Source organism: Bos javanicus, chromosome 14 (genome assembly GCF_032452875.1).
Source record: "Bos javanicus breed banteng chromosome 14, ARS-OSU_banteng_1.0, whole genome shotgun sequence".
NCBI classification, from domain to species: Eukaryota; Metazoa; Chordata; class Mammalia; order Artiodactyla; family Bovidae; genus Bos; species Bos javanicus.
In genome coordinates, this window is record NC_083881.1 from 41921785 (window position 1) to 42210142 (window position 288358).

At 37.2% G+C, this 288358-nt stretch overlaps 3 protein-coding genes and 2 long non-coding RNA genes across 8 annotated transcripts; 3 read left to right on the plus strand and 2 right to left on the minus strand.

Moving 5' to 3' along the window:
• Nucleotides 1-48954: 48954 nt before the first annotated feature.
• Nucleotides 48955-62512, plus strand: PKIA (cAMP-dependent protein kinase inhibitor alpha). Its single transcript, XM_061439054.1, has 3 exons — nt 48955-49061; nt 57129-57306; nt 61065-62512. Exons 1-3 carry the CDS (start codon nt 48960-48962, stop codon nt 61142-61144), a joined length of 360 nt encoding a protein of 119 aa, XP_061295038.1. The 5' UTR covers nt 48955-48959; the 3' UTR covers nt 61145-62512.
• On the minus strand, nt 57305-113248 carry LOC133260561 (uncharacterized). Its single transcript, XR_009740861.1, has 4 exons — nt 113163-113248; nt 108455-108590; nt 77757-77904; nt 57305-57987 (listed from the first exon to the last, which is right to left on the minus strand). It is a non-coding gene; the product is annotated as an uncharacterized LOC133260561 (long non-coding RNA).
• Nucleotides 113249-113255: 7 nt separating this feature from the next.
• ZC2HC1A (zinc finger C2HC-type containing 1A) lies at nt 113256-178899 on the plus strand. 3 transcript variants are annotated; one of them, XM_061439049.1, is made up of 10 exons: nt 113256-113432; nt 128901-128974; nt 131041-131157; nt 137969-138110; nt 140389-140537; nt 145864-145963; nt 146582-146681; nt 161450-161557; nt 170295-170352; nt 176081-178899. In XM_061439049.1, the coding sequence occupies exons 1-10, from the start codon at nt 113417-113419 to the stop codon at nt 176243-176245; spliced, it is 1029 nt and encodes a 342-aa protein (XP_061295033.1). In that variant the 5' UTR covers nt 113256-113416; the 3' UTR covers nt 176246-178899. The 3 variants fall into 3 exon arrangements, with proteins under 3 accessions (XP_061295033.1, XP_061295035.1, XP_061295034.1); XM_061439051.1 differs by lacking the exons at nt 170295-170352; nt 176081-178899 and adding exons at nt 157768-157884; nt 165086-167700; XM_061439050.1 differs by lacking the exons at nt 170295-170352; nt 176081-178899 and adding an exon at nt 165086-167700.
• Nucleotides 178900-179815: 916 nt separating this feature from the next.
• IL7 (interleukin 7) lies at nt 179816-240005 on the minus strand. Of its 2 annotated transcripts, XM_061439052.1 has the most exons (6): nt 239699-240005; nt 233297-233430; nt 188814-188894; nt 187647-187778; nt 184078-184131; nt 179816-180705 (listed from the first exon to the last, which is right to left on the minus strand). In XM_061439052.1, the coding sequence occupies exons 1-6, from the start codon at nt 239706-239708 to the stop codon at nt 180586-180588; spliced, it is 531 nt and encodes a 176-aa protein (XP_061295036.1). In that variant the 5' UTR covers nt 239709-240005; the 3' UTR covers nt 179816-180585. The 2 variants fall into 2 exon arrangements, with proteins under 2 accessions (XP_061295036.1, XP_061295037.1); XM_061439053.1 differs by lacking the exon at nt 188814-188894.
• LOC133260560 (uncharacterized) lies at nt 238432-240412 on the plus strand. The gene is made up of 2 exons (XR_009740860.1): nt 238432-239291; nt 239999-240412. It is a non-coding gene; the product is annotated as an uncharacterized LOC133260560 (long non-coding RNA).
• The last annotated feature ends 47946 nt before the right edge of the window (nt 240413-288358 follow it).

Sequence of the window (288358 nt, forward strand, 5' to 3'; positions counted from 1 at the left end):
AACAAATCCAGCACATATGGGTTCTCTTGGTGTAATACGTAAACACCTAAGAAGCTCGGTCAAAGAAGCAGCTCGACATCCTGGCAGAAACCTCTACTCTGACCCTAGTCTCATCTCTGGCTTGGACAATTCACTTAACTACCATAGACCTCATGTTCCTCATGTATAAAAGGAGACCTCCAGATTATTTCCACAGTAAAACTCCTAAAGCTCATGGCCATCAACTCTAAGTAGCATCATTCATTTTACTCATGGTGAAATTGGTGGTTTTACTGAATCGGCTATTGGACTACTGTCTTTATGTAAGTATTAGAAGTAGCAGGCTTGTTCACCAATACATTCAAGTTTCAGAAGATTTTCAGTACTGGCTTTCTTTTGTTGTTTTTCTCTTCATGCCTGATTACATGTTGCTGAACTGCTTTTTAGTTTCTGGAAGCTAAAAGCAGGCAGGTGCAGATATCACATGAGCAGCCCTTTGTATCACCAGCCATTCTGTTTTTAAAACAACTGGCTTTTTTGCACAGCTTTCAGAAGAGGGTTAGATGAGCAGATCTGTTTTCCTTTTCTTGAGAAGTTTTGTAACAGCACCAAAAGGTCATCCTTAAAATGTCAGACAAGATCAACAACAAAATCTTGGAAAACAGCCAGCCCACCAAGGAAACAAACCCAAAGTACTATTTACAGATGCTAACTATAAATAAGCAGTAGAACCCTAGAGTGGAAGGAGAGTAGGGGAGAAAAATACTTTGTAGGCACAGCAAAGAAATACTTTCAAGAGATGCCTCATGGCATTGAACCCTTGGGAACCAGTAGCAGCAAACAGACCTGGCCCCTAGCAATTTGTAAAGGGCTCATTCATCAGGAAGTTGGAAGCAAGAAGTCTAAGATCATGAGTCAGAGAAGCAGAATCATGAGCCACAACCCACACTGGGTGCTGTATGCTTTTGTTAAAATAAAGAAAAGTTAATGTAAATATTTTAATTGCAAGGAAGGGAAAAGGTGGCTTTTTAATCCCACTAGTTGATGTCAGGCCAGGTTTTTGATTATGCAACGAAGGATGTAGCCCTATAGCCCTGACAGACAAGTAGTAGAGAAGAGCTGTTTTCTTCCCACAAAAATACCGCTTCTACTAACAATTCCAAAAGGGAGAGAAAGCCTTTAGCAGAGAACACATTAAAGGAGAGTCGCAGATACTTAAAACCAGAAACTTAATATTGATGAAAGAAGCAAGTAGGTTTAGGAAGAGGAAAGCTACAGAAAATGATTAAAGTTTTACACTTTTAGTTCATGTTTTTAAAATTATGAACAGAAATGGAGAATTCTCTGCCATTTGTATTTTATCCATGATTCATTAGAAGTTTACTAGGATGAAAAGTAACTTGCTGGCAAATGTGGAAACTAACACTGAAGCCATAGTATAAGCCAGAGAAGTATTTGTAGCAAAGGATTTCACAGCTTTGACCTGGTTGACACCAGAATCATATTATAGTTATACTTAGTATTAGATTTTTAAATATTAAATGTATATTCAGGAGAAATAGTCAATAAGTTGTACATAATATATTACAGTAGTAAATGTTAGGTTCTTTTCAATGAATACTGTATAGTCTTTTTGCAGTCTTTTTAAAGAGACTCACTTTAAATAAACATTGTTTCAAATTTGGGGAACAAGAAGTTTAAAATAAGATGAACCAGATTTCTACAGTCCATTTTCAGATGCTCAAAGTGAGCAGGCTACTAAATGGAGAATGGCGGAGGCCATGTGCTAATCTGTGCATTCCTTGCACTGTTTTAATTTTATATCAATACATCTATAATAGGCAGGGGTACAAATCACTCATTTTTACGCTTTTCAGGCAAACTTATACACAGGAATAACAGTCACCTTCAGAACTTTCTTTTCCACCTAATTAGAATAGACCTTAAGCAAAACTGACGTTTGCTTGTTTCATCATGCTCCACTTTCCACGTTTCCCCTGTGAGTCTATTTGTTGCTCCGTCCTCTTTGTTTCCTAATACCCTCTGTGGAACTCTTATGCCCTCAGGTTCTCATTCCTCCTCCACAGCATCAAAATTTGCTTTTGAATCATTCAGGTTGAGATAAAAGTGACTAAGGTCTAAAAGCACCACCAGTATTTGAATTTCAATGGGAAAGAAAGATTGAGGGTAAAAGGATGAGATTCAGAAATAAAGAGATGAGAGTTGACTGCAGACCATCAGTTAGTAGATGGGAAGACATTTTTAGGCATCAGAACTTTTCTGCCTCTCCAGTCATAATACTAATTCTGCAAGCTATACAGTTGGAGAGCTGCAATCATAGGAAAGTCTCAATATACCAGAAAAGAGAAACAAAACTGTTTCTTAGTTCATAAATAGGCTATAAGTTACTGAAGAGAACATTAAAATTGCCGTTTCCTGAGCCCCGAAACCAGCCAGCAGGGCAAAGGAGTTGAACAATGTGGCATTCGTATTGGTTAATGGCAGAGAAAATTCAGTGTGGAATGCTGAAGCAGATATAGGGATGTTATTTGCATATGCATCCATTGTGTATGTATATGGAAGCCACTTCTGTCATCTAGGAAAAGCCATTTAAACCTTCCAAAGTTATTAATTCATTGAGGAGAAACAATTAGCTTCAACATCATTTTATTGCTAAATTGGGTCATATTTGAAGTATGAATCAATAACAATGATTTCCTTGAAAGGTCTCTTAAGGCTATTGATTTTTTTATGGCACTGGTATGAAATGGGGTTGCTCTGAAAGAACATAACAGGTAATACTATCTTTCAACAATTTTGGCAGTAGTAATTGAGCAAAAACTACAATATGATAAAAAGCACAGTTAGTTTTCTTTGTCTTGTATACAAAGTTAAAAGGTAGAAAAACCCTACATTTAATTATTTTATATTTAGTAGTTATGTAAATTAAAACAAACTGATCATATTACCCATTATGGTTATTCAGTTACCCCAAAAAAAATTTACTTTGAAAATGATTCCTAAATATGGATACATTTTGTATTCAGAATCATGGGGAAAAAGAAGCCTCCGTTTAACTTATGTGGGTGAATCCCATAGTTATTGATCATTAATGAGGGAAAGCCAACTAATTTTCTAACATTTCATCATTTTCCACTTTTTAACAAAAGAGGGATTTTATTGCTTAGTGCAAGGAACTATAGCCATTATTTAATAATAATTAAACATAGTATGGCAGAAAGTGAAGAGGAACTAAAAGGCCTCTTGATGAAAGTGAAAGAGGAGAGTGAAAAAATTGGCTTAAAGCTCAACATTCAGAAAACAAAGATCATGGCATCTGGTCCCATCACTTCATGGGAAATAGATGGGGAAACAGTGGAAACAGTGTCAGACTTTATTTTGGGGGGACTCCAAAATCACTGCAGATCGTGATTGCAGCCATGAAATTAAAAGATGCTTACTCCTTGGAAGGAAAGTTGTGACCAACCTAGATAGCATATTCAAAAGCAGAGACATTACTTTGCCAACAAAGGTCTGTCTAGTCAAGGCTATGGTTTTTCCAGTAGTCACGTATGGATGTGAGAGTTGGACTGTGAAGAAAGCTGAGCGCCGAAGAATTAATGCTTTTGAACTGTGGTGTTGGAGAAGACTCTTGAGAGTCCCTTGGACTGCAAGGAGATCCAACCAGTCCATTCTAGAGGAGATCAGCCCTGGGTATTCTTTGGAAGGAATGATGTTAAAGCTGAAACTCCAGTACTTTGGCCACCTCATGCGAAGAGTTGACTCATTGGAAAAGACTCTGATGCTGGGAGGGATTGGGGGCAGGAGGAGAAGGGGACGACAGAGAATGAGATGGCTGGATGGCATCACTGACTCAATGGACGTGAGTTTGAGTGAACTCCCGGAGATGGTGATGGACAGGGAGGCCTGGTGTGCTGCGATTCATGTGGTCGCAAAGAGTCGGACACGACTGAGCGACTGAACTGAACTGAACTGAACTGAAACATAGTATAATCTATAAAAATATCAAATCACTAAGTTGTACCCCTGAATCTTTTGTAAATCGTCTATACTTCAGTAGAAAAGAGGGATTTTGTTTTTCTTATCAGATGTTCTTTTCTTTGTTAGAAGTGAGGAAAACAGCACTGATCTAAAGAAGTCAGTTTCCTGATTTGCCTGATGATTGTGAATATGAATAGGAGTGTTCTCTATAGAACAGTAGCTCTAAACCAAAGAGAAGTCTGGCTCTGACATATCTTACAAAGAAAAGTGTGACAAGATATAGCAATCCTTTTAAATATTTTTGAAGTTTAAACAATTAGTATACTCTGCATGAATTTTATCTTTCAACTAAATCATTCTACTCTCGAATTTATGATGTGTGATCTAGGTGAATTTATACTACTGAATTTATAAAGAAAGTATAGTAGAATTCACATATCTCCATATCTCATGTTGATGGCATTTTTAAATTAAATTTATTTTTAATGCAGGATAATTGCTTTACAATGTTGTGTTGGTTTCTGCTGTACAACAACGCTAATCAGGCATCTATCACCTCCCTCTTGAGCCTCCCTCCCACCCACCTACCCCTTTAGGTTGTCACATGGCACCAGCACCAGACTGGGCTGCCTGTGTTATGTAACAGCTTCCCACTAGCCATTTTACACATGGTAGTATATATGTCAGTGCTACTTTTTCAGTTCTTCTCACCCTCTCCTTCCCCTTCTGTGTCCACAAGACCATCATCGACATCTGTGTCTCTATTCCTGGCCTGTAAATGGCTCATCGTACCATTTATCTAGATTCCATATATATGCATTAATATATGATATTTGATTTTGCCTTCTGACTTACTTTGCTCTGTATAACAGGCTCTAGGTTAAATTCTAATACTAAACTATTATTGTTTCATAAACTAGGAGAAAATTGTTCTGATAATAAGCAGGAGAGGCTGGCAGGGATGATAGATTTTCCACTCTTTCTATTTTTTGTGAGCCTAATTACTCTCGTTGACCAATTAATGGCAACAAAGTGGCAAAATTTTCCTGACTACTAATTAATTAGCTCTAATTTCACTAGTTTTGTTACTGCTAAGGCTTCTACTATTTCTGTATGTGAGTATCTTCTTACCCTACTCATCCTATTTTCCTCTTCAAACTTCCTCACATGTAGAGAACCCAGTTCATTGACTTGAGTCAGATGATACTTATAATCAAAGAAAAAACAAAGAAGAACTAATATAATGCCAACTAGTGTAACTATTAATTAGAAATTATGTTTTGAGGGTTTTAAACAAAAGAGGGGTAGAAATGATAATAGTTTAATTTTAGGAAAACTGTAGTATACAAATAGAACACAAAGAGACACCACAGATAATTTTCCAGGAATTTAATGTATTTGATATACATCTAATATGTGCCTATGGATGGTGAGCAACTAGTAGTAAAAGAGAATCACATAGTTACATTTCAGGTTACCTAAAAGATGTAATAATGGCACTGTTTACCTCAATAATTTCTTAGGCATTCTTTGTTGATTCTGCTGGAGGTTACACGAGATTATCTGAGTAAAAGCTTTACAATGACTTCAGCCTTGTGGGACAGGAACACAGTAAGAACTGAAGGCAGGAAAGGAAATGCATAAGTAAGAAGGAAAAAGAAATGAAAGAGCTCAAAGATGTATTACTTGGCTGTCAGGTGCTAGGAGAGTTCATTTTGCTTTCTTTTAATCTTCATAATGCTCTTATCAGAATGATATTAACATACCCATTTTTTATACCAGTGACCTTTAACCATAGATTGCACTTGATTGTCTGCCAGGTTTTCAAGTCTGTGATGGGGACAGTAAAGTCCGAAATTTCAATCCCAGTCAAATCAAGACCTAGTAGAGACACCATCATGGAATCACATAGCTTAGACTCACATCTGACCCCATTAAAGTGTTTGTTCTTCTACAGGATGATAGCCTATGTTTCAAGAGGAATGATCATTCTTGCCCCTGTAACAATTTCTCTGAGTTGTTTGTGCCAACTAAAGACTTTGATTGATTTTCATATTAGCAAAGCCCTGGAATTACATGAATATGACTAGTTATCTACCTATCTAGTTATTTTTAGAGAAGGGATGCAGAGCTATTATCAGATTCTCAGAACTTGAACTATCTGATCAGTTCAGTTCAGTTCAGTTCAGTCGCTCAGTCGTGTCCAACTCTTTGCGACCCCATGAATCGCAGCATGCCAGGCCTCCCTCCCTGTCCATCACCAACTCCCGGAGTTCACCCAGACTCACGTCCATCGAGTCAGTGATGCCATCCATCCATCTCATCCTCTGTCGTCCCCTTCTCCTCCTGCCCCCAATCCCTCCCAGCATCAGAGTCTTTTCCAATGAGTCAACTCTTCGCGTGAGGTGGCCAAAGTACTGGAGTTTCAGCTTTAGCAACATTCCTTCCAAAGAAATCCCAGGGCTGATCTTCAGAATGGACTGGTTGGATCTCCTTGCAGACCAAGGGACTCTCAAGAGTCTTCTCCAACACCACAGTTCAAAAGCATCAATTCTTCAGCGCTCAGCCTTCTTCACAGTCCAACTCTCACATCCATACGTGACTACTGGAAAAACCATAGCCTTGAGTAGACGAACCTTTGTTGGCAAAGTAATGTCTCTGCTTTTGAATATACTATCTAGGTTCGTCATAACTTTCCTTCCAAGGAGTGAGCGTCTTTTAATTTCATGGCTGCAGTCACCATCTGCAGTGAACTATCTAATAGTTGACATTAAATGAGGTAACTAATTCCCTTTCTGGATTCAAGCATTATAATTATTTTTAATCCTTACTGTGGTCCCTGAAATAGCTATAATCACTAATTATTAGTAAGGGAACTGAGAAGTAGAGAAGTCTAACCAAGGGAGAGGGCTGGAATTCAAATCCAGGTCAGTTTCAGTCTTGAACATGATGAATTTTATACCCTACACTGCATTCTATACTCTCACTGTAGATAATCAGTAAATGTTCATTTATTTCCTTTACCCCAGTTGGGGACAAAGAACACAGGTATGTAAAAATAATGTAGAAGCAGTTCCTAAACCAGTACAGATTAGTTTTAATGTAAATGATATAACAATAATGCTACTCAGCAGTTACTGAATAATTTATATTGTGCTGAGCTGAGCATGGAAAAAGGAAGAGAGTTTCAGAAAAACATCTATTTCTGCTTTATTGACTATGCCAAAGCCTTTGACTGTGTGGATCACAATAAACTGTGGAGAATTCTGAAAGAGATGGGAATACCAGACCACCTGACCTGCCTCTGGAGAAATGTGTATGCAGGTCAGGAAGCAATACTTAGAACTGGAGATGGAACAACAGACTGGTTCCAAATAGGAAAAGGAGTACGTCAAGGCTGTATATTGTCACCCTCCTTGTTTAACTTATATACAGAGTACATCATGAGAAACGCTGGGATGGAAGAAGCACAAGCTGGAATCAAGATTGCTGGGAGAAATATCAGTAACCTCAGATATGCAGATGACACCACCCTTATGGCAGAAAGTGAAGAGGAACTCAAAAGCCTCTTGATGAAAGTGGAGAGTGAAAAAGTTGGCTTAAAGCTCAACATTCAGAAAACTAAAATCATGGCATCTGGTCCCATCACTTCATGGCAAATAGATGGGGAAACAGTGGAAACAGTGTCAGACTTTATTTTGGGGGGACTCCAAAATCACTGCAGATCGTGATTGCAGCCATGAAATTAAAAGACGCTTACTCCTTGGAAGGAAAGTTATGACCAACCTAGATAGCATATTCAAAAGCAGAGACATTACTTTGCCAACAAAGGTTCGTCTAGTCAAGGCTATGGTTTTTCCAGTGGTCATGTATGGATGTGAGAGTTGGACTGTGAAGAAAGCTGAGCACCAAAGAATTGATGCTTTTGAACTGCGGTGTTGGAGAAGACTCTTGAGAGTCCCTTGGACTGCAAGGAGATCCAACCAGTCCATTCTGAAGGAGATTAGCCCTGGGATTTCTTTGGAAGGAATGACACTAAAGCTGAAACTCCAATACTTTGGCCACCTCATGCAAAAAGTTGACTCATTGGAAAAGACTCTGATGCTGGGAGGGATTGGGGGCAGGAGGAGAAGGGGACGACAGAGGGTGAGATGGCTGGATGGTATCACTGACTCGATGGACATGAGTCTGGGTGAACTCCGGGAGTTGGTGATGGACAGGGAGGCCTGGCATGATGCAATTCATGGGGTCACAAAGAGTCAGACACGACTGAGCGACTGAACTGAACTGAGCTGAGCTGAGCATTAAGTACTTTACAAGCATTCTTTAATCTAAAGGGCTTCCCTGGTAGCTCAGTTGGTAAAGAATCCACCTGCAATGCAGGAGACCCTGGTTAGATGCCTGGGTCAGGAAGATCCCCTGGAGAAGGGACAGGCTAATCATTCCAGTATTCTTGGGCTTTCTTGGTGACTCAGATGGTAAAGAATCTGCCTGAGATGCGGGAGGCCTAGGTTTGCGCCCTATAGATAGTATAAATGTGCCCAGGTGATTAAGATAGCATGTTCATGTACAGACAATGAAACTGAGAAAGAGTTTTCTGGGCTGATAGTTAAATTTTGGCCAAGACATTAAGGAGAGAAGGGATGAGCTTTAGTGGGGAGACTGGAAAGTTATTCATTGTAGGGAGAACGCACTTGATGGAAGCCTTGTACTGCTTGCTTAAGAACTGTGACCTGATTACTTGAAAACTGAGGTTCTGGTGAAAACTGAAGGCATATTTTTTGTAGTGTGAAAAAAATTAATAACCAGTATCTGCTCATTTGTTCATGTTTGAACATGACTGTTTCGTAAATGTGTTGAAATGACTTAAGCTCTCTTTCAGGTCTGGACTAAATGTTTATATCACAGCATCAGGGCCCATGGGGCAGCATTTGCAAGTCCAAACTTAACTCCCTCTTTCTTAGTGTGGGAGGTGAGTATCTGTGGACTTGCAAAGCAAACAACAGCAACAACAAACTTGTAGTATTTTCTTTTATCTATAATTATTAATAATCTTGTGAAGAAACCCAATTTGATATATTTATGCCAAAGTATAAGTGAAATCTTTTTTCCCAGTTTTCTTGGGATTTAATTGATTTATAATATTGTATTTGTCCAAGAAATAGAATGTGATGATTTGGTATATGTATATATTGTGAAATGATTACCACAATAAATTTAGTTAAGCTCAATTCACATAATTATAAATTCTATTTTTGTAACAAGAACTTCTAAGATCCTTAGCAACTTTCAAACATACAATATGGTGTTGTTAATATGGTTATTGTGACCAAGCTGCACATTATATCCCCATTGCTCATTTATAAGTGGAAGTTTTTATCTTGTGATCATCTTTACTCATTTTCCCTATCTCCAGCTTCCCGCTCTAGCAGCCATCAATCCATTCTTTCTATCATAAGTTCAGTTTTTTAGATTTTACATATAAATGAGATCATAAAGTATTTATCTTTGTCTGATTTATTTCATTTAGCATAATGCCCCAAGTCCACCCATGTAGCTACAAATAGCCATATTTCCTTCTTTCTAATGGCTGAATAATAGTAGGTTGTTTTACACCCCATTTTATTTATCCATTCATCTATCAAAAAACAGTAAGATTGTTTCCATATCTTGACTGTCATAAATCCTACAATGAACACGGAGGTACAGATATCTTTTGGGGGTAGTAATTTCATTTCCTCTGGATATATAGCTAGAAGGAAAATTGCTGGATCATATGTTAGTTGTATTTTAATTTTTTTGGAAGAAACTCCACACTATTTTCTATAGTGGCTGCACCAATTTACATTCTCACCAACAGTGCATAAGTCTTTCTCTTTTCTCAGCATGCTCACCCAACACTTGTTATCACTTGTGTTTTTGATACTAGCCATTCTAACAGCTGTGGGGTGGCATTTAGTTAATTTAATTAGTTCTTCCTATAGAATTTTATTCATTTCTATATATATTATCACATAAAGATTTTTGGTCATATCATAGTATCAACATGATAACCTAGATCAGCTAATTCTGTGTTCTCCATTTAAATAACAGTAAATCACACAAATATTTCTGAAAGAATATTATAATTAATCTCCAAAGATAGTTTATAATTCTGTATGCTCTGCTTTCATACACATGTGGCATTCTTTTGACTTTCACTATTTATTTATTATATTTGCAAGCCTTTTGTTAAAATAGCTGGTACACAAATCATTTCCTGATTGCCATATGATTCTATTTGTATTTTTGAGTTATTAACCTTTGCAATACAACAGTGGCTGGAAATTAGAAGGCAAAATAGTGCTTCCTTTTGGCACTTTTTGGAAAGAATATTTATAAATCTGAATTACTGATGAAAGAAAACTGATTTATTTTGCATTCTAAATTTATATGGCACTTTCTTTTAAGCTAATGTAAATTAGACTAATTATAAGCTATCTTTTTTCCCACCAGAGCAAATAAAAATAGAATTTGTAGAAAAGTTTTTTCCTCTCCACATATTGAATCATTTTTCTCCTCTTCTTTGAAAGTTAATTCTGATGAAGATGTATTTATATCTCATTGAAATCTTTGGCAAAACCTTGGCATCCCTTTGAGTAATGACGTATCACACTATGCATGTGTGCTTAGTCATGTCCAGCTCTTTGTGAACCCATGGGTGTAGCCCACCAGGCTCCTCTGTCCATGGGATTCTCCAGGAAAGACTACTAGAGTGAATTGCCATTTCCTCTTCCAGGGAATCTTCCTGACCCAGGAATTGAACTCTCATCTCATCTCCTGTATCTCCTATATTGACAGGCCATTGAAATACCTTTAAACAAATGAACAGTAATAGCTTAAATGACAAATATTACTAATATTGATACAATTTACTAAGGAGAATATATTAGAATATATTAAAATGCAGATAGTGAAAGAACAAATTTAATTTTCAACTAAATATCGCATTGATATTTAGACCATTGGTTAAAACATGAGAACAGGTTTCTTCCACTTCAGGGAAGCAAAATACTTGTAGATCACTTAACATTTATGAAGCATGTTCTCAGTCTGTAGGTATATGTTTCCTTTATATATGTCATTTAATTTAACTACATCCCTCTGTAATTGATAGCGTTATCCTGTTTGCAGATGGGAAACAGGTTCAGAAAGATTGAGAATGATAACTAATCCTAGTAAGTAGCAAAACCTAAACTGATCTAATTCCAGGGCAAAGCTCTTTCTGACACATCAGCGTGGGTCTTTATCTCTTTGAAAACTGATGAACATTAAGAGCTTTCTTCCAGAAATATGCGTGGAGAAACAACATGAGCAATGATAAAACAGTAATCTCACTAAACCATTAGTGTCTGTTTGGTCTTGCTTTCACTGATAGATCTTTTTGCAAAATTGCTTTCCTCTGAGATGGTGGACTTTAAATATTTTCTCTGGAGGCTTTTCTAAATTATAACTATCGGAAAATGTTTTGCTTGAAGGCTAAAGAAAAATGAGAGCTTACTTAACTACACCTCATAATTCCTGTCAGGGTAGGTATTATGAACTCTACATCTGCCAAGATTCAAACTTAAATAAGGTGCCTCCACAAACTGTTCATTTCTCTATGATTTCTTCTTGATATTTTGAAGTAGAAATAATCTGATAACTATTAACAAAGGAGAGAAACACTTTTTCTTGATCCTCAACATCATGTTGCTGTAGGCTAATTCTTACTCTCTTCCATTGCCCCTTAATACAGAGAATGTGTTTTGGGGCCTCTCCCTCAGTCTGCTCCACTCCGAGTGCATCTTACATAAACCTTCTCAATCAGCCAGTTTTTGCAAAATGGTCTTAGGGTTGGTTGATCCCTTGTATGTGTAATTCTGAACTTGTCTACAACTTAAAGTCAATAGAGCATAATGGTTAAGAGAATTGGCACTGATTTGCAAAAAAGTCGCACACGACTTAGCGGCTGAACAACAATAACAACAACCAGACCAGAGTCCAAATACTGCCTATGCCCCTAATTGGCTGTGTAAATGTGGAGAAGTCATAAAAGATGAGAGTCCTCATGCAGAAAATGGTATAATAAATGCATCTGCCCCATATGGTTAATGTGAACATTAATGGAATGTGAGAGAGTGCATGTTAAGCATTAGCACAGGGCCTGGCTCTTGTTAGTCGTACCTGCTCTTATTGTCAGTTATTCACTTTATATTCCCGGTTTCAACCCAGTGCCTAATATATAATAGTTGTTCAACACATATTTACTAGATAAAACTAGTTCTGATACTTAAGCAATGGGCCAACAGCAGAGTAGACCCCCCTACTTATCACTTTGTCCTCAGAAAGAGAGAATAGAGACAAACCAGTCATCATAATCTCCTTTCTCACTCTAAATTTCCCATCCAGCCCCAGTAATGAAATAATATTCCTGAACCCTAACAAATTAGAGAATTTTTCAAATCACACTATTTGAAAATGGTCGGGCTTCCCTGATCTAATAATGGACTTCTCAGGTGGTGCTAGTGGTAAAGAATCCAACTGCCAATGCCCGCCAGAGATGCAGGTTCAATTCCTGGGTTGGGAAGATTCCCTGGAGTAGGAAATGGCAACCCACTTTATGTCCCAGGACCTCAAGGTCACCAGGTGTATATTAATGCAGTCTAGTTAAGATAAATGATTATAGTTCATAAACTGCTTATGAACTCATTTGTGCCTTTTAAAATTTACCACCTGCAAACTGCTTTGTTCACCTCTGAGTCTTCCAAGGGTTACAACAGACACTGGCACGTGGAAGGTATTTAGGAAATGTTTGTTGAATAAATGAGTAAATATGTGAATGAATAGGAACTGTGAAACACTAACACAAGAATATTTTTCTTTCCAAAAAATAATGAAAAAATTTCATTCAATAAGAATCATTCTTAGTACTGATAGATGACTTAGTAGTTCCTATTCAATACAAAATGTTCCACTCCATTTTTTCTGATATTTTACAAGTTATTAATTAATGGTTTTCCTGGTAGCTCAGATGGTAAAGCATGTGCCTGCAATGCAGGAGACCCAAGTCTGGCCCTGAACTAGATTTTCCTTTTACATTCCTTCTCTGTTCAGTGCAGTGCCTGAGTAGCTAAGAGAGGAGCCTGGTTTCTCAATAGCCAGCACCTTCATTTTGGAGGGTTTGTGGGTTAGGTCTTAGTCTCTATATTACCATATCCATGAGACTTATTGGCATTCTCTTTAAAATCAATTTAAGTCGTGTCCAACTCTTTGCGATCAGTTTGCCCGAGTATATGTATATCTGGTTGTCTGCTCTCTCTCTTCCTACACACACACACACACACACACACACACATAAGCACACAAAGAGAGAGATTTTCCTTGACTTAGGATGGGGTTATGTCCTGATAGACCGATTGTTAAGTTGAAAATATTGTAAGTTGAAAATGCATTTAATACACCTGACCTACTGAACATAATTAATTATCAGGGCTTCCCTGATATGTCAGTTGGTAAAGAATCTGCCTAAAATGCAGGATACCCTGGTTTGATTCCTGGATCAGGAAGATCTCCTGGAGAAGGGATAGGCTACCCACTCCAGTGTTCTTGGGCTTCCCTTGTAGCTTAGCTGGTAAAGAATCCACCTGTGATGTGGGAGACATGGGCTAGATCCCTGGTTTGGTAAGATCCCCTGGAGAAGGGAAAGGCTACCCACTCCAGTATTCTGGCCTAGAGAATTCCATGGACTGTATAGTCCATAGGACAGTGGCTTTCACATTCACTTTTCTTTCACTTTCAAAGGCAATACAAAGATCAATGCTAATGAATTAATGGGTTTGGCAGTGAACTATTTACTGACCTCTATTTTCTTAATGAGATATGAATCAACTCACCAGCTGAGTCTGAGGGAAGCAGAGAGGATGGAGGAAAATTTGAGGAGAGTGGGTAAAGCTTCTAAGAAAATGGTCCTTAAGAGGAATTAGGAAGAACTTACTGGTAAGTCTGAGCAGTATTTCCAGTCTTGAAAACCCATTTGAAGGTGGTTTGGTTGTTAATTTATTGAAATACCAATTTGCCCTGCCAAAAGATACTTTTCACATGCCTGGCTATGTTATAAAGAAGTAGAAAAGAATGAGAGATAACAATCGACAGAAAATTCAATTAGTGTTTTTAAAAACTTTTTCTGCTTACCCCACTCCCCTTCTGGGGAGCCTTCACAGACACAGCTGCCCTCCCAGTCACACGTACCCCAACAAGGCAGCACTCCATTATCAAAAAATTCAAAGAAATGGTGCATAGATTTCCACGTTGTTAATTTAGCAAACTCATATATTATACATAATATCTTCAGTTGGCAAAAATTTTTGCAGTATAATTTAGTTTGATCTTTTAACAAGTAATTTGTCAATGTCTAGCAAGATAAAAATGTTAATAGTGTATTACACATTCATTCTAATTCTGGACCCTTATGCCAATAAATAATTTACATCCATAAAACTATTATATAAATAAAAGTGCTCATTATCACATCATTTTTAATAACAAAAATTGAAAACACCTTTAATTGTTAATAGGAAAATAATTTAGTAAATTATACCCACTTATTAGAAAATTACACGGTTGTTATAATTACAAGACTATGAAGCAAAAGAGAATAATGCTTAATGAGGAAAGAATGAAGAAAGCTGACTTAAAATTTTGTCTCCCTTGTGACAGTAATTATATAAACATAATATTTATTAAAAATTAAAACAAGATAAGGTTTTGAAAGCTCTGTAACAGTAATAAGGATTTTATGTTTGTTTCAAAATGTTTTTAACATGGCTATTCTTTATAAATTTTTTTTATAGGCATAATAGGTTTTTTCTACTCCCTTTCTTAAGAATTTCTGATTATTACTTCATTTTTCCATTTCATAGTTTGAAATAAAATCTGTGATTTTATCATCAGAGAAGATTAGACTTAATTTGACATTTCATAATTCCAAGTTATTTGGTATAAAAAGACCACATGCACTTGTAAGTTCTTTAAAAATATAATTTCAAGACATTTTTTGTGCTTAATCTTGCCTAGGCTGGAGATTAAGCAAACTACCTAAAACTGCTGGGCACTTTTTTTTTTTTTTCATTTTTCTCCTTGTTATTCATTTATCTTGCCCTTCACAGAAATGATAACAAATGAGTCTGCAGGCACATCTGCCAGTTTCTTAAATCCCTATTATCTGCATTACAAAATCATACTAGTAAGAATGCTTCCATTATTTTCAGAGCTCTTTAGTTTTTATGCTTCAGCATTCTGTAGGATGTATCTTATATAAGTGCAAAACTTGGATTCAACTTCTGGAAGCTTTCGATTTCTTAGTTCAAAAGTAAGAGATCCTTAATTCAGCCCTCTGATTCACAATTGTTTGTACAGTAAGAAGCTCCTAAATCATGCTTTGATGAATACCTGGCAGTTTTCTTGCCATTTTCCAAAAGTTCTTTATTAAACATTCTCTCTCTCTCTCTTTCTCACACACACACACACACACATTTTGATTAAAAACACAGATTTTGTCATTATAAAGTTTAAGATTCTATTTCCAGTTCTATAGTATCTGGGCCACTTCTCTTTAGGCAAGTAACCTAATGTCTGAATCTTGTTATTTTCATCTCTGAAATGGAGATTACAATTACATCAGACAGTCCTCAAAACATCCGTAGTGATTTCAGAGCTTCTTTTTCAGAGTCAGGTACAAAGCAGGCACTCAGTAAATAACTAGTGCTTTTATTAATTTATTATTATTTCTGTGTTTAATTTTAACTGAGTCAGTGAGTTCCTATAATAAAATGCAATTTCCAGTAAATCAAGTAACACCTGTTATCAGCAAAAATTTTAACTGAGTTCATTATTTTCTATGTAACTCAGATTAGTGTTCTGCCTTTTTTCTGTGCCATATGTAGGTGTTCAACAGATTAAGTTAATAAATGTATGAATGCATGAATGTGTAGATGAATGATTAAATGCTTATTTTTGACGAGGTAGAAAAAATATAACACAGTGGAACAAATAAAATAGCCTATGGAGAAAAATGGCAAACTCACATACGTGCCCAGGGCCAGTCTAGGAAAAATTGCTTTTTTTTTTTTTTTAAGGAAAAAAATGTGTCAAATAACTTATTTAGCACTAATAAAAATAATGTCATATCAACCATACTAAAATAGAACATTGAGCTACAGTTCCATTAAGTGACATTGTGCCAGCACTCATTCAATAAGTTGTGCCCGACTCTGCGGCCCACACTCCTCTGTTCGTGGGATATTCCTGGCAAGAATACTGGAGTCGGTTGCCATTTCCTCCTCTAAGGATTTTCCCGGGAATCGAACCTGGGTTTCCTGTGTCTCCCACCTTGGCAGCTGGATTCTTTTATGGATCCTTTTATCACTGAGCCACTTGGGAAGCCCCTGAGTGACATTATATAGTCTAAATTTATGGAGAACTTTTGAGATGGCTGATAAAATGATGGTTGAGTAACTTTGAGCAGAAAAGATAGAGAGAAATGGCTTTTTCTACATTCTACTGTGCCTTTAAGTAAAATGCTTCATAATCTTGCTGCATAGCTATATGTCATTTGGCTTTAGGCACCTATTGTGATTTGCCCTGTGAAGATAAGGTTTTGCCATGGAGAGGATTTGTAGAAGTAACACACTTTGCAGTACCATTGGCAACCACAAGTACCAAAACTCCAGTTTAGGTGAAACTACTGTCAAATGATAATGTCATTTCCTTGTGAGTGTTTTGGGAAAAGATGGGCAGGAAATGTATAAAAGTCAATCATTTATTGACAAATAACATTTCATCATTTTGAAAACATAAAATACATTACAGTTGGTAGAGCATCGTGCGTTAATATTTCACTGTACTTTAGGCATTGCCTACAATCAATTGCCTACCTATAAAATGTAATAATTTCTGCCCTTTGAAACACTATCATTTACTAAAGTCCATACATTAGTCAAATTCCTTAGTTTCCCTTCTTCTTCAAATTCCCTTCTTCTGTTTCAGGATTTCATTCAAGACATCACACTACATTTAGTTGTCACGTTTGTCGTGTTTCCTTAGGCTCCTCTTGGGATTGATGGTTTCTCAGACTCCGTGGTTTGGATGACGTGAACAATTTTGAGTTAGTCAGAATTTTGTAGGATGCCCATTATTGGGATTTGTTTGACGCATTTTTCATGATAAGATTAGAATTATGTGTTGTGGGGAGGAAGACCACAGCGTAGAAGTGTCGGATCACAAGTGTGCATATTATCAGTGTGCATTATGAATGCTGAGGTTGATCTTGATCACCTGGCTAAGGTAGTGCTTTCCAGAGTTCTTCATTGTAGAGTTACTCTTTCCCCCCTCTTCTCTTGTACTTTTCGGAAGGAAGTTAGTGTCCTCAGCCCACAGCTAAGGAATAGGAAGTTATGCTTAAGATGGAGTATCTACACAAACTATTTGGAATTCTTTTTCACAGAGTTTTGTCTATTCTCATTTATTTATTTATGAATCAAATTATTTACATCAGAAGAACTCATGGGTTTTTATTTTATATTTTGGGTAATCCTCTAACTCTACTTTATTTGTTGCTCAAATTGCTTTAGTCCTGAACCTTATCAATTCTTTCAGTTGGCTTTTGTGCCACTTTGATGTATCCCCATTTGGATGGTTTGTTTGTTTTTACACTTCCATACCCTATATGATGGTCTGAGCTCATCTTGTATATTTACTGCCCCAGTCCTAAAATCAGCTATTTCTTCAAGGATAACTAGATCTTCTTATTGGAGAATGGTATTAGACACGAGGATCTGGGTTTGGAGTATGCTAATTGTAACGCAAATGTCGTTGCTTCCAGGTCTTCACAGCTGACAGAGCAAAGAGATAATATGTGTGTATATTAACCATATATATATATATACACATATCTATAACTATCTCTCTACGTAACTGTGTATTAAGCTAATATAAATATTAAACTAAATATGAATGTATATCGAGGTTTCCAACTCTAATCTGTTATCACATAGATCATTTTAGCCCCATTTCTTGCTTATCTTTAAATTGTGACTCCAGCAAAACACTTGACTTTTAGAAGTGAGAAAATCAAATTGTAGCAACTTTGGGAAGCCACGTTATCTAGCAGAATAATTCTTAAAGGGCAAGGTGTGCGTCATCAAATTTTAATTTACAGGAGCCTCCAATCCGTAACCACCAACAGAACAGACAAAAAGCTTCAAAAAAAAAAAAAAAGAGAACCTGTTCTCCCAAGCCTAAGTATGAAGAAAGGGGTTGCTAAAAACAGAAAACTGTTTGGGCAATACACACACCCTTCAGTGGAGGGTACCTGGTGGTTCAGGTTAAGAATCTGCCTGTAATGCGGGACACCTGGGTTTGATCCCTGAGTAGGGAAGATCCCCAGGAAAAGGAAATGGCAACCCACTCCAGCCATTCCTCACCTGGGAAATCCCATGGACAAAGGAGCCTGGCGGGCTCTAGTCCATGGGGTCACAAAGCAGACGTGACTGAGCAACTAACACTTTGACTTTTTGCCAGGGTCCAGCCCCGGTGGATCCAGGGAATTCGAAGGGGAGACGGCATCGGCAATCAGGAAACAAGTGCTTAATTAAACGTTAATTAAGGATATAAAGAGTGGTTAAATAAGGATAGCTCAGTGAGGAAATTCAGTGGAGAAAAGAGGCTGAATAATTCAGCCAGAAGATGAGAGAGAACGACATGGGGAGACCAAGTTTCGGTGAACAAGGCCCACACTTTATTTTCCAAAGTAATTTTTATACCTTAAGTTATGCATAGAGGATAATGGGGGAAGGGGTAGAGTCATGCAGTAAGTCAGGCTTTCTTCCTGCAAACTTATCATATGCAAAAGTTTAGGTGATTTGCATTATCTTCTGGCCCGGAGGCCTGTTAACATTTTAAGACCCTTTCTTCAGAAAACTTATTTTTCTCTAAAGGTGATTAGTCAGGCGCCACCCTCCAAAAGCATTAAAGTTGCATTCCTACAGAGCAAAGGTGTGGTGGGCTGTAACAAGACAAAGAATTAACTCAAGGGTCCAAGGTTACAAACATTAAAGGTACTACTTACACCAATTATATTAATACACTGCAAGGGACACAGCAGGTAAGGGATATGGAGACTTAGCAGCAAACAATGGCCCAACAAGTGAAAAACCCTTCACCAATACAGTTTCTAATCAATCTTTTAACTGCTCAAAGGAATTTGTATTTAGACAGTTTAGAACATCTCCTGCCTCTCACAGTTGGGAGGCTCTGAGCAATCACATGTGGCCAGAAAAACCTATTCAGGCAGGCTAGAGGACTTCCAAAGGAGTTTTGTAGGTTGAAACACTATCACACCCAGGAACTTTATTAACTGGAGCTGTAAGTTAACTCTTTCTTCAGAGAGAGGTAGTGGGGGACAGCCCCCCGTAAAGTCAGAGGTGTAGGTGAGAGCACAAAGCAGAAAGTAGGCAGACTCTGGTTTTGGGGGTAGATGCTCGAGAATTTCCAGGGGGACTCCTGAGGCTCGATCCTGCCTTTGCATATGCCAAGCCTCCTTCCTCATGACCTTTGCCACGGGGGGAGCTCCTGCTCCCGACAACTTTTCACACTATTCAAGCCAAATGCCAATGGAAATATTGCACCCATTCCCTACTTCCTGTGATTTTGGTTGGGCCAAGTGAGGCTATCATCTTCCATGCCACCCCACTCCTGCCCTCCAGAAAAGGTAGCACTTTGATTCCCCACCAGGTTTGCAACCCACTCTAGTATTATTGCTGGGAAAAAATCCCATGGACAGAGGACCTAGTCAGACACAGCTGAGTGACAAAGCATGCACACACGCATCGATAGAGTGTATATCAATCCCAATCACCCTCCCTCTTCCTCTTGGTATCCATAAATTTTTCTCTATGTCTGTGTCTGTATTTCTGCTTTGCAAATGGATCATCTATACCATTTTTCTAGATTTCATATATATACATTAACATATGATATTTGTTTTTCTTTTTCTGACTTACTTTACTCTGTATGACAGTCTCTAGGTCCATGCACATCTCTGCAAATGACCCAATTTTATTCTTTTTTATGGCTGAGTAATAGTCCATTGGGGGTTCCCAGGTGGAGCTAGTGGCAAAGAACTTCCCTGCCAATGCAGGAGACATAAGAGACATGGATTTTGATCCCTGGGCTGGAAGATCACCTGGAGGAGAGCATGGCAACCCACTCTAGTATTCTTGCCTAGAGAATCCCATGGAGAGAGGAACCTGGAGAGCTACCATCCATAAGGTTGCAAGAAGCTGGACATGATTGAAGCAACTTAGCATCAGTTCAGTTCAGTTGCTCAGCTGTGTCTGACTCTTTGCGACCCCATAGAGTGAAGCACGCCAGACTTCCCTGTCCATCACCAACTCCCGGAGATTGCTCAAACTCATGTCCTCAAGTCGGTGATGCCATCTAACCATCTCATCCTCTGTCTTCCCCTTCTCCACCCGCCCTCAATCTTTCCCAGCATCCAAGCCTTTTCCAGTGAGTCAGTTCTTCGCATCAGGTGGCCAGAGTATTGGAGTTTCAGCTTCAGCATCAGTCCTTCCGATGGATATTCAGGACTGATTTCCTTTAAGATTGACTGGTTTGATCTCCTTGCAGTTCAAGGGAATCTCAAGAGTCTTCTCCACCACCACAGTTAAAAACCATCAGTTCTTTGACACTCAGCTTTCTTTATAGTCCAACTCTCACATCCTTACATGACTACTAGAAAATAGTGTGTGCAACTTAGCATGCACACACACTATTCCATTGTGTGTATGTGTGTGTGTTTGTACACACATCTTCTTTATCCATTCCTCTTTTGATGGATATTTAGCTTGCTTCCATGTCCTGGTTACTGTAAATAGTGCTGTAATGAACACTGGTATATGTGTCTTTTAGAATTGTGGTTTTCTCAGGGTTTATTCCCAGTTTTCTGGATCATATGGTAGTTTTATTTTTAATTTTTTAAGGAACCTCCATACTGTTCTCCATAGTGGTTGTATCAATTTACATTCCTACCAACAGTGTCTAAGTGTACTCATCTTTCTATAGCCAGGATTATTATCACCCTTCTCTAGCAATCCAGCCACAGTAGTTCCAGAATGATCTTTCTAAAACTAAACTAAGCAAATTTATCTTATGAAAATACCTGATTTTGTTGTGGAACTTTTCTGTCTTCTCTTCTAAGTTTTCAATTAAAATCTTTCAATGGATTCCGATATCCTTGGAGTAAAAATCTCACATCCTAACTCTTTTTGTCCATTGGGCTGCTGTAAGAATACACTACGGGTTGGGTGGCTCATAAACAACAGACATTTATTTCTAGCAGTTCTGGAGACTGAAAGTGCAAGAACAGGGTGCCGGTATGGTCAGATGAGGCTTCCCTGGTGGCTCAGTGGTAAAAAAATTGCCTGCAATGCAGGAACAGTAGGAGACGTGGCTTAGATCTCTGGGTCGGGAAGATCCCCTGGAGGAAGGTATGGCAACCCACTCTAGTATACTTGCCTGGAGAATCCCATGGACAGAGGAGCCTAGTGGGCTGCAGTCCATAGGGTCACAAAGAGTTGGACACGACTGAAATGACTTCGCACTCATGCATTGCATGTCAGATGAGGGCCTTCTGAGTCAGACTTCTTCTACTTTCGCATGGCAGAAGAGGCTAGGGAGCTCTATGGGGTCTTTTTGTTTGCAGGAGCACTAATACCACTCCTGAGGGCTGTGCCCTCATGATCTAATCTTTCTCAAAGACCACACCTACAATGGGAAATTAAGATTTCAACATATGAATTTGGAGGGGCACACAGAGATTCAACCGTAGCACTTACTATACATACATGGACCAGTCATGACTTGCTTCTGACACCCTCTCCATTGTCTTCGTTTCTTATACTCCAATGAGCATTTCTTAAATTGATTATAAATGGATCTCCTTTCTGCTGTGATTTGTAACCATTCATTTTCTTGCAACCGTGAATTTATCTTCTCTTTTCCTTAAAAATGCACCCCTCCTTCCTGTTACATATCCATTTCCACTGACTTCTACAAGAAGCCCTGCTGATGTCTCCCATATACTGTCCACAGCAAGAATTAAGATCTTACTGTGTCTTCCTATAGCATTCTGTAATAATTTTTACTGTAATTATGAATTTTATTTGGATGTCACATTACATTTAATTCTAGATGGCAAGATAATGATTTTAGTAACAATAACACTAGTGTTAGCTTAACCCATGATATACTCTAGCTGTTCAATAAGTGTTTGTTGAATGAGTGAATGAATGAATGAATGCATGAATCGTCAGCTTGAAATCTTAATCATTTTACCTTTTAAAAATCTGTTCAAAGACATAGTTTTTCAAAAAAATAAGGACTTAGGATCCTAAACTTCATTTGATAGAGGAAATTTTTACTGACACATTATCTTTAAATACCTCCAGGTAAAACAATTAACCCAGGAATTTAAGGTTATCCATTTAGACTTGCAAGCCAGTTACTAATACGTCCTGCCCCCACTGTATCAGATGGTATCAGTGCTCGACTCATAACTCCCCAGCCTCATCATTCCAGTATATACTGATAGAATCATCTAACATCTGCAATTAGCCACTCTAGGACAGGTCAGAAGTGTACAGGAGTTAATATATCTGGGTGTAGCTCTCAACCAAAGACAGAGGGGGACTGGAAGATAAGTACTTCAAGTTTCTCATTCAGTCTTGGAATAACTCTGAGACATGTTCTATAGAGTTTTAGAGAACTCCCCTGGAGGACTGACAGCAGTTTCCTGCAGGAGAAATCTGTTCAGTAATGTACCTCTATTGATTTATTTCCATGTCTCTGCTCTCAAATCCCACTCCACTCCTGAGTTTTCTGGAAGAACCTCCCAGATGAATAGTTTGCATTCAAATTCTTGCCTCAGGTTCTGCTTCTAGGGGAATTCAAATTATAGCATCCTACCAATCCAGTGCTCCTTAAGAGCCATCACTGCCACAAGTATGAAGGCATGGCTCATTTTGTGTCACCCTGCCTGCATCCTAATACTTTTAAACAGATTGGAAAGAGCATGACCTTGAAGAGAAAAATAGCTTATATGAGAATGGCCAATGGATAAGGGAAAGGAGAGAGAGAGCCATTTGTTTTCCATTGATGATAGTATGAAATTTACACGCAGATGGTCTAACAGGTGTGACTATAATTTGAGGAGACTGTCCCCTTGGTTACTAAGGAAACTGCTATTATTATTGTGGAAACACAATCTCACTTTATTGCTTCACTTGTAGCCTTTTTCTTAACTCTAGTATAGCAGCCAACAGATTCATCCTTTTCCCACGACTTCATCACAAAGAGACACACATGTGCACATACACACAAACACACACACACACACTTTTGTGTATGCCAGTACTAGAGAAGACAAGCTCATGGTGCGTGTATGCAATGGATACTGTAAATTACAGGTCTCCATGAAATACTCTTCTGCAGGTTTCATGAATAATTAAGTTTAGTAAAATTAATAATTTCCTTAAGATCTTGATGAAAACTGAAGAAAGAAAATTCTGAAGAAAACAACTTGGAAACCTGCCTTTTTGCCCTCACTTTGTGCCTTAATGAACAAAGGATAACAGGGACTCTTTTGGAAGTCTTTGCTTGGGTTGAAGACTGTACTCTTACCATGTTAAGTTTATGAGTGTGTAAACTTCTTCATCTCCTGCACTGGCAGGTTCTTTACCACTAGTGCTACCTGGGAAGCCCATGCAAACTTAGGAAGCATGAAGTTTCCAAAAGCTATTATACAGTTTAGAAGATGTATGCTTGGATGTTTACTTAAAACTAAAAAATGAGGTCTATATGTACAAATAATTTCTCTTTTTGTATCCATTTCAGTTTTCTGAGTTTCTGGAAAGGCCTGGTATCTCCAAAGGAACAGTTTCTGATAGAAGTTTGGAGGTCTGATTCAAGAAAAAATAATCAAGGACAGCCAATGAATTGAGGACAAGAAGGTTTCCAATCAGGTAGGAACACTTAATCTCATACAATCACCTTAAATAAAGTGTGTTGTTAGCTGGATATGATACAACTGCTTGGAAAAGATGGATTTATAACCTACCCTACAAGGAAACTATCCCCAGTTCCCTTGGAGGTTGTAGTGTTTATCAGAGAGTACCTTGGGGGAAAATGAGTACAATAACAGTATTATGCTTTTTTCCATTTTTAGCTCATTGTTGCCATGTACCCTTGGTGATCATGGTGCCTGTGATTTAGTCCCATGAGCTTAGGTACGTGGAACAGCAGTTAACCCTTTTTAGTATTTTCTCCCAAGACAAATCGTTTTTATGGGTTTTTTTTTCCATGATCTAGTTGCTTATCACAATTAAGCATCAAGTCTCCTGAATGAGGTATAGTTCCAGTCATTCTAAGGAAATTAGCTTGATTCATATTGGGACACATCTTGGTCTTGGCACAAAGTGAGTTCACATAAGGAGTTACAAGGAGAAGAAGGGGACATGGGAAAGAGGAGTTCATTGTTCCCTGGGCACACCAGAACTCCTCTGACAATTGTGTTTTCATTAGCAATGTCAACTTAAAACATATTCACAACCTAAAGGTTGAGAGTTATGTTTTATTTGGTGGGAATTTTTAAGACTTCAAGATCAGGAGGCAGCATCCCAAGTAACCCTGAGAGAACTGCTCCTAGGAGGTGAGACAGGGAGCCAGGTTTTATAGAAGTTTTGTAACAAAGGGCAGGTAGACCGACCAAACATCAGAAGATCATTGTTAGTTAAAGAAAAATCAGATCTTTCAAGTTAAGTAGTTTAGCACTTTTCTATGTATGGGAGGATGCAAGAGTCTGGGCTCAGTGAAATCATTGCTTTGATATGCACCTCAGCTATATGGAACCAGTATCCTGTGTTTTCATACCTTGAGCTGCCTCAGGGATGACCATAGAGAGTGGCTGCAGTCTGATCTCTGCTAGATGGTAGATAGTCTTTCTTTCCTGAGTTCCCTCAGGGCTCACCAGTTTACCATCAGTGATGCCTGCAATCACTGATGACTGTCACATCTTTTGTTTACTGATATGCAAGACATTTTCCATTTTTCAGAGTTTGTGATAAAATCTTACAGTAAAAGGAATAATGAAGATGTCCCATTATATGGCAGGACAAAAGATAGTAGTGACATAAAAATCAGGGCCTATCTGTCTCATCTACAGTTAAAGACTCAGTGTTTAGCTGAGTATATTTGACTCCTTATCAATATTCAATAAGAAAACCATGTTGAATGACTTAAGGATGAATTAATGAACGAAAAAAAGTTAATATAGTAGAAACTGTTTTATCCTTGTATTTTCTTGTGTGTTGACTTTTGTATTTCAGGACCTAGCACTCTTACTGACACATAGAACAATTTATTGAAAGAATGAAACCTCACAATTCTAAGAATAATTTTAAGACCAATACAGACCTCATATTTGTCACGGTCTATGATAGAAGTATCCAGAGATGAAAGCCTGGATCTCAGCTACTGATAGAGTTAACAGAATCTATCAGGTTTTAATAATTTACAGTTCATCCTATTACATTTAGGCATTTAGCTACATGAGCCATACAATTAAATGTTGACTGGAAAAAAATGCACAACCTAAAAGTTGAGAATTCTGTTTTATTCAGCAGACATACTGAAGACTTAAGTCAGGACACAGCTTCTCAGATAGCTCTGAGGGACTGTTCTGAAGAGGTAAGGGAGGAGCCAGGATATTCAGGACATTTTGCAAGAAAAACAGGTAGTCGGAACATCAAAAGATCACTGTTAATTAAAGAAACTAGACATCTCAAGTTAATGAATTTAGCACCTCTCAATATCTGGTAAGGTGCAAGAATCTGGGCTCATTGGAATCATTCCATTGATATGGACTTGAAATATCTAGGGCCAGTATTCTGTTTTCTCCATCTTGAGTGCCCCCAGGGTACAGCTTTGAGGGTGGCTGTAGTGGCTGGCAGCTTGATGACTATAACATCCTTTGTTACTGATATGACAGGTGACATCTTTGTCCACATAAATGACTTGAATATGGATAGCACATCCCTGGATGTGCAAAACATGATTCTTGGAGCATTTTTACAAAGTTAAGGGCAATTTCAGAATCACTAGCAGCTAAAATTGCTATTTATACGTCTCCACAGGTAGGTAGTAAACTGCTGTTGCTAGCTTCTTTTTTCCCAAGGGATAACAAAAAGCCATGTAATTCAAGAAAGAAATGTAAAATTTAGCACAATGCCATTTCCACAAAACCAAACACACAGATATACAGATATACATACACACATATACAAACTCTCTCAGATATGAAGTAATAATCTAAAATAGGACCCTGGAACTCATTGCAAAATAGCAGATGTACTAATATTTGATGATTTGATTTATGTTTGATATTTATATAGATATATATTAACAACATTCAGAGTTGCTATATGGAAAAATAACTTTGTACCAATATTGTCTTTGTCTGTGTTATCGATAATGTATGAGATTGCCTCTCTGCTCCATCCTTTTCCTGTAATATCTTATGGGCAAGAGATGTAGTTATCAGTTGTTTTTAAAATTTCTAGATAGCCAGAAGACTAATATCACTTAAATAAAGAAGGCAAATTATCCCAAAGTAGGTGGCTTTGTTATGGAACATAAAGTCCTCGTAGTAAAGGGGAAGAATTTCATAGCTAAAAGGCTTCAGTTGCAGAAGATTTGTGAGTAAATATGTATGTTGTTTCAAAGTGGACTCTCTTCTATAATTAATGTCTGGGACTTATCTTTGGTATCTAATGGATTTTGATTTTAAAGTATTATTAGGTAATGTACCAAAGAATGTATTAAATTGGACGTAAATTATGAGAAACTATAAAATAAACTCCTTCAAACACACCACCAAAATTAAGAACTAGAATCAAAATTGTTGAACCTTCTCTCTGTTCTCTACCCCGGTTTCACCTTCCTTTCATCAAAGAAACCACTCTCATCTTGGCTTTCTATTCAGCATTCATTTAATCTTTATGTTTTTGATTCATTTAATCTTTATGATTTTGCTTGTTATTGAGATTTATAAAAATAGATATCATACTTTAGTCTTCTGTGCTTGCTTTTTTACTCAACATCATGTTTCTAAGGTTCATACATTTTGTTTTAACTCATGTTCATTCATTTTACTGGAGAAGGGAATGGCAACCCACTCCAGTATTCTTGCCTGGAGAATCACATGGCCAGAGGATAAAATTCCATATTGTATAAATATAAGAAAATGTATTTATTAGTCTATTAGTGATATTGGGACCTATTATGAACAGTACTTCCATGAACATTTATTTTAATGTTTCCTAGTACACATGTGCAAGAGTTTATTTAATATAAGTAAAAGAGCACACCACTAAGAGTAGAATTGCTGAAAATTCAAATATTCAACTTTAAAATATTATGCCAAGTGTTTTCCAAAGCTATAGAGTCTGTTTTTAGTCTTTCTGTTCTATAGCCTCACCAGTAAGAATGGACAATCTAGTCAGTATAAATTCTCTTCTGGTTTTTGTATTACTTTGCTCGGTTTCCCCTAAAAAAAATATACCACAGACTTAATGGCTTAAAAAAAAGAGTTTTATCTTCTCCCGGTTCTGGAGGCTAGAATTCAGGATCAAGGTGGTGGCAGTTTGGGGTCCTTCTGAGGTCTCTCTCCTTGAGTTGCAGATGGCCCCTGCCTTCTGGCTGTGTCTTCACGTGTCCTTTTCCCTGTGTGTGTGCATCTTTGGTCTCTCTTCCTCTTCTTATGACACTGGTCATAATTAGGTTGAGAATCCTTCATTTGTTTAAATAGTTGCCTGTGTTTCCTATTCTGTGAAATTCCAGAAAATATCTTTTCTCCATTATTCTGTTGTTTATCTTTTTCTTACTTATTTCTTATTGTTCTTTGTGCTTAGTCACTCAGTTGTGTCCGACTCCGAGACCCTATGGACTGTAGCCTGCCAGGCTTCTCTGTCCATGGGGATTCTCCAGGCAAGAATCCTGGAGTAGGTTGCCATGCCCTCCTCCAGGGGTTCTTCTCAACCCAAGGATTGAACCCGGGTCTCCCGCATTGCGGGCAGATTCCTTACCAGCTGAGCCACCAGGGAAGCCCTGGTGTTGTTCTTTAAATACAAGCAAATAATCCTTTGTCGGCTATATCTGACACAAATAAGTTATCTCTTGCCTTCTTACTTTTTTAATGTTATCTGGTGATAAATAGCAGCTCTCAATTTTAATGAAATCAAATTTATCTTTTAGCCTAGTGGCCTTTTTTGTCTTACTTTTATAGTAGATTTTCTTCTGAAAGTTCTGGTATATCTGTGTTCTATATTCAAGCCATTAATGTATTTAGAATTGACTTGTATATATACTTCCCAATTTCTTTGTTTTCTTATGAATAATTAAGTTTTCCAGGATCACTTTGGAATGATTTTTTTTAGGTGTGTCTGAGCTATTCTTGGACATTTGACCATTCATATGAATTTCAGAATTAGCTGGTATGCAAAACCTCTGTTAAATATTTTTATTGTAAATATATTGAATGTTTAAATGAAGTTGGGGAAATTTTACATCATTATGATGGTCTCTTTATTCATAAATAAAATGTATTTCTCCATTTATTTATGTTTCAATGTCTTGCACATCTTTATTTGGATTTATTCCTAGGCAACTTTTTTTTTCTATTTTAAATAATTTTTAAGCTCTTCCTTTTTGCTGGATTAGAGAATCCAATAGGTTTTTGTTTCTTGAGCTTACATCTATCCATCTTGCTAATACCGCTCTTAGTATGAGAGAGAAGTCTCTTAGCAAAAAGGAATAAATGTAAAATTGAATAAAAATATTATAGGTCAGCTCTGGTCAATAATAGAACTATCTGTGATAATGGAAATGTTCTTATGCTGTGCTTGTGCTTAGTCACTCAGTCATGTCTGAGTCTTTGCGATCCCATGGACTGTAGCCCACCCTCCTCCGTCCATGGGATTCTCTAGGCAAGAATACTAGAGTGGGTTGCCAGGCCCTGCTCCAGAGGATCTTCCCAACCCAGGGATTGAACCCATGTCTCCTGCACTGCAGGTTCTTAGTGCTATCAAATCTATAACTATTAGTCACATATGTTTAAAAAATTTTTTTAACACAAATTAAATAAAATTCAATAAAATTAAAAATTCAGTTCTTCAGTCACACTTGCCCACATTTCAGGTATTTACTAGCCACTTGTTAATAAGGGATGCTATACTGGACATTTGGCTCTAGACTATTAGACTGTGGAGCCATGCAGTCCTGGGATTTTATCTTTGTCAGTGCATAATGAGATCTTTTCACATGCCTATTATTCTGTTATTAAAAAGAGGTTACTTAACAGTCATCTCTAACTTTTTGAAATAATCCAACATACAGCTTTCACCACCCATGAATTTCTTGAACCATATTTATGTTTCTAAACTACTTCTTAAATCAAGTGTTCATTTGATTCATGACCTTATAAATGCAATTTTGATCATTTTTCCCTGAAATCTCATATTTGTATAACCTTGTGGAAATGCATTTCCTATCTTTTTGCCCTCTTGTAAGCTCTTCCTGTATTTTAATCCTCACAAGCTTATATCCCCTAATGTTAAATACTTAATAGCAGTAGCTTGTAAAAAAATTTAAGAGATCATTGGTAAGCTCTTTTTTTCAATCATCCATACATTTAAACAGTGTGTTGCAATAAGAAATAATACTTAGTAATAAAAAGACACAAGTCATAGTTTTACCCATAAAAATGAACTTTATATGCATTCAAGTAAGGTTTATATAAGGTATATAAGATTTATTCTCATTCTAAAATTGTTATGATTATTTGGGCTTCCCTGGTAGCTCAGCTGGTAAAGAATCTGCCTGCAATGCAGGAAAACCCCGTTCGATTCCTGGGTTGAGAAGATCCTCTGGAGAAGGGATAGGCTACCGATTCCAATATTCTTAGGCTTCCCTGTGGCTCAGATGGTAAAGAATCCACCTGCAATGTGAGAGGCCTGGGTTGGATCCCTGGGTTGGGAAGATCCCCTGGAGAAGGGAAGAGCTACCCACTCCAGTATTCTGGCCTGGAGAATTCCATGGACAGAGGAGCCTGGCAGGCTACAGTCCTAATTTTCCCCGAACTTTAAATACTTACTATAAATAGTTTGTAAAAAAAAAAAAATGAGATCACTGGTAAGCTCTTTTATTTTCAATCATCTAGACATTTAAATAATGTGTTGCAGTAAGAAATAATCCTTGGTAATCAAAAGACTCAAGTCATAATTTCACCCATAAAAATGAACTCTGTATGTATTCAAGTACGGTTTATATAAGGTACATAGGATTTATTCTGATTCTAAAATTGTTATGATTATTTAGAAAATCATGTTTGAAATATGATAAGATTCAAAGCCAATAAAGGTTTTAAATCTATTTAAAGAATCTATAAAGAATTCAAGTATTTTACCTTTTTCCCTTATTTGACATTAACCTGTACTCCTTCATCTTTCACTTACAGCATGCTGTAGCTGCAGTTAACACAAAGACAAAATATAATGTCTAAATATTCTGTACATTTTTTTAATGAATACTTTTGTTTAAAATTGTTATAACCTAAATTCTTGATTCCCCTTTCACAACTTTTTCTATCCTCCATGCTACTGCAATCAATCACATGATTGATTATTCCTTTTTTTTTGTTTGCTAATTCTTTTTTAAAAATATCATGTTTCAAACTATCATCAGTTCAGGAAACATTGGAAAATGAGCCTCAGAATTCCCAGCATTAATGTTTTGTTTCATTGGCTATCAGGACATCATTCTTTCCTAGATTTCTCCCCTCCTCATTTGCCATTCGCAGTCTCCTTTGTGATGCCTCCTACCCCTCACAAAATTCAAAGACACTTGCTCCTTGGAAGAAAAGCTATGATAAACCTAGATAGCATCTTAAAAAGCAGAGTCATACATCACTTTGCCAACAAAGGTTGGTATGGTCGAAGCTAAGGTTTTTCTGGTAGTCGTGTGCGGATGTGAGAGTTGGTCCATAAGTAAGGCTGAACCCAAGTAATTGATGCTTTTGCACTGTGGTGCTGGAAAGACTCAAAGATCCCTTGGACAGCAAGGAGACCAAACCAGCCAGTCCTAAAAGAAATCAAACCAGTCAATCGTAAAGAAAATCAACGCTGAATATTCACTGGAAGGACTGATGCTAAAGTTGAAGCTCCAATACTTTGACCACCTGATGCAAAGAGCTGACTCATTGGAAAAAACCCTGATGCTGGGAAAGATTGAGGGCAAAAGGAGAAAGGGGTGACAGAGGATGAGATTGTTAGATAATCACCAACTCAACAGATGTGAGTTTGAGCATATTCGAGGAGATAGTGGAGGACTGGGAAGCCTGGCAAGCTGCAGTTCATGGGGTCATAAAGAGTTGGACATGACTTAGTGACTGAACATCCTACCCCTCAATGTCTGTTAGAATGCCCTAATGATCATTCCCAGCCCTTATCACTCTCCACCTACTGTCACTATTTGTAAGTTTTACTCTAGTTCCATTACATTAATGAGAAGATGTCTGTGAATCCCAAATTCATACTTCTAGGCCTAACCATTCACCATGCCTCCAGACTCCTAATTCCAGTTTCCCACTAAGTATCTACAATCTATGCACAGTAGACATTTCAAATTTAGCAAATAAAGCAAAATATTTTGGTTTGATCCACCCATTGCACTCTAGTTTCTCCTCATAACTCATCCAGTTGTTCAGGCCAAAAATATTAAATCCATCCTTAAACTCTCATTTCCCCGCAATTCCTACATCCAGTCTATTAGAAATACTTGTCAGCTCTAACTTGAAAATACATTCTGAATCTATCTACCTCTCACCTTACTGTTGCCATCTTCACTTTACTCGAAGCCATCACTACTAGCCTCATCTAATCCAATAGGCAGCCTCTTCAACAATCTCGCTGCTTCCCGCTTCCCCCAATCCTTATAGTCTTTAACCAGTACAATAGCCAGAATAATCTTAAAAAAGCATAAATCATATCACATTATTTCTCAAAACCGGTTACCATCACTCTTAGAATAGAAACTTTACTATTTTTACCTATTTATATGCTTTATTCAGTATTTCTCCTGCCCTCCCCAGCAAACTCATCTACTGCTACCATTGTCTCACATAACCACACCCAGAATTTCTTTCTGCAATGGCCTTCCCAGTATCAGGGCAAATGTGAATTGATAAAGCTAAAACAAAAAAGAACTGCACATAAGTCTCATTTGCTATTTAACCAACCTGTAAACTGCTACATGTGTGAACAGTCTCCAAAGCAAAGTATCTTCTACCAAACAACTCTACAAAATGACATGTAAACGCCATCTAAGATCTCTGTTGGAAGGATTCTTACCGATTTGCAAAATCTTCCAGATTTTAGGGAATAGCAAGTGCAAAAGCCCTGATACTGGGAAGGCCATTGCAGAAAGAAATTCTGGGTGTGGTTATGTGAGACAATGGTAGCAGTAGATGAGTTTGCTGGGGAGGGCAGGAGAAATACTGAATAAAGCATATAAATAGGTAAAAATAGTAAAGTTTCTATTCTAAGAGTGATGGTAACCGGTTTTGAGAAATAATGTGATATGATTTATGCTTTTTTAAGATTATTCTGGCTATTGTACTGGTTAAAGACTATAAGGATTGGGGGAAGCGGGAAGCAGGGAGATTGTTGAAGAGGCTGCCTATTGGATTAGATGAGGCTAGTAGTGATGGCTTCGAGTAAAGTGAAGATGGCAACAGTAAGGTGAGAGGTAGATAGATTCAGAATGTATTTTTAAGTTAGAGCTGACAAGTATTTCTAATAGACTGGATGTAGGAATTGTGGGAAAATGAGAGTTTAAGGATGGAAACACCTGGAGTAACAGGCAAATTTGGCCTTGGAATACGGAATGAAGCAGGGCAAAGACTAATAGAGTTTTTGACAAGAAAATGCACTAGTCATAACAAACACCCTCTTCCAACAACACAAGAGAAGACTCTATACATGGACATCACCAGATGGTCGACACCGAAATCAGATTGATTATATTCTTTGCAGCCAAAGATGAAGAAGCTCTATACAGTCAGCAAAAACAAGACCAGGAGCTGACCATGGCTCAGACCATGAACTCCTTATTGCCAAATTCAGACTTAAATTGAAGAAAGTAGGGAAAACCACTAGACCATTCAGGTATGACCTAAATCAAATCCCTTATGATTATACAGTGGAAGTGAGAAATAGATTTAAGGGCCTAGATCTGATAGATAGAGTGCCTGATGAACTATGGAATGAGGTTCGTGACATTGTACAGGAGACAGGGATCAAGACCATCCACATGGAAAAGAAATACAAAAAAGCAAAATGGCTGTCTGGGGAGGCCTTACAAATAGCTGTGAAAAGAAGAGAAGCGAAAAGCAAAGGAGAAAGGGAAAGATATAAACATCTGAATGCAGAGTTCCAAAGAATAGCAAGGAGAGATAAGAAAGCCTTCCTCAGCGATCAGTGCAAAGAAATAGAGGAAAACAACAGAATGGGAAAGACTAGGGATCTCTTCAAGAAAATCAGAGATACCAAAGGAATATTTCATGCAAAGATGGGCTCAATAAAGGACAGAAATGGTATGGACCTAACAGAAGCAGAAGATATTAAGAAGAGGTGGCAAGAAATACATAGAAGAACTGTACAAAAAAGATCTTCACGACCCAAATAATCACGATGGTGTGATCACTGACCTAGAGCCAGACATCCTGGAATGTGAAGTCAAGTGGGCCTTAGAAAGCATCACTATGAATAAAGCTAGTGGAGGTGATGGAATTCCAGTTGAGCTATTTCAAATCCTGAAAGATGATGCTGTGAAAGTGCTGCACTCAATATGCCAGCAAATCTGGAAAACTCAGCAGTGGCTGCAGGACTGGAAAAGTTCTGTTTTCATTCCAATCCCAAAGAAAGGCAATGCCAAAGAATGCTCAAACTACAGCACAATTGCACTCATCTCACACACTAGTAAAGTAATGCTCAAAATTCTCCAAGCCAGGCTTCAGCAATATGTGAACCGTGAACTTCCTGATGTTCAAGCTGGTTTTAGAAAAGGCAGAGGAACCAGAGATGAAATTGCCAACATCTGCTGGATCATGGAAAAAGCAAGAGAGTTCCAGAAAACTATCTATTTCTGCTTTATTGACTATGCCAAAGCCTTTGACTGTGTGGATCACAATAAACTGTGGAAGATTCTTCAAGAGATGGGAATACCAGACCACCTGACCTGCCTCTTGAGAAATTTATATGCAGGTCAGGAAGCAACAGTTAGAACTGGACATGGAACAACAGACTGGTTCCAAATAGGAAAAGGAGTACGTCAAGGCTGTATATTGTCACCTTGCTTATTTAACTTCTATGCAGAGTACATCATGAGAAACGCTGGACTGGAAGAAACACAAGCTGGAATCAAGATTGCCAGGAGAAATATCAATAACCTCAGATATGCAGATGACACCACCCTTATGGCAGAAAGTGAAGAGGACCTCAAAAGCCTCTTGATGAAAGTCAAAGTGGAGAGTGAAAAGTTGGCTTAAAGCTCAACATTCAGAAAACGAAGATCATGGCATCCAGTCCCATCACTTCATGGGAAATAGATGGGGAAACAGTGTCAGACTTTATTTTTCTGGGCTCCAAAATCACTGCAGATGGTGACTGCAGCCATGAAATTAAAAGACACTTACTCCTTGGAAGGAAATTTATGACCAACTTAGATAGCATGTTCAAAAGCAGAGACATTACTTTGCCAACAAAGGTCCATCTAGTCAAGGCTATGGTTTTTCCAGTGGTCATGTATGGATGTGAGAGTTGGACTGTGAAGAAGGCTGAGCGCTGAAGAATTGATGCTTTTGAACTGTGGTGTTGGAGAAGACTGTTGAGAGTCCCTTGGACTGCAAGGACATCCAACCAGTCCATTCTGAAGGAGATCAGCCCTGGGATTTCTTTGGAAGGAATGATGCTAAAGCTGAAACTCCAGTACTTTGGCCACCTCATGCGAAGAGTTGACTCATTGGAAAAGACTCTGATGCTGGGAGGGATTGGGGGCAGGAGAAGAAGGGGACGACAGAGGATGAGATGGCTGGATGGCATCACTGTCTCGATGGACGTGAGTCTGAGTGAACTCTGGGAGTTGGTGATGGACAGGGAGGCCTGGCGTACTGCAATTCATGGGGTCGCAAAGAGTCGGACATGACTGAGCGACTGATCTGATCTCTGATGTGTTTTAAACCGTGAACTTTGAGTGACTAGACATAGTTTCAGTATCAATATTTAATTCATGAGAATTAGCTAAAGTCTTCTAAATACCCATTACCCACTACAGAACTTCTGAACAGATATCATGACAGGGTCCATGGATCTGAATTTTAGCGAGTACCTCAGTTTATTCTGTTGCAGATGGTATTCAGTCCTTTAAGAGACACCAAGCTGGGGGCACAGCAGTAAAGAATAACCTGCCAATGCTGGAGATGCAGGTTTTATTCCTGGGTGTGAATATCCCCTTGCGGAGGAAATAGCAACCCACTCCAATATTCTTGCCTGGGAAATCCCAAAGACAGAGAAGTCTGGCAGGCTCCAGTTCATGGGGTTGCAAAGAGTTGGACACGACTTAGTGACTGTACAACAGGCTGGTGTATTTGCTGATATGAGGAGATCAGATTCAGTACTAATTATCATGCAACTCACCAATGAGATGCAACTGAGCTTCAAGTGACAAAAGAGAAAGAGGATCAAATTATGTTTGATGAGGAACAGTATATTTAGATAATTGCAAAGTAGTTTACCACAAAATTATTAATATTAAAGGAGAAAAAATAACTACAATGGAGAAGACTGACTTACTTACTCAGTAAGGAGAAGTAAGGAGAAGATACTCCTTACTCAAGTGAGTAAAATAATATTCCAGTAAGGTTACAAGTTAAAATTTGCCAAAATGATTTGTAGGATGCAGTAAGAAGAACAAGAGCTTCACCACTGTGTCATTCCTGCTAATTACACATATCCTGAATCTAATGAGACAAATACAAACTAAATCCTACAAAATAACTGATTTATAGTCATTAAAATTTTCTAGTTAATGAAATTTAGTGGAAGCCTGAGAAAATTTTTTAGATTAATGCTAAAGAGACGGTCAACTAAATGCAATATATGATTCTGGGCTGGTCATTTTATTATGAATGGCTTGACTGGGACAATTGATAAAATGGAAAGGGGACTCAATATTAGATAGCCATGTAGTAATGAGTCAGTGTTAATTTCCTGATTTTTATGATTATATTTGAATATATTGAGTATATATTTGTAGGAAATACTAGAGGATTGGGGGAGACATTGCATTGTGTTGACAGCTATTCTCAAATGGTTTGGAAAATAAATTGTTTTTATTGTCATTTTAACTTCTATAATTTTTGAGACTGCTAAAAAAAGTACAAAATAAGAGGAAAAGATCCCTAAGTTAGGTAATCCTCTTTTTCTTGGAGAATCGCAAAGTTAAAAACTCATTTATACCATTGTAAAAAATTGTGGTCAACTTTTCAGTCTATTTGTGTTGATTTATGTTATTAACAGCATAACATCTTATTTTCTATTCAAGATTTTTTTATTTTTCCCTAATTATGCATTTTGTTTTTCACTCTACCAATGTCTATGAATTTGGTAAAGTTTTCAGTATCAAAATAAAATAAAGATTCATAGAAATGAAAATAAGTTCTTAGAGAAATTTATGAATGTCTACCTGCCTTTAGAAATGGAGTAAATTGGCATGAAATTTATAAGGGAAAGAAACTATACAGAGCACTCCCTTGCAGAAACTCAATATGGTTGCATATGTTTATCTGTTAAGAGGTCTATGATGAAACAGTAGCTATATGTTCAAATTTAAATGCAACTTTTTAAATCACATTTCTTATCAGTCCATGTAACTGGACAATTCAGGAAGTAAATTAAAACAGTTCTTGCCTTCAATACTTCCTAAGGTCAACACTTAGAATAATGAAAAACTTATCTTTCACTCTAAGAAACCTGGGCAGTTATTAGTTAAAGCAGAGGTGTTGTCCTACTGGCCTACACCTGGTTATAAATAGCAGTATGACTTGAGATCACCCTGGACACAGAGTGGACTCTCTAAATATAGCTTTTCCTTTCCACAAAGGCGTTTTACAAGAATGCTACCTTTGTGAAGGATACAGACACTAAAGTCAGTGACTTTTAGTCATAAAAAAGATTTGAAATATTTTCTTAGCCTGGGAACTCACATTTTAGAGGCATAGAAACTGAAGTCCAGTGAAATTAAATATTTCGCCCGGCATCAAACAGCAGACAAGAAATAATGACAGCACTCAAGCCTCTATCTTCTGAATCCGTTGAATGCAGCATATAATAGTTTGCAATAACTGCTTATTTTCATTGCCCTCAACACCACATTCCTTCTGTGCCTTATCCCTCTTGCTTCTTTAAGAGGGATGATAATATTATCAGCAAGCTTTAGTTACAATTTTTTTTTAATTTTGCTGTTTTGTAATTCATTTTTGAAAAATTGTATTTCTGTGTTAAAAATGTGTGAGGACAGTTTCCTTCATTCTTGAAACACCTCTCCCTGCATTTACCATCTTTTATTGTCAAAATATTGTGTAGCAGTAAGTACAAAAACACATATAGTAAAGGAGATAAGTATGAGGCAACAAAGTGTGTGCGGAGAGGATGGGAGGCAGGCAGAGGTTACAGCTGACATATCTTAAAGGGAGATGGGAAGAGGGGGAAGAGAAGAAAGATTTATTTGTTTGAAAAAAATATAATGGCAAGTTGGACAGGGTCTAAACTTAATACAGTATATTTTCCTTAATTTAAATCCCAGGTTAACTTCCATTGTTTGCATTGCCACAGACAAGAAAACAAAGCAAAGAGATTTTTGTGTACCATAATTTCATAAAGATTTCTATAAGACTGTAAAAATAAATTTAAAAAACAGAAGTCTTATCTTTCACTTATTTTACCTGCTTCCTTGCACTTTAATAAGTTGGTAAATGACGTTTAAGTTCAATAGCTATAATTAATTTTGTCTCACAGATTTTAAATGTACTGGTGATTGTGTGAGTGTGTGTGTGTGAGTGCGTGCGTACCTTTACAGACAGTAAAATAAAGTTCTTGATCAAATAATTATTATCATCTAGACTAAAATCAGATATGATAGAGGGGCCAGCCATTGGTAAGTTTAAAAGTCACCCTGGGTGATTAATACATGTAGCAGGACTGCAGGCCTCTCTTTAGATGAAGCACTTAAATGCAAGTATAACTAACCATGGCTCTAATTTCATATCTGAAATCTGCTTTATTTAGAGTTCTTTGGCTTGTTCTGTTTCTGTAGTCTTTGTTGTGCTATAAAAATATCAGAATTGTGAATTAATGAACTGATACGTAAAAGTGAAATACTGGAAGATAAGATAAACATAAAGGCCTCTAATTGTCATGCAAATAAGTTTGGTTGACACAAAACTGGAAATTAGATAAAAAACATTACATGCATGCTAAGTCACTTCAGTCATGTCCAACTCTTTGCAATCCTATGCACTGTAGCCTACCAGGGTGCCTGGGATTTCCCAGGCAAGAATACTGGAATGGATTGCCATGCCCTCCTTCAGGGCATCTTTCCAACCCAGAAATTGAACCCACATCTCCTGCGGCTCCCACATTGAAGGCAGAATCTTTAACCCTGAGCCACCAGGGAAGCCAAGAAAAAGACATTAATAAATCATAATGCTGAAATTAAAATCTTCTACTTACATCAGTACAAAAGAAATCCTAATTTGTACCACAAAGTAATGAATTCAGTACTTTTCATTTCTTAAATATGTGCCTAGTACCCTCCCTGCACTGTGCATATAAAACTTCAGAAATTTGGAGGACAAACAAGAAAAACAGAAGCTCTCTACCGTTAAGTTATTTATACTGTAGTCAATTAAAGTTCTCTACTTTGAGATTTTTTAATTCCTCAGTTTACTGTAATATCTTCATCGGTTTTCTTTGTTAAAACCAATCTTTATCACTTTAAATAGTTTCTTCAATGTACCTGTTAATGAAATACAGTCATAATAGTAACTTCCAATGCTAATAATATAGTTGATAGGAGAAATGCTCAAAATTGACTGGAAAGTGATTTCGATAATCTACAAAATGTCATGAGGTTTCCCAGGTAACGACTTCTCTCCTATGCAAAAATGCACTTATTATTTATTGTCTAAGCTTATAAAAACTGTCTTACTTTATTCATATACAAGTTTGACAACATTCTTTAATTCATATTTTAAGGTATTTTGCTCAGTTATCTTTCTGGAAACTGTTGATTTATATATATTATATAAATATTAATATGTATTTTTCAATGGCTAGATAAAAAATGGATTTTTTAACTGCTTAAATTTGTTTAATTTATATTGTCCTTCAGCATTTCCTTTTCTCACTGAAGCCTATCCTGCTGATCTCAAAATACCTGAAAAATCTGAAAATCCCATTTAAAGTAAATGTATGGAAAATTTTCAAGATAACATATATGATGGTAGATAAGAAGAGTATTAAACATTGTGCTGAAGATCATTCCGTTAATAAAGAGATTAATCAATAACCCTAACATTCAGACATACAATAAAAAGGAAAAACATTAATTATAATACTGAGCAATGACACTTTCAGTAAAGGGAGCTATTGAATATTGTATAGGCAACTAGTATCTGCAAAGCAGATAAATTGGCAGTGATTATGCATATATTCAAAATATGTTGAAACACAGTCATAAAAACAGTTTTCTTTTTGGCAGAAAAGAGGCATATTGAAGTATTCAAGCACTACTTCAACTGGATTAGACAGACACTATGCAGAACGTACATGATTGTAAAAGAGCAGATATTAGCATTTGTGTGAATATGTGTGCTTTTAATTAATGCATTTTCATTCATTCAGAAAGGAAGAGAATGATAAACTTATTTTAAATGTGGCATTGCGATAAGCTGAAGTTCCGTTCTTAGACTTTTACTGCTGTTCCTCTGTGTGTGTTCAATCGCTCAGTCTTGTCTGACTCTTTGCAACCCTATGGGTTGTAATCCACCAGGTCCTCAGTCTGTGGAATTTTCCAAGCAAGAATACTGGAGCAGGTTGCCATTTCCTACTCCAAGGGATCTTCACAACCCAAGGATCAAACCCCTGTCTCTTGAGCCTCCTGCATTGGCAGGCAACTTCAGTATTCACCAAAGAATACTATACTGTCATTTATCAAATAAGAAATTTGGAAGCAATCCTAGGATTCTCATTATAGAGTTCCCTGCCTTCATGCTCCCCACTCAATAAGAATCCCTGACTTTCCTATATGGGAACGCTCTCTCCAATGCATACCTGCTCTGTCACTCTCAAGGGCCAGCATCTCTGCCTCAGCATCCTAGTGAAGTCACTTCTATTTCAGTGTGTGCAGGGCCATTTTTAAACCTTTCTCAGTCCTAGGTAATTGCACTTTTAGAAGCTTCACCCTAAATGTTATCAAGTGATTTAAAATATGCTGGAGAAAAACATGGTCCCAAAGGATAAATGCACCTCAGTATTCATTGCCACACTGCTTACAATAGCCAAGGCATGGAATCAACCTAAATGCCCATCAACAGAGGAATGGATAAGAAGATAGCACACACATGCACACACACACTGCTGCTGCTGCTAAGTCGCTTCAGTCATGTCCGACTCTGTGCGACCCCATAGACGGCAGCCCACCAGGGCCCCCCGTCCCTGGGATTCTCCAGGCAAGAAGACTGGAGTGGGTTGCCGTTTCCTTCTCCAATGCACGAAAGTCAAAAGTGAAAGTGAAGTCGCTTAGTCGTGTCCGACCCTCAGCGACCCCATGGACTGCAGCCTTCCAGGCTCCTCCATCCATGGAATTTTCCAGGCAAGAGTACTGGAGTGGGGTGCCATTGCCATAATGTAATATTAGCCATTAAAAAGAATATAATGAAATAATGCCATTAGCAGCAACATGGATAGATCTAGAGCCTATCATACTGAGTGAAGTAAGACAGAGAAGGAGCAATATGATATCCTGGAATCTAAAAAGAGATGATACAAATGAACTTTAAAAACATTAAGAGACTCAAAGACTTAAGAGAATGAACTTATGGTTGCTGGGGGTGGGGTACTGTATGGGGAAGGATAGTTAGGGAGTCTCAGATGGACATGTACACACTGCTGTATTTTAAATGGATAACCAGCAAGGACATACTATATAGCACATGGAACTCTGCTTAGGGTTATGAAGCGACCTGGGTGGGAGAGGAGTTTGAGGGAGAGTGGATACTTGTGTATGTATGGCTGAGTTCTTTCATTGTTCACCTGAAACTATCACAACGTTATCAATCTGCTATACTCCAACACAAACGAAAAATCATCCTTATTTCTATTAAAGGTGACCAAATCCCATATTCAGTATAATTATGGATAACTATATGAAAGTTAAGTAACATTACCATTGATGAGTTGTAGTAATATTAGTTGGAAATATCAATTAAACAAGTTTTTATCACAGTTTTGTAGATTTTTATTCATATTTCAGAGCCATTTTTCAGGTGTCAATTTTCTAAGTCCTTCTCAAACTCCTGTTCCCTAGTGAATGTGCTTTTACTGTCACAGCGCTGAATAGCCACAACAGCAAGATGTCTGAAGATAAAGACCATCACATGGATAAGTAGACCAGATATGTGGAAGTGGGAATGCAAAATGTTTGCAGAAAAAATATAGAAATCAAGAAATCATAATATTAAAAAGTCGGGTTCTGTAGGGATGTCAATAAAATATCACCCTACATAGTTAGTCTCAACACCGTATGTGAACTGCTTACATATTTAAAATAAATGCTGATGGCAAGCCATCAATAAAAAATTAAGTACAGTATGTTCCAAAATGAATGTTGGAAAATGTCAGTTGGTTTTGTAACTGGTTAAGTCACCTATCAGTTTCATAACAGTGTTTCTAAACCTTTATTATTCTATCTTTAAAACTGAGATAATGAGCATTCCTATTTGATATACTTGTTGATAAATTTATGCAATTTGCATAAATGTCTTGTGACCTTTCTGGCAAATACTTGATATTTTTGTTATTATTGATAAATAATTAGTAAACAATAACTGTTTTGTTATGGTCATAGTTACAACTTGGAACAGAACAGACAATATTACTGAGAGTGATTTGATCAGATGGAAAAGTTAATAATGAGTTATTTTGAGAAGAAATATGTTGATGTTCAAACATCCTTTCCAAAGCTAAATATTTATTTAATGGAGAAAAATAGTCTTAGTTTAATGAGAAGGTACAGATTTTAAAAGTATATTTCCTCTTTGGACTCATAAAGAGCCAGAAAAGGAGATAAAACAAAGGCTTTAGAGAGTATTATATAATAAAGAACAGCACCAGCACCAGGCTGTTGATGCTTTTGTGGTTTTGATGTGAATAACTCCAGGGCCCTGTTCTGACATCAGTACTACCACTCACTGTCTAAGATATGGACAAGTCGACTAACCTCTCTCCACTTTAGTTTCTTCATCTGTAATGTACAAGTAATATTACTTGTCACTTGCCAACTGGCAGTACTTCTTCAGCTAATTGACTGTCTCAGCAGGGATGTCTCAAAGATCAGCTAATAAATGAATTATAAACCCACTGAAATATTAAATGATGTCAAAAACCTTAACAAAAGGACAGAACAAATCATTCCATGTATTAATTTACTTAGTCACATATATTTTATATAAAATAATGTAAAAAGAAGTAGCCTTCCATAAAGTGAAATAGAATAGATTAGTTGGAATTCTGGAGTGCTTTTTGCCACTCTTATTTTTAAGAATCTTGTCATAATTAAGGATACACAGAAGAAGACGTGTATTAGAGGAAATAATAGTTCATCTCTTTATATTGATGAAAAGTACTGTGAGACAAGAAAATGAAATAAATACGAATAAAGAAACGTGCTTTCTGAGCTGCTTTTACCACTGACAATGGTATAACCTTGACAAATTTACTTTAACAATTAAGATCTAGAGTAAGATAATAAAAATAAATCTACAATATACTTTTGGCAGATGTAAGAACAATATACAAAATCTTGTGCCAAGCATTCTGAGGGACTCAAAGGACTCAGAGGTCAAAGAATATATAAGAAGAAGAGCACCATGAAGATAATTAATGCTTCCATGTGTGTGTGGTTACTTCAGTCCATAGGCAAATAAATATTATAATAAAAAGTATTCATTATATAATACCTGGAGATGGGGAGGTGGTGTGGCTGATAAACTAGGCTTGAAAGATGAAGAGGATTTTGTCATTGGGAGAGAAGGTCACTCCAGGTTGAGAAGATAGCTTGAGAAGACCAGTAAGAGAACACCAGAGATATTGCAAGTGTTTACTGCGATCTAACTTTGTATGCTTGGGAGAGAGAGTATAGGAGAACAAAGCAAGTAAATTAGGCTGGCTTCAAATTTCAGAAGGCCATGCAAAAAACCTAAAACTATATTTTGTGGGTTCCTAGGAACCACTAACGGAGAAAGCAATGGCACTCCACTCCAGTACTCTTGCCTGGAAAATCCCATGGATGTAGGAGCCTGGTAGGCTGCAGTCCATGGGGTCGCTAAGAGTTGGACAAGACTGAGAGACTTCGCTTTCACTTTTCACTTTCATGCGCTGGAGAAGGAAACGGCAACCCACTCCAGTGTTCTTGCCTGGAGAATCCCAGGGACAGGGGAGCCTGGTGGGCTGCCGTCTATGGGGTCGCACAGAGTCGGACACAACTGAAGTGACTTAGCATAGCATACCATAGGAACCGCTGAAGATTTTTGAGTTTTATGTTTTAGAAAGTTAATTCCAGTGATAGTGTAAAGGGTAAGTTGGAGAAGAATAAGTTTAGATAACTAAGTAGTTAGTCTGTAATTGCAGTAGTTGAGAGAGAAGATAAAGGGAGTGACCAGAGAAAGAATGGAAATGAAGAATATGTAAGAAACACTGAATAGATAGAATTAAGGAGGTTTGGGAATTGATTGAATGGGAAGAACTAGTGAGATGGAAGTTCAGTTCAATTCAGTCGCTCAGTCATGTCCAACTCTTTGTGACACTATGGACTGTAACACACCAGGCTCCTCTGTCTGTGGAATTTTCTAAGCCAGAATACTGGAGTGGGTTGACATTCTCTTCTTCAGGGAATCTTCCCAAACCCAGGGACTGAACCTGGGTTTCCTGCATTGCAAGCAGATTCTTTACAGTCTGAGCCAAAATGATAAACATAATAAATAGCTTTGGGAGTCGAGGTAGAGATGTAGCAAAGCAATTCCACTTGAACTTAATGAATTTGAGTTTTTAAGGACATCCATGGGTCAATATCCAATAGGCAGTAAAAATTCCCAAGCTACGCTTCAAAAAATTATCTTGCCCCCAAATTATAGATTTCATAGCCATCTATACACAGTTGAAAATTAAGACAATTGGGACAAATGGAATTACCAAACAGAATATAAAGAACAAAAAAGAGAAGAACTTCCCTGGTAGCTCAGACAGTAAAGCGTCTGCCTACAATGCGGGAGACCCAGGTTCTATCCCTGGGTCGGGAAGATCCCTTGGAGAAGGAAAAGGGCAACCCACTCCAATACTCTTGCCTGGAAAATCCCATGGACTGAGGAGCCTGGTAGGCTATAGTCCATGGGGTCACAAAGAGTCGGAAACGACTGAGCGACTTCGCTTTCACTTAATAGATAAGGGAGGGAAAGAGCAAGAAGAAATATAAGGAGACTATGAGGGAATCAAGAGTGCAATCACAATCAGAGCCAAGGGAGAAAGAGGTTTCAAGGAGAGAGGAATAACAATGTAAAATGTTATATGTAATTTAATATAGATGATTATTATGAAAAGCCCATTGAATTTTGTGATTAATCTGTAATTTTGTGATTAGTTCTGGTAAATTGATAGATATGTAAGTTAAACTTCAGAGGAATTAAAATAAAGCAATGTAAAGAAGAGATTCTCAACCCCCAGGCCACAAACTAGTAGCAGTCTGTGACCTGTTTGGAACCAGGCTGCACAGCCCCTCCCCAAGGCTCGTGTTACCAAAGTGACGGTAACCAAAACGAGATTATGGAGTAGACTGGACACAAGCAATATGCTTTAGGTATCACTGTCTCCTGTCACCCCCAGATGGGACAGTCTACCTGTAGAAAAACAAGCTCAGGGCTACCACTGATTCTGCATTATGATGAGTTTTATAATTCTTTCATTATATATTACAATGTAATAATAATAGAAATAAAGTGCATAGTAATTGTTATGTGCTTGAATCATCCGAAACCATCTCTCCCCCTAACCCCCAAACTGGTCTGTGGAAAAATTGTCTTCCACAAAAGCAAAAAGGTGCCAAACATGTTGGGTACTGCTAATGTAAAGGATGCAGGAAGATTAGTTTGCGAATAAATGCAAGTAAAAGGTGAGTGTTGTAAGAACATACAGAGTTAAAAGATGAAATATATTTTATAACAGGTAAAATGTAAGTGATTTTATAGGCATTGGAGAAGGAGAGAAAAGGCAGGAGGGCACGGGAGGATTGAAGGAACAATAATAGGGGCACTAGTCGAGTATTCATGTTGGCAAAAGGACTCAGATAAAGAGATGGTAGTTGTGATGATATAGAAAGAGAAACTGAAGGAATTTATGTAGGATGACCTTGACATTCTCCATAAAGTCAATAGGCAAGGTTTTCTATGGAGAGTAAGAAGATGAAATAAGACTTAAGAAGTGCAAAACAATAAATTGTTGTTTTTAAGGATGGTAAACAGGTCAGCTAGAAAGGAGCAAAGAAATTCATGAGTAGCTTTGAGGTCACTTGTTGCCTAATTAGATACTGTAAATGTTTCCTCAAGCAAGGTAGCCTGTGTTTCTGGCTTTGTAACACTTTTAGGCTCGGATTTCTCATTACAAAGTTTTTTTGTTAGGTACTGTGGAAAGAAAACAAAAAGGATTTGAATCTGGCTGAAGGAAGAGAGAAGTAATAATACAATGAACTAGGTCATGAATTTACAAAAACAATATGAAGATATGCCCATGTCATTTAAGGAAATATAATCTTAAATGAAGGCATAAGGATCACAATTATCACATGACTGGGAGATCAGAGATGATGAATAGAGGAAAAACAGAATAATCATTAGTATCAAATGTTGGAAATTCTTGAACTTGAGAATTTGTATTATACACTGAAGATCAGGGACAATATAAAGAACTCCCCCCGACAAACGTAGATGGGTTATTATTTCTAGTAGTATTAATCAAAAAGTTACTGTGAAAAACCATCAAAGACTAGCTGTTTTTTCCTCATGTTAGGCAAAATTCATTCTGCCAATACTTTCTCATTAAAAAAAAGTCAGTGCCTTGGATTTAGAATAAAAGAGGGTTTGACTTGGCAGCATTAATATGTGTCGGCATTATTGTGTGTTATAACTTAGTATACAAGATTACTTTTTTAAAGTGTACTTTTGATAGGACACTATCCAAACTCTAATAACAATAAGGGTCCCATTATAGTAAATGGTATTCCAGAGCATGCAGTATCATAATCTAGTGCAGGAATTATAATTGTGCTTTAGCAGAGGAGGCTTTTGTGGAAATTTTCAAATTGTTGCTATTAATAGAGTGCTGTTCTTGATTTCTTTACTGTCACTCACTCCAAAGTGTCACCAGGAAATAAACCAGTTCAAGAAAAAGGGGGAATTAAAGTAGCCTTAAGTTCTGGCACCCTGTTCTAAGCTCCTGAGACTTATTTTGAAACCCTCTGATATGTGAAACTGGGCGGTTGTTTTTAGAAAAAGTTACTAGATTCTTCGTAAGCATGAATTAGATAAATAAGTAATACCTTATACAGGAAAAGAAAAAATGATAGTGCTTAGCATGGAAATAGCTGATATTTCCAAAATGTTTTAGGAATCAAAAAACTTGCTTAGTGAAGTTCTTTACTAAAGGGTTCCCTTCTCTGTAGTGTTGGTTGGACAGCTTTCTGTGACTGTGTAGATCAGCAGTACTCAAAATTTGGTCCCCCAACTCCTGCATGTCCCACAAACCCTTTAGGTCATTCCCTGAAATATTTCCAGTGGATTCACAAGTTCAAAATAATTTTCATACTAATACTGATGCTATTTGCCTTTTTCACTTAACTAACTGATGTTCGTTTGCAGTAATGGTGCAGAACCAAAGTGGGGAAAACTGCTGACACCTTAGCATGAATCAAGTCAGCAGCAGCAAACTCTGCTAGTAAGCCTGGTATTCTTCACCACCACACACTCAAGAGTTAGTATTTTTAAAATGCAAGATTTACCTAAGAATGTACATGATCAAACAGTAAAGATATATTAATGTATTAAAAATATATACAATCGCCACCCTTGAGTAGAGGTCTTCTTAATATTCCATGGATGAACTGGTACATCACTAAAGCAGGTACCAACCACATGGCTGTCTTACGTATTTGTATGACTGCTTGGGTCAAGAGCTGAATTTGCAACTTTTCTCATGAATCACCATTTTTACTTGAAAGACCTGACAAGCAAACTGTGGATTTTCAAACTTAGGTATTTGGCAGAGACTTTCTTGAAAATGAACAGAGTGAACTTGTCACTTCAAAAGAGGCAAAATCCCACTGTATCTGTTGCCAATGATAAAGGCTGAGCTTTCAAACAAAAATTACAATTTTAGAAAATGTGTTAGCTGCTCCTGTGAACTTGTCAGTTTCCCAATTCTTAAAAACTTTTCTGCTGAGATAGATGGCATTACTAACAAATGAAATATTGTATAATGATCTATGGTACCATTTGGAAATTTTGCGTAACCCAGTGAACCAATATTTTTCCAAATGATATTTTTTAAAACATATGTGGTCAAAAGATCCATTTAAAGTGCAAAGTAGACAATAGATTTTAATAAAGCAGTATGGGAAGCATATTGATATGGTTTTTAGATTCCCCATTTCAAAATTTAAATATCGACAATTATCTGAAAAAGCTATTAAAGTTCTCCTCACTTTTCCAACTAAGAAATCTGTGTGATGCCAGATTTTCTTCATATACTTCAACTAAAACAACATATTGAGACAGATTGAATGCAGAACCAGATATGAGAAACCAGATGTCTTTTATTAAGCCAGACATTTGTGAAACTAAGCCAGAGAATTTCAAAATGTAAAATAATGCCATTCTTCTCACTTTTTTTCTGGCTTTGGAAAATATATTTTATTTCACTAAAAATATATTATTTGTGGAAACATGTAATGGGCTTGTTATTTATATTTTAAGTCAATTAATAAATATTTAAAATTTTCAGTCTTAATTTCTCATATACTAAATATTGACAGATGTAACCATATATACAAAATCTCATTGGCAGTCTCAATAATTTTTGAGAATATAATGGATATCTGAGACCAAAATGTTTCAGAAACACTAATGTATAGACCAAGCCCTAAGCACATAGTAAACTACTCAAGGACTTTTAACAATTTTAACACTATTTTATAAAGTAACAATTGGGAAGTCATGGAATTGCATTTATAAATGATAAATAGGAAGTATTTTCCTTCTGTTTTAAAAGCAATCATACCATTTATATTAGAAGACTTCAGTGCCTGTGATGACATTCTCTCCATTCTTTCTTCCAAGTCTGTGAGTCTCATTTCATGTGTCCCCATTTACAGGAGTAAAATTAGCATGTTATCCAGTCACCATTTGGCTCATGACTCAATGTCACTATAAAAATCATTTAAGCAGCTTCATAGACCCAACTTCTCTTAGGATACATCTGTGTGGACGCTTTAATTTGTTTAATATAGGAGACGTAAGTACAATCTATTTAAATCTATAAATTCCAGTAGGGTGAAATCTTCTGGTTTATTCTCTCAATTTGTGTAAATGATATTTAAAAGGATAAAGGGCACGAATAAGGGAAAGTCCAACGTGAATAATCTCACTTTAGAAATCCATTAGACAAAATAAAATTTAGAATACCAATATACTGTTTGCTTTGTTAAAAAAGGAGAGTGAGACTTTTTTAAGAAAACAAGATTATTTTTTAGTCATGAGTTTTGATTGAATTTTTAGATATCAATATTTAGAGACATGCTTTAAAATTTAATCTAATTTTAAACAGTACAATACTTAAATAATAAAATGTCTTTTCCTTTCTCTAATCAGACTTTGGATATTAGTATAAATATCTCTTGTGTATAACTAGAAAAAAGCATATTATATTTTATAGATATTAAATAAAAGAATATTATCTTTTCTAGACATGACAAAAATACTACAATTTTGTCATGTCTAGAAAATTCTAATTATAGCAACATAAACAGGAAGGTCTAATGAAGAATCAAGGCCCACCTTTGGTAAATTTTCCAAATTTTTTTCCAAGTTTATTTTATATAAGGCCAGAATATGTGCTCATTGCTACTCTGTTAAACTTCTACCAGCAGCAGACACTTATTAGATATTTTTTGTTGTCATTTTTGGGTGAATATCTGTCAGACAAAACATTTGGCAACAGTTTCCCCAGAATGTCTAAGCAAGCAAGAAGTCATTATACAGTGATTATAATGCTGTAAAAGTTATTTCCAGTCTCTGGTAGTCATTTCAATAAATTTAAGAGCTGTGTCTAAATGTTTAGTTGGATGTGGAAAGATAGCTGCTATGCATGTAAAAATTACTGTTTTGAGCACCTAATGGAAACTCACTAAGGAAGTGTAATCATGGAGAGAGGAAAAAAAAGATCTAGTTTCTAGCATCTATATAGCTTATTTCAAAATGTAATTACATTCTTCCTTCATGTATTTACATACGCATTATTTGTCAGCTGTTGTTTTTTTAGTGAAAAATAAGTTTATTGTCTAGAGTAAGAAAATGTAAGAAGAGTGGTATACTACTTTACAATAATAACTATTATATTAATGATTATAATGGGTGCCATAACTGAATGCCCAAGTACTTAGTTTCTGAGGTTTATAATTGGATGCACATCAGTCTAGCAAATATATTTCATAAATGCTTAAGGAGAAGAAAAGTTTACAGAAGTACTCTCTTAAAATTCTCATTATTGTCTTTACTCAATCCAATTGAGAACTACGCATACACATTTCAAATGTGAACACAATATACATGTATCAATACATCTCTCATAACCCTGTTTCTTCTTCCATGAGCTCGTTTTTTTTAGGAGTACCATAATGAAAATTCAAATTAAGTCATTGGCTCCCCTCTTACAAGTAGAATTACCACCATCCCTAGGAATTAACATCCCCAGATATATATATCATAGCATAGTACACCTTTTAATTCATATCTTCTCATGGAAAATGTCACCACTTTTTTGTGTCTCGCTCTGATATTTCAAATCTTGTTAAATCTGTTACCAGAAATGTGAATTAGAAGTAAACTCCTACATACATGAGTATTACTATGACAGTCTATATTTAAATCCCATGGATGGAGGAGCCTGGTAGGGTGCATCATGGGGTCGCTAAGAGTCGGACACGACTGAGCGACTTCAATTTCACTTTCACTTTCATGCTTTGGAGAAGTAAATGGCAACCCACTCCAGTATTCTTGCCTGGAGAATCCCAGGGACGGGGGAGCCTGGTGGGCTGCCCTCTATGGGGTCGCACAGAGTCGGACACGACTGAAGCGACTTAGCAGCAGCAGCATATTTGAAAAAATGATAATGACAAAAAACAAGGAACTTTATTGCAGAATACAATACTTTTTATGCAAAACTCACAGACCTAGGTTTAAGCCATAGTTCTGTGCTCCATTTAGCAGTCACTTAACATCCCTGAAACTTACTTTGATCAATTAAAAAAAAGATTTTTTGCCTGTTTCATAGCACTGTTATTAGATGAGAAATAATAGCGGTTGTGCTATTTTTAAAGCCTGTGTTTTAAAAAGTCATAAGGAGACTCAGAATGAAAGACAATAACAATGGATGTGAGATTAACTTATTCCTGTAACTCTTTTTATCAGATATATTTTCTGGATATAAGAAGATCAATGACTGATTCTTAATTTCCACAGCATGTGTCCTTATTTCAAAACATGACCATAGAAAGATATCTGTAAAGATATCCAATTATACATCTTTAAAGTAACATAGAAACTAAGTACTATGTTTGTTAATGGTGGTTAAGTAAGTAATGAAAATATTGTTATATTTAATGGTACTGAATTACTTCAAGGTCAAAAACTATCCAAATTCGTAGCTTACCCATAGACAAGCAACCTTGTAGAACAGAAAGAGTGGACTGGGAATTTGCAGACCTTCATTCCAAACAATTAATTATGTGAAAATTGGCAGATAACTTGAACTCTCTGGTCTTCAGATTTTTCATCTATAAAACTTTCCAGAGTTTTAGAATTTGGTAATTTAGTGTAGGGCTTCCCCGGTAGCTCAGACAATAAAGAATCTGCCTGCAGTGCAGAAGACCTAGGTTCCATCAGGAGTAGGGATGTGCTATGTGGCTACTGACGAAAGGTTATCAATATATTTCTTCTTCATTATTCGTTCTTTTCAACATACTTTTATTCAGCACTTATAATGTGCTAACGGCTCTACTAGGAATACTTTGCAGTTAAAATATTAACAAAATGCAGTTCCTGTCTTGTCAGAACTTGTGATATGTTTAGAAGGTGAATTAACCATAATGCTAGTTAGAATTTTAGTGCTCTTCAGTTCAGTTCAGTTGTTCAGTTGTGTCCGACTCTTTGCGGCCCCATGAATCGCAGCACGCCAGGCCTCCCTGTCCATCACCAACTCCCGGAGTTCACTCAGACTCACGTCCATTGAGTCGGTGATGCCATCCAGTCATCTCATCCTCTGTTGTCCCCTTCTCCTCCTGCCCCCAATCCTTCCCAGCATCAGAGTTTTTTCCAATGAGTCAACTCTTTGCATGAGGTGGCCAAAGTACTGGAGTTTCAGCTTTAGCATCATTCCTTCCAAAGAAATCCCAGGGCTGATCTCCTTCAGAATGGACTGGTTGGATCTCCTTGCAGTCCAAGGGACTCTCAAGAGTCTTCTCCAACACCACAGTTCAAAAGCATCAATTCTTCGGCGCTCAGCTTTCTTCACAGTCCAACTCTCACATCCATACATGACCACTGGAAAAACCATAGCCTTAACTAGACGGACCTTTGTTGGCAAAGTAACATCTCTACTTTTCAGTATGCTATCTAGGTTGGTCATAACTTTCCTTCCAAGGAGTAAGCGTCTTTTAATTTCATGGCTCTTAAACAGGCACAAATCAGGGCCCATGGGAATACTAACTGATGAGATAGGGGAAAGAAAACAAAGAGAAGATGGGATTTGGCTGAATTTTGATGGCTAAATCCATTTCAATAGGCAAGTTTGGGGATTTCCCTGGTGGTCCAGTGGTTAAGATTATGCTCCCAATGCAGGGGGCATGGGTTCAATTCCTGGTCAGGATGATTAAGACCATGCATGCTGCCCTCTCCCCCACCCCAAAAAACAAGCAGACTAACAGACTTGAACAAATGCACCATCAGAGAAGATCTGGGAAGATAAATGCATTATTCTGTAACATACAAAATGTGAGAGTGAGTGGTTAAAGTTAATGCACCAGAAGTGGGTTCTTCCCAGGTTATGGGAAAATTCAGCACTAATCCTGGTGAGAGTTTTTCTTATGTTTTACAGAGAATAATTATTAGTGACATCAAATAAAAACCAACATGACTTGGCAAATGATTAGACATGGATATTAAGTAAAGAAATAACTAAAAAATTGGGGTAGCAAAAAGTCAGACATGACTGAGCAACTAAGCACAGCATAGCACATGGTCAACATGGTATATTAATGAAGCAGATTTCCTCTATTTGTGTGTTTTATTATTGTCTAACTTTTTTTTATTGAATTTGAAATGTTTGCAAAACCAAGTGGAAGTCCCTATTCAGCAGCCAGTTCCTCTTGTGTGTGAGGAGCTTGGGAGAACATTCTATATAGAAGATGCATACTTTTGTATTATCCATAGTGAGAAATTAGAAGCATTGAAATTAGATGAGTTATTCAAGTCAGTTAGTAAACAAGGTCAATGACTGACTCTAAATCTCCACAAAATGTGCCCTTATTTCTAAAGATGACCCTAGAAAGGGAAATCTATAAAGAATACAAAAGTCAAATGGGATGGAACCAGGACAGTATGAAAGCTAAGTAAGTGACAGCTGTTGTTTTTTTTTCTTTTTTAATCAGCACTTTTCCATCATGTGCCAAACACTGTGTTAGGCTCTTGAGATACATAATCCAAGTAAATTTTCATGATCATCTTGGGAACTAAGTATATTATCATATCTATAAATAAAGAACTGAGTACAGAGGGATTAGACATGACATAACAAGTAAATGGAAACCCTAGATTCAAATACAGATACATCTGATTCCTATTTTGCCCCTATACCTTTTAATTTGTGCTAGGGGATAGTTTTGAGGAGAATGTAACTAGCAGTATCATGTCACAGAGAGTTCAAATAGGATGGACCCTCACAAGAACCTTGAAGCAGTTATTTAATGTTAATACAGATCATTTAGTGATCTGTAAGAAAGTAATCTCTGTAAAAAAAAAAAAATAATAATCCTATACAAAGGCCAGTGGAATAGAAAAATTCTAAAGGTTGGGTCAAGAAAAATGAGAAAATAAAAGTAGCCGAACCCTTCTGATAAGTTTGATGAAGGAAAAAGAAGGTAGTGCAGAGATGTATGAAGGTTGAGGAAAGGGTATTGAGTTGAATGGTTGGTTCAGTTTTTTAAGTAAGGTAACACTTGAACATGCTTATAAACTCAAAGAAGAAATCCAGAGAAAAAAGACACAAATTACTGAGGGTGGGGGGGTGGGTAGGGGATGGATTCAGCAAGGTCCTATTTGAGGTAATAAGAAATAGAATCAATTTGTCATTGTTGTTCAGTCGCTAAGTCGTGTCTGCCTCTGTGACTCCATGGACCGTAGCACTCCAGGTTCCTCTGTCCTCCACTGTCTCCTGGAGTTTACTCAAATTCATGAGCCTCGAGTCAGTGATGCCATCCAGCCATGTCATGCTCTGTTGCCCTCCTCTCCTGCCTTCAATCTTTCCCAGCATCAGGGTCTTTTCCAATGAGTCAGTTTTTCACATCAGGTGGCCAAAGTATTGGAGCTTTAGCTTCAGAATCAATCCTTCCAATGACTATTCAGGTTTGATTTCCTTTAGGATTGACTTGTTTTGTCTCCTTGAAGTTCAAGGGACTCCCGAGAGTCTTCTCCAGCATCACCATTAGAAAGTATCCATTCTTTAGTGCTCAACTTGTTTATGTTCCAACTTTCACATCTGTACATGACTACCAGAAAAACCATAGCTTTGACTATACAGATCTTTGTCAGCAAAGTGACATCTCTCCTTTTTGATATGCTATCTAGGTTTGTCATAGCTTTCCTTCCAAGGAACAAACATCTTTTACTTTCATAGAATCAGTAGCATGCCTTAAAAAAGAAAGCAGCTAGTTTATCTAGAAAAAAAAATAGTGATTTGCAGAGAAATATATTTGAGATAGGAAAAAAATTAAGAGAACTTGTAACAGATATCCTAATCTTTTCCAAGAAGAAAGATTCAGAGTCATCTCTTAAGGCAGGTAGTATCTGGTTGTGTGGAGTAGAAAGGGTTTGAAATGCTTCCCACAGAGAGCAGCATAGTGAAGAGTCAACCACAGTGAAACAAAAGAATTTCTGCACAACTCATATACAAATAATTGAGTAAAAAATGTTTAGTTGAGCCAATTGGCACAATTTTGTGGCTTTTTCTGTTAACAGTCATCAAGTAATGAGATCAAGGAAAGTGCACCGTGCTGTTTTCCAGGTGATGTTTAGGAACGTCAGGGTGACAGTAGAGCAAAGGCACTTCTTGATGCTAATAAGACACTGCATGAAGTGGTGGGCAGTTGATCCACAATGGGCTAAGAGGAAACTAAAAGGAAAGAAGGTTAAAGAAATTAAAGATATGATCAGTGTGAAGAATAGATTCATTGAGAGTAAGGGGAAAAGAAAAAAAAAAAAAAACGTGGTAATGGTCACAGAAGGGAATTCCAAATTCAAGATTCTAAAAATGATAGAGTTTTGAATGATCATTTTTTTTAAACTCTCACTTCAAGTGTCACTAATGATTATGTCATCCAGCTGTCCTGCTTTACTTATTAGAAAATGGAAGGCCAGGAGGTCAAGTGATTTTTTTTTTTTGACTCTCACTCCATGACCCAATGGCAAAGCCAGGACTAAACCTAGGATCTTCTGAGAAGCATTTGGAGATTTTATTAAATCTCCATTAAATCACATTGGCATAAAGAAGAATGGTAAATATAGTCAAGTGATTGGAAACCAATGTTTTCCATAATATAGTCACAGTAAAACGTGCAGTATTCATATATTGCCTATTTCAAAGCTTGTATTATGCTCTTCCCTTTTTCATCTTTCAGCTTGCTCTTACAGGAGAGATTTCCCCAGATTAAATTAATAGCTCTCTAGTTACACACCGGAAGAAGAACTAAGTCTTAAGGAAGGTGCTTGACTACCATCCCGAACTGCACTGTAAATGGCATCTATTTATTTCAAAGTGACATTTATTTATTTCAGCATGCCCATGATGAGTTCCACAATTTTAGCTTCTTCTGCATTTCATATATTTTGAAAAATTTCCTTTCTCTTGATTATTGGTTATGCATTTTTAAACTGTGGTCAAATGTACTTTGAATCTCTAGGAGTAGGAGAGAAATCGTGTTATTTTAAATTTCTGTTTAAACAAAATCAATCCAACAGAAATTCATTATTCATATCTTAATATTCATCTGCCATTGACCTTCAGGAAAAGATATGGGTTTTTAACATAGAAAATGAACTTAAAGACTTAACATTGGTGATCTTTTGTAATTACATGTATCTCATATTCTACTTTGAAAATATTCCTTCATTAAATATTTAAGTATGTGTGTTACCGTGTCTGTTTGGGAAAACTCACTTTCATTGACTCTTTTTTAAATTTGAAGGTTTTGTTTCAAAGATTTGATCAAGAAAGATTATTCTTCTTCTCAAGGAACGGCTTACCAAGGGGGCAACGAGGGAGCTATCCTCCTGTACTGAGTGGGAGAAATATTTGATCATTGGTGTAGTTTAGCATTGCTGGTGCCTGGTGATAATAAAAAGCAAACTGGATTTTGGCCAGTCTTGTTATTGCTCTTAGATTCTCTGCAAGCAACACCCTTGCTTACTACTTACCTCTAGGATGGAACCCTTCCACTTCACTCCCACCACCTTAGTATGCTACTGATCTCAAGTTCTCCTCTCTGGGGCTGAAGACTGACTAAAATGATGTTAGAGAAGGAGAATTTTATGATCTAAACCAGGTGTCCACAAACTGTGTGCTCAGTTGCTCAGTGTATCCAACTGTTTGTGACCCCATGGACTGTAGCACACCAGGCTCCACTTTCCATGGGATTTTCCAGGCAAGAATACTGGAGTGGGTTGCCGTTTCCTACTCCAGCGGCACAAACTATGGCATGCAGGCCAAATCTAGCCGTAGGCCTATTTTTATAAATACAGTTTGTTTATTACTTTTATTTAATGTATTCTTTCTGACTGCTTTTGCATTACAACCACAGAGTTGAGTAGTTGGATAAAGACTATGTACTCTCCACACCTAGAATAGTTACTATCAGGCTCTTCACAGAAACCGTTCCCTGACTATCAGTAATCAAAGTATTACTTGCTTTGTAGACATGTAAGCAAGACAGTTATTTCATACTCATATTATAGGCTAGTAAATTAAGAAGTGTTTTTAGTGTTTACCATTGTCCACCATTACATTTACCTATCAATTTTTCTCTTTTTTTAGCCCCTGCTATGTGGATATTTGTTAGCAATGACTGATGTGGAAACTACATATGCAGATTTTATTGCTTCAGGAAGAACGGGTAGAAGAAATGCAATACATGATATCCTGGTTTCCTCTGCAAGTGGCAACAGCAATGAATTAGCCTTGAAATTAGCAGGTCTTGATATCAACAAGACAGGTGAGTTGTTTGACGTCTGTGAAAATGGAGTGATTTGCTGCATTTCACTAAGCAGGATTAAGGCATGAAAAAAAAACACCTTTGGAAGTAACCTAATAGAGTCATAAACAGTTTTATATATAAGGTAAGGTAAGAGGCAGGTACTAATCTCTTTATCACGCCCACTCTGCTATACAGTTTCTTACACAGATGCAGAGGCCTTAATCTGATTTTACTAATGCAATCAATGAAACACATGAGTTTTTTTAAAAATCCTCATCTCTATAAAAGCTCTTAAATATCTTATGAAGAACATTTAACAAAGCTGGAGCTAGGACAATACTGGCCACCTCTAACATTTAACAACATAGATGTTTAACAAGATTCACAGGTGAGTCTGACAGACCTCAATTTCAAGAACCATTTCAAAATAAAAGGGTCTCCAGGACCATTTTTGTTGAGAATGGAAGTAAAATAGTTGGTTACATAAACAAGTTTTAGGTAAGAAGTTCTTTTGGTTTTCCTTGAATTATAGACTGAGTTTGAAAAGCTGTCATATTATTGGGCCCCAAAGTCCTATCCACCAAATCTAACTTTACCAATGAAAAAGTAAAACAAGTTTGACATGTCAAAATACTTCTGAATCCCCTGATAGTTCTTCCATCCATAGCTTTTGCAAGTATCAACGCTGAATGTATTTCTCTGAAAAAAAAAAAAATTGTGCAAAAAATCTTTTAAAGTAAAATGCAGTTCATGATTAAGGAACCACTGATCAATTTCTGACTCGTGATAACAACTTGATATTGTTGTTGTAACTTCTATGCTATTAGAATTTTTATGCAAAGCCTTCCAGTTATAGTATTGGAAAACTGAGTCAGAATATACACATATGAATGAAATAGCTCGGCAACATTATCTTAAAATGCTTAGGGACAGAACTTTATTCAGTGATTACAGGTCAGCAAGTTATACCTTGGTCTTTTCAAATTCAGGTTGAAAATAAAACCGTAACAATCACTTCTATGGAGCACACAGACTGAAGTATATTTTAGTTTTCATTGTTTCTCTATCTTTACTACTGGGAGTTAATTTTTAAAATTAACTGCTAACTCTGAGAAAGCCTGTAGGGAATCATTCCAATTTGGTGGCATAAAGAAGTAGATATATTTTTTCCATCAATCTTTGAGAATTTGTTAATCTTTTTCATTAAATTTGTATTCTATATAAATATTCTATTTTGAATAATCTACATTAATTTAGCCATTCTTAACATGAGGATATTTTTATTCATAGTGTAATTTATTTTTGTTGTTGTTTTCACTGAAATTAAGACCCATTAGCCACAAGACCTTTCTTATACCAGAGATTATAGTCTCAATATACATTATGTTAAAATTTAAATAAGTCGAAATTTTATATACATAAATACATTTGTATTTGATGTTAATATACTATAATTGAATATTAATAATTTAAAATAACTCAGAAATCTTTATGCTTCCAGATGTTAAAATATTTCTACATGTTAATTGCAATTCAGTGGGCTCTGAAAGAATTTTGTTTCTCTTAAAAATCACAAAGTCCAGATTAAGGCAAAGTATAAATAGCACTGACTTTGTTATTCTAAATACAAAGACCTAAAAATAATAACTATGACCAAAAGTCTAAAATATTTTAAAAATGACAGTTGTACGGTGACAAATTAAATAACACTAGCTGAGAATAGTATGGGACTTCCTCTGTAGTTCCTGAATATTTCGGCTTCTTTTTAAGTTTGTGTTCAACAATATTATTGTCTCATGTTTATCTTGATTTGTTAACAAGCATCTATTTAGCCACAGCTCTGTGTCTGCAGCATTATGCTGAGCCCTGAGAAGTGTCCCTGGATACCCAGAAAGTCCCAAGCCCCATGGAGTCAAGATCCTCATCTTGTATTTATGCAGTCACTTTCATCTTTAATATTCTACTGTCTTGCATCCTCCCTAATATGACTTCTTTCTTTTGGTTGCCAAGAGCTTCTCCTGTTTATCAAGTTCTTATTTCATATGCTAATCTACACATCTCAGGTTCGGCTATCTGCATACCTTGGGGGCTTCCTCATTGCTCTAATAATGAATATAGTACATGAACATTCTATATAATGTGTCATATTTTTGAAACTCCTTTAGAACAGAATATGATTTTTATGTGGAAAAACTGCTTTAAATTTCCCTAAAGTATGGTGTGGGCTTCCCTGGTGCCTCAGACAGTAGAGAGAAGCCGCCTGCAATTCAGAAGACTGGGTTCCATCCCTGGGTCAGAAGATCCCTTGGAGAAGGGAATGGCTACCCACTCCAGTATTCCTGTCCAGAGAATGCCATGAATAGAGGAGCATGGCGGGCTAATGAGGTTTCAAAGAGTCGTACACGACTGAGCGACTAGGCACAGCACAAAGTATGGTGTATGGTGAGGTGTCTTATATGTACTTGTTAAGCATAAAGGAGAAATTGCCCTCAATGTTTCCAGCTAAATAATGGACAGCCTACTTACCTCTATGAATTTGAGTTAGGCTAATAAATTCTTAGTAAAAATTTGCAAGACCTCCAAATATTTTGTCTGCTAAGCCATGGTTACTTAGTAAACACGTGTAAATATTTAAATCTTTGAATCAAGAATTGCCTGCAGCTTGCACCCATTAAGGTAACCCAATATGAGGAGAAAGCATTTTTTCATTTTGGTGTTTAGATTGTTGCTAAGGGTGCAATTATGAAGGTGGTTTTATTGGATTTGTACATAAGTTCCATCAGGGCAGGCCAGAGGCCATCATAACTATGCAACTAGGGGGTAACCACCTGACATGATGTCCTTCCACTGTTGTTTTTAATTTAAATTAATTAAACCTCTGAGAAGTCAGCTAGGTTATCATCATGTGTTCAAAATAATATAAAACACAATTTAAAAATATTTCTTAAAATAAGACAGTCAAGCATCAAAAGGTAAGCTTGTTCCCCACTTCTTATTTCTGCCTAAAGACACATTTGATTTCTGTAACCAGCGAAATTACAAGTGCCATGCCATGACCTAGCCATGAGATTTCCCAGCTATTTATCAAAAGCATAGAGCATCACTAATCACTTTAAAAACTCAGTTATTTTTTGCCTTTTTGAGTCACACTCTTCCAGAACCAGAATTAGTCTGCCCTTGAAACATTTAGGGGTTCTGAGGTGGCGCTAGTGGTAAAGAACTTGCCTGCTAATCCAGGAGACGTAAGAGAAATGGGTTCAATCCCTGGGTTGGGAAGATCCCCTGGAGGAGGGTATGGCAACCCACTCCGGTATTCTTGCCTGGAGAATCCATGGACAGAGGAGGATTGTGGGCTACAGTCCATGGGATCGCAGTTGGACATGACTGAAGCGGCTTAGCACTGGCACTGAAAACATTTAAGCTGTTTTCTTTCTTTTTAATATTTATTTATTTATTTGTATATTTTGGCTGTGCCAGGTCTTAATTGAGGCATGTGGGATCTTTAGTTGCCACATGCCCAGGGATTGGACCAGGAATTGAACCCGAGCCCCCTGCATTGGGAGCATGGAGTCTTAGCCACTGAGCCACCAGTGGCTAAGTCCTATGGGAAGTCATAAGCTGTTTTCTTAATGGGGCGTTGATTACTAAGAAAATGTACTTTGTATGAGGATTTCAGAATAGAGGATTTCTAAAATTTCCAAAAAGGTATGTTGAGAGTCAGTAAATAAAAGCAGTCATTTTTATTTTGCCTTTATCCTTGTTTATGTCTCTAACAGAAGGGGAAGAAGATGCACAGCGAAATTCAACAGAACAAAGTGGGGAAGCCCAGGGAGAAGCAGCAAAATCTGAAAGTTAACACTCCACTTTGACCTTCTTCAACACCTGACGATGTCTCCAATCTCCAGGCCTGGCTGGAATGCATTTATGTCCAAGAGTGAAAAGGGGAAGAAGAAAATGGCTGTACTGCTTTGCAGGAACCTGCTTGTTCTGTTAAAAGTGGGGGCAGAGGCTGTGGCTGCAGACAGACTTTTCTCTACCTCTGGCATTAGCAATGGTTGAAATCATGTGGCTTGTGTTTGGATGTCATTTTTGTATGGATCCTTTCACCTGACCATATGATGAAATGCTTGTAGAGAGTAGCAGTGATCTAGATGATGATTCTTCCTGTAGCATCTGGCCCCTCACAATGTCAGAGGATTTAATTGTGTCTAATAGCAAAGGGTTGGTTGAACCCCAGAGTTTAAATATCTCTGGCCTGAGTATTCACCCAGTAAAAGAACCATCCAGAAAGTACTGTTTTTAGCATTATGTATCTGTGTGTTCCTGCTTTGTTATTTACACTGTTTTGTATTGTACAATATAGATGCTCAGCACTGCCCCCCTTCTCCGATTGCTTATGAAAAACAAAAATGATGCACATTACTGTGAATTTTTATACCACTCATTTTTTAAAGGGCTGCCTAAAAATTCTGCTCCATAGCGTGGTGGTGTACACAAGATAGGACACACTTTTTTTTAAAACAATCTGTCCCCTCAATTCACTGCTGATGAATTAAGTCTAACAGATTCATCAGGACTCCTTTGCTTATTATACAGACATTTGAAAATATCCATTAATGTGAATATTACCTGAATTCAGTCTGTTTGGTGTCTGCACAGACCAGAGTTCAGTCTGCAAATTTTGTCTTATTCCCAAATGGAGAACTTTTTCTGACTAATATTTTTATTTCAAATTGTGAGAATTTTTGAGAACTGGGGATATGGGAACGAGAATAGAAAAAATACTAAGCACTGGAAATAAGTTTCTTCTCTGGAATCAAATTTCTTACAGTGCTGTATGATACTACTAACATTTGGAGGACAGCTTATCTCCATGGAGCTGAAAAACATGGAGAAAATGACCTTGCAATCCTGTGGACACCAATCACAAAAGTAAAGCCCTTGTGTTGTATTTTTCATGTCTTTTTTCAGCCCTATCAGATCCAAATGTTATTATGCACTTTTTAATGTTTGTAAACTTTTACTAATAATTAGTGTGAATTGCATTCTGATACAATAATCATCATCATTAGAAGCTGACAAAATCCTTATTAATACTGTTGATGGCCTCTGCTGTGTTTTGACATCATGTTTCTTAAATGGAAAGTTTCTATGAGCTGTGTAATCCCTCTGGTCAGTATTATGCAATCATTTCTCAGTGGTAATAAATAAGGCACCAGTGATATGCCAATGGCTCATGAATTACTGGACACATAGCAGGCAAAAGGAAGACCTTTACAATAAAGACCCACTTAACTGTCCTCAAGGTCTTAGATACCATTCCATATGAAATAGTTTAAGCAGCTTTTCAATGGGTAATCTACCTGGATACACCAGGAACTCAGCCCTCCTTTGTAGTTACATGAAGGATGCAAGGTAAGTTTGCCCTCATCTCTCTACAGTACTTTCTGAATGAGTGGGATAGGGACATGGATATCACTTGGTCCTCAAGCATATAGTAAAAAAAAATTAACAGTGTAAGTCTTTGAGAAAATAGGAAAGATTAAATTTTAGAGTACTTCCTTCTGCTTAACCCAATAGGATCCAAAATATCCAGTTAATATTCAAGCACATCCACCTATTTTACACTCACAAGTGGGAAAAGAAGCTCCTGAAGCTATTGTAGACAATTTCTGGTAGTCCGTTTAACACATTCAACCCATACAATCACTTTTACAGTATCCTTATTTATTATACTCATAGATTTTTTGTGAATGTAGGTAAAGTTCTCTCCATCCTTAAAATTGTGGAATTCCAAAATTGATTTCATGTGATTTTGTAAAGTTTAGGACTAGTGCTGAGTATATGTGGAGGATTTCTATTCCTGTGTGATATATTATTATTAATGCATGTGGTATCATGCTTGTCTTTGAATATCTATAGTTGCTAAATTGTGAAGTCATATGGAGCTTTTGAATTATTTTTGACCTCTTACTGCTACTTTGTATGCTATATTCAAACCCAGAAAAAAACCCCTATATTCCCAAGCCAGAAAATTACCAAAAGATTCACATCCTAAAACGTTGCTCAGCAAAAGTTCATATGATCTTCCAAGTTTTACCATAATATCTTTTACTTGAAAGTCAATAATATACATGGAATTGATACTTTAAGGAAAGAATAGGGAAAGAAGGAAAGAGTAGAAAACTAAGACATTGATCTGATAATACACATTGAATGCCTGTTAACCAACTGATTTTATGCTATTCACTTCACAGCACATATTCTCCCATTTAATCCTCAAACAATTCAGTTAAAGAGGTACTATTATTCCATTTCACAAATCAGGAAATTAAGATTGAATAAGGTATAAGTTTTACAAGCTTAAAAAGCTAATAAATGATGAAATAAAAATTGAACCTGTGTTTAACTCCTGAGAGTTTTCAACTACACATGCCATAAATCTGAAGCCAGTCACAGAGCATATTTATCTGGAAGGGAACTTTTAGGGGTGGACCAGATCCATCTTCATATTTTAGAAGAGGAAATAGTCCTGAAAAGGCATTTGTTTTTCTCAAGGTTACCTAGATGAGCAATAACATAGATGTGAATAGCAATTGTATTTTTAAAAAATAATAATAAATTTAATTAAAACATTTTTTGAGTTATTCTTCCCAAAAGACATTTTTTCTGAAATAAAGTCTGCTAACTTAGCATGGTGTAGATTTTTTATGTTCCATGCTACTCATTTTGTTTAACTAGAAATGTGAAAATTTCCGGTTTTCAACTGATGTGCAACAGGTGTAAACTTTTCAAATTTACCCTTTGTCAGTTTTAAGCATCCTGTGCTGACATATTGATATCATAAATTCATAGAAATGTTTTTCAGCAGATAAGAGGCAGGAAACCTCCAATTTTTAGGTAGCACCCCTAGAGCTGTGCACAGTAAATGCTCTACACCTGTGTCTTACTCAGACACAGTGGAAATGCACTGGTTTAGAACATAAATGATATTGTTCTCTCTGGAGAAGCAATAAGAGGTAAAGAAATGTAACTGCAGGCAGTGGTTTCTGACTGAAGTCACTAGTAATAGGGTGGAAATGTCTAATCATCAAGTGAAAACAGGAAAGGAACTATGTTTATGATGTCTTAATAGGCCCTAAACTGTTCTTTAATTATGAGTGGCAGTCTCTGAAGTCATTTGTGAGCTTGTATGACTTTTGTATTTAGCGATGTTGCATGCTCACATACTTGATATTAAAAATAATACATTTTTCTGAAATGTACGCAGTCTATTAAGAGTATTTATTGAACACACATTATGTACACGATGCTCCGGAAAGTGCTGCGGGTGACAGAGGAGAAGGCCAAAGCTCAGTCATCCTATGGCGGACGTACCCAGCATTCCAGCCCCACTTTTCCTGGCCTCTACGCCAATAACGTTCACCTGCATCCCGTGCTGGTAGCCCACTTCCTGGACTTCATCACCTATCAGAGACATCCCACCTCTCCAAATATTGAACTCCAACAGCACTGCTGTCTTCTTACTTGCTCACCTGCAGGACAGTGGTTTTCAATCAAAATAAACACAGATGTTTTTCAGAATCTTCTTTAAGTTTTTACAGGGCTCCCTCCTCTCTGCACACACGCAGATACATTTATGCACAAATACCTTCTTCTCCTTGGAAACATTCCCTGTGAGAGTTTCATATCTTTTTCCTTCCCTCCCACCCCCACCTCCACACTTTAAGAACCACTTATCTAGAAGAAGTTCAAGGTTTTCTGATGAACCCACCCTGTTCACTGAAAAACTAAAATGAATCAACAAGAAGGAAGAAAGAATGCTCACAGACACATAGGGTTTTACTATATTATGGATAACAGGATAGAAGAGCAAAAAGTATAACTCTTATCTTAGTGTTGCTTTCTTTTCAAAGTATTTTTCCCACATACAGAGACCAGGGCAGGGCTTAGGAGAAAACAAGCACCAAATAGCACTCAGCCTGAATTCAGGCAAAGATATAAGCCAAAGGCAGTAAAGGGTGTGTATCTTTAAGTTCTTCTTACTCAGGTCACCAGGATAAAATAACTACATAGGAATTTGGGACAAAATACTAGCAAACAATGCAACCGGTTTGCGTTAGTCTCTCGTGTCTCTTGTAAATGTTTTGCATCTGTCTAGTCCAGTACTTTTGCCTGGAAAATTCCATGGATGGAGGAGCCTGGTAGGCTGTAGTCCATGGGGTCGCTAAGAGTCAGATATGACTGAGCGACTTCGCTTTCACTTTTCACTTTAATGCATTGGAGAAGGAAATGGCAACCCACTCCAGTGTTCTTGCCTGGAGAATCCCAGGGACGGGGTAGTCTGGTGGCTGCCATCTATGGGGTCACACACAGTCGGACACGACTGAAGCGACTTAGCATAGCATAGCATAGTCCAGGATATCGGAGAAGGCAATGGCACCCCACTCCAGTACTCTTGCCTGTAAAATCCCATGGACAGAGGAGCCTGGTGGGCTGCCGTCTATGGGGTCGCACAGAGTTGGACACGACTGAAGCAACTTAGCAGCAGCAGCAGTCCAGGATATGGGGGTTTGGGGTCCTGGCCATCTCTCATTGTAAAGTTGTAATTAACAAGGATCTGACTATCACTCATTATCTTTCTAATTTGTACCACATCTACTTTCTGATCATATCAAGATAGATATTTTGTCAGCAACTCTTAGCCTGGAATCCCTGGCAATCTTTCTCTTCAATGTTTTCAATTTCCCTTGCTTTCTTGTCTTAGTCTCTCTCTCCTGTCCAATCCACCACAACCAAACCATCTCCCTTCTCTCTGCTTGTCTTCTAGATGACTGAAAAGTTTATAACAATGTTTGTTCATTGTTTGCAACCTCAGTTTAGACAGAGTGCTGCACAGCTCTTTATTCCTGTCCCTGGGAACAGAGGAAGTTTACCATTTGCTAAGATTATTCCTTCATCTGAAGTTTTAAAACCATTTTCTTTCTTTCGACCTTAACAGGAGGTCTGTTAGTTATCCTTTTCACCGACTTTACCCTTTTCCACAAATGTGCTCAGGTTCTCAAGTTCTCTTTCCTTCACTGCTTGCTTCCTAAAATAACAATCTACATTCCCTGTTTTCATGCTTCTCCTCATTTCTTATTCTCCTGCAGTTTGACTTCCAGCTCATTTTTTTTTTTTTCATTACTAATGACATCTGACCTCTCGGTAATGGTCAAAGAAGCCCTGGACAGTGAAAATTAAAAAGTGATGTTGTTACAGATGTCTCAAGCTTCACCTAAAATGAAAATTAATGATTTTATAATTTTGATTGATATTAGCATGGCACAGTATAGCTATATAATACAAGTCTTCTTGAGGATAAAATCTACATATCCCAAGAAAAAGTCTGTTTTGTCCACCAGGTTCATATCTTCGTATGTACGTGTCTTTTCTCTCTGACAATATTCTCTCCATGTTTCTCAGCTACATCCTCTGATCCTACGGTGTCCATTTCTTCATAGGGGTGATTGTTACTTGTAGGCACTAACCCGGGGCTCATGCATCCAGAGATGGGCACTGTGATGTTTTGGAGTTCTCTGTTTCATTATACCCTGGGATGACTGTCAGTGATATTACCAGTTCCTCCAACAGCAGTCACATACATGCAAAAACACTTAACATCTTTGTACCCAGTCCCATCCTAGTCCTCTGAATTAGACCTCCTGAACAAATATATCAATCCAAATGGTTAAATATAATGGATAGTTCATGTACATTTTATTAGCCAACCCTATGGAATTTAATCTTATTCACCATTGTGTGTGTGTGTTTTTTTTTTAAGATGTCTCATTTGCCTTCCTTTTTCCCCCCAGGAGTATTTAGTTTGTTATCTTTTGTCCTTTTCTCTTTGGCAACTCCACACTCTCCTTGATGAGTTCTTTTATTTTCTATGTCCCCACTACCTCCCTAGAATTCCATCTTTATTCCTCTTACCTAACCCCACTGGATGGACATGAGTTTAGGTGAACTCTGGGAATTGGTGATGGACAGGGAGGCCTGGCGTGCTGCAATTCATGGGGTCGCAGAGTCGGACACGACTGAGCGACTGAACTGAACTGAACTGAACTGAACCCCACTCTACACTCCTCTTCCACTCCAACATCATTAGTTACCATATTAGCCATGATGATTCCCATGTCCTCATCACTGGCCCAGAGGTCACTCCTAATTACCTGACTTATTGGATAGCTTAACATGGGTTTTCCAAAAGCATCTTAAAATTCAACATTACAACACTAACTCCAGGATATGACACCATTCCCTTACCTGACTTCCTGTGTTACAGATCCCATATAATAGTGCTACTGGTTTCCCATCAACCTTACATCAAAATTCTCAAAACATCTCTTAACTCTTCTTCCTCTAATTTTTTTTTCAGTCCATCCAATTTTAACTACCTCTTGAAACTGCCCACTTCCTTTTGTCTACACTTTAATGCTTTCAATCATTTCCTATCAAGTATGTCTGAGCAATGGCCTGCCTTGTCTGACACTCTTTCTAACCATCTTACAACCAGAAGTATCTTTCTAATAAAAAAGTCACACGGTTTCCCTCCTCTAATTTGACAAATCTTTCAATTTAGCCACCCAACACTTTTTTTGGTATAAGTACCATATTTTATCTTTATATAACTCCTTGGTCTATATTAGCTGTTTTTCCTATCCCTAAGATGTTCTTCATGCTTGTTAGCAAATTCTCATTGATCTTTCAGACTAGCCTAACTTCACCCTTTTTTAAGAGACTTTTGGACTTGCTTCCCCATTCCCAAGCCCTAGGAAACTTACTATTCTATGTATTTTGCTCCCCTAACACTTGGTCTGGAAACATATCTCACTAAACCACAGCTATTTGTTTTCATACGTATCTCTCAAACTAGAATATGAACTCCTTGAGGGCAGCAGCCCTCTTTTATTAATGTTTGTATCTTCATTGTCTATTAGATACTCAACAAATAATTAGAATAAATGTCTGCCCTCCTGAAGCTCACACTATAGTTGAGACACATTTCCACACAGATCTATGAGAGAAAAATTCAGTTCAGAGATAAAGTTAATGTTTGAAAATAGTAAAAGTTGCATAAAATTGCACTGCAGAAAATAAATATTTGATTTCTATCACCTAATCAGTGCAATAAACTTTTAAGATTTCATTCCCAAATTATGCTGCACACACACATACACACGGAGATTTGATATAACTTAGATAGATGAGCTGTTTAATATAGTACAATGTACAAATAAATGAGCAAGTCAAAGTGTGTCATTTAGCTAAGCAATTATCTTGGTAAAGGTATTTATTGGCATTCTGTAGTATGAATTTCCTTCAGTTTGTGGAATTGAGATTACCCAGAAAAGGAGGTTGTATCTTAGTCTCCAGACCTAGGCAACACATTAGCCAGAGAGGAAGATCTCTGGGCAGATGTTCGTGGGCTTTGAACAAGAGTGCATTGGAATTTCTAAGAATATGCTTTACAGAAGTGTACTCTAATATAGACTAATAGCCTAACAAAATAGGAGTTCTGATAAGAATATGATGAATTTTAATGGCAGAACTCCATAGAAAAAAGTGGGAAATAATATAAGAAACATGTTTGTGTATACTCAAGAAAAAAGCACATTGATACATACATATATTTATATATACGCATATGGGTACATGCTCAGTCACTCAATTGTGTATGACTCTTTGCAATTCCAGGGACTGTAGCCCACCAGGCTCCTCTGTCCATGGGATTTCCCAGCAAGAATACTCGAGTGTGTTGCCATTTCCTACTTCAAGGGATCTTCCCCACCCAGGGATGGAACCCACATATCTTGTACTGGCAGGTGGCTTCATTACAACTGAGCCACCTGGGAAGCCCATATATACACATATATATAACCTTAAGTTATTTTCCCCAAATATTGTATCATTTGAAAAAAAACAGAAAAGTAGTAGTAATCAAATTAACACTGGAAACCTAACAGGACTAAAGAAGTATCCTGTACTTTTTTGACTGTGAAACAAATAAAAATGGCCAAGGTAATGGTGTAGGTAATTTTTAACAGAACACATGTTTGCACTTTGGCTGCCATGATTCATTTTACACATTTCACTTGAGTAGGATGGTGTGACTATTATGACTGTCCCATTAAATTTCTAAGTTTTCTTTTACTCTGCATGCTCTTTGAAATCCATAAAACAATATATAACTGTGAATTTTAAGAGCATAAAAGCTATGTAAAAATAGCTATAGCTAGGGAGTGACAACTTAAACAGAACCTGCCTTCCCAGATGGCCCTAAATAAAATTCAGTAAGTCGTCAAATTTATTTAGGAAATATTTATTGAGCTTTTAGTAAGTTTAAGTCTCTGCATTTGATGCTGTAAGGAGTGAAAATTTTTAAAGACTTTTAAGAAATTTTTAAAATCTTTAATCAGTGAAACTGAATATACAATGGTGACCATGTTTTTTTCTATCAGCATTCCCAGACTTCCCCATCATGACTCCATTCCTCATTGGAAGAATTTTCCTTCTGTTTCCACTGTCTAATGAGAAGCTGCTTTTTGCTCAGCTGACTCTCAGGCCTTTGTAACAAAAGTGGGAGAATAGATCTAGACACAGGTTAAAGTGATGATAAGAGGAAAAAGAAAATTTATGAAGAATCCATACCATAATTGTTCTTTATTGAGTTAATGATTGAAGCAGACCAAAGAAAAGAACAAACAACTAAGTTATCCAGCTAACATGTTTAAGTCAATTTGTATAATAAAAAGCTATGAAATAGAGAATTAGAAAAAGCTGTGAAACTAGGTTTCTAGAAGTTTGGGGGGTTTGACAAGAGGCTTCAGTGAAGAGAAAAAGAGAGTTGTATCAGTGTAATGTGGACAAAAGACAGAAAAAAAGCAATTTTATAGGCTATTAGCTATAATAGCAATTAATTAGCTATCCTTTACTATTTTCAAAGAGATAAATGTAAATATTGGGAATACCTTTCAATCATTTCTGTGTTTCAGATGAGACTTCTTTTGAATGTGGCTCCACACAAAGAGAGGGCCACATGATACCCTACGTTTTATTGACATGTACTCATTTAATTGTAATGGTAAGACAAGTACATATATATTTGTAATAAATATCTAAGTATAATGAGCAAATAGTAGATGAACATGGAACATCCCATATAGATTCTTAGGGAGAAATGTCACTCAACAGGAAAGATCAAGTGAAGCACTGGAATGATTTTTTAAAATATATTTATGTATTGAAGAAAGAGAGATTAGACATTTTACATAGGAAACAAAATGACAGAAACAGAGGTCCACAGGTAAAAAAATATGCCATCATATGTATTTTTAAAAACTATCCAAATTAGCTAGAGCATACTCTGAGGAGACATATTTAGACAGATGCAGGAGTAGAAATCTGAGACCCCCAGAAAGGAAACCGGGGAAACCCAGGAGCTGATGAAAGTCACAGAGAACTCAGACCAGCTCCAAGAAATCGCTCATAGGGAAGAGTGTGGGCATCAGCACGTGTCCCCGGCACAAAGACCCCAAGATACAGCTGGGATCCATGCCAAAGTGCCTACCATAGAAACAGAAGAATTCTGAAAGTTAGAGTTAAGTTTTTACAGGCAGGCTTAGAGTTTCAAGATAAAAACAGACACAAGGACTTACATCAAGGTTAAGAATCCAACAGCTGAAAGAAACAGACGTCAGAGGAAAAATGAGAAGCAGGAGAGATGCGTGCAACCAGGCATAGACAGGATCCCGCCCAGGAAAGCAGCTGCCACTGTCCTTTATCCATGTTTCTGCTCGTGCCCTGAAGTACCCTTCAGTTTTATAGACTCCATACCTCTCAGCTGACAACATGTGGTGCAAGTACAAGGGAGAAATGTCTTTTAGCATCATGTATGGGGGAAGAAGACTCGATCTTCTCTCAGGGCAATAGTAACTATCATGTTCTGAACATGCACTGCATGTTTGATTACATGAACCCCATTTCTCATGACCTCTTTGAAGTGAGTAATCTCTCTCCTACGAATGACCAGCGTAAGGCTCAGAGAAGTCAGGTGGCTTGTCCAAGATCACGTAGCATTTGTGTTGTAAAGCCAAGACTGAAATCTATGTCCATCTTCTCTGACATTTCCCATGCTTTTCCAACTCTACAAGTGCTGTCTAGTAGAAAAATAATGCAAGCCAAAATGCAATTTTTTTACATTTTCTAGTAGCCAAATTAAAATGAAAAGAAAGCAGTAAAATGACCCAATATATCAATATTTTTAAAATGTCCATTAATATCTAGTCAATATAAAAATCAGTGATACATTCTTTTTTTGCTTTGTTTTGGTGCCAATTCTTCAAAATCCAGTGTCTGCTTTACACACATATCTCAAATCAGGCTAGCTACATTTCAAGTGGTCTGACTTCCATATTATCACATCACAAATCATATACTCTATTTTCCTTTTCAAGGATTAAAAAGAGAAAGGGTTCACTTTGGGGACACAGGGGTATATAGCTATATGTATATATAGGGGTATGCTAAGTTGCTTCAGTCGTGTCTGACTCTTTGACACCCTGTGGACTTTAGCCAGCCAGGTTCCTCTGTCTATGGGATTCTCCAGGCAAGAATACTGGAGTGGATTGCCATTTCCTTCTCCAATATAGGTATATATACATATAAAGGGCTTCCCTGATGGCTCAGCTGGTAAAGAATCTACCTGCAACGTGGGAGACCGTGATTCAATCCCTGGGTTGGAAAGATCCCCTGGAGAAGGGAACGGCTACCCACTCCAGTGTTCTGGCCTGGAGACCTCCATGGACAGAGGAGCCTGGCAGGCTCCAGTTCACGGGGTTGCAAGAGTTAGATATGACTTGGCGACTAAACCAACAGCATATATATATGAAGATGATGCACCTATTTTCTCACCTGAGCTTCACCTTTCACCACCCTAATCATCAACAGATCAAATGGAAATTCTGTGAAGCCTGTAACACTAATTTCAATTTCCTCCTGAACAGGTTTTAATAGAAGTCCCAGGCTTACAGGGCTTCCCTCATAGCTAAGTTGGTAAAGAATCTGCCTGCAATGCAGGAGATGTGGGTTTGATCCAGGGAAGATCCCCTGGAGAAGGAATTGGCAACCCACTCTAGTATTCTTGCCTGGAGAATCCCATGGACAGAGGAGTCTGGAGGGCTACAGTCTATGGGGTCACATGATTTAATGACTAAACCACCACCACCCAGGCTTACACCCTTTTCCTCAGTACTTAATTCCCCAGACTTTTGCTCCAGCCCTTCTCATTACCAAACACAGTCTCTGGCCCAATAAATTCAATTCCTTGGAAACTGCATTTGTTTTTCCTAGTCATTGCTCTTCTTGCAGATTCAAGAGATTTAAAATACATTTCTAAGAAAATCCAAAATTTGTGTCCTCCACAGGTGTTCCTTCATTGGCTTAATCAAGGAAAACACATTAATTAAGACATTTCCTAACTCCAGCCAACCTGAGCAAAGAAAGCAAACTGCATCCCTGAGGCCCATGCTACAGTGAATTCTGAGTAAACAACTTCTCAGTGTGTTAAACACCCAACAGTATTCTGCCTGCCACTTGTTGGAATCACAATTGCTTCACAGTGTTGGGTTTTTTTTCTCCCTGTTCTCAGAACAGTGCCTTGTTGTACTTCCAGCCCATACAAGAATATTTTGAATGAGTCTGACTTTGCAAAGACAGCACTTGCAGCTGAAAATAGGAAAACATGACCATCTGTTCCCCGCTTCATATTCAATCTGACAATATCCTAATACAACTGTCTTCCTCTTTGACTCCATCCTACTCGGCAACCTGCCTCATTCCACCAGTTTCTCACTTAAGCTTCTTCACTTACATTGTGTCTCTCCACATTCCTCTCCTCCCACTCACCTATCACTACTTTCCTCTGTTTTATCACTTCATGATTCTTATAATCCTCAAGAATACCAAGTTAATTGCTTGCCATTTTCCATTCTTCCAACTCCAGATACTTCTTTCCCTCAATCCCTCTGTCTAGCACTTTCTGCACTCCTCAGCTACTACCTAACTTTTTATGGGAGAAACAAAAAAAAAAAAAAAGGAAAAGAGCTCCAAACCTAAGCTTCTAGGATCAACCTGAAGTTTGCCGGAAGTATGGAAATAAGCCCTACGTTTTGGGGAGGGACAGGGGCTTTCCAAGTGGCTCTAGTGGTAATAGAACCTGCCTGCTAATGTAGGAGGCATAAGATACGCGGGTTCGATCCCGGGGTGGGGAAGATCCCCTGGAGGAGGGTGTGGCAACCCACTCCAGCATTCTTGCCTGGAGAATCCCATGGACAGAGGAGCCTGGCAGTCCACAGTGTCTCAAAGAGTCAGACAGGACTGAAGGGACTTAGCACACACGCACCAACGCAAGCCCTGGGGAGGAACAGGGGCATAATGGAAAGTGGAGAGGAAGAACGCATAAATGACACCGGTGGCAAGAGTAATTTTCACCTCTGTGCATAGTCACTCAGTTGTGTCTGACTCTTTGTGACCCCATGGACTTCTTTGTACATGGGGATTCTCCAGGCAAGAATACTGGATGGAGTGGGTTCCCATGCCCTCCTCCGGGGGATCTACCCAATCCAGGGATCGAAACTGGTCTCCTGCATTACAGGCAGATTCTTCACTGTCTAAGCCACCTGGAAAGCCCCAATTTTTACCTCTATCACTACAGATTTCCAATGACTCATTTACCAACTATGGGAGAGATGATAGTAGAGGATACCAACTTCCATCACCACCAGAAATCAGAAATTTCACAAGTTGCCCAACTATCAGAGAGATACCTTGATTTTTTTCATCTATCCATTCAGTTGGACTCCAAATGACTGATAATTCTAGGAAACAGTTGGCAAATATACTTAGGAGAGATTGATTTTCATATCATGTACCCAGAACTTAGGCTTCTTCTTATTGACAAAATGTATAATTTTGCCCAATTTAATTATCTACTCTGAGTACCAGTTTTTTGTCAGCAAAAGGAAGTGATATAGCATCTCTTAAGGATGTCGAATAATAATAGATAATGGGAAAGTTGAAAGATTAGTTAATACACTTAAAGTTCTGAAAACAATGCCTTCAATTCAATATAAATATTAGCTATTAACATTGTTGTGTTGTTTTATGAAATATGTATTTATAGTCTAAGATAACTCAGAGAGAATAGTCTAACAGCTTACACTTCTTTACAGGCAGTCCTACTCAATGGCACAGAGGTTTTACTTATTTACTATTTGAACAAGTATGAATAAGTTCCTTCTACACATCAGATTCTTTCAGGATGCTAACTATACAATGGTTCAACCATAGGGATAATCTCCAACCATATGAAGCTTGAAGTGAAGTGAAGTTGCTCAGTCGTGTCCGACTCTTTGTGACCCCATGGACTGCAGCCCGCCAGGCTCCTCCGTCCATGGGATTTTCCAGGCAAGAGTACTGGAGTGGGTTGCCATTTCCTAGCAAATGAAATACTTAGAATATGTACTCTAATGCAGGAAAGTCAAATGTTGAGAAGCAAAATTTGAATTGGGAGGAAAGAGAAAAAGAGGGAGGAAAATCACTTCAGGACTGCCTTAGGGTCAGTTTAAGTTCAGCTCTAACTTTTTCTTATAACTGATACATTTGAAGTTTCACAGTGTCATAGATAGGGGACATTCATACTCATAATGCAATAAAGCACAAAGCCCTCAGGGAATGGCCTTGGGAGGACAGGGGGAATCACTGGACAGGCTCAGTCATTTGATGATGTTAATTTCTTACTGGCACCTCTGAAAGATGTTTTATTCTTTGCCTTCTAATTTAAGTACAGACAAAATTCCTTTCTCTTTGTTTCCCTTAGTAAAGCTGAGGCCAGGCAAAGAGTCTGATAAACACCAAGGAAATCAAAAAGAGGAAAAACAGAGAGAGTATAGATTAATTGGCTTATTAAAGGAAGGTTTCTTCTTTTCAGTCTGGTTAACTGCAATCCTAGATCTCCAGGTCTACCCATTACTCACGAGACCCTCTGAAGCAGAGGTGACCAACCTCCGGCACTGGTCTGTGACCTGTTATGAACCTGACTACGAAGCAGAAGGCAAGTGACGGGCAAGTGAGGGAAGCGTCCTTGCTGTCTATAGTTGCTCCCCAACACTCTCCCATCACCCCCAGATGGGACCATCTAGTTGCAGGAAAGCAAGCTTAGGGCTCCTACTGATTCTGCATTATGTGAGTTGTATAATTATTTCATTATATTTTACAATATAATAATGATAGGAATAAAATGATCAATAAACATAACGCACTTGAGTCACCCTAAAACCATTCCCCTCACCCCGGTCTGTGGAAAAATCATCTTCTGTGAGACCAGTCCTGGTGCCAAAAAGATTGGGGACCACCGACCTAAAGATAGATGAGACACTACCCCAAAAATTCTCCCTTGGAGACTCTTCTTCCTCTAGTCAGATATGTCATGAAAGCTATCTTTAATACATACCTATTTCCAGCATACAGTATTTTCTGCATGATTAATACTCAACGTTTTATTCATACATACCAAAGAAGTATTTTTCATTGATTTAAAAACAAAATAGGCCTGAAGCCCTCAAAATCACAGCTAGCATATATAGGGATTATGAAGCTATTTACTAAACCAGAAGAGCTGACTATTAAAATGTTATCACTGTTAATAATTTTTAAATAAAACGAATTCTCCTCTTTATCCTAAGTAAACTCTATATAATAGACATTTTGATTAGTCAAATATTTTCCATAATTGTCCTTGAATAAATATTTTTGTTAAATAAAGCATGTTCCTCAGATAGGAAAATCAAGTTATTTAACAATAATTAAATCATCACTCATAAATCTCAAGTGTAAAATAAAACAACTATATTTTTATTTCTGTCTATATCATATTTCTGTAAATATCGATAAATGATAAGTAATAGATTTCTGCCTCCTGGTGGCCATTTGCGGTTCTAAAAGAAAAAATAGCCTGTGTTTCTTAAAACACAACAAAGAGATTTTGTTTTAGAATTTTGTTTAAAAGGCTACTCATTCTGGAAAGCAATGGTAGGTCAGCTTGGTACCAAGAAGGGAAAAAGTCAGCAGTGGCAGCCAAGGACATGAGTGCCTTCCCAGGGCACCGTGAAACACAGTTCCCCCTTTTCACTCCATTGGCTTGTAGGTTATAAACATATGCACATAAACTCAAGTCCTCAGGAAACCAGTTTTGATCAAACAGAAATGTTTACCAGGTAATTCTAATACATTTATCACAAATATCTTCCCTTAAGCCTCACAGCCCTGTTACAGTATGGTTTGCCTTTAGCCAAATGGAATAATCTTTATGGAGTATTCTTTATATGTATTTTCCTGCAGTAAGGTCTCTTTTGTCAATCAGATATGGCCACAGAAAGGTATGCTTCTTTGTTTGGTTAAGTTGCTTCACTTGGCAATAAAATAAAACCTTTGGGAAATATCAAACATGCCTTGACAGGAACATAGCATTGCTTACTAAAATTATATGTAAGAAATGCAGGAGGTTGGTCAAAATAAAAATTTACTGAGGTGATTTAAAACCAGGATTTATCAAAAGCTGAGTCAAATTTTGAAGTGTTTCCTCAGTAGAAATAATAGTGAAATATGTTGCATGTCATGTCACTAACATTTAACTAATAAATAATTAACTTAAATATTTATAAGCTTATGATACAAAATGTTTTTTGACTAGAAGGAACATGTTTCAATTGACAATCTTTGCAGCTAAAATTAATCTGTAAAATTCTGTAACTTTGAAATTGTTATATAAATTAACTCAAGACTAATTAGACTCCTTGGAGAAGGCAATGGTATCCCATTCCAGTAGTCTTGCCTAGAAAATCCCATGGATGGAGGAGCCTGGTGGGCTGCAGCCCATGGGGTCGCTAAGAGTTGGCATGACTGAGCGACTTCACTTTCACTTTTCTCTTTCATGCATTGGAGAAGGAAATGGCAACCCACTCCAGTGTTCTTGCCTGGAGAATCCCAGGGATGGGGGAGCCTGGTGGGCTGCCGTCTATGGGGTTGCACAGAGTCGGACACGACTGAAGCGACTTAGCAGCAGTAGCAGCAATTAGACTCCTAAATCATGTTTTGGTTTTTTTTTTTTTTTTTGCAATATGAGGGTTTAGTTGGTAAAGAAAATATTTATAATTTATTCTACATATCTCACAGTATTCCTTTGATTAGTGCTGGTCTGCAAAAGGGAAAGAATCGAATGCATATCATTTTAAGCATAAGTAATAAACATAATAAGTTAACTGAATCCAAATTACTAAACTTACTTGTATGTAAAATATTTTGTTAAACACTAGTGAAATTTGTTTGTCTTTTAAACTACTGTTTTAAAAGACTGGACTGTAACCTACCATGCTTCTCCATCCATGGGATTTTCCAGGCAAGACTACTGGAGTGGGTTGCCATTTCATCCTCCAAGGGATCTTCCTGACCCAGGGATCGAACCTGGGTCTCCCGCATTGTAGGCAGACGCTTTACCATCTGAGCCACCAGGGAAGTCTGTATGTAAAATATTTTGTTAAACACTAGTGAAATTTGTTTGTCTTTTAAACTATTGTTTTGAAATATAAAAGGATTGCATTTCCATTGAAGAACGTCCTCTTATACAGTTAAAGAAACAATGAATTCATGAGAAGAAATAATACACTTGACATATAAGGACAACTTTCATTTATCATGACAGCTCTTTAGTATACTTTAATATACATTTTAATTTTAGAGTCTGGGAGTATAGATGAGGGAGTTGGTGATGGACAGGGAGGCTTGGCGTGCTGCAGTCCATGGGGTTGCAAAGAGTTGGACATGACTGAGTGACTGAACTGAACTCACATTTTAATTTTAAAAATGTTAATAGAAATATTTAAACATATATCAAGTAAGAAGTAGTATGATGAACTCCTATCTAGTCATTATCCAGCTTCAACATTATCAGTTCTTGGGGAATCTAGTCTCATCTACATTCCCAGACTCTAAAACACAATGGGATTACTTTGAGGAAGATTCAGACATCATATTGTCTTCATTTTAAATACTTCATTTTAATACTTTCATTTTAATGAATTTTAAATACTTCACTTAATACTTCATTTTAAATACTTCAGTTTGCATTTCTAACAAAAATTGTTTTATATATTATTACTGCAGCATTATTACAACTAAAGAAAAAGAATAATGTCTTATTATCAAATTGTCACTACTCCACTTTTTTTTTTTTTTTAAACGGTTGGGAGATATTTATTTTCTTTAAACAAGGTCATAAATAACAAAGAAACAAAGAAGTTCCCAAACTTCAGACCCTGAAGCAGGACAGGGATAGGAAGTTGTGGGGTCAAAAGGTGGAGGGGGCTTCGCATCACCTAAGACAGTCACAGAGAAGATGGGCTGCAGGAGACTGCCCCTTCCTTGGAAATGGCGTGCCTGGGCAGCAGGGAGGCTGGAGTGCTGTGATGAGGCAGCTGGAAGAGGGCAAATGTTGAGGATGCTGGACTGGACTGTTTCTATGAAGGATGACATGGAAACCACAAACGACTAAGATAAGCTGTGGGTCTAGAAAAGGCAAGCGGGCACTCTGCATACCTCCAGGGACCAACTATGAAAATGGTTAAATCTGCTTCTTAAAAAGAACTCCACGGGCCTTAGCCTGTGGCTTTGTATGTGGGCTGTAGTCAACCTGGGTTGCTTTATGGCAGGTGAGGGCTCAAGAGGCCCCTGGAGCAGCCTGGCCTCAGCCCAGGGCAGGTGCCCAGACATGTGGGAGTGGGACGTGGGCCCTCCCCAGATGGGAGGCCATGTGCTTGGACTGGCTGAGCCTGATTTTCAGGCTAGTTTCTTGTGATGCTATCCACCACCCCTCCCTCTACCTAAGGATGAGATCCTGACCTCTCTGGGTCTTCCAAGCCTAGAAGAATAAGAAGGGGATAAAAAGGTATCTGACTGGTGTTTTATTTAAAAGGGAAAAATAAAGACCATCTTGCACATGGTCTAGCCCATGAGGCAGGGCAGGACCATGGCAAGAACAATCTCAAGCAATGGAGGTCCCTGTACCTGGGGAAACATGGGGAGTCATAAAATGACTCTATTGTTAGTTTGAATCTGCATTCATAAAAGGTCCATATATTATAATTTTGAGAAGTCTCTTAAAGTTCCTTTTTAATTATTTAGAATAGCTTTAAATTTGTAGATTGAGCTGACAGTACAGAGAGTCCCTGTCCAAAACCGGCACAGTTTCAAACCCTATTACTAACATCTTACACTATTTCGATTGTTGTTGTTCAGTCACTCAGTCATGTCTGACTGTTTGAGACCCCATGGATTGCAGCATGCCAGGCTTCCCTGTCCTTCACCATCTCGCAGAGCTTGTTCAAACTCATGTCCATTGAGTCAGTGATGCCATCCAACAATCTCATCTTTTGTCGGATCTTACACTATTATGATACATTTGTTCAAATTAACAAATATTGATACATTATTAAGGACTAAAGTTTATATATTTATTCAGATTTCCTGGTTTTTACCTAATGTCATTTCTCTATTCTGGGATTTTATTCAGGATATCACATTATGTATACATATTGTCAGATCTCCTGAAGCACTTCTAGCTTTTGGCAGTTTTTTTAGACTTATCCTTCTTTTAAATGATTTAATTTCAATGAGTACTGGTCAGGTATTTTGAAAATATCCCTTAGTTGAAATTTGTCTCTGATGTTTTTCTCGGGGTTAGACTCAGGTTCTGGGTTTTGAGAGAGAAGATCATAAAGGTGAAGTGCCATTTTCATCACATGGTATCAACATATGCCACATATTTGATGTCATGTTGATGTCGACTTTGATTTCCAGGCAGAAGTTCTTTCTGTCAGGTTTCTTCTTTGAAAAGTTATTCTTATTCTTTCCCATCTCTATGCTGTACCCTTTAGAAAGAAGATGTGTGATATTTAGAAAGAAGATGTGTGATCATCATGTACAAGCCCACGCGAAGGAGTGGAGAGTGATATATCCACTCCTTTAAGGGCTGGAGTGTCTATAATTCACTTGGGATTCTGCATGGAGATTTGTCTCTTTTCCCTCATGCATTTATTTATTCCATATTCATGGGTCATATATATTTATCTTATATTTTGGGTTATATTCTAAATAATTTGATATGTAATTCATGCATGTATGGGTGCTCAGATGTGTCCAATGCTCTGCGACTATGGACTGTATAACATATAGATTGTAGTCTGCCAGGTTCCTCTGTCCATGGGTTTATCCAGGCAAGAATACTGAAGTGAGTTGCCATTTCCTCCTCCTGGGGGTCTTCCTGACCCAGGGATCAAACCAGGGTCTCCTGCATTGGCATGCGGATTCTTTACCTTTGAGCCACCTGGGAAGCCCTGTATATAATAAATAATGCAAAACAAAACTGTTTTGTTTATTACTCAAATAGTTTCCAGCTTTGGTCACCGTGGATTCTCTCTATTGTCTCCTGTGCTTCTTTGACTTATTTTCTCAATGTGGAGTTTTTTTGAGGGCTTTCTTCCTTTCTGGAATTTCAAGATGATTTAGGAATAGTTTGTGTATTTCCTGCCCCGTCTCAAAAATCTGTCATTTCTCCAAGAATCCCTGGCTGTTTTATGGGAGAAGAGGATTAGAAACTAAGATCTGGGTGCTAAATGTGCACATTGCCACTGTAGTCTCCTAAATTTGTAACGATTTTTTAAATTTGCATACATTAAACTTCAATCTTCGGGCTGTAAAGTTCTGTTTTTACAAATGTATAATGCTATATATTCAGTATTGCAATATTGTATACAGTAGTTTTGCCACTCTAAAAATCACCTGTGCTTCACCTATTCAAGTCCCCAGCCCCTGAACTCCAAACAGCCATTGAAGTTTTTACTATATCTATAATTTTGCCTTTTCCAGAATGACATATAACTGAAATTGTATATTATAGTTCAAAGCCTTTTCAGACTGGCTGCATTCATTTAGCAATACGCATTTAAGCACTCTGCAGTTATCCATGTCTTTTCATGACTTAATAGCTCATTTCTTTTTATAGCTGAGTAATATGGCATTGTAGCCAGAGTTTGTTCATCCACTCACTTATTAGAGGTCATCTTGGTGGCTTCCAGCTTAGGCAATCATGAGTGAAACTCTTGTAAATATTTTTATGAAGGTCTTTGTGTGGACAAAAATTTTCACCTTAAGTTGGTAGACAACTAAAAGTATAATCACTAGATTATATAAACACTATATTTAGCTTTGTAAGAAAGCTGTCTTTCAAAGTGGTTGTTAACATTTTGTCTTCCCACCAGAAATGAATGAGAGTTCCTGGTGTTCTGGGTCCTCATCAGCATTTGGTAATTTAAGTTTTTTGAAATGCTGTCATTCTAATAGGTGTGTAGTACTTTCTCAGCTTCCTTATAAGTTGCAATTCCCTAATGACAAACAATTTTGAGTACCTTTTATATGCTAATTTAACATCTGTATGTCTTCTTTGGTGAGGTATCTACTCAGATTTATTGCCTACTTTCTAGTTGGGTTGTTTGTTTTCTATTTTTTGTTTTCAAGACTCCTTTCTGTATTTGGGACAGAAGTCCTTTGTAAGATAGGTGTTTTGCAAATATTTTCCCCAATATGTGGCTTCTTTTCCTTTTTTAAACAGTGTCTTTCATAGAGCAGAAATTTTTATTTTTAATAAAGTCTAAATTATGTACAACAGTATTTATAATTCTTCTCTCCCTTATACTATTGTTGTCATTCATTTCTTTTATTAATATGCTAAATTTATTCATATCCAAAATTGTTGCTATTATCACTTGAAGTTATCATTAAAAATAAGAAAAATAAAATAATTCTTAATAAGAATATAAGTAAAAGATAATATAAATACATTTACTTGTTAAATAAATAAAAATAAGTAAAAGGAAATAAATCTTATTAAGAATAAGAAAAGCTTTTGTTTTACCATCATTTATTCCTTCTCTTTCTCATGTTCTTCCTTTATGTAGATCCAAGTTTTTGTCCTTTATCATTTTCCTTCCCTCTGAATTCCTTTAGCTACTGTTTTTCTGAGAAAGTCTTTATTTGTCATTGATTTTTTGAAGGATAATTTCATTAGATACATAATTCTATGTTATTATTTATTTTTCTAATACTTTAAATATTTTTCAGGGGTGTTTGTTCTGAAAAACTAAAAATCCCATTTCAAGCTCTAAAGAATATTGGTGTTTCAATTTCACAAGACATAAATAATAATGAATTACAATTTAACATTTGATAAAGGCCTCCTTGAAAATAAGCCATAGAGGAAAGGCTGTTTCATGGCTTGCCTGAAATAATCCCTCATTGTGACCTAAAAAGCTTGGACTGGGTATGAAATTAAATACTCAATATGCAACAGACTCAAACCAAGTTACTCAATTTCCCATTAAAAAAAAAAATACCTTCTCAGAGTTATGATTAGTCTTTAAATTCTCAGCACTGAGAGAACAATATAAGAAATCACCCACAAGAAAAAATATTTCTCAGCTTTTACCCAAAATCACAGATGAATACATTGGGCAATGTTCCTTGTACACAGGCCCTCTGAATAAGTTCCTCTGAAAGTTAATATGAGGTCAGAAAGAATGCATTTTCTCAACATATTAAATACAGTATTTCCTTCCTGGAAAGCCAGCCTGAGACATAAGTGAAACATACAAAATCTAAATAAAACAAAACAAAAACAACAAACTAGAGATTCAGATAAAACCAAATAGAATGGTGAAACTGAGAGGGCTGCTCTGACCACCAATACCCATGACTCCAACATTCAAATGACTTCTTTCCCTAACAGGATTCTCAAGTGCACAATTTCACTTAGTATCATCGACTTTAACCCTAACCTACTGAATACAAACTGTTTGACACTTCCTGTGTGTTGTGAACAAAGAATGTCACCGGCCATTTCAATAAACTGTGGATGATCAAGCCATCAACCCAGTTGCCCCTTGTGGCACACCCTGGGGGGAATTGAGAATGGAGAAAAACAGGCTGCCTGCCACCAAGCCATCAGCCTCTGAAGCCACCCCCAGAGGTGCACCCTGAGGGGATTCAGGATGGAGAAAAACAGGAACCTGGCCCGAGAAAGTTAAGGTGCGTATCAGAAGATTAATTTCAATAAACTCAGACTCTTGCATCTCACCATCTCACACAGAAAAGCACTAAATTCATTAACTTGATGCATATGGTTTTCTTTAATTAGTGGTAATCTGTTCTTTAATGTTTTAATTGGTGGAAAATTGCTTTACAATGTTGTGTTGGTTTTCTGCTGTACAACAATAAAAATCAGTCACAGTTATATATATAGCCCCTCCTTCTGCAGCCTCCCTCCTCCCACCCATCCCACTCCTCTGGGTCGTCACAGAGCACCAGGTTGGACTCCCTGTGTTATACAGCAATCCCACTAGCTATCTATTTTACACATGATAGTGTACATATGTCAACGCTACTTTCTCAGTTCATTCTACCCTCTCCTTCCCTCGCTGTGTCCACAAGTTTGTTCTCTACTAGGTTCACCAGTGCCGTTTTTCTAGATTCCATGTGTATATGCATTAATATAGGATACTTGTTTTTCTCTTTTGACATGCTTCACTCTGTGTAAGAGGCTCCAGGTTCATCCAACTCACTACAACTGACTCAAACCCCTTCCTTTTTACGGCTGAGTAATATTCTATTGTATATGCGTGCCATGTCTTCTGTATCCATTCATGTGTTAATAGACATCTAGGTTGCTTCTGTGTCCTATTGTAAATATTGCAGCAATGAACACTGGGGTACATGCGTCTTTTAGAATTTTGGTTTTCCCATAGTGGGATTCCTGGGTCATATGGTGTGTGTGTGTGTGCGTGTGTGCTAAATTGCTTCTGTCATGTCCAACTCCTTGGGACCCCATGGACTGTAACCTGCCAGGTTCCTCTGTTTGTGAGATTCTCCAAGCAAGAACACTGGAGAGGGTTGCAATTTCTTTCTCCAGGGGATCTTTCCAACCCAGAGATGGAACTGGCATCTCTTCCGTCTCCTGCTTTGGCAGGTAGGTTCTTTACCCCCAGCACCACCTGGGCCATATGGTAGATTTAGTCCTATTTTCTTATGGAATCTTCATACTGTTTTCTTTTTTTTTTTTTAATTTATTTTAGTTGGAGGCTACTTACTTTACAGTACTGTAGTGGTTTTTGCCATACATTGATATGAATCAGCCATGGGTTTACATGTGTTCCTTATCATGGACCCCCCTCCCACCCATACTGTTTTCTATAATGGCTCTATCCATTTACATTCCCACCAACAGTGCAGGAGGGTTCTTTTATCTCCACACACTCTCCAGCATTTATTGTTTGCAGATTTTTTTGATGATGGCCATTCTGAAGGGTGTGAGGTGATAAGCCTCATTGTAGTTTTGATTTGAACATGTTTATTTGGCCATCTGTCTGTCTTCTTTGGAGAAATATTTGTTCAGGTCTCCTCCCATTTTTTTTGACTGGATTTTGTTTTTCTGATATTGAGCTGTATGAGCTGCTTATATATTTTGGAGATTAATCCTTTGTTAGTTGCTTCCTTTGCAATTATTTTCTCCCATTCAGAGGATTGTCTTTTCATCTTGTTTATAGTTTCCTTTGCTGTGCAAAAGCTTTTAAGTTCTATTATGTCCCATTTGTTTACTTTGCTTTTATTTCCATTAATCTGGGGGGCGGTCAGAGAGAATCTTGCTGTGATTTATGTCAGAGTGTACTAATTAGCAATCATCTGTTTTCTTTTTTTCAAAAACTCTTATATATCCTGGCTCCTCACTTACCTCTTCAGAACAGTCCTTCCAAGCTATCTGAGAGGCTTAAGTGCTCAGTAAGTCCACTGAACAAAACATTAATTCTCAACTTTTAGGTTGTGCCTTTTCTTCAGTCAACAGTGCTCAATACATTTTTATTCTTAACTGCCAATTATACTTCCATTTTTCACTGCATTTTTCACTGTGCCCATGACAGCCAATATAAAGAGAATTAAAAGTACTTGAAAGACCCAAATCCACATAGACTTTGAAAGGTTCAAATTTGTGGAGTACTAGTGAAATACATGCAGAATTTTAATCTAAGATTCATAAATCTTCTACATTCTAGAATTTTAATACAGGATTCCATTTCCTAATTATTCTGTCTACCACTTCTGTCAGGTTTGAGAAATATAATAGCTAACCATGCTTTTTTCTCTTTATCTACCACACTGTACTTATGTCACCATAAAAGCAACAGAACCAGAAAATCTCACATTTCTGAATGTTATTATATGCCGTCTGTTAAAATGAAAATGGACGCTCCTGTACTATTGAATAGCTTCTTTTCAAGTGCCAGGGTAAACTCTGACTGATTCCAATGAAATGATCTGCATTTTCAAGCACTGCACATGTCAGCATTCCAGTGAAGAACTAGGACAGACAGGAGTTGTTTCCATTCACACAAAAAATCCACACACTCGATCCGACTAGTCTTGTGTACTTAACAAAACCCCAAGTGGTGCTATCCTGCTTAGAACCAAAATACTTCCTGCTATTCTTAACAGAATTTAAATTTGTCTCCTGGCTGTCTTGCAATTGTCTTTGTGAAGCAAGACACCAAATGGCCCATTTAGTCCCACTTTGCCTATTAGAATAGGCTATTTGCTTTGGGGATAGAAAGCAACTTAAAGAATAACAGAATTATTATTCTTTCCTAATTTTGGTTGAGAATGACCACATTTATTTCATAAAAAATAACAAAAAGCTTATGATTGAGAATAATATAGGGTTTAGTTATAAAGTTTCAGTTACATGTCCATGGAGAACAATCTCCCTAGGAAATAAACTCTTATCTACAGTTGCCTCAAAAGATTTACTGATTCTGAGGATATGGGATAAAATAATATTGAAGGTTTGAGGCAATTATTTTGATTTCAATTATGGTTGAAGGTACCCTGTCACACTGCTCGGAAACTATCATGGATTAAATATTTAGCAAGTTATGTAGACTATAGATTTTAGTAGACTATAAAAAGATCCATACAGCAAGTATTGCTAGACAATTATGGGGAGAGTTCTCCTTCTTAGTCTCCACAAGTATGCAGATAAAATTAGGCTAAAATGAAATATCAAGGACAACTTTAAAAAAATAAGAGTGTTACAAGTGGATAATTTTAAAAGTAAGGAAGCAGGAGAGGCCAATATGCGTTAAAATGTCTCTGTACTTGGTCCTCATAGCCGCCTTGAATATTGAATCTAAGAGGAGAACAAATGAACAGAGATTAATTCTTTCTCCCAAAGTTATCAACTGTGAATGGCCCCCTGCACATTCAAATGCTCCACAGAAAGGAATTAAACAGCTACTTCTACCCTTGGTATAATGGTTGCTAAAGCATCAGGTTTATATTTAGCAGCATCTGTTGCTATCGTTTCTTCAACTCAATGCCCTACTGTGTCTCCACAACAGACTCAGGCCCTATTTGATGGAATCCAGGAAGGACAGTTAAACATGCCATATTAGTGCAATAGTTTTGGCAACAGGAAACCAATATGATATCCATTGATGATCTATTCCTTATTTGTGAACAATTCATATTTTTGTAGTAGATATATCTTTCTTTGATGGCTTAAAGCAAATTAGGAAAAAACATCCCCACTGAAACTCTTCTCTCTTCCCTCATCTTCCCACTGTTAGCATATTTTTTGCTTAGCATAAACATCTTCCCACTGTTAGCATAAACAAAGTTTGTTTATTACTTTGTGTATTTGTGTATACATCCATCTTCCAAATTGTAAGTTCCTTTGAAGGCAGCAACCATAAAATCTGATTTTGTATTCTTTCTGCTGGAAAGAAAAATCTCTTAACATACTGTGTGCTCTCTCTCTCTCTATATATATATATTTTAAATGTACACACATATAGATATATATCTGTCCTGTGCATGCATGCTCAGTTGCTCAGTTGTGTCTGGCTCTTTGCAACCTCATGGACTGTAGCCCACCAGGCTCCTCTGTCTATGGAATTTTTCAGGCAAGAACAGTGGAGTCGGTTGCCATTTCTTTCTCCAGGGGGTCTTCCCAACCCAGGGATCCAACCTGTGTCTCCTAAGTCTCCTGCATTGGTAGGCTGGTTCTGTATCACTGCACCACCTAGGAAGCCCCATGTGTATGATGGTGGTTGTTGTTCAGTCACTCAATCGTGTCTGACTCTTTGCCACCCTATGGACTGAAGCACGCCAGGCTTCCCTGTCCATCACCAACTCCCAGAGCTTGCTCAAACTCATGTCCATCGAGTTGGTGATGCCATCCAACCATCTCATCCTCTGTTGTCCCCTTCTCCTCCTGCCTTCAATCTTTCTTAGCTTCAAGAACTTTTCCAATGAGTCAGGTCTTCGCATCAGGTGACCAAAGTATTGGAGTTTCATCATCAGTCCTTCCAATGAATATTCAGGACTGATTTCCTTTAGGATTGACTGGTTTGATCTCCTTCAGTCCAAGGAACTCTCAAGGGTCTTCTCTACCACCACAGTTCAAAAGCATCAATGCAGTATCCAACCCACATTTCCTGCATTGCCAAACTGACTCTTTACCACTGAGCCACCAAGGAAGCCTATATATACATATATATATATACATATATATATATATATAAATATAATTTCTTTTTGTGTAGTTCCCATATTAGTGAAAACAGTGACAGATTTTATTTTCTTGGGCTTCAAAACCATTGTGGACGGTGACCACAGCCACAAAGTTAAAAAATAAAAAGCTATGAAACATCTATAAAGCATATTAAAAAGAAGAGATATCATTTTGATGACAAAAATCCATTTGGCCAAAGCTATGGTTTTTCTAGTAGTCATGTATGGATATGAGAGCTGGACTATAAAGAAGGCTGAGTGCCAAAGAACTGATGCTTTTGAACTGTGGTGCTGGAGAAGACTCTTAAGAATCCCTTGGACTGCAAGGAGATCAAACCAGTCAATACTAAAGGAAATCAACACTGAATATTCATTGGAAAGACTGATGCTGAAGCTGAAACTCCAGTCCTTTGACCACCTGAGGCAAAGAGCCAATTCATTGGAAAACACCCTGATGCTGGGAAAGATTGAAAGCAAAAGGAGAAGGGAACAACAGAGGATGACATGACTAGATAGCATCACTGACTTAATGGACATGAATTTGAGCAAACTCTGGGAGATAGTTAAGGACAGCAGAGCCTGACATGCTGCAGTCCCGGGGTCTCAAGGAGTCAGATAGGACTTAGCCACTAACAACAATATGCTAGTGCATTTTCTGCTAGCTAAACTCTGATGCAAAACCACTAGAGGGAGATCAAACATCATTTCCTTTTCTTTGCTTGTTCTGGTTGCTAACATTATTTATATAACAAGAGTCGGACACAACTGAGCGACTCAACTGAACTGAACTGAACGTCGTATAAATGTTTCACCATGAATTAATTTATTGGTGTTCCTGAAGATTTTCCTTCCAAGCTACTAGAAATGTTTGAACAAAGCTGAATCCAATAAAATTAGTCACAAGAAGTTTAAATACTTTCAAAACCCTATTTTGTTTAGTCTTAAAGCATTTGATTAAACAGTTGCAATCATCTTAAAATCTGCATCGGGTCAAATGTGAACCATGAATTGTTTATTCCACCAGAAGTGGATTTTTCATTCACTCTAGGTTTATGCATTACATAAATTAACCACAAGTTTGGAAATAAAAATGTTAACATGAAAACAATGAGGCTTAGGAACATTTTCTAGCATTTCAAAATTTATGTGCTAACATGAAGATTTTTGTTGTTATTGTTTAGTCGCTAAGTCATGTTCAAGTCCTCTGCAACCCCATGGACTGTGGCCCACCAGGCTCCTCTGTTCATGGAATTTCCCAGGCAAGAATATTGGAGTGGGTTGGCATTTCCTTCTCCAGGGGCTCTTCCTGAGCCAGGATTCGAACCCACATCTCCAGCTTGGTAGGTGTACTCATTACCACTGAGCCACCTAGAAAGCCCTATGTTAAGTATAATAAACTATAATAAACCGTCTGCTTTAAGAAAATCAACTGGTCAGTGCACAAATGAATTTTTGTTTTATTCTAATTTTGACTGAATTTCATCTTGAGAAACTTTAATTATATATTAACATTCACATATTGAGGTCTTTTCACATGACTCAGTGGTAAAGAATTAGCCTGCCAATGCAGGAGACATGGACTCAATCCCTATGTTGGGAAGATTCTCTGGAGAAGGAAATGGCAAACCATTCCAATATTCTTGCCTGGAAAACCCCATAGACAGGGGAGGCTGGCAGGCTACATCCATGGGGTTGCAAAGCGTCAGACATGACTTAGTGACTGAACACACATGCAATCACATATAGATAAATTATGCTTTTATTTACAAAGAAGCAGTTGTAGTAGTTTTGAATCTCAAAGGTCTAAAGTTATTAAAAAGAAATTTGGGAAAATACAGATTAAATTATCTATTGACATTTCTGAAACAATAGGCAACTATGCAATAAAAAAGCCTTTTATTTACAGAAATAGAATGAATATTTAAATCAAGGACAACAGAAAGAGAAGTGTTTAAAAAATACAGAAGTACTTATCAGTCACTTCTCCCAGTCTTTGAATCATGGAAACAGGCTGTTATAAATAAGCAAGCCAATGCTATCCTCTAATTTTCCAGACAGAGTATGCTTCTGGAGTCAAACCACTGGGCTTTGAAATCAAGCTCTGCCATTTGCTAATTGTGTGACCTGGAAAAACTAGTTAACTTCTTTAAACCACAGTTGGGAGAATAAAGAGTTTCTCTCTCATGGGATTGCTCAGTGGATTAGCTGAGACATGCTGTATGACACATTAAGCACCATCCTTGGCACAGAGCTCTGACTCAATAAATGTAGAATTACTATTATGTGAGAAGCTCTGCATCTTGATGAACAAGTTGGACAAAATGCATCATTTTTTCAGTGTTCCTACTGTTGTCTCACAGACTGATTAATTCCTGTTATAGATCATCCCTCCTCTCCTATATATCATATAGATCAGGGGTCCCCACTTCCAGGATCTAATGCCTGATAACCTGAGATGGAGTCGATGTAATAGTAATAGAAATAAAGTGCACAGTAAAGGTAACACGTTTGAAAAATCACAAAACCATCCTCCACTCCCTGGTCCATGGAAGAACTGTTTCCCACAAAACAGGTCCCTGGTGCCAAAAAGGTTGGGGACCGCTGATATAGATAATTTATTCCTCCCTTAGCTTTCAAATTCTCCCATTCAGGTTCTTCAAAATACACCGTTTCAAGGACTTTGGACAACTGAACTCAACAAAATTTTGGGGATCATAAAATAGAATTGTAATGATTATAAACCTACACTTAAGTTCTGGCTCTATGCTGCAGTCAATGGTAGATTAAAATAAAATACAAAACTATGGTCTCTATCCTGGAAGATGAGAATGAATTAGAGTAGCTGATGGGGGGAGACAGGACAGGAGGAGAGGGGACAAGCGGGGAGGAAATTAAATTTCTGGTTTTTTAAGCCAACTAGTTTGTAATATACTTACAGCAGCCATAGGAAATTGATATGGAAGGACTTCCTTTCAAATCACCATAGTTACCAAGAAAGAATATATAGATAATTACAGCTGGAAAACCGAATGATTTAGGTAAGAAGTGTGTGTACCCTCTGTAGCAGAGAAGAACAAATCTGACCCCGTATTGGATGGAATCCTTTTGCTCCAATCTCTGTGCTCTATTGCCTGTCCTTAGTCATGCTGGTCTACACCTTTGTAAAAGAATGTTGCCTATAGCCTGAAACATACAGCCTTATCTCAAGGCTCTGCCTCCTAGTTTGACCTTTGAAGTATAACACTTCATTCTTACAGAGATAAGAAGCTGCAGAAGAGAGAATAACATTTTTCTCTGTTAACAGGAATGTCGTCATGACCAGGCCTATGCAGACAGCTGCTCTTGCAAAGTATGACCACATCTCCTCCAGGGTTTGACCAGCACCAAAAAGTTGCAGCAACTAGTCACAGCCTCTACCCTTTCAGTATAAAAGATATCTAACCCTGAGAAGGTGGTTCTTCTGGATCCTAATCCACCATCTCCTCTGCTGGATTTTGGAATAAAGTCACTCATCCTTTTTCCAACAACTTGGCTCAATTTACTGGCCTGTTTCGTGGTGAGCAATACAAGCTTGGACTCAGTGACATGAGGGATGATAATCTTTGCAACTGAAAGATGATCTAATTGAAGCGTCAGTGACAGTTGAGTTTTCCAAGGTGCTCCTAGATTTTCTTTGGTTATATTTTTATGTTTGCTGTTGGTGACACACAACAGGTGAAATTGTGATTTAACTTTCACAGTTTAAGGTATTGATTTCCTCAACTGTTTTTTTTTTTCCCCTCTCTCTCAGTTCTATCACATTTCTTTTTTTTTTTTAATTTTATTTTTAAACTTTACAAATAGTATTAGTTTTGCCAAATATCAAAATGAATCCGCCACAGGTATACATGTGTTCCCCATCCTGAACCCTCCTCCCTCCTCCCTCCCCATACCATCCCTCTGGGTTGTCCCAGTGCACCAGCCCCAAGCATCCAGTATCGTGCATCAAACCTGGACTAGCAACTCGTTTCATACATGATATTATACATGTTTCAGTGCCATTCTCCCAAATCTTCCCACCCTCTCCCTCTGCAACAGAGTCCATAAGACTGTTCTATACATCAGTGTCTCTTTTATATTTGTCCTGTCCCCTCCTCTCACAAGTGTAGAAATGGTGGTAAATGTGTTTCCTAATGAACCTATGACGTTATGCTTTTCAGTCCTGTGTGCTGAAAATACAGACAACTACTCCTAAATTCTCATTAACTTCAAGAAAAAATAGAAATTGATGTTTACATGAATCTAATAATTATAAATTAGTATGGGCCAGGCATTCTGTTAGATATGTTCATGTATTATGTGATTTACTCTTCACCACACTTGGGAGAGATGGGAATGGCTGCCCACTCCAGTATTCTTGCCTGGAGAATTCCACAGACAGAGGAACCTGGCGGGTTACAGTCCATGGATTGCAAAGAATCAGACAAGACTGAGTAACTTTCACTTTTCACTTCCTTGAACCCAACCTTAGGAATTTGGCTCAGCCTGAAGATATTACTAATAATACTTGAGTTTAGCATTATACTGCCCAGTGTAGCAAGAAATCAAACTGTGGCTAGGTAAGCCTTTGACAAGATGTTTTTGGATGGACCCAGAGTTATTCCTTTCATAAATGGCTACAGAATACTACTAGGATCACAAAATGTGATGTCTTTGGATGGTGTGGGTCCTATACTTAACATAAAATTCTTGTTTTTTGAAAGAAGAAACTGAGGGCAGAGTTTGTTCAATGATTTACTCAAGAATTACATAGTTAATTAGTAATTCAACTTGGATTAGATTTACTGGAATTCAAAAGGAACAAGATCACTGATGTTGAACATCTTGGCAAACACTTCTTAAAAGTCAAGTCTGAATTACTCCAGAAGAATCTTGCTTTTATAAAGAAATTTTTACTAAAAATTTTTATAAAATATTTGAGTTGTAATAGAAGAGCCTAAGTAACAAGAGACCCCAAATGTAACCACTAGAAACAAAAATGTTATCAAGTTATTATCAAGAAGTTATTCACATAATTTTGTTCCTTCAAATATTTAAAAATGAATTCTTATTCCAACATTTTGTCAAATGGTCAACAACTAGGTCTGTTACACTGCTAGAAGAAGCAACAAGTTCATCTTGGACCTAACCTCTGCCTGCTTCCTAGTTATTAATTGTTACTCTCTAATTAATGAAGTAAATAAAGAAATTGCAACTGTCACAATTTTTAAAAATATACATGCAGTCAAACATTTTTCTTTTTTGTTTAGTGTACAGTTCTTTGGTTTTTAACACACATAAAGATTCATGGAAAAAGCAAGAGAGTTCCAGAAAAACATCTATTTCTGCTTTATTGACTATGCCAAAGCCTTTGACTGTGTGGATCACAATAAACTGTGGAAAATTCTGAAAGAGATGGGAATACCAGACCACCTGACCTGCCTCTTGAGAAACTTATATTCAGGTCAGGAAGCAACAGTTAGAACTGGACATGGAACAACAGACTGGTTCCAAGTAGGAAAAGGAGTACATCAAGGCTGTATATTTTCACTCTGCTTATTTAACTTCTATGCAGAGTACATCATGAGAAACGCTGAGCTGGAAGAAGCACAAGCTGGAATCAAGATTTCCAGGAGAAATATCAATAATCTCAGATATGCAGATGACATCACCCTTATGGAAGAAAGTGAAGAGGAACTAAAAAGCCTCTTGATGAAAGTGAAAGAGGAGAGTGAAAAAGTTGGCTTAAAGTTCAATATTCAGAAAGCTAAGATCATGGCATCTGGTTCCATCACTTCATGGGAAATAGATGGGGAAACTGTGGAAACAGCATCAGACTTTATTTTTGGGGCTCCAAAATCACTGCAGATGGTGATTGCAGCCAATTAAAAGGCACTTACTCCTTGGAAGGAAATTATGACCAACCTAGATAGCATATTGAAAAGCAGAGACATTACTTTCCCAACAAAGGTCCATCTAGTCAAGGCAATGGTTTTTCCAGTGGTCACGTATGGATGTGAGAGTTGGACTGTGAAGAAAGCTGAGCACCGAAGAATTGATGCTTTTGAACTGTGGTGTTGGAGAAGACTCTTGAGAGTCCCTTGGATTGCAAGGAGATCCAACCAGTCCATCCTAAAGGAGATCAGTCCTGGGTGTTCATTGGAAGGACTGATGCTGAAGCTGAAACTCCAATACTTTGGCCACCTCATGTGAAGAGCTGACTCATTTGAAAAGACCCTGATGCCTGGAGGGATTGGGGGGAGGAGGAGAAGGGGATGACAGAGGATGAGATGGCTGGATGGCATCACTGACTCAATGGATGTGAGTTTGAGTGAACTCTGGGAGTTGGTGATGGACAGGGAGGCCTGGCGTGCTGTCATTCATGGGGTTGCAAAGAATCGGACACGACTGAGCGACTGAACTGAACTGAAAGATTCATGTAACCACCATACAGAACATCTCCATCACCACAAAATACTCCCTTTTGCCACTCCTTTATAGTTATACACTCTTCCCCCACTCACTCTTACTGCAGAGCAACCACTAATATGTTTTCTGTTTCTGTAGAATTAGCTCCTCTATGTAATATAAATGAACTAAATAGAATAAAACCTTTTGAAACTGACTTCTTTCACTCAGCATAATGCCTTTGAGTGCGTTCATGTTATTGAGTTGTTAATGTTGAGCTATTCATGTTGTAACAATTGTTGTTCTTTTATATTGCTGAATAATATTCCATTTTATTGTTGTATGAGCAGTTTGCTTATATATTCTGTCAAAAACTTCTTTCTAGCATTTGGAAATTATGAACAAAACTGCTAGAAAATTCATGTGTAGGATTTTATATGAACAAAGTTTTTTATTTATCTAGAACAAATACTTAGGAGTGGGGTTGCTAGGGTCAAATGGTTAAATTCATATTCGATATTACAAGTTACTGCCTAACCTTTTTCAGAGTTACTAGAGCACTTTACATTTAGATCAACAAAATAGGAGACTTTCCACTTGCTCTGTTTCCATTCCCGTCCTTAGTATTGTCTTTCTGTTAGTTTACGTTTTAGCCATTCCAAGGAATATGTAAGATTGTGTTGGAGAAGGCGATGGCACCCCACTCCAGTACTTTTGCCTGGAAAATCCCATGGACAGAGGAGCCTGGTAGGCTGCAGTCCATGGAGTCGCTAGAGTCGGATATGATGGAGCAACTTCACTTTCATTTTTCACTTTCATGCATTGGAGAGGGCAATGGCAACCCACTCCAGTTGTTCTTGCCTGGAGAATCCCATGGACGGGGAAGCCTGGTGGGCTTCCATCTGTGGGGTTGCACAGAGTCAGACACGACTGAAGCGACTTAGCAGCAGCAGCAGCAGCAAGATTGTGTAGTGGTATTTCATCATGGCTTGATTTTGCTTTTGCCCCATGGGCTATTCAGAAATATATTATTTAATTTCCAGGTATTGGGGGATTTTCCATATAACTTTAAAAAGTTAATTTCTACTTTAATCTCTTTAAGGCAAAGATATGCTTTGATTTCTTTAATTCTTTCAAGATTTTTAATGTTATCATCTATTATAGTAAATACTCCATTTATCCTGAAAAGAATTATTATATCTGCTATTCTTGACAGAGAAGGCAATGGCACCCCACTCCAGTACTCTTGCCTGGAAAATCCCATGGACAGAGGAGCCTGGAAGGCTACAGTCCATGGGGTCACTGAGGGTCAGACACAACTGAGCGACTTCCCTTTCACTTTTCACATTCATGCATCGGAGAAGGAAATGGCAACCCACTCCGGTGTTCCTGCCTGGAGAATCCCAGGGACTGGGGAGCCTGGTGGGCTGCCATCTATGGGGTCACACTGAGTCGGACACGACTGAAGTGACTTAGCAGCAGCAGCAGCAGCTATTCTTGAATGGAGTATCTACAAATGTCAATTAGTTCCAGCTGATTGCTCGTTAGCATTCTTGATGACTGTTTTGTCTATCTGGTCTGTGAAATTAACAGAAGTTGAAATCTCCAACCCTAATTTTTAATATATCTATTTTCCTTTCAGTTTATTAATATTTGTTTCATGCATTTTGAAGTGCTTCTATTAGTTACATAATCTAATTATCATGTGTTCTTGATGAACTGACCCTTTAAATAATTATGTAATGACACTCAATTTCTTGTACTTTTCCTTGCTGTGAAGTCTACTTTGCTTGTTGTCAATATAATACTCAAGTTTTTTGTGATTAGTGTTTGCTGGTTTACCTTTTCCCATCCTTTTACTTTTAAACTAACAATCATTCTATTTAAAGTGGATTTCCTGTAAGATTTTCAGTGGTTTCATTATGATTTATTTTGCTTCTCTCTTCTAAAATGTCCATTTGACTCTTTTTTATAGCTTCTATTTCTCTCCTGTGATTTTCTATTGTTTCTTTTTCAATAGTACTTTCCCTTATTTCTTGGGACATGGTTAGCTGCTTTAAAGTCTTCAATTATTTTCAGCATCTAGTTCCTTTCAGAGTTGGTGTCTGTTGAGTGACATTTTCCTTATAATTTCTCAAAATGTCCTGTGTTTTTTATGTTGAGTAATTTTGAACTTTAATCTCTCCATTCTACCATCCATTTCTGGTGGCTAAACTGGTGGCAGGTGGATAGAGAGGAAAAAACACAAAAGCAATAAAGATTCTCTTCACACTCTTTCAACCACAGTCCCTCTAGTCAGAGATCAGAATTCTCCTCCTTGAGAGGTATAAGTGCTTTCCAGGCCCCTGCTACTGCCCTGCCCCCACGGGCTGTAGTTTTAGGACTGGGGCTCACCTGAAGGCAAGATTAAGACAGAAAAAGTGTCCCTACCCTCTCTATCCTATTTCATGATAGTTTCTCCTTCTCACCTCTCAAACCAGAAAAATAATACTTCTCTTTGCTATTTTTTTGGACCATGCTGGTATGCTCTGCTGATATTTGGGCTCCTTCAGCTTCAGGTCAGAAAGTGAAAAAACAAAAATGAAACCAGGAAACCCACCACCAAGTTGTTCATACTTCAAGCATACTCCAAGTAGTACCTTTCTTTTTTACTCTTCCTGGCAGCCATAAAGTTTTCTTAGTCGTCAGATAGATGTTCCATGCCTTCAGTCCAGAGCTTTTGGTTGCATTCAGTGGCAAAGTCAGGGTGGACTATCCTTACTCTATCTTAATCAGTATTAGAGGCTCTTCAAAATGTATTAAATCAGAATAAAGCTACATGGTAAGAGAGATGACCATGTATGATACATTAAATTTTATGAATGAATATGAATTTTTTTGTTTTAAGACATTCCATTTAAGTTAACAACTTATTACTTAAAACATTAGTGAAGATTATGAACTGTGTTGGCTAACAACTGAAGTATCTATAAACAAATCTATGAGATAATACAGAACAAAGTGTGCCTTGATTCAAGTTCATAATTTCAGCCAACACTTATTAACACTAGGATTAATAAGATACTAGGAAGTGGTGGCTTAGACAGTAAAGCGTCTGTCTACAACACAAGAGACTGGGGTTCGATCCCTGGGTCGGGAAGATCCCCTGGAGAAGGAAATGGCAACCCACTCTACTATCCTTCCCTGGAAAATCCCAGGAACGGAGGAGCCTGGTAGGCTACAGTCCATGGGCTCACAAAGAGTCGGACACGACTGAGCGACTTCGTGACTTCACTTTCACTTTACTGTGTACTAAGTGCTTTACCTAAACTTCCACATTCAATCTGCATGATAATTCATGAGTTAGCTACTATTATCCATATCTTGTAAGTGTGAAATGAGTGGCTTAGAGGAACTTGATGTATTTTTCAAGGAAACAAAGGTACAAATCCAGGTTTGTGGTGCAGGAGTAGATAGGCAAACTTTTTCTTCAAGAGCGAGGTAGTAAATATTTTAGGCTGGTCAGGCCATGTAATCTCTATTGTAAATACTCAACTCTGACACGTTGAGTGTCAGCCAGAAAATATTATCCATAAAGGGTCACTGACTTTATTACCTTCTGAGCTTTCAAATAATGCTCTTTAATATCAGTACAAAGTTCCATTGAAAGTTGATATCTAGTGAGCAGCCAAATAAAATTTCTGCCTTAAGAAACTGAGAAATAGTAAAGACAATGTAAAGAAGAGAAAAAAGTGAATTCAACCTGTCTTTCCATAGAGAAAACATTTAACCTAATTCTCTTATAAGTTTTCCTAAGTCCTATTATTTCAGTAATATTCATATCTAATCCTATCAATTTATACATTTTAAGTGTCCTGCAACTCATAAAATATATTAAACTTTGCCATATTACTGTGTCTTCTCCTGTGTTTATCCTTTTACTTAGAAAACAATGTATTATATTTCATTCAATTTTATATTGCATATTCCTATAAGTTAATGTAAAATGTCTAGGTAGGTGATGACACTGCTGTTTAAGAGTGAACAATTACACTGAAAGGTAAAATGTCTTATAGATCATTTGGATATTTTGAAGGTTATACCCAGATGTACATCTAAACTATAAAGAGTAGATACTTATCCTTTTGTTTTTAAAATTTGAAGAAATTAATTATTTTATTTAAAATAGAAATTTCCAATGATAAAAATGCTATTAATTTACAATATGGCTCAGATATCTGTTTTAATTTCACTTGTTTAGTCACTCAGTTTAGTCCCTCAATCGTGTCTGACTCTTGCAACCCCATGGATTACAGCACACCAGGCTTTTCTGTCCATCAGGAACTCCTAGAGCTTGCTCAACTCATGTCCATCATATCAGTAATGCCATCGAACCATCTCATCCTCTGTCGTCCCCTTCTTGCCCTGCCTTCAATCTTTCCCAGCATCAGGGACTTTTCCAATGAGTCGGTTCTTTGCGTCAGGTGGCCAAAGTACTGGAGTTTCAGCATCAGTCCTTCCAATGAACACCCAAGACTGATCTCCTTTAGGATGGACTGGTTGGATCTCCTTGCAGTCCAAGGGACTTTCAAGAGTCTTCTCCAACACCACAGTTCAAAAGCATCAATTCTTCTGTACTTAGCTTTCCTTATAGTCCAACTCTCACATCCATACATGACTACTGGAAAAACCATAGCTTTGACTAGACAGACCTTTGTTGGCAAAGTAATGTCTCTGCTTTTTAATATGATGTCTATGTTGATCATAGCTTTTCTGCCAAGGAACGAGTGTCTTTTAATTTCATGGCTGCAATCACCATCTTCAGTGATTTTGGAGCCCCTATCCCCAAATAAAGCTTGTCACTGTTTCCATTGTTTCCCCATCTATTTGCCATGAAGTGATGGGACCAGATGCCATGATCTTAGTTTTCTGAATGTTGAGTTTTAAGCCAGCTTTTTCACTCTCCTCTTTCACTTTCATCAAGAGACTCTTCAGTTCCTCTTCACTTTCTGCCAAACGGGTGGTGTCATCTGTATATCTGAGGTTATTGTTATTTATCCCAGAAATCTTGATTCCAGCTTGTTTAGTAAGTTTGCTAAAAACTGTTATTTAAAAACCAAACTTTAATAGCTACTGTATATCTAAATTGGAGAGACTTGGAGAAGACTCTTCAACTATACCTTTAATATTTTAGTTTCTAAATTTTCTAACAAAACCTTGTGATTTCAGTATTATTTTCTTTTTTAGTGCTTATGAAAATTAAAAAGAATTTATTATAGTATACTTGATTTATAATGTTGTAAAGAAGTTCAGGTATACAGTAAAGTAATTCAGTTATTCATATATATAAATGTTTATTTTTTAAACATTCTCTTCTATTATAGGTTATTATTACAAGATGTTGAGTATATCTCCCTGTGCTACACAGTAGGTCCATTTTGGTTATCTAGTTTATATATAGTAATGTGTGTATTTTAATGCCAAACTCAAATTATTATACTAAGAAAGCCAGAGAAAGACAAATTTGTGGAATCTAAAAAAAAAAAAAAAGGATACAAATGAACTTATTTACAAAAGAGAAACAGACTCATAGATGTAGAAAATGAACGAGATTACCAAGTGGGGGAAGAGGGATAAATTAGAGATAAATTCAGTGCATTATTCTTAAGACTATGTATATGTGCTCAGTCATGTCTGAATCTGTGACTGTAGCCCGACAGACTCCTTTGTCCATGGAATTTTCCAAGCAAGAATACTGGAGTGGGTGGCCATTTCCTACTCCAGGCAATCTTCCCGACCCAGGGATTGAACCCACATCCTCTGCATTGGCAAGCAGATTCTTTACCACTGTGCGAAATCTACCATATTATACGTGCAGATGTTTGGAATGGGAATGGAATACAGCGATTTAAAGGAAAGAGTCTGACTTCCACAAAGTACCAAGGATAAAGTTAATTTCAGCAGAACTAGGTCCATAAAGTCAATATGACCAAGAAAATATACATTCTATAAACTGGCAATAGTCTTGGCCTTCCCACAAAAAAAGAAAAAAAAATTCAATTTAAGTAAACTTCCAAAGGAAAGAATGACCTTGAATAAATCAATTCTTTTCTAAAGCTGTGTAGTAAACACTGTGATGCTGCTGCAGTTTTTAGCCAGATTTCACAGAATTCCTGAGCAAAGTGCTCATTATTCAGTGAGGGCACAAGAAGTAATTTTGAAATTTCTTCCTGTTTTGATCTCTAAGGAAATGCTATAAAGTATTTGCTGTGAAGATGTTAAATCATGTGTAAAGGAAACAAATTTTAAAAATTATAAAAAAATTAAATTCCTCTTTTCATTTTTGCATTTCTAAGATTCATCTGTAAGTATTTAAACTTCATTTTAAATTTTGAAATATATTTTACTTTACTTTAAATGTCTTAGCTACATTGTTACTACTAGGGTATTTTTGGAAGTCTGCATTTTAATGTGCGTTAAGGTTGAATCTTATGTTTTAAAAAGGTGATGAAATTTACCCACCAATCTTGTGATAATTAACTCAGTAAGACCTCATTATCTTTATTCTATAAACTCCCAAATACACATGGTTTGACTTGTTAGTTAATAAGTACCAACACTTTTACGATTTCATATCTTGCCACAGAAACATCTGCAAAAAATTCAATGACTTTAACAATTCCTTTCTAAACAGCAATACAAACTGAAGTTTACTTTGACAAATACATCTTGTATATTATAGAAAATGTCATATTTAGTTTTATTTTTCATTTTGTAAAACTTCTCATCATTATAAATTAACAAATGTATATTTTTGTTTCCAATTAACATCTTTGCCAATTTCCCTTTTCTTTCATTAGAATTTTTATTCTTCTAATCCTCCAAACTAGTTATCTTTATTTTCTGATTTGAGTTTTGTTCTCATGTCCTACCATAAAGTGCTTTTATAATTCAATTTTAGGAGAAAGTTTCCTGAAGGATCAAAATATATCTTAGTATCTGATAAAGAGATCATGTGATTCAGTTTATTTCTTCCCAGTTGGCATTAACCTTTACTATTAGAAAGTCATGGAGTTTACAGTGCCATACATACTGTATGTCACATTTTATTTTTTAATATTAAATAGCACGTTGGAAAATATGCTGCTAGAGACTGAATTGTGTCTCTCTCTCTCATCCCCAAATTCATGTATTGAGCCTGAACCCCACAGTGTAACTATATTTTGGATGTAGGAGGCAATTATGGTTAAATGAAGTCCTAAGTGTGGGGCCCTACCCCAATATTATTGGTGGCCTTCTAAGAAGAGGAATAGAGAGATCTTTTTCTTTCTGCTGTGTTCTTACACAGCAAGAAGCTGGCATTTGTCAGCCATGAAAAGTGTCTTCACCTGAATTCTCCAGCTATCCCAATCTCAAACTCCAGCCTCCAAAACTGTGAGAAGATTATGGTATTTGGTTGCAGCAGCCTGAGATGACTGACATAATACTTATACTATAGAGTCCCACAAAGCTTTATTATAGCTCTACAATGGAGTTATTGGACATTAGCCCAGGTAATAATAAAGTGACACTTTGTTTTATATTTTGCTACTATTTTTCATGTATAATCTACTTAAGGTAGCCCAGTGGTGGCTGGAATAATGGACAAGGGAAGATTCATAAACTTGTGTCCTATAAAGTGATAATATCAAATGTCATAAAACCACATCCTTGAATCTACCAACACTGTTACCAGCAATATGTGGAACCATTATCATATTACGCTTAGGTCATTTCAGTGTCCTTCCAAGAGATCACCTTGCTCACTGTCTTTACCAGATATAGTCATCTTAAATTACACTTTAAAAAATATTTAATCCTGTTCAAAAATCATCAAGGCTGAAGATTCTTCACTGTCTATGAAGTAAATTTTAATCTGAGACCCTAGCACTCATGATCCTCTGTAATCTGGGCTCAATTTAAGTTTCCTACATATAATATTAATAAATGCTCAGTAAATACTTGTCTAATAAATTTTCCATCCTCAACAGGTTCTCACTCTCCCCTGAACTTGTATTGTCATTCCTGCTTTTATGACCTTGGCTCATCCTGTAATCAACTGCCTACCCAAAATACCTGTCATAATCCTACCCATCTTAAAAGAACAAATACAAAATACATTTACTACGATCCATTTTCCAATTCCAAACCATAGGAATATTCTCTTCCTATAACTCCTCTGCCTTTTTGACCTAAATTTTTAATTCTAGCATAGTACATATTCTGTATGTAAGCATATAACCCTAGCATTAAAAAAATATATTATTGCCTCATCTAGATTGTAAACTTCTGTAGGACTTTAATTCTTAGTACCTCAGTTCAGTTCAGTTCAGTCGCTCAGATGTGTCTGACGCTTAGTGACCCCATGGACTGCAGCACACTAGGCCTCCCCTTCCATCACCAACTCCTGGAGTTTACTCAAATTCATATTGAGTCGGTGATGCCATCCAACCATCTCATCCTCTGTTGTCCCCTTCTCCTCCTGCCCTCAATCTTTCCCAGCATCAGGGTCTTTTCCAATGAGTCAGCTCTTTGCATCAGGTGGCCAAAGTATTGCAGTTTCAGCATCAGTCCTTCCAATGAATATTCAGGAGTGATTTCCTTTAGGATGGACTGGTTGGATCTCCTTTCGGTCCAAGGGACTTTCAAGAGTCTTCTCCAACACCACAGTTCAAAAGCATCAATTCTTCAGCACTCAGCTTTCTTTGTAGTCCAACTCTCACATCCATACATGACTACTGGAAAAACCATAGCTTTGACTAGACAGAACTTTGTTGGCAAAGTAATGTCTCTGCTTTTTAATATGCTGTCTAGGTTGGTCATAACTTTTCTTCCAAGCAAGCAAGCATTTTTTAATTTCATGGCTATAGTCACCATCTGCAGTGATTTTGGAGCCTAAGAAAATAAAAGTCTGTCACTGTTTCCACTGTTTCCCCATCTATTTGCCATGAAGTGATGGGACCAGATGCCATTATTTTAGTTTTCTGAATGTTGAGTTTTAAGCCAGCTTTTTCACTCTCCTCTTTCACTTTCATCAAGAGACTCTTTAGTTCTTCTTCACTTTCTGCCAAACGGGTGGTGTCATCTGTATATCTGAGGTTATTGTTATTTCTCCCAGAAATCTTGATTTCAGCTTGTGCTTCCTCCAGCCCAGCGTTTCTCATGATGTATTCTGCATATAAGTTAAATAAGCAGGGTGACAATATACATACTCCTTTCCCTATTTGGAACCAGTCTGTTGTTTCATGTCCAGTTCTAACTGTTGCTTCCTGACATGCATATAGATTTCTCAAGAGGCAGATCAGGTGGTCTGGTATTCCCATCTCTTGAACAATTTTCCAGAGTTTGTTGTGATCCACACAGTCAAAGGCTTTTGCATAGTCAATAAAGCAGAAATAGATGTTTCTCTGGAACTCTCTTACCTTTTTGATGATCCAACGGATGTTGACAATTTGATCTCTGGTTTCTCTGCCTTTTCTAAATCCAGCTTGAGCATCTAGAAGTTCACAGTTCACGTACTGTTGAAGCCTGGAGAATTTTAAGCATCGCTTTACTAGCATGTGAGATGAGAAGAATTGTGCAGCAGTTTGAGTGTTCTTTGGCATTGCCTTTCTTTGGGATTGGAATAAAAACTGATCTTTTCCAGTCCTGTGGCCATTGCTAAGTTTTCCAAATTTGCTGGCATATTGAGTGCAGCACTTTCACCGCATCATCTTAGTACCTAGAATTCTTCATTAATCTTTCCCTGGAAACTCAGCCTGAAATAAGCTGTCTACTTTGACTAGTTCTTATTTTCTATAGACTTCATTTATCCCTAGATTATATCCAATATGTTATTTGCTATTTGCCATATATTATTATTATTACTATAGCCTTCATAGGTTCTTGCTCAGTGAAATAGAATTTAAGTTCCTTGAAGTCACAGGCTTTTATTCTTACAGTGTCTAGAACTGCAGTATGTAAAAATTTGTATATAAAGAGACACAAAGGGCAAAGGACCAGAAGTCAGAAGACCTGGGTTCTAGTCCATGGTTTAGTTAACTAACCATCCATGTTGGGCAGTCTTTTAATAAACCTTTCTGGGTTATTTTTAGAGTAAGATTGTTGTGGGAGATTGTTAAGATATTTTATAGATTTATTTTCTGATATTTGGGCCACAGTTTGCCTCTTTCTATGATGTCCAAATTGAGACACAAAGAGAAGCATCTACCTCTGAAAAGAGGATAGGAACAAAGGAGAACTCTGACATTTGGAAGCTGTCAGTGGGATATCTGAATTGAGTCACGGTTATATAAAGGTTTGAATTCTTTCAGAGCGTATTTTTGGTTTTACTTTGCTGCTTTCCAGGTGTTGATTACTCAACTACCTGGGCAAGCCTAGTATATTAATTAGGGTTCTCCAGAGAACAGAGCCAATAGGATTATATCTATATCTATAGAAAGGGAGAAAGAGATAGAGACTGATTGATTTTAAGTAACTGGCTCCTGTGATTGCACAAGCTTGGCAAGTTTAAAATTTTTAGGTCCTTTATTGCACAAGCTTGGCAAGTTTAAAATTTTTAGGTCCTTTTAGGCTGGAGACCCAGGGTAGAATTACAGGTTGGATCCAACGGCACTCTGCTGCCAGATTCCTTCTAAGGGAAGGTAAACTTTCAACTGATGGGATTGAAGCCCACCCTCATTATGGAGCTGTTGTTGCTAAGTCCTGTCCAACTCTTTGCAACCCCATGAACTGCAGCAGTCCAGGCTACCCTGTCCTTCTTTGTTTCCCAGAGTCTGCTCAAATTCATGTTCTTTGAGTCAGAGGGCAATTATGGAGGGCAATTTGCTTTACTAAAAAATCACCAATTTAAATGTTAATTTCATCCAGAAAACACCTTCGTAGTACATCTAGAATAATACTTGACCTCGCCAAATTGACACATTAAACTAACCATCACACATGGATCCTGTCATTGAAGAAAATAAAGAATAATTCAGATGACTTCCACTTATTTCATTCCATGGACAGTTTATCAGTCCTCTCTTTCGTGATCTGAGAGAGAACATAAATCTAGTGCTTTCCCTTTTGTCATTCTCATCAGACTTAGTGTTCTTACTTAGAAAAAGCAGTTATGCTACAGTCATGTATCTCAAGTTAGAGAATCTATTTACATATTCTAATCCTGCCACTTCCCTGGTGGCTCAGTAGTAAAGAATCTGCTTGCAATGCAGGAGATGCAGGTTCAATCCATGGGTCAGGGAGATCCCTTGGAGAAGGAAATGGCAACCTACTCCAGTATTCTTGCCTGGAAAATCCTATGGATAGAGGAGCCTGGTAAGCTGCAGTCCATGGGGTCTCAAACAGTCGGACATGACAACGACTAAACAGCAAGAATCACCATGACCTGCCACTTGCTCACTATAAATTTTAAAAGGTCACTTACTCTAGTTGACTCTCCATTTCTTTGAAATGAAAATCAAAAGGATAAGGCAGGTTATGAGGATCACATGAAACTATATGGGAAATGGTTTTCATATGGTCTTCATATTAACTATAACCATTGTGTATTAAATAAATACTCTCTGCCCACCTTGAGTCAAAGGTTAACTTGTGTTACCCCAGAGTCAGTTAGTCACTGGCTGTGGGCTGCCTCCCTAATGGTGAGACCATAGCCTCTCAGGGGAAGAAAGTACCCATGGGTTATCAGCCAACATAATTAACAAGTGGGGCTGGGTATACCTTCCGGTATAAAGGGAATCTAAGAACAGGGCAACAATAACCTTTAGTACAAAGGGCCAGTGGTGTTCATGAAAAGAACAGAAGCACTGCAAAGGTGTTCAGGGCTTTCTGACTCCTCAAGTCAGACTTACTAACATCTATATAGTCTTTTACATAATTCAAATGCTCTGAAAACTGCTTCTCCTTAATCTATAAAAATTAAATTCCTATGAATACTAATATCTTGTTATATGGAATTTCTCTTTCTTATATAAGTTTTATTATGTTTTGAAAACAGAACCAGAAGAGATTCTTATTTCTGTTTTGTTGATTATCTGTCGGCTGCTAAGAAACATAAATGTGAATCAGATCAGATCAGTTGCTCAGTCGTGTCCGACTCTTTGCGACCCCATGAATCGCAGCACGCCAGGCCTCCCTGTCCATCACCAACTCCCGGAGCTCACTGAGACTCACGTCCATCGAGTCAGTGATGCCATCCAGCCATCTCATCCTCTGTCGGAATAGGCTTAAGCAATTCTGTTTCTTGGAAACAGCAAGCAAACAATTGTTGGATTTATACGATAAAATTAGGTCAACAATATACTCAACTTATACTTTTGAAATGCATTCTAAGGAAAAAGTAAGTAAACAGAATAATGTACTTTCATTGTAAAACTGTAAAAAGCAACTTTTCTAGAAAGATAGGTCTGCACAAGTGGGCATTTGTATAAATAGTTAAAGGCAGATAATTCTAATAACAAGTGTATCCACTTGTTAATGAAAATTAGAGCTTTAGTTTTTTACTTTTACCTGTTAATTCTTAAGGCAAAACCAAGTGATCAATTATATTAATAATTAGCATGTTTTTATAGGGTGAATTCGTAAATAGTTGTTTCTATTAAAAGGCAGCTGCGGAAACTAGAGGATCTAATAATTGTTTTAAGAAACAGAGCCATAAAGCTTTTAAAATCGTAAAGGAGTGCCAAGGTATTCATTTAGGTGATTTAAAAATTTTCCTTCTTTGTTCTTAGTATAAATATTCTGACATCATCATCATCATTATATAACATTTATTTGTAATACTTTACAACACTTAAAGGAAACTGCTTTAAAAGTTGTGAGAAGCTGCTATGATTAATAATAAAGCAAGGGGGAAAGGACTCAATATTTTTATTTTTCTTCTGTTTTTCTTCCTTTAGGTGGGAAAAGGAGCATCTAAAAATACTTTGCTTTCCTGGCAACAAAGGGCAAAACTGGATAAAGCTGAAATTCACAAAGTCTCAAAATGTTCTGGGTATTGGTTCCTATTTGAATTTTTAGAGTTACCTCATAACTTAAAAGACACTAGAAAAAAATGTTGTTGTCGTCTCTACTCTGAATTTAAATTGTCTCCATTTTCTTAGGATTAGGTTTGGCTACACTCAGAAAATCATGTAAACAAATACCTTCATAATCTAGAGGTGAAGAGAACTTGCATAAAACCTCAAGTGCACATTTCATAAAGCAAATATATTGATGGACTTGACAAAATTAAAGTTAAGGATTTCTATTCAAATGACAGGCATCATAGACAAAGATATCCAATATTTGACAACCTAGAAAAATATTTTTGAACTAATCAAAATTAGCAAGAGCTTAAAATCTAAAATATACTAAGAAACTTACAAATCCGTAACAAAAAGATGAGAATCACAACATAAAATAGGGATGCATGTGTGCATGCTCAGTGAATAAGTCATGTCCAACTCTTTGTGAGCTCATGCACTGTAACCTACCAGGCTCCTCTGTCCATGGGCTTTCCCAGGCAAGAATACTGGACTGGGTTGCCATTTCCCATTCCAGAGGATCTTCCTGACCAGGACTTGAACCCTTGTCTCCTGCATTGACGTGTGGATTCCTTACCACTGAGCCACCAGGGAAACCTCATAAAACAGTGATTAAATTAGACAATTCCTTGAAAATCAAATATGAATTACAAATATATGAATACAAATTATTCATATATTTATATAATTGTATAATATTCATATATTTGTAAGACAAATATTTGTGTTACAAATATATGAATACAATTACAAATATATGAATTACAAGTATATGAAGAGATTCCCAATTCTTGATTCTCAGTAGACTGGCAAAAATTAGACCTAAGCCAGTATTAAATAGACACAGGAAGATGGGTACTCTTTAAACAGTGCTGGTGGCAGGATACACTGGGTACAGACATTGCAAAGAACAATCTGGGCATACTTACTGGAAATGAAGGTGATCCAGCAATCCACTATTCCAGGGATGCATCCCAGAGGAACTTGATCCCAGGTTCATAAGGGGACAGTCACAAAGATGTTCATTGTAACTGCAAGTTAGAGGAAGCTGGGTGCCTATCACTGCTGGAAGGAATAAATAAAATGTGGTATATGTATTTGGTAAAATACATTTCAGCACTTGGAAGCAATAAACTAGTGTTTTATATAGTAGCATAGGCGAATCTCTAAATGAATGTTTATTTAGAACCAATTACTTTTATAAGTTGGACCTCAACTTAATAGTCCATTGAATATATTGTCCTCTATTGCTCTGTATTATGTCTTGCTCAGGCTTCCTCTACTAGATGTTATCTTCCTGGAAACCAAAGAGACTTCTTCGGAGCTCCCTGTTGTGCCTAGAACAGTGTTACACATGTAGGAGTATCTCAATATGAATTTGAATTAATAGATTTTAATTTCAGATTTGGAATGATGGTGGCCGGAGATGGAGAGATGTGATCATAATTGAAGGTTTAAAAAAATTCATTCTTTTGCAGCTAGGAATTAGTTTTGAAAGTGGAGGAGAGCAGAGAATCCTGAAAGAAATGGAGTTCTTTATAGAACTAGAGGAGAAAGAAGTAGAATAATCACTTTCACACTGTGAATGGAGTAACCCTCCAATCAATGAAGGCAATAAAGTCTGCCTTAGGATCTTCTTTTCTCCTTTTCTTAATGTTTTCTTATTCAGTACTGTAACTATGTCCCTGAACACATAAAACTTTTTGTTTTACTTCAGTCTAAAAATAAAACTAAATAAACTAATAAGAGCTAACTCAGAATATGGTTCTTTAATCTAGTCATTTCTCCCCAGATTTAAGAAAAAATATGTCCCTTTTGTTTTTGATGAAAATTATCATTTTCGTTATGGTTGCTAAATGTATAAATAAATTTTTATTTATTAAATTGTGGTGGGTCAGTGGGTATATAAATTGAGATTCAGAATCTCATTCAGCTGTATTCTGAAAAGGATTTGAATGAGTGCCAAAGGATATCTCTGAAAGGGGAATTGATCTTTGTGTAAGATCCAACAGGAAGTTGGAGCTTTGAAACAAGAAGATATATGTAGCTTGCTCAGCTCTTTGGAAGGTGCAGATGAGATGTGGATGGACTCCGGGGAATGGTGGTTGAAGGGAAAGTAATGTGAAGTGGAAAGAATCAGGGATATGATGTAATCAGACAAGGGTGCAGTATCTATTTCAGCTACTTAGTAGTTTTGTAATCTGGATAGAGTCAGTAAACATCTCTGAACCTTTGTTTTCTTTTTTTTATGATAGGGATATGGGAAGACCTTTAATTCACACTCCTCTATGAATGTTATCATTAGCTTAAAAGATCACTGGCAAGATAAAAAAAATTATGAATGATAAAAGATTTGGAACATAGAGGAGAGACTGAGCTTTGTTCATTTTAATGACTGGCTCGAAATGAAAAGGGCCTGAAGCACAGTAGGTACTCAACAAATATTTGTTAAATGAATATGTCACAGAAAAATGGAGTAGATCAAGAAAAAGAAAAGCCAGAAGAGTGCATTAAGACCAAAGAGAATTTTGGGCCAGGCACGTAGGAGGCAGAGGAAGGAAAGGCAGATAAGAAATTGTCTTCTTCACCCAGGGGTCAAAACCAGGGAAAGCTGAAGAAGCCAGGGTAGATAAGAGTGTTGAGAGAACATTACTCCTAAAGATTGGCAGGCACATTTTAGAGAGTTAAGATTCACAGTAGCTATACCTACACAAATACACCTTGAATAACCAATCTGAATTATCTGAATTTACATTTAAGTAATTAGAAAGCAAGATGAGGAGGAGGTGAGGAGTCATGAAATCATCCATTACAGGTGGAATCAGACAGACTAGAATTTAAATCCAAGTTAATGTAGCTCAGCTGGTAAAGAATCTGCCTGCAATGCAGGAGAATCTGGTTCTATTTCTGGGTCGGGAGGATCTGGTGGAGAAGGTAATGGCTACCCATTCCAGTATTTTGGTCTGGAGAATTCCATGGGGTCATAAAGAGTCAGACACGACGGAGCAACTTTCACTTTCACCATTCACTAAGAGCATAAATATTAGCAAAAATTTCATCTCTGAGACTTCTAGAAATTCAAGAATTCTAAAAGATGAAAATTATATCTACTTTGTAGAGTTGTTTTGAAGATTAGATAAGTGTCTATATGAAAAGGACCTAAAACATGCCTCATATAATTTTTCAAAATCATTACTATTACCATTATTATTGTTTTTACTGTAGCAGATGTTGTTACTGTATTGTTGTTACTGTAGCAGTTATACCCAATAGGGTGTGTATCAGCCAATTCCATTTGTGACTTGACTTCAGTTCAAGAACTTGTGATTTGTAAAGTAAGTAAGTTTTTTCTCTATTTTGGGGCTTTTTCCAATGGTGGTTTTTCCTTTTTAGTGCTCGTTTAAAGCACTCCCATCCCCCACCCCTCCCGATTCTAACTTTAGTCTTAGCAGCACCAAAGGACCTTTCCCCACTCACTCCCCGGTGACTAAATGGCAGGCAAGGCTGTGAGCTGGCCAATTAGGCCTAGGATCTCAAATCTCAGAGGAATCAAAGAACCAGAGCAGAACTAGGGGGAGGGGAGGAGTTGAGACAGGCATGTCTCAAGAGTCCATATCAGAGATAGACTGCACCACATTCACACATACTAAAATCACCTTCCCCAAAAGAGATGGTGTAGTCCTCAGGTGCTTGTTCGTGTCTGCGTGCTAAGTTGCTTCAGTTGTGTCCAACTCTTTGCCACCTGTATTGCTGATCCTGTTCCTGCACTGGTTGTCTCTCTGTTCACACTGTTTGCACTGTTTGCTGAACCCAGGGTAGGCAAGGGGCCAGCTGAGGCTGGAAGGAGACTCGAGGAGCCATGGAACTGCAGACAGGTTTATTCTCGCCTGTCTGGCACGGTAGCCATATCACAGTCTCTCTCCTGGCTGACTCAGCAGCCATAGCAACAGCCACAACATAACCATAATGAAGCCATAACAGAGTCATAACATAACCTCATGTAACATAACCATGACGTTTCTCCAATGTAGCCCCAGTGCAGCAGCAACCAGGGCTTTCATGTTGAAGCTTGCACAGGCCCACCACACAAAGTAGCCCAAAATGAGTACCTCCTGAAGCAAACGTGCAGTGCTATATGTGATTTCGGCTGTTACATAATCATGCAAAACCATTGTTTATAGAACATGGGTGAGAAGGCCCTGAGAACATGGGGCGAGAGAGCCTAACTGGCACCATCCTGTTAATTTCCCACACCACCCTATGGACTGTAGCCTGCCAGGCTCCTCTGTCCATGGGATTCTCCAGGCATGAATACTGGAGTGGGTTGCTGTGCCCTGCTCCAAGAGATCTTCCAGACCCAGGGATCGAATCAGAGTCTCTTATGTCTCCTGCTTGGCAGTTGGGTTCTTTACCACTAGCACCACCTGGGAAGCCCCATGTACTCAGATTACTCCATTATAAGGCATTCTTGGATGGAGAATAGAACTTTTGCTTCATAAAGGCTTCTGGTTTGTAAGTTACATACTTTTATAAGCAGACAAACTTTAGATATGATGTCAACATTTTGCAACTGAACGGAGTAATAGGAGAAGGAGAAGGCAATGGCACCCCACTCCAGTACTCTTGCCTGGAAAATCCCATGGACGGAGAAGCCTGGTAGCCTCCAGTCCATGGGGTCGCTAAGAGTCAGACACGACTGAGCGACTTCACTTTCATGCATTGGAGAAGGAAATGGCAACCTACTCCAGTGTTCTTGCCTGGAGAATCCCAGGGACGGAGGAGCCTGGTGGGCTGCCGTCTATGGGGCCGCACAGAGTCAGATACGACTGAAGCGACTCAGCAGCAGCATGTAAGATTTGTTACGGAAATTACATTAATACTGACAAATTGCCAAGACGTATACTAGAGTTAGCCAATGAGATGGCTTATTACCGCTAAATCAAATTTTCAAAGACATTTAGTTCTGGGGAAATGTGTTAGATTGTTAAGCAGAGGTTTTAGCTAGTTTTGCAGTTACCTTCATCCCAAGAGGTTTTGACAGAAACAGGCTTCCATCTGTCATATATAGATTAGTTTCGCCCCTAAACTCCCTGATCAAACCTAGTTTTATGTACCTCCTCAGTTGGGGCGCCGACCGACTACTTTAGTTCCAAGTCTGGGGCCCGGGAAGGCCAAAAGTAGCCGAAGAGGAAGGCAGCTCTGGGTTTCACTTTAATTTTCCGCCCAAGCTTTTCTGCTGAGGAAATTGTTTCTGAGGGCCGAGAGAAATCTCAGTTCTACAATTCCAGATAGAAAGTACGATTTCTGTAGAAAAACGGTCCGAAGACTCACATATCCGTGTGTGCAGAGAAAAGTTTAGGAAATACACTCCGGTGAAATGTGACTACACAGCGGGGAATGGAGAGGGTGCTGCTCAAGAGTGTGTAAGACGCGGGGTTTGTTTGCGTGTTTGCTTCAAGTCCTCAGAGAGGGATAGATGGCAATTCAGAATTGCACTTGATTGAGGGACTGCTGATGGGAACCCTGAGGTGCTGAGATATTCTAAACAAAAGGCTAAGACGTGAGAAAAACAAGGCGAGAGTCGAACAAAGGCCGCCGTACGGCGGCAAGATACAACCGAAAGCGGTGCAGACTCACCGGAGAAGCGCTACTGAAGCGCGGACGTGGGCTGCCTCCGCGCAACGGCGGCAGGAGGCGGGCCACCTCGAGGCCCCGCCCCTTCGTGAGGCCCCGCCCCTTCGTATCTCCCCGCCCCTCCCGCGCCGGACCAATGGGAGCTCGGAATATTAGCAGGTGGGAGGCGCGGCCGGGTTGCTACAGCCGGAGCTGGGCGGCGGCGGCGGTGGCGGGTGCAGCTCAAGGAGTCTGGTGGATCTCGAAGCGTTGGCGCAATGGAGGGACTGGAAGGTGAGGAGAAGAAAGGATGTGGGCGGGGCGCCTGGGGGTCGGGTGGCGGGGGAAGGGTCTACCCTGGACCTCCGTACCGGGGAGGCAAGGGCAGATTCCATAGCGGTGGACCCCGCCGCTCCTTCGGAGGCTGGGATGATTGGGCTCTCTGCAGCCCCAGACACTGTCGAGCTGATGATCCTTAGGCTGCCCCTCCTCAAACGGTTTATACCTGATGCGCTCCCCCGCCCTACCCCACGAGCCTGATCTGCCTCTGGTAAACGCCTGCAAATCCCTTCCTACCATTTTCTGGTCTGCCTCACTACCTGAGTGTCCTATTGGTAATAACAGCCTCTGACCAAATTTTATTTTCCTTGCAAAGTGGACTCTCCATTCATGTCTGCCGCCTCCCTACCGCCAGCCTTTGCTGGAGCCCCGGGGTGTGTCTCCAGCCTTGAACTGCTGATACTTTCCTTGGCCACTTTCCTTGGTTTCCCTAGGTAACCGTTTTTCCATTTCTGCAGCATCTTTTATGGGAAGGGTGCCGAGAGCATCTCCCGAGGAAGTGTCACTGGCCAGTTTTAGAGCCAGGACAATAGGTTAACAGAAGGGTTTAAGGGTTTATTCAAGAGAACTCTGTAAGGAAAAGCCAACATTGATTCTTTATCTTTGGGTTTATCTTTGTGCTGTAGCAGGACGCCAGATTTTGCTTTGTTCCCAATTCTTTTCACTTGTCTGTTCTCTTTACCTGTGTTATCCTGGTGTAATACAGCATTCGCTTAAAGACAACAAAGAAAAAAAAGAAAACAGCATTAGCAACAGCGGTTTCAAGATTCCTTTTCAAATTGTGCTTAATCCTTCTGAAGAAGAATAACCCTAACACAACGGAGGGATACTGTTGCAATGATTTTGCTTTTTTTCCTCCTCTTAATTTACATAGATTCAGGTGGAATTAATAAACAGAGGCATTGAGCTCTGTGTATTGTTGTATGCTGGAGAGTAAATTATTTTAAGTTGTGTTATGAAAAGAAAAGTAATAACTGATAACTTTCTGCAGTGACCTAGTCTCACCAAAAAGCAAATACAGTAATGAATATGATATTATTTCATGCTCTTGCTCCTAGGTGATGCTCTCATACTAACCACCTTGAGGATCATAGATAATCGAGACCTGTGATGATTTTCTATTTGTGTGCAGCTGCAGTGTACTATAACAAATGAAGTTCTTGTTCTTTGCTAATTTATTTTAGGCAGATCACTCAAAAGTTTCCATGAAGTAGGAATTGTAATGATATTCCTTACTCAGGTGTTTTTGTTTAGAGAACTCCTGGAGACAGCTTATTTTTTTTTTTAATGAATTTTCAAACATATGGTATTTTAGCATAGGATCATGGGTCCTGCATTTCTCATGAAGTTATTTTAATACACATACAGTGCTTTAGAATGGTTTTTCTGAAGCTTTATTTTTCTATTATTTTATTTAGCATTTGTAATTGAGGCAAAGATCTTCATCTGACTTTTCATTTGTTTATGCTAAGCATCTAAAACAATGTCTGACACAAAGTAGGTGTTCATTAAATATTTGTTAGATAAATGACTTTGTCCATGAGAGGCCCTGGGGATGCAGGAAAAAATAAAAAGTCAAAGCGCTCTTCTCACTGAGCCTACATTTTAGTGATTCTTATGTTTTAGCAGTGCTGATATTACTTTTGAAATCTTACCACGAATGCTTTTAAAATACAATGAAAACCTATTATGATACTCAATTACATGGGTGAAGAAAAACATGAATTCTGCTGTAATATGTTATGTTATCATGGGTGTTTGTTTTAGGAGTCCAGCTTGTGATGTTTCATGTTAAACAGTACTTCTTTACTCATTTAATTTTTTTTAACAAAATTAAGTTGCTGTCATTAACAATGTTGTGTGTTAATTATAATGAATTAGGTTACAATGTATGAAATTATTCTTTTTCTAGGGCAAAACAGTTGAATATTGGTAATTTCAAATGGTAATAAAAATTTTTATTTTAATAAAATAAAAGCTCTCAGAGACTTTTCTTGAAGTTAGTGCCTTTCTTTTTCTCCTCCTCCTTTTAAAAATTTAGCCCTTGTTGAGTCATACTTTATAAAGAAGAACTTTGAGTCTTAATGAGGAATTCATTAATTCATTCCTCTGTGACTTTGTTTAATAAACAGTGATACATTGGTACAGTGAAAGATAGAGTTTTTCCCTATTGGAAATTAAAATCTAGCATATCAAAGGTGTCTAATGAACCTCATATTGCAGTATTCAGTAGAAAATCTTTGAGAATTTGCTTAATACATACCATGTGTGCTTGTGTGGTTAGTTACTCAGACATGTCTGACTCTTTGCGACCCCATGGACCGTAACCTGCCAGGCTCTGTCTAAGAAGTTCTTCAGGCAAGAGTACTGGAGTGGATTGCCATTGCCTTCTCCAGGGGATCTTCCCCACCCAGGGATCAAACCCCAGTCTCCTGCATTGCAGAAGGATTCTTTACCATAGTAATTGAGCAAATACACTATTGCTTGGCATTAAATTAAAAGGAATTAAACCCATGTTTTTAATTGAAGCCAGTTAGAAGACTAAACTTGATTGTAAAATCAGAAAACATATGGACTCCTGAAAAATTTTATTGAAGATTATCATATTCTTGGGGCTTCCCTGGTAACTCAGCTAGTAAAGAATCTGCCTGCAATGCAGAAGACCCCAGTCCGATCCCTGAGTTGGGAAGATCCCCTGGAGAAGGTATAGGCTACCCACTCCAGTATTCTTGGTCTTCCCGGGTGGTTCAGATGGTAGAGAATCCAGGTGCAGTGAAGGAGACCTGGGTTTGATCCCTGGGTTGGGAAGATCCCATGGGGAAGGGAACAGCTACTCACTCCAGTATTATGCTTGGAGAATTACATAGACAGAGGAGCCTGGCAGGCTACAGTCCATGGGGTCTCAAGAGTCTGACACAACTTAGCGACTAAACCACCACCATGCACTATAGGTATGTCTAAAGGAAATAAAAGTAGTTCTAGACCTGGAAAAGTTCAATCTCTTTTAAGCTTTTCATCTGTAAAATGGAGAGAGGACAAACCCTAAGCAGGTTTTATCCGTATGTATTGTCATTCCTTTCATAATATGTTGATAAGTCATTATTAACAATTGTGACAGATCTTCCTGCCTAGTCCTCTTTTGGACTGCTAAAATTAGTAGGCCTTAGGGTATTGCCCTCTAAAACTTGATTAAAGTTTGATTGCTCTTTTCTAATGTAGCTCTTGATGTAGTTGAAGAAAGCCACGCTGTCCCTTTAGGGGTTTTTGTTCGTTTTCCCCTAATCTAAGCACTGGTTTAACTGATAATTAATTCATCATCTTTACTAATTTATCTCGATTCATTTTTTTTTGGGGGGTACTGACTTTGATGCCGTATTATTTTAATAGCCAATGTATTGGACAGATGTGTGCTTGGATCCTTACTTTGTTTCTTTTTAGCTTTGGAGCTAATACACTCCAATCTACCTGAACTATATTAAGTATTAAATGATGTAACATATATTAAGCATTTGGCAAACTGCCTAGTACATAGGAGACCCCCTTTAGTGTTTGTTTATTGGATGGATAAAAATCCCAGGAAGTGTGCTAGAACCTTAAGAGTAGTTCAGTGTAGGTAAAACATAGCAGACTTGGAAGGGGTTGTGGGCAATCTCACTAGATAATTGTGGCAGCAGAATAGACTGGAGAAGGGAGAGGCTGGAAATGTGTATATGTGATAAAGATTTGAACTAAGGCAAAAGCAGCAGAAATTAAAAAGGGGAGATAGGTAGAGAAATTTCGGTGATGGAGAGATGAAATAGAACTGCTGGATGTGGGAGGGAAGAGGAATCAAGGATAAAGCAGTTTTGTAGCTTGGACTAAAACGTAATACTATCTTTAACCAAGAGAAGGACAAGTTTGGAAGATGAGGTAATGATTTTGGCTTTAGAAATGTTGTATTTGTATAGTACTCGGGGCATATCTGGTGGAAAAGTTTTATAGCTGCCTGTAAATATCTATCTGGAGTTTTTAGTAGTCATTAGCTTATTAGTGACAGAAAATAGGTATGTTTGCTCAGCGAAGCTATATTTAACAAGATGAAGAAAAAAACTTGGGGGGAACTGATGCTTTAAGGTTGAGCAGGAAAGGAAACTAGAGTAGGGGGCAGTCTTTAAAAAGGCTTAAAAATTGTCAAGAAAGGGAAGAGGGGAGAATGAATATTTACTGAGTATGCTGGAAAAAGCCTGTAGCACTTGGTATTCTTAGAGACCTAGGTACTAACCAGTTGCAACCCTGCTGGCTTATGAAATCCGAAACACTTGGACTTAGGAGAAAGAAATATCACTGATGCTAAGAGAGAAAGGGCTTTAAAGGTAGAAGGGATTGGTCAGCAGAGTCTCATGATATAGGAAGGTCAAGTAAGGTGAGGATTCAAGAGGCATTTCAGTTTGACAATTAACAGATTAATGGTAATCAGTTGCTTCTGTCTCTTAAGGTCTTTGTCTCCTTATTGAAGAAACTACCTGATCGTATCTGCTTCCCAGACACACACATAATATTATGACTGTCTTCTCTCTCTTTACTCTGTTCTGTTTTTCTGTCGTTGCACTGTGCTTTTCACTAAAAAACATTTTATAAACAGTGTTAGTAGCTCAGTCGTATCTGACTCTTTTCGACCTCATGGACTGTAGCCTGCCAGGCTCCTCTGTTCTTGGGATTCTCCAGGCAAGAATACTGGAGTGGGTAGCCATTCCCTTCTCCAGGGGATCTTCCTGACCCAAGAATGGAACCTGTGTCTCCCACATTGCAGGTGATTCTTTACCATCTGAACCAAGCCCGTATAAACAGGTAAATATATAAAATGTCAGGTAGTGAAAAAAAGTGATTCCCCCCCCCCCCCAAAGAGTAGAAGCTTGGTAAGATCAGGGTCTTTGATTCATCTTGTTTGCCTAATTTCATCCCTCTTTTCATCCTGTTTTCATATTTCATCCTGTTTTCATCCATTTCATACTGAATTTCATTTGGTTTGCCTAATTGCTAGAACAGTTCCTGTCTCATGGTAGGTGCTCAATAAGTACTTGTTGAATCAACATATGTGTCTATTTTAATACAGTGTTTAGTCCTGATAAAGCTTGCCTGTATTTCAGATTGGGAGTGAATGAAAGGTAGAGAGGAGTTAGTAAATGTAAGCCAGTGTTTCAAAAAATATGCTACTCAGGATATTGGTCCTAAATAACTTCTAGGCACAGAAAGGATTTCTGTTGGGGAAATAACGCATACTAAATCTCTTCTCTCTCAAGACTAAGTTCTACTCTAAGAAAACCTATTTGTTTAGCATTTTCCAAACATTTAACCATAAGCAAAGGATTTGAGGGTGATTGGTAGAAGTAGTGGAAATGACTAGTCAAGTGCAGAATGGATAGGAATGGAAGTACCGCTAGGAATGGCTTATCAAGAAAATGCAAGTCACTCTGAGATCAAGAAAGTGACCAAGAAGTAGATTGTAGAAGCCTGTCGTTAGAGCTCTTGTGTATTTTAAGAGTCCAGAGGTGGAGCTTTCTAAGTTGTTTTAGCAGTGGTTGTTTTTCCTGGAGAGCAGGTCACTAAAGTGAAGGAAGGGTGAAGACTGTGTGCTGAGTAGGTTAAGGGTGACTGTGAAATATTGAAATCTAGGATGAGCTGAAAGACGAATAGCTTACGAGATATTAGAGATCATTGACCTGGAAGTAATTCAATTTTAAAAAAGGGTTGTAGGGGGAAAGTAGGAAAACAGCTGCCATGTGCTTCAAAAGAGAGGTTTATTGAGATCTTTTTTTTCTAACATTTATATTGGAGTATTGCTGATTAACAGTGTTATGATAGTTTCAAGTGGATAGCAAACAGCCTCAACCATACAGCTTTTGCCACTCAGGAGAGAGTAGTAGAGTTTGCCTCATGCCCTGGAGAGTAGTATTTTTTATTTTATTGCTTGTGAAGCATTTTTATGTATAACATCTCAGTTGATCCTCTTGAATTTTAAGGTAGATTGAGCAGATACTATCTTCATTTAACAGATATTAAACTTGAGGCTACCTATGTGACTACTCATACATTTTCTTATAGTTCATTTAGTGAAAACTTTTCCAACAAGGAGAGAGACATGTTCTTTGCTCAAGGTCCTCGCAGATTCTCAATTCTGTGTATAGACAAGTGGAAGTCACTTCCTCGACATCTTGCAGTTGGTCAGTCGGTTTAATCATTCTTATTTATGACCAACTTTCTTTTTTAAATATAACATCAGTAAGGGAGGTGTCTTATTATCCATATACTTTTAAGGTAGATTTTATTAAATATGCTTTATTTATTATGGTGTATTAGAGTTAGAAGGGGTGCTCCTAGGTCATTTAATCTAATATCCTTATTTTATATAAGAGGAATTGTGAACCTTAGAGAGGTTTACTATCTTGCCCAGCAAGTCATAGTTCTAAGTGACAGAGCTGAGACTTGACTTAGATAATATGAGACAGAGTCCAGTGCTTTTTCTGTTGTAAAGAATATTAGAACATTGCCATTAGGACAAATTGTGGCTTCGTGTTCTTGCTCCAGTGTTCTTGCCTGGAGAATCCCAGGGACAGGGGAGCTTGGTGGGCTGCCATCTATGGGGTCACACAGAGTCAGACACGACTGAAGTGACTTAGCAGTAGCAGCAGCAGCAGTGGCTTCACGACTAAAGCCTAAGCTGCTTATCATGACCTGTTGTAGACATTCTTTCCAGGGGATGTTGATGCCAACACATGTGACATACTTTGTGGATTATAGGGCTATGCTGTATAAGAGAAAACTAAATTTATATATCTATTTATTTTGAATAACGTAATGACTTTTAATTTTTTCTTGTTTTTGGAAATAATTTAAAATGTTTTCTCTGTAATGGTATTTCCTCTTTTTTATGCCTTTGGTGATAATAATTTTCTTTGAACGTGTTTGATGACTTGTAGGAATTAATCCCAGGAGTTGATTTTATGGTAGTATTCTTGTTGCTGTTATATTAAGTTTTAAGCTTTTGTATTAAAAAAAGAAAAAATGGAAGAGGATTTGGTTCTTAGATACAGAACCAGAGAAGTAAAGCGTGTAGACTGTTGGCTTTATCAAGCAGTGATTGTATGTCTCTACCCTTGTGTCACTATTGCTTGGTACATGCTTGGCAAGTAGTAGGGACTCAAGTAGGCACTCACATTATTTCCACGTGTTAACTGATTTTTCTTAACAGTTAATTTTCAAAAGATTTTGTTTTGTTATCTATTTAACAAGGAAATACTAAAATATACTTTGAAGCAAGTAACATGTGGTACTATTCAGCATTTTATATTGATACCTTTTTAAATCACTGTTTGGAATTTGAAGGAAGACATGAAAACTATAAATAGGCAAGTAGTATGTGGTATCACTTTGACAGTCATTATGAAGACATTCTGATCTTCATGTATCTAATGGATTCAGCTGCCAGCAACTGCCTCAGCTTTCTGGATAATTAATGGAATTAAGTGATCCAGATAAATGAAGTTGCTTTGATATCCCTAAATAACCTAGTCTTTGGTATTGGAAAGGACAGATCAGGCAAAGCTTAGCTATGCTTTTGTACTGTTCACAGCTTAACTGCCACCATCCAGGCATTGACTTCCACCTGAAATGACAAATAGTTACTCTCTGCCACTGAAATAGGGCAGAGGGACACCTGGAGTATGCAAGAACAAAGCATTCTTCTGTTACTGTTTGATTGTGTTCCCACCAATGTCTGTTTTGATTCTCCTGATAAGTTTTCTGTGGACTCAATAAATGCCTTGCAACAACATATATATGAAGTCAATAACTGTAATTTTATCATGAGTTTGTCACTTCTAAAAGATAGTAGTTTTCTGATAAAAGTTTTAACCATCAGTAAAATCAGTTCAGTCTCTCAGTCATGCCTGACTCTTTGCAACCCCATGGACTGCAGCACACCAGGCTTCCCTGTCCATCACCAGCTCTTGGAGTTTGCTCAGACTCATGTCGTCCATCGACTTGGTGATGCCATCCAACTGTCTTATCCCCTGCCGTCCCCTTCTTCTCCCGCCTTCAAGTCTTTCCCAGCATCAGGGTTTTTTACCAGTGAGTCAGTTATTTGCATCAGGTGGCTAGAGTATTGGCGTTTCAGCTTCAGCATCAGTCCTTCCAATGAATATTCAGGACTGATTTCCTTTATGATTGACTGGTTTGATTTCCTTGCTGTCCAAGGGAATCTCCAAGAGTCTTCTCCAACACTACAGTTCAAAAGCATCAGTTCTTCAGCGCTCAGCTTTCTTTATGGTCCAACTTTCACATCCATACCTGACTACTGGAAAAACCATAGCTTTGACTAGATGGATCTTTGTTGGCAAAGTAATGTCTCTGCTTTTTAATATGCTGTCTAGGTTGGCCATAGCTTTTCTTCCAAGGAGCAAGCATCTTTTAATTTCATGGCTATAGTCACCATCTGCAGTGTTTTGGAGCCCCCCAAAATAAAGTCTATCAGTGTTTCCATTGTTTGCCCATCTGTTTGCCATGAAATGATGGAACCAGATGCCATGATCTTAGTTTTTTGAATGTTGAGTTTTAACCCAGCTTTTTCACTCTCCTCTTTCACTTTCATCAAGAGGCTCTTTAGTTCCTCTTTGCTTTCTGCCATAAGGGTGGTGTCATCTGTGTATTTGAGGTTATTGATATTTCTCCTGGCAATCTTGATTCCAGCTTGTGCTTCATCCAGCCCGGTGTTTCGCATGATGTAAATACGAAACATATAAGTTTAGCGTAGACTGTAGACTGCATGTAAGTTAAATAAGCATGGTGACAATATACAGCCTTGATGTATTCCTTTCCCAATGTATTCAGCAGAAAATATGATAAGGATACTATGTCATCTTAATGAAAATTACAGGTATAGAAGTAAATTTAGGTGTGGTATTTGGCTAGAAAATAAAATGACAAATTGACTTAGTTTTGTAGATTCCAAAGAATGCAGTGAGTGTGTATGTGTGTCTATGATGAAATTTGTAGTGTGAAAGTTCATGAAAGATGCATTAGGGTAACTTGATTTTGTGAAAATTGCAGAAACTTCTTTATTTAATGAATTGTGTCAGATTCATTAATGTCAGATTATCTCAATCTGCTGGTCCAGTGAATCTTAATATTATGTGTATGAAAAAATCAACAATTCACATAATGCATAGTAACTAGGTGATCTTTTCCTTAAAGCATAATACTTCTGTGGTTGGTAGGGACAACATTCTTTTTATTCGAGACTCCCTAATCATTAGGAAGCCACCTCACTAATCTTCACTATTATTTCTTCCTATTTTTTTTTTTTTTAGTTTAAAACCATTATATTGTGGAAAACTAGACATAACATAAAATTTACAGTTTTAACCGTTTTTAAGTGTACAACTGAGTTGTATTAAGTACATTCACATTGCTGTGCAGCCATCATCACTATCCATCCCCAGAATGGCTTCATCATCCAAATTGTAGCATCTGTTTTCATCTTATTTTCCTTCCAGTTTTGTTTATGTAATTGACATAGAGCACTTGTATAAGGGATACAGGATAATGATTTGACTTACATACATCATAAAATGATTACCACAGTAAATTTAGTGAACATCTCTCGTCTTACATAGATACAAAATAAAAGGAAAAGAACAAGTTTTTTTTTTCTTCTGGTGAGAAACTCCCAGGATCCAATCTCTTAAATTTGGTATACAATATAGAACTGTTAATTATCTTTATCATATTATCCATTACATCCCTAGTACTTACTTATGACTGGAGATTTATACTTTCTGATGACCTTCATCCAGCTTCCCATCTTCCTTCGTCCTCAGTTCTGGTAACCATGCATCTGATCTCTTTTTCTATGAGTTTCTTTGGGAAGTATAAAGTACTGGGAAGTATAAAGACTATAAAACTATTTCTGTTCCTGGTGCAAGAGTATAGTGATTTGATGCTTCTCTACATTTCAAAATGATCACCATGGTAAGTTTAGTTACCGTCTGTCATCATGCAAGATATTACAGTATTACCGACCGTATCTCCCATGCTGTACATTTCATACCTGTGACTGATTTATTTTGTAACTTAGAGTTTGTATGCTTTAATTTCTCTCACCTATTTCCCGCCCCACCTCACCACCCCCCACCCCCGAAACCATCTATTTGTTTTTTGTGTCTATGACTATGTTTGTTTTGTAAGTTTGTTCATTTGTTTTGTTTTTTAGATTCCGCATCTAAGTGAAAGTATACAGAATTTGTCTTTGTCTTATTTTACTTAGCATAGTACCCTCTAGGCTCATCCATTTTGTCACAGGTGACAAGATTTCAGTATGAACACTGATTCAGTCTTGGGATATTATATTTGTCCATATATTCTAAGTTGTCCATTTTATTGGCATTTAACTGTTCATGGTAATCTCTCTCTCTCTTTTTTTTTTTTTCATTAGGAGAGAATTTTATTTTAAAAGTGTCATCTTAAACTGCAAGGATGTCCGTTAAACATCACAATTAAACATGCCAAAGAAGAAGCCATGTTGTCAAAATGCCCACTTAACCCACCCAAACATCTCAAACCCACCCTTTGCTGACCTTCTATAACCCCATTTTTTTAAGTTTTTTTTTCTTTTTTTAAACAAGAGAAAGTAGACAGATACATGTTGGTAAATGCTAACTGTCCATATTCACATAGAGACACAGTGTAATCTCTGAGCCCAATATACAGAGAAAGGAGGAAAAAAGCTAGAATTCTATGCACTACTACACAGGGGCCTAGCACCCTCCAGCTTCCAGCAGAGCTAAGGGAGCAGAAGGTTTTTCTTTTTTTCCCACAGAGCATGGTGGTATTGATTCCATAGTTTTTGTTGAGACAGTGTTAGGTATAACGTCTCCACTTCCATTTCTATTTTTTTTTTAATTTGAGCCCTCTTTTTTTCTTGATGAGACTTGCTGAAGTTTTATCAATTTTTTTTTATCTTTTAAAAGAACCAGCTTGTATTTTAATTGATTTTTTAAATCATTTTTAGTCTCTTATTTAGTTCTATTTTCTTTATGATTTCTTTTCAGCTAATTTTTGAGTTTTGTTTTTCTTTCTCTAGTTCCTTTAGGTGTAAGATTATGTTGTTTATTTGAAATTTTTCCTATTTCCTGAGATAAGTTTGTATTGCTATAAACTTCCCTCTTAGAACTGCTTTTGCTGCAAGTATAAATTTTGGATCATTGTGTTTTTTGTTTTCATTTGTCTCCAGATATTTTTTTACTTTGGGATTTTTTCAGTGACCCATTAGTTGTTTAGTTATATATATTTGTGGTGTTTTGGGACAGTTTTTTCCATTGTAGTTGATTCCTGGTCTCAGCATGAAGTTTCTTGATATGATTTCAGTCTTCTTAAATTCATGGAGACTTGGTTTGTGGTCTACCACAAAACAACCACTTGTTACGTGGTTTGTGAATGTTTATGCGCACTTGAAAAGTATATTCTGATGCTTTTGGATATAATATTCTATATATGTTAAGACCATTTGGTTTAAGGCCAGTGTTTCCTTATGAATTTTCTCTGAATGATACGTTCATTGATGTAGGTTAGTTTTTGTTAAAGTCCCCTAGTGTTATTTGTGTTATTGTCCATTTCTTTTTTGCTTGTTTGTTTGTTAATATTTACTTTATGCATTTAGGTGTATCTGTTGAGTGCATATATATTTACAATTGTTATAGCTTCTTGGATTGATCTCTTTGTTAGATAATGTCCTACTTGGTCTTTTGTTACAGACAGTAGTTTAAAGTATGTTTTGTCTGATATAAGTCTACTGCTTAGGTTTTTTTAATAAATTTCTGTATGTGTGGAATACCTTTGTCCATCCCTTCACTTTCAGTCTATGTTTTCCTTTAGATCTTGATTGAGTCTCTTAAGCAGCATATATAATGTCTTGTTTTTGTTTCCATTGAGCTACTCTGTGTCTTTTGATTATAGCACTCTATGTCTATGTACATTTAAAGTAATTGTTGATAGGTATGTATTCATTGACATTTTTGAAATTGTTTTCAGGTTTATTTTGTAGTTTTGTTTGTTAGTCTTGTTTTCTTCTTTGGATCTCTTTCCTTGTGATTTGATAACTTGAGTATTATGTTTAGATTCCTGTCAGTTTTTTGTGTTTTTGTCTGTTATAGATTTTTCAGTTTGTGGTTTCAATAGCAATCTGTCTATGGCTATTTTAAGTTGATGTGATGTCCTCTTTAGTTTGAATGTATTTTAACAATCCTGTGTTTTTATTCCCCTTCTATGTTAAATGTTTTTGACATCATATTCTAGATAATTTGATTTTTATATTTCTCAACTACTTATTCTGTCTATGGAAGAGATTACTAATTCTGTCTTTTAATCTTTCTACTTGCTTTATTAGTGGTTGGTCTGCCACCTTTACAGTGTATTTGCTTTTACCAGTGAGATTTTTCCTTCCCTAACTTTAATATTTTTAGGTGAGGCTTTTTGTTTTTTGGTTAGAGAAGTCCATTTTCATTTCTTGTGGAGCTAGTTTCATGGTACTGAACCTTTTAACTTTTGCTTGTCTGGAAAACTTTTTATCTTTCTTCAAACCTGAATGATAGCTTTGCTTAATAGAGTATTTTTGGTTGTAGATTTTTTTTCCTTTCATCATTTTAAATGTGTCATGTACATTCCCTTCTATTTTGCAGGATTTCCACTGAAAAGTCAACTTATGATCTTATGTACATTCCCATGTATGTAACTATTTACTTTTCCCTTGCTGCTCTTAGTACTCTGTCTTTAATTTTAGCCATTATAATTACACTGTTTTCTGGTGTGGTCCATTTGGGTAGATTCTGTTTGGGGCTACTCTCTGTGCCTCCTGAACGTGGATGACTGTTTCCCTTCCCAGGTTAGGAAAGTTTTCAGCCATCTTGTCTTCTGATATGTTCTCTGCACCTCACTTCTTTTTGAACTCCCATAATGCAAATGTTAGTGTGCCTGATGTTGTCTCAAAAGTATCTTAAACTGTTCTCATTTTTTAAATTCTTTCTGTTCAGCTTGAGAGATTTCTACTACTGTCTCTCATCTTGCTGTTCCAGTCCTCTATATCATCTTAATCTACTGTTGATTCCTTCCAGTATGTTTTTATGTCACTTAATTGCAATCTTCAGCTCTGTTTCATTCTTCTTTGTATTTTCTAACTCTTTTTGAAACTTCTCGCTGTGTTTTGCCATTCTTCTCCCAAGTTCTTTGAGCATTTTTGTGATTGTTATGTTAAACTCTTTACTGGATGAGTTCCTTAGCTCTACTTCCCTTAGTTCTTCTGGTGTTTTATCTTCCTCCTTTGTTTGAAACATATTCCTCTGTCTCCTCATTTTGCCTAACTTGCTGTTTTTATTTCTATTTATTTGGTATGTTGGTTACATTTCTTGATCTTGTTGGAGTGGTCTTTTGTAGGAAAGGTTCTGTGCCTCCCAGCAGCTCACTATTCTAGTCACCAGAGCCTTATGTTTCAGAAGTGCCCCTTATGTGGCCTCATAGGCCCTTCTGATACGGTGGGCTGATTGCTCTGAGTGGTCTAGTTGGCAGTGATGGTCCCTGGTCCAATTGACTGGTAGGCTTGGCCTTTGTGGATGCAGACTGCGCCGGTGGTAGGCCCAGGTTATGAGGTGGCTGTACCCTGGGCTTACAAGGCTAGTGCTGGTCCACTGGTGGGCAGAGCTGGGTAGATCCTGATGTGGCTGGCTGGAGGGTTTTCACAGATGCTGTCAGCCCACAGATCTGCAGCTTTGGGGCCAAGGGAGTCCAGTGGCTGATGCCTGCCCATTGGTGGGTCAGGCCAGGTCCTGAAGTTAGTGCCAGCCCTCTGGTGGGTGGAGCTGGGTCTTGGGTTCTCTGGTGATAGGTCTGGGTCCGTGGTAGGCTGGGGGAATCAAGGCGCCTGGTGGTCTCTGTCAGCCTTCTGTTGGGTGAAGCTGTGTCCCTGCAGTTAGCTGCTTGGCCTGTGGGTCCCTGGGACTGTAACAGACTGTAACAGGTGGGCAGGGCTGGGTCCTGGCACTAATAAGCTAGAGGTAGGACTCCATAAGGGAGAAGGCAATGGCACCTCGGACATGACTGAAGTGACTTAGCAGCAGCAGCAGCAGGACTCCATAATGTTTCTTGCTGGCATTAGCATTCCTCCTGTTAGAGGGAGCTCTAAAATATGGTTGCCACTGAGTCCTGATTGCCTGCTTCTCTCTGGGAGGCTCTCCAAGATGCACGTGTGTGCCTGCCCAAGACAGTTTAAAATGACTGCTTCTGCCCTGTGTTTTGGAGCATGCAAATTTTGTGTGAGTCCTTTAACAATGGAGTCTCTGTTTCCTACAGCCCTCAGATCCCTTGAAAGTTAGCCCCCAACCTTCAAAGCTAAACATTATTGGCTCTCATGTTCCCATTGCAGGACTCTCTGGATTGAGGAGTCCAGTGTGGGGCTTGGACCCCTTGCTCCCTGGGGAGAACCTCTGCAGTTGTGATTATTCTTGTGTTGGTGGGTAGCCTACCTGAGGGTGTGGGTCTGGACTGCACCGTGTTCCCCACCTCTCCTGCTCGTCTCATTAGAGTTCCTTCTTTTATCTTTAGTTGTGGAAGATTGTTTCTGCTAGTCTTCGGGTTCTCATGATAGCCGCTCTGTAAATAGTTGAAATTTTGTTGTGCTCACAGAAGGAGGTAAACTCAGGATTTTCCTAGTCATCTTCTCTAGCCCACTGTAGCCACCAATGTTATTTTTTAATGCTTTGAAGATAAATATACATTAATCTTCAGATAAATTTTGTTTTTAAACTTTAGTAATTTACAATAGAGACAGCCTGTAATTAATTAAGAGACTATGACAAATTGATTTGGTTAAAGTAGAACAAAACCAGTTTCAGCAGTTTCGGTTTGTTTATTTTTAAATTACAGATTCTGTGTTCAGCATTTGCCTTTTGACCACTGATAACTTTAAGTCTTGTGCATTTTAATTGGTAAAGTTGCTTATTTCAAAGTAACAAAAGACATTTTCACAAGAACTGATCACTTATATTGGAGAAGGAATTGGCAACCCACTCCAGTATTCTTGCCTAGAGAATCCTGTGGACAGAGGAGGAGCCTGGTGGGCTGCTGTCCATAGGGTCTCACAGAGTCGGACACAACTGAAGCGACTTTGCATGCATGCATTGGGGAAGGAAATGGCAGCCCACTCCAGTATTCTTGCCTGGAGAATCCCAGGGACAGAGGAGCCTGGTGGGCTGCCGTCTCTGGGGTCGCACAAAGTTGGACACAACTGTTTTTCGGAAGCAGCAGCAGACCACTTGTATATGAAATTAAGTAAAGACTAAAATTTAGACGTTTAACAGTAAGAGCCATTGAATATTTTGACTACATTCTTTTCTGTTCTAGAAAATGGAAGTGTCCAAGTTGGAGAATTGTTACCTTGCAAGATTTGTGGAAGAACATTCTTTCCAGTGGCATTGGTGAGTACCTTTTTCCTTTGGTGTTTGATAGAGCTTTAGTGGTTTAATACTTCAGAACAGTGGCAAGATATATAAAGAGATACTGGCTAATGTTCTTTGCTCAAGAGTACCAGTTCCATCTATTCGTTCTTGCAGAGTACTCTCTTTGCTTCAGAGATTGATTGGTCTTTAAAACTCCTCTGTTAGGGTATTAAAGTATTCCTTCCCTTGTGTGGCTGTTGATGAAACCAAAACAAAATACTCTTAGAAATACTCTTTAAAATAATGTATTTAAAGAAGCAGAAGGATATGATGTTTTGGATTTGCTTTAAACCTCAGGACAAAAAGCCGGGGCTTGAGATAGATGAAATAAGATTGTTTAAATGTTGGTAATTATTGAGGCAGGGGATCAGTAAATGGAGCTAATTATACTATTTTATCAGTTCTTATGTATTTTTGAAATATCCCAAAGAAAAAGTATTTTAATTAAAACTGTTCCTAAAACACATTATGCATTCTTTAGAATGCAAATACATTTGTATGCAAATACAAATAGAAGCACATCTTATGTTAATATAAAATATCTAGCTAAATAGAGAATAAGAAAAAATCAATATATCATATATTCTGTTTTAACTTCAAATATAAATAGGTATTTATGAATATTTTCATTTAGAATGAAGATTTTTCTCTGAGTATGGCTCTGCTGTTTAGAGTTCTGTCACATTTTATTTTACATCCTTACTATTTCCAGTTTTTCTTTAAAGCAGTGAGAAGGAATTACTGATCCAAAATGGCCACCTGACTACAGACTTCTCTTAACAGCTCTTTAATCCTTTCTTCTCCATACTTACTTAAGTAACTTTTTGTTGTCATTGATTCACTGTTTTTCAAACCATTTTCAAAACTTTAAGCTGAGTTTTCACGGGGGTAGGGGGTGGTATATCTTTTTTGGCCCTCATTTATTTAATATTTAAATAATCACTGTCAGTTTGTATATCAGTTTTTGGAGTAGGTGCTACATTCTTTTGATATATACTGCTCAATATGAGGACAGCCATTTCTAGAAAGTTGCCTGTTAACCATGTTTTTTCCCCAATATATAAGAAATTTTGTTCTAATAGTTATAATTATTGCGTTTGTCAGAATGAAATCCGAAAACAAGTGTGTTTTACAACTATGTAAAACAATTGAGTATTGATTTTGTATTGAAAATATTAGAGGCTCTATAACATGGAGTCAAATGGTTCTGTTTCCTATTTTCCTAGATAAAGCTTAATATTTCCAACTTGTTCATTGTTTATCAAAACAGAAAAGAAAAAAGTGCATTTAGTATACTCTCTGTTGTTAGTCAACATGTTTTATTTAGGGGAAGGAGAACTATGATTTATCCAGTTAATTTGAGATCAATTAAGAGAGCTTCCATTGTAATGGCTTTAAATGAGTTGGAAACCATAATTTTAAAAAATTACACATATAAAAGAACTATAGGAATGGACTATAGACTAGATAGCACAAGAAAAATCCTTAATGAGTTTCAGAAAGGGGGAGAGATGATTGTGGAGAAAAGACAGAAACATGACCGACCACCTTGTCTTGTGCTGTCTTAACAAACTACTGTTATGTGAGCTTGAGTAGAGTAAGCCAAACTATTATTATTATGTTAGCTTTTGTAATCCTATTGCTAAAACATTTTCCATTTACATTCCTTTTTCTAGTATTTATTTTCAGGTATTTAGTAATAAAGATAACTTTTTTGCCCCCACTTAAAAGGCTGTGTCTTACATGCATTAGCTTCCGTATTCTTAGCAGTGTGAAAACCAGGAGAATATGAAATAACTTGCAATAAAATTTTGGGAGAATATTTATATTTTCTTGTTGTGAGAAGACTTGTAGCATGTTTTATATATATATATATATATATATATATATATATATATATATTTAGCTATTTAGTTAAGCAATGTCTTATTTATGCCTTATTATTATTTATCTTCAGGTTTTAAACTGGTCTCTAATGACAATTAAAATTTTATAGTCTTTCTGTAGAAAAGAAAATGATGTGTTGTATTTCTTTATTTGAACAGAAAAAACATGGACCTATTTGCCAGAAAACTGCCACTAAAAAACGGAAGACTTTTGATTCAAGCAGACAAAGAGCTGAAGGAACTGATATTCCAACAGTAAAACCTCTTAAACCTAGGGTAATTCTATGACCTTTTGAATAGTATAAACCTTGCTGCTATGTGTAATGAAAAAAGTAATTATCTGTTATGCTAAGATTGAAGAGTAAGCAGAAATCTGTGTCATGTTCTCAGTTTAGAAGTTATCATAAACTTGTTTATTTTGAATTTCAGCAAAAGCTCCCTTTTCCTGTACCAAAAGTACCCAAGTACTGTCCAACTACAGTGAGGTTTTCGTAGCATTGGAGAGTCAGTTCCTGAGCTATAGGCTGGAAATAATTGAAAAGTCTACACATGTTCATTGTAACTCATTGTTCATTACTTTGGCTATAGTTTATGTCTCTGTTACTAGTAGCATAATCCATATAGTATACAAAAGGAAAGCTGTTAATTACAAATGCTTTAGCCTAATAAGTATTATCTTGATTGATTTTTCAGCATTTGTGATCTTAGTATGCCTTCCAGGGAGAAGTTTTATCCATTGCTCAATTGTCCACAAATTGACCACTGTCAGCTTGCTTACTTCTTTGAAACCAAGCAAGGGATCTCCTATGTTAGCTAATCTCTCCTTAATACCACCTATCATGATATTTTATTTGCTAAGAATAAATCACATAAATATTTTGACTTTTTTTTTGAGAGTCATTTTAGTGTAGTAGTCAAAATTTGAGGCCTGATTTATATATTTTTGAAATAAACTGTTTTCAGTAGTAATAGCTTTTCCTAGTGATCAGATCAGATCAGATCAGTCACTCAGTTGTGTCTGACTCTTTGCGACCCCATGAATCGCAGCACGCCAGGCCTCCCTATCCATCACCAACTCCCAGAGTTCACTCAGACTCACGTCCATCGAGTAAGTGATGCCATCCGGCCATCTCATCCTCTAGTGTCCCCTTCTCCTCCTGCCCCCAATCCCTCCCAGCATCAGAGTCTTTTCCAGTGAGTCAACTCTTCGCATGAGGTGGCCAAAGTACTGGAGTTTCAGCTTTAGCATCATTCCTTCCAAAGAAATCCCAGGACTGAACTCCTTTAGAATGGACTGGTTGGATCTCCTTGCAGTCCAAGGGACTCTCAAGAGTCTTCTCCAACACCACAGTTCAAAAGCATCAATTCTTCGGCACTCAGCCTTCTTCACAGTCCAACTCTCACATCCATACATGACCACAGGAAAAACCATAGCCTTGACTAGCCGGACCTTTGTTGGCAAAGTAATGTCTCTGCTTTTGAATATGCTATCTAGGTTGGTCATAACTTTCCTTCCAAGGAGTAAGCGTCTTTTAATTTCCTGGCTGCAGTCACCATCTGCAGTGATTTTGGAGCCCAGAAAAATAAAGTCTGACACTGTTTCCACTGTTCCCCCATCTATTTCCCATGAAGTGGTGGGACCGGATGCCATGATCTTCGTTTTCTGAATGTTGAGCTTTAAGCCAACTTTTCACTCTCCACTTTGACTTTCATCAAGAGGCTTTTGAGGTCCTCTTCACTTTCTGCCATAAGGGTGGTGTCATCTGCGTATCTGAGGTTATTGGTATTTTTCCCGGCAATCTTGATTCTAGCTTGTGTTTCTTCCAGTCCAGCGTTTCTCATGATGTACTCTGCATAGAAGTTAAATAAACAGGGTGACAATATACAGCCTTGACATACTCCTTTTCCTATTTGGAACCAGTCTGTTGTTCCATGTCCAGTTCTAACTGTTGCTTCCTGACCTGCATACAAATTTCTCAAGAGGCAGATCAGGTGGTCTGGTATTCCCATCTCTTGAAGAATCTTCCACAGTTTATTGTGATCCACATAGTCAAAGGCTTTGGCATAGTCAATAAAGCAGAAATAGATGTTTTTCTGGAACTCTCTTGCTTTTTCCATGGTCCAGCAGATGTTCGCAATTTGATCTCTGGTTCCTCTGCCTTTTCTAAAACCAGCTTGAACATCTGGAAGTTCATGGTTCACATATTGCTGAAGCCTGGCTTGGAGAATTTTGAGCATTACTTTACTAGAGTGTGAGATGAGTGCAATTGTGTGGTAGTTTGAGCATTCTTTGGCATTGCCTTTCTTTGGGATTGGAATGAAACTGACCTTTGCCAGTCCTGTGGCCACTGCTGAGTTTTCCAAATTTGCTGGCATATTGAGTGCAGCACTTTCACAGCATCATCTTTCAGGATTTGAAAGAGCTCAACTGGAATTCCATCACCTCCACTAGCTTTGTTCGTAGTGATGCTTTCTAAGGCCCACTTGACTTCACATTCCAGGATGTCTGGCTCTAGGTCAGTGATCACACCATCGTGATTATCTGGGTCGTGAAGATCATTTTTGTACAGTTCTTCTGTGTATTCTTGCCATCTCTTCTTAATATCTTCTGCTTCTGTTAGGTCCATACCATTTCTGTCCTTTATTGAGTTCATCTTTGCATGAAATATTCCTTTGGTATCTCTGATTTTCTTTAAGAGATCCCTAGTCTTTCCCATTCTGTTGTTTTCCTCTATTTCTTTGCATTGATCGCTGAAGAAGGCTTTCTTATCTCTTCTTGCTATTCTTTGGAACTCTGCATTCAGATGTTTATATCTTTCCTTTTCTCCTTTGCTTTTCGCTTCTCTTCTTTTCACAGCTATTTGTACGGCCTCCCCCGACAGCCATTTTTCCTTTTTGCATTTCTTTTCTATGGGAATGGTCTTGATCCCTGTCTCCTGTACAATGTCACGAACCTCATTCCATAGTTCATCAGGCACTCTATCTATCAGATTTAGACCCTTAAATCTATTTCTCACTTCCACTGTATACAGGAAAGCATTTCCCTATGGGACAGTTAATCATACTAGTAAAGTCCTTTGATAATAAAAAAGAAGTCAGTTCATCTTTGTTTTTCAGTCTATGAATATTTAAGGGGAGGATGGAGAAGCTTGGACAAGGTTTTATTTAGTTTTCCCTGGTAACCTGCCAGATATGTGATTATGTTAACTTTAATTAGCCTACATAAACTAATTAAATCTTTGGAGGCAGTATAAAGTAGTGAGTTGGAAAGCTGGCTCAACAGTCAGACTGTCTGGATTTACCCCTGGCTTCTGTTTTCTGTAAAATGGTGATAGTAGTTATCTGTCTTGTGGAATTATTAAGGGAATTACATTAAGTTTATCCATCGTGATCTCTCAGTAATTTTGTTTTTTAATTGGAGGACAATTGCTTTACAGTGTTGTATTGGTTTCTGCAATACAACAATACAAATCAGGCATAGTGTGTGTGTGTATATCTCCCCTCACTCTAGAGTCTCCCCTCCCCACAGGGCTGGGCTTCCTGTGTTACACAGCAGCTTCCCACTAGCTCTGTTTACACATGGTAGTGTATATATGTCAGTGCTGCTCTCTCAATTCGTCCTACCCTCTTCTTCCCCTACTGTGTCCACAAGTCTGTTATCTGTTCCTGCCCTGCAGGTACGTTCATCAATAACCATTTTTCTAGATCCCATATGTGTGTTAATATGTGATGTTTGTTTTTCTCTTTCTGACTTCACTCCATGTGTAACAGACTTTAGGTTCATCCACCTCAATTCCACTGACTCACATTCATTATTTTTTGGGGGGGCTGAGTAATATTCCTTTGTTTACATATACCACAGCTTCTTTATCCATCCATCTGTAGATGGACATCCAGGTTATTTCTTTAAAGAGGAGGTTTGTATACTTAAAAAAATTAATCTTTAAGAAAAAGCCAAGTAAAAACTTACTTTACGATAAGTAGTTTTATTTTCTTGCTCTTTAAAGTGCTGTCCATAGAGCAGTAATAGTAGCACTGTTTTGGAAACTTGTTAGAAATGCAGAATCTCAGGTTCCTCCCAGACATAATAAATTAGAATCTGCATTTTAACAAAATCTTTGAATGAATCATCTGCATATTAATTGGAGAAACAGTGTATTAGAAGATTTTAAACATCATAGTATGGGCTTCCCAGGCACAGTGGTAAAGAGTCCGCCTATCAGTGCAATAGATGCAGGAGATGTAGGTTCCATCCCTGGTTGGGAAGATCTCCTGGAGGAGTAAGTGGCAACCAACTCCAGTATGTTTGTCTGGAGAATCCCATGAACACAGCAGCTTGGCATGCAGCAGTCCATGAGGTCAAGAGTTAGCTGCAACTGAGCACGCGTGGTGTGCTCACAGTGCTCCCATTTTTGGAGAAATTCAGGCTGACTCCAGGGACTACAAACAAAGTATGTCTCTTTCTCCTCTCAAAGTCGCTTTGTCATGTCTGTAGCCATTCCTTCTCCAGGGGATCTTCACAGCCCAGGGGTCAAACCTGGGTCTCCCACAAGAAACTCCCTCAAGGCAGTTTCTTGACTGTCTGAGCCACAAGGTTATCTCAGAGCTGCCCAAAGAAACTGAGATCCAGGAGAAACTACCACAGTAGAAGAGCAGGAAGTTGCTGGGGAGCCCATGGCCTAGAATCTGAGAACCTGCCACCTTACAGTTGAGGGGGTCTCCTCACCCTGAAAGGTGACTCCTTAAAGATGAGGGTCTTATCTGAAAGTACATATCCCTTGTTTATCACAGCAGAGGCAGGAACTGGGGTAAGCTGCAGGAACTTGGAATGAGCTGAAAGTGGAATGAGCCTGTCTGAAATTGGACAAAAGCCAGGAGGGAGGAAGTAGGGAGGAGGCACGGAGATTTGAAGAGGTCCAGAGCAGAGGCTCTCAGAAAGCACTAATGGAAAAGATAATACTCTTTCTGAAGGTGAGGGGGCCACTTTAAAGTGTCCTGTGTTTGAAGTGATTAGTGTAAGAATTGAGGGAGTATAGATGGCAGCAGCAGGCCTCCTGGACACGTGTTGATTTAGAGAAGCAGAACAGGAATGTCTGTGTAATCAATTTCGTTGCTTTCATAATGACTAGTTTGAAAGTTATTTTCTTGTTTTCTATTTTTTGAAAGAGTTTTTAAAAGATTGATGCTTTTTCTTCCTTAAATGTCCACATGTATTTAATAGTAAAGGCAGGCATCTATGCCAGGGGTTTCCTTTGTGGTTCTTTTAATAATAGAGTCATTAAAAAGAAGTAAAAGGCTATTGTTGTAATGGGATGTAATGTTAATATGCAGAAAGGTTTCATATTTCAACAAACAACTCCTTGAAATATAAAAATGATTAAAAGATTCTTAAGAAAGAACAGCACAAAATATAAAATATTTAGGAATTAGTGTTAGTCACTCAGCTGTGTCTGGCTCTTTGTGACCCCAAGGACTGGGGCTCACCAGGCTTCTCTGTCCATGGAATCCTCCAGGCAAGAATACTGGAGTGGATTGCCATTTCCTTCTCCAGTTTAGGAATAAACCTTATAGTAATAAAGGTGGAAAACTTTCACAAAGAATACTTTAAAAAACTACTGAAAGACCCAAACAAACATGTCTTCTAATGGAAATATATCACATTCTTAGGTAAGTAAATCTCAGCTGAATAGAGATTTTAAGTTGTATATGAATGTAATGTTTAATTTTTCCAGTTAAAATGTAGTTTAAAAAAACAAGCTGAATCTAAAGCTCAAATGGAAAAATACACGTGTAAGAATAACCAGAAAAGATTGAGAGAGAAGCACAATAAAGTAGAGTTAACCTTTGTTGTTTAGTCGCTCAGTTGTGTCCAGCTCTTCTGCAACCTCATGAACTGTAGCCTGCCAGGCTTCTCTGTCCATGGGATTTCCCAGGCAAGAATACTGGAGTGGGTTTCTGTTCCTTCTCCAGGGGATCTTCCCAATCCAGGGATTGAACCCACATCTCCTATGGCTCCTGCATTGGCAAGCGGGTTCTTTACCACTGAGCCACCAAGGAAGCCCTTACTGCATATTAAAATATTTTAAAATCTCAATATTTAAAAAACGAGTATTGACACATGCAGTTGAAACAGTGGAACACTGCCGCAAATCTCGAACGCGGCAGTTCAGAAATAAGCCCAAATGCCAAACAGAATATGATAAAGGTGTTGTCTCAGTTCAATAGGGAGAAAAGTCAGTAAAGGATGGTGAGACAGCTGCATAGCTATGTTAGAAAACAAAAAATAAAGTTGAGTCCATATGTCACTCCATACATCAAGATAAATTCCAAATGAAAAAAAGTTTAAAAATCTTAAAAATGAAACCATGAAAGGACTAGGTAGAAACATGGGAAATTTTTATTTTACCTTGGTGTGAGGTTGGACCTTGCTAAGTGACTACAGATATGAAGACAGTAAAAGAAAGAGTAAGTTAAACTGCATTTAAATAAAAATTCTGCATATCAGAGGACACTTAGACAAGGTTAAAAGAGATATATTGTGGCGGAAGGGTGAGGCTAGTCTATAAAAAAAAACTACTTGAAGTTGTTAAAAACAGAAAAAAGGCCAGTAACCCAATAGATATGTTGACCAGGCTTTATAAACACACCACAGAAAAGGCAATACAAATAATTCATGATGATACAAAAAGATGTTCGTTTTCACTCATTATAGGGAAAAAGCCAATTAAAAACCACAGAAAGAACTGTTTTTCACTTCTCTCATCAGTTAAAAAAAAAACAAAATTTCACTATCATACATTGTTGGAGAAACTATGGGAAAATAGGGAAATACATCCTGAGTGGTGGGTTAAATGTTTGTAACACTGACAGAAGGCAATTTAGCAGTGGCTGACACAATTTACAGTTGTATTTAAAAATTGCATATAAATACAGTTGCCTAAAGTTTCTTTTTAAAATTATAACTTTGGGAAGAAGATCATTTTAAGGACTCCTGATAAGAGAACATTTAAAATATTTTCTTGAGTTTTGTTTTAATATATTAAAAACTGTTTTTGAAAACTAGTTTTTTTTTTTAATTTGTTTACAGCCTGAACCACCAAAGAAGCCATCTAATTGGAGAAGAAAGCATGAAGAGTTCATTGCCACAATAAGAGCAGCTAAAGGCCTTGGTCAAGTGCTGAAAGAGGGTGGCAAACTTCCCCCACCTCCTCCACCGTCTTATGATCCTGGTATATGACATATTTTGACAGAAAGTGTTTATATGGGGACAAAATATTGATAGTATTGATAGAATTCTTAAAAATTTTAAGATATTATTGAATTTAATTTATAATAGTTGAACTTGATGAAACATAATCTTGGTAAGTTTCCTATAAAATAATGGTGATAGCCCAGGCATTTAGGCTTATGAAGACATAGCAGTATTCAACATAGAAATGCATTATATTTTTATGTCAGTACTTTGATTTAAACTTTCTCTCTCAGTACTTTTTGTAAGGCATTTAATATAATTTAAGAATTATTGTAGTCGTGTAGTGTTAGTCGCTTAGTCGTGTCCAACTCTTTCCAGCTACATGAACTAGAGCCCACCAGGCTCCTCTGGCCATTGGATTCTTCAGGCAAGAATACTGGAGTGGGTGGCCATTTAGTATTTAATATAATTTAAAAATTATTGTAGTAACTATTAAATGTTCCAGGAAAACATTTCAATCATGCATACTGTCAATTGAAATGTAGACATTCAGTAAGATTCAGATAGTTACATTGCTTAGTTCTTTGGTATTGTCTCATCTAGAAAGGGGAATTAAATAATTTGCTTCTGAAAATGTGTTATTCTAGTGGGATAACCACCATATAAACAGATACTACTAAATTTGCCCTAAATTCATGTATTTTTATATTTTCTTCATTTGGTGGGTAAAAGTTGATTGTTTATCCTTACCAAAAGCAAGGCAAGATGCTGGCAACCATATATTAGATAATTGAGATACTGAAAGATTTAAAATAGCACCATTGACGTATTGCCATTGGGTACAGAGTAGCCTCAAGAAGTACTTATTTTAATATAGCAAGTTAGCTGCTTTAAAATTGTGTTAGTATTCTAGATTGGGATTAATTTGTTAGTAAAGGGAAAGTTAGATATGATCCTTTATAACATTTTATTGTAGAAGAGAGGTTGATAAGCAATTTCTATAAAGGGCTTAGGTTAATCCAAAGCCATAAGGTCTCTGTTGCAGCTGCTCCTTTTTGCCACTGTTCGTAGAAATCAGCCACAGAAAATATGTAAATGGCTGTGTTCCAATAAAATTTTATGAAAACATGTTGCAAGCAAGCTGGATTTGGCCCATGGGCCCTTGTTGGCCAATCCTGTTTGAGTCTTAGTAATTAACTTTAATGCTTTGAGTAACTCTGAAATGTTCTATCTGGGTGTGAGTCTCTTCTATTTCTACCTTAATTTTCCCCGTGAAACTGAATTCTCTCTTTGTTTTAGAGGTGTTTGTATATTTTATCTGATTGAACCAAAATGGGTATATTTCTCATGTTTGCATAAGTCAATGAGAGAGAGAGAGTGGCAGTTCTTCAGGATAATTTGAACTTTAGAGATTTTTTTATCTCTTAGCCCTAACAAAACAACTTCTTTGTTATTAGAGGTTTTAGATGTCTTTCAATAGTTAGCAGAACAAATTTCTGAGCTTGAGATGAGTGTAAATTCTAAAAGGCAAACTCCATCTCAAAAAGTAAACCTTTTGAAATAAATTGATTTTTTTTGTGTGACCTTGCTAAGTTATATTTATTTCTTCTTGATATCTCATAGATTTGAAATCTTTTACACTGCTACAAAATTTGTTTTTTTCTGGGATAACTTTAAGATTTAATTTTATAAGAAATTTTGTTTATAATGTGCATTACATTTGGGAAGCATATTTAATCTTTGAAGCATTTGCTGTTTCTTAAACTTGAATTAATTATGTTAATGAGATATATTTTTATCACTTGTTCCATCTGTTGGGACCTCTAAAGAAAATAAAACTGTATAAAGTCTTTTACATTATTTCTTGACAGCTTTCATCTAACCAAAATTAAAGATTTTAACAGATGAGCCCAATTTTTAAAGTATATTTTTAATGTAATGTGTTATTACTACTTAACCTAGTCTACCATATAAAAAAGATATGAAGATATGTATGATGAAAACATATAGTATTATAGAGGCAAAAATGAATTAACATTTTTCCTTATTTTTTTGTAGTGAGGATTTATTGTTTTTCACCCCCCAAATTTGATTCTAAGCTGGAAGAAAATTGTGATGTAGCATGTGCTAGCAGACTTTTTTTCTTAAATGTCTTTACTAAGTTCTGATAAGTCAGGTTGGGTAGTTATAAAGAAACAAGTTTTTGCTTCGCAAACAGGGTGTATATGTCTTAAGTTACTGTTTATAAAACTTATAATTCTTTATGTCTCATTTCAAGTATTTTGTTACTAATCTGTTTCTTTTTTCTATTTTAGACTATATTCAGTGTCCATATTGCCAGAGAAGATTTAATGAAAATGCAGCTGATAGACATATAAATTTCTGTAAAGAACAGGCAGCACGTATTAGTAATAAAGGCAAATTTTCTACTGATACCAAAGGAAAATCAACCTCTCGGACACAGGTAATCCTTGTAATCATTCCTGCAAATAAATAACAAGGTGATTTAAGTTCACGGTTTTGTGTTTGTTCTTTACAGAACGTTTAACTACAGTTTTCTCACCTGCTAAAATTTATATATTAATGTTACAAAGATTTAGTAAGAAATTTGAATGGCTATTTGAGAACAAAATTTGAAGTAGACTTGATTTAAAGAGGTATTAGGGAAAAATGGAGAAAGGGTTAAAAATCACTACAGCAGATTCAGAGGAAACTAGAGGGGTTAGATGGAGAAGGAAATGGCAACCCACTCCAGTATTCTTGCCTGGAGAATCCCATGGACGGGGGAGCCTGGTGGGCTGCCGTCTATGGGGTCACACAGAGTCGGACGTGACTGAAGTGACTTAGCAGCAGCAGAGGGGTTAGATGAGTGAGAAATTGGCAGTAAAAATTCATGTTTGAAAATCATGTGAATAATGAATATTTTCATGTGATATGTGAGTAACACATTTCAGGAAATGAAAGCATAGGTTCAGATCCAGACTTCTACTTTTGAACTTTTAGGCAAAAGTGACGTTAATATATATGTAAGCGTTTATTTCTTCACCTGTGAAGTAATCTGTGTAACTATTGTGAGAAACAAATGAAATGATGTATGTGAAAGCAGTTAGAGAACCATAAATCATAAGAGAATTTTGTAATGTGTACTTTATTTTTGCACTACTGTTGTTTTCCTTTAAGTATATTGTTACATAAAAACTTAGACAGTATTATGTAGTGGTTTACTGGTGGTTTAGTCGCTAAGTCGTGTCTGACTGTTGCAACCCCATGGACTGTAGCCTGCCAGACTCTGCTGTAAGCAAATTTTATGTTTCACAAAGCTTTCATTTGTTAACTTTTCTTTTGGACTGTAAATTTAGCAAATGGGAATAATCAAATTCACTTATCTTGTTACTTATGAATAAAATATTGGATTAAAAGATCCCATTGCAATTGAGACCTCCTTGAGAGAATCCTGCTATTGAATTTCTGTAAATATTTTTGGAAATAGAGCATATGATTGTTATCATCATCATTGTGGGGAAAGAACAGCAAAGAAACCTCATTTTGAAGAATTTCCAAAACAGATGGCAAACAAAGCATATCTTTTAAACAGTTTAAGAACACCCAACAAGATCTTTAAGAATAAAATAGAAGAGTAAAGGAAATATAATAAGATGAGTTTATTTCAACACTGTGGTGCCAAATGATTCATACATGTAAAATCCAGGTAGTTTTTAGTTTGCACCTTAAATTTTCAGTTCTGATTCCATGCTCAGTCATATATATTTATTTCAGTCTAATTCTATATTTTCTCATCTGTGTTCACTCATTTTTGAGTAACACTGTACCAAGTACTGGATCTATATTAGTAAACTAAGTAGAATACTTTTCCTAAAAATGCTTAAATGCTTCCTTATCATATTTATCAACTGTAATCTGGCCTTATTGCAGCCCACTACAAATACAGTAAAGATCAGGTTCTTGTAGTTAAAGAAAAAGTTCTACCATTTAAGCTTTCATAATTCTTCTTCATTAGGAATTTTATCAAATTCAAGCATGGTTGTATTAACATAGACCCATGAAGACATAGCAGACCAAATAATGTTATCTAATGTATGCTAAATTACATATTGTTATTTAAAAGAACAAATTAAATAACCCATGCATAATTTAGATGCTGTATCAGATTAGGTTAGGTTGAGTTACCTTATGAGTTTCAAGCAACACAGTAAATATTTTGTGTTTAGGAATTTTCAGTATTCTGATTGATTCTTACTTACCCTACTTTTAAAGTAGTGAAGTTTTAAGTCTGAAAATGTGCCATTCAATTGTTAATAATGTTTTCTGATTATTAAAGGGCTTTCTATTCTCTATGGAAAATTAAGTATACATGTATATATTTTAAAAGTTATCACCATAGTTAATATTTAAATATTTATCTCTAAGCTCTTATCTTTTACAACACTTTTATTCTGACTTTTTTCTTATAGTTTTCCCATTATTTTTTTTTTTGGTAAATTATATGCAGAAAAAAATGTACAACACATAAATTCATGTGTAACCACAAGAACATTGAGAAATAGACTATTCTTAGTCTTACAAAAGCCTCACTGCACTATTTCAGTCCCAGAATGTAATGTTCTGTCACTCTCAGCCCCAAGCATCCATGAAGTAGTCACTATTTTGATTTTACATAAAATCAATTTTGGCCTTTATTTATAGTCTCCAGACCATGATGTTATTTTTATCTGTGATAGCTTTATAAATATTTTTCTTAAAGTCTAGTTGGTTTCCAGCTTGTAGCTCATCCAGCCTGGGATTTCTCATGACTTCTCATTTTTCATGATGTAGGTTAAACAAACAGGGCGACAGCAGACAGCCCTGTTGTACTTTCTCGATCTTGAACCAATCCACACAGGGTACTAACTGTTGCTTCTTGACCTGCATACAGGTTTCTCAGGAGACAGATAAGATGGTTTGGTATTCCCATCTGTAAGAGCTTTCCACAGTTTGTCATGATTCACACAATCAAAGGCTTTAGTGTAGTCAGTGGAACAGAGAGATGTTTTTCTGAAATTCCCTTGCTTTCTTGATAATCCAGTGAATGTTGGCAGTTTGGTCTCTAGTTCTTCTTCCTTTCCTAAAGTCAGCCTGGACATCTGGAAGTTCTTGGTTCATATAATGCTGAAGCTTAGTGTGTAAGATTTTAAGCATGACCTTACTAGCATGGGAGATGAGTGTGATTGTCCAGTGGTTAGCTCGTCCAAGTGGGATGAGTATTAACCTTTTCCAGTTCTGTGGCCACTGCTGGGTCTTCCAGATTTGCTGACATAATGAATGCAACACCTTGATGGTATCATCCTTTACGGTTTTGAATAGTTCTGCTGGAATTTCATCGTATCCACTAGCTTTATTAACAGCAGTTCTAAAGGCCCACTTGACTTCACACTCCAGAATGTCTGGCTCTGGGTGACTAACCGCACCATCATAGTAATCTGGTTCATTAAGATCTTTTTTATACAGTTCTTCCGTGTATTCTTTCCATCTCTTCTTGGTCTCTTCAGCGTCTACTAGGTCTCTACCATTTTTATCCTTTATTGTGCCCATCTTTGGGCTGAATGCTGCCCTGGTCCAAATAAATATATACCTTCTCCCATTTTATCAGAAATGAAAAGTCTTTGTGAACATAAATATTTTACCAAGGAAATGTATTAGGTTTGTGATCTGTATAAAAACATATGAAATAATCACCTCCGTAATACGTGGTAAATGAAACACATATTGATATAACTATAAAAATAGATTTTGTTATTCTGATCATTAAAATGAATTTATGCGAAATCATTGCTGCTGCTGCTGCTGTTGCTGCTAAAGTCATCCTGAATGCCTAGCAGTAGAATTTCAGCTTGATGTGTAGAACAGATAAAATATAGCTCATTAAGGAAGGAGTCATATTATCTAGGTCAGGGGAACAGCCAGTTACTGAGAGATATATGAGTATGTTTTAAACAAGAGGCATTCAGAGTAGTATGAGGAGTCAGTAAGGAAACTACCCTGACTTGTTCTGGTTGAAAGTAATAGGAAATACTGTAGGAGATAGATATAGTTGGGCTAGGTTCTCATCATCTCAGAAAATCTGACCAAAAAACTGAGTAAAATAATAGGCGGTTTAATACAGAGCAGAAAAACAAAGCACTTTTTGAAGGAGATTCTGCCTTTTTCTGTTTATAAGCCATTAAGTTAATATAGAGATTCCTAATATATACATAAAAATCTTTATTCCCAGTATATAATGCTGCTGGGGCTCTTCCTGCCTAATACTTGACCTCTCATTGTATATTGTTCTCTGTTTTGATAATTAGCAAAATGTAAATGAGTCACCAGTCCTGTTTCTTAATCCAATTTTATTGACCATATTTTTAGTAGGCATGCCTCTAATATTTTGACAAGTCTTTTTTAGGTCTTGTTTTCCATAGTGTTTTAAAATCTTTCCTAATGTATTCAGTAGTATTGATATTTTCATGAGAAAGACTGATACAACAGGAAATACCTCAGGTTTTCCAAGAAACAGTATATTTATATGGCTCCATATACATTTCCAAAGTCTCCTAGTCATTTTGTTCATTGAAGGTTTTCTAGTTGCCAAGTGGTTAAGAAATTGAAGTTTCTGGCATTATAGTGTCAAATGTGCTTGTTATTTGTGTGTGTGTGTGTGTGTGACCCTTTTGCAAGATTTATTTTTGTAAAAGGTCAAGTACTGAATTTTGAAGAGTTATAATGTGTGACTTTAATGTTTGTACTTAGCCAGCAGTTTTTAATAGCAGAGCATCTTAAATTTTATACTGATAATAGGTTATAAATATGATTTGATTTTTAAAAGTTGGGCTTAAAACCGGTTTTTCTCATAAAGTCCTAAGCGTAGGGCTCAAGTACACAGGCAAGCACAATAATCACCTTATAGTTGGCATACAGGGCTAGTACTAAGACAGTATGAGTCTTAATTCCTGTTCCGTTAAGTTGGGTGTAACCCTGGGCAAGTTTACTTCTTGATATTGGAGTGGGTGATCAATGAGATGCTTTTATATTCAGTAACAGAGACAATTTTTGTTTAAATAAGAGACAGTAAAACAAACTTGATGGTGATATTTCTCCATAGAGAAAAAAATGAGAATAAATGAGATAAGCTGAAATACCGTTATCTTTTCTCAGCCCATATCCCATTCATGGAACATGTTCTGGTGAGGTTAATGAAGAATTAGCTCTGTATTTTCACATTGGGGCAATAATCCGTTAGACAGCTATTTAAAACTTGTTTAGGTTTCTATGTGCTCTTAGGAATTTTCATCAGTAAGATATGTGCCTGGATTATATATATGAAATACAAAACCATACCAAGGAACATACAAAGAGCTTGACCTTTAAAGCCGTATCACCAAGTGAGCATCTTTGGGCGGTTTTACCTTTTTTCTAATAATATGGTTGGCATTTAAAATCTTAACATTGAGGAATTTTTTTTCCATTTGATCCATTATTGTTTTCTTTGACCTGGGAAAAGTTACTCTTACTCTCTATTTTAGCAGCAGGACATCTGAGCCAAAATTTTAGTATGCCAATTAAGAGAAGGAACATTTCTTGGGAAACTTCTCTCTAAGGTGATATATTTTAACCTGCTCTTTCTAAATTTGGGTAATTTGAGTAGGTGGTAAAACATCTGACTCATTGAAGGAAATGTGTGCTTTTGAAATACTGGTTTGTAATCCATAATCAAAATGTGATGTTGATAAAACATTGTGTTTTCATTATTTTAGTATAAGCCGCCTGCACTTAAGAAGTTTAATTCTCCTGGGACCACCTCATCGGGATCATCACGATTACCCCAACCAAGCGGCACTAGCAAAACTGTTGTAGGTAATGAGATCTGTCAAATAACTTGATTTTTTTTTTTTTTTTAAATATCAGAATCAGTAGAGAAGAAAATGAAGACAGTATTCAGTTTTGGATTATTTAAAACTAGGTTTATTAGGAGTTGATGTGGAAGATAAGTAATTATTTTGGGTAAAAATAGAGTAACTTTCAGTAGCTTCTACTTTAGATGTTCTGTAGTCCTTTTTTAGCCTAAATGTCTGCCCTCAAGGTAGTTACTGATATATCATCTCTTCAGAGTAGTCAACCAAGGTCCTTTTCTTGATTCTTTGTCCACAGTATTTTTTTCCCTTGTTTCTGCCTATACCTGTCTGAACTTTATAATTATCTTTAATAGGCAAATATTTAATGGTTTAAAGAAGATCTTGATTGCTGAAGTGTACCTTCATTTGTATGTAAATTGTAAGAAGTACAGAAATTAGAAATGAAGGATGCTGTATGTTGTCCCATAAAAATTTTATTTAATTTTTGATTTGATAATTCATTTTGATTTTTTGCCATGAAGATTTATTGCCATGAAAGCATTGTTTTGTCAGATGCTCTGGTTAATGTGATTTTTCTTTTTCAGAGTGTTGTTAAAACTAATACCTTTTTTATTAAAAGGTGCTCCTTCAGGTAAAGTGTCTTCAGTTAGCAGCTCTTCGGGAAACAAACTTCAGACATTGTCTCCCTCCCATAAAGGGATTCCAGCCCCTCATGTAGGGTAAGTCTACATAGAATTTATATTTTTAGTGATATGTATATTCATATATGCTTGATACTAAGATTTTATTTGTTTAGGTAACATGGGGTCGCACAGAGTCGGACACAGCTGAAGTGACTTAGTACACACAAGCACACACACAGTTGGCTTTTTCATTCATCTCAATTTTCTAAGTTTGACTTTTAATATATTGCTGATCAGGAGCTCACATAATGCTCTTGAGAGTCTAAATTAGTATAACCAATTTGGAAGAGGTTCTGGTGGCATTTATCAAGAGCCTTAAACATTCATATTTTCCATTTCATAATTTTACTTCTGAGAATCTAGTCTAAGGAAATTGCTTAAAATACAGTAGACCTTTTATACTAACAATTTTTTTTAAGCATGTATCAGGCACTGTGCTAGATATTTAACATTATTGTTATTAAAACCACCCTGCTGCCATAGAAGGAGAGGATCAGAGAAGCAAAGTAATTTGATCAAAGCCACACAGCTGTCAAAGAGTTGGTAGCATGATACAAATTGACTTGTCTTTGGTGATAAGCATCGGTCTCTTTACATATGGTTTTATTATAATGTAAAAAAAATAATGTGTAGCTATGTTTGAATATCAAATTGTGAAAATCTACAAAGCAATACTATACAGTCATAAAATATATATAAATTTTAAAAAGATGAGCCTACTGTTATTGGAGAAGTAAAGCAAAGGAGAAAAGGAAAGATGTAAGCATCTGAATGCAGAGTTCCAAAGAATAGCACAAAGAGACAAGAAAACCTTCCTCAGCGATCAATGCAAAGAAATAGAGGAATACAACAGAATGGGAAAGACTAGAGATCTCTTCAAGAACATTAGAGATACCAAGGGAACATTTCATGCAAAGATGGGATCGATAAAGGACAGAAATGTATGGACCTAACAGAAGCAGAAGATATTAAGAAGAGGTGGCAGGAATACACAGAAGAACTGTACAAAAAAGCTTTTCACGGCAAAGATAATCACGATGGTGTGATCACTCACCTAGAGCCAGACATCCTAGAATGTGAAGTCAAGTGGGCCTTAGAAAGCATCACTACGAACAAAGCTAGTGGAGGTGATGGAATTCCAGTTGAGCTCTTTCAAATCCTGAAAGATGATGCTGTGAAAGTGCTGCACTCAATATGCCAGCAAATTTGGAAAACTCAGCAGTGGCCACAAGACTGGCAAAGGTCAGTTTTCATTCCAATCCCAAAGAAAGGCAATGCCAAAAAATGCTCAAACTACCACACAATTGCATTCATCTCACATGCTAGTAAAGTAATGCTCAAAATTCTCCAAGCCAGGCTTCAGCAATACGTGAACCATGAACTTCCAGATGTTCAAGCTGGTTTTAGAAAAGGCAGAGGAACCAGAGATCAAATTGCCAACATCAGCTGGATCATGGAAAAAGCAAGAGAGCTCCAGAAAACCATCTCTTTCTGCTTTATTGACTATGCCAAAGCCTTTGACTGTGTGGATCACCACAAACTGTGGAAAATTCTTCAAGAGATGGGAATACCAGACCACCTGACCTGCCTCTTGAGAAATCTGTATGCAGGTCAGGAAGCAACAGTTAGAACTGGACATGGAACAACAGACTAGTTCCAAATAGGAAAAGGAGTATGTCAAGGCTGTATATTGTCACCCTGCTTATTTCACTTATATGCAGAATACATCATGAGAAATGCTGGGCTGGAAGAAGCACAAGCTGGAATCAAGACTGTCAGGAGAAATATCAATAACCTCAGATATGCAGATGACACCACCCTTATGGCAGAAAGTGAAGAGGAACTAAAAAGGCTCTTGATGAAAGTGAAAGAGGAGAGTGAAAAAATTGGCTTAAAGCTCAACATTCAGAAAACAAAGATCATGGCATCTGGTCCCATCACTTCATGGGAAATAGATGGGGAAACAGTGGAAACAGTGTCAGACTTTATTTTTCTGGGCTCCAAAATCACTGCAGATGGTGACTGCAGCCAGGAAATTAGAAGACGCTTACTCCTTGGAAGAAAAGTTATGACCAACCTAGATAGCATATTGAAAAGCAGAGACATTACTTTCCCAACAAAGGTCTGTCTAGTCAAGGCTCTGGTTTTTCCTGTGGTCATGTATGGATGTGAGAGTTGGACTGTGAAGAACGCTGAGTGCCGAAGAATTGATTCTTTTGAACTGTGGTGTTGGAGAAGACTCTTGAGAGTCCCTTGGACTGCAAGGAGATCCAACCAGTCCATTCTAAAGGAGTTCAGTCCTGGGATTTCTTTGGAAGGAATGATGCTAAAGCTGAAACTCCAGTACTTTGGCCACCTCATGCGAAGAGTTGACTCATTGGAAGAGACTCTGATGCTGGGAGGGATTGGGGGCAGGAGGAGAAGGGGACACCAGAGGATGAGATGGCTGGATGGCACCACTGACTCAATGGACGTGACTCTGAGTGAACTCCGGGGGTTGGTGATGGACAGGGAGGCCTGGCGTGCTGTGATTCATGGGGTCGCAGAGTCAGACACGACTGAGTAACTGAACTAAACTGAACTGAGGTTGGTGTAAACTTCATGTGTACTTTGATACAAACTATAAAAATTTAATACTATTTATGTTTCTATAATTTTATGTAGAAATTAGAGTTTTATGTAGTTTCTATAGTTTTATGTGTGTTTCTATAGTTTTTAATAAAATAGCATTATTAAGCCTTCAGCAATTAATGTGGGAAAATTCGTTGATAACACTACAGTTTTTCATAGAAGTCTTTCAATAGAATACTAGTAGAAACTCACTTTTCATTTTGATAAACAAGAAAACTAAGGGATGGCCATATGATTATTAGAATGTAACCTTATTCTTTGTATTTACAGATAGTGTTTATAAAGTTGATTTAGGAAGCATGACACATGTTATTTTCAGATCTAGAGTCTTAGTTTGACTTTTATATAGGAAATATATAGGATGGTATCTATCAATAGAGAGTAATTGCCTTTTGTTTCCTAATTTGGACTACATGTAAAGTGTTTAAGAGCTGAAGATAATTTATTGTATTTTCATTGTAGAAAAAGAACAAGATCAGCTAACAAGATCTGATTAGTTAAATTCTTTGTTTTTGTCATGCTTCCAAAAAGAAGAGACAGGCTATTCTTTTTTTTTCTTTTTAATTTAATTTTATTTAACTTTACAATATTGTATTGGTTATGCCATATATCAAAATGAATCTGCCACAGGTATACATGTGTTCCCCATCCTGAACCCTCCTCCCTCCTCCCTCCCCATACCATCCCTCTGGGTCGTCCCAGTGCACCAGCCCCAAGCATCCAGTATCATGCATCAAACCTGGACTGGCGACTCGTTTCATATATGATATTATACATATTTCAATGCCATTCTCCCAAATCATCCCACCCTCTCCCTCTCCCACAGAGTCCAAAAGACTGTTCTATACATCAGTGTCTCTTTATTCTTAAGAAAGAGACAGGTTATCAGTAGAACAGGTGTTTGAAAGTAAAAGGTTCTCATCTCCCAGTACTAAAAAAAAACGGATCTGATTTTCTTTTTATAGCTGCTCTACTGAGTTGACTCATTAGATACGTAAATATAGAAATATCAATATGTTTTAACTTTATAAATGGAGGTTTCATTTATGGTTGACTGAATTATAGGTTGGTAATTTTTTTAGTACCTTTCCTATCATACTGGTAATCTTAACCAGTTGGCAGTATTAAGTTATACTGACACTCTTTTTAAGAGGGCATGTGAAGCTGGCTGGTAAAATGAAAAGAGTTACTGGATTTTGGATTAAAATACTATATTTCTAGATCCTACTTTGCCCCTAACTAGTAGCTACCTGAGTTTGTTCTTATCTGTTTTCTCTTTCTTGCTCTGACAACTTTTACTCCGCTTATACCTTGACAGCTGATGAACATTTATTAATATTTAGGAGAAAATGTTTTTACTAATGATCAAAAACTTTGGGCACAAGAATTTTACAAGTTGTGCACTGCTGTAAGTAATGCTATAAAGATTTAAAAATTTTTGTTTGTCCCATATTAAACTGTCAGGCATGACTGTTTAAATCTCATTTGTCCATGCTATATATGATGCTTATGTGTTAAAGGACTGTTTCTAACTGCTGGAAAGAGAGTGGTGATGTATGCTTCTGACCAATATATTACTGTATTACTATAAGTTAATATAACTACTGTATTAACTGATAGTAATATGATTATTATACTGAATAGAATCATTCATAGCTGTCCAGTTAGTGACAGAGCTCATTCCTTTTTTAGAATTACTGAGGTAATGGTTTGTCTCTTTCCCTTACTAGATTATAAAATCTGTGATGGCAAAGCTCTGTGTCTGCTTTGCTTACAGATGTAACTACAAAATGTAGTATAATACTTGGCATACAGACACACAAATTTTTGGTGAATATATGAAATAATAGTGAATCAATAAGTTCAGTTCCTGATTTGTCAACTTTTTGCAACATCACAGAGTCATGGTTCTGGTACTTTTAATTACTTGAGGTTTGTATGACTGTTCTTTTGTCTTTTCATACTAAAAAACTGAAGGCAAAAAGAGAAGAGGGTAGCAGAGGATGAGATGGCTAGATGGCATCACCGACTCAGTGGGTCTGAATTTGAGCAAACTCTAGAAGATAGTGAAGGACAGGGAAGCCTGGTGTGCTACAGTCCATGGGGTCACAAAGAGTCAGACATAACTTAGTGACTGAACAACAACAAAAATGATTATCATGATTTTTGTTGACACAGATAATTCAGAATTGAGTAAAGACAGAATTAAGACATCTGGTTAGCTATAATGTTCAAGAAGTTGAGCATCTTTTGAGATTAGTAAAATGAGTCATTTTAGTGGTTTGGAATTATTTAAAGCCTGCTGTGTATAATCTTTGTTGTGTTTGCCTGCAGTCATATATATCAGTGATCTATAATATTTAGCATATATTGAAATCACACCATAGAAAAATTTATCTTTTTACTTGGAAAAATTCAGATGATAAAGCATCTGTCTACAGTGCGGGAGACCCAGGTTCGATCCCTGGGTCGGGAAGATCCCCTGGAGAAGGAAATGGCAATCCATTCCAGTACTCTTGCCTGGAAAATCCCATGGACAGAGGAGCCTGGTAGACTATAGTCCATGGGGTCACAAAAAGACACGACTTCACTTTCACTTTCACTTTCTTTTGATAATTCTAGACAACCTGTGAGTCAGCTGATTTTAACAGAATTTTTTAAAGCAAAATACACCCTAATAGAAAATTTTTTCTTGTGCCAAAAATAGTTTTCTTTATTCCTAGAGATATTAGAAATATGATGAAACCCAGAGTTTTAAATAAATATTGCTATACTTGAATTATGTCAGAGAGTTTACACAGTTGTACCTAGAGAATTATGTTTTCTTAATGGTTAATTACTAACTTAAATGGTATTTCAGCTGATAATTTTCAATAGTGAAAGTATCAAATTGCAGAGATTTACTTCTGTTCAATTACTCTAAGAACTAGAAGTTTACTTTGGAGATAGGATATAGTATGTGTGGTAAAACTAGAGAAACAATGCAGATAAGGAGCATTTTTTTTTTATGAAAAAATAAATTGGGTTCTCATGCTTTATGTTAACAGGAGTGAGAAATGAATGTCTGGGTTTTGAGTATATATTTATATGAGTGGAAACAAGCTTTTCTTATAAGCCAGTCTTTTGATGTGTGTGGTTTGTGTGTACCATTATTTAGATTTTTATGAACTTCTCTGACTTTCATTATTGGTCTAGAAATGCCTCAACCTAGAATTGCACAGTTTGGCTTCCTATGTGGATAAAAATTATTTCAACTATTAGACTAAGGAAGCTCAGTTTGCCATGGAATTGAGTTACTACGTTATCTATATAGAATTTAATCAATGAGTTTAACCAATAGTAGAAGTATGGAAGGCTTTGAAACTTTGAGTGCCTTGAAACATCATAGCTATAGATGTATACATAGATACAAAATACCTCTTGGTAAAATTTATCCCCAAATTATTTAAGAAGTCATCTTTTTGTTTTATCTCCTCTGCTCTGTTAATAGTGTACAGGACTGAGTGGCTTATTTATTTCCTAAAAATTCACTCTCATGGTGTCAACAATAAACAGGGACCTTTCCTAGGTTAAAGTTTATCTCAACTCAGAAATAGATGGATATGTTGCCAAATATTTGCAGCGTTGCCAAAAACGCTCATTCAGCGATGAATATTTGGAAAGTCTGCCACAGCATTTTTCCTTTCTAGATATACTATTCATATCATGGCAGTTACATACAACTAGAGATAGTCCGTTTAAAAACCCTGGGTCCATCATTTATATAAATGTATCAGCTTGACAAAAAGTTACGTATTTTTGTGTTGGACTATAAGATAGTGATTTTGATCGTAACTCTTTATGGTAAAATTTTAGATCATCATTGAAATCTGCCTTTCATTAAGAGTTTTAAAAATTTAAAATAATTGGCATCCTCTCAAGTATGGAATTTTGATGTTTTAGAGCAGGTGATCTTTTTGAACTGTGGTCTGAGGGCCAAATCCTGCCCAACAGTTATTTTTATTGGAACATGGCTGCACATGGCCACTGGTGAATTGTCTATGGCTGCAATCGTGCTATAGTGGCAGAGTCAAGTGTGGCAGAGAGTATAGCCTACAAAGTCTGAAATATTTACTTTTTAGCTTTTTATAGGAAAAGTTTGCCACTCCCTGTTTTAGAATGGGTAAGTAGGAATTTTATTTATAATTTGAAGGTAGGGATTTTAAGGATTCTTCATTTATTCCGTTTTTAAAGTTATGTGGACTATCTAAGAAGTTGGACCGTATATTAGTGTCCAGTGAACCAAAGGGTTTTTATTTTTTTGAACTTTCATTAATCCATTCAAACACATTTCTGTGGTTGAATTAAAAGAGTAGTAACAGATTAAAAGTATACTTTCATGTTAATCTGACCAAATCTAAGTACCAATGTAAGGATGGATCCTTGAACTTCATATGGGAATTCTATGTTTTGTATATCAGATGGGAATTCTGTTTTGTATATCAGATTGCTAGTCTACACCAAATTTATGCTGTGTAGATGTGCTTGGTTGGCTTTAAAATATGTTCCTTCTTTTCTTGAACAGCAGAAACAGTGATTTTACTGCTAAATGGATTTCTTTATTCCTGCCTTAATATCTTTCAGACAATGCTACCTTTCGTGTAGCATTGTCATTACTGAATTGGACCCTTTAAAAGAAAAACAGCATAGAGGCACTCTGAAAACATTGATGTTGATAGTTCTGTAATGATTACACATTGAAATTACATTGAAATTACAATTGTCAAACTTTGTAAATAAGATAAAAACACATAATACAGTAGATTTCTTATTGTACGTTTCCAAAATTTATTATCAGAGTAACCCCAGATGTAGATAGATGTATAAACTAAGTATTAAAATCACCAGTGGTGATGTTTTTCATAATCTGAAACATCGAAGACCCCTGAGGGCAGGGCAAAACGTATAGTAGAGAATTCCTGCTTCCTTTACTTGTTTTATTCACTTCCGTAAGTCAGTTATCGATGATTTGCAGACCAAGAAACACATCGAGAAGAAACTTCAACCAAAGAGCAATCAGTTGGGTTTAAAACTTTAAATTCCTTTTGAAAATATGTCGCCACTTTTGCAAAGAATTCAATTTCTTTCCAAATATCCCTTTAGTCCTATTGCTACTTTGACTTATTTTTAATGCTACTGAAGGGAGGAAGGAAGGGACAGGAAAGAAATGGTTTAATAGAAAAGGAAATGTGGATAAAGAAGCATTCTTGTTCACTAAAATAAATGTGAAAATGGTACATGAGAGCTGTTCTGGATCCAAGTCAGTTAAGGAAAATATTTAAGTATTTGAAAGATCTTTTGTTGTAAACTGATAATTTTAACTTTTTAAATTTTTTATTGATGTATAGTTGATGTACAGTATTCACAGTTTTTAAAGGTGATAATACATTTATAATTCTTAGAATATTTGCATATATTTCTTGTGTTATACAATATATACTTATGGCCTAATTATTTTATACATAGTAGTTTAAACCTCTGTAAGCCCCACCCTAAACTGCCTCTCTCTCCTTCCCTCTTTACCCTGGTAACCACTATCTTTCAGTCAGTTTCTTTTTTGTTACATTCATTAGTTTATTTGTTAGATTCCACATATGTGATGTAATAGTATTAGTATTTGTAATTTATATACAAATACTATTAGTAATAGTATTTGTCTTTCTCTAAGTGACATACTTCCCTTCATGTCTATCCATGTTGTTGCAAATGGCAAAATTTCATCCCTTTTTATGGCTGTGTAGTATTCCACTTTCCATTTGTTTGGTTGTATGCGTGTGTGTATGTACATACCTATATATATACCTCATCTTCTTTATCCATTCATCTGTTGATGGACACTTAGGTTGCTTCCATTATCGTGGCAATTGTAAATGATGCTGCTATAAATCTTGGGATGTGTGTATCTTTTTGAGTTAATGTTTTTTCAGATGTATGACTAGGAGTGGAATTACTGGGCCATGTGGTAATTTTATTTTTAGTTTTTTGAGAAATCTCCATATAGTTTTCCACAATGATCGCACCAATTTATATTTTCACCAATAGTATAAGAGGATTCCCTTTTCTCCAAATCCTCACCAACATTTGTTATTTGGGTCTTTTTGATGATAGCTTTTTGACAGTTGTGAGTTGGTAGGTCATTGTGGTTTTAATTTGCATTTCTCTGATGATTAACTACAATGAGCATCTTTTCCTTTGCCTTTTGGCTTTGGAAAATATCATCTTTGGAAAAATGTCTAGTCAGGTCTTTTGCTCTTTTGATGTTGAGTTGTATGATCTGTTTATATATTTTGGATATTAACCCCTTATTGGTCATAACATTTGCAAATATTTTCTCCCATTCATTTGGTTGTCTTGTCCATGGTTTACTTTGATGTCCAAATGGTTTACTTTCATTTTAATTAGGTCTCAGGATAAATTTCAAATTTATGTAAAACCTTAACATTGACTATCATTTCAAGGTTTTTCAAACATGTAACCAAATTTTATATGTAAGAGCACTTATAATTAATTTATATAAAGATTATATTTATTAAAATCATATAAAATACATTTATGTGTAAACTTATATAACCTTGATTTCACTGAGAATTTAAAATTTATTTAGTTAGACCTTAAAAATAACAGAGCATAACAATAGAAATCTACAGTGGAATGAAGTGATTTGAGCTTCATAACAACATTTACTAACATTTAGCCTCAGTAACATTTGAATTGTGATACACATACATGTACATAGGTAGACCTAGACCTGGGTCTCCTGCGTTGCAGGCAGATCTTCTACCATCTGAGCCACCAGGGAAGACCAGCCTAAGTAGCATTTGAATTGGGTGTGTATATACACACATTCATATACATGGGTAGACAAACCGAGAGTTGAATTTCATAACACAGGTATGTGGTAGTAAATCATCATTGAAATCTGCCTTTTACAAAATTACATTTTTAAAATCTGAAAATACTAGCAATCCTTTCATGTATAGAAGATATGTAATATTCCCAGTAGAGAATTCCCTTTACATTTTTATTAGATTCCACTCACCTCCTTTGTTTTATCATTTGTTAGATTTTAGTAGTTCTTATCATATGAGAGGAATCCATGTTTTAAATGTTTCTAAATTTTAATTCTGAATTTTAATTTCAGTAACTTTTTTTTTCTGAGGAAGAAAGTAAAATCTTTTCTTTTTCCAAATCCACAGATACCTTTTGTAAGAAAAATACTATTTGGAACAATAGTGCTTTGATTGTTATTACATAATTCAAAGAAAAATCTGATTTATTAATTAAAATTCTAAATAGGTTAATTTTCTACTGATTGCTCACAAATAAAATGCATACAATGTTAATCTTACAAATTTTAGAAGTTTTGTTGTTTTATATATAATAAATATACAATATATTTATTGGAGGCATTTAAAAAATTCTTTAAAATGTTTTACTGAGTGTGATGTAAACACCTAATGTAAAGCAGCACCGTCCGCAGAGTATTGATATCAACTTTTACAACAAAATGCCTGCTGTGTATAGGATATTGAAGGAAGAGAAACTGGATAAAATGTGTCCGTCTGTAGAGATCCTTATTATCTAGAGGAATGACCAGATTGTTTTGAGACACTAAACTGTGTAATAAGAACAAAGCATCAGGTCTGTCTTATTTACCACAGTATTCCCAGAATTTAGCACAGTGCCTGATACATAGTGGGTGCTCAGGATTTAAATGAGTAAACAAAAATCCCTTGAAAAAACTCTTTGTTATCAAGCAGTGATGTGTCATTCAGTAGTCACTGAAGGTAGTACTCCTAGTTTCCAAATTTAATTTTCCCTGCTCCCTACTTTGAATGGATATTGATTGGCGATAATATCATTTGTTTGATATAAAATAATGAAATCTCTGTAAACCTGCAGTTTTTTGTTATTCAGTAGCTGAAAATCCTTTATAATTTTGGTTGAAAATATTAGCTTTAGTTGGCATGGCCACTTCTAATTTTTTCATGTAGTTTTTAGAATTGCCATCAGTGTTTTCATAGGATCATGCTTAATGTTTCTCTGGATAAATTTCAGAAATAGGAAAGTTCTGTGAATTCAGGGAAGGGGACAATTAGATTATTTGTGAGCTCCCTAAGAACAAGCATCCTGTCTGTATTTATGTACTAGAATAATAACGTCCAGTTCACTGCTAGCTTCAAAAATTTTAAACAGTTGTTGTCCTTCTTAAGTTTTTTTTTTTTAATTGATTCCATTGCCCTGCTATGTGATTTTCATATTTAATAATGGATATTGTATGAACTATCTGAGGATTCTTTTTGACATTAGTCCTTACCCTGGCAGTTAGATAATTATGAAAGAGCTTGAGGGGTGGATTTCTGATGAATCAGAATAATATCTTAAAATTTTTTTTGAATATAAAGAAACAGTAACATTCTCCTTATGGGTACACCTTTATATATTTTAATAGTAATATGGACAAGTTAGGCCCTCCACTTGGAACTAGAAGACATATGCAAAGATTGTATGAGAGCAGTGCAAAATCAGACAGTGCCATCAGAAGACATGAGTTATTACCCATTTACAAGCAAGTATGTATAACTCAGTTTGGTTACTGTTTTTCAGCTATTTCCTTAAAGGGTTTATATAATGAAATACTATAAATTTGTATATTCCTATACTTAAAATTTTTTATTTTAATCATTTTTAAGCCAAGAAGTGCTGAGTAATCTTCTAGGATTTATAACACTCTGATTTTTGATGAGCATTTCTATTCTATGTCTATTTTTAGAGCATTCATTGAATAAAATTTAAATTTAAAATTAAAATTTAATTTTCAGAGGGTTGAAATGAGTCACCTTAATAATTGTTATTTTTATGAAACTATTTTTTAGGAGTAATATTATTTAAAAATGTATAGGGAATATTATATCATACATTATATAAATATAATATTGCTAGAATATCTTTTAGTTAAGTAGATGATAAATTATTATAAAAAAGCAGGGAACAGATCTTAGAAAACATTCAATCCAGGGATCCTCAGTCTTTGTGTTAGATAGTTACAAATTGCACATAACACAGGGAAGTAAACACATCCCTTCTGTGTACTGGCGTCTCTGACTGAGGAGAAGCAGGAGTGGCAGTGGCAGTCTTGGACCTCTCCACACAAGTCTTCAAAGCTTACAAGTTTGTGCCCCCAAAGCAGGTCTTGCCCTCTCATCTTAAAATGATGAACTGAGGGTCTCATAAGTTAAATTACTTAATAGAGCTCACCTAATTAACCTTTAAACCAAAGTCTACCACAACAGTCTCTTATCCATAAATAATAATACATTTAGCTAGATATATAGTAAAACAAAGATGGGAAAAGTCTTCATCATTAGCAGCCATCATGTGTTGTTTTTAAGTAGACAGTGATAAATTCTAGAAGGAAGAATTTGTGCACTGAGCTTTTTTTCTTTGCACTATTCCTGCTGTCTGTACCCTCCAAAGCAGATCTCAGAGAAACAGGGATTAGCAATGGGGTAGAGGAAGTGCAATTGCAAAGTTAGACCTTCTTTTATTATTGGATTGGACTGTAGCAGGCAGATTGTATCAATGGACACATAATAAGGTAGCACTTTCAGACTCTGTCCAGGAAGAAAAATGTGTTGACGGTGTGAGACTGGAGTAACACGTTTTAAGTACTGATCAAAATGGTTCTTGGCATTCCAGTTCTACCTTATAGATGTTACTAAAAATACACAATAGGCATTGAATAATGACAGCTGTTGTTGATAACATATTTTATTATTTTTTTATTATTTTCTAATTATTTGAATAACTATTGATATGAAGTTGTATATGTATATGCATGGGTATGTTTGTACTGTGTATATATCTCATATGTACATTATATGAAGGTGATAGTATTTCTAACAAGTTTTTGTTCTTGACCAAAAACCCTGTCCATCCTGTTCCTCTGTGACTCTCACTTGGAGGAATTGCCACCATTTGGCAGGGAGTTTTCAGAGACTGAATTCCTAAAAAGGCATGTGATAGTTCTACAACATCCCTAGAGGGGCCATGTGAAAGTAGACTAGCATACACCTCGTGGGTGGACTTGCAGTGAGCGTTTGAAGGCCATTTGAAGAGGTGCAGGGTAACCCATACATGCACCAGGGTGATTCTTGTCAAAGTTTAGAAATAGTTTAAGTATTCAAAGTTGCCTCCCTTTGAATGACATCATTGCATATTGAATATAAGATTTGGAATGAGACCCACATAAATTCAAATTCAAACACTCTGGCCATGTACTGTGAGTGAAAGTTGCTCAGTCATGTCTGACTCTTTGTGACCCCACGGACTGTAGTCCTTGGAATTCTCCAGGCCAGAATACTGAAGTGGGTTGCCTTTCCCTCCTTCAGAGGATCTTTCCAATGCAGGGATCGAACCCAGGTTTCCCGCATTACAGGAGGATTCTTTACCAACTGAGCCACAAGGGAAGCCCCAAGAATACTGGAGTGGGTAGCCTCTCCTTTCTTAAGTGGATGTTCCTGACCCAGAAATCAGACTGGGGTCTCCTGCTTTGCAGGCACATTCTTTACCAACTGAGCTATCAGGGAAGCCCAGCCGTGTAATAGCTTTGCACTTAATCTCTGTGACTGTGAGTTTTTTCAACTTTAAATGGGAATAATATCTTCAGGGATTTTTGTGAAGATTAAAGAAAGTGAAGTATGTATAGTACCTGGTATCATATCTGGCATTTGGAAAATAATAGATGTTGTTACTCCCTGCATGTATTTTGGAGACAACTGTTTAAAATTTTGGGAGACTCTCTCCAACTTTGCTATATAAGTAGAGAAGGAAGAATTTCTGCCAGAGTTTGAGAACTTAAAATATACAAAGGCATTTTTGAAAAGAGGATTCTGCTTGATCATGTAACACAGTATTGCTTATCTCTGAAATGAAAAGATTTGACTAAATTTCTAAAGAGAGGGAGGAAACTAACACTAATGAACATCTTACACCTAGTTCTGCAATGACTTATCTGTCACCATGGGGAAATTACTTAACTACTCTTTGCCTCAGTTGCCTCCTTTGCAAGATGGAATTAGTAATCCTTACTGCTTCATAGGATTATTATGAGGATTAAATAAATTTTATATGAAGGTGATTAGAAATGTAGCTACAGGAATTCCCTCGTGGTCCAGTGGTTAGGACTCTGCACTTCCACTGCAGGGGGCATGGATTCGATCCCTGGTTGGAGAACTAAGATCCCTCATGCTGTGAGGTGTGGCCAGGAAAAAAAAAATGCAGCTACATCAAATGTAGTAAGCACTGTTAATGTAAGTGTTAACTTGTAGTAGCAATACTAATAGTAGTAATACCATCATCATCCTCCGCTATGCTAAATGTAGTATCAATTACATTTTATATATCTGACTTCCTATAAGTGATGATGGTCACATGTTATACATGAGGGTACTTGGACTCAGATTGCCAGACCCAGAGTTGTTCAGTGGCAGTTGGGATTTGAATCCAGATTCATCTGAATTCCAAAGCCTATACATTTTACCATTTTTACCTCATATATAAGCGTTCTTTGATTCCGGAATTTTCAAAAAAGTATGATCAGCCACTTTACTGGTAACAGATAGCCCAGGTTGTATAGTTGGTGAAATTAAAATCTTTAGAGGCAAGAGTATATTAACCAATTCATTCCAGTTGCTTTTTCTAAGAACAGGCTTTCATAAATGGAATATTATTCTTTAAAAATGGTTAGCAAAATTTTTAACCACATCTTATACATCTAACATTATTATTTGACTCTAGGCACTCAACAAGACTTATCTCTAGTTTGAGGGGACTGTATATTTAAACTTTAAAAAATTTGAAATGTTAACTTATAAATTTCATGTCAAGAATATGTATTTTTTTTTAATGATTTTATGTACCATCAAGATAATCTTAGTCAATGCAAAATGCTTTGGCTTATACTTCATATTAAGGATTTCAGATGTGAAATAATTATTTGGATTTTAATCTTTTGAGTTTACCTTTCTATAGCTTCTAATTATTTTTCTAATCATTCTAATAAACAATTTGTGAAAGAAATGCTTACTATTCAGTAGTTTTTTTTCATCATGCCATCTCTTTCTGTCTTCTAGGACTAACATCAAACCTCGAAATTCCACGCCACCTAGTTTGGCTCGAAATCCTGCCTCAGGTGTGCTTACAAGCAAAAGAAAAACATACAGTGATAGCTACATGGCCAGGTATGTTTAGCTCTGATATTGTAATAACGAAAAATAGGTATTCATTGTTTTCCAAACACCACGTAAAAAATTTCTATCAAGTTATTAATAGAAAATCTAATTTTTCCTGTGTGATTAAATTTGACTTTAATGTTATACAATAAAGACCTAGCTTTGAGTGTAAATAGTATTTTCTTATACCTTGTAGATGTAATTTTTATGGTAAATACTCAAATACAGTTTGTTCAGTACCACTGGATGCATTTGTGTTTTTTATGTCTTAATTGTAACTGCAGCATGGTTATTTTTACCTCTTCAAATTGAATAATAGACTTTTTACACTACTGCTATTATAATTTTCAGCAGCATTTTATTACATTTAAATTCCTCTGATGAGATTGTGATTATCCATGTACATCCCTTTCTAATATGTCACAGTATTTGCACAGCTTTGACATTGGCTCTGTTTTTCAACATATAATGAAATCATTCCAGTTATAAATATTTTATTTTTCATATGTATCCCAACTTATTCCATAAAGTTTTAAGGAAAGGTACAGAATGTATAGTGAAATACAACATTGTTTTTTAAATTAAAAATAGGAAAAAGAAAGATGAGAATTAAAAGATAAAGTGGAAAAAGAGTGGGGTTAGTTTACAAAGTTTGTGTCATGAGACCTGTAGATAGGCCAGCCCTGGGCCACAAAGTGGCGTATACACTTTGTTGTAGTAGCCAAAGTACAGGAGAATAGAAGAGTAGTTACATGATTCTTGTTGTCTGAAACAGAAAAATAAATCACTTTTTCTGAGAAAGTAAAACGAGTCCTGAGACCTTAGAAGTTCTGCTCTGATTTCTCATATAGAAGCACTGTGTAATTTAGTGGTTAACTTATTAACATCCTACTGAATGTGATTGGTTGTGTTATATGAAACTATATATATTGTCTGCTTTTTATAAGTATATAATATGTACAGACATTCATTATTCATATTTAATCCAGGAATAGATTTTTAAGTATCTAAAATGCTAGCTCTCCCTCCTGGTTTTGCCCATTAGAAGAAGCATCTATGGAGCTTTCCAAAACCAAACAGGTGGAGGTCTCTCCCAGATGGAGAGTGGGGTCTGGGTGTCTGCCATTTAGAAAGTTTTAAGAGTGATCCTTGTGCTTAAGACGAGAACCATAGAGGAACTGATAAATTGCTGTCTTTTCAGCTAGGTTCTTTAATAAGTATTGTTTGTCTCACCTGAGGCTTTGATACGTATTTTTGATTCATATAAGGAAGTGAACCTCTGTTTCTTAGAGTCCTGGATTATGGCTATACTGTGTTCTATATGTGTGGAACCATGTGCTTTGAATCAGTGCTGAGTATAAGATTAACATTCTGTTATAAAATGGAAAACTTAATACATATGCTTGAATAAATGAATAATTTTATCTTTCCAAAGAATAGACAAAGTGTTAACAGGCAGGAGCAAAAATCACATTAAAAAATGTTTAGGATATTCTTTTTTTTTTTTTTTAGAGCTTTGTATCTGATAGGAAGCCCTAAGCCTTACTCACCTGAATACTCAACCTCCATCCTAGACAAAAATACTTATAACCAAAACAGATGGAGAATTCTCAGAGATTTATTTTTCTGAAAGTCTGATAGACTACATTTCCTGGACAACCCTTCCAAATAGAACACCTGGAAATACTGGATAAAAGAGAAAATATATATGTATTTCTGAATATGTAGCTTAGTTCTCAACAAACAAAGGAAATTTCTAAAGAAAAAAATACGAAGAAGGTTAGAGATCAATTTGGTAAATTAACTGTGACACTGCAGCTACTTTTGAGGTTTTCAGTGGTCTTCACTATATAGAGAGTTGGGTTTTAAGGTAATTTGGGGAGAGAGGAATTGACTTCTGGTACTTATTTAACAAAATAGTGTTAAAAACAACTTTTCCTCACCCTTGCCACCATGCCTCTTGCTCTAAGCCAGGATTCTTGAGAGGTTCAGCAAAGATTCTTCTTAGACTCAGCCAGAGGCACTTATATGACTGTATATTATATTTGTCACTGGGATTGTTTTCAGAAATATGAGAGGATAGCAGGGCAGCATCAGGTGTTTTCTCTTTCATGGGAGGCTTTGCAGCATTCCTGAAGCTTGTCTTCCTCAGCTATCCAACTGACAGCTCAGGTGTAAGAGAATAAGATCTCATAGGTGGGTATAGGTCAGTTTAAGTAGAAGTCCTTTTTCCCAAAGGGAATCGGCATCTCATAATAGCAGTATCATAGACATAGCTTCCAGGTATGTCCAGTTTCAGTGAACTGCTTGCAAACACTGTTGCTTAGAAACACCGCTGGCATTTCGCCTCTGTTGGGTTTTTATTAAACAGAGCTGAGAAGTTATCCCAAGGTCAACTGTGTCCACAGAAGAGGAGAAAGGTTGTGTTAACCCTTCTCTCACAGTATTCAGAGGGTTATCTCTTGAGTGAAAGCTGGACTAGGGGAAAAAAAAAAACAATCAGGAATAAGAGAGTCCAAGGATACTTGTCTGTCTTAGCCATGGCTCAGAGAGATGTGAATTCCCACTGATAATTCATAACTATAGGTGGGCCTTCATATGAGTTTAAGGTTTGAAAGTAAAACATCTGCATATTCTAATAAATTCTTAACTTGGATACTCTTGGTTTAAGGGCTTCCTTGGAGCTTAGAAAAGCAAAAGCAGAAAGAACCATCTTATGAAATGCTGTAAACCCAGGCCTCCTGATTCTCACAGGTGAACACACATGAGCTTGCAATTCTGAACTACAAAACAAACAAATTTCAAGCCATACAGAGAAACAGGGAATCAGTCATGAGTGACAGCAGAAAACAAACACATGTGCCCAAGACTTAAGATACTGAAATTCTTCAGACATTACTTATAAAATAAGTCAGGTTGAAGTATATAAAGGAATAAGACAGGGAATTGAAGCCATTAACAGTGACAGTATATTATCACAGAAAGATTAGAGATCTTTACAGAAGAACCAAACAACTCAATGCAAGAGGGAAAAGTTCAATTCAATCGCTCAGTCGTGTCCGACTCTTTGTGACCCCATTCACTGCAACTCACCAGACTTCCCTGTCGTTTAGTTTCTCCTGGAGTTTGCTCAAACTCATGTCCATTGAGTTGATAATGCCATCCAAACATCTCATCCTCTTTTGCCCCTTTCGCCTTCTGCCCTCAGTCTTTCCTAGCATCAGGGTCTTTTCCAGTGAGTTAGCTCTTCTTATCAGGTGGCCAAAGTATTGAGCTTCAGCATCAATCCTTCAAATGAATATTTAGGGTTGATTTCCTTTAGGATTGACTGATTTTATCTCCCTGCTGCCCAAGGGACTCTCAATAGGCTTCTGTAGCACCACAGTTCGAAAGCATCAGTTCGTCAAGAGCATTAATGATGAGATTAAGAAGCTTTTAGTTATACTTAATAGTATTATTTTCTGTTTCCCAAGGCTTACAGATTGAAAATTACTGTCATGAACTTTGTGTTTCTACTTTCTCTCTGTACCTCTCCAGGCCAGATGGAGACTACATCTCTTCATTTAATGGTGGAAACACTAAAGGCATTGAGGGAAATTCAGCGGGACACTTACCAAAATTCTGCCATGAATGTGGGACTAAATACCCTGTAGAATGGGCAAAGTTCTGCTGTGAATGTGGTGTTCGGAGAATGGTTCTGTGAACAGAATCCAAAAAAAAGAAAAAGCTAAGTCCTGAATTTTATGATTATTGCTGCTTGGACATCTAGAGCACTTCCTCTAGTGATTTCGTGCTAAAATTACTCAAAATACTTTTTTTCAAGTTTTTGGAGCATAATTCTTTGGCTGTGTAATGTGTGTGTATATATGTGAGTGTACATACACTGTATATAATAAATACCTGATAACCTAAGCTGTGCCATTCAAGGACATACCTACTTATCAGTCAGAAAATAACTTTAGGTGGAATCATTTAACTTAGGTATTCCTTTTCTGTTGTTAAAGTCCATTACTATACTTCCACAAACAATCCAGCGTTAATGCTTAGCGCTCTAAGCTTTCAGATGATCATTACTTTGAGCAGGACATCAGAATAAACATTTTTATTATTGACCTATTTTCAGATAGTATCATTGTAGGATGGAATGCTTGAACTTTTGAAACTGAGAGAATATTTTAGTTACAATTAGTTGTGTCGTTTTCCTGTAGACCTCTTTAATAATTAATTTTATAAATATTTTTTAAAAAGAGAGGGAAAAACCCCTATTGTGTATGTTGCTCTTTACTCAGTGTATTATTGATTCCATAAAGGTTTTTACTCAATTCTTTAAAACATAATTATGCAGTGCCCTTTTCAGAGACACAAATCTGAAAATACAGCTGTTTCTTTTTCTAGTTATAACTGAATGATTTTTTTTTTTTTTTGCTCAGTGTGTATTAGTTTACCACACATTCTTTCTACTTCTTATTGTCTTCAGATTTCACTTTTGTCCTTTTTTCCCCATTATCTCATGTCTGAAGAGTAGTTTGCTACTTCATTTTTGCAAAGTTGGCAAGTTAATTATTTAATAGAAGGTGCACAAAGTTCCTTGCAAAATCTTGCATTTATATCTATGTATTTGAATTTAGAAGAAATTAATGGATTTTAAAACAGATCATCTCACCTAATAAACAATTAACTTCGATAATTAATCCTTAGTGCAGGGCATGCAGGTAAAAAGAATTGAATTTTAGTCACTCGAAGTATAGTTATATGTATTTATGGGTAGGTTAAGAGAATGTTAATATTTAATTTTTCCTACTCATGTTTTTCTTCCAGTGTTTCGTGCTGAAGCACCATTTACTTCACAATAAAAAGCCTCTGAAAATGCATTGCTGTAATGGATAGCTGCTTTATTATGTAATTAAACATTCACAAAAATGTAATTATACTTTCACCTTTACTTTGACTAAAATACAGCTTTTAATCATTGTCACTTTCAGTGTAACATTGTATTTACTAGTAAATACCTTTGGTTGCTTGTGCAGCCAAATTCAGTAATTCAGTAGTTATTTCTGTTGAATCAAACCTAACAAACCTTGATCTTATTATAAAGGTACAGCAAATCATTTGTAGGCAATTTCTAACTTCTTGTTTATGATTCTGATCAATTGTGAGGATCAGGGTAGAAATTTGTGGCTTATAGCTTTCTCTGAAATTCATTTATACTTAACTTTATAATTTTATTCATTAGTTTTTTTGTTTTGTTTTGTTTGTGTTTTTCATTTGGTCAGAGGATAACTTAGTGGTAATGGAAATTTATGATTTACATTATAGTTCCTTTCCTGACTTTCAGTAATTTTTTTTTCTGGTTGCCTTTATTTAGTCATATTGGCCAGAAGGAAGGGTCAGAGTTCAATAAAACTATATTACATCTTATTCCATCAACTAGAATAGCTTTAATAAATTTAGGAGAATAATGTACATATCAGAATTCCATTTCAATTGTTTATGTTCTTCTGTTCTAATTATTAGAAACCATATAAAGAAAGAACTTTTAACTCTTGCTTTATCTAGAATTGAGCACTATTTTCTTCCAAGTATATTTTTAAAGATCACATAATTTTTGTCCGCCCAAGGAAGGAATAGCTAAGTGATCTTAAACAAAGTGGCACATGTTTGTTTCTCACTGAATTTTACTGTAGCAAGTAAATGTTATAATGTACTATATGGAAATGAGTTGGTAAGAAATCATCTAATTCCAAAACGCAGAGATTGTTACAAACAGTAAGTAGGTGAAATATATTAATGAATTATGAAACATATCGATGCAGTGTATTTAAATGCATTTTTATATTACTTGCATATATTATTTTCATGTTGATTTGTTGTGCAATAGTTCAGTTTTTAAGAAATTTTCCTAGATCTATGCATCATTTATTTTATTTTTATTTATTTTCACAAGTATTTTCCAGTGTGGTAGAATGAAAAGATGATTTAAACTTAAATTAAAACTGTAAAAATTGCTTATATAATATTCTGAAAGTTATTAGCTTGGAAAAGTAAGAGTAGTATGGCTGCTGTTGTCTCTTGTTCACTCTGTTTTTTTAAATTACAAATGATGTCTTCATTTTTGAACCTATTCAATAAAGACATGAAGCAAAAAAATGCCACTTGGTTTTCATTGATGTCGTATCTTTTTTTCAGACACAGGTAGAAAGATAGCAATCTACTGAAATAATAAGAATATATTCAAAGTAAAATACAGACTTTTTTAATGAGAAAGAGTTTTCACTGGCAGTTTTTTTATGTGCTGTCAGCTTTTAAAAGGAATTACTACTGTTTTATTTTGAAGTGTTTTATAACTTCAAAGCATTATAAATCTGTTTCTTCACAAGATTTTTAAGGCATAGAAATTCTCTTTTTAGGCAATAAAATTTGGCAGTTGAAAACATTAGAGAAATGAGGTTAATAAGGAAACATTATGAACATTTCTAATTAGGTAATATACAGTTCAGTGGCAAAAAGTATTTGTGATGAATACTTAATTAGATCATCATATTAAAAGCTTTAAACTATAGCTGTCTGTAGTGAAAATATTAGACATGTTTAATTTGTACTCAATTTTCCTTAGGCTCAAGGTGGATACTTTCTACCATGAGTAGAAGCTCAGGGAATGGAAAATAATAGAATACGTACATAGCTACAGAAAGTCAGCAGGGCTCTTACGTCTTTATTAGCATTGCACATCTATGTATTTTATATGTTAAGTGTATTTTTAGTTTTAAAATGGTTAAGTGTATTTTTAGTACTAAAAGTAGATTGATTTGTCCAACGATTGTTCTGTTGAATATAGTAGTGGAGAACCATTGAAACAAAGTTTACAAGAGCCATATTCATTTTTATTTTCATTTAGAGAAATTTTAGTTAAATGTCACAATAGTCATTTATTTCTATACAACTTTTCTTTTACGTGTGAATTACGTTTTTGCCACTAGAGGGTGCTTTTAGATAATTTAAGCTTGCTATCCTCTAGTAATGGCCTCTCGGGAATAAGATGCTGAGAAAGATTGAAGGCAGGAGGAGAAGGGGATGACAGAGAATGCGATGGTTGGATGGCATCACCAACTCAGTGGACATGAGTTTGAGCAAGCTCCGGGATTTGGTGAAGGACAGGGAAGCCTGGTGTGCTGCTGTCCGTGGCGTCACAGAGAATTGGACAGACTAAGCGACTGAACGACAAGAACAACTGTAATAAGTAGGTTTTTTTTGATGACATGAAATGACAGAGATTTATAAGATGTAGTTTTTTGTTATATATTTTGCTCTGATTTTAATAGCCCACGTGTTTTTTGTTTGTTTTTAAGAAACATAGTGTAGCTCCTTTGGGGCACCAGCTGGGCAATATTTGATAAAATCTTTCATATTAACATCTCACATAATTTTGTTAGCAAAATTATGCTTCTCAAACGTATTACTCATGCACATTACCACATAATTCTTATACTATTTCTTTAATATTTCATCCTAGGACAGGGAAGCTTAAAGTTATAATCCTTAAGGTGGGTTTTTTCCTTCAATCAGCTAACCTTATCTAATGAATGCAAATGAGATCAATTTATATAGGAGCTAAATAAGTGCTTAGACCAAATCATATTAGATGCACAAAGCTAAAACTTTATAAACATTTTAAAGAATGATTTTTGTATTCTTCATTCTATGAAATGCTGGGAATCAAGAGTTATACATAAGGTGTGATTTAGTCCCTGTCCTATAGTTGATAATTTATTTGGAGAAGTCATTATATAAACAGATACTTACAGTTTAGGACAAAACAAAGGATTTTTAATTGAAGTATAGTTGACTTACAATGTTGTGAAAGAATTTAACAGAACTTAATTATAAAAATACCAACAAAATTATTTGTAAGTGTTGAAGTTTCTTATCACAAGTCATTCAGTTCACCATTTCCTATTTTTTTTCTCCTTACCTTGTCCCAGTGCTTAGGAGAAAACTTGCTGGAATATAAAGAGCTGCACTACCTTTTAGTGGGGAGAAGTGGTAGAGAGGGTATGTGAATGATGAGTTTGCATTCTAAGTCATTTCAGTCGTGTCTGACTCTGTGACCCCATTGTAGCCTGCCAGGCTTCTCTGTCCATGGGATTATCCCAACAGGAATACTGGAGTGGGTTGCCGTTTCCTCCTCCAGGGGATCTTCTTGATCCAGGGATCGAACCTGAGTCTCTTACGTCTCCTGCATTGGCAGTCAGCTTCTTTACCACTTGTGCCACCTGGGAAGTCCTATGTGTATGGTTGTTCAGTTGCTCAGTGGTGTCTGACTCTTTGTGACCCCATGGACTGCAGCATGCCAGGCTTCCCTGTCCTTCACCGTCTCCCGGAGCTTGCTCAAACTCATGTCCATTGAGTCAGTGATGCCATCCAGCCATCTCATCCCCTTTTCCTGCTCTCAATCTTTCCCAGCATCAGGATCTTTTCTAATGAGTCAGCTCGTCGCATCAGGGGGCCAGAGTATTGGAGCTTCCGCATCAGTCCTAATGAATATGTGTATGGTGGGGTCTATAAAATGGGAGCTGTCAGAGCTGTGAAAAGTGAACTACTTGGATTGTCCTGAGGACTGAGGACAAATCATCATTGAGTAAAAGTCACTGATAATTGCAATTGTTCAATCTTATCTCATAGAACTCTTCACTTTCACTGTCCTGTTTTTTTTGTTGTTGTTGTTTGTTTCACGTCTCTCTGCTCAAAGACTCTGTTTCTATGCCTGTTTTGAATTTGCAACTATGGATAGGAGGCTGCCAGTAGTGGTGAGTATATTTGACAATGAAATACTGATTTTCATTCATTGAATCACCAGTCTTAAAATCTTAAATTATAATACACTTGAAGACTGCCTGGGGCTTTAAGATGAATGACCTTATCCACTGATGGTGGAGATACAAATTTATGATACTTTTTGAAGAAGTTGACTAAATTTACTTTAAAAGCCTTTAAAATACACATGTCTCATAATCCAGTAATTTTATTCCTAAAATGTATTTCTTCTTGAAGAAATAATCTGAAGAAAAATATTTATGCAGAACACATTTAATAATACTATTATTTGTAGTGATAAAAATTAATTTAGAAAAAAAATTAATTTAGTAAGTTAAAGCATTTTTCAAATAATTTTTAATGGCATGGTGAGGTTATGTTTTGTTATTAGAACAAAAAGCTAGCCTAAAATAGTGAATGTGTGTAAAATACAATTGCAGTTGTATAGAAGATGAGACAGATAAAAAGGCTTTTAAAGCATTTATATTCCTCTTTATATTATGTTTATTTCTACTCTTAAGTAGTTATGATGTTACATATTCTTTATATTTTTTGTATTACCAGTTTTTAAATGAATATATAATACTTTAATACTTTTTAATCTTTAAAAAATGAAGAGGTTTATGTTTTTCAGAATCACTCGCATTTGATAATTTATTGAAAATCACTACCTCCTCTTCATTTGTTTTCTGACATTCAGAAATGTAGTTGATAGCCCTATATTAACTACATTTGTGAATGTCAGAAAACAAATGAAGAGGAGGTAGTGATTTTCAATAAATTCAGGGATGGGGGAGCCTCGTGGGCTGCCGTCTATGGGGTCACACGGAGTCAGACACGACTGAAGTGACTTAGCAGCAGCAGCGGCAGCCCTATATTAATAGTAATTATTAATAATATATTTAAGCTAGTTTCTGTGATACTTTTGTTAAAAGTGGTTTCTGTCAACTCTATGTAATTTTAATAAGATAATTTTTCTTGAATTTTCTTGAATACTCATATTCTGATATAGCCCTCCCTTCAACTGTTTACCACCTATGACTTGAAGAATTTTGACAAGTCTGAGAAATGCAAATGAATTTTTGATTTAGAGCTAAAACAAGAATTAAACTTGGTCTAAATGTTTTAGAGTTTTTTTTTTTTGTCTTTCTGCTTTTGATTTTTGAGGGGCAAATATATATATGTTTACTTATTATACTGTAAAACTTTAAAGATTTTTTCAAAGTTATCTTATTTCTCCCTCTTGTTATTTTATTCAAGAGGAATAGTTTAAGAAACAAAAAGTTTTAATAATATATTTCCATTTTTACTAATCTTCCCAAACTTAGGAGTTCTAAAAAGGAAAAAAAACTCATATGGACCATACAGGAAACATCAGAAAGTTTTCATTTTGAACACTAATTCTTCAAGGGTGATTTCCCTTTAAAAAATTGGTATTCAATTAACTATTAACACTGTGAAAGTTTAAACCTAAAAGTTTGTTTTCCAGTCTCTTACTATAGACAAAAGCAAAGCACCATTTGAATGAGCAACATGTGTTCTAGATCAGCTCTGTATTCTTGGTGAGGCACTGTTTTCTCATGGTCTTTGTTTTTGATAAACAGTGTTATGGTTCTCCCTCTGGTGTTACTAGAAAGGTTGTTTGTCACTGATGCTGTTACCAGAAAGCTGTTATGTGAGGAGGGGCTTATCACTTACTGCCTTAGATACTTTAAACTTTGAACAATACTAGAAGTTAAACACTGCTTAAAACATATCTAGTAGTGAAAAATTGTCTTGATCTATTTTAAATCTGAGTTTTCTTACTATCTCAAAGGGTCATTTGTCATGTTTGTGGCTAGCATCTTTTGAAAACCCTGTTTAGTAAGTTTTCTCTACTGAATTCTACTACCTCCAAATCTTAGCCAGAATTTGGTTTTAAGCACTTTCCTCATTAGTATTGGCATTGTAAAGGGGAAGCACAAAGTCATATTAAATTTTACCATTGAAAACGATTCGAGTTCAAATAACAGATCCCAGCCTACTTAGTTTAAGCAAAAAAGAATTTATTAAAAGTTACTGGATAATTCACAGAAATTTCTGGAAGAGCCAGCTAATCAAGTTAGGCAGTTGTTCAGCCAGAAACAATGCCCAAATTATAATGAAAGACTACTTCAGTGGAGAACAGTCAAATAGAGAGCCACCACGGGGACATGTGACTTTAAAATTAAAAGTAAAACAACTTTAAATCATTTAGCATTTGGACTTAGATCAGAAGCTCTGGGCTCTAGGGCTGCTGTCACAGATACTGTGTATATAAACATAAAAAGTAAGAAGGAATCCCAGTTACCTTTGAAAAAGCATCATTCAACACTCATATTTTAATAATCCATTTGATGTCATTTGACTTCTTCACATGAATCAGTGTGTTCTTCCTGCTTTTTCCCTTGGCATAGTCACTGGTTCAGAGTTAAAGAGTAACAGGTCGTGTCTTGCAAAATGGGTGTCACTTCTTGACGCTGTCACAGTTACCTTCAAAGCCCAGTGTCTCACCACCATCCTCAAAACAGGTGCATACTACAGGATCTGCTTCCTCACATTATTTGTTTGAGAATCTCAGTCTGTTCCATAGTTCCAAGGTTACATATCTACTCTGTAGCTGCAAGAAAGGGTGGAAAACTGAATTCTGGTAAAGGTAATGAATTATTAAAATATGAGTGTTGAATGATGCTTTATTTATTTATTTTTTATCCAGAAAAGTGCTTAAAACCATGTTCTGCAGCAGGAAATCTTCAATACATTGAGTTAAGACATCTTTCCTCATCCCAGTTATGGTGTGAGATAATCACAAACTGAATTTTAAGAAATGGTTTTGGCTTACTTATAGGAATAGGGAGTGATGTGATCTGGCTTAAACGTATAATCTGAATGTGTGTTCTTTGGCTCTGAATATGTGTTCTGTGGGTTTTCCCGAGGGCTTAGTGGGTAAAGAATCCACCTGCAGGGCAGGAGACACAGGCAGATGTGAGTTTGATCCCTGGGTCGGGAAGATCCCCTGGTGAAGGGCATGGCAATCCACTCCAGTAGTCTTGCCTGGAGAATCCCAGGGACATAAGAGCCTGGTGGGCTACAGTCCATAGAGTTGCAAAGAGTCAAACAAGACTGAAGCAACAGCAGGTACACACAGCCCTTAAGTTAATTAGAAATAAAAGGTAAAGTTGTTACACATTCTACCCTAAAATGTCACATAAACTTTTTTTAAGTTCACTTAGTGTTCTTGCCTGGAGAATCCCAGGGACGGGAAGCCTGGTGGGCTGCCGTCTATGGGTCGCACAGAGTCGGACACGACTGAAGCGACTTAGCAGCAGCAGCAACATTTCACTTTCAGGAAAGAATTACCTGATACAAGTTACAGTTGAAACAAACAGAAACTTTCCAACCCCACCTGAGTATAACACAGAAGGAGCAGTTTCCTCATTTTTCAAGACTTCCCTATAAAGTTGAAGCCTGATTTCCTTATTGACTCAACTATTTTCTCCTACTTGGGGAGGCAAAGCTTAGTCATTAAGTTTCAGTACAGTTCAGTCACTCAGTCTTATTAGACTCTTTGTGACCCCATGGACTTCAGCACGCCAGGCTTCCTTGTCCATCACCAACTCGCCGAGCTCACTCAAACTCATGTCCATCAAGTCAGTGATGCCATCCAACCATCTTATCCTCTGTCGTCCCCATCTCGCTCCACCTTCAATCTTTCCCAGCATCAGGGTCTTTTCTAGTGAGTCAGTTCTTTGCATCAGGTGGCCAAAGTATTGGAGTTTCAACTTCAACATCAGTCCCTCCAATGAATATTCAGGACTGACTTCCTTTAGGATAAACTGGTTGAATCTCCTTGCAGTCCAAGGGACTCGCAAGATTCTTCTCCAACACTACAGTTCAAAAATATCAATTCTTTGGCTCTCAGCTTGCTTTATAGTCCAGCTGTCACATCCATACATGACTACTGAAAAAACCATAGCTTTGACTAGATGAATCTTTATCAGAGTAATGTCTCTGCTTTTTCATATGCTGTCTAGATTGATCATAGCTTTTCTTCCAAGGAACAACTGTCTTTTAATTTCATGTCTGCAGTCACCATCTGCACTGATTTTGGAGCCCCCCAAAATAAAGTCTGTCACTGTTTCCATTTTTTCCTAATCTATTTGCCATGAAGTGATGGGACTGGATGCTATGATCTTAGTTTTCTGAATGTTGAGTTTTAAGCCAACTTTTTCACTCTCCTCTTTCACTTTCATCAAGAGGCTCTTTAGTTCTTCTTCACTTTTCTGCCATAAGGGTGGTGTCATCTGCATATTTCTCCCGGCAGTCTTAATTCCAGCTTGTGCTTCATCTGGCCTGGCATTTCTCATGATGTACTCTGCATATAAGTTAAATAAGCAGGGTGACAATATGCAGCCTTGATGTACTCCTTTCCTGATTTGGAGCCAGTCTGTTGTTCCATGTCCAGTTCTAACTGTTGCTTCCTGACCTGCAAACAGATTTCTGAGGAGGCAGGTCAGGTGGTCTGGTATTCCCATCTCTTGAAGAATTTTCCACAGCTTGTTGTGATCCACACAGTCAAAGGCTTTTGTGTAGTCAATAGAGCCGAAGTAGATGGTTTTCTGGAATTCTCTTGCTTTTTTTTTTTTTTCTTCATCCAACGGATGTTGGCAATTTGATCTCCGGTTCCTCTGCCTTTTCTAAATCCAGCTTGAAATCTGGAAGTTCACAGTTCACGTACTGTTGAAGCCTGGCTTGGAGAATTTTGAGCATTACTTTGCTAGCATGTGAGATGAGTGCAATTGTGTGGTAGTTTGAGCATTCTTTGACATTGCCTTTTTTTGGGATTGGAATGAAAACTGACCTTTTCTAGTCCTGCAGCCACTGCTGGGTTTTCCAGATTTGCTGGCATATTGAGTGCAGCACTTTCACTGCATCCATCATCTTTTAGGATTTGAAACAGCTCAACTGGAATTCCATCATCTCCACTGGCTCTGTTCATAATGATGCTTCCTAGGGCCCAGTTGACTTCGCATTCCAGGTTGTCTGGCTCTAGGTGATCTAGGTGAGTGATCACACCATTGTGTTTATCTGGGTCATGAAGATCTTTTTTTTATAGTTCTTCTGTGTATTCTTGCCACCTCTTCTTAAAATCTTCTGCTTCTGTTAAGTCTATACCATTTCTGTCCATAATTGTGCCCATCTTTGCATGAAATGTTCCCTTGGTATCTCTGATTTTCTTGAAGAGATCTCTCGTCTTTCCCATTCTATTGTTTTCCTCTATATTTTTGCACTAATCACTGAGGAAGGCTTTCTTTTCTCTCCTTGCTATTCTTTGGAACTCTGCATTCAAATGGGTATATGTTTCCTTTTCTCCTTTGCCTTTTGCTTCTGTTCTTTTCTCAGCTATTTGTAAGGCCTCCTCTGACAACCATTTTGCCTTTTCGCATTTCTTTTTCTTGGGCATGGTCTTGATCACTGCCTCTGTACAATGTCATGAACCTCTGTCCATAGTTTTCCAGGGACTCTATCAGATATAATCCCTTGAATCTGTTTGTTACTTCCACTGTATAATTATAAGGGATTTGATTTAAGTCATACCTGGATGGTCTAGTCATTAAGTTTCCCTTCCTAATATAGTACCTGATATTCATAAACTTACCTTTCATTCTTATTTTCTCATTCATCATCAATATAACCTTCAAGTATAACAGACGAGATCCTTCTAAGACACCAGGAAAAGAAGGATGGAGGATTAATAAAAGATGCATGTGGATTAGAACTGGAACGTCTTTAGGTCCTGAGGAAGCTGTAAGGGTTGGTACCTCTGCCAGGCTCTATGCTTCTGTTACTCATCTGTCCATTCTCTAATTGTGTATCTCCTTCACTCACTACTGTGTACCTGTTTGTTCCCCCATTCCTTCAATTTGCCAGTGCTCAACTTAATAAAACCTTAAAACATTCTATTTCAGTCTTACTTTGGGTAAATTTATTTGAGATTGTGGCTCAAACTTTTGAAACAGGGTACCTGAACTAATTGATTTTCTCAAGCTGTGTGACATTTATCACAGATCGTTAGTCTCTCAATTAATTGTACTTTGGGCAGATGCCCTAGAGGGCCCCATTGGTTGGGTTGAGAGGCATGACTTCACACGGCTAAGAACACTTAGCAGAAGTCATGGCTGGTACAGACTCCCTTACAGCAGGTGTGGATATGTCAGGGAATGGCTGACATATTTAGAAAAAGTATTTGATTATATTTGTAATAGCCTTCATTTAAAACATTTTTTTAATTGGAAGATAATTGTTTTGTGTAGGTTTCTGCTATACAACAGTGTGAATCAGCCATAAGTATACATATATCCCCTCCTCTTAAGCCTCCCTCCCAACCCACCCCCAGCACACCCTCTCTAAATCGTCACAGAGCACCAGGCTGAGCTCCCTGAGTTACACAGTAACTTCCCACTAGCTAGCTATTTTACATATGAAGGTCAAAGTGAAAGTTGCTCAGTCGTGTCCAATCTTTGTGACCCCGTGAACTATATAGTCCATGGAATTCTCCAGGCCAGAATACTGGAGTGGGTAGCCTTTCCCTTCTCCAGGGGATCTTCTCTACCTAGGAATCGATCCCAGGTCTCCTGCATGGCAGGCAGATTCTTTACCAGCTGAGCCACAAGGGAAGCCCAGCCACAAGGAAAGCCCACTTTACATATGGTGATGTATAAATTTCAGTGCTGTTTTTCAACCCATCCCACCCTCTGCTTTCCCCTCAGTGTCCTCAAGTCCTATCTCTGTATCTGCGACACTCTTCCTGCCCTGCAAATGGGTTCATCAGTACCATTTTTCTAGATCCCATATATATGCATTAATACACAATACTTGTTTTTCTCTTTTGGACTTACTTCACTCTGTGTAACAGGATCTAGGTTTGTCCACCTCAGTTCAACTGACTCAAATTTGTTCCATTTTATGACTGAGAAATATTCCACTGTATAGCCTTCAAAGTAGCAAATTTGAAAACTGAAGTGAAATGTTTTATGTAGAAATGTGTTAATTACTATTAGTATTAATCTACTGCAAAGATTTTAAATGACAGTAGAAATATGTGTCCAAATTTTGTGATGATGGAAATGGAGCAATAGATAGTTTACAAAAGCAAATACATTATACCTGTTTTTTCATAATACCTCAAAAAGTAAAGCCTGGTGGAATTTTAGCTACTGGGACTGTGCTGAAGGTAAATGAAGAATTAAAAAAAAAAGTGAGATTTTAGAAATTTTTACCTTCATGGAAAACATGATTTTTATTTACAACTGATAGAATTTCGAAGCACTTCCTAAGGAATAAGACTATAATGCCTAAAAGCATGAAGTTTTCATGGATAGAGTACCATAAAGACCATCTGAATTAGAATAGAGGATGTGTGTTTCCACAGAAAAATTTATAGTAGATTTGATGAAATGTCCTTCTTAAACTGACTAAATGAAAGGATGGCTTAAAGAAAAGAAACACTTCTGGCTGTGGTAGAACTATGTTAATCCTGAAAGGAATATCACTTACTTCAGCAAATTCCTTTAGAGCTTGTTTTAAAAGACTCTTAACTGAGTCTCTTTGTATAAAGCAATATTCCTCCAAGTGTGCTAGGTTAGTGGTTTTTACATAAAAGTGTTCTGTAGTCAATTTTGGAAATGCTATCTTGATGTTAAACTTTTTAAAAAACTTTATGAGTTTACAGAGCTTTTAATATATGAATTGTGAGTCTCCAAGAAAAAATTATCTGATCTCAGAACTAAGGTTTTTTCTGTTTTTTTTTTTTTTTTTTTAGAATCTATAGAGGGTTTCTTGTGACAGTCTTTAAAAAGTGCTGATTTAAGGCATCCACATACATATCTGAAAGACAGTGTCCATTGAAATAAGACAAATCTAACTAGGGGATAGAAATAATAAAAAAATGTAGTATCCAAGATCATTACTAACCAACCTGCCATGTCTTTACTTACCTTGCTAGTAGCTAGGAAACGAGAGAAATACAATCATAAAAGCCTGGTGGTTTTTTCCATGAATTTTACATGCTATGCTGAATAAGAATTTTGGGGTGTGAGTTTTCTCTACAATTCAATTCTATCATAAACAAATGATACAAATGAAAGTCAGTAGTTAAAATAAAAAGGAAAATTTTAATAATTTTTAATGAAGTATTTTTAAATAATCGCTCCTTATTTTGTCACAGTCTCAACCCTGTTAGGGACATTATAGACAGCCTTCATGGAAACACTTTCAAGAACACTTTTAAGAGTTTCCCTTTAGAAACTTAAAACGTCTTCTCTTCATAGCTGATGGTTTACCAATAGCACCAGTTCGTCAGGGTGGAGGTGTGCCGCATACTTGACCTGTTTTGTGGTGGAAGGAAACATAGCCTTCTTTGAAAAGTCTGTCTGAAGGAAAAGCTTAGTGAAGAACCAGTTGCTCCCAAAAAGTGTTAGTAAACTCCCTTTTCTGGAATTAATAAAAAACCAAAGAGAAAACCTCTTGACTCACCGCCTCATTACTGAGATAATCAGTGAATCTGTACAACTGTGTGTACAACTCTATACAACCGTCTGCACCAGTGAGGAGGAAACTCTGTGTGGGTTGGGGACACAACAGAAAGAGAAGAGAAAGAGAAAGAGAACCTGAGAGACAGACGTGAACTGAGAGGAAGGTCTTCCCTCCACACATTGAGGATGGCACCGGAGCATTGTCTGTAGATTAAATAAGTCAGTCAGCTCTGAAGCCGGTGATGATGAGACCACAGTGGCTATTTAGAACACTTGGCCTGCCTAGAATAGTGCTTTCAATTCCCTTTGTAGGTGAAGGCTATTGGCAAATCTAAGCTTAGAAGGATTTGCCAGTACTCTTCACTTTTAAGAATGGAAGATGCCTGCCTCATAAGCAGGTTTTCAGGCCCTGACAAAAACAGGCAGTAAAGTAGTGTTCCTATTCTTACTTAGTGTGGGGGTCCCAGTCTCATGTACATTCTTGATGGTTAAGAGATTAAAGATTATATTTCAATGGAAGGGAAAAATCAAATAATGGTGCAGCATTAAAAGTCTTGGGTTTAAAAAATTCTTTTGAAGGACTTCCCTGGTGACCCAGTGGTTTGAACTCTGCACTTCCACTGCAGGGGGCCCAGGTTCAGTCCCACAAGGGGGAACTAAGAGTCCATAAGCCACATGGCATGACCAAAAAAAAAAAAAAATCCTGTTGGGATTAATTAAATGAATCTGACAGTGTTAATACATAGGTCATTTATTATCAAAGGAAAAATGTTATCCAAAGTAAGCAATTGTAATACTGTATGAAAATATTTTTATATACAGATATTGTGTCAAAATTAAATACACACATTCCATTAATTAAAAGGCCAACATATATTATTCTCTTAAAAATATACTTCCCAAATTGCAAACTCATGTAGACAAATTTTATTACACATAAATGACGAAAGTAACCCAGTGCTATGGTTTAGCATCCTTAGAGCAGGTGACTTTTCTGTTTTGTGAAACTATTCTTTACTTTAATTTTAAAACATCTGTAATATCATTTATCAAAGGCACTGTATTATACATTCATGTTTAACTACATCTCTTAATATCTTTCAGTTACCTTGGACTCCTTTATGCTGCTGCTTCTTTTCATGACTCATTCTCATGGGCCTTATCCATATCTCACTGTTAACTCTGAAACATTTCCAGCACAGACGACAACAATTTCCACTCTCATTGCAGTATACTGATGGGCAGTATACATAATGGGCATAAAACTATATATTTTGGTAATAATGACATGTTAATTTTTAACCCTCATAACCTTTATATACTTCACAGAATTTATATATCTTTTATATATCTTCTGAAAATTTTAAACACATTTAAAAAGTATTATTGCAACTAATACCTTACATGGATTGTCTTAAACTGTTCAGAATTAATACCAATTAATATATGTCCTCATACATGTGAAATAGTTTTGTTGATTGCAGGATTTGGTTTCCATTGTTTAGGTCCATCTTCCGGTACTACAGTAAGGATTTCTCAGTTGCTGTAATCTGTTTTAACCAGGATGCGTTCAGTAACTTCCAGGAGGCATTCTGCCCTTGAAAATCACATGAGCGGATAGATTCTTGGAGGACACAAATAAAGCTCAAGGTTTTATATTGCTACTCCATATTTTCAGTGTTCTTTAATGCCCCTCAAAATTTTATTCCAACAAGTTTTTATCTTTTGTAGTAGTATCTTTAGGAAACACAGGTCATTCTGTTTTTTCTGTTCCTTTGAAGATTTATTCTCTTCCTAGAGAAATATAAAAAAAAATTTTTAGTTCACATTTTAGTAAAAATACACATTGAAAAACATTCAATCTTAGTTTCCACTATACTAGGTTATACGAACAATTTTGTAATTAAAAAGAATCTTGAGACTTCCCTGGTAGTCCCGGTGGTTAAGACTTTGCCTTCTAATATAGGGTGTGCAGGTTCGATCCCTGGTTAGGGAGCTAAGATCCTACAAGCCTTGTGGCCAAAAAACCAAAACATAAAAGCATTATTGTAGCTAATTTAAAAAACGGTCCACGTCAAAAGAATCTTTAAAAAAGGAGAACATTGAATGACATTTTTAAAAAATTACGGTTCGTAGCTGCAATCACTGATGTGTAGGATATACAAGGTTGTTACGATTTAAAATTTAGGATTAAAGAGCTGTCAGGTGGCCACCAGTTTTACCAATGCAACATAACTGGACATAAGAGTACTGTTTAAACTTTTGTGAGAAAGATCTGTACATTATTCAACTGAGTTTTTTTTAACAATGGAAAAATATTTTTATGGAAGAAATACTGAAAATATTCAGTTTATTTTGGCAAAGATTAGTAAGGATATATCCTTAATATATATATATATATATCCCAATTAAGTTTGTTCCCTAGTTTTCACTAGAGAATGGAAGATGCCTGCCTTATAAGCTAGCTTTCCTACTCTGTCAAAAATCTTCAAGTGGGCTACCTGTACAACCTACAGAAAGTGGAGAAAGAGACACCTCAGATGTAATAGACATAGAAGAGTAGCTCTGCGTATCCTCAGTTATATTTTCATGAGTCCCAGAGATGTGGACTCTGGATGCCTGAGAAGTGAATTACTACAGGGCCATTTCTTCATTTCAATAACAACCGATTATTAGGTTTTCTAGGTCAGGTACTGTGCTCAGTGCTATACATATATTATTTCATTTTATCTACTTAGTAACTATAAAATTGATGATTTCACCTTTCACATTTGAGGAAACTGAGATGCAAAGAGGGTAAGTAATCTGCCATGGTCACATAGTCAAGTAAATGTAATAGATTGGGTCTTGAGCTTGTTTGTCCTATTTTTAGTTTGGTCACATTCAGATTTCTTTCAATTATATATTTAGTAACACTAACACATACTCTTAAAATAATTCATTTAAAAGATTAGTGGACAGATTTTTTTTTTTTTTATAGCGGACAGATTTCAAAGGTAAATATGAAGGAGGATTTCTAATATTCTTTGTATTGAGGATCCCAGAACATTTTTTTTTTGAGGCAAGGAATATGACTATTTTGAAAGTCAGAAGACCAAGAAGATGGCTCTGTCAAAAATCTTCACAAGGGCTACCTGTACAACCTACAGGAAGTGGGGAAAGAGACACCTCAGATGTAATAGACATAAAAGAGAGTAGCTCTGCGTATCCTCGGTTATATTTTTGTTAGTCCCTGAGATGTGGACTCTGGATGCCTGAGAAGTGAATTAATGTCTCAGAATTAACTAACATCTCGGGGTTTGGATGCCAGATTCCTTTACAGAACAGAGAGGGAGGGGTGTGAGGAAGTAAAGTAAAAAAGTCATGTGCCAAAACACCTTTAAAACGTATAAACTGAAGTTTATATGACTAGCAGACTTGAAAAACATAGACATGAACATTTCATGACTTTTCTACATAGACCAAGGCTAAACATTGAGTAAAAATACAAATAAACATGATTTTGTCTGTAATTTCAGGAACATGGGTGTTATCTCCTTTTTCTAAACTTTCTCTCCAAATTACCCTAGCCAGAAGCACTCATATATTGATACTATTCAGGTATTCAACTATTCCACTTCAAGTTGGAATACCTAGGGTTTCCTGAGTCCCAGGGTGTGCAGACTCACTCTGCTTCTCTAAGAGGAGTAAGAGAGTTCCATACTCCTATCCTGGGCTGGGAAGATCTCCTGGAGAAGGGAATGGCAACCCACTCCAGTATCCTTGCCTGGAAAATTCCATGGGCTTAGGCGCCTAGTAGGGCTACAGTCCATGGGGTCACAAAGAGTCAGACACGACTGATGACTAACACACACAGAGTGGTCAAATAACATAATGGAAATGTGAAAAAAGAATCTATCGCTGTCATGAACCAGGTGTGTGCATTTTTCCATGCCTCATTCTAGTTAATATATCATTGTCACATTTAGTGAAATATTCTTTTTCATTCATAAATATTTTGCATATTGCTATATAATTTTGTGCAACAATCTAATAGAATGTGTGTACATATAGAGTATTCATGTACTATTACACATATTATACAGTATATAGTGTATGGGCTTCCCTGGTGGCTCAGTGGTAAAGAATCTGCCTGCCAATGCAGGAGACCTGAGTTCAGTTCCTGGGTCAAGAAGATCCCCTGCAGATCCCATGGACAGAGGAGACTGGCAGACAACTTAGCAACAAAACAACAACACTAATATATTGTATAATCTATATGAGTAAAAGGGTCCTCATTTTTAATATGTATTTCTTTACTAAGCTAGCTCTTTTTATTTGTATCTTGTTTTCTAGTTTATTTTCTTCTATATAGTTTGGTCATGTCCTTTGCCTATTACCTATTGAGGTTTTAATTTTCTTTTTTAAAAAATCAATGCTCTGACATTTTCCTTAGCTTCTTTAATTTTAAAATAGTGGTTTTTAAAAATGCAGTTTAAAGAGGTCCAATTTCTAAGTGGTATCTCATTTCTCCTTTTACCAATATTATAATGACTATTTTCAAAACCAACCATATAAAAGGAAACAATTCAAAGAGAAACATTCAGAAATTGTTGAGCAAAAAGCTGATAGAAAAGATGTTTGCCTTCACATTGGCCTCTGCCAATTTGCATGGTCTCCAGCCCATGCATGCGCGTGTGCTCAGTTACTCAGTTGTGTCCGACTCTTGCAACCTCAGGGGCTGTGGCCTGCCAGGCTCCTCTGTCATGGGATTCTTCAGGCAAGAACACTAGAGTGGGGCTGCCATGCCCTTTTCCAGGGGATCTTCCTGACCCAGGGATTGAACCCGCGTTTTATATCTCCTGCATTGGCAGGCAGGTTCTTTACCACTAATGTCACCTAAGAAGCCCCCTCATGCCTGTAAACAGTACCAAACTACTAAAATGACATAGAACATGGAATTGGGAAGAGAGGTGCACACTGGCTCCAGCCCACCACCCAAAGGTTACAGAGGGCTGCTTTGGGGAAAGGCCTAGCCTTACAGCCCTTCTGATCTGTTTATTTTGAAAGCTTGTCATGTATGAGGACTTCTGCTTTGTTGTTTCCTAAACAGGGCTGAGGTTTATCAGGATGCTGTAGTTATTTCAAGCTGTTGAAGGCAAACATCTGGAGGGTGCAATAACTCACCAAATTCTTAGTGGGTTGAGCTTCACTCAGGGAAGGTGGTTTTCTTCCTTTACCCTTAAAAACAAAGTCATATTTATAATATTGATTATTAATCCTTTATTACTCCTTCCATTATTATAACTGCTAAATTTCATATTACCTTCAGCTCATCTAATCTACTTGAGAATCTAAATTGTTAGTATGGCAGAATACTAATTTCATTTAGAAATATTATCAAATATCAAGGAAAAGGGAGAAACAAGAAAGGTTAGGTTAGTCCTCCAAATAACCTGGAGTATTTTGCAGATGTGTCCTGCTGCTGCTGCTGCTAAGTCACTTCAGTCGTGTCCGACTCTGTGCGACCCCATAGACGGCAGCCCACCAGGCTCCCCCGTCCCTGGGATTCTCCAGGCAAGAATACTGGAGTGGGTTGCCATTTCCTTCTCCAATGCATGAAAGTGAAAAGTGAAAGTGAAGTCACTCAGTCATGTCTAACTCTTAGCGACCCCATGGACTGCAGCCCACCAGGCTCCTCGGTCCATGGGATTTTCCAGGCAAGAGTACTGGAGTGGGGTGCCATTGCCTTCTCCAGCAGATATGTCCAGCACTGTGTTAATTGCTGTGAGATCTGAAAAACAAACATGGAAGGGTATACTAACAGACAAAACTAGAATTTCAGACAAAACTAGAAAAGACAAAACATGAAAATGATATTGCACTAAGTTGTTAAATCCTAACCGTGAATTTTATTAAACTTTACCCATCAGAAGCAAGATGAAATACACAACAGTAAAAAGCTTGTAGTATGCCTGACTCAAGAAGAAAATTCAATGTGGTTAACCATCTTTAACATCTTGTCTTCTCATTACAAGAAAAAGGTGAATTATATCAGTTAATTTTGTAACCATTTTAATATCAAGATTTAAATTTTCACGTTATTTCTCCCTCTAAAATTAGTTGATTTTGGAACATGGCGATCCATGCAAAGTTCCTCAGGTGAGAGAAAGAATTACAAACATACAGCATACCTATGACCTTTAACCCTTCCTGTTCCAAGAGGTGATATTGCTAGTTTGCTCTGCAGTCTTTTCAGTTAAGCCCTGACTTGAAACTTATACTCAACATAAGGCATTACTAAGCAATTGCATTTGTAAGCAACATGAAGTGAACTTCCTATTCCTGATAAGATAGTACAGTAATACTTCTGTATTTGTAGGGGGATTGGTTCTGGGACGTGGGTGGATACCAAAATCCAAGGACAGATGCTCAAGTTCCTTATATAAAATAGCAATTAATTTGCATATAACCAGGCACATCCTCCTGTAGACTTTAAATCGTCTCCAGATTACTTATAATACCTAATACAGTGTAAATGCTGTGTAAGTAGTTGTAAACACAATGTAGATGTTGCATAAATAGTTGTAAATGTGGCTCAAGTTTTGCTTTTTGGAAGTTTATGGAATTTTTTTTGAATATTTTTGATCCACAGTTGGTTGAATAAGAGAATGCAGAACCAATGGATATGACGGGCTGACCGTACTTTTTTTTTATGTCATCCTCCTCATTTTTTTGTTTTTTAAGTATAGAATAATTGCTTTACAGTGTTGTATCAGTTTCTGCCAAACAATGTGAATCAGTCATAATTTTATATATATATATCCCCTCCCTCAGAAGCCTCCCTATCCCTTCCCATCCCACCCTTCTAAGTCATCACAGAGTGCCAGACTTGGGCTCCCTGTGTTGTATCGAAGCTTTCCACTAATTACCAGTTTTACACATGATAGTGTGTATATATATATATCAATGCTACTTTCTCAATTAGTCCTTCCCTCTCCTTCTCCCGCTGACTGTACTTTAAATCATTATAAATAAGGATTAAGAGCTGAAATATAAGCGCTTCATGAATCTTAAACTTTGCCTTGAAGGATGTATAGATAGAACACACAAACACACACACAAGTCGCTCAGTCGTGTCCGACTCTTTGCGACCCCATGGATTGTAGTCCACCAGGCTCCTTGGTCCATAGGATTTTCCAGGCATGAATACTGGAGTGGGTTGCCATTTCCTTCTCCAGTAGATAGAACAGGAGAGATCAAATGTGTAGAAAACAGAAGAAATTCTATATAAGAAATTAACATGAGTAAGGGGACAAGATTGGAAATAAACTTGATAAAAACACCACCAGAAGGAGGCTGGCTTGCATGAAATAAATAACCATTACAATAAATGAAGTAGTACAACTTATTAAGGTCCAACATGTATTTTCATCACTGTCTGTAGGGCTCAAGGACAGTCTTGCCATTTTACCTTCCGTGGGCAACTACTAGTATTAAATTTTTTTTTAAACAATTCTTTTTCTATCATAAAAGTGCTAAATTTTTTTTAATATATAAGAAATATTTTGACTTCATACGGCAGCTGGTAAAATTCTTAAAGAGAGAGTAAAGTAATAATAGTAATAATAAAAACTCATTGAAGCTTTTTAGTACTAAGCAGCCTTCCCAGATGGCTCAGTGGTAAAGAATCCACCTGCAATGCAGGGGGTACAGGTTTGATCCCTGGGTCAGGAAGACCCCTTAGAGGAGGAAATGGCAACCCACTCCAGTGTTCTTGACAGGATCATCCCATGGATAGAGGAGCCTGGCAGGCAACAGTGCATGGGGTTGCAAAGAGCTGGACATGACTGAGCTTGCATGCATGCATGCTATATGCATTATATCATTTAACACTTAACCTTTTCAGCATCTTATAATGTAGATACTATATTTTTCTCCACTTTGCAGGTGAAGAAATTGTTGTCTTAGTCCCAAGATAATGTCTTCCAAATTTTGTTTTATTGGTTATATTTCATAACTGCTAGTAGAGAAGTAGAAAAAATTAGCCCTGTACTTATCAAAATTATTCAGGCAAAAAAACTGAAAATTGTTGGACATAAATACACTGAAAGTTTATATAAAAATATATTTGTTAAATATTTGATTAATTTTTATAGGTTCTGAGTTCTTACAAATGTGTACATAAATGGATTGAAATTAAGATATTTTAGAAATAAAAATTTACCATCCTCATCCAACTTATCACCCTAGCCTCCTTGAAAGTTACTATGGCAATGTGAAGTGAAAGCTGCTCAGTTGTGTCTGATCTTTGCGACTCAATGAATTATGCAGTCCATGGAATTCTCCGGGCCAGAATACTGGAGTGGGTAGCCTATCCCTTCTCTAGTGGATCTTCCCGGCCCAGGAATTGAACCGGGGTCCCCTGAATTGAAGGCAGATTCTTTACCAACTGAACTATGAGGGAAGCCCATGGCAATATTATTTATTATTTTCTTTCATTTATTTGTTTTCCTTTTTTGTTGCCCTTTTTTATTTTTAGTCCCCTTTTATAAATGATTTCTTTGCCCTAGCCAAAAGAGGAATAGGTATGTTACAAGTTGAAATTTTCCTCTTCTAGAATTGAGTAAATGCATTTTAGTTTTCTTATAAGCACTTAGATTTCTCTGCTAATGCTTATGATCATCAGAGAATAATAGTATCCTATCACAGGAGGAGTTTATATTTTGGTTCAAAGTAAATAGTCCTCAGCTTACCTTGCTGGTGCAGTTCAGCAGTGTTAATGTGCCCTGTGAAACTGTTGATAGGTGAAGCTTGAAATCGTCACTGATATTCATTTTAAGGAACTGCCTCAACTTTCGAGAAGCACGATTCAAAAATGAAGCTTCCTATTATAGAAAAAACATCAGAAGGGCTGTGGTTCAAATAAAATATTAAGAAGTAATAAGCTTTTCTAAAGAGCCTAAAGCCAGAACTGTATTGCTAAATAATGCCCCACCTCCACCCCACTTTTCTTCTATTCCAGTTAATCACATGACTGATGAGCAACTAAACTGAAACTGTTTAGCTTCCAGGTGACAGCCTAAAGTGCCTAGAACTCAGTTTAATGATTATGTGACTTTTTAAATTCTCTTTTCTTTGTTATGTATGATCTTATCACTTATAAGTGAGCACATAACAAGTTTATTCAGTTTTAAACAAGATAACTAAAGGAGAGTGCTTCTGAAAGCAGCAATAAGAAAAGGTATGTGTGATTTTTATTATTATTATCTTTGCCCCTTTGGAGATATGGATGAATAACTGGCAATAATAAAGGGCCTATTTTCCTAAAACAAGTGTTTCAGATGCTTAATGTAAGGAGTTTTTTTTAGGAATTTATGGATACACTCAAATGCCATAAGGTTAACTCAGTTATTGTGAGTTTCAAAAAGACTTGAATAGCACGCTAGTTTCTGAAGAAAGAGATGACACAAACTTTTATTCAAAATTCTGTATATTGTAACATTATACCAAATAGAGGAGGTAATGATTTGAAGATAAGAAAATATTGAAAGAAAAAATTTTAAAATGTGTACAACTAAATTATGCCCATTAATTATGTGTGTGTGTATGCAAGCAATCATTCTGACAAGCATTTCCCTGAATAAATGTTTCAGAACTGAGATGTGTATGTTTGAATTCAGCAGTTCTACTGTTTTCAAGGTGAAAATGAAATGCTAAAATTGAAAGGAATATTTATCAAATAAGCATAGGGCAATTTGTAAAATAAAAGTATAAAAGACCACAGTATAACAATATATCAATGGCAATTGTCAGGTTAGAACCAAAAGACTATGTCAATAATCAATATAATAAACAGATACAAGAAATATAAACTATGATATCAAGCTCAAATGACATAAACTCCAAATAATTATCATTACCTTATTATCATCACATGAATGTTTTTTAAAAAAGTTAGGTTCGTTATTCAGGCAATTGCTATCAAAGTTTATCATGTTGTCCTGTAATAAATAATATAAAATAATATGGTTAAACTGGGGACCTTTCTAGTATGTTGTAATTATAAAAATAACAATGTTATAATATTTGGTATTTATATGTGCATTTTTAGGAAAACATCCTAGCTCAGCTGACTAGGCAGGAAGAATAGTTTTCTATAATTGAAGAATAAACAAATATATACACAAACCCTTAAAAAGAGCTTCCCTAGACTCCATAGTTTAACTCAAGAAATGAGAGAAACTGGTTCTTGGGAGGGGGTAATGAAAGTATGTATTTTAGTAGTTCTACTATATAGGAGTTGTATATGGGAGAAGGGAATGGCAACCCACTCCAGTATTCTTGCCTGGAGGATTCCATGGACAGGGGAGCCTGGCGGGCTGCAGTCCATGGGGTCGAAAGGAGTCTTTCACTATATAGGAAACACTATAAATTTTGAAATCACTAAGTTGAGATTCATTTAAGCAGTTATTTGGTCCAGTTTCCTGACACAAACAGCAACAAAGGGAATTAAGAATGATTTACTTGAGAGAGTAAAGTTGAAATTCATTCCACAGCATTTTAAACAAACCAGTTGGGGATGTTTGAGGTAGAATTTTGCTGTGAAAAAGTGAGATTGAATGTGTGTATTGTCATGTAGGATTGGGAAGGCAGACTGGCACATTCTCATTTTTCTTATCTAAGAATTTCTTATCTTTTGAAGGTGGGGATTACCTGAATCCAGAATATAGTTGACATATTAGAATTTCCTAAGGATTCAGATTCTTTATGCACAGGATTGGACTAGCTCTGTCCAGCAAACTAGCAATTCCATGATAATCAAAGCTTCTATCAAGGAATCTTAGCCTATGTGTTGTCATCAAAGAAACAGACAAAAAGTGGGGTAATGGCAGGATTTAATCATGGGCTTCTAATCTTCATCTGCCTCTCAGAAAAATATGCATTAGTCTTCTCACCTGTGAAAAGCATAAATAGTCTCTGGCTTTATCCTGAATTTAAATGTATTTATTATCTGTTTTACCTGCAAGAATTATACAGCCTGAACATGTAATCATTCATTTAACCCTTCAGCACTTCCTACAGGTCAGTGTGCAAGGCTCTCTGTCAAGCTTAATGGGAAAACAAAGTTCCATTTTCTTGTGCCATTTGATATAAACGGCAGATGCTGCATCCTTTGACACTTGTACATCATTTCTTATGTTTGTAAAAGTATGCTTATATAAACAAGATTTGTTAGCACCAACCATCCTAGTCATACTGAAAATATCTCAAGTGCAAATAGATACATTTTTCTATAACTATGCTCATGTCACTGCAGATGGTGATTGCAGCCATGAAATTAAAAGATGCTTACTCCTTGGAAGGAAGGTTATGTCCAACCTAGATAGCATATTCAAAAGCAGAGACATTACTATGCCAACAAAGGTCTGTCTAGTCAAGGCTATGGTTTTTCCTGTGGTCATGTATGGATGTGAGAGTTGGACTGTGAAGAAGACTGAGCACCGAAGAATTGATGCTTTTGAACTGTGGTGTTGGAAAAGACTCTTGAGAGTCCCTTGGTCTAAAAGGAGATCCAACCAGTCCATTCTGAAGGAGATCAGCCCCGGGTGTTCTTTGGAAGGAATGATGGTAAAGCTGAAACTCCACTTTGGCCACCTCATGTGAAGAGTTGACTCATTGGAAAAGACTCTGATGCTGGGAGGGATTGGGGGCAGGAGGAGAAGGGGACGACAGAGGATGAGATGGCTGGATGGCATCACTGACTCGATGGACGTGCGTCTGAGTGAACCCCGGGAGTTGGTAATGGACAGGGAGGCCTGGCGTGCTGCGATTCATGGGGTCGCAAAGAGTCAGACACAACTGAGCAACTGAACTGAACTGATGCTCATGTTGCCACTATATTAATACACATTCCTGAAAAGATAGTGGAGAATTAATGTTCTCTAACGTTCTCTCACTTTCTTATTGACTTATATTTAACCTCAAGAAGGACAATAAATCATTCATACATTTCTCTCTGATAAGACATGCATTTTGTTTTTGCCATGTTATTGTTGTTGTTTAATTGCTAAGTCACCTCCAACTCTTTCACGACCCCATGGACTGTAGCCTGCCAGGGCCCTCTATCCATAGGATTTCCCAGGAAAGAATACTGGAGTGGGTTGCCATCTCCTTCTCCAGGGGATCTTCTGACCTAGGGATTGAATCTACATCTCCTGCATTGGCATGCAGATTCTTTACCACTGAACCACCTGGGAAAGCCTTGTTTTTGCCATGCAATGCCTCAAAAAAAAAAAAAAAAAGGATTAAAAAATATGAAACCAATCTGTGTGACATTTTTCAATTTACCAAAAATTATAATATGGAATAGTACCTATTTCTTGGAGCATTTTAATAAATTGCGTGAGACATGAATATTTGAAAAGCCATATTGGTTAAGCCACTGCTCCAGGTATTAAACAAGACTCATTTTTGGCAGATACAGAAAGGTAATGTTGTACCAGGTGATTTGTTTGCCAAATGTGTGCTTCAGTAGATAAAACTGTTACTTAAAAGGTTGACATAAAAGGCTGACTCCTATAGAAGTTGCAATTATAACTGAACAGTTAACTTTAGTTTGCATTTTATGAATAAATTTAACATAAACATAAGTGAGTAACAACTACAGTTGCTTTCTGCAATTGTTTTCATTTAAGCCGTATGAAAAAGATGGTTCAGACTAAGATTTATAGAATCATGGAGTTGGAAAGAAGCTTATACATCCATCTTTTGATTTAGAAAATAGCAGAATTACTTTATCAGTAGTAGTTTATTAAAGGGATCTTGACATATTTGAATAGTCATATTTATTATGAAAATGAAAGGTAAGAGACAATCCAGGATCACCTGGACTCTGAACTCAGTATTCTCCAGTAAAAACATTATGTTATCTACGTTGTTTCTAAAATACCTAATGTCCTTTCCATTTGTAGAATTACATCTTCTTTCATTGCAGCATAGTTTTCTTCTATCTTGGAAAATTTTCTATTGCATTCATAGCAGTCCCTTCTTCAAAAACACTAACTTCTTACAAAATTGATTTCTATTTCACTTTTTCTTTTATATATTTTCCTTGATTTTTTTCCCCAAGATTCACTTTTGTGTGGTTTTTGCCAACATACCTTTGATGTGCCTGTTCTAATTGGACACTCATGGTCACATGTGCTCTAAGTGAACTACTGTCCATTTACAGCTTATAAATGATTCTCATCAGCAGCTACATAACTGATGGCTCCCTCCTTTCTATTCTTCTATTTTGTAGATATGGGATTAAGGATTGGGGTTTTGACATAGAAAAGAAAGATTTAGTCTTATGGCTTACTACTCTTTGAAAATGAACTTGGTGTCCCTACAGAAATATTCTTCCATTTCTGATTATCACTATTACAACCCACTCATGGTCCAAAATCTTATGACATAAAAAGATTCATTTGGAGGACCCTTTGAAAAGTGAAACTTCTTTTAAATGAAATTTGTAATCTGTATGAAATTTGAAAAGGTCTATATTGTTCTTGGAATCCTATTTCAAATGTTACAGGTTTTACCATTAGTCAGGTAGTTTATCAGATTATAGTAAGAATTGGTAGTTAATTCCTGGCTTAAATGAAAAATCATTCATTTATTCTTCAATCAACTACTTGTTGAACATCTACCATGTACCTTATAGTAACTGGGTACAGAACTATGATCAAGATTACAGATGGTTCCTTCTTTTAAGAAATTTACCTTCTGGTGTTAAAGACAGACATCAATCCAATAACCACAATCAAATCTCAAGTTGATAATTGTTGTAAATAAAAAGTATAAGCTACCATGAAAGCCTATTAAGAATTTTATTTAGGAACTTCAGTGAAGACTTCCCTAAGAAAGGAACACATCACCTGAGATCTGAAGCATGAGTAAACTAGAGAAAAAGAAAATAGAGGAGGTGAAAAGATATAGAAAACAGTATTTATGGCTTCAGGTAAATGAGATGGAACAATGGCAAATATGCTGCTGGTTGAAAGAGTAGGAAAGCTAGTATATAGCTGAGAAAGCAAGAGAAATCACTGGTTCCATATGAAACAAAATCTAGAGGATACCAGGTTATGCAGGGACTTAAGAACATGTTAAGGAGCCTTGCCTTGATCCTCAAATTAATAATTAATGGATAAATACTTTTTTGAAGGATCATGTTAATACCCGCATGATAAATGGTTTGGAAGTGTTCAAGAAGGTAATAGGAGGCTATTATAGTCAGTGCTTGAAATAATAGTTTATTGGATTCGGTGGTAGGAAAGAATGTAGTGATAGTTAAATTGACTTGAGAAATATATATAAAGAAAATTAAAACATGATTTGAGAATTAAAGTTAATGGAGACTGACAGACCAGGGATGATTCCTTGGTCTCTGGTGTGTGCAACAGAATATACTGTATTGTCATTCACTGAGATAGGTAGATAGTAGAAGAGATGGTGTGAGTAAAATGTTTGCTTTTAAATAGATCAAGTTGACATTCAGAGATCCAAGAGCATACACAGAGAAGCCAAAAAGTTGGGAAAATAGGGGAATAGATAGTTTTAAGAAGGTGGTGATCCATAATGTACAATGCCAACCAAGAGGTCAAGTACGTGGTCTTGTGCAAAATCTATGCCCATAAAAAAAGCAAAACGAAATTAGAAAAACAAAACCTAGCCTGCTGTGGTTTTTATGAGTCTAACCTATCTGGGGTAAGAGAAATACTCAATATCAGTCCTTGCTCCATATCCTTTCTCACATAAGTTGGTAGGCACTAAGAAGCACTAGTAGAGTTTACAGTTCAGGAGCACAGACACATCAAAAGACTGAGACTTAATTGACGGACTATAAAATGCTTCCCTTCCCATCTCCCCACTTTAAAGCTGGCTTGGAACTAAACATTAAAAGAATGAAGATCCTGGCATCTGGTCCCATCCTTCATGGCAAATAGATGGGAAAAATTTGGAAACTGGCAGACTATTCTCTTGGGCTCCAAAATCACTAGACATGGTGACTGCAGCCATGAAATTAAAAGATACTTGCTTCTTGAAGAAAAGCTATGACAAACCTAGACAACATATTAAAAAGCAGATATCACCTTGCTGACAAAGGTCCATATATGGTTTTTCCAGTAGTCCTGTATGGATGTGAGAATTGGACCATAAAGAAGGCTGAGCACTGAAGAATTGACGTTTTTGAACTGTGGTTCTAGAGAAGACTTGAGAGTCCCTTGAACCACAAGTAGATCAAATCCTAAAGGAAATCAACCCCTGAATATTAATTGGAAAGACTGATGCTGAGGCTGAAGCTCCAATACTTTGGGCACCTAATACAAAGAGCCGACTCATTGGAAAAGACCCTGATGTTGGGAAAGATTGAGGGCAATATGAGAAGGGGCCAGCCCAGGATGAGATGGTTGGATGGCATAGTTGACTGAATGGACATGAGTTTGAGCAAACTCTGGGAAAAAGTAAAGAACAGGGGAGCCTGGTGTGCTGCAGTCCATGGGGTCACAAAGAGTTGGACACAGCTGAATGCCAGAACAGCAATAACAAAGCAGTTCAGCCATCAATAACCTTACAAAACTAAAGCACCAGGCCCCAATGGGTTTGCTGATTATTTCTATCAAACATTTAAGGAGGAAATCATAGCTATTTTCTATATCTTTCAGAAGACAGAAGCAGAGTGAATACTTCTTATTTTGTTCTATGAGACCAGGCTTGCCCTAATACCAAAATCAAATGAAGATAAGACAAGAATAGAAAATCACACATCAATATATCTTATGAAAATAGATGCAAAAATCCTCAACAAAATATAGGAAATTAAATCTGACAATGTATACAATAATTATACACCATAACCAAGTGATATTTACCCATACATGCAAGACAGGTTCAACAGTCAAAAAATCAATGAATGTAATCCATCCCTTTAACAGGGTAAAAAAGAAAAATGATCAAATAATAAATAGCAGGAAAAAACAATTGAAAAACTCAACACCCATTCATTTATAAAAACCTCAGTAAGCAAGGACTAGGGGGAAGCTTCCTTAACTTGATAAAAAAGCATCTACAAAATCCTATTGCTATTAAAAAAAAAGTCCTATTGCTAATATATACTTAATGGTGAGAAACTCAGAACTTTCCTATAACTAGAAACAAGGAAAAGATGTCCCTCTCATCATTGCTGATCAACACTATATCAAAAATCTTAGATGATTTGATAAGGAACGAAAACGAAATAAATGATTTACAAAGTAGGAAGGATGAAATATAACTGTCCTTTTTACTATATGACATCTTAATTTACTTAGACAATCCTAAGGAATCAACAGGAAAAAAAACAAAAACAACAACCCTCCTGGAACTAATAAATGATTATGTGAAGTTGCAGTATACAAAGTAAGACAAAAGTTAATAGTTTTCCTCCATACCAGCAATGAACAAAAGTAATTTGAAGTTAAAAACACAACAGTGTTTACAGTACTTAGGTATAAATCTAATGAAATATATACAAGATCTTTATGAAGAAAACTACACAACTCTGGTGAAAGATCAAAGGAGACTTAAATAAATGGAAAAATCATCCATGTTCATGGATTGGAAGACAACCTTGTCAAGATATTTGTTATCCCAGCTTGACCTATGGATTTATCATAAACTCAATCTCAGCAAGTTATTATGTGAATATCAACAAACTGATTCTAAAACTTATATGGAGGGGCAAACGATCTAGAATAGCCAACTCGATTTGGAAAGAGAAGATTAAGTCATAGAACTGACTCAAAAACTATAGCAAAAACCTGACTGAAAAACTATAGCAATCAGGATTGTGTGACAGTGGCAAAAGAATAGACAAATAGATCTATTTGCAACACAACAGAGAGCCCAAAATAAACCCACAAACTCAGTCAACTGATCTTTGGTAAAGGAGTAAAGAAAATACAATGGAACAAAGTCCCTTCAAGGGTGCTGGGACTGGATATCCACATGCAAAACAATTTAAACAGACCTTATACTCTTCACAGAATAACTCAAAATGGATCACAATCCTAAGTCTAAAATACATAACAATAAATTCTAGAAGATAACATAGGGGAAATCTAGGTGATCTTGGGTAAAGCTTTGACTTTTTATATAAAATTCCAAAGGCATGATTCTTGAAGGATATAACTGATAATCTATACTTCACTAAATTTAAAACTTCAAAACACAAACACATACATATATATATATATATATATATACATATGTATATTTCCCCTGATTGTAATAATTATAGTAGCACTATTCCTATCCACATATATGGATAGGTGTGTGATAAAGTATATATTATATATATGTAGTATATAATATATAAAAAATAATATACATGATAGCATCACTATCCATATCCATACCATAATATACTTTTTATATAGTACAAACACATGCACACACAAACACTTATCTTTGAAAACAAAATTGGGGAAATAAACATTTTATAGGGACTTGTTTACAGAGACAAGTGGGGTACCAACAGAAAATTAACATGCTGTCATTTAATGGCTGCATCTGTGATTAGTCTTGCATGCACAGTATCTGATTTCTTAAGAATTTAAATGTTTTAAAATATCATTTAATATCAGCATTCCAGCCAGAGGTTATTTTAGCCAGACAAGGTGAATACCAAGATAGGAGTGTAACATTCTCTTGCCACTTAGGAGCCCATAAGGTGGCCCAGTATACACTGAAACCATAGATTCCTGCCTTAGCTCTATTAAACCACAGACATTTTAAAAACTGAGTCATAACTGACATATAACATTAGGTTTAAGCATTCAATAATTAGATATTTGTGTATACTGCAAAACGATCACCACTATAAGTCTAGTTCAGTAAGTTTAACATCCATCACTGCTGCTGCTAAGTCTCTTCAGTCATGTCCGACTGTGCGACCCCATAGACGGCAGCCCACCAGGCTCCGCCGTCCCTGGGATTCTCCAGGCAAGAACACTGGAGTGGGTTGCCATTCCTTCTCCAATGCATGAAAGTGAAAAGTGAAAGTGAAGTCGCTCAGTTGTGTCTGAGTCTTTGCGACCCCATGGACTGCAGCCTACCAGGCTCCTCCATCCATGGGATTTTCCAGGCAAGAGTACTGGAGTGGGTTGCCATTGCTTTCTCTGAATAGCCATCACTACATATAGTTAAAATGTTTTCTCCTATGATGAGAACTCTTGAGATTTACTCTGTTAGCAATTTTCAAAATATATATACAGTATTAATAACTATAGTCACTATGCTGTAGATTACATTCCCAAGATTGAAGTCTCAGTTTTATGGGATCATTCTGCTTTATACCAGAATGACAGCTTGTTTGCTTAGCTCCCCCTTGCATTCTTAAAAGTCTTCCAGTTTGGGCAATAAAGTTTTTTCTCACCCTACTTGTATTATGGTATTTTGATTTTGGTTGGCATGATATAGCTTTCCGATCTGTTGGCTTTTTAAATTATTTTGAACATAAAAATATTTTTATGTCATCTATATTGCTTACATGTCATTATTCAAACAATACTAAAATGTATAATGAAAAACTTTCCAATTTTTCTCCACTGCCCCCACTAGAATCACCTCCCCAAGATGATTCATATTAGCAGTTTGATAAGAATATTTTTTAATTACTTTTAATTGGAAGATAACTGTTTTACAATATTATGCTGTTTTCTGCCATATATCAACATGAATAGGCAGCATGAATAGGTATATGTATGTCCCCTCACTCCTGAACCTCTCTCCCACCTCCTACCCCCTCCCACTCATCTAAGTTATCACAGGGCACTGGATTTGAGCCCCCTGTATCACACAGCCAATTTCCACTGGCTATTGAATTTTACATATGGTAATATATATGTTTCAATGCTTCTTGCTCAAAAAAACTACGCATATGTATAATGCGCATTCAAAATTCACATGTATAAATGATATATAGGGTTTATGAAAGCATGTTCCTCTACCATTTAAAATATAGGATCATAAAATATATATTACTCTTCAATCTGTTCTGTATTATTTTCACTTTATATTATGGTCTTTATAATCATCATTCTAAGTTAAGTATATCTTTTTTAAATAACTGCATAATCTACATTAAGTGTATTCTGAGGTTTATTCAACACTTCTCTCATTGATGAAAAAAGTCAATATTTGTTCCAACAAACAATGCCACAATAGACATCTTTGTGTATTTGTATGTGTATATTGTAGTTATTTAGTTGCTAAGTTGTATCCAACTCTTTTGCAACCCCATGCACTGCAGCCTGCCAGGCTCCTCTGTCCATGGGATTTTCCAGGCAAGAATACTGGAGTGGGTTGCCATTTCCTTCTCCAGGGGATCTTCCCAACCCAGGGATTGAACCTGCATCTCCTGCGTTGGCAGGAAGATTCTTCACCGCTAAGCCACTAGGGAAGCCCATATATATAGTACTCCTTTTATATTAATTTTTGCATTTTTATAGAATTAGTTTCCGTAATTGAAACTTGCTGAAGGGAATAGTATATCCATTTAGAAATCATTATGTTCAGTACAAATGATTCACACTTCCACCAGCAAATGTGTCCATTTTGTCACATCTTTGCCAGCACCAGATGTCATAAGCCTTTAACCAATCCTGATATGTGAAAATTTGTGCCTCATTATAGCTTAAATTTGCATCTCCATGACTACTAGAGGATGATCATCATTTTATGTTAATTGGCAATTTGCATCTCCTTTTCTATGAACAGCCTCTTCTTAGCCATTTTCTTAAGTTGTTTGTCTTTTAATGATCAGTTTCTACATTTTATATTAGGAATTTTTAAAAACTTTCTCTATGTTTTGTTTCTGGTGCATCTCTTATTAACATACTTTTTATATAATTAGTTTAAAGTTCAGAGATTAAAATAATACAGATATTTATTACTATTTTATGCTCCTTTTCACCTGTTTTGTAATTTTGGTATGTTGTTGCTTTAGTGTTTATTCTTTGTTCAGTTCAGTCACTCAGTCGTGTCCGACTCTTTGCGACCCCATGAATCACAGCACACCAGGCCTCCCTGTCCATCACCAACTCCCTGAGTTCACTCAGACTCACGTCCATCGAGTCAGTGATGCCATCCAGCCATCTCATCATCTGTCGTCCCCTTCTCCTCCTGCCCCCAATCCCTCCCAGCATCAAAGTCTTTTCCAGTGATTCAACTCTTCGCACGAGGTGGCCAAAGTAATGGAGTTTCAGCCTTAGCATCAGTCCTTCCAAAGAAATCCCAGGGCTGATCTTCAGAATGGACTGGTTGGGTCCCCTTGCAGTCCAAGGGACTCTCAAGAGTCTTCTCCAACACCACAGTTCAAAAGCATCAATTCTTCGGCGCTCAGCCTTCTTCACAGTCCAACTCTCACATCCATACATGACCACAACTAATTAAGCTCTGATATTCAAGAAAGGGAAGATACTTAATACAGTAATTTAACAGATAAAGTGTTTTGTACTAAGTTTTATGCTAAAATTCTAAGTTGAATATATAGTGCTACTAATTAACAACCAAAAGTTAATTAATCAAAGCTCTGAGGTTACCAAAATATAATTATGTTCATTCCAGTCCTTCCTAAGACCAAGAGTAGCCAAAGCAAAGCAATTCTAATGAAATTTATTGTCACTTTGCTTCTTATTTAACTTACATTCATGAAATAATGTTTCATATTGTATGTCTCCAGGAGGTTCTCTGGTGGCTCAGACAGTAGAGAATCTGCCTGCAATGCAGGACACTCAGGTTCAATCCCTTGGTCTGGAAGATCTCCTGAAGAAGGAAGTGGCAACCCACTCCAGTATTCTTTCCTGGGAAACCCCATGGACAGAGGAGCCTGGTGGGCTATAGTCCACGGGGTTGCAAGTATTTGGACACGACTGAGTGACTAGCATAGTACGTAAAAGCAGAAATACAGAGTTAAATGCTTTAACAATATTGACAGTCATTCTGTAGAGAGCAATCCAGGAATAAAAGCAAAAATCACCAGTTCAAAAACAATATTGAAAATGACTATATTATCAAATATGGAATGTCAAAATAATATCATAAAACTACCCTCAATATACTTTTCATGCAGAAAAGTTAGAAAAGAGTCAGTCATGACTGAGCACACATGCACGCATGCATGTACACACACACATATATATAATGAAATCACTTTGCTATACACCAGAAATTAATACAACACTGTAAATCAACTATACTTCAATAAAAAAAATTGAAAATCAGCCAGCAGAATTCATTAGAAACACAAGGAGGATATCACAAAAGGATAATGAATAAATCTTAGTTTCAAACCCATTCTTGTGTAAAATTGTCTATGCATTGTATGCCTTTTCTGGAAGTGAATATATATGTTCTATTTATGGGATGCCTTTCCAGTGTTAAAACACACCTTAGATACATAACGATGTTTTATTCAGTTATGTTAATCAAGTTGTGGCTTTGTAAACTTGGGGATAAGAAACAGTGTTCCAGGAATGGTATGATTCAGCAGTTGGCAGATTTCAGTAAATATTGTTCATGTTAAATAGAAATACATAATAGTTACTGAAACCTGGCGGCATATTCGTCTATAGTTGGTGCAGTGCCATGGATCCAGAGGTTGTGCATATCCACTCTGGATATGTAGGAACTCTTATTATGAGAGATATATAAAAGTTTCATACAGGGCATCCATTCTCTGTGTCTTCTAAATAGACTGCAGTCCTACTTCAGTACCATGGAAAGAACACTGAAACTGAGATGTGGATAACTACATCTTAGTATTTCCACTATTGGCCTTAAATAATTTTCCAGCAGTAATAAACTTACAGAGATTATGTAAGCCAAATTTCTAACCTTATGAATTATAATAGAAAAGTGAGGCAAAACAGCAGTCAACTGATTTGTCTAAGTCTCATAGTCAAAGTGGCAAAGCTGGGACTCCGACCCTAACATTTTCATTTCAGACCAGTGGCCCTATTAATACAGCACTGTGCTGACATAAGGTAGCTTCTCCTTGAATTTCCTCATCTGTAGTATGAGTTTGTTGAACTTGAGCAGTGGTTTTCACACACCATACTCCATGTAATCCTAGGGTTCTACAGGATGACTTGAGGACTTGGAAATAAGCAGGAGATGATGCATAATATTAAATCAAGACTCAGGGCCTCATTGGAGTTTTTTGTAGGATTCATTTGTAAAAAAAAAAAAAAGTTTCATAGATAAATAAAAATTAATGCAGAGTCATCATGTATATGTTTAAATTTTAATAGAATTTCACCTTCATAAATCAAGCAATTTATAGTCTCTTTTTCTCTCCAGCTGCTGGGAGCCATTTCAGTCCCACTACTCCTTTTGGAAATGTTCATCTAAGAACTCCATCCACTTAGTATTTACTACTTTTTGTTTACTTGTTTCCAGTGCAAGAGCTACAGTTAACTAGTCTTTAAGTTTTCCGTTGTATCTTCATGTAATCAAAATTTACTGATTGAAGAATGACAATTATACTTATCACATATTACCAAAATTTCAGAGAACATCAGTCATATGTAAACTCTGAATTCAGAAATAACTCATCTTTCTGAATGCTTATTTTATGAGCCATATGAGTTACCTTTCTAAATCCCAGACCTAATTCTACTGTTGTGCATGCTAAGTTGCTTCAGTCATGTCCAACTATTTGCAACCTAAGGACTGTAGCCCGCCAGACTCTTCTGTCCATGGGGATTCTCCAGGAAAGAATACTGGAGTGGATTGCCATGCCTTTCTCCAGGGGTTCTTCCAGACCCAGGTATTGAACCTGCATCTCTTATGTATCCTACATTGGCAGGCAGGTTCTTTACCACTAGTGCCACCTGGGAAGCCAAGTTCTACTGTTATGGAGTTTAAAAAGTTATCAATGGCTCCTTATTACCTAGTCCTAGAAAGTCAGGTTCACATTCCTCAGGTTGCCATGCAAGACCTTCCAAGATCTGATCACAGCCTAACTTCCAAACCTTATACACACATCTCAACCAATGCTCAAGCCACATAGGCTGTTGGCTGCTAAATGTGACTTCCTAGCCCCCATATTTAATAAGTTACTGTCTCTATGTATTCTATCTTCAATTATCAGCACTATCCTGTTGTGTTGTAATTCTTTAAGAGTTTGTCTTTCTCTTTTTTTTTTTTTTTAAGAGTTTGTCTTTCAAAACTGTTAACTTATAGGACTGGAGCTTAGTCTCATGGACTTTTTTTTTATACTCATGTTCAATATCTAATAGATTAACAAGAAATTAATTCCCAAAATATACAAACAGCTCATACAGCTTAATATAAAAAAAACAATAAAAAATGGGTAGAAGACCTAAATAAACATTTTCTCTAAAGAAGTCATACAGATGGCCAACAGGCACATGAAAAGATGGTCAATTTCACTAATTAACATGCAAATCAAAACCATAAGGAGGTATCACCTCATACCAGTCAGAATGGCCATCTTTAAAAAGTCTAAAAATAATAAATGCTGAAGAGATTGTGGAGAAAAAGGAACACATTTACACTGTGGTGGAAAAGCAAACTGGTATAGTCACTATGAAGAGCAGTATGAAGGCTTCTAGAGTTGCTGTAGGATCCAGCAATCCCACTCCTGGGCATGTATCTGGAGAAAACTCTAATTCAAAAAGATATATGCAGCCTAGTGTTCATAGCAGCATTATTCCAGGACAGGGAAGCAACCCAAATGTCCATCAACAGATGAGTGGATTAAAAAGATGTGGTATATATATACAATAGAATATCACTGAGTCATAAAAAACGAATGAAATAATGTCACTTGCAGGAACATGGATGGACCTAGAGATCATCTCATGAAGTGAAATAAGTCAAAGACAAATAATTGAAATTACTTATATGTAGAATCTAAAAAATGATACAAATGAACTTATTTAAAAACATATTCACAGACATAGAAAACAAACTTATGGTTACCAAAGGGTAAGGAGGGAGATGAGGAGTGATAAATTAAGAGTTTGGGATTAATATATACACATTGCTGCTGCTAAGTCACTTCAGTCGTGTCTGACTCTGTGTGAGCCCATAGACGGAAGCCCACCAGGCTCCGCCATCCCTGGGATTCTCCACGCAAGAACACTGGAGTGGGTTGCCGTTTCCTTCTCCAATGCACGAAAGTGAAAAGTGAAAGTGAAGTCGCTCAGTCGTGCCCGACTCTTAGCAACCCCGTGGACTGTAGTCTACCAGGCTCCTCTGTCCATGGGATTTTCCAGGCAAGAGTACTGGAGTGGGGTGCCATTGCCTTCTCTCTTCTAGTGACTAGGAAAGGGAGAATTACAGTTTTAAGATTACTTTGAAAAATGGATAGGTCTTAAGAAAGTAAGATTGGAGTCCAGGGTTTTAATACAATTTTATATGAATTTATAAAATGTCTGCTGGTGATTAGATGCAACCTGTTATTTTTTTCAGTTATACACATATATACACTCCTTTTCAGGTTCTTTTCCGTTATAGGTTAGCACAAGATACCGAGTATAGTTCGCTGTGCTATACAGTCAGTCCTTGTTGGTTATCTATTTTGTATATAGTAGGAGAAGGCAATGGCACCCCACTCCAGTACTCTTGCCTGGAAAATCCCATGGACAGAGGAGCCTGGTAGACTGCAGTCCATGGAGTTGCTAAGAGTCGGGCACGACTGAGCGACTTCACTTTCACTTTTCACTTTCATGCATTGGAGAAGGAAATGGCAACCCGCTCCAGTGTTCTTGCCTGGAGAATCCCAGGGACGGGGGAGCCTCTCGGGCTGCCGTCTATGGGGTCGCACAGAGTCGGACACGACTGAAGCAACCTAGCAGCAGAATTCTCAGAGTGCATATCATACATCTTTGAATTGGCAGACTATAATAAGCAGATGCTTAATAAATATTTAACTGAACTATTAAGGAACAGAAGTTAAGATTTTTCCAGAGATCTAGAAAACCTCATTGCAAATCTGCGAATATGCACAATGATCATCTTAGAAGATTTTAATTATCAGTCTTAATGTTAATATGCAGTAACGGTTACACAGGATCTCCTAAGCATGACAATCAGCAATTAACAAATGTGCCAAATATAAAATTCTAATTACCAGTGCTTATATACTCCATTCTCTAACTGCCTTACCACTTGCCTGACCTTTATGTATAGTTGTCCAACTATAGGGCCCATAGGATTTTATGAATAAGAGAATATGAGCCAAGTATTAGACTGAATATATTTAAAGATTCTGGTGAGCTGAAGTGAGATGGTCACAGATAGAACAAGACAGAGATTTACTGAAGAAAAGTGTCCAGCAAAGCAATACAACCAAGCATGGTGGACCAAATTATTATGCAAAATCACAAGGGGAGTACTTTATTCTGAGAGTATCGCTGTAAACACTGTGTAGTCAAGCAACAATAAGCAAGACATTAGGTAAGTTATGTGTGCTTGTATTGGTAGCACATGAACCAAGAATGGTAGAGTCATGAGTATAGCCAATATGGTAAAAAACTATAAGTCATATAATAAATTTTGCAATGTCACTCATGTATATTTATATCTTTATACTAAAGTTTAAAAATGACATTTCAGGTTTTTTATATAAATATAGTAAAGTATGTAAATTCACTTATTCAGTCATTTTGAGGGACGTACTCTATGCTAGGTAATATTCTATAGATGCTGGGGATACAGTCATTAATAAAAGTGGCATGAAGATCAAGTATATAATGCATTGCAGGAATAGGAGAGGCTACTCTAATTCTAGCAAGGAGTGAATTTTATGCTCATCAATTCATCTTTCTGTTATTTTGGTTGGGTGGATTTTGTGGCTAGTAATTATTTTCTCCGGAGAAGGCAATGGCATCCCACTCCAGTACTCTCGCCTGGAAAATCCCGTGGATGGAGGAGCCTGGAAGGCTGCAGTCCATGGGGTCGATGAGGGTCGAACATGACTGAGCGACTTCACTCTCACTTTTCACTTTCATGCATTGGAGAAGGAAATGGCAACCCACTCCAGTGTTCTTGCCTGGAGAATCCCAGGGATGGGGAAGCCTGGTGAGCTGCCGTCTATGGGGTCACACAGAGTCTGACACGACTGACGTGACTTAGCAAAAAAAGAAAAAAATTATTTTCTTCTTTTTTAAGAAAAGGCTCATGAGTGCTCTGCCCTGTTCATTTTGACAAGGATGCATAATTTCTACCTGTGCACTTTACACTTAAACAATATCTTTGTTGTCATTGTTGTTCAATCACTAAGACATGTCTGACTCTTTGCAACCCCATGCACTGCAGCACTCCAGGCTTCCTTGTCCTTCACTATCTCCCAGAATTTGCTCAAATTCATGTCCATTGAGTCAGTGATGCTATCTATAGCTCCGATGGTAAAGAATCCATTTGCAATGCAGAAGACATGAGTTTGAGCCCTGGGTTGAGAAAATGCCCTGGAGAAGGAAATGGTGACCCACTCCAGTATTCTTGCCTGGGAAATCCCATGGACAGAGGAGCCTGGCTGGCTGAAGTCCATAGATTGCAAAGAGTTGGACATGACTGAGGGACTAAGCACACATGTGAGTATATCAACTTGAGTAAAAAAATATCTTGGCTAGATAGAAGATTTTTCAAGTCACATTTTATTTCCTTCAGAATTTTGTAGCTATTATTCCGGTAGCTTTTGCCTTTAGATGTGTAAAATTTGAAACCACTCTGATTCCCATCCTCCCCCTGGATGAGGTACCATTTATACCTGAACTCTTTATTCTTTTTTAATTTAGGATAATTGCTTTACAGAATTTTGTTGGTTTCTGCCAAATATCAACATGAATCAGCCATAGTGTACCTGAACTCTTGAATTCTTCTTTTGTCTTAAAGTTCAATCCCACTACCAGGATATAATGTACTGAAAATAATTTTATATCAGTTTTTTGTAGTATATGAAATTCTGTTTTTTTCAGTCACTTGGAGGAAAACTTTCCCCTATCATAGGTTAATTTACTTTTCCATTTGCAGTTTATCTTTTATAGGAACATTTATCCATACATTGCTTTATTACTGTCTATGGTATTTCTATATGGTTGCCATGTTTTTATCTGAAATTTACAGTAGCCAACTCTGTGCTGATATTTATTCAACTCCATATCTCATGATGCCCTTCTCACCTACCAGAGAATACTGTCTTTTCTTAGCACTTCTAATTGGGAGAAGACATGATATTGTCCGTTTTATCTGTTCTTATTAAGCCTGAGAACCCAGGGTGGATTTATAAGGGTGTGTGGAGATGGTAGTGTGGCAGGGAAATGGAAGATGGCAAAATTATGGTCAGTTGTATTGGTGAGCAAGGACTGTGTTCCCTATTAACTATTTTTTGAGTCCACCGTGGGGTTTGATGATTTGCTTTTTTTTTAGTGAGCGAGTGGTCACTTGATCTTCAAGATTTCTTTCCAATTAAGAGTGAAGTGTTTTGCTTTTGATGGAGACCATAATATTTAGGGGTTATTTGCCTCTCTGCAACGTGGAGTACTGAGATCTTTTTCAAAATTTTGTCCATTTTTGTGACCATCTGTAGAAGTTTTCTATGGCTGCCATAGCAAATGACCACGAACTGGATGGCTTAAGATGAGAAATGTATTCTTTCACAGTTCTGGAAGCCGAAGTTTGAAATCAAGGTGAGTGTTGACAGAGTTCCATGCCTCTCTCCAAGCTTTTGGAGGCTGCTGGTGTTCCTCAGCTTGTAACTGTCTAACTTTGATTTCTGCCTCTTTCTTACATGGCATTTTCCTCTTTGTCTCTTACTCTCTTTCTTCCCTTCCAAGGATGCTTTGGATTTAGGACCCACCTAGTCCATGGATATCTCATCTAGAGAGTCTTAAATTAATTATATACATCTGCACAGGCCTTTTTTCTGCATCAGGTCACATTCACAGGTCCCAGCTGTGCATATCATTTGTGTTGCCACCACTCAATTCACAATACCACCAATATTATTATTTGGGGGAGGGGCTGTTGTTTTAGATGTTATTCATCATGTAGGTCCTTGAAAGTTTTTTCTCATTTGCAGGCTGCCAGCTTTTAATGACTTTTTTTGCATAAAGAAGTGCCTTTTACTTAGTTTGATTCTCTATTTTATACTTTTGTAAGGTTTTAGGCACCCAGTTTTAGCTCGTTTTAATGTGCTTCCACCTGTCATCTTACGCTACTAGTATGTTTTAATTTATGGATAACAGCAATACAGATACCTTTAGACGGTATTGTAGGGCTTCCCATGTGGCGCTAGTGGTAAAGAACTCACCCGCCAATGCAGGAGATGTAAGAGACATGGCTTCAATCCCTAAGTCAGGAAGATCCCCTGAAGGAAGGCACAGCAATCCACTCCAGTGTTCTTGCCTGGGAAATCACATGGACAGAGGAGCCTGGCAGGCTGCAGTCCATAGAGTCGCACACAACTGAAGCGACTCAGCATGTGTAATTATTAAAATTATGGTAAAGTCCATTATGAAGTTCAGAATCTATGTTATATCATTTCTTTGCTGTCATGAGATCATTGTTCAGTCGCTTAGTTGTGTACTACTCTTTGCATAATGAGATCACAGTAGTTTTTAAGAGTATGATATGCCATCAAAATAGGTATAACCTACTTCAGCAGATAGAGAGCACTCATGATCTCCTATCTTTTCAATTTTTCCAGTTAATGTAGTTTTATCTCTACCTGCTAAATTTCTAGAAATCTCTTTTCAGTCTACTGAATTGTCTGAGAATACAGTTTATTCAGGCTTCCTTGGTGGTTCAGACAGTAAAGAATCTGCCTGCAATGTAGGAGACCCAGGTTTGATCCCTGGATTGGAAAGATCCCCTGGAGAAGGGAATGGCTACCCACTCCAGTTTTCTTCCCTGGGGAATTCCATAGAGGACCTTGGTGGGCTACAGTCCTTGGGATTGCAAAGAGTCAGATATGATTGAGTGAGTAACACACACACACACACACACGCACACATGAGTTTATTCAGTGTGAACAAACTAGGTTTCTTTTCAAATGCCATATAGAGAAAACAGGGTTATCTGAACCATCCACAGATTTTTTTCTGTTTGTTTTTATTTCTGTTGCAGCTCAAAGGTATCAACAGAGAAAACTAGTGCAACATAGTCTAATGTTCTTGCTGGTCTGGATATTTGTATAAGCTCTAGTTGTCAAGCCTGGGTCCCAAGTTTATAAATATCTAATGCATACTTATATGCCCAGCATTATCTCCAAAGAGATCTGCAATGTCAGGGTACTTGAATCTACAAGTGATGCCAATCCATACACTCTTTTCCAAAGTAAACTTTCCCCGACAAACATCTTGAACCTGATGTTGAGCCCAGGTGACCAGTAAGCATTCCTGACCAGTCAGTATTCCTTTTTCTCATGATGAATTCACCCTATCAGTGGATATCAGTCAAGAAAAACTTCACTCTTTGATAAAGAATATCATGAAACCTTAAAAAAATAGGAGGTTGGGTTTAATCTTATTCTTCCCAGGAAACTATCTATGGAAATGTAATTATTTCCTCTTTAGCAACCAGTCATGCATAAAAATACACATTGGATTTCTAGAATTTAGGTCACCATAAAATAAGTATTACTAGGCTTATTTTTAGTTATTTTATTTTGCATCTTTTGTAAAAATAAACTTCACTGTTTTAAAAAATTTTTGTTGACTTACAATGTTGTGTCAGTTTCTGCTGTACAGCGAAGTGACTCATATATATATATATTTTTTTTCATATTCTTTTCCATTATGGTTTATTACAGGATATTCAATATAGTTCCATGTGCTATAGGACCTTGTTGTTTATCTAAAAATAAACTTTCCTTTTAAAAACAATTTCAGGTTTTCAAGAAAACTAGAAAAAAAGGACAAAGTTCACATATATCCCTCCCTCTTGATCTAGTTTCCTAATGATGTCTTGCATTAGTGGCAGCTTTGTTACAGCCCATGAATCAATATTGTTACATTATTATTGACTTAATTTCATCATTTCCATTTGGGTTCACTCTTGTGTGGTAAATTTCTGTGGGCCAAAAGACAAAAATGTATGTGATATATCTACCACTGAAATATCATATTGAATTTTCTCTGTTCTAAAACTATCCTGTGCACCGTCTATTCCTTCTTCTCTCCCTCCCTCCCTGATCCCTGTCTTTTTATTATTGCCATAGTTTTGTAATTTCTAGAATGTCATATAGTTGGAATCACCAGTATGTAGTCCTTTAACACTGGATTTTTTTTTTTTTTTGCACAATACTCATTTGAAATTCCTCCCTATCCTTTTGTGGCTTCATAGTTCATTTCTTTTTATCACTGATTATATTCCACTGAATGAATATACCACATTTGTTTATCCATTTACCTGTTGAAGGACACCTTGGTTGGTTCATTTTTGGCACTATGAATAAATAAAACCTCTTGAACTTTAGCATGACAGTTGGGAAGGATTAATATCTTAACAATAGTAAGTCTTCCTATTGATAAATATGGAATATCTCTCTATCTAATTCTTTTTTATTTCTTTCATCAGAGTTTTATTGTTTTTCACATATATATATATATATACAAGAATATATGTATATGTATATATATATATATATATAAACACACAGTACCTATTTCATTATTGTACTTATTTTTACCTGATTACTTCATTTTCATGCTAATGTAGGTGGTGTTGTGTTTTTTATTTCAAATGCCAATTGTTCATTACTGGTATATAAAAAGCAATAGACTTTTGTAATTAACCTTGTACCTTGTAACCTTACTTTTCATATAATTGCTTAATAGTTTCATGAGTTCTTTTGTTGATTCCTTTGAATTTTTTTATTAATACAGTCATGTCCTCTAGAAACAAAACTCCTTTTTTCCTTCTGTATCTGTGTTATTTTTTTTTCTCTTTTTATTGGATTAGGTAGATTTCTCAAATGATGTTGAATAAGAGAGGTGAACATTAACTGGTTCTTAGACTTAAAGCATCTAGTTTCTTACAAGTAAGTGTGGTGTTAGCTGTAGGATTTTTGTAAATAAACTTTATTGGTTGTATAAATTCCTCTCTATATTGATATGCCAAAGCCTTTGACTGTGTGGATCACAATAAACTGTGGAAAATTCCGAAAGAGATGGGAATACCAGAACACCTGACCTGCCTCTTGAGAAATCTGTATTCAGGTCAGGAAGCAACAGTTTGAACTGGACATGAAACAACAGACTGGTTCCAAATAGGGAAAGGAGTACGTCAAGGCTGTATATTGTCACCGTGCTTATTTAACTTCTATGCAGAGTACATCATGAGAAACGCTGGACTCGAAGAAACACAAGCTGGAATCAAGATTGCTGGGAGAAATATCAATAACCTCAGATATGCAGATGACACCACCCTTATGGCAGAAAGTGAAGAGGAACTCAAAAGCCTCTTGATGAAAGTGAAAGAGGAGGGTGAAAAAGTTGGCTTAAAGCTCAACATTCAGAAAACGAAGATCATGGCATCCCATCCCATCACTTCATGGGAAATAGATGGGGAAACAGTGGAAACAGTGTCAGACTTTATTTTTCTGGGCTCCAAAATCACTGCAGATTGTGACTGCAGCCATAAAATTAAAAGACACTTACTCCTTGGAAGGAAAGTTATGACCAACCTAGATAGCATATTCAAAAGCAGAGACATTACTTTGCCAACAAAGGTTCTTCTAGTCAAGGCTATGGTTTTTCCAATGGTCATGTATGGATGTGAGAGTTGGACTGTGAAGAAGGCTGAGCGCCGAAGAATTGATGCTTTTGAACTGTGGTGTTGGACTCTTGAGAGTCCCTTGGACTGCAAGGAGATCCAACTAGTCCATTCTAAAGGAGATCAGTCCTGGGTATTCTTTGGAAGGAATGATGCTAAAGCTGAAACTCCAGTACTTTGGCCACCTCATGCGAAGAGTTGACTGATTTGGAAAAGACTCTGATGCTGGGAGGGATTGGGGGCAGGAGGAGAAGGGGACAACAGAGGATGAGATGGCTGGATGGCATCACTGACTTGATGGATGTGAGTCTGAGTGAACTCCAGGAGTTGATGATGGACAGGGAGGCCTGGCATGCTGCGATTCATGGGGTCACAAAGAGTCGGACATGACTGAGCGACTGAACTGAACTGATTCCTAGTTTGCTGAAAGTGTTTATAATGAATCCCTGTTAGAGTTTGTGAAATCCTTTTTCTGCATTTATTGATTTGATTGTTTTTAGCCTGTTGATGTTATTGATGAAAATTAATTGATTTTCAAATATTAAACCAATCTTACATACATAGTTGAAATAAATTCCAACTAATCATGTTGCATAATTATTGCATTGTTGAAATTAATTTGCTAAAATTTTGTTGAGGTTTTTTCCCCACCTATGTTCATAGAAATAGTCATCTGCAGCTTTCCTATCATGTTACACCACCATCAGGTTTTGGTTTTAGGGTGATGATGGCCACATAGAATGAGTTAGTACACAGTCTCTCTATTTCTACTTTGGCAAGACTTGGTACAGAACTCGTATACTTTCTTCCTTAAGTATTTGGTAGAATTCACCAGTGAAACCATCTGGGCCTCGAATTTTGTTTTGGAAAATTGTTACTTATTGATTCAATTACTTTCATAGAGAAAATAGACCTATTCATATCATCTATTTCTTCATGTGTGAGTTTTGGTTACTTATGTCTTTTAAGGTTCATTCATTTAAATTATCAAATTTGTTGACATAAAATTGTTCATATTTGTATTAGGCAAGATTCTTCAGAAAAAGAGAACCAATAGGGGGTGTATATATATATATACGCACACACACACATACGTATATCTATACACATATATGTTATTATATGTATTATACATATATCGCACATATATTTATTAATATATTTATATATACTTATATATGATATTTAAATATATATTTATATATTCACATATGTGTGTATGCATATATACATTTATACATATATATGTGTGTGTATATACATATATATATATATTTTTTTTAAGTAATGGGCTCATGTGATTGTGGGAACTGGGAAATTTAAAATCTGCAGGATAGGTCAGTAGGCTGGTGGTCCAGGGAAGCAGATGTTGTTTCAGTCTTGAATCTGAAGGCAGCCTGAAAGCAGAATTCCTTCTTACATGGAGAACATGGTTTTTACCCTTACAGCTTTCAAGAGACTGAATGATGTCTTACTCTGCTCAGGTTGCTATATTAAAATACCACAGAATAGGTGGCTTAAACAACAGATATTTATTTCTCACAGTTATGGAGGCTGGAGCATCTTAAGATCAAGGTGCCAGTAAATTTGGTTCCCGGTGAGAACCTTTCTGGCTTTCAGAGGACAATCTCACTGTGTCCTCACATGTGAGAGAGAGAAAGCTCTGGTGTTTCTTTCCTTGTGTGTGTGTGCTCAATAGCTCAGTCTTGCCTAACTCTTTTGCAACTCCACGGACAGTAGCCCCTCAGGCTCCTTTGTCCATGGGAGTCTCCCAGGAAAGAATACTGCAGTGGGTTGCCATTTCCTTCTCCGGGGGGATCTTCCTGACTCATGGATTGAACCCGCATCTCTTGCATCTCCTGCATTGGCAGGTGGATTCTTACCACTGCGCCACCTGAGAAGCCCTCTTCTTCTTCTAGAGAACTAATCCCATCATGAGTAGTCTACTCTCATGACCTCAGGTAAAATTACCTCCTGAAGTCCCCACCTAGTACCATCACAGTTTAGTTCAGGGCTTCAATATATGAATTTTGGGAATAATATAGGCATTCAGTCCATAACAAATGAGATCATCTGCACCATGAAGGTAACTTAACCTGTCTTCTTCATAGTCTATTGATTTAAATGTTAATATCACCTAAACTATACCTTCACAGCAACATCTCGACTGCTGCTTGACCAAGCAGGTGGGTACCAGAGCCTAGCCAATTTGACCCATAAAATTAATCAGCACAGTAATGTTCCTTTATTATTCTTTTAATAGCTATGGAATTAGTAGTAATGATCCTTCTTATTTCTAACATTAGTAATTTGCATCTTCTTTCTTATTTTTTTAGTTAGCCTGACTAGAGAGTGGTTTACTAATTTTATTCATTTCAAAGAGCCAGATATCAGTTTCATTGTTTTTTCTCTATTAATTTTTTGTTTTCAATTTTTTTTCTAAATTTTAATTCTTTTCTTCTGATTAATTTATTTTTTTTAATAAAAATAAGTTTTTGCAGTATAGTTGATTTACAATGTTGTGTTAGTTTCAGGTATACAGCAAAGTGAATCAATTATACATATATATATATATATATATATACATTGCTCTTTTTTTAATATTCTTTTCTCACATAGGCCATTACAGAGTATTGAGTAGAGTTCCCTGTGCTATAGTGGAGAAGGCAATGGCACCCCACTCCAGTACTCTTGCCTGGAAAATCCCATGGACGGAGAAGCCTGGTAGGCTGCAGTCCATGGGGTCACTAAGAGTTGGACACAACTAAGCGACTTCATCTTCACTTTTCACTTTCATGCATTGGAGAAGGAAATGGCAACCCACTCCAGTTGTTCTTGCCTGGAGAATCCCAGGGATGGGAGAGCCTGGTGGGCTGCCATCTACGGGGTCGCACAGAGTCGGACATGACTGAAGCGACTTAGCAGCCACAGCAGCCTGTGCTATACAGCAGGTTCTTTTTAGTTATCTATTTTATATGTAGTAGTGAGTATATTTCAGTCCCAACCTCTCAGTTTATCCTCCAACCCCATCTCCTGATGGCCATAGTTTGTTTTCTGCATCCATGATTCTATTTCTGTTTTGTAAAGAAGTTCATTTGTACCCTTTTCAAAAATTCCACGTATGTGACATATGCTATTTGTGTTTGTTCTCTCTTTTCTATTTTTCTAATATGAAAGCTAGAGGATTATCTTATATCTTTATTCTTTCTATATTAGCGTTCAATGCTCTAGGCGTTGTTTTCACTGTGTCCACACGTTTTGTTAATCTGGATTTTCTTTTCATTAAGATTAAAATATTTTAAAATTTCTCTTGTGATCTCTTCTTTGATTCATGTGCTATCTAAAAGTATATTTCTTAATCTCTGAATACTTGGGGACTTTCCATCTCTGTTTCTGTTATTTATTTTCAGTTTAATTACATTTTGGTTTGAGAGCATAGTTTTCATCATTTCTATTTTTTAAAAACTTGTTAAGGTATATTTTTTGACTCAAAATGTCTTCAACCCTATTGAAAATCCCATGTTAGCTTCCATTTAATGTGTATTGTGTTGTTGTTGAATGAATTATTAATATTTTACAAACATCAATTAGGTCTGGTTAATTTACTATGCTTTTAGTTCAATTACATTCTTACTGATTTTCTGCTTGCTGAATCTGTCAGTTAGTGCTAGAGAGGTGTTGAAATCTCCAGTTATAATGGTGGATTTATCTATTTTTCCTTGCGTTTTATCAGTTTTTGCTCCCAAGATTTCAATGCAGCTGTTAGGCACAATCACATTAAGAATCAAAATGTTATCTTGGAAAACTGACCCCTTTATTATTATGTAATGCCCTGTTTATTCCTGAGAATCTTCCTTGCTCTGAAATCTGCTTTGTCTGAAATTAATATAGCTGCTTCAGCTTTCTTTTGATTAGTGTTGACATATCATTCTCCATCTTTTCATTTTTAGTCTGTGTCTTTACCCATTTAAAGTGGGTTTCTTGTAGACAATATATAGTTGGGTTTCATTTTTTTTTTTCTATCTACTCAGAGAGTCTTTTAATTGATGTATTTTATTTTACTTTTATTTCATATTGGAGTATAGTTGATTTCTGATGTACAGCAAAGTGCTTCAGTTATACATATACATGTATCTATACTTCCCTATCACTCAGCTGGTAAAGAATCTACCTGCAATGCAGGAAACCTAGGTTCGATTCCTGGGTGAGGAAGATCTCCTGGAGAAGGAAATGGCAACCCACTCCGGTATTCTTGCCTGGAGAATTCCATGGACAGAGGAGCCTGGTGGGCTACAGTCCATGCGGTCACAGAATTAGGCACAACTAAGTGACTAACACACACACACACACACACACACACACATGTATCTATGGTTTTTCAAATTCTCTTCCCATTTAGGTTGTTACATAATATTGAGCAGAGTTCCCTGTGCTATGCTGTAGGTCCTTGCTGGTTTTGCATTTTAAATATAGCAGTATATACATGTCAACCCCAAACTTCTAACTGTCCCTCCCTAATTGGTGTATTTTTATTTCATCTTTACAACTTTAAAAAGCCATTAATAAAACAAAAAAGACTTACCTCTTAAAAGTTTACTTTTCCTGTTAGATTGTAACAGATTCAGTCCTGCCACTAAATTATATACACAGGAAATTTTTTTTTATCTTCTAGAATAACTCAATTAATAAAGAACTACTTAAATTTTTACTTTAGTCAATTTAAATAGCTTCTCTGTTAATTATAGTTATTTAAACATAATGTGGGCTTCCCAGGTGGTGCTAATGGTAAAGAACCCGACTGCCAATGCAGGAGACACCAGAGATGTGAGTTTGACCCCTGGGTTGGAAGATCCCCTGGAGAAGGGAATGGCAACCCACTCCAGTATTCTTGCCTGGAGAGTCCCATGGACAGAGGAGCCTGGTGGGCTACAGTCCATGGGGTTGCAGAGAGTCACACACAACTGAAATGACTTAGCATGCAAGCAAACATAATCTATTTGGACTATTTCTAAAGTAATATTTGACTAGAATTTGATCATTTATTTTCTTAGCTACTTCTGTTAGCAAACCAATCAATTGTAGGATAGGTATTAGGGGAGTGAGACTTTTAAAAATTAAGGTTTTTGAAAAGGAGAGAGATTTGAATTTTGGAAAGATAACTCAAATGGCAGTGAAGAAGATGGATGCACGCAAAAGGTGGTGAGATGAGCCAGGGGCCTACCCAAGTGCTATAGAAGTAGTGCGAGGGAAGTTTGATGATTGCCTGAACTAAGACTGTGCTGTGCTTAGTCATTCAGTCCTGTCTGACTCTTTGCAACCCCATGGACTGTACCTCCTGTCTCCTTGGGGATTCTCGAGGCCAGAATACTAGAGTGGGTTGCCATGCCCTCCTCCAGAGGATCTTCCCAACCCAGGGATTTAATCCAGGTCTCCCATATTGCAGGTGGATCCTTTACTATCTGAGCCACCAGGGAAGCCCTGAACTAAGACTAAGATAGTGGAAATCATAGAGTGACTGACTTGACTTTTACCGGTGTTAAGGAGATATACTACTCTCTAGGATTTAATGATGGATGAGATGAAGGAGAAAAGGTCTTAAGAGTGATTCCAGACTTTGATGACTAAATAATTGAGCAAATGCTGTTCCCTAAGACAGACAATGTAGAAGGAGGAACAGGCTAAAAGTAATGATAATTAGTCTTCCATTGTGTCACGATATATCCCGGTGGAGATTTCTATGGTGTTTGAATTGAATGATTCTAAAGTTCATGAGATAGGTGTAGACTTGAGGGTAGATTTGAGAGTTATCTATGAAATTTAAATCTGTGAGGGCCCCTGGAATAGAGACAGAGACAGTGTTAAAGATATTAGAAATGATAAAAGCCAATTATTAATCGTTAGATTATATAATTTAATAATTTAAAGGACAATCCTTTATATGGCTGCAATTAGACTGAATCATTCCTAGAAAGTATTTGGCCATATTTAGCAGCCTTTATATTTTTAACCAGATGCTGTTCTGGTGACTAAGAGTCACGTCATTCAATCATATGAGTCATGTTTAGGCAAAACAATTTTTTAATGGATAAAATAATGCTGTATAATGTAAAAGACTAGCTTATACTGGATATCAGAAAAGTACTTGACATTTGATTCATAAGAAATTTTTAAACAAACAGGTGGTCAAGAAAAAATACTTCTTAGCATATTTGAAACAAGTTCTGAGTTTCCATTAATTTATGGTGTTGATTTACAGTTCATAAGTTATGTATTATATAAGATTGGCCAAAAAGTTCATTTGGGTTTTTCTGTAACATCTTATGAAAAATCTGAACTTTTTGGTCAACGCAATATATTATTACAATTCATATTATTATTTATATGAAAAACTACAATGTGAAAGATACTTTTGCTGGGCATTCTGTGCAATGCAAAGATGAATCAAACTTAAACTGTCCTTAAGCTATCGATGCCTATAGTGTTATATGGGGAACTAAGACAAAAACTTAGTTATACTTACAAGAAGCACAGTTAAGACTCACAGACAATTTTTAAATAAAATTAAGAGAACAATCTCATTTACAATAGCATCAAAGATACATAAATTACTGAGAAATAATTTTTAACAAAATAGGTTTAAAACTTACAGCCTCAAAACTACAAAACACTGTTAAATTAAAGATCTAAATAAATGGGAAAACATCCCATATTCATGGGTCAGAGGCATCATTATGTATTGTTAAAGAGACAATACCTATCAAGTTGATTTATAGGTGCAGCAAAGTCCCTAGCAGAATCCCAACTGACTACTTCTCTGAAATTAATGAGCTGATTCTAAAATTCATATGGAATTGCAAGGGACTGAACAGTCAAAACAGTCTAGAAGAAAGACAAACCAGAAGGATTCACACTTCCTGCTTTCAAAACTTACTCCAAAGCAATGGTAATAAAAGTCTGGTACTGGCCCAGCGTAAATATGTATCTATGAATGAAATGTAAGCCACACATATGTGATCAACTGATTGGTTTTTTACAAGAGTACTAGGACTAGTCAATGGGGAAAGGATCATCTTTTCTTCTCCAATATGGTTTATTTATTGCTTTATAAATTGCTGAATACATTTCACTCCCGTCCTTGATTATATGTAGATTAGAGACAGATAGCTTATTAATTATTACTAATATTATTAATTTAGAGGTATAATGTTTGACACAGAACATTCCACATAGTAGAGGATTGATACGTGTTTATAAAAGGAGGAAAACAATCAATTGTTCAGGCCAGTAATAAAGTAAGGGAGGAAAAGAAAGAAGAAACTAAAATGTGGTTTTTGTTCCCTGTTTCAAAAAGTTGGGGCACTATGATGGACCCCAGAGATAATTCAGTGTTCATAGTTTGTAGGGGATTGGAAAGTACCAAAGTGGTTAAATGAGGTATCCAAGATTGAACCGGGGTCTTCTGAATTGCAGGCAGATTCGGTACCTACTGAGTTATCAGGGAAGCCCTCCAAGATCACAGTGCTTGCTAATAATAAAGCCAGTAACACATTTAGGTCTTCTGATCCTTCACTCAGTGTCCCTTGAACTGCACTGCAATGCAAATTCACTGAAAAGCAATCTATTCAAGGCTATCAATGAAAGGATATTTTTTCTTGCTGCAGAAGATTGCTTGATTTATCCATAAGACAGATGCTTAATCATGGATGCTAAAATAAAATGAGGAAGGAAGGGTTAGTTGCTCAATCATGTCTGACTCTTTGCGACCCCATGGACTGTCGCCCACCAGGCTCCTCTGTCCATGGGATTCTCCAGGCAAGAATACTGGAGTGGGTTGCCATTTCCTTCTCCAGGGGATCTTCCTGACCCCAGGGATCGAATGTATTTCTCCTGCATTGCAGGCAGATTCTTCACCATCTGAGCCACCAGGGAAGCTTAAAATAATGGCTAATTTAATTTATGATGTGTTGTTGTTTATTTTTTTTTTGTTACTGTGGTTGAATTAAACACTGAAAAAGAAACAAACTTCATAAGAGCTGATACCCACAGAGAGAAATATGCCTTTCGAGATCTGAGGCAATAAAATTTAGGTACAAGACTAGTATCAGGGTACTATTCTAATTTTTCCTTTAAGTTTATAAATTCTTTCCATATGAGGCAAGGACATAATGAAGTTATCCAGTGGAATTCCCAGATCAAAATTCCTTAAAAAGTCTCTGGGAGTAGGTCCAGCAATCTGTGTTTTAACAATCCTCTCAGTTCACCTCAAGTACCTTAAAGTTATGAATCACTGTGTTGCGCCACAGCCATCAGCAATTTTATCTAAAGTTCTCTGAAGTTGTTCCACACTCTCTCCTTGCTTTCCATGCTAACCTACAAATTATCTCCATTGCCAGAAAAAAATTATAAGATATAAATCTGATGATGTTATTTCATTCTCCATTCATTCATCAAATATTTATTGAGAGTTTTAGGCCTTCAGGGAATAGCCGTGAATACAAAGGACAAAGATTTCTATTCTTGTGGTGCTTATATTCAGTGTCTTTTATTCCCCTCCAAATTCCCCAATGACTTCAGGATGCTTAAAAAAGAGGTCCAAACTCCTTTGTATAATGAACCCAGCACTCAGTGGTCCAGGGTTTCTCTGAGGATTTGGTTCTTGTCTTGCGTCCTACAATCCAACGACACCATGCAATTGGTTTCTTAATTATATTCATTTGCAAGGTGATCCATCCCCTCCGTAGAGGAGCCCCCCAAGCCTGTTCTATTCCTTTTGGTAAAACCTACATGTGTTTTTAACATTCAAGAATTATATGTGGCCCTGATATTTTTAAAATGGATAACCAAAAAGGACCTATTGTATAGCACAAGAAACTCTGCTCAATGTTATGTGCCAGCCCGGATGGGAGAGGAGGGGTTTGGGGGAGAATGGATACATGTATATGTACGGTTGAGTCCCCTTGCTCTTCACCTGAAACTGTGGCAATGTGGTTAATTGTCTATACCCCAATTCAAAATAAGAAGTTCTAAAAAATAATATAAAACAGAAAAGAATTATGTATGACCAAAACACAAGAAGAAATAGATGATCTGAATAGGCCTATGTCTACTGAAGAAACTGAATCAGTAATTAATAACATTCCAAGCCAGGAAGCACCAAGTCCAGACGGGTTTACTGATAAATTCTAGCAAACACTTAAGAAAGAAATTAGACCAATTCTCTACAATCTCTTTTAGAGGACAGAGAAGACGGAACACATCCTAAGTCAGTCTATGAGAATACCATTACTTTAACACCAGAACCAGAAAAAGACAAGAAAAAGGGAAAAAAAAGAAAAGAAAACTACAGGCCAGATTCTCCCATTAACACAGATGCAAAAGTCCTCAACAAAATATTAGCATATCAAATCTAGTAAATAACAGATTTATATACCACAACCAAGAGGGGTTTATTCCAAGCAGACAAGGCTGATTCAACAGTGGAAAATCAATTAATTTAATCTACCACATCAGTACAGTCTTTTTTTTTATCACATGATCTTATCACTTGATGCAAAAAAAGCATTTGACAAAATCTAATACCCATTCATGAGAAAAAAACTCTCAATATATTAGGAAAAGAGGGAACTTCCTCATCTTGATAAAGACTACACAAAAATACTACAGCTAATGGCTTGCTTGCTTCCCTGGTGGCTCAGCAGATTAAAGAATCCACCTGCAATGCAGGATATGCAGGTTTGATCCCTGGGTGGTGAAGATCCCCTGGAAAATGAAATGGCAACCCACTCCAGTATCCTTGCCTGGAAAACCCCATGGCCAGAGGAATCTGGTGAGCTACAGTCCATGGGGTTGCGAGAGTCAGACATGACTCAGTGACTAAACAACAACAATAATGTCTTACTTAGCAGTGAGGAATTCGAAGTTTTCCCACAAAGATCAGGTAAAAAGCAAGGATGGCCCGTCATACCACTTCTTTTCAAAATTGTACCGAAAGTCCCTGCTTATTCAATAAGTCCTTGTTAATGCAATAAGGCAAGGAAATAAAAGGTATACAGATTGGGAAAGAAGGCATAAAGCTCAAAATGGCAAAGCAAAGGAAACAATATAAAGATGAGTGGTTGCCAGAGGTTGGTGGGGGAAGAAGGATAAATAGGCAGCGCATAAAGGACTTTTAGAAAAGTGAAAACACTCTGTATGTTATTACAATGATGGATACATGCCATTATGCTTCCTCCACATCCACAGAATGTACAACACAAGTGTGAACCCTGAGGGAAATTGTGGACTTTGGGCAATTGTGATGAGTCAATGTAGGTACATCCTTCATAAAAGATGTATTTCATAAAAAGTGAATGGTGTTGATAATAAGGGAGGCTATATATATAGGTCGGAGGATTGGGTACATAAGAAAAATGTACCTTCCTCTCAATTTTGTTGTAAACCTAAAGCTGCTCTAAAAAGTTGTCTTTAAAAAAAATCAGGAGAAAAAAAGTCATGTGTTCCATGAAGACTTGATTGTCTTCTCTCCTTAAAATGTGAAATGGCAGCTTCCACTTTGGTGCCCATATTGTATCCTAATTTATAGGTAATCCTATTTTTATAGATGTGGCTACATAAAATAAAATCTGTATATCAAAAAAACAAGATAAAAAGTAAATGTAAACTGGGAAATGTTTTCAACAAGTATGATAGTCATAAAGTTATCATACTTATATAATGATCTCTTACTGAATTATAGCCAATAGGAAAATGGCAAAGGATCTTGAGGGCTATAAGGAAGAAGATAGTCTTAAACCAGTCTCCATCCTGTCCATTGTCATCTCCTCTGTCCATACCACTGACATGGCCATGATTATAGGTGTGTGGAGTTATGCTGTATAATTATTGCACAGAGGGATGGCATCACCAGAGTTTTGTACTACATTTAAATTCTAAAGCTTTTAAACAAAAGAATCCCTAAAAAAGTAGAATAAATATCAACAACAGACTTAAATAAGTGATGAGGATCCGTAAGAGCCAAAACAATCTTAAAAAAGAACATAGTTGGAGACTCACACTTATAATTTTAAAACTAACTACTGTGCTACAGCCATCAAGACTGTGTGGTATTGACATAAAGATGGGCATATAAGCAATGGGATGGAATTAAAAATTTAAAATATACCTATACATTTTAGTACAACTGATTTTCAATAAAGGTGCTAAGACAATTCAATGGGGGAAAATAGTCTTTTCAACAAGAGGTGAAGAACAACTGGAAAAAAATAAAATTGGACTCCCTAGCTCATATCGTGTACAAAATTAACTAAAAATAGATTTAAGACCTAAATATGAACTATAAAGTTCTTAGAAAAAAAAATGCAAATTTTTGTGATCTTGGATTAGGTAATAGTTTCTTAACTATGCTACCAAAGGCATTACTAAAAAAGAAAGAGTAAATAAGTTGAACTTCATCAAGATAAACTTTTGTGCTATAAAAGACACCATAAAGAAAGGAAAATAAATGCAAAGAATGGGAGAAAATATTTGCAAATTGCACATCTGATAACATCTAGTGTCCAGAATATATTTTAAAAACTCTCACAGCCAAACAAAACACAACCCAATTAAAAGTGAGCAAAACATTTGAAAAAAATTTCTTCAAAGAAGATACACAAATGGCCAAGAAGCATGGTCAATACTGAAAAGATGCTCGACATCATTAGTCATCAGTGAAATATAGATCAAAGGAACAAGGACATACCACTTCACAACGACTAGGACGACTATAGTAAAAAAGTCAGCAAGGAGAACTGGAATCCTCAAATACTGCTGATGTGAGTATAAAATGGTGCAGCCACTTGTGAAATAGTTTGTCATTTCTTCAAAAAGTTAAACACAGAGTTAACCATATGACCCAGAAATTCCATTTGTAGGTATATATCAAAGAGTATTCCACAAAAACTTGTATAACCAAGATTTGAAGAAACATTACTCATAATAACCAAACAGTGGAAAAAGTATCCATTCAACCGATGAATGGATAAACAGAAATACAGTATATCCATTCAACAGATTATTAATCTATAAGAAAAATGAAGTACTGATTCATGCTATAATATGGGCTAAGCTTGAAAACATTACACTAAGTGAAGTCCAATACAAAAGGCTCCATATTGTATGATTCCATTTGTATGACTCATGGAGAAAAGGCAGATCCATAGAAACAGAAAGTAAATTAGTAGCTACCAGAGTCTACTGATGAGGAATGGAAAGCTATTGCTAATGGTTTTATCATTCTTTGAGGTGAAGAAATGTTCTGGAAGTAAATAATGGTGAGGATTGCACAACTTGTGACTATACTTAAAGTGACTAAATTGTACACTTTAACAGTACTTTGTATTTTATCTCAGTGCAAAATAAAAACATAAATGATGAATACATGTAAAAAAAAACAAAACAATGTCACAAGCAATCAAAGAAATGTAAATCAAAACAAGTTGTTTTTCTATTGCCTTGCTAGATATTATAAAAAATAAAAATACTCAATGCTGACAAAAATGATGACCTCATATATTCCTGTAAGAACTGTACATTTGTGCGCCCTTTCTGGAAAATAATTAGGTAATATGTATTACCTAATATATGCCCGAAGGGCAGCGGCCAAGAGGAATTACCCCACGTCTGAGGTCAGGGGCAGCAGCGAGAGTGCCCGGCTGCGACGGCGCAGGAACGGCTGAGAGGAGCTACCCAAGTCCGGGGCCAGGGGCGGAGGCCGAGAGGAGCTACCCCACGCCTGAGGAGCGGTGGCTGCGCAGACCCAGGAGGGCCTAGAGGAGCTATCCCACGTTGAAGGTCAGGAAGGGCAGCGGTGAGGAGAGACCCCTCGTCCAAGATAAGGAGCTGCGGCTGCGCTTTGCTGGAGCAGCCATGAAGAGATATCCCATGCCCAAGGTAAGAGAAACCCAAGTAAGACGGTAGGTGTTGCAAGAGGGCATTAGAGGGCAGACACACTGAAACCATACTCACAGGAAACAGTCAATATAATCACACTAGGACCACAGCCTTGTCTAACTCAATGAAACTAAGCCATGCCCATGGGGCAACCCAAGACGGGTGGGTGATGGTGGAGAGATCTGACAGAATGTGGTCCACTGGAGAAGGGAATGGCAAACCACTTCAGTATTCTTGCCTTGAGAACCCCATGAACAGTATGAAAAGGCAAAATGATAGGATACTGAAAGAGAAACTCCCCAGGTCAGTAGGTGCCCAATATGCTACTGGAGATCAGTGGAGAAATAACTCCAGAAAGAATGAAGGGATGGAGCCAAAGCAAAAACAATGCCCAGCTGTGAATGTGGCTGGTGATAGAAGCAAGGTCCGATGCTGTAAAGAGCATTATTGCATAGGAACCTGGAATGTCAGGTCCATGAATCAAGGCAAATTGGAAGTGGTCAAACAATAGATGGCAAGAGTGAATGTCGACATTCTAGGAATCAGTGAACTAAAATGGACTGGAATGGGTGAATTTAACTCAGATGACCATTATATCTACTACTGTGGGCAGGAATCCCTCAGAAGAAATGGAGTAGCCATCATGGTCAACAAAAGAGTCTGAAATGCAGTACATGGATGCAATCTCAAAAACGACAGAATGATCTCTGTTCATTTCCAAGGCAAACCATTCAATATCACAGTAATCCAAGTCTGTGCCCCAACCAGTAACACTGAAGTTGAACGGTTCTATGAAGACCTACAAGACCTTTTAGAACTAACACCCAAAAAAAGATGTCCTTTTCATTATAGGGGACTGGAATGCAAAAGTAGGAAGTCAAGAAACACCTGGAGTAACAGGCAAGTTTGGCCTTGGAATACGGAATGAAGCAGGGCAAAGACTAATGGAGTTTTGCCAAGAAAATGCACTGGTCATAGCAAACACCCTCTTCCAACAACACAAGAGAAGACTCTACACATGGACATCACCAGATGGTCAACACCGAAATCAGATTGATTATATTCTTTGCAGCCAAAGATAGAGAAGCTCTATACAGTCAGCAAAAACAAGACCAGGAGCTGACTGTGGCTCAGATCATGAACTCCTTATTGCAAAATTCAGACTTAAATTGAAGAAAGTAGGGAAAACCACTAGACCATTCAGGGATGACCTAAATCAAATCCCTTATGATTATACAGTGGAAGTGAGAAATAGATTTAAGGGCCTAGATCTGATAGATAGAGTGCCTGATGAACTATGGAATGAGGTTTGTGACATTGTACAGGAGACAGGAATCAAGACCATCCCTATGGAAAAGAAATGCAAAGAAGCAAAATTGCTGTCTGGGGAGGCCTTACAAATAGCTGTGAAAAGAAGAGAAGCAAAAAGCAAAGGAGAAAAAGAGAGATATAAACATCTGAATGCAGAGTTCCAAAGAATAGCAAGAAGAGATAAGAAAGCCTTCCTCAGCGATCAATGCGAAGAAATAGAGGAAAACAACAGAATGGGAAAGACTAGAGATCTCTTCAAAAAAATTAGAGATACCAAGGGAACATTTCAGGCAAAGATGGGCTCAATAAAGGACAGAAATGGTATGGACCTAACAGAAGCAGAAGATATTAAGAAGAGGTGGCAAGAAATACATAGAAGAACTGTACAAAAAAGATCTTCACAACCCAGATAATCATGATGGTGTGATCACTGACCTAGAGCCAGACATCCTGGAATGTGAAGTCAAGTGGGCCTTAGAAAACATCACTACGAACAAAGCTAGTGGAGGTGATGGAATTCCAGTTGCGCTATTTCAAATCCTGAAAGATGATGCTGTGAAAGTGCTGCACTCAATATGCCAGCAAATTTGGAAAACTCAGCAGTGGCCACAGGACTGGAAAAGGACAGTTTTCATTCCAATCCCAAAGAAAGGCAATGCCAAAGAATGCTCAAACCACCGCACAATTGCACTCATCTCACATGCTAGTAAAGTAATGCTCAAAATTCTCCAAGCCAGGCTTCAGCAATACGTGAACTGTGAACTTCCTGATGTTCAAGCTGGTTTTAGAAAAGGCAGAGGAACCAGAGATCAAATTGCCAACATCAGCTGGATCATGGAAAAAGCAAGAGAGTTCCAGAAAAACATCTATTTCTGCTTTATTGACTATGCCAAAGCCTTTGACTGTGTGAATCACAATAAACTGTGGAAAATTCTGAAAGAGATGGGAATACCAGACCACCTGACCTGCCTCTTGAGAAATCTGTATGCAGGTCAGGAAGCAACAGTTAGAACTGGACATGGAACAACAGACTAGTTCCAAATAGGAAAAGGAATACGTCAAGGCTGTATATTGTCACCCTGCTTATTTAACTTATATGCAGAGTACATTATGAGAAACGCTGGACTGGAAGAAACACAAGCTGGAATCAAGATTGCCAGGAGAAATATCAATAACCTTAGATATGCAGATGACACCACCCTTATGGCAGAAAGTGAAGAGGAACTAAAAAGCCTCTTGATGAAAGTGAAAGTGGAGAGTGAAAAAGTTGGCTTAAAGCTCAACATTCAGAAAACGAAGATCATGGCATCCGGTCCCATCACTTCATGGGAAATAGATGGGGAAACAGTGGAAACAGTGTCAGACTTTATTTTCTGGGCTCCAAAATCACTGCAGATGGTGACTGCAGCCATGAGATTAAAAGACGCTTACTCCTTGGAAGGAAAGTTATGACCAACCTAGACAGCATATTCAAAAGCAGAGACATTACTTTGCCAACAAAGGTCCGTCTAGTCAAGGCTATGGTTTTTCCTGTGGTCATGTATGGATGTGAGAGTTGGACTGTGAAGAAGGCTGAGCGCCGAAGAATTGATGCTTTTGAACTGTGGTGTTGGAGAAGACTCTTGAGAGTCCCTTGGACTGCCAGGAGATCCAACCAGTCCATTCTGAAGGAGATCAGCCCTGGGATTTCTTTGGAAGGAATGATGCTAAAGCTGAAACTCCAGTACTTGGCCACCTCATGCGAAGAGTTGACTCATTGGAAAAGACTCTGATGCTGGGAGGGATTGGGGGCAGGAGGAGAAGGGGACACCAGAGGATGAGATGGCTGGATGGCATCACTTACTCGATGGACATGAGTCTGAGTGAATTCTGGGAGCTGGTGATGGAGAGGGAGGCCTGGTGTGCTGTAATTCATGGGGTCGCAAAGAGTCGGACATGACTGAGCGACTGAACTGAACTTAACTGAATATATATTAAGAAGCTTAAAGTGCTGATTCTATTTAACTTAGACATCCTAGTTTTAGAAATCTAAATCCTTACTTAGTAGACCATATAGAAAAAGGACCTTTATTATTTATTATGAATTTTTCATTCCTTCTGAGCTAAGTAGAAAAATGAGTCTCGCCCTTACCCTGAACCTTATATGGATTCTATGTCATGGCTTCCATCATTTGTACTTTCTTACTTCCACAACTCAGTTCTACTTTATTGATGTGCTCTGGATGATTTTAACATCCAGATGTATTCAAAATATCTGTCCAGCTCCCCTTCACCTTTCCCTACAATACAACCAGATCAGTTACCCTCTTATTGTCCTGACACCCTTCTTTCATTATGTTATTACCGTAACATTCTATCATGTGTTTCCCCTACCCCCGGCCCCACCAAAAAAAAAAAAAAAAGAACAGGCTATTGCCTGCTTTGCCTCATCATAATGAGGACTTTTTCTGGAACTAGACTGTTTGGATTTGAATTCCAGCTTTGCCACTTGCCAGCTATGTGGTTCAGGTCTCACTTTCCTCATTACATGGAATTATCTAATTATTATATTAGAATTATATAATTATTACATGGAAAGTGGTCAGAGCAGTGCTGGCACATAGTAAACCCTGAATTTGTGTTATTATTATTATTATAACTAACAGAGGATAAGACGATTGGGTGGCATCACCAACTCGATGAACATGAGTTTGAACAGGCTCCGGGAGTTGGTGATGGGCAGGGAAGCCTGGCATGCTGCAGTCCATGGGGTCACAAAGAGTTGGACACGACTGAACAACTGAACTGAATTGATTATTATTATTATCATGTCATAGAGATATTATGAAGCTCAAATAATGTGTATGAAACCACTTTGTAATGCACTACTCATTATTTTCTATTACAGTAACATGTGTTTACTTTAATCTCATAAATTATAGAAGAACAAGGACTATCTTTTTCTAATGACTTACGTTGTACACAGTAAATTCTCAAAAGTTGCATTGAAATTAAATGTTATTTTATGACCAAATCACTGTTGACTTTTGGTTATGTCTAAATAACATCACGTCAAGATAACTCACAATCTTGTTATATATACACTTGTGTCTTCCACTATGTTAGAGGTCTTTTCAAAGTAGAGTCTACAATGGAGAATCCATGGCAAGCATGGAAGGAAAAGCTTTAGGAATTCTATCTACAGTTTTTCTTTATCTTTTGTAAATTTTTATTGTTTGGAATATATCATTACTAACATGTATGCAATTACTATGCAAATGCTATAACAGGTAAGTAAATGTATACTGGAAGTGCAGGCTTAAGACAGTTTTACTAAACGGTGTACACTCTAAAAGGTCTGGAGATCAGCACATTAACCCGCAGTATGGTTTCTCTCCTGGTGTCAAGCTGATCTATTGAAGTTTTCCTAGCACACAGTTTATATTTCTTTGTTTCCAAATCTGACTCACAACCAGTTTGTTTAAAATGAGAGTATGGCAGCCACTCCTTTTCAAGCTGCAACTTGCATTCTTCACACCAAGACTTAACCATCACCAAATGTAAAGTACTTAAAAGACAGGTCTGTATCTGGTCTATTTTTGCATCTATCCCCACACCCCCACCTCCTCACCACACAACAGGGTTTTCACAACTGGCACATAACAGGCTCCACATAAATGTTGGCTGAATGCATATAATGACACAGTGATTGCTACTGGAAGGCAGGAGAGTGTGCTGGTGAACAGCAGAAGCTCAGATCCTGGCTCTGCCACGTAACAGGGTGACCCTGAGCCTCAGAATTTTCCTTTGGGAAATGAAGGTGATTAAGTAAAGGGACTCTCCTGGGGTGTCCAGTGGTTAAGAATGACCCGCCAATGCAGGGGACACGGGTTCGATCACTCTGACCCAGGAAATTCCACTAAGTCCCTGCACCGCAGTTATTGAAACCCCCATGCCCTAGAACCTGTGCTCAGCAACGAGAGAAGCCACTGTAATGAGAAGCCCTTGCACTGTGACTAGAGAGCAGCCCTTGCTCATTGCAACTGGAGAAAGCCTACAGGCAGCAATGAAGACCCAGCACGACCAAAAATTAAAATGAATAAATAAATAATGTTTTTAAAAGTTAGTAAAGAGTAAAATCCATTTCTTGACTCAAAATATTAATTTGGTAGCATAATTTAATGCAGAAAACGCCCTCAATTCATGAAATGAAAAAGTGGGCAATTACCATGTAGTGTGCATTTTTTGTCAGCAGTTCTATATATTGAAGTGGTACAGCATGCAGTTATATAGCATCTTGAGTTTCCTGTATCCCCCCCAAGAGGTAAGACACTGATTTCCCAAGGAGCTGTGCCCCTTCAGTATGAGTATGCAGAGAAAGAGTGAGGGGAAGGAAGGGAAAGATTAGACAATTATTTCCATCTTATGAACGTGTGAGAGAGTTTGCTTTGTCATTTGGGGTTTCAAGTACTGATTACTGTTAAATCAACATATCCTATTACATTAATATGGCTCTTAAACTGTAAAAAAATTATTTTGGTCAATGAATCATTTGTCTATGTTGAAAATCCTAAAGAATAGCAACAATACCAATACTACCTCCTGGAACTAAAAGCAGTTCTAGCAAGATTTGAGGATACAAGGTTATATATGAAAGTCAATTGCTCTCCTATATACCTGCAATGAATAATTGGAACTTGAAATTCAAAACACAACACTATTTACAAAACTACCCAAAATACAATATCCTGTGCTTAAGTATAGTTCTAACAAAATATGAACAAGATTGGTATGAGGAAAAGCACAAAACTCTGATAAAAGAAATAATAAATAGAAGGATATCCCATGACCATGGATAGTAAGATTCAATACAGTTAGGATGTCAGGTAGGATGTGAGTTCTGATACCTCACCAATGAAGATATGCAGACGGCAATAGTCTGTGAAGGATGTTCAACATCATATGACATTAGGGAGCTGCTAATTAAAAGGACAGTGAAGTACAATGAAACATCTATTAGAATGGCTAGAATTTAAAACACTGACAACAGCAAATGTGGCAAGGATGTAAGGCAACAGGAGCTCTCATTCATTGCTGTTGAGAATGCAAAATGGTACAGTCACTTTGGAAGACAGCATGGCAGTTTAATACAAAGCTAAACATAGTCTTACCATATGATCCAGCAATCATTCTCCTAGGAATTTATCCAAATGAGTTGAAAATGTATGTCCACACAAAACCCTGCACACGAATGTTTGCAGAAGCTTTATGCTCGATAAAGGACAGAAATGGTATGGACCTAACAGAAGCACAAGATATTAAGAAGAGATGGCAAGAATACACAGAAGAACTGTACAAAAAAGATCTTCACAACCCAGATAATCATGATGGTGTGATCACTGACCTAGAGCCAGACATCCTGGAATGTGAAGTCAAGTGGGCCTTAGAAAGCATCACTACGAACAAAGCTAGTGGAGGTGATGGAATTCCAGTTGCGCTATTTCAAATCCTGAAAGATGATGCTGTGAAAGTGCTGCACTCAATATGCCAGCAAATTTGGAAAACTCAGCAGTGGCCACAGGACTGGAAAAGGACAGTTTTCATTCCAATCCCAAAGAAAGGCAATGCCAAAGAATGCTCAAACCACCGCACAATTGCACTCATCTCACATGCTAGTAAAGTAATGCTCAAAATTCTCCAAGCCAGGCTTCAGCAATACGTGAACTGTGAACTTCCTGATGTTCAAGCTGGTTTTAGAAAAGGCAGAGGAACCAGAGATCAAATTGCCAACATCAGCTGGATCATGGAAAAAGCAAGAGAGTTCCAGAAAAACATCTATTTCTGCTTTATTGACTAAGCCAAAGCCTTTGACTGTGTGGATCACAATAAACTGTGGAAAATTCTGAAAGAAATAGGAATACCAAACCACCCGATCTGCCTCTTGAGAAATGTGTATGCAGGTCAGGAAGCAACAGTTAGAACTGGACATGGAACAACAGACTGGTTCCAAATAGGAAAAGGAGTCCGTCAAGGCTGCATATTGTCACCCTGCTTATTTAACTTATATGCAGAGTACATTATGAGAAACGCTGAATTGGAAGAAACACAAGCTGGAATCCAGATTGCCGGGAGAAATATCAATAACCTCAGATATGCAGATGACACCACCCTTATGGCAGAAAGTGAAGAGGAACTAAAAAGCCTCTTGATGAAAGTGAAAGTGGAGAGTGAAAAGGTTGGCTTAAAGCTCAACATTCAGAAAATGAAGATTATGGCATCTGGTCCCATCACTTCATGGGAAATAAATGGGGAAACAGTGGAAACAGTGTCAGACTTTATTTTTCTGGGCTCCAAAATCACTGCAGATGGTGACTGCAGCCATAAAATTAAAAGATGTTTACTCCTTGGAAGGAAAGTTATGACCAACCTAGATAGCATATTCAAAAGCAGAGACATTACTTTGCCAACAAAGGTCCGTCTAGTCAAGGCTATGGTTTTTCCTGTGGTCATGTATGTATGGATGTGAGAGTTGGACTGTGAAGAAGGCTGAGCGCCGAAGAATTGATGCTTTTGAACTGTGGTGTTGGAGAAGACTCTTGAGAGTCCCTTGGACTGCAAGGAGATCCAACCAGTCCATTCTGAAGGAGATCAGCCCTGGGATTTCTTTGGAAGGAATGATGCTAAAACTGAAACTCCAGTACTTTGGCCACCTCATGCGAAGAGTTGACTCATTGGAAAAGACTCTGATGCTGGGAGGGACTGGGGGCAGGAGGAGAAGGGGACGCCAGAGGATGAGATGGCTGGATGGCATCACTGACTCAGTGGACGTGAGTCTGAGTGAACTCTGGGAGTTGGTGATGGAGTGGGAGGCCTGGTGTGCTGCAATTCATGTGGTCGCAAAGAGTCGGACACAACTGAGCGACTGAACTGAACTGAACTGATTCATAATTGTCAAAATTAGAAGCAATAAAGACATATCCTTCAATCAGTGAATGGAGAAACAAACTGTAGTACATCCATTCGATGGAATTTTATTCAACAATAAAATGAAATGAGCTATCAAGCCACAAAAAGGCAGGGAAGAACCTTAAATACACATTGCTAAATCAAAGAATCCAGTCTAAAAAAGCTACAAACTGCATGATTCTAACTATATGACATTTTTAGAGGCTAACCGCAGAGACCGTAAACAGATCTGTGGTTGCCATGGGTTAAGAGGAGGGAGGGAAGTATGAATCAGTGGAGCACAGGGAATTTTTAAGGATGGTGAAACTATTTGCATGATACTGTCAGGGTGGATACAGGACATTACCCATTTGTCAAAAACCATATAATTGTGCAACAGGAGAAACAAACACTAATGTCAACTATGGGATTTAGTTAATAACAATGTATCAATATTGGTTCATTGATTGTAACTAATGTACCACACAAATGCAAGATGTTAAATACAGGGGATATTGTACAGAGGGAGGGTGGGTGTGTGGGAATTCTCTACATTCTCCTCAACTTTTCTGTAAACCTAAAACTACCCTAAAGAATAATAGCTGTTATCAAAAAATGTCCAAAGTAAGTAAAAAATACCACAGCAAATTATATATATATATAAAATACTTAAGTATATGCCAATACACACATTCAGATAAAATAAAATAACTATACATCTCTTTCTCTTCTTGATAATTTTTCGATTTTAGTTCCCTGACCAGGGATCAAACACATTCCCCTGTAGTGGAAGCATGGAGTCTTACCACTGGACTTCCAGGGAAATCCCTTCACGATAAATTTTAAACTATATATTCTGTTATTTTCCTTCTTCGAATACAATGCTTTTATATGGACTGTCAATCATGTCCGACTCTTTGCAACCCCATGGACTGTAGACTATCAGGCTCCTCTGTCCATGGGATTTTCCAGGCAAGAGTACCGGAGTGGGTTACCATTTCCTTCTCCAGGGGATCTTCCCGACCCACGTATCGAACCTGGGTCTCCAGCATTGCAGGCAGATGTTTTACCGTCTGAGCTACCAGGGAAGCCACAGTGTAATGCTTTTATATGGACTGTCAGTGGAAGATGAGGAGATGCAGAGAGTTATGCTAAATTATGTTCAGAAAAATTTTGGTAGTGAAGGGAACTAGGATTGATGAGTCTGGAGTCTAGGAAAGAATTCTTTTTAAAGGATATAATGATGACAACTCTAAAAAAAAAATACTGTTAGCCCCCATTCACTTTTATTCTTTAGTTATTTCACTGTCTTTCAAAGAATATAAGTAAATACTAAAATATAAAACTGCATACCAACAGTACATATAAAATTTTGCCAATGAGTTAAAATGCAAGGAAAACGAACACATACCAAGTCATCGATGTTGACCATTAGAACATTCTGATATGCTCCACCGTCTTTACCGCTAATATCACAATCAGATGATGCTACTGGCAACAGAACAAGGATCAGGGGAGGAATTCCAAAGATATACCTAAAAGAAACTGAATTCAACAGTAAGTAAGAATCAGCCAAATGTTTTAAGTCATATTATATCATCTGATGGCAGTGTTTCAATTGGCCTGACCACTAATTTCTAAGAATTTTTAAAATGTATCTTGCTTCTGCAGAGTGTAGGGAAAAACTCCGAAGTTCATTATTATGTAACAGCCAAAGTAAGACAATATTTTAGAGTCTAGGTTTCTTTCATTTGAATTCAGATATAACTCTTTGGGATAGTGCAGAACAGGTGTGATGACAGCAAAGTCTCTTTGCTCCATTGACAGAAAAACAGGTAAACTATAGGTTAAAAATGAGAAATTCTTGAAAGTTTATGATCTATGGCACGTGACTGTATATTTATATAAAACTTGGTGGCTGATCAAGTGTCCAGCTGTTTCCTGGAGGCAACATCGCAGGAAGTTTATCTCCACAGTACGGCACTATGATCATATTCTTTCTTTTTAATAATGGACCTTAGAAGGCTTACCTTTCCTAGAACTGGTACAAAGTTGACATTTATATTATAAGACCCCTTATCTTTTCAGTATCTTCTATTTCTAAATGCCCAGAGACTCACATTCTCTTCAAACACAGCCCTGTTTAGCTTCTTGACATGTTAGGAAAACAATAAATAAATTCATACCCTGTTAACTAATTATTTATATCTGTTTTTAAATGTCTTCTTATTTAGGGGCATTTTTTAATCAAAATGGATGAAATTATAAATGACATCATTTTTGGCAATAGTAATACACTGATAGAAAGCTAGGGATTCCCTGAGGGATTAAAATCTGGTTTTATGGGGACTTATTTTATTTCTTCACAAGCTTGCCAGAGTGTCTTGTTTGAATCTTTCTGTAAACTATTGAGTGTTGATGACAATGTATTTCCTGTGACTTTCACCAGTGAACTTTAACTATTCTCATTGAGTGCAAGACATTTCACATGTATGCCTACTCCTGATTAAGATTACAAACAATGCTGCTTGGAACCCAAGGAACTAAAGACTGTCAAATATATCATAAACTTCCCGATAACATTATAATCTGTTACATCATTATCTGTCATACAAAAGTGAGTAACTCTCCCCATTAAATTATGTGCTGTTAGTGACCCATATATTTACAATACAGTATGTAGACTGGATAGCAGATAGAGGAACAAACATGAATCTCACATCAAATCTTCATACTGACATTTAACAAGGTAAGAAAAACAAAATGAGAGGCAGGATCTACTCAAAGCTCTGACACTAAGTTTCTGTACGCATGATGAGCAAGAATTCACTTAGGAGATTAATGATGCTGCTGCTGCTACTGCTAAGTCGCTTCAGTCATGTCCGACTCTGTGCGACCCCATAGACAGCAGTCCACCAGGCTCCCCCATCCCTGGGATTTTCCAGGCAAGAGTACTGGAGTGGATTGCCACTGCCTTCTCCGGATGATGATGCTAGTTGCCCTTAACTGAGTACCTGTCATGTACCAAGCACTGTTCAGTGCCTTATACTTACTGTCTCTAAAGATCCAAAGGGTCCTACCAGGTAGTTAATCTTTTTGTTAAACATAAATAGTAGGTGCCGGGTCTGGATTCTAACCTGAGCCAATTGCTTCACCAGGATTTGATCCTAAATGCCCATAATCTTTCTAAAAAATAATCTTATTTATTTATTTATTTTTGGTTGTGCTGGGTTTTCCTTGTTGTGTGGGCTTTTCTCTAGTTGCGAAGCACGGGTTTCTCATCACCATGACATCTCTTGTTGAAGAGCACCAGCTCTAGGGCGCACAGGCTTTAGGAGTTGTGGTCCCCAGGCTCTGGAGCACAGCTTCAATAGTTGTGGTGTATGGGCTTAGTTGCCCTGGGACACGTGGGATCTTCCCAGATCAGGAATTAAACTCATGTCTCCTGCATCAGTAGGTGGATTCTTTACCACTGAGCCACCAGGGAAGCCTACCCATAATCTTTTAATAATATGTCATCATTTTGATCTAAATGAAAACTACCTCCAGGTTCTATTATCTATCTCCACCTCTCTTTCTTCTACTATTGTCTCTCTCACCTGAAGATTCTCAAACAATGATCAATTGCTAATTATTTAGTATCCTAACTTTGTAATTAGATTTGTATAGATAGTGCAGAGCCAAACTTTTTCTTTTCTCTGTCATCTTAAAGGTGTCTGGCAGGGATACTTCAGGAGGAATAGAGGATAAGGAAAGTTTATACACCATACAGCTTGAAATGAGCTTTAAAGGAATAATAACAAAGTAATTAAACATTAGAATGAAAAGGAGACATTTTTACTATTGTACATAAATGTTATTTCAAAGGTCCACATTTTACACTTCGATTTAGGAGGCAGTTTTATTTTTTCTGAGCACTACTTATTGTGCCCTCTTCATTCCAAATTTCAGTAATGAGTGCTCCCAAAATTCACGTTGATCCACTTGGTCATTGGACGGTATTTTATCAATGCTTTCAAATGATGACTTAGTGGGGAATTAAGTCTTTTTTGTGCAATTCTAAAACAATATTTGCCTTATCTAGAGTGTCTTTGGTTGCCACTATTGTTAAATGGGCTTCCCTGGTGGCTCAGAGGTTAAAGTGTCTGCTCGCAATGTGAGAGACCTGGGTTCAATCCCTGGGTTGGGAAGATCCCTTGGAGAAGGAAATGGCAACCCACTCCAGTATTCTTGCCTGGAGAATCCCATGGATGGAGGAGCTGGTGGGCTACAGTCCACGGGGTCACAGAGAGTCGGACATGACTGAGTGACTTAACTTGTTAAATAGGTCAGCCCTGGGCTTCCCTGGTGGCTTGGCAGTAAAGAATCTGCAATGCAAGAGACATGGGTTCAATTTCTGGGTTGGGAAGATCCCCTGGAGAAGAAAAAGTCAACTCATTCCATTATGCTTGCCTGGGAAATCCCATGGACAGAGGAGCCTGGCAAGCTACAGTTCACTGGGCCACAAAAGAGTTAGACGTGACTTAGGAATTAAATCACCACCAGCAGCTCAGCTCCAGATAGCCTTGGCAACACAAAGCACAGAGGGAGACCTGGAGGCTGTGTCTTGGTGTGGAAATGGGTTAAGAGACCACTAAAAGGACAGAGCAGCTCAAAATCTTCACTTCCCTAATTTGTACAATGAAAACCTCAGACTAACTGATCCCTTGATATCCCTTTCAACTCGTAAGCACCTTAATTCTAAGAATCTACCTAGCCATCCAAATACAGTAACTCTTTAAACCTGAAATCCCCTGATGGACAATGTTGCAAATACATTCCAGTGCTTCAAACCCAGGTCTCAGAAGTTCCTAGATTTCTCATTAATGACTTGCCTTCAACTGAAGTCTTTTCTCCATACCACATAGAGAGTAACATATTAATATTGCCTAGTTTGAGCCTGCTTTTGACATTGTTGTCACAATAGGAAAGGACTCTGCTTTTATTTTTAGATTATGCATAGAATACCAACCCTATCCCCCCCCACCTTGACTTTTCCCTTAGGTTACAAAAAAAGATAAACCGTAAAGAATAATGCAAGGCAAGCTTGGGCTTGTGGAATTTTCTTTAGATTTCCTGAAGGGATTGAAACTGGAGAATTTGTTTTCAGTAGGGAATTTGGTTAAACCAGAATGATGGCTGTCTAAAAAAGTCTTGTTGGTTTTTATATTAAGCCAAATAATACATTCAATCCTCAGATGCTTGTTATGGGGTCAAAGTGAACATAAACAAATTAGTTTCTACAATCCTTCAAATCCAATCTTTCATTACTGTTTAAGACCAATCAGTATGTATTGACTGTCTACTGTACACATTACATAGACCTATTTTCATGAAAGACATTATCTGAATATATAAGATTTGGCTTTAGTATGAGCAATTGGCATAAACGAGTGAATAAATAAAAAGTTAATAAACAGTAGGAAATAATCATATATGAAAACCACCTTTTAAAGGTTCTAAAATCAATTTTATGTTCACACAAAGCATTCTAATATTTGCCACAAACATATTGATTGGATTATAAATTCTATCCATAAGTCCTATGATAAACAGCAGATAAAGACATTTCTGAAGCCATCCTATAATACTATATACAGTATTTCATTTAATCCCATAACCATTTCTTGAGGTAAGTACTATCAATTACTAAACATTTTGGCAGATGGAGAATCTGGGGCCCAAATTTTTCCCCGGATAAAATGAGTTTTGTAAGAGTCAGGATTCAAATCCAAGATTGTCAGGTTGAAAAGTCTAGAAACTAAGCTTTCAGCCACTGAGCTACACTGCTTCCTGTAAAAATAACTGCATGTGTGTCCTCAAGGGAAATGTGCAAAAACCCCATCTTTCTCCACATGAAACTCACTGTGGTGCTTCCTTGGCCAAGCTCTGAAACATTGCACCACATACTCCTATTTAAGGGGAAAAAGACATTGACTGTTTGGTTTTATTACATTAGGTTATGTGTCACAGGTGCAGCCAGAAAAAAAAAAAAATCTCACATCACAGAGAAATCAACATGTAATGTGGTCCTACAAAGTAACCTCTTCCATTTTTGTCTAAGGTATTTCAGCATTGTTATGATGCCCTGTGTAATTCTCTTTAAACTTGTTCAGGCTTTCTAATCTTCCTCAGTTCTCCATTTGTACCACTATTCCATTTTTGGGTCGTCAAATAATTAAATTATCAAAACTAGAGAGCACAATCATCAAGGACCACATAGGAGGTCCTCAACTACTTCAACTTCCAAAAGAAGTGTCAAAGTGAAAGGACAAAAAGTAATGAAACCTCTAATGAAATCGATTGGAACAAACTGCAGATAGCCACTCAGAGTAATTATTATTAGGAGTTTAGAATTCTAATATTTTGGTTGCTGATAACTTATGCTACATGATTAGTGTAGATATTCAGGAAATGGAATAATGGACACCTTAGCTTCCTCCTTGTCAGTAATGGACACCTTAGCTTCCTCCTCTTGCTTTACCTCTCCGCTCTAGATCAGAGGTGATGGGAGGATAAGAGCTGGGAGCCATCCAGAAAGAAGCAACTGCAGAAGCTCGGTGGGCATTGTAAGGAAAACAGGAATATACCTAATTTCTAATTCTATATTAAACTTCTAGAGGAGGCCCATTAAGAATTCTCTATACTCTAAACCCTACTCCGTTATTTTGTTACTGATCAGGTACTTCTGGACTATGTCACTTTTTGATGCTTGAATACCTGTGAGTGGGCAAAAAGCTCTTCTAATCTAAAGGTGGAGCCAGGAAAGGCATCAAACAGGACAACAACCTCCTGTCTATTCTGGCCCCCTCCCCATTCGTCTCCTTTTGATAGAGGAAGTATTTACTGTAAAACAGCAGAATTTTCCTCAGGCGATCCCTCCCTAAGCACGTTTCCCTTCCCCCCAATCCCCCCAGCACACCTTTTTTGTTTTGTTTTTCCCCCTAGTCAACTTTTGGACTCTATACTAGCCGTATGGCTGCTAACGCCATCGCTTCAACTCTGTCCTTGCCCATTTAAAATTCGTATTCCACACAAGTAAAATCTACTCGGTCTCAGCAAGGGTCTAAAATGTAGAATTATGCCTGTTAATTCTGCCTCCGTCAAGGAGCACCCATTTAGAACAAACAAAACAAAACCCAAAGTGTCCCTTCTCAGTGCCAGCCCGGAGCACTTGGTTTCCCAGCAAAAGACACCGGGTACAGCCCCAGTCGGAAACTCCCAGCCTCAGTAAGTGGGTGAAAACGGGGTTTTCCGGAGACCTGTCCCTTTGGGGTTTAAAAGCGTGTCCCGTGGGAGCTTCGCTTTCACTTCTCTAAGGATTTGGAGCTGCAAGAGCCCACATCCTCGCAGATCCCGGGGCGCCGGTGAGTACCTCGGCGCGACCAGGAGCCCGGGGTGGGTGGGTTGGGCGCTCGGTTGACAGCGGGCGGCGCTGGCTCCGGGAGAAGGACGGAGCGCGTTGTTACCCCGGGACCTGGGCGCAGGCTGCCACAGCTGAACGGCGCGGAGGCTGCAGCGCCGGGTCTCGGGGACAGAGGGCCGGCGTCGGGGACCGAGGCTCCCACGCAGCTTGCCAGGTGCAAGTGGCAATGGGCCAGGGTACTCGGGCGCGGTCGCCGGCTGCCCCGGGGCAGAGCCCGAGCTCTCCGCAGGTCCAAAGTGCAAGGCCAGGCTGTTCCCGGACGCGCCTGAGCGCGGGGCCCCGCAGCGCGTCCGAGTCCCCGGGAGTGCCGGGCGCGCGAATTTCTGCGCCCGAGAGAGGAGCGCTTACCATGGAACATGGTCTGCGGGAGCGGGCGTGGTCATGATGACCGCAACTGCAGCAGGAGCACGCTCTCACCGCCCATAGTCACTCCCAGGACCCTGGTCTTCCGCGGAGTTACCGGGAGTCCGTGCCGGGAAGGGCCGTCTCTGTCGCTGGTTCCTCCTACCCACGCCGAGCCTGCTGTTTCATCCATCCCAAGGGGGGCGGCACACACCAGGGCCCGGCTCTGCGCTTTGCCTTTCCCATAACTTCCGTAGGATCAGCCGGCAGTGTACTTTCAGTTTCTACTTTGCGCTTGGTCTGCAGGTTCGATCTCCAAGTTAATCACTGGGGCGCCTTCACAGCACCCCCCCGCCTCCCTTCTCCTGGTCACCTGCGTCCTCCCCGAGCGCTTCCTGTGCGCCTGGACCAAGACCAGAGGAGCGCGCGGATTTCCAAAGCACCGCAGGAGGAATGAGTTGGTCTTCTGATTCCGGGCGATTTGAGGCAAAAGACTTCCCAAATGACCTCTAGCCGCCTTGGCAAAAGTAGGCGACTAGGATCTAAAAGCATCGGTTGCTAATGAGTCCACAGAAGCCGTAAATGTGAGGGGCGAGAGCTGGGCTATTGCAAGCGGGAACCAGGGAGGAGGCGTAGCAGCTCTTGCCGCGGATGTGGTGGTGGACGATGCCAAGTCCTCTTGTTTAAAAAAAAAAAAAGGAAGTAAAGAATGATGAATGATTAAGAGGGCCACGGGCCACTCCCTCGGCCTCTCTAACCTCTCTTGGTCTCTTTCCTCTCTGTCTTTTGTACATGCACCTGCTCAGGTGAGATCTCAAAGGAAAATAAAGCGGTGGGTCAGTCTCCTCTGGGAAGAGCTATCTTTGGACCTAGAAATTAAAGCCCAAATTAGGTGGAGAAAGTGGAGACCGATAATAGCTCCTAACAATGTCTCCCTTGTGCGTTTGTCTGAATTGGCTAATAAATCAAATTATCCATTGTGACTGTGTGTTTACAGAAGCTTATTAGATAAAGATAAGTTTATAAGATAAACAAAAGTTTATCTTTTTTTTTTTTTTTTCTAGACCTGAATTATTTAGATATTTTCTGTCTTGTTCGGTTTCTGATATTCTGCAGAAACCCTGCTTAAATGAAGGTGGGTGATGTAAAGAAATAACAGTGATAATAATATTATGGCTATCATTTACCTAGCATTTGTTCTGTACTAGTATTGTGCTAATCCTTTTATATATGTCATCTCAGGCAAAATTTCCTCTGTGGTAGATAATTTTGTGGGAACTAAGACTTCCTTAAGTATATGCCCGAATTCACTCCCCTGGTTAGTAACAAATGTGGAACACAAACCTACTGTAAATCAGCTCTAGAGTCCACACTTGGGATCCTTGGGTTAGAAGTCCTGTGAACAATGCAGAAATTGATGCCAGGACAGAAACAGAGTCACATGTAGTGTGGGTATGGCTTTGCTCCAGTGCGGGGACCTCAGGACAAATTTCTGGAATTTATGAGTTCTCAGTTGAGACCCAAGCAGGTCAATTAACTTGACGATGTGAGCATTTCAGATTCTTTGATAGTGTGAACAAAGAAAAAAGGAAAAGAAAGCAGAGAGAAAAAAAAAAAAAAAATGAAACAGAGGGTGAAGCAGTGTTGCTTAAGGCTGAAACCTGGATTTCTATTCCTCTTTTAGCCTCATTTCTCACATCCAGTTCATAGGCAAGTCCTGTCAGCAATACCTCTAAAATAAATCCCAAATCTATTCTGTGAATTGCCTAAGGTTAACCATTAAAACCCTGCTGTCTAGGGACCTTCCAGTTTCTACTCTTGCCCACAACCTCTTCATTCTCTTCATAGCAGCAGGATATTGATTTACATTTGCCATTTTCCGTGACCACTCCCTAACCACTTCCCGCTGTACATGGGGCTTTCATGGCCCTGAGTGATCTGGGCTTCTGCTGCCCTCCCTGGCTCTCTGGTACCCATGACTTTTTTCCTCCCTGTGTCCAGCCAAGCTGACTTCCACTTAGATGAGCATCTAGGACTTCCCTGGTGGTCCATTGGTTAAGACTCCTCCCTTCTGATACAGGGGTCGTGGGTTCGATCCCTGGTCTGGGAACCGAGATTCCATATATCATGTGAAAAGAAAAAGAAAGTGTCTAGCACACAGCCATGCAGAAAGTGAAAGAATGAGAGAGGACAATTGAGTGAGAGGCATGAATGAGAACATGTGTGGAAGAGACAGTTTGTGAAGACAGGAGGAAAATAGGAGGAAAGGGGAAGAGAACAAGGGAAACGAACAAGAACAGGACACAGAATGTGGTGGGGGTTGGGGGGATGTCAAGTATTTCCATCTGACTGGAACTTAGGGTGGAGGTGGGGAGTGGAGAAACAGGAGGCTGGAGTGAAAAGTAAAAATGAATTTTGTAATTAAACATAACAATGTTGGTTATTGATTTATTTAAAATCCCTGACAGCAGAATTGAGGTATGTAACTGCATATAGCCTGTAGTTTTTATTTTTTTAACTTTTCAGGGACAGATAAAAGAGCATCCATCAATAACTTGCTCAGCAGGAAATCCGTCTTCCTTTTTCATGCAATCACTGTAAAACTTGGTTGAACAAGAGCTTGTGCATAAGTGAACTTTTGGGAAGCATGAGGGAAAATTATTCAGAGCTCCAAGAGGAGATGTAAATTCCTCACCAGACTCTGACCCTAAATGTGAAGAATCTCTGAAAAAAATATTCATAAATCATTGGGCATTTTTTTTATTATATGCAAATGGGCACTTTCTAACTTCAAGTTATTATTTTTCTGTCTATGGCAGAATTAATACCATTTGGAAAAAAATTCCAAAATGTATTCTTAAATTTGTAGTTGATATTTTGATAAAATGAACATTATTTTTTATTAGACAGATAGATAAGGATAAAAGAAATGTCATGAATTTTTATATGCTAATGTTATGTGATTAGAAAAGCTGGGTGGTTACCATCAAGTTCACTTATAGACCCAATGGTGCAGAAAAGCCAATATGGAAACAAAATAGTATATAAAGTTTATGAGTTATAACCAATAAATATTAAGAAAGAAGACAACATTCTCAGAATGATTAATACAATGTACTTGAAAAAATGGAAATAAAACCATATGAATGTCAGCTTAAAGAGAGAATCATTTGATGTTAATGAATGTCTTTTTAAATGTTCCACAATCTTCAATCTAAATAGTTCATTATTGGTAATCTGAAAATCTTTTCTTGATAATTATCTGAACTATTTTTACCCAACATAATATGACCATTTTTTATAGTCTGAGATCTGAATGCTAGCTATCATTCTATCAGTATTTTCTGAAGTTCCTGTAGCTTAATTTTCCAGGCGTAATATTCAACATATTTCAAACACACACACACACACACAAAACAGATTTATGGGCATGTGTTCGTGTAGAACACATGGGACCTGTGCTTAGAAGGACTATAGATTTGGTTTAATGCTCTGCAGTCACTGTCTTGAAATTCTTAATTATTTTTGGACAAAGGAACTCTCATTTTCACTTTGCATTGGGCCCCACAAATTCTGTAACTGGTCATGCATACTCACACATATTAAGCTACACACTGTGGACAGCAACACAGGTCATCAAGATGATTTCAGCTTAGTGGAGAAAACAGATGTTAAATGTAGAATTTAACATTAATTTAAAATGTAGAATTTAACATTAATTTAAAAGTATTATGAAAAGGAAAATTTGAGATGTGTTTCAAACTAGAGTTTTAAGGAAGTCTAGGCCTGTTTTAAAAATTAGTGAAACTAGGATCCAAAATAGATTAGTTTACCTGGTGGCTCATATGGTAAAGAATCTGCCTGCAATCCAGGAGACCTGGGTTCAATCCCTGAGTCAGGAAGATCCCCTGGAGAAGGGAATGGCTACCCACTCCAGTCTTCTTGCCTGGAGAATTCCATGGACAGAGGGAGGAGCCTGGTGGGCTATAGTCCATGGGCTCTCAAAGAGTTGGACATGACTGAATGACAAATAACAACACACCCATTCAATGGAAAAATAGCTGTAAGTGAATAAACTTTAATTCTAAAGCAGATCTGTTTGATTTTCAAGCCTGAGCTTGACAATGAATTTTCAGTTATATCAAATGACTATTTAGAATTTATTTACATGGTCATGTATTTTCTTGTTGCTCCTGCTGCTGCTGCTAAGTCACTTCAGTCGTGTCCGACTCTGTGCAACCCCATAGACGGCAGCCCACCAGGCTCCCCCATCCCTGGGATTCTCCAGGCAAGAACACTGGAGTGGGTTGCCATTTCCTTCTCCAATGCATGCATGCATGCTCAGTTGCTTCAGTTGAGTCCGACTCTATGTGACCCTATGGACAGCAGCCCACCAGGCTCCTGTATCCACAGGATTCTCTACGCAAGAATACTGGAGTGGGTTGCCATTTCCTTCTCCAGTTGCTCCTGAATAAACCACAAATTTACCATAATGCTAAATTTAATTTGCTAACATTTTACTTTTAATTTTTCAATTATATTCATAATTTGTGCATGTTTGATCTTCATATCATATTCAACTGAGCCGGGGCTATTTTTGTCTAATTTTCTTAGCTTGATAAAAGTATTTGGGAATTCTGTTGTTTTCTATAAACTGTAATTTTTAAGCACTATATGACTGATTTGAGCTCAATAATGAAACCTATTTTATTTTGTGGGATGCAACCTAGGGATAAGATGAGACTACCAGTTTCAAGCATTGCAAGAATGAAAATGAAAAGGATTCTTCTGAAGGCTTGATCAAAATGGCCACTTCAAAATGTCAGGAACTGCTGGAAATATGCATATCAGCATGTGAATGATTGCTTGAACCATGAAAATGAATGAAATCATCCAACGTGCAATTTCAAAGAAAGGAAAGAGTCAGTCAGTGCCAGGAGGAAACTTGAGATGTGGGAATTAAGGGTAGGTGGAGAACTGGGTGCCAAAGAGCAAACTGATAAACAATAGAGCATGAAGTAAGAGAGATGTTGGCTTAGCATTCCAGGAATCAGAGAGAGAGAATTTCAAAACAGATTAATTATCAGTATTTCCAAATGTCACAAAGAGATGATGAGGATTGAAAAGCATGTCCACTGAACTGGACAGAGTAGAAGAGAAGTCTGTGGTCCTCATGACAACAGTTTGAGAAGAGCAGTGTAGTGAGACATAATATTCTGGTTTGTGGGATGTAAGGGAAGAAGCAAATAAAGTGAGAGGAGACAATTTTTTAGGATGTCTGGCGAAGATAAAAGGAATCTGATAATGGCTTGAAAGGCATGTAAAGCATAATGGAAGTGCTAGTTTTCATATATGAGAGGTACTACAACATATTTATATATTAATGGTTAAAATTAGGTTTTTCTGAAGAAGTAGAAAAGGATGGAACCAAGAAACCCAAGATATCAGAGTAATTTTTTTCTTACACTCACTCCTCTTTCATCTCATTCCTTAAATTCTAAACAATTAGAATCTACTATAATCCACTATGCCTAATTTTATGTTCCTTATTGAAATGTTCCCTATGATACTTACTTGTCTACTTCTGGACTGAGTACTGGCTAGTCTGTGGAATCTAGAAAAATGGTACAGATGAACCTATTTCCAAGGCAGAAACAGAGATGCAGATATAGAGAACAGATCCATGGATGCGGTGGGTAGAGGAGGAGGGGAGGGTGAAATGAATTGGGAGACTAGGATTGACGTATAGACACTACCATGTGTAAGATAGATAGCTCGTGGGACCTTCTGTAAAGGACAGGAAGCTCAGTTCAGTGCTCTGTGGTGACCTAGATGGGTGAGATGGAGGTGGGGTGGGAGAGAGGTTCAAAAGAGAGAGGATATATGTATACTATAGCTGGTTCACTTCATTGTACAGAAGAAACTAACACAAGATTGTAAAGCAATTATATTCCGATAAAAAAAAATGCTGCCAAATTACCTTTCAGAAGGAGCAGCTGTAGCATATGTAGTTTGCATTAACCAATCCGTTTGTACACTAATCGATGTGTTGTTGGCAATCAGAAGTTCAGTTAATTCCGTTTACTGATATGGTATATTGAATTAGCTGTACCTATACAATGCGAAAAGCACTGAAAGAGAACGGCCATAGAAATCTACTTGATAGAACAGATTTGCCATAAGGTTTATTGATTTCCCTTGACAGTTTGCCTGTGTGCGCTAAGTCACGTGTCTGGCTCTTTGCGACCCTATGGATTCTATCCTGCCAGGTTGCTCTATTCATGGGATTCTCCAGGCAACAATACTGGAGTGTGTTGTTATGCCCTCCTCCAGGGGATCATCCCAACCCAGGGATTGAACCCGAGTCTCTTACATCTTCTGCATTAACGGGCAGGTGTTTTACCACTAGGGCCACCTGGGAAGCCCCTTTAACAGCTTAATATTTGATAAATATTTAGCAGGAGAAAGAAAAGAAGGAATTGTATAAAGTCAAATATAGGACAAATTTGAAACAAGTATTTCTTAAGGCCCTCAAAAGACCTGGAGAAAACTAAAATCATAAGATGGTGGATCAAGATTAATACAAAGCAACTATAGCAATAACACCAGCAAAGTATGAATTTAACCTACTCCCTATCTCCTAACACTTTTCTAGATTCAACTTCCCAAAATTTCCTTGAAAATCTACTCTTTTTTTCCTTCTGATAGTGATCTTTGTGGCTACTGAAAATCCTCAGTTTTGTTTTGTTTTGATTGTTTTTGGATTTTGCTTTAAAGTCACTGATTTAAATCTGGGTGTTACTGGAGAATGCCTGCAAACACTGCTAGTTTCGGAGGTTGATTCTTAAATGAACAGTGTATTAGTACAAGTAAATACAATATCCATTTTTTCGTCCTATTTTTTTATTAGGTCTCATTGTAGGCCAGCCACATAAAGCATGCCCTACAAAGTGAAAATATATCTACTGAAAACTTAAAAAAATGACTTGAAATAACTTAATACATTAAGAACATGTTTGTATTTGGTAAACAGTCCTAATTTCATAAAGCTTACTTTAGAATAAAAAAGTTATAAAATGGGTTAGTTTGGAATTAGAATATAAGGAGTCTTAGTTTTCTAATCTGAATAAAAGTTTAGAAAGCTCAGAGAATGAAAATGACAGAATATCACTTTGAAAGGAGGGAAATAGCAAGAAATAGAATGTATCACATTTCACTGGTAATAAAAATAATGTATTACTTAAGACAAATCAAATGAAAAGTGTTGGTCAAAAAAAAGTCTAAGAGGAAGACATGGTTAGAAAACCCGTTAAACATTAGAGAGAATCAGTAACATAGTCAAACAAACAAGGAAATCAAAGCCAATAGCTACCATTTCATAGGCTATATTACTCAAAGAATACATAATACTTCACTGCATTGTTCGAGAGTATCATTATATCTTCCTAGAAATAGTGAAGGTCAGCACATAAATGTATTGAAATCTCTCTCAACCCTAAATAACCCCATTTAAAAAAATTCAACACACAATTATCAAGTAATATGCCATACACTATTCTTGATGCTTGGAATATATCAGTGCACAAAACAGACAAAAATAGTTTCTGTTGAGCTTACATTCTAGTGGAGGAGATAAACAATAAAAAAGTAAAAATTATATTAAATGTTAGAAATTTATTAAGGTCTATGTAAAAAGTGTAGGATCAAGATAGAGACTTTGTGTATGTGGAGGGGAGTGTGAGTCGGGAAGGGTGCTATGATTCTCAGTGGGCTTCAGTGCGAACCTGACATTAGAACAAAAAATGAAAGGTGATTGAGTCACATGGATGGCTGTAAGAAGAATCCTCTGGAGAGAGGAAGGCGAACACAAAGTCCTGTGGCAGGGAGAACACCTGGAGATTTCAAGCTGACTGCTTCTAGTTATTCTCCTTTCTCCTTCCTTTTTTATGTACCTGACTCTTTGTGAAGAGCTTACACTCCTGGTCATTTTCTACTACTGCAACCTGATTTCTGGCTACCACATCCAGTTCACATCAGTGAACTGGTTGGCTAGTCCTTGTTGGTGGTGTTACTTCTTAAATTGCCTTTTAAAAATTTATAAAAACAGAGCATGCAAAGTATAAACATTTTTAAATTATTTATTTTTAATTGAAGGATAAACGCTTTACAATGTTGCCTAGGTTTCTTATGTACCACAGTGGCAATCAGTCATTACTATATATAAATACATATATTTATGTATTTCCATCTTCTATGTCTGCATCTTTACTCCTTCCCTAAAAATAGGTTCATCAGTACCATTTTTCTAAATTCCATATTTATGTGTTAATAAATGATATTTTTCTCTTTCTTACTTCACTGTATATAACTGGTTCTAGGTTCATCCACCTCAGTTCAGACTGATCCATACTTGTTCCTTTTTATGGCTGAGTAATATTTCATTGTATATATGTATGTACCACAACTTTTTTTATCTATTCATCTGTCAATGGACATCTAGGCTGCTTCCATGTCCCGGCTATTGTGAATAGTGCTGCAGTGAACACTGGGGCACATGTTACACGTGTCTTTTTGAATTGTGGTTTTCTCAGGATATATGCCCAGTAGTGGGATTGCTGGTTCATATGATAGATTTATTCCCAGCTTTTTAAGGAATCTTCATACTGTTCTCTATAGTGAAAGAAACTGAAAGTGAAAGTTGCCTGTTCTCTACAGTGGGTGTATCAATTTACATTCCCACCAACAGGGCAAGAGGATTCCCTTTCCTCCACATCCTAAATGGAGATAAGAAACATTTTAGAAAATCAAAACTCCATCTAACCGTCACATTTGTGTCAATCCTGCTGTTTATATATATTTTTAACCAGAATGAGGTCATACATATTGTTCTACAGCATGCTTTGTCTTCAGTCATCTGTTTCTACTTTTATATTTCAGTAATTTTAATCTAATACCTAGATATTCAAATTTCTAAAACTGACCCCAAAACATTCATTACATTGGAGTTCTTGTTTCTTTCAGTAGATTATATTAGAAACCACAATTTGAGCACTAGAAGTGCTTATTATTTCTAGGCCTCTTTGGTGGTCATAGCTGAAAAATTTATAAGTTGGTGTTCTCTTTCTAATGAAATTTTAATAGTTCAGTTTTTTAAACTTAATTTTTAAATTTAGAATGTTATCACTTTTCTCTTCCACTGAAGAAATTAACTTAATGGCTAATTTTTAAACAATATACATGAAGTATATAGTTGCAAAATATTGAATCTAATATTACATTAAGTAACATAAATTCTTTTTTTTTTTTTAATCTTTTCTCCCAAATCATCCCACCCTCTCCCTCTGCCACAGAGTCCAAAAGACTGTTCTATACGTCAGTGTCTCTTTTGCCGTCTCATATACAGGGTTATTGTTACCATCTTTCCAAATTCCATATATATGCGTTAGTATACTGTATTGGTGTTTTTCTTTCTGGCTTACTTCACTCTGTATAATAGGCTCCAGTTTCATCCACCTCATTAGAACTGATTCAAATGTATTCTTTTTAATGGCTGAGTAATACTCCATTGTGTATATGTACCACAGCTTTCTTATCCATTCATCTGCTGATGGACATCTAGGTGGCTTCCATGTCCTGGCTATTATAAACAGTGCTGCGATGAACATTGGGGTACACGTGTCTCTTTCAATTCTGGTTTCCTCAGTGTGTATGCCCAGGAGTGGGATTGCTGGATCATAAGGCAGTTCTATTTCCAGTTTTTTAAGGAATCTCCACACTGTTCTCCATAGTGGCTGTACTAGTTTGCATTCCCACCAACAGTGTAAGAGGGTTCCCTTTTCTCCACACCCTCTCCAGTATTTATTATTTGTAGACTTTTGGATCGCAGCCATTCTGACTGGCGTGAAATGGTACCTCATAGTGGTTTTGATTTGCATTTCTCTGATAATGAGTGATGTTGAGCATCTTTTCATGTGTTTGTTAGCCATCTGCATGTCTTCTTTGGAGAAATGTCTATTTAGTTCTTTGGCCCATTTTTTGATTGGGTCATTTATTTTTCTGGAGTTGAGCTGTAGGAGTTGCTTGTATATTTTTGAGATTAGTTGTTTGTCAGTTGCTTCATTTGCTATTATTTTCTCCCACTCTGAAGGCTGTCTTTTCACCTTGCTAATAGTTTCCTTTGATGTGCAGAAGCTTTTAAGGTTAATTAGGTCCCATTTGTTTATTTTTGCTTTTATTTCCAGTATTCTGGGAGGTGGGTCATAGAGGATCCTGCTGTGATGAATGTCGGAGAGTGTTTTGCCTACGTTCTCCTCTAGGAGTTTTATAGTTTCTGGTCTTATGTTTAGATCTTTAATCCATTTTGAGTTTATTTTTGTGTATGGTGTTAGAAAGTGCTCTAGTTTCATTCTTTTACAAGTGGTTGACCAGTTTTCCCAGCACCACTTGTTAAAGAGATTGTTTTTAATCCATTGTATATTCTTGCCTCCTTTGTCAAAGATAAGGTGTCCATATGTGCGTGGATTTATCTCTGGGCTTTCTATTTTGTTCCATTGATCTATATTTCTGTCTTTGTGCCAGTACCATAACTGTCTTGATGACTGTGGCTTTGTAGTAGAGCCTGAAGTCAGGTAGGTTGATTCCTCCAGTTCCATTCTTCTTTCTCAAGATAGCTTTGGCTATTCGAGGTTTTTTGTATTTCCATACAAATTGTGAAATTATTTGTTCTAGCTCTGTGAAGAATACTGTTGGTAGCTTGATAGGGATTGCATTGAGTCTATAAATTGCTTTGGGTAGTATACTCATTTTCACTATATTGATTCTTCCAATCCATGAACATGGTATATTTCTCCATCTATTAGTGTCCTCCTTGATTTCTTTCACCAGTGTTTTATAGTTTTCTATATATAGGTCTTTAGTTTCTTTAGGTAGATATATTCCTAAGTATTTTATTCTTTCTGTTGCAATGGTGAATGGAATTGTTTCCTTAATTTCTCTGTTTTCTCATTATTAGTGTATAGGAATACAAGGGATTTCTGTGTGTTGATTTTATATCCTGCAACTTTACTATAATCATTGATTAGTTCTAGTAATTTTCTGGTGGAGTCTTTGAGGTTTTCTATGTAGAGGATCATGTCATCTGCAAACAGTGAGAGTTTTACTTCTTCTTTTCCAATTTGGATTCCTTTTATTTCTTTTTCTGCTCTGATTCCTGTGGCCAAAACTTCCAAAACTATGTTGAATAGTAATGGTGAAAGTGGGCACCCTTGTCTTGTTCCTGACTTTAGAGGAAATGCTTTCAATTTTTCACCATTGAGGATAATGTTTGCTGTGGGTTTGCCATATATAGCTTTTATTATGTTGAGGTATGTTCCTTCTATTCCTGCTTTCTGGAGAGTTTTTATCATAAATGGATGTTGAATTTTGTCAAAGGCTTTCTCTGCATCTATTGAGATAATCATATGGTTTTTATTTTTCAATTTGTTAATGTGGTGTATTACATTGATTGATTTGCGGATATTGAAAGATCCTTGCATCCCTGGGATAAAGCCCACTTGGTCATGGTGTATGATCTTTTTAATGTGTTGTTGGATTCTGATTGCTAGAATTTTGTTAAGGATTTTTGCATCTATGTTCTTCAGTGATATTGGCCTGTAGTTTTCTTTTTTTGTGGGATCTTTGTCAGATTTTGGTATTAGGGTGATGGTGGCCTCATAGAATGAGTTTGGAAGTTTACCTTCCTCTGCAATTTTCTGGAAGAGTTTGAGCAGGATAGGTGTTAGCTCTTCTCTAAATTTTTGGTAGAATTCAGCTGTGAAGCCGTCTGGACCTGGGCTTTGTTTGCTGAAAGATTTTTGATTACAGTTTCAATTTCCATGCTTGTGATGGGTCTGTTAAGATTTTCTATTTCTTCCTGGTCCAGTTTTGGGAAGTTGTACTTTTCTAAGAATTTGTCCATTTCTTCCACATTGTCCATTTTATTGGCATATAGTTGTTGATAGTAGTCTCTTATGATCCTTTGTATTTCTGTGTTGTCTGTTGTGATCTCTCCATTTTCATTTCTAATTTTATTGATTTGATTTTTCTCCCTTTGTTTCTTGATGAGTCTGGCTAATGATTTGTCAATTTTATTTATCCTTTCAAAGAACCAGCTTTTGGCTTTGTCAATTTTTGCTATGGTCTCTTTTTTTTCTTTTGCATTTATTTCTGCCCTAATTTTTAAGATTTCTTTCCTTCTACTAACCCTGAGGTTCTTCATTTCTTCCTTTTCTAGTTGCTTTAGGTGTAGAGCTAGGTTACTTATTTGACTTTTTTCTTGTTTCTTGAGGTATGCCTGTATTGCTATGAACTTTCCCCTTAGGACTGCTTTTACAGTGTCCCACAGGTTTTGGGTTGTTGTGTTTTCATTTTCATTCATTTCTATGCAAATTTTGTTTTCTTTTTTGATTTCTTCTGTGATTTGTTGGTTATTCAGCAGCGTGTTGTTCAGCCTCCATATGTTGGAATTTTTAACAGTTTTTCTCCTGTAATTGAGATCTAATCTTACTGCATTGTGGTCAGAAAAGATGCTTGGAATGATTTCAATTTTTTTGAATTTACCAAGGCTAGATTTATGACCCAGGATGTGATCTATCCTGGAGAAGGTTCCATGTGCACTTGAGAAAAAGGTGAAATTCATTGTTTTGGGATGAAATGTCCTATAGATATGAATTAGGTCTAACTGGTCTCTTGTATCATTTAAAGTTTGTGTTTCCTTGTTAATTTTCTGTTTAGTTGATCTATCCATAGGTGTGAGTGGGGTATTAAAGTCTCCCACTATTATTGTGTTATTGTTAATTACTCCTTTCATACTTGTTAGCATTTGTCTTACATATTGCGGTGCTCCTGTGTTGGGCGCATATATATTTATAATTGTTATATCTTCTTCTTGGATTGATCCTTTGATCACTATGTAGTGACCATCTTTGCCTCTTTTCACAGCCTTTGTTTTAAAGTCTATTTTATCTGATATGAGTATTGCTACTCCTGCTTTCTTTTGGTCCCTATTTGCATGGAAAATCTTTTTCCAGCCCTTCACTTTCAGTCTGTATGTGTCCCCTGTTTTGAGGTGGGTCTCTTGTAGACAGCATATGTAGGGGTCTTGTTTTTGTATCCATTCAGCCAGTCTGTCTTTCGGTTGGGGCATTCAACCCATTTACGTTTAAGGTAATTACTGATAAGTATGATCCTGTTGCCATTTACTTTATTGTTTTGGGTTCGAATTTATACACCGTTTTTGTGTTTCCTGTCTAGAGAATATCCTTTAGTATTTGTTGGAGAGCTGGTTTGGTGGTGCTGAATTCTCTCAGTTTTTGCTTGTCTGTAAAGCTTTTGATTTCTCCTTCATATTTGAATGAGATCCTTGCTGGGTACAATAATCTGGGCTGTAGGTTATTTTCTTTCATCACTTTAAGTATGTCTTGCCATTCCCTCCTGGCTTGAAGAGTTTCTATTGAAAGATCAGCTGTTATCCTTATGGGAATTCCCTTGTGTGTTATTTGTTGTTTTTCCCTTGCTGTTTTTAATATTTGTTCTTTGTGTTTGATCTTTGTTAATTTGATTAATATGTGTCTTGGGGTGTTTCCCCTTGGGTTTATCCTGTTTGGGACTCTCTGGGTTTCTTGGACTTGAGTGATTATTTCCTTCCCCATTTTAGGGAAGTTTTCAACTATTATCTCCTCAAGTATTTTCTCATGGTCTTTCTTTTTGTCTTCTTCTTCTGGGACCCCTATGATTCGAATGTTTTAGCGTTTAATATTGTCCTGAAGGTCTCTGAGATTGTCCCCATTTCTTTTAATTCGTTTTTCTTTTTTCCTCTCTGATTCATATATTTCTACCATTCTATCTTCTAATTCACTAATCCTATCTTCTGCCTCTGTTATTCTACTATTTGTTGCCTCCAGAGTGTTTTTTATTTCATTTATTGCATTATTCATTATATATTGACTCTTTTTTATTTCTTCTAGGTCCTTGTTAAACCTTTCTTGCATCTTCTCAATCCTTGTCTCCAGGCTATTTATCTGTGCTTCCATTTTGATTTCAAGATTTTGGATCAATTTCACTATCATTATTCGGAATCTTTATCAGGTAGATTCCCTATCTCTTCCTCTTTTGTTTGGTTTGGTGGCATTTATCCTGTTTGTTTATCTGCTGGGTATTCCTCTGTCTCTTCATCTTGTTTAAATTGCTGAGTTTGGGGTGTCCTTTCTGTGTTCTGTTTATTGTGGTGTTTCCTTGCTGTGTGTGGGTTTGTACAGGTGGCTTGTCTAGATTTCCTGGTTAGGGAAGCTTGTGTTGGTGTTCTGGTGGGTGGAGCTGTATTTCTTCTCTCTGGAGTGCAATGAAGTGTCCAGTAATGAGTTATGAGATGGGCAGCCTGTATCTTGGAGCTCAGGGCTGTGTTCCTGTGTTGCTGGAGAATTTGCTTGGTATGTCTTGCCCTGGAACTTGTTGGTCCTTGTGTGGTGCTTGGTTTCAGTGTAGGTATGGAGGCGTTTGATGAGCTCCTGTCAATTAATGTTCCCTGGAGTCAGGAGTTCCCTGGAGTCAGGGTTTGGACTTAAGCCTCCTGCTTCCAGTTATTGGTCTTATTTTTACAGTAGTTTCAAAACTTCTCCTTCTATCTAGCACCATTGATAAAACATCTGTGGTGAGCAGTTTTCTATATCAGCTTAGTTAGGCTGCGGCAGCCAGTTATGCATCCAAACGTGACTGGGCACCTAAGTACCATAAATTCTAAGGGAATTTTAGACCATATTCAAGCTCTTTCTGTTCCTTGAATGCATTTCTCTAAAAATATATGTAACATCAAAATGCTGTATTCCAAAGTCATTTAAATCAATCTGTTTTATGTTTATTTTAATCAGTTTAGCTTATGATAGTTTCAGTTGTTTTCAAGGGTATTCTAAAATTTACTGCTTTAGAAAGTGTAGTACAGAGTGACAAATTCTTTTTCCTCTTCTACCCCTTGTCTTCTTCACCCAGTGGGTAAATATTTCCCCCATGTCAGAAATACAGTTTTTTGGGGTTTTTTTTGGTTTTCAATAGATGCGTTATATGTAAATGATTCATAATTCTGTCAACAAAACCTCTGCTGCTGGCTACTTCGTTTGGACAGAGTCATAAAAAAGCACTTCTGGTACTTTTTACCTCTTAGTTTACTTGACATCTCAGAAGCACTGGGCCCTTAATTACTCTTTCTTGGGTTTTTATCCCCTCCAATGTTTCCACTAACATCATTCTCCTAATTCTCATCTTATAGACCTACAATCTTCCCTTCTCATCCTTTGTATTCACTTCCTCTGCTTGTCTGTTGACACATTTCTTTTCTTCAGGGCTTTGTTCTTGGCCCCTCTCTTCTCATTTCCCAAGTCACCTCCTCCGCTTGGATGGTGTTAACCACTGTTTTATGCTCATTGCTCACCTTACATCTCCAGCCTAGTCCTGCGTGCATGTGTGCTAAGTTGCTTCAGTCATGTCCAATTCTTTGTGCCCCTATGGGACTATAGCCTGCCAGGCTCCATCTGTCCTTGGAATTCTCCTGGCAAGAATACTGGAGTGGGTTGCCATGTCCTCCTCCAGGGTATCTTCCCAACCCAGAGACTGCATCTGTGTCTCTCACATCTCCTGCACTTGCAGGTGGGTTCTATATGGCTTTATAATCCAACCCTGTTATCCAATAGGCTATGGTGCACCTCTGAATTTCTCAAAGATAGCTCAAACTCAACATATACAAACACATACTGATTTTCTAGTTCATTCCTCCCACCCTATATCCGTCTAGAATATATACTTTAATTGTACTTTTTATCCTCCGTGTTGGAGGAAATGTAGGATTGATAAAAATTAATTGCTAAATCCTATTCGATGCTATGTGCTTGCTTGTAACTGTCCTCTTTCATCCTTTCCTGCTACTTTTATTTAGGCTCTTTTCCCATGTCCCCTCAATTATAAAACTCCTTGAAAGATGTTTTTTGACAAAACTGCTTCAGTCAATCCATGCTTAAAGGTTTTCAGTGGTTCCTGTTTCCTTAGAGAAGTGTTCACAGATACAGTGCACAGAACTCAAGCTCCTTCATGATTTAGTGCCACCCTCTTGCCATCCAATCACTTTGATGCCCCACCTGGCATCTTGAACCCTCAAATCATTCAGACTTCCAGGCTCCCCAACCTCTGCACAAACTGTCCTTCCGCCTAAAGTGCTTCCCTACTTCACTCTTCAAGTTAAGCTCAGGTTTTATTTCCAGTGGGATGTTCTACTTAGTATCACTTGTGTGGTCTAGGTCCTTATTTTATCAGATGTTCATCAGCTATACTGTACTTGTTTCAATAATTTTATCCCTACCATGTAAGATCCTTGAAGGCAAAGCCTTCTCTTTTCTTACAGTGTCTTTTGTGTCCAGCACAGTGACTGTTTTACATTAGGTGTTTGATTTAAGCTTGTTGAATGAATGCATGACTGATTCTACTGGTGCTTGTGTTACACTCTAGACTTACAATTTCCTGAAGACAGATATCTATCTTGTTTGTGATTCAGTTCTCAGTGTTAGCACCGTCCCTGACCATCACACTCAGTAAACATATAGTCAATATCATCTTAGACCTAGATGCATATATCATTGTTGTTCAGTCACTGACTCGTGTCTGACTCTTAGTGATCCCATGAACTGCAGCACGCCAGGCTCCCCTATCCTTCACTACCTCCTAGAGTTTGCTCAGACTCCTGTCCATTGGGTCGATGATGCCATCCAACCATCATGCTAGATGTTTACTCAACGGGGCTTCCTTGGTGGCTCAGTGATAAAGAACCCACCTGCCAATGCAAGAAATGCAGATTCAACCCCTGGGTCAGGAAGATCCCCTGGAGAAGGAAATGGCAGCCCACTCCAGTATTCTTGCCTGGGAAATCACATGGACAGAGGAGCCTGGCAGGCTACAGTCCATGGGATCTCAAAAGAGTTGGACACGATTTAGTGACTGAACAACAGTTTACTTATCTGCCGATGATTAGGGTTTAGATTAATTAGAATATCTTGCTCTTCAGAATTCTAGATACCGACAGACTTCACCTTTTAGACACATTCAACTTAGTCATATATTCGAACAATAAATTCACTGTTATGATTTCATCATACATACCTGATATCATCTATGTTATCTAGCATATTTGGCATATTAAAAATACAGTGCAAGGAAGAATTCTTACCCTAAGGAGTTTAATGTACTCACACTTCGAATAATCTTGATAGAACAGCATTATAAATATAAAATGTTTCTTATTAAAAAATGGCCTCCAGATGGGTTCAATGCCTTGTGTATTGTGTGTTATTGTGTGTGTTCTATAACTGAGAAATAGATATAAGGATATAGCAAAATGGAGGGAAGGAGAATTGAGATAAATGTTAAATAGTTTCTTACATCAAATATTTATTTAAAGCATTTCATTTACATATATTATTAAATTGAAAATAAAATTATTCCAGAATCACTCATTTTTATTTGTGATGTTTGGTTTATGGGAATTATTTGATTATAGCAATGATTATGATGACTAAAGGTGGTTTCTAGGCAGCATTGTAAATAGAATTTAGTTTGCATGTGTCTTGGCAGATGACAGGTGATATTGCAAAAACTAAGTCCATGAAATATGATTTATAAACTAGTGTAGGTATTGGTTTTCATGTTGATTTTAAAGTGTATTTGCATTTTGGAATTGTGAATTGGAAAAAGATATTCTATCTGAATTGGATGGGCAATAATTTGATAACATTTAATAGTAAATTCATTGATGAAAGCATACTTTTAATTAATTTGGTGTAACCTCCTACATTTTCCAATATTTATTAAATACTTTCAAAGTATGACATGCCACCTAAATTTCATTATGTTTCAAAAATGATATGATATTATTCAGGTATGATAAAGTGATCATAAGAAGAAACTGTGTTCTAAAATCAAGTTATGTTGAAATACTAACATATTGAACAATAAGGGTGTCTGTATAATACTATGTACCTTGATTACTAATATAAGATATTATGAACATTTAACACTGGAAGTTTTACTTTGATTTTTTTCCCCTTCAAAGTGGCAACCTTATGAATTTTTTCACCTATTTTAGTTTATTCATGCAGTCATTCTTCAAGATGTATTTGGGAAAGCCTTTTAGTGTCTATTGCAGCGCCTCTAGTATATTCTTTAAAAAATATTTCTGTTGTGATTATGGGTTTTGTTTTCGAAAACAGTGAAAAGATAAATCATAGAAGGAATTAAGGAATTATGGAATTCTTAAAAATGCAATTATTAATTTTGGCCAGATCACAAGTTTACATGGCTACAGAGACCAGGTAGGTAATGTGCAGACAGCCTGCTGGGGAGGGTGATGATTCATTGCAGAGCTCAGGCCTTGTCCAGACGGGGCCAGAATGCAGAATCAGCATTGCCTGGTTTTCTAGTCTTGTGGCCAAGGCTTAAAATTTGCATATTAGCTGGACCCTCCCAGTTTTTAAGTGTTGGCTCAGTTCTTCTTGAGCTTTTCCTGTAGCTCAGATGGTAAAGAATCTACCTGCGATGCAAAAGACCCAGATTTGATCCCTGGGTCAGGAAGGTCCCCTAGAAAAGGGAATGGAAACCCACTCCAGTATTCTTGCCTGGAGAATTCCATGGACAGAGGAGCCTGGTGGGCTACAGTCCACGGGGTCACAAAGAGTCGGACACAACTGAGTGACTAACACTACTACTACTACTACTATGACTCAGTTCTTTTGAAAACTTGACTTGCAATTTTGGTATATCCTATGTAAGCTCATCTTACAGTTTTCATAAATTCAGCCTTCTTCAGGCCAACTGTTTACCTCTCTTATTAATCAATAATACTATGGCAAAGAGTGAGAGCAGAGAAGAAATATGCAAAGGCCTTTTATCAATGAGGCTTTCCCCCTTATAAAATAGCAATTTCCCCTACCTTGTCCCCATATATTTTTCTCCATGTCATTTATCAACATTTGACAGATTACATATTTACTCATTTGTTCATTGTCTTTTTCTCTCCACTGTAACATAAGCTTCATAAAGATTTTATTTATTTTTTGGTTCACTGACATAAACTTAGTTCCTAGAACATTTCTGGAAAATAGTAGGTTCTTAATATATATTCAATGAATACTCCACAGATAATTGTAAATAACTAAAGAATTAGGGATATTTAACCAGTCCATTCTGAAGGAGATTAGCCCTGGGATTTCTTCGGAGGGAATGATGCTGAAGCTGAAACTCCAGTACTTTGGCCACCTCATGAGAAGACTTGCCTCATTGGAAAAGACTCTGATGTTGGGAGGGATTGGGGGCAGGAGGAGAAGGGGATGACAGAGGATGAGATGGCTAGATGGCATCACTGACTCGATGGACCTGAGTGTGAGTGAACTCCGGGAGTTGGTGATGGACAGGGAGGCGTGGCGTGCTGCGATTCATGGGGTCGTGAAGAGTCGGACACGACTGAGCAACTGAACTGAACTGAACCTTGACAAGAAAAGACATAATCAGGAGTACAATCAAGAATGTGCTGGCTTTCGCTCTACTGGCCTGGGAAAGTTGATGACATTCAGTGAAATGCAGTGATGCCCCATTGATTGCCTAAAACCAGCTATGGTGAGAGTGTTTCTGCCACAGAAGACAGCAAGATAGAAATGTTAAATGTATCATTTATCAGTACACCATTTGGCATGAGTTGTGAGATAATGGCTTAGTAAAAGAAAGCACTTTTTAACATTTAGAGCTATCCAACAGTGGAATGGTCTAACTCACAGGTGGTATTAAGGTCTGTTTTAGAGATCTGCTTATGGAAGATATAATTGTAAAACTTATTCAGCACATAGAATTGCTGCTGCTGCTATGTCGCTTCAGTTGTGTCCGACTCTGTTCGACCCCATAGATGGCAGCCCACCAGGCTCCCCCGTCCCTGGGATTCTCAAGGCAAGAACACTGGAGTGGGTTGCCATTTCTAGGTCATAGAATATGTTGCTATTTTGAAATTTATCCATCACTTTCTCTCTGGCTCTTTAAAAATTTACCTTACTGATATTAATTTTTATAAAGTTTTACTATGGTGCGTCTGGATATGGATTCCTTTTTATTTATCTTATTTAAGATTTTTGGAGCTTCTTGAATGTAGTTTGCTATCTTTTATCAGTTCTAGAAAATCTCACCTATTATTTCTTCAAATATTTTCTCTGCCACATTCTTTATGTTCTATTTCTGAGGTGTAATACTTTATCACTGTACTTACAAAATCTATTACCATTTCCTCCATTTTTTTCATCCCTTTGTCCTTCAGTGCTTTAAATGTTTAGTTTTGGCAAATCTTTCTTCCAGGTTACTAGTTCTTTCTTTGATGATATGTAAAGAAAAGAAAAATCCCATAGAAATTGTTTTCATTGTGTTCTTCTGTTCTTGACTTTATATTTGGCTCTTTTTTAGTGTGCTGTGTCACTTTTTATAGTTTATAGTGCCTGCTGAAATAATCAAGCTTGATCTTTTATTTTTTATTGAATAGCATAAGTATATATACCTTGTAGTCTTCTTATACCTCCAGCTACTGATCATAAAGGTAGTATATCAAGTATTTGTGGCTATGTTTCTATCTCTACTGTTTGTTTTCACTCATGGGGTCTTGTTTCTTTGTGTGCCTGATGATGGCACATTACCTTGTGTACTAGACATTGTTTTAGAAACCTCATTTGTAAGAATAATTTGAAGTCTGGAATGATGGATGTCATCCTCTAGAAAGGACTTTTGCTTTTTTTTGTCAGGTAACTGAAGGCACTTCCAGTCTGCGATCATCTTAATCTGAGTTCAAAGTTTGAGATTTCTCCGACCATCCAAGTGATGAAAAGCTTGTCTATCTAAGTCTATCAAATGTTGTGTTACTTACAGTGCCTGTTTACAATAAGGGTACCCCTATTTGGTGTCATATTTTAAAGCAGTGAGTGGTTAATTAGAGCACCCAGTTTTGAGTTCTTATTCTCTGATTCTTCCCTTTTTTGTATAGAAGACAATTTTTGATTTGTGGTTGCAATATTTTCTTTTATGTTGCAAGACAGAGAGAGAGATATTTCAATGACCATTTTTCACTTGCTTTATTTCCACTTGAGTTTTTTTTTTTTTTTCCTATTCACTGTGTATCTTGCTAAAGCTGAGAAGAGTCTTCATTATCTCTTAGAAGAGGGTAATTGGCATAAAGCTATCTACTAATGTCAGGGCAGAAAGGAGGGGTCTGGATATCTTAAGCATGCATGCAGATTTTTCCTTAACCTCCTTATCTCTTCTCTTTACCATAGTTCCTCCTTCTCCTTTGCTTACTCTTCCACAGTTTAGTCCCTCTGGTCCTGTTTTCCAAGAAAATTATCTTTAGACTCCTGTGAAGGGGCTGTGGGGGTGGGTGGAAGTAGTAGTAGTCTGTCTTTGATTGGTAGGGCTGTGGGACTGAAATCAGGCTAAGTTGCCTAGATATCTCCAATGCCTCATTGTCAGTCACACTTCTTACTACTGCCTTCCATGCATAGAATCTGATGAATGGATTTTTGCTAAGGAAAACCTCTTCTCTTGTAATTGATGTAACTTTTTTCAACTGCTAACCTTTTGTTCTCATTGTCTTTATGTAATTTTACAATTTTTAATTTCAATTTTTGGAATGCTTCTAGACATAGCAAAATAAATGTACCTTTCAATCTGCCAAGTTTTAAAAAGCAAATTAAATTAGGTTTTTAAATGGTTTCTGTGAGCCTCATCTGTTGTCATGTTTTCTGTAGCTACTTTCATTATTGTTTTTAGTTCTGTATTTCCAATCCAAATCCCAATTCTCTACTACTACTATCATTAAAGAAAGAAAGAAAGTGAAGTCACTCAGTCACTCAGTCGTGTTCAATTCTTTGCGACCCCTAACAGACCTACAGTCTGGTAGGACTATAGCCTACCAGAATCCTCTGTTCATAGGATTTTCCAGGCAAGAGTACTGGAGTGGGCTGCCGTTCCTTTCTCCAGGGTATCTTCCCAACCCAAGGATTGAACCCAGGTCTCCTGCATTACGGGCAGATGCTTTACCATCTGAGCCACCAGGGAAGTCCAAACTACTACAGATAATAATAGAATCTACATTTACAAAACACTTAATAAATGTCAATCATTGTTTTAGGTACTTGACATGTTTTAACTCATTTAAACCTCAATGCTGTGATACTGTATTAGTTATCTATTGCAACAATAATGCTATATGACAGAATGACAAACCACTCAAAACCTTAAAAAATGTAAAACAATTTACAACAATAGCCACGTATAATTTTTTTACAAGTCTCTGTTTCTGCTGATCTTCAGTCAGTTCAGTTCAGTTGCTCAGTCATGTCCAGCTCTTTGCGACCCCATGGACCGTGCATGCCAGGCCTCCCTGTCTGTCACCAACTCCCAGAGTTCACTCAAATTCATGTCCATTGAGTTGGTGATACCATCCAACCATCTCATCCTCTGTCGTCCCCTTCTCCTCCTGCCCCCAATCCCTCCCAGCATCAGAGTCTTTTCCAATGAGTCAACTCTTCACATGAGGTGGCCAAAGTACTGGAGTTTCAGCTTTAGCATCATTCCTTCCAAAGAAATCCCAGGGCTGATCTCCTTCAGAATGGACTGGTTGGATCTCCTTGCAGTCCAAGGGACTCTCAAGAGTCTTCTCCAACACCACAGTTCAAAAGCATCAGTTCTTCAGCACTCAGCTTTCTTTATAGTCCAACTCTCAAGTCCATACATGACTACTGGAAAAACCATAGCTTTGACTAGACAGACCTTTTTTGGCAAAGTAATGTTTGCTTTTTAATATGCTGTCATAACTTTTCTTCCAAGGAGCAAGCATCTTTTAATTTCATGGCTCCAGTCACCATCTGCAGTGATTTTGGAGCGCCAAAAAATAAAGTCTGTCACTGTTTCCACTGATTCCCCATCTATTTGCTATGGAGTGATCATGACTTTGGTCACTCATTGGTTTGCAGTCAACTGTCAGGTTGAATGGAGTTGTGGGTCTAAGATGACCTTGGATAAGACAACCTGGTGTTTTCTATGTGGTTGCTGATTTTTCAAAAAGCTGTTGTTGTTTAGTCACTAGTCATGTCTGACTCTTTGTGACCCCATGGACTGTGGCATGTCAGGCTTACCTGTCCTCCACTATGTGCCAGAGCTTGCTCAAATTGATGTGCATTGAATCAGTGATGTTATCTAACCATCACATCATCTGCTGCCCCCTTCTCCTTTTACCTTCAATCTTTCCCAGCATCAAGGTCTTTTCCAATAAGTTGGCACTTTGCATCAGGTAGCCAACGTACTGGAGATTTGGCTTCAGCAACAGTCCTTCCAGTGGATATTCAGGGTTGATTTCCTTTAGAATTGACTGATTTGATCCCCTTGTTGTTCAAGGGACTCTCAAGAGTCTTCTCCAACACCACAGTTCAAAAGCATCAATTTTTTGGTGCTCAGCCTTCTTTATGGTCCAACTCTTACATCTGTACATGACTACTGGTAAAACCATAGCTTTGACTATAAGAACCAAAAGGCTAGCCTGGGAGTATTCCCATGGTCACACCAAGATTTCAAGGGAAAGAGTGAAAGCATCTAATCTTTCCTGAAATCTAAGCTTACACTTTATGCAATTGCTTTCTATCATTCTATTGATAAAGGAAATCAAAACACTGGTCCAGGCTCAAAAGGTGGGGACAAGCTCTACCTCTCCATGAGAAGAACTACAAAGTCAAAATGCTACGTGTAGGAATCCAGTAAAGAACTGGAGCCATTCATGCAACTTTTCCTCCACAAATAAGCATTATTATTATTATTTTCATTTTAAAAGAAACTGAGCTACTGAGTAGCCAGCTCAAGGTCATAGATTAATTAGATGGTGGCACTAGCATTTGAATTCCAGCTGTCTGGCTTCAATCTGTGCCCTTCACTCCTATGATTTACTCTTGAGTGACAATTTTGAATCAGTTGAAGAGATGATAGAGAAAGAAAGGCAAAAGATATCAAAGGGGCTTTGAAGTAACTCTATAAAGAGAAAGAATGAACAAGCCACATAGAAGGGAAAAAAAGGTTACTGCAAGAAGATGACACTAAACATCTTCCTCCCTTTGTGAAATTAGAAGAGGAATAAAAAAAGGGTTTGCATGCAGCCTCTGGGTTTTGGAAAGAGAAAAAGCACACTGTCAAAGATAGCTGGCTTTACTGGAGTCTGCAGCTTGTTAGAACCCATCTCATTTCCGCAACTGGAAAGAGAGCACAGGATTCAAAAATGTCACAAGGATAAGATCTTGGTGGTATGAATAGTTGGGGAAAGGGTTTTGCAGCTTCTTGTACCAGCTGCAGTATGAACTTTAAATCCTGTAGTTTGGTTATTTAAGTTGGTTTATAATGCTTAGGTTCTGTATGAAATTGAATGGGAACATGAGTTAAGCTGATAGACATCCTCAAATGTGTTACAGAGTGGCTGTTCTTAATTTATACTTTTATTAGTCCTGCTAGCGTGTCTTCCCTGATCTCAGTCTCCAGTTTTTCCACCATTTTTTTTTTTTTTTTTGCAGCAACCAGATAAATTTTTCAAAATGTGCATTTGATCATAACACTTTCTGCTTTAAAATCTTCAGTAATCCTAATTATCTTCAGAGTGAAGTTGAAATTCTGTAAGGTCCTTTATTAGGCAGCCTCTCTTTACCTCCCAATCTGTTCCTTACTGTCTTTTCTCTCTCAGCTAAAGACCTTGCAGAATTCCAAATATGCCATACACTTTCATGTCTGGTTCCCCTTCTCACACTGCTCTTTTAACAAGAAATATCTTGATCAACACAGATCGTTTCTTTCTTTTTTGTTGCTTCCTCCCTCCTCCCCTCCCTCCTTCCCTTCCTCCGTACCTCCTTTCTTCCTTCCTTTCTTCCTCCCTTCCTTCCTTCTGTTTCTTTTAAAAATTTCTGCCAAATTGAGAGGAATTGGAAAGGTATATGACTTGTACCAGGTAAGGAAGTTGGGAGCAGAAGTGACCTGTGTTACTTCTGGGTCAAAGCAGAGAAGAGGTTACATATGATTCTCTTCCCTCTTCTCACACTTCTTCATTAGCTAAGAAGGGCATGGTTTCAAATGAAACAGCTGTGAATTGGTGGACCTTCCTCAGGCTAGATTCCTAAATGTTGGTGATGGTGTGAAACAGAGTTCCCCTCCAATCTGTGATAAACTTGTCCCAAGAATGAGAAATCAGTTTTCTTGTACTAAGTGCCAGAGATTTGAGGCTTAATAAAGTACCATATCAAAACCTAGTATTTATTAGTTCTTCTTTGGTAAAATTCCTCTCCATGTCCATTGCCTATTTAGGCTATTCACACTGATTTATAAGACATCTTTATATGTTATACATTAACATAGACATTGACCTTTTTATGTCATGTGTGCTGAAATAATTTTCCAGGTTATTAATTGCCTTTTGACTTTATGATGCATTTTCATGTTCCAAAGTTTTAAAATAATATGTAATCTACAAATCTTTGAAAAAATTTTCCCCATTTTAGGATAAGAAAGGCTATCTGAAATTTGATGGGTTGATTTTCTCCAGTTTTATTTTTAATTGAGATATAATTGACATATAATAGTATATTAGTTTTAGGTGAACTGATTTGTAAAGTAATTACCACAATAAATTTAGCTAATGTTCATCATCACATGAAGTTTCAAATTGTTTTCTTGTGGTGAGAACATTTTTTTTTTATTGAAGGATGGTTGATTTGTAATATTGTGTTAGTTTCAGGTGTACAGCAAAGTGATTCTGTTTTTATATATATATATGTATTTAAATACTATTTATATTGTTTTTCAGATTCTTTTCCATCATAGGTTATTACAAGATATCAGATACAGTTTCCTATGCTATGCAGCATAGTTGTTGTTTATTTATTTTGTATATAGTAGTGTGTATCTGTTAAGTTTCAGACTCCTAATTTATTCCTCTCATACTTTTCCCCTTCGGTAGTCATAAGTTTGTTTTCTATGTCTATGAGTCACTTTTTGCATTGTACATAAATCCCTTTGTATCACTTTTTTAGATTCCACATGTAAGTGATATCTGTCTTTCTCTGTCTGACTTACTTCACTTCATGTGATAATCTCTAGGCCCATCCATTGTGCTGCAAGTGGGATTATTTCACTTTCTTTTATGGCTGAGTAATATTCCATTGTCTATGACATCTCCTTTATTCATCTGCTGATGGACACTTAGGTTGCTTCCATGTCTTGGCTAATGTACACAGAACTGAAATAAACATTGGAATGTGTATATTTTTTCAAATTTTAGTTTTCATCTCTTAATGAGAACTTTTAAGAACTACTCTCTTGGAAACCTTTGAATATACAAAACAGTACTGTTAGTCTGTTTTTCTGTAGTCACCAAGCTGTATGTTACATCCCCAGTTTGTACCTTCTGACTGCCTTTACCCATTTCTCTAGTTTACTTCTTCCTTATTTTTAAAAAATGAATTTTATAATTTACTGTGATTTTTTTTGATGCACAGCATTGGGTAGGGGTATAGCTTTGAATAAATACAACCATCTTGAAACTTACTTTACTCTTTTTTCTGAATCAAAAAGACAATTTGGTGGTGTGCTTTTGAATTATTTCGTAAACAACATCCTCATGACATCGAATGCCCATTCAGCACATTCAGGATGACTTGGCCCTTTAGCACTTCGCTGAAGGCCTGTCCGCTGCACGGGTGCAGAGCACATCAGAGGATGGGCAGGAAGCAGAGATGTTTCCAGTCATGAGGGGAAATGCCTGATCCAGTGATGCAAGCACTCTGGAATTAGAACAGGAAGCAGCTCTCTCCCTTGGTGCTTCTATAGTGAGCACTTAATTTTTTCACTTATTGATTCAGCCTTTCACGCCATAGTAAAATATAAACTGAGCACTGTGAAGCATTTTGCAGACTAATGGGAAACACCTTTTTTTTTCCTCAGTTGTATAAGTGAAGCAGTCTGGTAATTTACAATCGTGGGGACTTTCACTATGCTTAGAGATAAGCATGGTATAGTAGTGAAAAATTATCTACTTTTTTTTTCAGCTACATGTCACATGTTCTAAGATTTAGACTAGGATGGAGTAATACCCAGTTCTCTAACCAAGTACATGTAGATGTTCCTCCCTTAACACAAAGATCTCATAGGGACCATGAGATCTAGAGGAGCTTACAAGACTGAGACTCTACAAACCGTAATCAGAAATGTGTCTTAGTGATGGTGGTAAGATAAAGGTGGTGTGTGTGTGTGTAAGAGAGAGAGAAAGAGAGAGAGAACCTAATCAGATGCAGCCACGCCAGAGGCAAGTTATTTCCTGGTTGGTCTAAAGTCTTTTGCTTTAGTAGTTTGCCTTCATATTTCAAAGATGGATTCCCCACCACGTCTTAGCCTGACACATTGCAAAGACTTTGTGGTGGCTCTGATCTACAATGGCTCTAGGAAAAGAGGAAGGCAAACCTTTTTAGTACCACCAACACAGAGAGCTCATGATAGCAGCAACATTACCAGTTTTCTGCATTTGTAGAAACATCAGGTCCCACACTATCACATTAAAATACTCCTGTCCATTATAATTGCCCAGGAAATAGAAATTGGAACTCACCATAGAACTGGTATTTTGGTAGCCTTTCCCTTCTCCAGGGAATCTTCCCAACACAGGGATCAAACTCAGGTCTCCCACATTGTGGGCAGATTCTTAACCAGCTGAGCCACAAAGGAAGCCCAGGAATATTGGAGTGGGTAGCCTATCCCTACTCCAGTGAATCTTCCAGACTCACCAGTCAAACCGGGGTCTCCTGCATTGCAGGCAAATTCTTTACCAACTGAGGTATCAGGGAAGCCCAGGTTTAATATTAGAAAGAACTCAAAAAATATTGGCATTTGCTTTATGTTGCTTGATTATTTAGTTGCTCAGTCATGTGCAACTCTTTTGTGTCTCCATGAACTGCCAGACTCCTCTGTCCACAGGGTTTCCCAGACAAGGATACTGGAATGGATTGCCGTTTCCTTCCTCATGGGATCTTCCCAACCAAGGGACTAAACTTGCTTCTCCTGCTTGGCAGGTTGATTTTTTTACTACTGAGCCACCTGGGAAGCCCTCTTTTGTTTTATAGTTATTGTATTTTTTTTTTATCTCTTGCATTTTAACTGGTTGAAAAGGTGAAAACAAAACTAAACATATGCATCAGTGATGTTCTTGTGCAGTTAACATAGGTCTTCCATATCTTGGCAGATCACATTTCTAAACTTCTCAAGATACAGATCAATTCTTTCAGTAACGTGGTCTAACTTCTCCAGTTTGATGTCTCTGAAGGCAGGTTTGTGTATTCCACAAATCAGAAAGGATTATCATCCTTTCTCACGAACTGATGCTGGTCTTAACATAAAAATTTAGTTGCAACATGTCTCTCCACAGTCAGCAGATGGTCTAAATACTTCCAGTGTTGTGTGGTAAGTCAACTTGGGGCAATTTATACTTGCCACCTCCAAGTGCATCACCAGGCAAGTTATCTGTGCCAGGGGTCACAGAGCAGATGGGCTGACAGACTGAATTATAATATCTTGAGTTACATGTTTTATTAAATAAATTTAATTTAAATTTAAATAAATATACCATGAGAATCAAAAGGAAGGAATGGAGTCAGTTAACAATCTGAGAATATGGGGTAATCAGGATGGAAATATCACAGCTCCTGAATCCTGAGATATTACAAACCAAACTTGGGTTTCAGCTATTTGGAAATATCAAATTGATTATATCAGCCTTAAATTAGGTATCAATTTTTTTTGGAAAAAAATTTTGCCAACTGTAAGAGTAGAAAGACCTATGGAATAAAGCTTTATGTAAACAGTAAATGAAATGCCAAGCAAATGTAAAATGTTATTTTTTTATATATTAGTAACAGACTATTCTGACAGCACAAATCCTTCTTGTAAATTCTATCCTGGTAATGAACTACACAATTAGATTCATTCATTCACTCATTTAATTGTTTATTGATTTGTTGTTAGTCACTCAGTCATGTCCAACTCTTTGTGACCCCATGGAATGTAGCCCACCAGGCTCTTCAGTCAATGGGATTTTCTAGGCAAGAATACTGGAGTGGGTTGCCATTTCCTTCTCTAGGGGATCTTCCCAACCCAAGGATCAAACCAAGTCTCCCACATTGAAGCAGACTGCTTACCACCTGCTCTACCAGGGAACATCAGGGAACTTTATTGGTTTACTAAGTGCCAGATGTAGTTCTGACTATGTGTCTGAGGTAGTTCTGAACAATAGGGGAAAAGTAATAGGGATAAAGCAATAAGCAAAACAGTATATATCCTGCCCTTACTGAACTTCCATTCTGGAGAGGGGCAATAGACAATAAAATATAATAAATAATTAAGTTGCGTGGGCATGGTAAGAATACTCTATACACAATGAAAATGATTACTAAAATAGAGTTAGGGAATATCTAAAGGATTAGGGGTTGCGATGAAGGTAGATCTGATTCTGAGCAGACTGTGTCCTATTTAGGGGGGACAATGTGAGAACATTTTTGTGTTAAGATCAGATTCTAGAGTTAATCTGAAGGTAGAGTTATCAGGATTTGTTAACAGGTTGTATATGTCTGTCATGAGAACAGCAAGTGCTAAGGCCCTGAAGTGAAAGTGTTCCTCATTTCTTACAGGAACACCATGAACCCATTGTAGCTAAAGCAGAAGGAGCAAGGTGAAGCGACAAGGAGGTCAGAGAGGCAATGATGGAACCAGAGGTGTAGGGCTTTGTAGGCAATATTAAGAACCTAGCTTTTGCTGATATGACTTACGTTTTAAAACAGTACTCTGTTGTCTTATTGAAAAACAGACCGAAATGGGTTAAGATGAAAGCAGGAGAACCAGTTTGGAAGATGTTGTAACAATCCAGGTGCAAGAAGTTAGTGACAGTCCAGGGTGACAATAATGAGAAATTAGGGAGAGGTTAGGTCCTATGTATAATCTGAAGGTTGAGTCATCAAAAGCTGTTAACAAATTGGATGTAGGGTGTGACGCAAAGAGAAGAAAGACAAACCTAAGGATTTTGATATGAGTACCTGAATAAGTGGTAATTCCATTCTAAGATGGGAAGAAGGAGCAGCATTTAGAAAAGAAGAAAGGCTCTGTTTTGGATACGCTAATCTAAATTGTAAAGGACATTTTAGACTTATGAACACGTAGTTCAGGGGGAAATTGTGAGCTTCAGATACAAATTTGTGTGCTATCCATGACAGAATAGTATTGAAGTCTGTGAGTGAAGATAAAGTCCCCAAGGCAATGAGGTTAAAGGACTGAGTATGAGAGTCTTACAACTTAAAAAGGCTAGGAGATGAAGAAAGGCTGTGAAGGAAACAGAGCAGGAGTGAGAGGGGAAGAAAATCAGGAGCACTTTTTTTTTTTTAATTTAGGTGATTTGCAATGTTGTGTTTAGTCTCTGATGTACAGCAAAATGATTCAATTACATACATATATATATATATATATATATGCACATACATATGTGGAGAAGGCAATGGCACCCCACTCCAGTACTCTTGCCTGGAGAATCCCATGGACAGAAGAGCCTGGTAAGCTGCAGTCCATGGGGTCGCTTAGATTCGGACACGACTGAGCGACTTCACTTTCACTTTTCACTTTCATGCATTGGAGGAGGAAATGGCAACCCACTCCAGTGTTCTTGCCTGGAGAATCCCAGGGACAGCGGGGCCTGGTGGGCTGCCATCTATGGGGTTGCACAGAGTCGGACACGACTGAAGCGACTTAGCAGCAGCATGTACATATGTATGTATATTCTTTCCATGATGGTTTATTATAGGATATTAAATATAGCTCCCTGTGCTACACAGTAGGACTTTGTTTATCTACTCTGTATAATAGTTGGCATCTGTTAGTCCCAAATTCCCAATCCTACGTTGCCCCGAGCCCCTCTTCTGGTTACAAGTTTGCCCTCTACGTCTGTCTGTTTCTGTTTGGTACGTAAGTTCATTTGCGTCATATTGTAGATTCCACATGTGAGTGATATACTATGCTATTGTCTTTCTCTTTCTTACTTTGCTTAGTATGGTAATCTCTAGGTCCATCCATGTAGCTGCAAAATGGCATTATTTCTTTCTTTTTCATGGCTGAGTATATACATCATATCTTCTTTATCCGTTCATCTATTGATAGACAGTTAATTTGCTTCCATATCTTGACTATTGTAAGTAGTGATGCTATGAACATAGGAGTGCATGAATGTTTTCAAATTACAATGTTGCCTGGAGATATGCCCAGGCGTGAGAGGTGCCTGATTTATATGGCAACTCTGTGTGTAGTTTTTTGAGGAACCTCCATACTGTTCTCCATAATGCTTGCATCAGTTTACAATCCCACCAACACTGTACAAGGGTATCTTTTTCAAGAACGTCTTGAAAGTAAAGAACTATTTTAAATGTTTCTAGTTAATCAAATAAGGTGAAATTTGAGACTTGATCAGGGATTGAGTAACATGAAGGTCACTCATGTTGTTGGTTCAGTGGAGTGGGAAAGGTTGGAGAAGGAAAAGAACAGAGACTGGATAGCAATACACAGGGAGCAGAGCGGTGTTGTGGCATCTGAATAGAGAGATGAGGTCAAGAGAGACGTTTGTGTGTGTGTGTGTGTATGTGTGTGTTTTAACTTAGTACAGAAGAAATAACAAAGTGCTTGAACACTAATGGAAATGGCGTTGAGTAGGAAATTGATGATGCAGGTAGAAGAGATATTTGAGGAGCTGTACCTTGAATAGCTAGGTTGAATGTGAGCTAGCGCCTTAACTAAGAGAGCTTCCCTGATAGCTCAGTTCGTAAAGAATCCACCTGCAATGCAGGATACCTCAGTTCAATTCCTGGGTTGGGAAGATCTACTGGAGAAGGGTTAGGCTACTCACTCCAGTATTTTTGGGCTTCCCCTGTGACTCAGTTGGTAAAGAATCCACCCACAATGCAAGAGACCTGGGTTCAGTCCCTGGGTTGGGAAGATTCCCTGGAGAAGGGAAAGTCTACCCACTCCAGTATTCTGGCCTGGAGAATTTCATGGACTGTATAGTCCATGGGGCTGCAAAGAGTCACATGACTGAGTGACTTTCACTTTTACTATGGGCAAATATAGTTGGAGGCTGTGAGGGTGCATTCTGATGGTTTCAGTCTTTACAGCAAAGAAGGAAGCACAGCTGTAAGTTGAGAATGATGACAGAAGAAGTGTCTGGGGTGTATATGAAGGGAGATACATATGAAAGAAGTCATGTAGAAGAGTGGATTAGATAATCAGAGTGTACAAGTACAGGTGGGTGGGAGATGTCCTCGCCATTATTGCAAAGGGTGATTCAGGACTGTAAAGTTAGTCAAAGCTTGCTTGACCCCTAGCGTCTGTCCTCTTCTGCCTCTGCTTCCTGATGAGTTGTCATTGTTCAGAGAGTCATGTCTGACTTTGTGATCCATGGACTACAACATGCAGGCTTCCCTGTCTTTCACCATCTCCCAGAGTTTCCTCAAACTCTTGTCCGTTGAGTCAGTGATGCCATCCAACCATCTCCTCCTGCCTTCAATCTTTCCCAGCATTGGGGACTTTTTCGATGAGCTGGCTCTTTGAATCAGTAGTGAAAGAAAGTGAAAGTGTTACTTGTTCATTCATGTCTGACTCTTTGCAACCCCATGGACTGCAGCCCACCAGGCTCCTCTGTCCATGGGATTCTCCAGGCAAGAATACTGGAGTGGGTAGCCATTCCCTTCTCCACGGGATCTTCCCCACCCAGGGATTGAACCCGGGTCCCCTGAATTACAGGCAGATTTTTTTACCATCTGCACCACCAGGGAAGCCTCACATCAGTAGAGATATAATTAATCTTCCTTTCCTAGTCTAAACCATACTGTTCACACTTTTGTGACTGAGTTATGGTCCTAGGGGCAAATTGTTTGCAACTTGTAACTTTTTCCACTGTTTTATGAATAATTAATATTGACCATGTTTGGTTAAGCTAGAATTTAAAACTAGATTTCCAAGAAGGATCTGTTTCTGAATCAAGTTTGCAGATCAGTATAACCATGTTGGTACTAAGACAATATCTGACCACAAATCCTTTCATTCTGTTTAAAGAGTTTCACAAGTGGTCAAGGAGGACATGTATTTTTGTGAATGGATATGTTACCTTTATCTGTTTCTGTTCTTAGATGAGTGTAAAGAAGAGCAAGGGGCAGAGAAGCCACTGGAAGAGGGAACATTTTCCCATTTTTAGATTTTATAAACAGCAGAAAATAAATATGGTTGTTGCAGAATGGTCAATGTCAAATGAGAAAACATACCTGCAAGGATTTTTTATATCAAGCTAGACTGAATCCTAAATTGCCATTGATAAATTTTGGCTCCAAGCTTAAAGTATCAGTGTGAACTGAAAGAAGTGTTTTATTAATATTTTAAAATGTAATCAAATTCAACAAAGACCATTAATAGCTAAGACTTTATTCTTAATATAATGTGAGTGAAATGAATACAAGAAATTAGGCAAAAGAAAAGGAAATATGGACTTGAAACCAGAAGTCTTGGATTTTAATCCTATCTTTGTCATTGGCTAGCAACCTGAAGCAAACCTTGTAAACTATGAGGCCCTAAATTTCCTATTTGAAAATGAGAACTTGAGTTAGATACTTTCTAAAAACTCTGCTAGTACTAAAAAACAATTCTACAAAGTGAGTCTTTAATAAAGACTCCTTTTAAATATATCACCTATTAAAATACAAATGCAGAATTTGTTAATGTATTCTATTTTTCCACCTAAATTTTTTTTATTTTTGTTTTCTTTAACATCAAAAACATTTTGTACTGGGGTTTAGCCAATTAACATGCTGTGATGGTTTCAGGTGAATGCTGAAGAGACTCAGCCATACGTACACATGTATCCATTCTCGCCCCAACCCCCCTATTTATTTTTAAAGAAAATGGATCTTTATTTTTTCAGTAGTAAAACTAATACATGTCTTTTTAAAAAGCAGTACAGAAAACTAACAAAGTTGAAAATAAAAGCACAGGTAATCCCATCTCTCACTGTTAACATTTGATGTCTGTAAGGCTTTCGAAATCAGTCCTGAATATTCATTGGAAGGACTGATGCTGAAGCTGAAACTCCAATACTTTGGCCACCTGATGCAAATAACTGACTCACTTGAAAGACCCTGATGCTAGGAAAGATTGAAGGCAGGAGGAGAAGGGGACATCAGAGGATGAGATGGTTGGATGGTATCGCAGACTCAATTGACAGGAGTTTGAATAAGCTCTGGGAGTTGGTGATGGACAGGGAAGCCTGGTGTACTGCAGTCCACAGGGTCACAAAGAGTTGGACACGACTGAGCAACTGAACTGAATTAAACTGAAGGCTTTCCAATAACAATAGCTATTGTGATTGGAATATACTTATTCTCTTTAATTACTAATATAGGAAAGATACTTTTAAAAATATTAATTTTGTAACTGGATACCTTTGTGAAACTTTCTTATTTTTAGTTAATATTTTCTTTTCTTCATGTAGAATTATTTTTATCTGAACACAAAACTATTTAACAAATTTTGAGCCCTTACTCTGTAAGGTCTTCTTTCAATTGTTTATATTTCATATTCTTAGAAGGCACTTTTAACAATTCCTTTGTAATTTTTAAAACAATATTAGGGTAATGTTGAGAGTAAAAAGTTCTGTTAGGTTTTTTTGCTGTTGTTGTTGTTCACTCAGTCATGTCCAGCTCTTTGTGACCCCATGGACTGCAGCACGCCAGGCCTCCCTGTCCTTCATTATCTCCTGGAGCTTGCTCAAACTCCTGTCCATTGAGTCAGTGATGCCATTCACCCATCTTGTCCTCTGTCACCCCCTTCTCCTCTTGCCATCTATCTTTTAAAAATCATGTTAAAGATCTTTATTTAGAAGTTTAAAAATGTAAAACATTTGTTTAATGACTTGGGTACCTATTATGATTGCAGAGCATTTTTTCCTTCATTTATTTTTTTGAGAGAAATTGCATTAATAAACCTTCTAGTATTAAACAATTTTTTTTTAAATTCTGGGAATGAGTATCAGTTGGTCATATAATAGTAGAATTACAATCAATAATGTTACAAATATTAACATTTTATTAACAACTTTTGCTGTTAAATTTTTATTGACATGTTGTCTATATTTTTATTGGGCTTCCTTGATGGTGCAGTGGGCGAAGAATCCGCCTGCTAAAGCAGAGACAAGGGTTCAATCCCTGGCTCAGGAAGATCCACTGGAGGAGGAAAGGGCAGCCCATTCCAGTATTCTTGCCTGGGAAATTGCATGGACAGAAGAGCCTGATGGGCTACAGTCTAGAGGGTTGCAAAGAGTCTGACACGACTGAGGATGCATGTTGTTTGAAGTTATGATTATATCATCACTGTTTTTAGTAGATTTTGTTTCAGAGTTAAATTAACTTTACATAAAAGATTGTGAAGCTTTCTTTCTTTGTGCTCCTAGAAGTAAACTCTTCCTTGAACTCTGAAAGAATTCTATTGTAACACATTCTTTGCTGTTGTGTAACAGCTTTGTCAGTGCCTTATTTAGCTGTTGACTTATTTTCAGACAATTTACTTCACTTATTTCCTAGGAAAAATTTCTTTCAAATAGATTTTCAAACTTATAATCATAGCGTTGAATACTTTATATAAATTTAATACCATCTCTGGGAACTTGAAAAGGAGAGGAATTACTGTAAATAATAGTTTATATTATTTCCTATGTTTAAAATTCTCTTAAAGCCATAGTTCCTCTTTAAAAATTCTTCTCTTTTCTGGAGTAATTCTGTTGGCAAAGAACATACTTCATTTATGTTTTGCATGCAGTGCTTTCTGCCACATTTAAAAAATATTTTCTTGTAAAATAAACCACAAAGAAAGCAAAAAACGGAATTTAGAGATTAATGAATTATTAAAAGCTGAATAATTTTAAAAACCACTTTATTAAGGTATTGTTGACATATAAAAATCTGTACATAATTAATGTGTACAATTTACTGAATTTGGGGATAAGTAGGCATCCATGAAACTATCATCACCTTCAAGGCCATAAACATATGCAAGACCTCTCAAAGCTTCTTCCTACTTCCTTTTTTATTATTAGTTTATTTATTTATCTGTGATAAGAGTACTTAATGTAAGAGCTACTCTCTTAGCAAGGTTTAAGTAAACAATAGGATAGTGGCTATTGGCATAGTGCAATATAGATCTCAATAACTTATCTTACATATCTGAAAAAATTAATAGTCTTATAACCATTATTTAGATCAAAAAATAGAATTTTAGTATCCATTCCAGGAACCCCTTCATTTTCTTATCTTCTTTTTGTTGTTTTTGAATTTTATTTTTTGTTGAGATATAACTGATGTATCATATTAGTTTTAGGTATACAAAAAATTGATCTGATATAGTGCATTGATGTATATACTGCAAAATAACTACCATGAATTTAGCTAACATCTGTCACTTCACAGAGTTACCTATTTTAAATTCTTGTGATGAGAACTTTTAAGATCTACTCTTAGTAATTTTTAAATATATTGTACAGTATTATTACCTATAATCACCATCCTGTACATTACATTCCAGGACTTATTTTATTTTCCCGTCTTACATAGGGCTCTTCTCCTTTCAAATTACCCACTATTCTGACTTTTATAGTTAGTACTTCCTTGCTTTTCTTTATGATTTTATCACCCAATAATGCATCCCTACTTTTTAAAACTTTATTTTACTTTCAAGTGTTTTCTTTTTTAATCTACACATTCTCTCTCTTTCTCATTCATTCCTTCATAATAAATACCTTGAATGTCCCAGGGAATTGGACTTAGATGGTTTTTCACAAATCATCATATTTTTTTATTTATCGTGTACATTTTCTGTAAGCTGGCAACTGGATTCAGATGCTTGATAAGACTGTTCTGATTTCTGTGGCAAGACTGTGCTCTTTTGTTAGAAAACTTTCTGAATGTTTTGCTCTCTATATGTGATGGGGTAAGAAAGCAGAAGACTTCATTTCTAGTGTGTTGTGTGTGTTCCAGTATATGTAGATAGGTGACGGTGGGTTTGGATGGATTTTGTGTATGTTTTGCATTAAGGGTAAGAAGAAGTACTTTTTTGGCATTTGACTGATCACCTGTGTTTACTAGGCAAGTGTTATGGACTGAATACTTGTATTATCTCAGAATTCATATGTTGAACTCTCATTGTGGTGGTATTTGGAGATGGGTTTGGGGAAGGTGATTAGGTTTCCATGTGGTCCTGAGGGTAAGACCCTCAAGAAGAAATTAATGCCCTTAGGAGGAGAAAAGAAGGAAAAAGCATACACACCAAGGAAAGGTCATATGAGCACACAGTGAGAACGTGACCGTCCGTGACCAGGAACATTTGTGATACCCACTCTGCCAGCCACCCCTATCTTGGATTTCCAGCTTTCAGACTCTGAGAAAATAAATGTGTGTTATTGAAGCTATTCAGTCTATAGTATTTTGTTCCAGCAGCCCAAGAAAACTAAGACAGAGGTAAGAAATCAGCTTGGAGAAAAGTTACATGGCCTACGGCTTTTAGTTTGGTGAGGTCACATTTTTTTTAGTGTTCTTTTGCATAACCACATTTGCATCTGTAAAAATCATTCACCCTTGCTTCTAGAGTCTCTGGACGATGAGAATTCTTTCCCCACCGACTTGCTGGAGAAATATGCTACTTTTAAGAAAAGCGTCTCTTCAAAGAGACGACTCATTGGAAAAGTCCCTGATGCTGGGAAAGATCGAGGGTAGAAAGAGAAGAGGGAGTCAGAGGATGAGATGGGGCTGGAGAGAATCTCTGATGCAGTGATCATGAACTTGGGCAAACTCCAGGAGACTGTAAAGGACAGGAAAGCCTCTCGTGCTGCAGTTCATGGGGTCGCAGAGTCGGACGCGACTGGGCGACAGAACAACAAAAGAAGAATGTCATCGTTCAGTCAGTCACGCAACATGCTATGCTAAAGAGTGGCTGTTCATTTTTCTGAATTTGCTTAGCCTCGGGGCAGGGGCATTCTAGGGCAGAAAGCTGCTTCTTTCAAGGTCTCCTCTGGTTCCAGCCCTGTTCTCCATTTACTTTCTATTAGTGAGAACTGCCAGAATATATAGTGATTTCTCTGGAAACCACATTTTCAGGAAGGGAAGTTGCTCATCAACCTTTGATGCTTTTCTTCACACTGATTAAAATTTACTGTATTTGCTGGTAATTCCTGCCAAAAATTTGTGAAATTCTGTCATTGGCAGTATTTACTAGTTTCAGAACTGATAAGCACTTTCTTTCTCATGTTTTATTTCTTTTTAGTTATCTTTGTCAGTTTCCAAGTAGAGGCCTTTATAAGGGGGCTCCATCAGACACTGCCATTTCTTTCAAATAATAGTGAGTAAAGCATCTCTAAGGCACTTGATTATTTGAACTATGAGACAGTTAACTCCTTATTGCAATAGTTCCGAAAGTGTGTTCCTCAGAACCCAGTTCTACACATGTTAATAGGAGTTACAGGAGAATAGGTTTTCATGATCAAATAAATGTTAATAACACAAATGAAACAAAATTAAACACGATTCTTTACTAAGGGACTTTTAGTCCCTTTAACATGTGAAAAGAAAATTGTGAGCATATAAGACAGACATAATATACGATGTTTTCCTAGAACTTATTTAAATTCAGTCCTTTTTTTCCCATAAATCATCACAAAGGAAAAACAAATTTGTAGAACAGATTATGGGAAATATTGGTATAGCAACATCATTTCCTAATTGTAGGTGAAGAAGTTAAGAATAAAGGAAGTGTTCTTTGCATATCTGAGCCTTGCAAATTGAATCATAAAACATTCTTCATTCTCCCTCCCTCACTGCTCCCCTCTTCCCTCTGTTCATGCAGCAAATACTTAAATGCCCCTGATATGCAACACAGAACTGCTTACTTGGCTCAGGCTCTCATATATATAAATATATATATTTATATACCACAATTTTGCTGTGAGTGAAGTAGGAATATTTTAAGGAGAATTTTTATATGCCATATATATATATGGAAGTTTTAATATGAAGGAAATATATGTTCATCTCCCACTTTATAGGAATATTGTGAAAACTGAGTGAAGCAATGCATGTAAAGTGCTATAAAAATCTGACTGTCCAACAATGAAGTCTATGGACCAGTTCTTTTCAAACGTGCTGTTGTAATGTGTTGTAATGTTGTAATGTGTTGCGCTTCACTGTGAAATATGTTGCTAGTTCTTAATATTTCCAAGTTTGTAATATTATGCAGTTTCCTTTTTAAAGACAAAATATACTGTGTTTCAGGTTATACTTAAAATAACATCAGTGTCATTCATTTGATTTATGACATAATTTATTAAGTGGGAGAAAAAGGGAAGGTGTCTAGCTCATCTTTTGGAAATTGCTTTGGGGATGGATTGTCTCTGTCCTTGCTATGTGGCACATGGGGATAGCACATAAAGATTGTTAACTGAAGCAGAAGAACCCCGTCCTGGGAATAGTGGACATTCATCATTTTGGTAAATTAAGAACATTCCCAAAATGCATGATGCAGTGGCTTGAAATGTTGCTGAGACATAATCACATGAGGCTGGGTAGTAGAGAATGAATCACATGGTAGTGACTGAGTTTAAGAGCTCTTGAAAGAAACATGTTTCACAAGAAAGTTTAAAGCTTATGCAAATATTCCTATGAACAACCTGGGGTGAAGGCACCTGCTTGGCTACCCCAGTTTTGCTGGGAGTGAAGTAGGAATATTTTAAGAATTTTTATGTGCCTAAAATGATCTTAACAGAAAGCACATCACTTTGCCATCCTAGATTTGTCTTTTGGGGCTAAAGAATTTCCTAGAGGGGAGGCGTTATAAGCTGACTAGAACTAACGGTCAGAGCAGATGAAATCGAAACTTATTGGAAAATAGATATTGAATACACATATTCACTGAGGATAAGTCAGCCTTAGCATTTAAAGGGAAAGGGTACAGTGACTTTTCTACTTGGTTGCAATGCAGCAGATTTTATGATTAAGGGCAGACTGGTTCTGCCCTTCTGCTAACCTAAGGGCATCCAAGATCAAGAAAAATTCATTGTGCCTGCATATTGGTGCTGCAGTATATAAAACTGTGACATAGCACAACCCCTTTTGGGCAGATTTCACTAGGGCACACCCTCTTGCAGACAGAGCCACATAGACCTTTACAGGCCAGGTCTCCACACTGAATTACCCTGTATTATCTTGATCGGCACATATTCTTTTAGATACAGTAAAAAAAAAAAAAAAAAAAAAACCCAGTAATAAAGAGATCTTGTTATTCAAGATTCCTTTTGGTAACCATGTTGCCAACAAAGCACATTTTACCTATATCTACCAAGAGATACTGATTTTGTAGTTTAACTAGATATCTGGGGAACCAAATATGCCAGTGGGTGCTTTAGAATTCAGTGCATATTGTTCATAGAAACAACCCTCTTCATGATATTCATGAGGAAGACTCACAGATCCTAATTAATACATAATGTATCTGATGTTGCTGTTCAGTTGCTAAGTAATGTCCGACTCTTTGCGACCCCTTGGACTGTATGTAGCCCCCAGGCTCCTTTGTCCATGGGATTTCCCAGGAAAGAATACTGGAGTGGGATGCCATTTCCTTCTCCAGGGGATCTCCCCAGATCAGGGATTGAACTGGCATCTCCTGCATGGGCAGGTGGATTCTTTACCACTGAGCCACCAGGAAGGCCTTGCTCTATTAATGAAAATGTAAGCTAATTGATGTTAAGGCATAATGTGCATGGGGTTTTACATTGCAGAATGTTTTGTTACACATGTTATCAATGCTTTTGTTGTAGAGTAATTAAAGTTATAAGCTTGGATACAAGTATATCCTAAAAGGCATTAGGCCTCCTGAGGTCTAGCTGGAAGCTGCAAAGTGAGTCAGAACCAGATCTGGGGACGCTCACCTTGCTACTGGGGCTGATTCTTGGAAGGCAGTCAGATAGTGATGAATCTCTCCCAGTTCTAACTCTGCAGGTGTGCATACCAAGCTCTGCAGTCCTAAGGGTGGGGCATGGCAACTGTGATTCACATTGTGGATGGAAAGTTGGAGCCCAGGTGGCATGTGCCTCTCCTAGAGAGTCAAGCCTTGGTTCAGGCACAAAAAAAGAAGGGCTTGAAAAGAACTGCACAAGGTCCCATGACTCAGAGGAATGGCCAGAGGTCTAGGAAAGACTTCAAGTCCTAGAGGGAAAGCAAGAGAATTAGGTAGAAGAGCAAGCCGCACTAGAGAAGGAATCAACATTTCAGGAGAGAGTTGGGTGCTGTGATTGGGACGATCAAACACCAAAGCTATGCCCTGGAAAATGCTTCCTGGCATCACTGTTTACAATCCACAATCCAGAAGTCATGATGGGGCTCCTATAGAAAAGTATATCGAAGAACAAGACTTACTCATATTGAAGGGCAGAGTCTATACCTGTGTACATTAGGCTCTTTCTAGGATATTTCAGGGTGAAGAAACAGATCACTGGTATACCTGATTCTGCTTACTTTCAGGACTGATCAAGAAACTGAGGTTCCATTTAAGAATTATAGGAGGACTCCCCTGTAGGCTTAGAACCTTGACAGTGTGTGGAGGAAGCTAGTCCAGAAGGGCAGCTGGGTTCCTCCTGTTTCTCCTTGTTTTTATTTCTCTTGTCACCACTACTCTTAACCTGTGGAATCAGCTCTTAGTGAAGGAGAGAAATGGTGATGCTTCCTCAATAACAAAGTTGGAAAAGAAAAGGAAAGATGGGAAGAAAACCAAGGAGCTGTAACCAAGAGGAAACGAGGTGTCCTTTGACTGTTAACACTGGGTTTACAACTTGACTATCTGAGTCCTTCTGTATGTATTAGTCACCTTAGAACATTATTAGTTGGATCACCCAGTAATCTGGGGGTAAGACCAGACTCTTTTTAAAGCTCCTTGAGTGATTATAAGATGCAGCCAGGGTTAAGATCTAGTGGCTCTTCTATCAAGAGGGCATTTTGAAGGCATGTAAGAATTATAAATTGGGCACAAGAACCTGGATTGTAAAACTTTGGGGAAAATCTTTATACATATAAATCAATCCTCTTATTCGTTTTTCACTTAGCTATGACATTTTGGGGGCTTCCTAGGTGGAATTAGTGGTAAAGAACCAGCCTGCCAATGCAGGAGACATAAGAGCCACGGGTTTGATCCCTGGGTTGGGAAGATACCCTGGAGAAGGGAATGGCAACCCAATCCATTATTCTTGCTTGGAGAATACCATGGACAGATAAGCCTGGTGGTCTACAGTCCATAGGGTTGCATAGAGTCATACGTGACTAAAGTGACTTAGCACACATGCATGACATTTTTATGAATTCTGCTGTAAAGCTTCCCCCAAAGTACGGTCTGTAGGATGCTAGTTCATGCAATGTTTATAGATTGGTGTTAACAGTGGGGAACATCATGCTTTCATACTCTGGTCATGATACTTCCTGTGTCTACTCACTTCAACCACAGTCATACATAGGCAAATAGGTTGTATTTCTCCTAGACTCTTTTTCTCCCTTTTGTTCTCTCTCTCACCTTTTTTTTTTTTCTCCAGATTCATTAAAAAATGATTTATATCATATATATTTTACTTACTGAACATTACTTCTTCCCCTTTCCTTCCTTCCTCATCTTCATTCCAATCATATAATATGGAACGTTTTCTAACTCAGTTGATTTTGAATGTATTTTTCCTCCCTCAGAACATTGCTCTACAAGTATCCTGGGGCATCATACTTGGGAATGTAACACTATAGTTAGAGGCTGAGAGAAGGGATGAAAATGTCCATTTGGAGGGTAGTCCTTGCTACCTGTGGCTGCCTACTTATAAGTTTGCAACTTTCCATCTTAGGAGTGGTTCTCAGTCTCTCTTTATTTATTTATTTATTTATTTATTTTAAAATTTGTCTTTTATTATTATTATTTATTTATTTTACTTTACAATATTGTATTGGTTTTGCCATACATCAACATGCATCTGCCACAGGTGTATACGTATTCCCCATCCTGAACCCCCCTCCCACCTCCATCCCCATACCATCCCTCTGGGTCATCCCAGTGCACCAGCCCCAAGCTTCCTGTATCCTGCATCAAACCTGGACCGGCCATTCATTTCATATATGATATTATACGTGTTTTAATGCCATTCTCCCAAATCATCCGCCCACTCCCTCTCCCACAGAGTCCAAAAGACTGTTCTATACATCTGTGTCTCTTTTGCTGTCTCACATACAGGGTTGTTGTTACCATCTTTCTAAATTCCATAAATATGCATTAGTATACTGTATTGGTGTTTTTCTTTCTGGATTACTTCACTTTGTATAATAGGCTTCAGTTTCATCCACCTCATTAGAACTGATTCAAATGTATTCTTTTTAATGGCTGAGTAATACTCCATTGTGTATATGTACCACAGCTTTCTTATCCATTCATCTGCTGATGGACATCTATGTTGCTTCCATGTCCTGGCTATTATAAACAGTGCTGCGATGAACACTGGGGTACACGTGTCTCTTTCAATTCTGGTTTCCTCAGTGTGTATGCCCAGCAGTGGGATTGCTGGGTCGTATGGCAGTTGTATTTCCAGTTTTTTAAGGAATCTCCACACTGTTCTCCATAGTGGCTGTACTAGTTTGCATTCCCACCAACAGTCTCTCTTTAGCTCAAATTTATGAATATCTCTTAAGATTCTTCTCATATTGCTCATTTATATTAAATAGATTAGTAGATTTCTCCAGGGGAGGAAGAATCTGGGGTAATATGAGCTGGTGAGACAGATTTTCCTTATTTTCCTTTCACTGTTTTGCCCTAGAAATGACCTGGGCCACATCAAGTTGGATGTGTAAATAGATATACTTCAGTTCAGTTCAGTTGCTCAGTCATGTCCAACTCTTTGCGACACTATGGACTTCAGTATTCCAGGCTTCCCTGTCCATAAGCAACTCCCGGAGCTTGCTCAAACTCATGTCTATTGAGTCGGTGATGCCATCCAACCGTCTCATCCTCTGTCATCCCCTTCTCCTCCTGCCTTCAATCTTTCCCAGCATCAGGGTCTTTTCCAATAAGTCAGTTCTTTGCATCAGGTGGCCAAAGTATTGGAGCTTCAGCTTCAGCATCAGTCCTTCCAATGAATATTAAGGACTGATTTCCTTTAGGATGGACTGGTTTGATCTCCTTGCAGTCCAAGGGACTCTCAAGAGTCTTCTCCAACACCACAGTGCAAAAACATTAATTCTTGAGCGCTCAGCTTTCTTTATGGTCCAACTCTCACATCCATACATGACTAGTAGAAAAACCATAGCTTTGACTATACTTATATGACTATATGTGAATTCAGGATGAGGGGCAGATAAGCTTTACTCAGATAAGAGTGTTTGCTTGATGGTTTCTAAAAAAGCTCAATTTTTTAAAGCTGATCTTATAAACTAGAAAAAAAATCAGTTTATTTTTCTATATTTGAGATAATTTCTCTATGAAAAAAAATTTTAGTTCCTAAAGTACAATAATAAAAATTCATTTCAGTCAGGTACAGAATAGGAGGAGATTGATCTAATTTGTTCTCTTTATGGTGTCCCTTAAGATGCCACTGGAAAAAAATAAGCATGAAGAATTTGGTGAAGACTGAGATGATTGGGAAGAGGTAGGGTTCTTCATATTCCTGGAAGATCTTCCAGAAATAAGACCCACTGTCTCACTTTCATTTTTTACTTCTAGAACACCCACATACAACCATGTTAAGTGCTATTTATGTAATTATCCAAGAAAATGTATTTGATAAAGAACTTTGACAATAGCAGAAATTTGGTGCTCCCTATAACTTCAGCCAGAGAAGGCAATGGCACCCCACTCCAGTACTCTTGCCTGGAAAATCCCGTGGACGGAGGAGCCTGGTGGGCTGCAGTCCATGGGGTCGCTAAAGAGTCAGACAGGACTGAACGACTTCACTTTCACTTTTCACTTTCATGCATTGGAGAAGGAAATGGCAACCCACTCCAGTATTCTTGCCTGGAGAATCCCAGGGACGGGGGAGCCTGGTGGGCTGCCGTCTATGGGGTCTCACAGTTGGACATGACTGAAGTGACTTAGCAGCAGCAGCAGCAGCATAACTTCAGCAGAAGGGAATTTTTAGCTGAGCTACCACACTATACTAAAGGAGATTGATAACAGTAATAGTCCTCTGTCCTGGATCAGTGGAAAGGATAAAGGAGCTAAGAAAAGCAGATAAATAAATCCTGTTCTTTTATGAGGACTGGTAAAGAAGGAGGGAGAAATAAATCCATCTATCAAATAGACTTTCAAAGGATGACTTCATTAGTAAAGCAATTATAATTTTGCTCTGAGTGAATAAACAGAAAAAAATTTGGACAAAATAATAAAGTCATAGTGACAATATTTTGGCTATAGCAGTGAAAGTGTTATTTGTTTTTATATTGTTGTTGATCTGCATTATTGATATTGAAGCACTTTGGAATTTGGGGTATTGTTTGTGAACCTCAAGATGTTTTATTGTTTTTTTTTCAGTTTCTATATTGTTTTCAAGAATTTTGGTCATTTGTGGATTACATGTATTTAAAAAATTTTATAATTTGCTTTGCCTTTTCTGCTTGTTTTTGCCAGATTGTTTTTATCTATGATTCTGGAAATCAACCCAAGTCAGAATTGAGTAAAATTATTCATTGTCATCATCATCATCATGATCACCATAGCTTGATGGGTGTCATATCTTTAAAAATCAAAGAATTTTCATATTCTCCAGGAAGTTATTTTACATAGATGTTACTTTTTTTCTTTTTGTTTATTTAACTTTATTGATATAAAAATAATATTTCATTTAACCACCAGAGGGAGTCCCCAAATCTATGGATTCTAAAAGTCATTGAGAGTAAAATAAATAAGTAGCAAATTTTATGGATTTTATGGTTGAAAATAAACAATTCAAACAGCTATTTTTTATGGCATGTGGGCTTACTTATTCAGTCTTTGGTTCATTAAAAGCCTAAAACCTCATTCTACTAGAGATTCCACATTAGTTTAACTAATAGTTATTAAATAAGAGGCTATGGATATTTTCCCCAGAAGAATCAAGTTTTATAAGTATTTCCCCACCCCGACTCCCACCCCCCACCACAAATACTATGCGAGTGTGGAATGGGAGAGGGAATTATCCAAAAGTTTCCTGTAGGCAGACCAAACCTACCACACTGGCTCTCCAGGGATGAAGGATCTTGTATCTCCCAGAAAAACCTCCCTTTCAAATATCAGGCCTCTGAGTCACATTTCCCTGCTGCTTGCCAAGTGTCTTAGAGTAGGACAGTTCTTAGGAGGGACACTTCCTAGGAGCACCCTGGCATTTATCTGTTGCCCCTGTACCCGATTTTAAAACTTCTGCAAGTTTTCACACACAGTAACTCCATCAGCCCTATTACATGGCCACTGCAATTGCACAGAAATTAAGGAACTTACCTCAAGCCATGGAGAAGATGAATGAGAGACCTGGGGTTGCGTCCAGGACTCTTAGCTGCATTGGTTGGTATATTGCCTTTCACTTCTTCACAAGGCTGCAAGTTGGCCTGCTTCTGCCAGTGATGCTTAATTAGAATCAAAAATTTTTTTAATTTATTATTTTTTATTGAAGGATAATTGCTTTACAGAATTCTGCTGTTTTCTGTCAAAACTCAACATGAATCAGCCATAGGTATACATATATCCCTCTCCTTTGAACCTCCCTCTCATCTCCCTCACCATCCCAACCCTCTAGGTTGATACAGAGCCCCTGTTTGAGTTTCCTAAGCCATATAGCAAATTCCTGTGGGCTATCTATTTTACATATGGTAATGTAAGTTTCCATGTTACTCTTTCCATACATCTCACACTCTTCTCCCTTCTCCCCATGTCCATAAGTCTGTTCTCTATGTCTGTTTCTCTATTGCTGCCCTGTAAATAAGTTCTTCAGTATCATTCTTCTAGATTCCATACATATGTGTTAGAATATGATACTTTTCTTTCTCTTTCTGACTTTCTTCACTCTGTATAATAGGTTCCAGGTTCATTCACCTCATCCGAACTGACTCAAATGTGTTCCTTTTTATGGCTGAGTAATATTCCATTGTGTATATGTACCACAACTTCTTTATCTATCCATTTGTTGATGGACATATAGGTTGCTTCCATATCAGCTATTGTAAATAGTGCTGCAGTGAACAATGGGATATATGTGGTTTTTTTTTTTTTCAGTTTTGGTTTCCTCAGGGTATATGCCTAAGAGTGGGGTTTCTGGGTCATATGGTGGTTTTAAGGAATCTCCATACCATCTTCCATAGTGGCTGTATCAATTTACATTCCCACCAACAGTGCGAGAGTGTTCCTTTTTCTCCACACCCTCTCCAGCATTTATTGTTTGTAGATTTTTTGATGACGGCCATTCTGACAGGTGTGAGGTAATATCTCATTGTAGTTTTGATTTGCATTTCTCTAATAAAGAGCGATGTTGAGCATCTTTTCATGTGTTTGTTAGCCATATGTATGTCTTCTTTGGAGAAATGTCTGTTTAGGTCTTTCCCCCATTTTTTGATTGGGTTGTTTATTTTTCTAGCATTGAGTTGTATGCTGATGCTGCTAAGTCGCTTCAGTCATGTCTGACTCCACGCGATCCCATAGACAGCAGCCCACCAGGCTCCCCTGTCCCTGGGATTCTCCAGGCAAGAACACTGGAGTGGGTTGCCATTTCGCTGCCTGTATATTTTGGAAATTGATCCTTTGTCAGTTGTTTCATTTGCTATTGTTTTCTCCCATTCTGAGGATTGTCTTTTCACCTTGCTTTTAGTTTCCTTTGCTGTGCCAAAGCTTTTAAGTTTAATCAAGTTCCACTTGTTTACTTTTGTTTTTATTTCTGTTACTCCAAGAGGTGAGTCGAGAGGATCTTTTCATCGAGTGTTTTGCCTATGTTTTCCTCTAAGAGTTTGATAGTTTCTTGTCTTACATTTAGGTCTTTAATCCATTTTGAGTTTATCTTTGTGTATAGTGTTAGGAAGTTCTCTAATTTCATTCTTTTACATGTAGCTGTCCAGTTCTGCCAGCACCATTCATTGAAGAGGCTGTCTTTTCCCCATTGTATATTCTTGCCTCCTTTGTCAAAAATAAGGTACCCATAGGTGCATGGATTTATTTCTTGGTTTTCTATCTTGGTCCATTGGTCTATATTTCTGTTTTTGTGCCAGTACCATACTGTCTTGATGACTGTAGCTCTGTAGTATAATCCAAAGTCAGGAAGAATGATTCTTCCAACTCCATTCTCAAGACTGCTTTGGATATTTGGGGTCTTTTGTGTTTCCATATGAATTGTGAAATGTTTTGTTCTAGTTCTGTGAAAAATGCCATTGATAATTTGGTAGGGATCGCATTGAATCTGTAGATTGCATT

Excerpts from the sequence above, each read along its gene's own strand:
- PKIA (XM_061439054.1), top strand. The coding sequence starts at position 48,960 with ATGACTCAATGTCACTATAAAAATCATTTAAGCAGCTTCATAGACCCA. Across the intron at positions 49,062-57,128 it reads ATTTGTTTAATATAGGAGAC|CCCCTGCTATGTGGATATTT; the intron begins GTAAGTACAATC and ends CTCTTTTTTTAG. Across the intron at positions 57,307-61,064 it reads TCTTGATATCAACAAGACAG|AAGGGGAAGAAGATGCACAG; the intron begins GTGAGTTGTTTG and ends TGTCTCTAACAG.
- ZC2HC1A (XM_061439051.1), top strand. Across the intron at positions 128,975-131,040 it reads CATTCTTTCCAGTGGCATTG|AAAAAACATGGACCTATTTG; the intron begins GTGAGTACCTTT and ends TTATTTGAACAG. Across the intron at positions 138,111-140,388 it reads TCCACCGTCTTATGATCCTG|ACTATATTCAGTGTCCATAT; the intron begins GTATATGACATA and ends TTTCTATTTTAG.
- IL7 (XM_061439052.1), bottom strand. Across the intron at positions 187,779-188,813 it reads ATTCATGTGATGATAATAAG|GAAGCTTCATTTTTGAATCG; the intron begins GTAATGATAATT and ends TTTCTATAATAG. Across the intron at positions 180,706-184,077 it reads CTCAACCCACTAAGAATTTG|GAAGAGAATAAATCTTCAAA; the intron begins GTGAGTTATTGC and ends ATATTTCTCTAG.